The 266,095-nt window shown below is 41.4% G+C and overlaps 4 protein-coding genes and 1 long non-coding RNA gene across 12 annotated transcripts; all 5 read right to left on the bottom strand.

Moving 5' to 3' along the window:
• Positions 1–24,706: 24,706 nt before the first annotated feature.
• Positions 24,707–84,728, bottom strand: PRDM5 (PR/SET domain 5). 2 transcript variants are annotated; one of them, XM_048305260.1, is made up of 16 exons: positions 84,502–84,728; positions 79,738–79,821; positions 72,465–72,587; positions 67,593–67,776; positions 66,686–66,860; positions 65,880–65,972; positions 65,492–65,613; positions 63,322–63,401; positions 59,755–59,839; positions 58,336–58,493; positions 53,416–53,509; positions 52,235–52,395; positions 50,693–50,786; positions 39,233–39,318; positions 29,792–29,896; positions 24,707–25,093 (listed from the first exon to the last, which is right to left on the bottom strand). In XM_048305260.1, exons 1-16 carry the CDS (start codon positions 84,592–84,594, stop codon positions 24,929–24,931), a joined length of 1,902 nt encoding a protein of 633 aa, XP_048161217.1. In that variant the 5' UTR covers positions 84,595–84,728; the 3' UTR covers positions 24,707–24,928. The 2 variants fall into 2 exon arrangements, with proteins under 2 accessions (XP_048161217.1, XP_048161219.1); XM_048305262.1 differs by lacking the exon at positions 58,336–58,493 and adding an exon at positions 54,917–55,008.
• Positions 84,729–103,118: 18,390 nt separating this feature from the next.
• NDNF (neuron derived neurotrophic factor) lies at positions 103,119–125,861 on the bottom strand. 2 transcript variants are annotated; one of them, XM_048304231.1, is made up of 4 exons: positions 125,522–125,861; positions 107,118–107,312; positions 106,039–106,163; positions 103,119–105,178 (listed from the first exon to the last, which is right to left on the bottom strand). In XM_048304231.1, the coding sequence occupies exons 1-4, from the start codon at positions 125,539–125,541 to the stop codon at positions 103,788–103,790; spliced, it is 1,731 nt and encodes a 576-aa protein (XP_048160188.1). In that variant the 5' UTR covers positions 125,542–125,861; the 3' UTR covers positions 103,119–103,787. The 2 variants fall into 2 exon arrangements, with proteins under 2 accessions (XP_048160188.1, XP_048160189.1); XM_048304232.1 differs by lacking the exon at positions 125,522–125,861 and adding an exon at positions 123,898–124,282.
• Positions 125,862–139,690: 13,829 nt separating this feature from the next.
• TNIP3 (TNFAIP3 interacting protein 3) lies at positions 139,691–197,326 on the bottom strand. Of its 4 annotated transcripts, none has more exons than XM_048304236.1 (16): positions 197,233–197,326; positions 196,350–196,533; positions 195,471–195,600; positions 189,273–189,415; positions 173,696–173,781; positions 166,474–166,609; positions 160,500–160,586; positions 158,921–159,010; positions 158,302–158,367; positions 157,269–157,400; positions 154,580–154,708; positions 152,208–152,324; positions 149,808–149,933; positions 148,194–148,355; positions 145,574–145,634; positions 139,691–140,526 (listed from the first exon to the last, which is right to left on the bottom strand). In XM_048304236.1, exons 5-16 carry the CDS (start codon positions 173,758–173,760, stop codon positions 140,495–140,497), a joined length of 1,203 nt encoding a protein of 400 aa, XP_048160193.1. In that variant the 5' UTR covers positions 173,761–173,781; positions 189,273–189,415; positions 195,471–195,600; positions 196,350–196,533; positions 197,233–197,326; the 3' UTR covers positions 139,691–140,494. The 4 variants fall into 4 exon arrangements, with proteins under 4 accessions (XP_048160193.1, XP_048160195.1, XP_048160196.1 ...); XM_048304238.1 differs by having other exon boundaries at positions 166,474–166,606; XM_048304239.1 differs by lacking the exon at positions 149,808–149,933.
• A 135-nt stretch (positions 197,327–197,461) lies between these two features.
• On the bottom strand, positions 197,462–212,165 carry QRFPR (pyroglutamylated RFamide peptide receptor). Of its 3 annotated transcripts, XR_007203712.1 has the most exons (7): positions 211,657–212,165; positions 202,639–202,797; positions 201,990–202,051; positions 200,995–201,230; positions 200,560–200,657; positions 199,171–199,625; positions 197,462–198,950 (listed from the first exon to the last, which is right to left on the bottom strand). XR_007203712.1 is itself a non-coding variant. In XM_048304233.1 (6 exons), the coding sequence occupies exons 1-6, from the start codon at positions 211,994–211,996 to the stop codon at positions 199,222–199,224; spliced, it is 1,299 nt and encodes a 432-aa protein (XP_048160190.1). In that variant the 5' UTR covers positions 211,997–212,165; the 3' UTR covers positions 197,462–199,221. The 3 variants fall into 3 exon arrangements, 2 of the variants coding, with proteins under 2 accessions (XP_048160190.1, XP_048160191.1); XM_048304233.1 differs by having other exon boundaries at positions 197,462–199,625; XM_048304234.1 differs by lacking the exon at positions 197,462–198,950 and having other exon boundaries at positions 199,537–199,625; positions 200,560–200,604.
• A 1,041-nt stretch (positions 212,166–213,206) lies between these two features.
• On the bottom strand, positions 213,207–253,268 carry LOC125325626. The gene is made up of 9 exons (XR_007203445.1): positions 253,198–253,268; positions 234,381–234,482; positions 228,866–229,184; positions 221,207–221,315; positions 220,960–221,113; positions 220,483–220,645; positions 215,837–216,040; positions 213,539–215,308; positions 213,207–213,356 (listed from the first exon to the last, which is right to left on the bottom strand). It is a non-coding gene; the product is annotated as an uncharacterized LOC125325626 (long non-coding RNA).
• Positions 253,269–266,095: the final 12,827 nt, after the last annotated feature.

Here is a 266,095-nt window from a genome sequence, read left to right as displayed (position 1 = left end):
CTTTTGCCAGGGGCAAATAAATTAATAACCTTGCTGTTGTATTGTAGCATCTCTTATGCAAAATGCTTGTCTTTGCTATTTATTTAGACGTGCACAATGAGACATGAAGCCATGGTTTCTGTAAAATCCCCTGGAGGAAGCTTATAGAGCCAACATATCGGGGGCTGGGGGTTGGTTTTGATGCTGTATTCGGTAATAATACCCTTCGTATGCATTTTCCAGCTCTACATATATAAGATTAGAAGCAAAACAGCTCAATTCTCCAGCAGAAATTTTACTACTTGGCTTGGGAGATGGCAAGGCATTCATTAGTTTACTGTCACTACTACATCCCGCCCCCTTGAAAATTTTATTTGAGGGAGACACTAGCAGCAGTATGTGCTGATGATGAGTGCATTCCACTCCTTGAGGTGTACTCTGAGGATTTACTACGCTAAATGTACTTTCAAGTCACAGGTGTATACCCTTTGTTTCTATGCATTGTTATATATGTCCCACAGATTGTATTCCCTCCTGTCACACAGAGCCCATCTGGAAATGCTTCCAGTTGCACACAGTTCCCATTTCTTTGTTGAATATATTCAATAGAATGGCCAAGACAAATGGGAGGAAGCACAGACTTTTAAAAATAAACAAATGAAGCGCAAGACAGTTCTCAGCTTTGCGCCGCTTGTTCAACCGCAGCTACACAACTGAATTAACAACATTTCTGCCAGACATCTGAGAAATCTCTGCCTGTTCATTTACTCCTGTTTACAGAGGAATATTTAACAGGCTATCGGTTCTGTGGAAAGGGCAATGCAATTTCACCTCGTTACTGCTGCACATCCATCGTGGTCAACTCCTTTCCTTGCGTTGCTTCGCAGCCTTTAACAGCTCTGGACTTCGGGGCCAACAGCACAACACAATTATCCCATCTCTCCAGTTACTTCACACTCTCCTGTGAGAATATCCTGAGCCATCTGCTGTCAGCACCAGTAGGCCTGCAGTCCCTGGAAGCATGTAAATTAGCCCAGGGTCAAAGAACACAAAAATCTATTTTCCCAAATGTTGGTCACTATGTGGCCTTGCAGGTCACAGCTCTCACAATCCCATCCCAAACATGCTCCATGCCCACATCTCTTCTCAGGAGCCAGGAGCTGCATGGTTCCAAGATACCAGGCTTTTTACTTGAACTTCTTTTCAGAGTTCTCACCATGGGTCAGCGCAGATAACGAGTGAATGCACTGTCCATTTTTAAAAGGTGTGTGTTTCCCTGCTGAACTCTGCTTTAGTACTTAATTCACTTGGAACACAATTAAGCACACAGAAGAGACAGCCCATGTGAGAATGAAGGAATGATTCCCTGAGACTGTCACCACTGCTAACAGATGCAGCAGAGCTGTCTCCAAAGCAAGTGAGACTTAAATCCCAGCTGGGAGCCCAGGAATTCCCCAAACTCCCTCATCCAGGAGACACATGATAAACTAGCTCCCCACTTGCCAGCTTAGCCACACTATAGGGAAGATAATCCTGACAGCTCTTGCATTAAACAGCTCCAAGCTTCAGGCAGATAGAACTGGCTTAGTAAGTCTAATCAAGGACCTATAGCTGGGACTAGAGGTGGTCAGAGGTGATTTTGGATTTATTTCTTTTTTTTTCCTGAAAAAGGTAATATTCACTGCCACAGGGGCTAATGAAGAAAGACCTTGGTGCCAGAGTGTGCCCTGTTCCCTTTAGTAAGCAGAGCACCAGTTTGGAACTTGGGAACACTGCCCTGTGACAAAGGGTCTTGCATCCTTCTCCAGAAACTCTCTGCTCGGCTTAGGGCAATGTAGATCGTAGATGAAAAATAAATCAAAATGCCACAGGTTCCCTCTGGAACGAGACAGGATTAGAATATTATACTAGAACACCAACAGAGAAGATCAAATTCAATTCTGGCATCCAGAGCCAAACTCTGCAACACTAGCAGAGTTTTTGGCACTCTTTCAGCTTATTTAGACAGTAGCACTGACTCTGCAATTACATTTTTCAGTATGGCAAAGTAGTCATTATCTCTCCCTCTTTTATTCGTATTTGTCACAGCAACTTCCAGTCAAGCACAGAAACTTTATACAAGATAAATGCGACTGAGCAAATCTGAAACTCAGCATCACTTACTCTTCCCTTTCAAGACAGCAGATAAAGACAAAAAATGTTCCTGGAAGATTAACTTAATAAAAACATCTGCAGGCTCAATGCTGAAAAAAAGCAAAACTCCTCCTTTGATCCTTAAACTAGGAACTCTATCAATACAGACTGATAAATGTCCCATTTTTCTAACAAAGTAACATGAAGGAAACAGCTGAGATATACATTGTTATGTATGCAGAGAACCTAGTAAAAAAATTCGGATAATCTAGAAATGTAATATTGTGTTAATGAGGAACTATGACTGATAAATACTGATGATACTGGAAAGCTGTAGGAGGAATATTTCAACACTGGTACCGTCCAAGCCAATTAGAAAACTCATCTGCTTACACTAATCCCAGTAATAGGAAACCATATCAGGGATTTCCAGCTAATAGCTTTCCTAACTAAAACTGAAAAGGTAGGAAAAGCTCAAGGCTGTGAGACTGCACTACAGATTTCCATCAATGTACAGGAAGGTCAAATGGGTTTCATAAGTCGGGTGCTAAAAGCAGTGTTCAAGGAATAACGCGCTTCATGCCTGAGCTCTGATCATCTGAATACTCTTCAGAATCCTCCCACAGGTTTACAGAAAAGCACTGAACAGCCCTTATACCATCTTGTAGCTATTCTCCAACAAATGCTGCTTGGGACTGACAGCATCCTTAAGACTTGAAATACAGTGCCCTGCTAGAAGAGATGGACATAAATCCTGTCCCTTTCAGCAAAAACCATGAGTGCCTCAAGGATGTCTGCTTCCTCTTCTTTTAACTCCTCCGTGGAGACAGGCAGTACTTATGCATATTATGTCCATATTTGGTTTTATGCTACAGATAAAATATTGCTAACATGATCTTCAGGTGAGCAGAACAGCTACAATCAATGGCACAGCTAACATGACATGACTGAGAGGAAACATAAATATGCTTTCAGGGCTTTTCTGTACTTTACCTGTTCTAGTTCTCTTTGGTGAACTTCCCCCACCAACATTCTTCGTTCACGTATTGTATAAACTATACCAACATTTTCAATCATGCATGATGCTGATTGAGCACACTGTGGAATAAATCATAGCCAAAGATGGATGGTTATAATAGGATAATGACACGAGAATACAGAAAACAAGAATTCCTGTAGACAAATAACAAAACAGAGTAATTTTCATCTGGTTTTGAGGGATAAGCATCTATGTTCTCACCATATATTTTATATTTTACCCTTGTTTTCTCTTTTCCCTCCATTCTTGCAACACCAATTGTCAAGCAATGCTTTTGGTCAGCACGCACCAGTAACTACATTTCTCCCTGTGGAATTCCTGCACACACGTTTCCTTAGCAGATACTGACAGGCTGCTTGTGCACCAAGTACTTCATTTCAACTGTTCCACCTGCTGCCTACAAAATTACCAACGACAACATTTTTGAAAAGACCCGATTATTACTGCCCAGTCTCAACTTCCATTACACCCAGGAGAGTCTCTCTGATCTCTTTAATAGGAACAGGCTCTGGCCAACAGAGCACTTTTGAAAATCCCCTCCTCAGCAACAGAAGGGAAGCATAAGCCACCATAATCACATTAAGAAAGATCAGAAACAAATAAGCAGTCTGTTAGCCAGGTCTTTTCCAAATTAATACCCCCACCCAGAAAAAATGATAGAGACCAACCTCTGCCCCATGTGGAGATGATCACAAGAGTGAGGGCAGCACCTCTAAATAAATCCTTATGCACCCTCCACAAAGACTGCATAAGGCAGTGCAGAGAACAAAAAGGAGCCACAACAGCACTTTGTTCCATACTCTTCCAGGAATATATTCTCTTTCGTTTGAAAATATTCAGGTCTTCTTTACCTTCTCATTACTTGCTCTCAGATCTCTAGGCAAGACACAATTATTAATCCACAGATGTACTCCTATTACAAGAATTTAGGGTTATGACAGGAAGACAAACATTCCTGCTATTGCCTGTTTTTCTGCTAATTGTTCCTATTTTCAGGGGTTTTTTCTGGCAAAAAAAGTAGGATTCACACAAACAGTGGAAACCATCCTCCAAACAGCAAAATATTCCATTAGAAATGCAAGGCTTCCTAAGCAGTGATAACATACAACAGAGCATGGGAGTCACTGGTGTAAGCTGCTGCTGCTGCCATGGAATTGCTTGGAAAATGTTTCCTTCCTCTCTGGCAGGCTGCATTTCTGCTGTGAGCTGAACAACCAAGTTTGTATTGGGAATTCTGCCCGCAGGAAAGGCACGTATCACACAAAAGAATAAATAAAACCTCAATTTTCTGTCCAAAAAAACCCCCAAAAAAACTCATCAGGAAACTTTCTCTCAACCTTTGCATGGAGTGCAAGGGCTCATCACTGTGGGCAGGATTCAGTTGTGTAAACAGGGGTGGGCAGTGACATTTCGGCTGCCCTGGGCCATGTCTCCTTGTCCTCATGAGGCTGACAAGTGAGCCAGGACCTTGTCCCCTTCTGGGCAAATGCAGGCCCAAGTGAGTTGTCCTGGGGCATCTTCCAGAGCACAGCAGGGATAAATGCTCAGGAAACCAAATCCCACCCACAGTACGTGACTCGCCAGTATCAGGGTCTGCAGCGTCGGGTCCGTTACAAGCAATTCATCTTCTCTGCTGGATGGTTTTTGTTATGCAAACAATCTGACCAGAGCAGGTACAAAAAGATGAAGGAGGAAATAGACAGAGAACATGGGCTGAAGTGCAGAGTCCTGAAATGCCCAGATAGGGATCCCGAGGCAAGAAATCCTGCCTGCAAGGCTCTCTTTCCCAGGCATCTGCTCCTGCAATTGTCATTCACATTTGCATTTACTTTCTATCTCACCTTGCAGCATGGAGCAGCATCTGAGTACTGCACAGTGGTAACAGGTGGTGATAATCCCACAGATTTCCTTCAAGATATTATGGGAAATGAAGTTTTCACTGCCTGGCCCACACTACTAATGAAAGAATGTGCAAGAGTAAGGAGGACAGCTGGGCGGGAGGATCTGCTTCCGATTAGAGGGGAGGAATATTGTGCACTTTGCATGAAGGCTCCAAGACCAGAAATCATCCTATGCCAATGCTGGCATCTGCCTCTGAATTTTAATCTTACTGACTCCACAGCCACCTAATTCCAGCTGATGTACTTAGGGGCAGCTGATGCTCTGCTCTCCAAACACATGTTCTATGTACAGTAATGCTCAGCCATTCTGGAGGCACTGTGCTCTTCCTGCACTTGAAAAAAAGTGATTCCAGTGAACATGAAGAATTTATCTCTCTGTTCTTTCTAAGCACAGAGAACAACACTAACGTCTTGAGGATATCAAAAGACTGACTTCCTGAGTTAGTTCAGAATTATTTTATAAGAGCTCACCATGGCTGATAGTCAAAATAAATCAAATTGCAAACAATATTATACACAGGTCCTCAGTTAAACTGCCAGTTGCATCTGAGAAAACAGGCATTACACGTCTATATGCCATAAATTCCCAAAGGATTTCCACTGCTGCTTTGCAGCGGAAGCTCCACTAAACTCAGGAACTTAGACAGAGCCATAAATACAGCAGTGAGGTGCAATTAAACACCTCCCGGTGTAAGCCATGGGTTTTACACTCATTTTGCAGCAGTATAAAACAGTTACATCCAGCACAGGCGAGCAATGAATCAGTCATTCCGTGCTGCACTGGCACTCAGACAACCGGACCTATCCGACAGTCCATGGAATCTCATTTCATTTCTAGGAGAGGATAATGTTTTGTCCCCGCTCCAAGAAAATCCCAGAGGGATTTATGTTCCAGAATGGACTCCAAAGCAAACACCCAAAGTGATGACGCACTGAACTACCTTCAAACCTGGAAACCACAGCAGCTGAGACTGCACAGCCCTTTCCCAGTTTAAGGTCTGAGCAGTGGGATTGCTAACTCAGGCCAAGAGCTAGGGTCTGCTGCTCCAAGGATCAGTTCTAGTTTATCTACACAATACTGAGGTGCACCTTATGGCTGTTCCAAGTCAGAGCAAACTTTAAAGAGGTCTTTGCACTCCTTTTCCAGTAACTTTTGTCCTAACTATGAGCGCAGGCTTCCAAAGAAACTCAGGCAGCAAATGTAGCAGGCTGAATGTCATCAAGCAGCTGGCTCAGTGAGTAGGCATTCTGCTTTCTTCAAGAGAAGAGATGACAAACTCAGAGCATGCTCATTTCTAGAAGTGTTAACTAATGTAGAATGACTTTGTGCATTTTAATGTAATTGCAATGGCATCAGAATTCTCGCATGGAACCTCTGATACCATTCAGGAGGAAAGAACCAGAAAAATTCTGAACGGTATTAGAAACGTGATTTCATTAAATGCCTATCACCAGATGCACAAGTGTAATAAATCTGATAAAGGAAGTAAACAAGAACATTAACTACAACCAGTTATTTGCAGCGGTGCCGTTAATGCTAAATCTCCTCAAGTCTGGATCCACTTTCAGAGGCTCAAACTGAGTATGTTCTATTCCAAGAGCCTGATGTTTGCTGCTACAGCCAGAAAGAGACATTACCAGCTCCACATCCTTGTCTGGGCGGAAGGCATTTGAGAGCTTTGATGTGGATACAGAATACACGCTGCTCAATCTCATGTCAGTGTTCCAGTTTACTTTGCTTCTGGCTTTACATGCAACACATGTTCAGTTATTAGAGGTTTTCTGCATATTACATCACTGTAACAAGTGACCTCATGAACTTGCACCGCTAATTCAAAAGGATTAGCGACATTTGCTCGACATTTCTTTGAACTTACTTCTACTAAAGGATGGGCTGTTGAACAGCCGTACATCCTCCTGCAAAAATAATAGAAAATAGGCTTTGGTATCTGTTAAAAACGTGTATCAGCAGGCAACCTCCTGTTACAAGAGGGAATTACTTTTGATAACGCACAGAACTTTGATCAAACCCTTATTCTCTGTTGAAATACATTGACCCCTATTGTCTTATGCAGTTCCAGTGGCAGAGCAGCTTCAGCTTCAATTACTGCAGCATGGCTTTGACAGATCACAGAATCAAGCAGCCATGGTAAATTATTCAGAGTTCTAGATCATAGCTGTTTCCAAAGTATTCTCACTGAACTTCAGGACTTAGGGTATTTAGCAGTTTACAAACAAGATTTTTCTGTCTTTTAAAGAAAAATCTACCTTTAATTAGAGGATAAACAAACCACGCACAGTCTTTTTTTGTTTTAGATTTCTAATGTGTTACTTCCCACTGTAGCAATCATTTAATATTTACTTTTCTTGCGCAGATTTGGAAACAGAAAACTATGAGGAGAATGAAGCGAGGAGCACACAAAGAATAAATGAAACAGAAAGTGCGGCACAAAACCAATGTCTCTTTTTTCCCTGAAAATTGTCCCATCCTGATTGTTAAGACACTGCCGTTGCTGTAATGTCAGGAGCAGAGGTTCATATAGAATTCAGGGGTCCTTCCTTTGCTACTTTGAGCTTCAGAGCCTTGGGTTATAAAGCCAGCTTTCCCATGGATAGACAACCACAAAACACATTATAAAGGAAGTGATGCACCTGCCTCCCTTTCTCTCTCCTCAGTGGCACATTCCATCCAAGCTTAACCAATTTTTTTATTCCAGGCCACTCTTCTGCAAAATAGGACAACCAGAGGGCAATGCTCAGTCCATATAATGTGTATGTTATAAAGGTAAAAAAAACCCCATTTTTTGAATGGTTTTGAATTGAATGTACCTTCACCAAGCACATGATCTGCTCTATACAGTTGTTCTTGGTTTCCAGCTCTTGTTCCTTTCTCCTTCAACTGCAGAGAAGACCACTTGTCTTACTGTGTGTGTGCAGCCCTAAGCTCAGCTGCCAAGGACCTCCAGGCTTTACTGAAACGTAGAAGACAAATAAGATAATGGAACACACACATACACATAGGGTCAATCCCAGCAAATCTCTAGATCAAGTATCTTCCCTGAAACAATCAGCCCTTTAAAAGAACCATGCAGCTTTCACCTATTTGCTGAGTTTTGTAACATTTGTTTTATATATAGAAAGATGGGTGGTAGTGGTGTGAAAATTAACTAAGTGTAATGTCACTCCAAGAATCTGACACAAAATTATACAATATATTGTTATCCTATAAATCTAACCCAGGTTGGAAATTGGCCAGTGCTGCACCATTTGAAATACAGTTTGCATACTGTCACATATTTTAAATCTAAGGGTAACAATATATATCGAAAGCAGATTATTCTCATATGGGGAAAATAAAATAAAGGAAAAATAATTACAAAAACATAGCCAAATCTACAGTTAAACCAAATCCAAATAACAATCTCCAGGCAACCATTACTTATGTGGTGTCCTCAGTCAATTGAAAAGCCACTGCTGCATCTGTGGCTTGGGGGACAGGGATGGGAGGGATGGGAGAGCTCTGTTGATCAAATAAGCCACAATACTTAATGCAAATTTAATACTACATAGTTTATTTGAGCAGATTTTACAGGCTGAGAGTGTCACTTTAGCCCTGTGGTATACAGCAGTTATATCCATTGTCAAGTGCTTTTTCATCATCTACCCTGAGGTCCTGCTGGCACAAAATACCCAAGGGCAAGCCATGTCTGAAAGGAGACAGATCCTCTGCACCTCTCACTCACCCACCGGAGGGTCACCAACTAAAGAACATCTCCACTGAAGCTGATATGGCCATTAATTTTAATGATAACACAAGAAACCGTAACGACTGTGTGCCCTGCAATTCTGTTCAGTTTGTAAGAAATTTAAAGTTTCCATCTCCACACTATTTACTGAAACAAGCCAGCACAGCACCCTCCCTTCCTCTTCAGCTAATAATACCACGTACAATTCAGAGTGTGGCTGATCCATCCATCAATAATTCACATGTAGGGCAGTATCAATCTGCTGGGTGATGCTGAGCAATCTTTTTTGGGTCCGCAATGTCCGTGTCCCTTCTGCTGGGTCACAGAAACATATCTCCTGCTAATAAAAAGTCAACATAAGTCTCCTGAACTCCATGCATACATTAGTTTGCACACATCCATAGCAAGAGCTGACAGTTTCATTTTGCAGTTCAGTTTTCTAAATTCAATTTTTACCTTCAAAAACTTTTTAACAAGATAAGCTTCCTAAAGAGACCTCAGTTTAAAAAGAGCAGAGGAGGACTTTGAAGACTGTTAACAAACATTTTAGACTTGGATCCGATCACTCACAATCCTCAGAGGAATTTAGCACTTGAAAACAGCAGAACTTAGAAATAGCTGCAGACTTTCCTGACTGGCCACATCCTCCTGAAATCTTGCTGAGTTTTGCAACTTTTGCCTTTCTACAGTGACATAAAAACTGAAGAACACCACTGAAGAGAAAGAAGTTTGTCTTGAATGTACTGGCACTGAAACTATAGTTTGATAAAAAATATCAAGTAAGTCCTGTAAATGGTTGTGTTCCCATGAATTGACTGGAATATGAGTTTGCCTATCACAAGATGTGACTTACTGCTTTTATCTTTCCAGATACCAACTGGTAAGCAAATTTCCAAGTAACATGCCTGACTGCACAAGGAAGATGGATTTTGAATCACCCTCAACTCGCAGAGCAGAGCACTCATCCCCTTCTCCACTCAGAAACACAAACGGTGCCACATGACTTATCTGGAGTGCAGTGTTGTTTGGATTTCTAACATCAGATTAACACACTGAGAAATGCAACCACAAATACCAGCCCTGAACAGGAGAGAAAGAATATATTCAGCCTCCCAGATATTCCTTTAGAGGATACAGAAGTTAAATTACTCAAAAAGCTACTCACTGTAGACTTTTCATTGGGATCTAGCTAAAATGTAAACAACCATTGGAAATTTAGTTTGTTTTTCCACTTCCTGTGTTATGCAACATACTCAAGTTACACAAGGCTGTTTTTTCAGCTGGATCACAACATGGTAGCACATTTGCAGACCAGTGCTGATGTTTCATTAATGATCTCCATAACAAGAAGATCACTGTTGTCTTTTATGTAAATGCTGGCTAAGTTACAATCACATTAAAATTTACTACATTCTTTTGGATGGCCCAGTATCAGAGAGCAGGCCATGCTTCCTACCAATAAGGACACTCCAACAATGTGTAGGCTATTTTGGGTGACTGCCTGGTGATTAAAAAAGCCACACACTTAATGAAGTCTGCCAGCAAAAGAGCAAATCTCAGTTGTTCATGTCAAAACAAGAAGAGAACTTGGTTTGTTAGGTGACATCCGAACTATCCCATGTGAAAAATCCCATTTTGTGCAGCTGAAACTCTTCCCAGTCAGGGAGTCTGATCTAACAGCTGACTCAGAACTGAGTTTCAAATTCTAACTTTGCCACAGACTTCAGAGCATGGCCAGGCCAATTCATTATTTCTTTCGTCATTTATCAGTCACAAAATGAAAAGAGTATTTGCCTTCATTTTTCTTAACTTTTTATCTAAATTTTAAGCTCACTGGTTAGGAATCACTAACTAGTTACACTATAAAGTGAAAGAGCATCCCAGGCTGTGAGAGAGAACAAGCAGAAGACCACGGAGCACACATCAAATAAAACTGCAATTCTTAAGAGTAACATTTTCAATTAGACAGTGAAGCTTCATTTCACGAATGTCTCAGCAAATAGGTTTTTCCAAATGATAATCTTTTAGCATACTAATGAACTACTATCATATCAAGAAAAAAAAAAAAATCACATTTTACATGGAGTCACAGTTTCAGGTACAAACTGGCAAGAAAATGTTGACAACACATGTGACACCCAAACACTACTCCAAGCTGAAAACAAGGTTTTCAAAGCAATTTTTTTTTATTACAGTGTTTAGTACAAATAGAAAATAGTTCCAAATAGAAAAACATGCACAAAAACATGCACAATGCCCTCTTCACATGCAAACTCTGACACTCAGAAAAGCACCATTTACTCAAACTGAGGATGCTTTAGGGAAAATCCACCTCAAGACAGAATCAATAAAGTATCTGTAATAGGGAATTAAGATTTTTCTTTTTTTTTTAAGAAAACAACTCAAAAGAAACCACAACCTTACTAACCTTCAATAAATTTTCCACAGAGATTGGCCACACAGTGGGCTCCTCTTCACTGGGTAAAGTGGGCAGCAGGGAAGCAATTCCAGAGGGATATGACACGTTCTCATCCGACACAATGCCTCCTTCTCTCACCAATACTTGTGGGTCTCATTTGGCTTCTTCTTCTGGAAATACTGAAATATTGGATAACTACAAATGTAGTAAGGAACCAAGGATTCCAGTATCTATGTTCCCAGTTTCTGCTTGGACACATAATCACAAGCAGCCAGTCTCAAGTTCTCTTCCAAATGAACCTAACAGCCTATCCTGGCTGCCTCTGTTCATGCAGTTCTGAAAATGTTAGAAAAATGTGACTAAAAAACCCAGTAATTGAGCAGTTCAGTAAAATAGGTATATCTTACTGCAGGTAATAGTAACAGTTACATTGCATCAAAGTTAAAAATACATTACAGATTGTGTCAAACATACCAGAACACGGCTTTTCTAGGGATCTTGAACTCTGCATCATTACTTAGGTTAGAACAAAAAAACCATTCCTGCTTCTACCACTTGCAGTCACATTTTACTAGGTCACATTTTATCCTAGAAATCCACAGCAGTGCACAGCCACTGCAATGAGAGTTTGAGCAGGGATCAAGATCTGGCAGATGCCTCTGGAGAAAGGATGCAAAAACACTGGGAAAAATATTGGTTCAAGTTGTGAAATCAGCAGGGAATACACCACTCATTTTGCACTTTTGTTCTTCTGCAAATAGATGAACGCATCTTTCCAGATTTCTTGGAGAGAGATCTAAACCCAGAGAAAGACGGCCAGGAAAGGAAGGGTTGAGAAGGTGATGTGGAACAGCAACAATAATCTGAAGGGAAAAGGCAAAGAGGGTAAAAAAAGCTAAGAGGGAAAGAAAACAGATTTTGTATCATACCTAATCTACTCCAACAATTAAGAACACAATGGTAAAATCTTCCAGGGAAACACTCCTGACACTTGCCAGGACTTTTGCAACGGCTAGAACTCCATTTTCCTCTATTTCACATGAAAAAACACCTCAACTTAGATCAAAGTGTGAGTTCATTCTGCATCTCATTTGCCATACTCCTAGACTCTGAGATATCCTCCCCTAAGTTTATACACTCCACCCTGCAAAGCCCCACGTTTTAACTGTTTCTGCTAGAGCAGAAGAACATTCTTGCTGTCTGCTGCTGGCACACTCTCACCAGTTATTCCAGCAACACCACTGCAATACCAGAGCAACAAGAGTGCTATGAGGAAACAACTCAGGCTCTAAAGAGGCAATTTGTGTTCAGAAAGCAAATATGGCCCAATGAAAGAAAGAAAAAAAAATCTGTCATTTGTGGCCACAGAGGAAGTGCAGTTCTTGGCCAGATCTAAATTGCCAGAGCCACTGCAAGGGATTCTAGTGAAAGGAAACACATGATCCATTAGCAGCTCTTCTCTTTTCCCCTCCTCACTTCTACACTTAGATATCCATTCTGTCCTGCCACTGAATCACTGCAGAGGTTTGGGCAAATCAGATGTAACCAGCTTGGTTCACAGAGGCCCGAAATTTCTGCAGCTCTTGTTCCACTCAGTGCAAGATCCAAACATTTGGATTATTGGCAAATAGGGCAATTGACTGCCTTGTGCTCCAGTTCCCAGGTCCAGAAAGTGGGAGCAATTTACCCCCTCCTTTTCTCAGATGGGGACACCTGTTCTTCTGCAGCAGTAAAGAGGTGAGAAAGCAAGACAAGGAAACAGTCAGAGGACATATTCAGGAGTAACGGGGATGTGAATACTATCTTAGCCAGCCCGGTAATTACAAGGAAATGGCAGCAGATCTAAATCACAACTGGGTGGGAGGTGGCCCTACCCACAAATATGACAGTCCTAGCAGGTTTTGCTCAGCAGCTCTTTTTGCTGTAACAATATTATTGCATTGAAGTGAAATATTTTGGCCTCACTCCAGTAATAACCAAGGCAGGCAATTGTTGTTCTGGAAGAAAAGTTTGCTCAATGTGATGGAAGCAGCCACTGCCTACTGGAGAGAAAATTCAGCAGAAACCTCTTTTTGTTCTGGTATTCTGGACTGAGCAGGGACTTCCTACCCTGCTGTCAAGAAAAGGAATACTCTGCAAGCAGGACCTTAGCAGCAGACAGTGGTTTGAATATATGTTGCCTTGGTCTGGCATACTGCCTGTTAAAACAGTTACACATTTTCTTACAGCCATAAGACCTTCTGGCTTTACTCTGAGCCAGATAAATTCACCTAAAACAAAGCACGGAGTGCAAACCAGATCTAGTCAGAGTGCACAGATTTTACTGCTGGAATCTACTGGGCATCTTAGAAATCCTGACACTCCAGAGTAGGAGCGTAACATAAATAGTGAAAACGTTTTGATAATTAGACTGTCAAGCAGAAAACCTAACAGAATACTTCTAAGTACTCAAATGCACTTTAGGTGTATGTGCATAAGCCCTTTGGCAGCCAATACACTGAAAAGAAAACATCAATAGTTGCAGAAGCAGAGTGCAGACAAGACTTAGCCAGATAATGCTCCAACTAGACTCTGACTTCCTGGCTTGTCACTGACACTGTCACCCTATAAAGCAACGCCAGGCAGCAATTAAGGAAGGGCAGTTATTCACCACTAACTCAGGAAAGGAAAAGAAATGAATGAGCTTTCCCAGGCTGCAGTAGTTCCAGATTGTCTCTCAAAGGGCTGCATCAATTACTGTCACTTATTTGTCAGCAGTGTGCAGTGATTAATTGGCGAGATCCACATTTTTGCGTGTCTTACGTCAGACACGGCTCTGCTCCCCCATCTGTTCTTACTGGTGTTAAGAGACCAAAACGTTCCACACCATGGACCTTGTCAAGGCTGTATTAATGTCTCACAATGGACCCAAGCTAAAACAACTTAAAACCCTACAGATTACCTAAATGTGCTGAAAATAGAGATGCAAAGAGAAGTGACTGAAAGATTTAGTAGAACTGAAAGCTGAGATGCAAAAAAGAGCAACAGGCTAAGTTTTCTTCAGCAAAATGAGAATGTCATGTTGGCAGAATAAGGGAATTTGTCAGTATTAAAATATGTGGAAAAGTTTTTCTCACTAATTCAGAATAAGTAGCACTTTACCCCCCAAGATATTTACAAAGTAAGTTATTATTTAGCAAGGACATCAAAAACAGCCTTCAGTTTCTTACATCCTTACTTTCCTATTTAGCAAAGCATTTGAATGCCTCTGCCTTATTTTCTAAAAAACACGTGCACTCTATAGACTTTCACAGAAGTCCAACACGCATTTAGATGTTTCCGTGGAGTCTTAGCAAACACATACACACATGTATGTGCTAGGCAGGGAATAAATAATTCCATATACCTACTAGAGCATAGAACAGCAGGACAGTATTGTGTAGCACACAAACTTACGGTTGTAACTATAATAAAGGATTAACTATCAAAATACCATTTAACATTGCTGTGATCATTTTCATGTGTACAGATGAATGTGCTTTTAAAAAGCAGCAATTAAACAAATGTTATTTCCATTCTATCCTTGACAGCCACCAGGATTCTTTTTGTCTGCATCTTGTGCTGGCACCTTTCTCAGAGCTTCATGTTCAGCCTCCAGAATCCACCTGTTTTCAGAATCCATCTCCGCAGAGCCACAAGGTCCATTTCAGAGGATTCTGTGATGAACACAATTACAGTAAAAGGAATTAGGCTTGCCCTTCCACAATCCCTGCCTTACATCCAGAGATGTAAATGGTCAGTACAGCCAAGTAATAGTAGTATCAAACACAAGTATTGAAATTTTATTTCAATATATGTCACAGCATGATTAACAGCATCTTCCTGGGCCCAGGAGTTGTGGTCTATGTGATCTCTGCCAAAGAAATTGCATAAATTTACTTCAGTGCCTTTATCTCTCTCTGTTTCTATCTGTTGTTTCACTCCACCTCCACCAAAGTGACCTCTAAAGCCTCTGCTGCAATACTGCAACATCAAAATGAACACAGAAAAACCAATAAAATTACAGAGATTTGGAACCAAGTCTACATGAGGTAGCAACATGACACGCCAAAGCTCAGTAATTATCCAGAAATGAATTTCCATAGACTTTGAATATTTTTACTACTTTCTCAAAATTAAATGGAAAAAAAAATTCTGGAACATCATGCAAAGTATTCAAATGCAAGCACAGAGGAATACTGTTAATATAGGGGAACATTCATGCCAAAATGCAGCTGACCATGCTTCTGTGCTGGCTCTAACCATGACTCCATTGTTAGAGTCTGATACTGGTTATCACAGTATCAGCACTGTCAGTAGGACAGGCTCTGAGAGCTCCTCATCCCATGTTGTTGTGCAGAACAGAACAAAACCTGCCTCAGAGATCTGTCCTCAATCTGGGATTTACTGGTCCCAGAAGGCAGGTCCCCACTTTTGTAGTGCAGAGCTTGTCTCTGTCTCTCAGGTGCCATCAGCACCTTGGACAGTGAGAGGAAACCAGCAACTATTTCCAATTTCTGCTCAAGAATTCACTTTTCACACTTATTTTTCAATTCCTGACTTTGGCCCCGTAGTGCACATTTCTCCTTCCTTGTCCTTTTACTGTTATCTTTTATAAGATATAATCTAAGAGGCTCTCTAAAATATTTTGTGTTGACACAACACTGTCTGATAGGTCATTCATTTTACGTTAGCTGAGTTTCTCTGTTGCACACCATGAACACCACCCACATCTTCCTCCTATTTCTCTAGCAAAATTCAAAGCTGCATTGCCTTAAAAACATTAACAACATTGTGCATGATTTACTATATTCTACCTTGCAGGCTGACGTACACTAATCCTCCTGGATCCATTCAGCACAGAAGTGTTCCCTGGCCTCTGGCTTTAAAGCAATTTACTACTGTTGCACACACAGCAATATTTTAGATAGAAATTATAGACAGGATTGGCGAAGTGTTTTGTTGTAGAAGGCCCTGATCTGCCTATCTTACGACCTCAGGAAAAGTTCCCAAAGCTTTGAATACATCAGCGGTATTTCGTACGCCTTGTCACGATCTTTCAACTCATGGTTCCCTGAGACAGTCAGGTTTGAAGAGCAATTGTGCGACAGTAGGGGGTGAGAAATGGAAAAAAATGCTTGACAAATATGGTTTAAAAACAGAACAAAAGAACTTCCCAAACCAGAAGGTAGGCAGAACAATTCTTTTAGTCAAATAAAGCATTCAGAAGAAATGCAGAAGAATCCTAGAACACGGACGCTCCTTTCTGTTCTAGACAATGCAAATCAGATTTGTCACCAGATCATCACAAAGACCTGTAGTCTTAAAACCTGGATAATATAAATCTACAGTATTTAATGCATTTAAAATCCACAAGAGGGCAGACACAGAGGTAAACTGAAGACACACATAAGGACAGCAGATCAAAAGAAGCCTCAAAACCTTGCGCGGTGTTGTGAAGTATGTGTGGTTGGGTTTGTCTTCATTCTGTGGTTTAAGAAGAATCTGACCATTTGATAGGGGGAACTGGATTCATAATGCATTTAGACTCCTGACTGCCTTTACTTAAAAACATAACCTTGCCATATGGTGAAAATATGAATCCTATTAACCAGGTTCAGGCAACTCTTCATTTGTCCTAAACTGGCTTTGGTTCCATAGATAATTATAATGACCAAATGATTTGCCTCGTTCAGTCATTATTAAAAACTTAATTCACATTCATAGCAACTCTTCCCTACTGTGTACATGTTTTGATCCGTGTATGTGCATGCATGCTACATATGTAAACTTTTTAACTTAAATATGCTTCTTGTGCCTACTGTACACAGTGAACGCCATAACCACATTCTGGCACATGTATTTACTGTAATAATTTCTTCTTCTTACTTGAGTATAAATCAACTTCCCAAAGCAAAGTTAAGCAAGTACAAGTTGAGAACAAGAAAACATTTTTCATTTTCTCAGAGGATGTACTGCCAAAATCTACAGCAGCTGTGGATTCACCTAAGGTAAGTCTGAAGTGAAACACAGACCCAAGGATTCATCTGTGATCTATTTTGCTTGGTTTCTAGAAAATATTGTTCTTTATGTCTGGGTCTTCTCAAAACATGGCAGGAGGAACACTAGGCAGAAAAAGAGATGGTGAAAGCAGTTTATCCAGCCAGAATCTGCTTTCAGAAAAAGCAAAGGTAAATGCCACTACCACTTTGAGTACGCAGCAAATATGCAGCTCCAGATTCTTTCAGAGTAAGCGCATTCAGAAGTTGTTTTTGTATTTCTGAAAATACCTTTTGAAGCAAAACATTTAAGTGTTTATCCTCTATGACAGAGAGGTGAACTGTGGCTAACATGGACAACATGACAGTAGCCCATATCCCGAGCAGACACTGCCAGACTCTAATTTAGGAAACAGCACAGTTAATCATAGGAAATTCGTAATTACAGGATTGGCTGCTGACTGGGCTTTTATATTCACAAGGGAAGTTACCAGCAACTATGAAATAAGTCTGCTAGGGAACACACACATGTTAGGCTTTCTTAGGTTTAATAAATTTATTCACCTGACTAATAACTTGACACATGATCAGTACTATGCTCAAGAGTAACAATTTACAACCACAACTAAGGGCTCCAAAACTGACTATTAATTTTCTATTTCTGGAAAAATCTTGCCTTGTAACATTTAATACAAATCAGAAAATATAACCTTTTTCACCATCCATACTGAGCAATCACGTGGCTAGTAGCTGTTAGCCCGATTTCTAAGTAGGACGATTCTTTGTAAGACTTGTCAATTTAAAAAAACATAAATTAGACAATTGCAGTTGAAAGGGTAAATAATTCATAGTGCCACTTCGATATACAGCAGGAAGGTACCATTCTGGTACAAAGCAAATACACTAATTTATACCACAGAAAACCAACTTCTTCTTTTTCTTTTCTTCTGATGGGCTATTAATTAAGTTGAAAAAGAAATCATTAAACTTGCATACCAATCAGTAGTTTATCCCTCTGACTGAGAACAGCTAACTTTGAACCCCTTTGCCACCCCTCCAGTGATTAGCTGAGTGATGTCCCATTTTGTGTTGGCTTTCTACAGAGTGATGTTTAGAACTGGGAACACAAACAAAAACAAACAAACGAAGTTCACATCATTGATTTCACAGCTGTTTTCTACTCCAATTCTCATCTGAACTCTAAGGTCACATTCAAACCTTACTGCAGTTGCTAGGCTGATCAAAACTATCAAAGCAAGGAGAAGAATCACTGCTTCCAGCCATCCCTTGCTGCACTGTAGAGGCATGGGCAGAATTTACAGAAGCTTTGGTTTGCAGGGTTTAGTACACCTGGCCTCATTTGCAGCTCCAAGAGAACTGACCTCAGAGTCATTTTCCACATTGAAGAGCTAAGCCCAGCCCTGTCATCCCACACAAGTATTTTGGACATGGCTGAGGAAATAGTTTAGAACAGGATAACCTCACCTGCTTGGCTTACCAACAACTGCCCTCACTGCAGAAGAAACTTTCCACTGCACTCATTTGAGAAAGACTTTTGGGTCAGGTTACTCAAAACTGCAGGATTTTCTCCCAGAAATACAGAGTGAGTTTAGAAAACAAAAATATAGCAAGAGATTTAAGAGATTTTAAGAAGATGTCTTTACATGGCTCGAGGCTGTTCAAATTGTAAGGATGGATGGGAAAGATCAGGCCTTGGCACCCTCTGCCCAGAATAACCCAGTAATACAACATCCTTCTCCTTCTGCAAAAGCCAAACAGTAGAAAATGTCCTCTGCATAAGCTGTCAGTGTCACCTGGCAAGACTGAGCTACAAGCTACTCTGTGCTTAATACCAGAAGGAAAGGCAGCAACTAGCCCTGGTTAGAAACAGCAAACTCCCATGAGCACGGAAAAAGTGTGCATCTTGTAAAGATTAGTGTACTCCCAATTTAATAATTCATCCTTCTCCTGCATTTTCTAGACTGAATATGATTCAGTAGTTATTTTCAACCATGGTTTTATTATTCTAAGTTTTTAATTTTTTTCTAAGTGATAAAGGAAGGAAACAAAGTGAGATCTATAATCACAGATTTTTTCTTCCATGCCCAAAGGGCTTTTATTATTTCATCTCAGCAGATTCAATCCCCACTTTACCTACTACAAAACTGAACAAATTGCATACAGATGTAGAAGCTAATGTAGAGACCAAACCTTCTGAGTTTTATCACAGTATAACTGACCTATGTTAAAAAGTCAGAATACACCAGACAAAAGGACTTGAATGCTTTAAAACATTTAGAACAAGATGTCATTTTGTTAAACACGTTCGGTGCTTCTTGTCCTGAACAGTGGATTTATGACTTACCTTGAATTTGGCAGATCAAGGTTGTTGAAGAATATTTTAAAGTCTGATACATGATACAGAGAATGATCACAGCATTAGTACCAAAGAGTTAACCTGGCTAATGCTGCAGTGGAGGTCTCTACTCCAGCAGCAATGTTACCTGTTGTAGCACCTCCTCACAGTTTTGTTTGAACAGCTGGTAAACTGGAAATGAACTTGTGGATTTAAGGGCTTACAGTTTTTTCCCTGTAGGAGGATAACCAACAAAACCCCTGAAACCACAAACCCCAAACAACTTTTATTATTGGTTCTTTTTTGCTGAATGCCCTTCTCAAAGAAAAAAAAAATGAAAACAAACTCTCTTCAATTATTGTTCAGCCAAGAACATGCTGCTTCACCATGCAACAAATGGAATGAGAAAATCGACAACCAGTTATTCCCAGTTCACTATGTGCTACATCTGCCTGATGCTGCTGCTGTACAAACATGCCCAGAGACACTTCCATTACTTCAGGGGTTTTACAGCTAAAGGTATGAACACATGATCATTGATATTTGAAGTACAGCTGATCATACCTGTTAGCAATGCAAGATGGCTTATGGGAAATTTATACACAACCATAAAAGGTTTTACAGTTTTGTCTCGTTGCTCTTAATTTTTTTTGAACAAAAGAAATACCAAATTTAAACTGGGACATTTTCTGGTTGTATTTGCACAGAACCAAGTTTCTGCTTATCAGGACATCCTGCTAGCGAAAATCTAGACAATGGAATCAAATTCCAAAATTTAGTTAGACTCTACTGATTTCCAGGAGCACGCACTGACTCAGGCTTCAGAGCCCTGTGAAACTGTGACCTCACCTTTCCATTCTAGCCTTTTATATAGCTGACCTATATAACAGTTTATGCATACGCATGCATTCCTTTTTCTGAAAGCCTTGTGGGATCACGCCATTTCAAAAACTTAGGCGGCAACTCTTAATACTCTTCTCTTTCTTAAACTGAATAATAATGCCCAAGTCCAAGTGTCCTTGGCTTAGTTGATAGAAAGACCTCATGGTCTTACACAGTAATGCCAGGAGTCAAACACTAAGTGGCTTTGTTTTTCTTTGTCCATCTTACTATCTAGATTTTTCTGAGGTGGCCAGGCCCAGGACACGCACAGTGATGGAGATCCAGGAATATTTTCCTGCCTACCTCAGCTGGAGACCATGGAGACAAATGGACCATCAAGTCTCTCCTGCACTTGTGACACGGGCGGGTGTTTCCCCCTCGTTCCCCTTGTCACTGGAGGGTGATGACAGCTTGGATATCATGCCCAGCTCTGATCCCACTGCTGCTGTAAAGTGAGAGGCAGCTGATGTTAGCAAACTCCAAGACGTGCTACTTGAGCATAACAAACAGGGTTCAGGGAAAGTGAGCAGCAAACGCTTTACGAACACTGAGCTTTGCCAGTTCACTGTCTGCCCCTGCACACAGCATAGCACAGAGTCAGTAACAGCTTACAAAGAGAAGGGGACAGGGGATAAAATAGACTAAATAGGCAATAACTATTAAATAAAAGACTGGCTATCCCAGGTTGAAATGTTCAATGAGTAATTTTCCAGGTCAAGGAAACTTTACCAGTAACAACTTTTCAGCTGTGACTTAAATTACTTAAATTTCCCCCATCTTCTTATGTGCCACGGAACGTAGAGGAGACAAAAATCAGCTGCCAGAATTCAAGTGTGTGCAAGAACACAGCTTTACAGCTCTAACTGCTACTGTATTCTGAGCTCACACTTGCCTAAAAAACCCAAATAAGCAGATTTCAAATCTCAGTGTGAAAAGAATCCCAATACTTCCCAATGAGTGCGTAACTGAAAACATTTTACTGTACCCTGATCACACACTGACAGCAGCACACTGAGCTCCTCCACTCAAACTGATGCTTCAGAGGGACTGTTATGCTACCTTTTAAACTGAAAAGTTAAAATAAATACATACTCAGATGTCTTGGAAGAATAACAGCATTGGTACTTAATGACAAAAATGCAGAGCATTAAAGGTACAAGCTAAAACAACATAAAATGCCCAGCACACATTAACTTACACTATTCCCTCCTTTATCTGATTTCTTCTTAGGACTTGATAGCTTAAATTAAAGAATGCATGAAATCCTTCACAGTCACACAGACAAATCAGAATTCTAACATTGAAAATGAACGGGTATTTATCATCTTAATGATTTCTACCACCTTTAGGCCACACAGCTGATCAGAACGAAAAGCAAAAGGAACTAGTGAGAGTGCTGCTGTTCCTAACATCAGAAATGGAGCTCTCTCCAAGAGGGGACAACTGTAATGGAAAAATTAGGAGAACAAATGGAATGCTATCTGCAGAAAATTACAGAACATGGGGAAAAATCACAACCTTCTAAAACTGCAGTGACTACACATTGTTTCAGGAACATCTCTAGATTTTCACGTTCTTCTGCAAGGCACAAGTTACCATAGAAAAGCCAGTATTTTAATAAATGATGATTAATGGACAAACATACAAACACAACACTAAAAAATTTACAATTAGCTTTAGAGCAACAGGTTTCAATTTTTGACTTCTCAAAATCAGGTGAAGGGCACATTCTCTATTTTTTCCAGGTAATACCAAGTGGGACACTGTCAATGTTAATTTTTACTCAAAGAAGAAGGGTTTGCTGGTTTGCTTTTTTTTCCTGTTTGTTTTGGTTTGTGCCTTTTTTTTCTTTAAGAAAGCTATGATCAAATAAAAATATGTAGTATACTGGTAAGTCTGCCTTGCATATAAAATCAATTACACAGGTCATTAATCCAGTAATGTGAAACATATTACCTCTGACTGGGAGAAATTCAGGCCCCCACAGAAAGAACAGGGCAGTTCTTGCTGTGGAAACACCTGGAGCTGGCGAGCCAGGAGCTGGCGAGCCAGGCGCTGGCTCTGTAGGAGCTCAGGTCTGAAGCCACTTTAGCCCAAAGAGAAAGTTCCTGGAGGACAAGATGGAAGAGATGCTCACCTGGAGCTGGGCCTCAACCTCCTGCACCTACTTCTTGTGTTTCCCAGGAGGGTCTGAATTCCCACACTGATCCAGCCAATCCCTTGTTCTGTTGACACCACTAACAAGATCAAAGCGTCAGCTGCTTAAGTGCTGCTACTGATTAAATATGGCATGATTAATCTTTATATGCTGTAGTTTACCTCGAAATAATTTTAAAAAAAGGACATTCTGCTCTCTAGTTATTGACTTTCCCAACTAGGTATTCTTCTCAATAGCATGTATTAACCCTAAACATGTTGCAACTTTGCAGTACAGATTTCTGGCAAAAATCCGATGCAAAACGTATAAATATGTTAAATTATCCTCTTTTTCTCCCCTAAAAGATTTTCTTCTTCGTATTTTAACAGACTTGTCCCTCAAAACCTCCTCAGAAAACCTTCACTTTAGGTTTGTGTGTTTGGTTTTTGGTTTTTTGGGGGTTTTTTTCTGGTCTTTTATTTTCCCTCTGCTGTTCTTTGTGCCTGAGTTTGTACTGACCAAATGGAAGAAGGAAAAATATAAAAGGCTGACAAACAAAGACTTGTAATCTTGGTTTTTCTATGACTAAATTCCTGTCAAAAAGGCAAACAACAACAACAAAGTCACCCACCCTAGACATGTCAAAAAGTTCACCAACCTAATTCTCCTTGGAGATAATTAAGAATATATAGCTAAAAAACCATCACAGAACTTAGTACATGATACTGGTCGCTTTTGCTAACTGAACACTTAAAATTATATTTTTTTTAAAATAACTATTTGTAAATTAAAGTTTTCTGGACCTAGAAATAAACTGTTCTGATAAATTGTAACAAATCTCTAAAAATAAGGAGAGGAAGTACTGTCTACTCAACTTGATGATGTTTATTTCTACTACATTTTCTTACACATAGAATATACTTGATTTAAATGAACAAATGATTTGTGGAATGGGACTGGCAAAGTCTCCAAGTTTCACCTACCTCTCAGGAACCAAACAGGGCATGAAGGCTTAGGATGCTTTTACACATAGGAGGTTGTCACAAACAAGAGAATTATTCATAATTACACTTCTCCAAAATCTGCAGGAGCCCTATATAGATGTCCCAGTTCATTGTGCAAAACACTGACAGGTCCAAAATGAATCTGAACAGTTTGGTAATGCCAGAGCCTTAATATTAACTGCTGATAACTCAGGAATTCCACATGCAACCACCCTCTGAAGTTACAGTTTTACTGTCCTTGTAGATAAGAATTTCTTGGTTATCTGGCTGTACAAGAGGGCCTGTGGGAACTCTTTTGAAGAGTCTTCTGCAGCAAACAACTCACTCTGATAACAAGAAGAATTTGACTGTTACTTGGTTTTAAAGCAGTATTTTTCCCAGTGCTCATGAACAGAATTAAGAAAAAAAAGAAAAAGGTAGTTAAGTGGGATGAAGAAATCCAGGATGTCTGATTCAGCAGGAAGAAACACTGTGGGAATCAGCTATTCACCAGGAAATCACATACATGTAAACTCAACAACTCTAGCTGCAGCTCAAGCCACTCTGTTCAGATGTCTTTCCACTTGCCTTGCCAGCCACAGAGATGGGTATGAACACAGCACTTAAAACTAAATTGCTCAAAATTTTCGCTTCAGTCTTGTTTCATGTAACCAGAAGAAATAAATCCTCCCCAGTCTCATACAGGAATACTGAATGCTGATAGATTTCCACAGTTCTCTACCCACACGTTCTGGCATCTCAAGAACCAATTCAACTTAATGAGTTTCATACAGTAATGAGAAAGCTACAAATAAAATGAGACAAAACTGTGTTACAACAGAATGCAGAACTATGATATAAATAAAACAAGCCTGGATACAATCAGCAGTCAATTACAATGACAAATTCTGTGTGGTTTCAACTTAAATAATTTTAATGAAGCCTTGTAGATTAGATACAGAAATACAGTTGCAGACAGCCAAGAGTTCAGTTGCAAGTGTCCAGGATTTCCAGGCACTGCTACTGATATCTAAGTTTCTAAAAATGTAATTAACAAAGACAAGTTTGCTTAAAACTTTTCTTTTAAATGAGGATACAATTTTTCTGAAGTTCTTGTATCTTCCAATTTTTATTTTCAAGCTGTTTTAAACTAGGTGAATGTCTTTGGTTTTTTTTTTTTTCCTACTAGCATATTTTCAACAGAAGTGGGAAAAATAACACATGTAGGCATTACAGTTGTTTCTCCTGACTGTGCTTACTGGCCAGGTGGAAAGTCTGGAGTTTGTACATGTACAAATGCACCACTTTGGATCCACTCTTCTCACAGAGGCCGTATTTAGCTGTCAGTTTCTCCATGGACATTTTCCATGTGCACTTTGAGGTAGTCATTTCTTGTAAACTTCTTGTGGCAAAGCTGGCACTCCGCCATGGGGCGGTTGGGGTTGTGAGTCAGCTTGTGTCGGATCAGCATCTTCTTCAGGCTGAAGGACAGATCGCAAACCTGAGGCAGTGAGGACAAGACAAAGACAAACGAAGTATTGGAATTTTAAGCATGTATAGCACTCCTTATGCTACATCACTGAGGCCACAGCCACACATACCTGCAGTACTTAATAAATGAGCTGGTCTTTGGAAGAGTAACTCCTTCTATCAGAGAGCACCTGAGAGATTTTTACTCTGGCTGGTATCTTTTAATGTTGTACATTAGCAATGGTACCACAGGCACAAGGATGCTGTCCGTCTAAAAAAGACCCAATCTTCAAAACACCAACCCCTTGAGGTGTCCTGGTAATGTTGTGTTGGTTTGTTCAGGTTTTTTTAAAGCTATGTTCTATCTGGGATGCAGCAAAAATTATGACAAAACATCACGAGCATCCATCAGTTCAAATGAACTATTTTCTTCCTGACCTCCAGAATGACACATGCAGCTTCCAAAAGAATGAGTTCCAATTGCTCAGTTATAAGGAGGGAGGAGTGAGAATAAAGAGGTTCTGAAAGAATGCAAGAATGCATGAATACATGCAAGAAAAGTTAATTATAAATATAAAGGAAACCTCATTGTTCCAGCCTTTCTCTGCCTGGCCAAGAAAATGGAAGACATCTGGCAAATGAAGGTGTAATTCCTTTGCTTTATTATCTGGTGTGCTGCTTTCCTTCCTCCACTGTACTCCAAGCAGTCCAGTTCATTCTTCCATTTGAATAAATGGATAGAGGCATGAGGGACTCTGCCATGCTAAAGCCATTGCTTTATAAAAATCCCTGTACTGAAGTTAAAATGAGAAACATGAACGGTTAAGAACAAGCTCAGCAAAGAAAAGTTAGAATTAAAAGTTAAGGCAAGACACCAACTCAACAGAAACTGTGCAGTTTTATTGTCACGTTCACCTAGCACGCAAGGAAATACTGTAACACGAATTTCACAAGGAAATGAAGAAAGTAAGTAAAGGAAGCAGCTGCTGATTTTACAAATGAAATAGGCAAGAGTCATATAATTAAACAAGAATGAACATCCACAGGCTTGCACTCTTAAAATTCCATGTTCGTTCCAGACAGTATCTCTTTCACGCAGAAAAAAACTCAAGGAACCCAGGACAATCCCTCTTTAGAAAAACGAAGCTTTTAATTTGTATTGGCATCAAACTACTGCAAATGCTGAATGATGACTGATTCCTTTCGAAACCACGACAACAAGAGCTGACTATCCAAGGAGATCATCTTGACCTCCAGCATATGTACTTTATGCCAATTAAGGCAAAACCATATAACGACCATAAAATGGCAATGGCCAGAGGCAAGTTTTGTACCCAAAATAATTTCTCCCCACACTGTTTGTGCTGTTGCAATAGAACATTTTTAACTTTATGACATGATGTAATGCTGAGGACCTTCATACAGCAACTGCAGCCCTCCAGCTTTTCCCTCACTGAATAATCACCTCTTTGAGACCCAAGCAACAGCCCCCCTTTTGTTACTGACAGTGAACCCCAATTACAGCACCCATGGGTCAGCTCTTAGCACTGCTTTTGCCAAACACCAGTTTCTGTTTATCCTCCACAGAGCACATAAAGGGAACCCATAACATTTATCTAATCACAGCCACATATCCCAGCGTGCTGGAAGTGTCACACACTTGTAAATACTCCATGTCTCTTGAGAGCCAGGAAGCCAGTCAGGGATATACACACATACAAGATGCGTGTGTGTTCTGTGTATCTTACACACACCTCTTCGCTTTCCCAAAATAAACAGCTTATAACACAGCCTCAAAGTACACTTTTTCGTTTATACTGCTCATTAACTAATAGAATGTGTCCTTCTGTTCCTCCAAGGCTCTAGAATGTGGTGCTACCTTCCTTCTTCAAAAAGAACATGGAACACACAGGATTATTAAAGATATGGCACATCCTGTGCAGTGCTTACGCAGAAAAGTTTTGGGTATTTTTTTTCAAGAGTTTGCTTCGTATATCAATTTTGTAAGCAAGACTGGTATTTTATAGATTTACAACCACTCTTGCTGATGTGCACTTGCACTCTAATCAATCTCTTCAAAATGATCAAAGTTTTGGTCAAGTAGGGAGGACGGAAAAGACTGACATTTGAAAGTAAGTGTAAGGTCAACTAGAGGCAGAGTGGAAGGAAATACTGTACTGGAAAGAAACCAGGACAGGCAGTACTTGACCTTTCTGGCCCTCAAAAATAATCTATTGTCTCTGAGAAACTGAAGTTCAATTGGCCTTCCAGTAAAAAACAGGCCAGTCTGGAGAGGACAGATAGATATCTAATTTACTATGAAAAACTGCATTTCTATTTCCACATTTCAGTTATTTTCACTTTCCTAGATGACATGTACTAGAATTGCCATCTTAAAACAGTAATATTCAATTTCCACTATTATCCGTGGGATGTGAGAGCTTTGAGACATTAAGGTCTGAAAATGCTTTTTCTGACTGATAAGACACAAGAATAGACACAAAAATAAACTGTAGCGCCTTCCTCAAACAGAGTACAAGGATTAGTTTCACATATAACTCAATCCTGCACTGTAATGACTGTTCCATGTGTCTGAGAGAGAAGAGAGTGAGACAGGAAGAGAAGACATGACTTTTATTTCTGATTCTGGAAAAAAAAAAATCTATTTAAAGCAAAAATACAGACTAAAAGAATTGGTATGTGGTATTCCAGAGATAAGAACTTCTGGAAGTTGTTGCCATAAATTATCACTCAAGTCATTATAAGAAAAACAATGTGAACACCTACAGCTATCTTGAGCAGAATAAAAAATTGTAGGTGAAAATATTTGAGTGTAGAAAGGAAATTTCCTATCGGGTAGCCCACAATAAACATCCCCCATAGGGACATTTTTCTGTAATTGTCCACTACTGGTTTTCCTGTAACTTCTGCTAAAACATCTGGAATCATGCAATGTGCAAGAGAGCTCTGGAGGAATGGTCTGCTTCAGGTGACATTTACTGTGTCCCCAGCATGCACAGAACAGGAGCCCAGGTGAAATAAGGAGTAACAATTGAAAACATCAATTTTAACTCTCTCCAAGTGTTCATTAAGCAACAGAGCACAGTGGGCACCTGGCTGACTGAGGAGTGCAGGAATGAACAGTGGAGGTGACTGCTCTTATGTCCAAACCCCAAAAGGTCAGCAGTCTCTGCAGTGTGCAGCCAGCAGAAGGCTCCTTCTGAAGAGTAATTTTGGTGAAGCAAGGCAGAAACTTGAAGTACAAAAAAATATCTCCAGTAACCGAAGGCAACCAAAAATTCTCAAGAGAAGGACTAGGACTAGGCATAGACTATAGCTGTTGCTAGAAATGCTATGGTTTGGGAAAGTACAGCTCTATTTAGTTCATGAGGAAAACTGAAGGAAAAGCTGAAACAGGGAAGTATGTTTTCATACAGCTCCTATTTTTAATTAAAGCAAGGAAAAAGGATAAAATAGAACCACCATACCAAGTCAGTCTGCAAAGCACACTGTGAATCCAAGACCAGTGAATCTTGGATCCACAGTGTGGGAAAAACTGCATTTACCCTGCAAGCTGGCCAAGAGCTGATAAACAGTATAGCGATCTGAAAGCTGAAAAAGTTATTGACAATGATTTGGAGTTAAGAGAAATCCTCAAGGTACTATCCAGAGCCAGGCTGAGATTATCCCAAAAGAATACAGCAAATCTCCTAACTTGTAGACATCAGCAAAATATCTTAGCTGAACTTTTTCGTGAAATTAATATATTTTATTCTCAATGAAATGACATCAGATCATTCATTAAAAACCAGAACAGTTAACAGACCCTTGAAACTTTCCTGCCAAGCTGTTATTCTAATTTTGCATCTAAGTATATGAAGTTCTGAGCGAATTTACAGCTGCTCAGACTGAGCTATCTAGGATATAACTGAGAGCTGGCAGTCCCCTTGTGACTGCCTCATGAAGAGTCAGTATCACAAAACAAAACACCTACACTAATTCTACACCCACTCTGATGCTTTTCTCTAAATCCTTGAGCAGCAATTTCGGCATTTGATAGTTCTGAAAGACATTATTCCCCAACAGTTTCTACACATTCAGCCTTCCCACCTACCTCCCAGAAGCTGAGAGATGGTGTATACAAGGGGGGCAGGCTGCATAAAACGTACCCGACAGTGATCTATGAACTGTCACAGGATACTCTGCATTTCAGTGCTGCGAGCGTGCACAGCATCCCAGATTTCCTCACTGAACAACAAAAAGAGGCTGCGAGCAGATGTTGAAAATATCAGACCAGATTTCACGAGAAACAGGCAATTCTGAATTCATATTCATGTCATTCAACATCAGAAGCATTCAGATTCCATGTAATAAATGAAATCCTTTTTCCTACACAAGCTAATCTCCAACTATTAACCTGTCATACAATTCATACAGGAACCCAACCAGCACGAATTTGTAAATGGTAACATCCAAATTGCATTACTAATGGTGAAAATAACTCTTATGGGATCCAAAACCATAAAATGAAGGGGTGTGCAAGGCTCTTGGCAAGCAAAGAGGGTACATAAAACTCCCTGAATGGCCTTTCATTCCTTGGGCAATTCAAGCCCATGTGAAGTGTAACTATGCCACAACCAATAGGTGCAAGGCCACAATATCCCTGCAATTAAATCCTGCTGCTGCACTGAGGCTGAGAAGACAAGGGGAAAGGAGGAGAGGAACTCACATCACACTGGAAGGGCTTCTCCCCGGTGTGGGTCCTCATGTGCTCGTCCAGGCCTCGCTTCTGACTGAAAGCCTTGTTACACTCCGAGCACTGGTACGGTTTTTCCTGCATAGAATGACAACAGCGAGTGAAAGTGAGTCAACACAGAGCCCAGGTCATTAAAGGAGTGGAATTCCATGCTGGATGGTGCAAGTTTTATATTCTCTCCAAGGGATTAGAGTCAGTGAAAACAACAGAAAACAACTTTCAAATGATTAAGTGAAAGCTGGGAAAGCTGCGGCCTGACAGTTTCCACTTCAGCACCCACTTATGAATTAATTATCTGTCCCAGTCTTTCAAACCCGGCCATTTGGGGAGTCTGCTTTTTGTCACGTGAAAGGTACAGAAACATAAAATTCCAATGTACTTTCCTTTATCCTCCACAAATGCTTAAAGCATACAGACAAGTAAGATTATCCACAAAAACTTCAGGTTTGTTTGGAGGTTTCCAAGCAGGGGAAGAGGTGAGGGGACAAAGAGGAGGTACAAGGAAAGCTAGTGATAGCAGGAGAACTTATTTTGAAAAGTGGTGACAGAAGGTTAATCACATATTCATTGCAGAATCTCAAAAGAAGTGCAGATGGCAACCAAGCCATCTGTATTTTTATTAGAACTTTTTGTTAGCAGCTACTGTAACACGTGATGTTAAAAAGTTGCAATTTCACTGACCTCAAACAAATAATTAGATACGTAAGAAAACCCACTTATGTAAAGACCTTTTCTTTGAAGTTCTTCCTTCATATACAAATTTATATAAGTGTAATTCCTTCTTGATTCCACTAAAGTTACAAAAAAACTGTATAGGAATCAACAATTAATAAATCAATTAAATGTAAGAATTAGCATTATGGCACTGCACATGGCCTCATTAAAATTTTCATGTCCTAGAGGCACCCTTATTTTTGAATCAACTATAGTTCTTTCACTCTCCTACTTTTTTCTGTGGTCTCTAATTCTGTACTGCTTAAGTACTGAAGAAGGGTATTTCAAGAAAAGTAAACACTTTTTACTAAATTAAATTGAGAGCAATGACTATAAATCAGTAGGCAAAAAAAAAAAAAGATCTATGAATTAACAAATAATAGGCAGTAATCAAGTTCTTCTGGGAGATGATGTGGGATCCAAGGGTAAGTGAGATGGAACAACTCAGGCATCAAAGCAACAAAGAGAATAGGCTCTCTGGTTATTGAATTCCTACTCTCAATCTGTGGGAAGCATCAGGTCTCCATATATTGCTGAATCCTGCCAGGGCTCACCAGCATTAACCATACACCTAACACAGTGCACCATCAATTAGTGCCTGGGTATGTCCTAGTTTCTCTCTTTAGGGCAGCTCTTTGCAGGTCCAGACACTTCAGCAGGGGTGAAAACAGGGTTGTTTCATTTCAGAGTCTCCTCCAATCAAGTTTCCTAGAAAAAGCAATGTTATTTCCATGATTCTTCAGTAGACAGGAAAACATAACAAATTACCTAAAAAAGATCTGAACCAATCTGTGAAAAAAAAATTATCATCACCTAGACCAAAAAGTTCATGTCAAAGGGAGCTTTGCTGCCCTGACTAAAGACTTTGTGGAGTAGGGTCTGCATTTTTAAGGCAAATGTATGAATAAGCCATACGAAAAGCAGGTTTCTGCAACAAGCCCTTAATTGGTTTTGCATTGTGGTTAACACAAACCACATTTCTGCGAGTTGTCCAAAAGCAGCCTTTTTGTGTGGAGGTTGTTCCCCAGAAAGTGCAAAGTGAAGTATACGATGTGCACATCTTAAACACCTATGAAAGCATTCACTACTGCAAACTGCACCAGGCGTACTCGCTCCCTTTTGATTATCTTGGTCTTCGGCTATCTGAAGAATTGACTTGATAATGACCAGGTGAATCATTTCAGTGCTAAATGGATTTCAGGATTCCAGTTTGGACAAGGAACCATTTTAAACTCTGGGAAGCTGGAGTAACAAACCTGGGCTGCATTATCTTCCCACAGGTTATGTTTGGCTATTTGTATTATTCTCTGTGGCAAAAAAGGGTGTATCTAACATCCCCTTGGCATTTGTATTGAAATTCACATATGTAGTGCATGAAACACACCCAAAGCTGTCTTTGATCTAATTTTAGATCCCTTCATCTGTATATTCTAGTGACTTCAGCAGACACGGCTCTGATTCACACCAGCCTCCTCTCCCCTGAGTGAAGCTGCCCTCCATTCACATCTGTGTCTGTTTCAGGAAAATCAGTAGTGCTGTACAGAGCAAAACTTGGCCCTCGATTTATCTCCAGAGAAAGAGACTTTTTTTTGCTGTTGGTTTTGAAGAAGACATCATCCTCACAGACCAGTTTCTTCAAAACAAAACATTCTGTGCTTTTCCTTTTCTCTCTCCTCCTTCTCCCCCTCGTGTCAAATTTCCATTGCACAATGCTTGGAGAAAGCAACACTTGTAACATGGAAAATATGATGTTTGCTTGGCATAACCATCACTGCTTTAAATGTGAGCAGAGAAAAAAAAAAGATAAAAAACCATGGCAACAGGTCTGAAAAAGTTAATGCCACCACAAAAGGACAAAAGGGGCCAACACCGAGATGAGAAAAAAGCTGGACAGATGTAAAACATCAAGCAAAGAGAAAAACCTGCTAACTGTCAACAAAACAGGAGCTCACTAGGAAGATCTAGTCTGACTTCAGAGGAGTTAGCAAGTGCTGGTACTATAAATCTGCCCTCTGTTGAAGAAGCATCTGCCAGGCCATGGGCTATGGTGGCAGCCAAGCTGAAGGATTACATGTGTTTTCTTTTATTGATGATCTAAATGACGAAGGGAGCAGGGAGAGCGAGAGGGACAGGATGTGGCTGATACTGCAGTGATTTAATATCATAGTTTTAAGCATGCCAGGTATGAACAGAAATATGCAGATCAGGATTTACAACCTTCCTGCCTCTGAACAAGGAAAGGCCAAGCAGAGCCCAATGGTACTCTGGAAGGTGTAAGCCTGGCACACTAACTCAAATGCTCCCATCTCTGATGGGTTTCACCATTAAAACTGAGAGAAATTCAAGATGTCAACAACTATGTCATATAAAGAAGTGCCTGCAGTGCACACTCCTGTGTCTGAGGACAGCTGAACCACAAATCACACCTTGGATTCTAAGCAAGTTGTGCTTTGCATTAGGAAGACCTCACTCAGAACATGACAAATCTCAAGGCCATTTGATGGCACCTTCAACAGCTCGACAGAAAGTGTGCACAGAGTGTCCTGCAAGCACAGCAGATGGAAATACTTAAATGCAGAATATTTGAACTGCAAGCTGCTGCTGCAGTTGACTGTACGTCCCTTAAGAAATATGAATACATTCTTGTACACTAACTTAGCACTTGTACACGTGGTTGTTTCTGTAAACCTGGTAACATGGGTTACAAAGGTGAAACGTCAATGACTTTGGTAGGAGTGTCTCCAACTTGCTTTCTAAATCTGAATTTAGAATTATTACATGAGCTCCACGGTTACAGCAAGACAAACATAATTTAAACACTATTATTACCAAATAAATCATAGCTCAAGATTAAAATAGGAGTTAAGAACACAACAATCAACTTGATGGATCTGTATTTTCAACCTGCTGAAAACTGAACTTTGAGAGAAGTTCAGAGAAAAAAGGAAAAGTTTGACGTGTCGTATTACTTGTAAACATTTACACTTGTGACATGAACGTGAAAATTGACAGACATGAATAATGGTGATGTAACAGGACACAAAAGAATTTTTTTTAAAAATATTCTTTCTTTTTATTGTTCTAAAATAAAGCTTTCCTTTAGGAGTAGCTTCACATAATGCCTACTCGTGAGATATAGATACAGTAACACTATCTGCTTTCGAACTGCTTTTTATGAGGCAATTTTGGAAATATCAGTATTACTCTTAATAAATATCATTTGCTGCTACACATACTTGCATTATCGCCTGAACAGAGGGTTAACAAAAACACTGTTTTGAAAAAAAAAAAAAATCAGGAAAATGGAAAAATGTGGCCTCAAATGAACAAACATGACCAGCCAGATAACATTAAAATATACCAGTCGTGTTTGCACCTACCAGGAGCTCATTACTCTCAAAGAGAAATCTGGAAATCCTACAGCTTTGCCAACCTGAAAATGCAGGAAATCTGCTTACACTTAAAACCACAGATAGCCCAAGTTAATGGAGTCCGGTTTTGTATCTAAGTGTGAAAAACGTGCAAGAACTAACAAGATGCTCTCTTAGTAACTGGAAAGTTTCTGCAAGTTACAGCAAGTGGCTGACCCAGAGACAGAGGCTTACTTAAATTACTAACATAACATTGACACAGGCAGACAAAAGGTGATGAGAATTTACAACTCTATAGAAGTGGTAGGGATTTGAAACTTATAATATTAAACCTCAATTAAAAATCACTTTACAAGTACATGCTTCCTCTGTTGAAAAGCAAAATCCTTTCAGGCCAAGAAACCTTCCTGTTAAAACAACTGTGAAATAATTTTGGCAGATTTAAACAAAAATGTGACTTTTAATAGAAATGGCTAATGTTTTTGTTAGAACAGATCTCAATTAATTCAGTTTTAGGAGTATTAAAAAAATAATCTTTTTTTGCAATAAAATTTGTAATTAAAACAAAAGCATGCATCTTCCTCTGAAATGCCTGCCAGGGTAAAAAAGAGCATTTCTTAAAAAAGATATAGTATTGCAATTAGCTGGGCTTTACCATATCATTAACTTCCCATTTTCTATGGTACTCCTGCCTATTTGCTACCCATAATCTGAAAAGTTCTTATTTCTTTGTGGTTTTTTTCAGCTGCTGAGGTAATTTCTGCCCCTAAAATTTAATGAAGGAGGGTTTATTTAATCAGCCATGATGAAAATTCAGTGGATGTTCACCTGCTCCTGGAAAAAAAATAGTATTGATATAGAAAAAGTACATTTTCACTCCACGAGGAAGGGATGATCATCAGTCAATATTATGTAAAAAAAGTATGAAAATATAGCTGCAGTGGGATTCAAACCTTCCACATTCTGAATGCAAACACAGATTCCAGAGGCAAGGAAACTACAGCCCTGGCAAAGTCATCATCCTCAGGCAGATGTTTGGGAACTCACTCCTATCTCACCGACAGGGAAATATAGACAAAATCCAATATGGAAAAACCCCTCCAAATTCAATCAACACATCATATTATTTCATTACTCACTGTCATGTGCACAGAAGTCTATATTTAGTACAAAAAAGTAATTTTTTTTTTTTTTTTGACAACAGCATTCTATGGTGCTTCTAGAACACATGACCCTTGCTCAAACTTTAAAGCCCTAATATTTCCTGGGAAACACAGGAGAAGTGAAATTATGTCAATATTGTCCTTGCATTATTTCTCATTTACTATTATTTTAATATTCTTTTGGGTTAAAAAAGAAGGTGCACTATAAAGTTATAAATGAGTGCCTTGGAAACCCTGTTTAACTCAGGACCTCTTTTTGTACTGTCCTAGCAATGAGCTCAAACACTGATGGGAAGGATCCTCTACAAGAGACTGCCTCACTTCTATACTTACCATGATTTATCCCTATTCCCACAAAATTCATAAATAAAAATCGAAATTAACTCAAGGTTGGTTAATTCCCGCACACACTGTGGTTTTAAATGTATTTAAATAATACTGTGTTTTAAAACAGTAGGCATTTATGCATGAAACAAAAATGATACACTGAAATTTCTCTACTTTTTAAATTACCTCAGAAATGTACCATTTGAGCCCAGGCTGGCAGCTCCCACCCACTGGAAATCAGATTTTTAAACAAGCTATAAAAATTAAATATACCTGCTATATGTAAATATGAAAGATTTAAATCAAGTGCTGAAAAGCCTTTTTCAAATAGCTTCGACTCTTTCTGTTTTCCATCACTGAAATCAACTGTAATAAAATCACCATTCTCAGAAGTAATGAAAACATCAATTTAACGTGACAATAACTCTGGGCACCTATCAATGGCCGTATTTTCAAACATTACCAATTCTATTGCTGTAACATAAAATAATTTTTCCACATGTTTAAGTTCAAATGATGGAATGTTAAGTCAGGCACTGAATAAAGCCTTAGGAAGGAGCTGATGTTTCCTGCAGTGTGAGGGTTGGAAGTGTGCATGTATTCCCCCTCAAAGCTGATAGGGTCTGTAAATTCATTTCATCAACAACTTCAATGAGTTCCTCATTTATGTTTTCCTAGGCTGTTATATTTCTCCGTAAGGGGAAAAAAAAAAAAAACCCAAACCCATCAAACCATAAACCAAACACATTTACTTTCATAGAAACAAATCAGTACTCAGGTGACATTTTAAAGTCAGGTGGGTGGTGTTTTCTCCCCCTGCCCTGGCCAGCAGGGGTTTGGCCTTACCTTCTCTGTTTACTCCAGAACTGGAGCTGACACCTGTGGCCACCCAGGCTGTGCTCACTTTAGCAGCTGCCAGACCTTAATCAACTTTCTACAATGATTTTTCCAGCAGCCTTCCCTGATCCCCAGCATCAGGTTTGGCATTTAAGCTCACTGGTAAAATACATGGAGATTTAATCTCTCCTGTCTTGGTGAATGTCACAGTATTACTTTTAAGCTACTTCACAAACTTTCTGGCCAAAAGACCAGATTCTTTTTTTCAAGATATTTATGAGAATAGCCCTTGCATGATTGTGTTTATTTCCACATTGCTAGGCTCAGCTGATACAAAAATACCTTCAGGATTTATACATCTCACTATTCAGTCCTTGAATAATGATTTTGCATGCAAGAATAAATTTCAAACAAAACATATGTGTAGGAAAGGGTAAAAAAAGGAAGAGCCAACAACCCTACACTGTTTTGAAAAGTCAGAAGATGGGATGACCGAAAAGAGAAATTTCAAGAGTGACTTCCGGGCTTTTCTTGTTCTTAGAACTGACAAAAGGACCCAGACCTTTGGCAAACAGTACCTTTTTTATTTCCTAATCTTTCGTTTTGTCTTTGTTTACATAGCCTAGGAGCACAGAACACCTTCTAGTGCATTAGTACTGTGCTCAGGGGTTTCAAACTCTTTCTGCACAGGTTTCTTTCCTCGCTGGAGAAGTCCTTACACTGTGCAGTTAGAACACATCTCCTTCAGAGTCAGGATTCAGATCATGAGCACTCACTTCAAAAAGACTCATCTGAACAGCTCAGCAGCTATTTCCTCTGTTGAAAGGGGTTTTGTTTGGTTCCTGTACCCTGCATTACTGACAAGCATCAACCTACTACTAAGATTAACTAAAACTTCACTTGTGTGCTTGGCAAGAATGTGTTCTTGTAAATAATGGTGTCTTCCCCATTTACCTCTCAATATCACCTGCTCCCTCTTCCCCCCTGTCCAATTCCCTTCACCACTCTGTTCTTGCACTTACATTTGAATCACATCAACTAAAATACATATTTATAACCCTGTACCTGCACTAATATTTACTCACCTGAACAATAAAATACAGCTTATTATCATACAGTACTGCATGGACAATGTTCAGAACAGACCCAGAATAATTCCTCCTTCAGGCTTGAAAATCCATGGAAATTGGTAATACACTTTCTCTTCTACTGTTTTTATTAATAATTCTAGCCCATTTTTTTCCTGCTCCTACTAAGACCTCCTTTGATTTTTTTAGTTATCCAGTTCAACTGTAATATTAAATAAGGTGAACTGTGAGGAAGAGGGAAAGTTGGGACATACAAGATCATAGCAACAGGCTTCAATTTTAAAATTACTGGTAATGTAAATGTTACCAGTGCTGATTCTTGTTGTCTCAAAGTAAAATAACATTTACATGGAGATAAATGAACATGGAATGTCATTCATATATGAATGTGCCTCACTGTCAAGTTTTGGAATAGGAGCAGCATGACCACAAAAAGAACCAAAACCTAATCAAGTCTAAAAACCATGTTTTGGCTGCGTATTTTAATCCTATAGCTGTGGGAATGACCAGCGGTCTGTGAAGCACCTTCACACACAAAAATAAAAAAATCTGAAATGTGACCTTTCAGATATAGATGACCAAGAAATCTCAAGTATATGGAGACACTTACATCGCATTTGGTGTGAACTGAGTTCTTTGTACCTCTAAGGGTGATACTTGACCTACACAGTACAGCACAGCATTTCCTGAGACATTTTAAACCAAATTTTATTATGTTCTTAGTGCAACACAAAGCCTGTCTAATTACAGCATCTACATATATTAAAAAGAAATGCACTCCTTAAAATTTATTTTCTTAACTCCTCCCTTTCCTATTAGCTAAAAAATGCTTTGAAGAAAGACACTTTACACTTGGTGTAAATCACTGTAGACTCTAAAAGCCTACTATTATTATTTTTTACTCTATTTTTCTCCTATGGAGGCTGGGGGTTTGTTGTTTTTACTCAAACTGTATGAAAAACCAGGAAAAAAAAATTAAATTTGGCACTGTTTCAGAGCTTGTTTACCCCTCACAGCTATGCAGAACTTAGATGGGTCATGAAATTTCTCCTAGAGGGGACAGTAACAACAGAAAAGAATTTATAGCACTTCTTAAAGTGATTTAACAGCTGGAGAAAAAGGAGAAACAACTAACAACATGGGACTAGCCTGTTCCCAATGAACTACCAAGAAGCATTGCACAAACTACTGATTACTTGGATAGTTTGGGGTACAAAAGCTAAAACTTCATCTAGGACCTCATAGTTAATATGCTGAAGACCCACATAGAACAGCAGAAATTTAAACAAACAGTTTTTCTTTTTATTTTTGCTTATTCAGAAAGCAATTCTGTGTGCCCATTTGCATATGGAGACTACTAAGTTAAATGCCACCCTTCCTATTTCCCAATAGATGCAGAACTTTCTTGGTTTGGCCTCAAGGCTGCACTGATCTCTGTGAGCTGTAACAGCTCCCAGTTAAATAAAAGTTATATAAAGTAATTTTGCATCTTAAGAATTGTCATCAGTTAGTAAAGCAGAGCCTCTAGAAAAGCTCAGAGTGACTGGATTTTACAGGCACAGTATGAATCAGAACACTGGATATTGAAGCTTCAGTAACAGTGAAGCCTTCACAGAACCGTTTACTCAGTAAACAACATTAATTTATATCTATAAATAACCACAGGTTAAATGAAGAGGTTAGTACAGCTATTATTCCAACATAAAAGAAATCAAATACAGGAAAAACAGACACTAAGGGAGTCCTAATTAGAATTTATAAGTTAATGACTTGAATCTTTGCCTCTTATTTTGGTAAGTATAAAATACCTTGGTTGGCAGAGCCTAATCTCTACACAAACAGCAATTAATTACTTTTCACCACCCATGAGTCACAGACAATCCTCAAGTAACCATAAAATTGTGGGGGACTTACCCTGGTGTGGGTGCGAATGTGCATCTTCAAGCCATCATTCTTGCTGAACGCTTTGTCACAGTAAGGACACTGGTAAGGACGCTCACCTGAGAACAAGAGAAGCATCAGAACCCAGAAATGTGCCCTCAGAGGATGAATGCTTTGCAGCACAGCTCTTTGTCAAACTGAACTACTTTACTCTGGCCTCATCTTCACACTCTGTTCAAAGAACAGATCAAACTTTAGAAAAATTACAAACAATCCTGCCTGAGCAGGATGCAGTGCTGGATCAAAATATTCCTCTTTGCTGACTGGTTTTGCACTACAATATATGAATATACACAGACAGCCTTGGGCGGGGGAAAAAATAAAACCAAAAAGAAAACACCTAATGCCCTTGCTCAAACCACATTCTACAGTGATTTACACATGGTCACTTTTATGGTTAGGCACTAACTGCTCCCAAATTGTTTTTCTATTTCACATCTGGTCATTATTAGAGGCCTCTGGGTGTCAGAATCCCATTATAATATAAATATAAAATCCACTCTTTTATAGTGCTGTATCTGTATTAGAAGGTTAATCAAAAGTTTCTGCAATATTTGTGTCACAATTTATGACTGAAATAGAAACAGAACAATCTTAGCAGCATCCCATATCTGAAAGGTATTTGTTTAATGCTCCATTACCCTGGTGTCATTTGGCATCGATTTTCCCAAACTCACATTAGTGTAATGTGGATAGTGAGCTGTTCAGAGACAAACAGTAAAGAGTTTCTGGGCACCACCATTTGGAAGAAATGCATTTTAATTTTTAACTCTTCAGGCGATGTACTGGAATCTGAGTCTACTGCCTCCTGTTCCTGTATACAACACTTTAAAAGATCAGGTTGTTTCCATTACAAAACACGGGTCAAAAAATTAAGATGGTAATTTTCTGTTAACAAATTGGATTTTGTTCTACACAACCGTAATGTTGAAGGTGTCTTCTCAAGTAAAGGTTGGTCACAAGTTAAGCAAAGCCTACTTTATAAAGTCAATGCACAGCTTTCTGCTCACAAAGGTGTGTATATACATATATCTCTCTGCATGCATAGATTTAACATAGACGAAATTTCAAGCACTTATTAACACTCATACTCAATCTTCTAAAATAGGCAAGTAAGATTAAATACATTTTACAGTTTAAAAAGCCCAAACCAGACTATTTCACCAATATCCCAAAGATACTGACTAGGAGTCACTGCTGGACATGAAATCTCCATATCCACATGTTGTGTAGAGATTCAAGGGCACCTGAGGTGAGATGATTATTTAAGGAAGAAGATGTACACCCTCCCCGATTTTGTAGACAGATTATTTTGTTGTCTTCTGTCTTTTACTCCTGTATAAATAACTCAGTGAATGACAGCTGCACAAGATAGTGCAGCAAGGCACTGTCTGTGAACACTATCTGTGTTTCACTATCTGTGAAACACAAATATTTTTCTCTCTTGTGTTCTGTCATCTCTCAGAAAGCAAAACTGTGTGAATCGGGGTTTGGGGTTCTTTTTTAAGACGATGACAACAATCTCTGTGTTAGAGCTGTGTTTTCACTGAGCAGTTTGATATATGATCCTCCCTCTCCTGACCCTCGATGCTTTTAATTCATGCCTCTGAAATTCAAACACTCCAACAGTTGTCAGTACTCAAATATTTAATTAATTCAGCTGACATTTTTATGTTTGGGGGCTTTTGAATGTAGAATTTAAAGCTTTCAGCAGTTTGTAAGCAGATGAGCGATGACAGGTAGGAGTTGTACCCTACTCCCTCTCTCCCCCACCCCCAAGTCTCTTTAAAGAGAATGACTTTTGCCTTCAAAGGATGGGCTTGAGTTTGTCTGAAACAGATTAACAGTTGCCCTCTGAAATCAACCACGGACACCATGGTGCTTGATGAGTAAGGCCTTAGGAGCTTTCAGCAGATGCCAGCAGAGGGCAACAATATGACTCCACATCAACGTGTCACACCTGAACACGTCAGGCTTCGAGCTGCTCTTACAAACTGTCCATCGTCAAAAATCTTCACTGTTCCGAAAATCAAGTTTACTATGTAACACAGAGTGCCAGCTCTGACTTGACATTCAATCTAGGAGCCATCTTGTTTTTCTGAATTATATACATTTCTCATGCGCTTGTGTCAACAGCTGCCAGTAAAACTATTTAAAAGATGTTCCCAAGTAATTTTACTGTTGCTTTTATTGTTATTTTTCCTTCACCTAATCTTCACAGGCTGTATGCTTAAAATTTATACAAGTGTCCTAGTGCTTACACAAGCAAGTGTCCACCCTGTGCATGCACATCTTTCAAATGTGTATCTTCTTATCTTCTACCTCAAAAGGTTTTAGGATTTTACAAAATTAACAACGGGGCACTTAAAACACATCTGTGCTAGCAACAACCACGTTTCTTAGTATAAATTTCTTATGAATGGCTCTCTGGAAAGGGCCTCTGTTGTCTGTCTCAGAAGTGAATAAACTGCCCTCTGACAATGCATCTTTTGTGCTATTTACTGTCTCAGGAGCCCAGATAACTAACTTAGATTAAATATCTGATCTTGTGGACATCAGATCTGGCAAGATTATTACAACCCTACATATTACCTTCTCTACCTCTGGTAAAAATTAACTTCCTTCCTTGCTTCTGAGCCAGGCTAGGCAAACATTATTCATGCTACCAGGCAGTTTCTCATCAGAATGATTCCAGATTCCTCACGGAGACTATTGGGAAGCAGGTTCCCCAAGAGAAGTCTTACACACTCTGTCCCACTCTAAGTCCTGTATGATAAAAAGGAACAGTTTAACTTTCTCTTATCCTGTGAGAAGCAAATGGAGTAAGATGCCAACAGGGGAAAAGGGAGATTTGAAACAATGAATGCTAAAAATATTCCTCCCACACATGAAGGCTTGCTGAAGTGCAACATTTCATACAGAACTATGGCAAATGTCCACAAAGGAGAGAGGTTTGTGCTTCCCCAAAGTTTAGAATTGTCAGAGACAAACTAGAGCAAGGCCATGTGATAAAAACTCCTGGGAAAGTGACACTATCCATCAGGGCTTTAACATCCATCCACAAAGACCACTAAAACCCAATTATAAACACTGAAGTAATAAACCTCAGGTCAACTTCTACACAAGAAATTGTAGAGATTTCCAGATGATAAACTTCTCTGATCAGAAAATTAATAGATCCCTAACACAAGATTAAAAGTAAAAATTACTAAGACCAGCAAATGAAATATCTTGCAAGTCACGAACCCCTCTTTCTCTTGTTTTCACAAGGAGGAGTTACTAAGAATCGAAGTGAAAGAAAGTGATTTCCCCTACAATAAACTACAATTTCTTCTTGGATTTGCTGCTAGAAGCACATTTTTGAGATGGTGTGAATTTGTGATAACACCATACTAAGTGGGGGTGCACCTTAGGCAAAGTCAATGCCAATTAAAAACTATGGCATTTCCACTCTGCAGTTTTACATAAACATTTTTATATATAGATATATATAAAATATCAAAATATTTTTATGTTTGGGTGTTTTTAAAATCGGCTTTCTAAACAAAACTATTGCTTTCATTAAAATAACAGAACACCCATGCAAGTCAAATGTAGCAAATGTCATGTTCACCCCCGAGTTATAGCTGACTCTCATGTCCCTGCTGTCCCAGAACGAACTGCTCAACACATTAATGGCACTTCTGTACAAATAACCCCAAATAAATAATCCTGGGATGGATTTAGCATAATTCAAAGTCTAGACATTCTACTTCCAGATTTTGTATGAACAAAACCCAAAGCTTTTAACACAATAAAAATATATTTAACCTTAATACAAGGATTATGAAAAACAATTCCATGATTGAAAAACATATGAGATTTTGATCTGAAACCATGTCATGACAGAACTGACATCTTTTTTTTTTGCCTCGATCTCTAGGCTGAGATCACAATACCTAGTGGTATTAATGTAGCATAAGAAGTTAAATACCAGGTCCTTCCATTCCAGTTTGACTCAGGACAGTTTCCTATGAGACAACTGCAATCACAGGTGCTATAAAGCAGGACTTACACTGAATTTAGCACACAGATTTCCCAGACTCAGATACAAAACAATTAAGAAGCAAATCCAAATATACATTAGTTTTTGAAGATTTCAAGATTTCAGTGGCTACAGCTAGACATTTAATAAGGACTTTGATACAGTTAATCAAACTGGTCATATGCATTGCTATTTTCACACTGTATTCTGCATTCCCTGTAGCCAGCCGAGCCGCAAAAAAAGAGCTGTTTCTCAAGTTAGGTGGAAACCTGATATAAGCTCCGATGCTAGCAATTACTTCAAAACAATGACCTCGAATAAGATTAGGCAAACATGTACTTTACAGGTGAGAAATAGGTTCCCATCCAATGAGACAAAACATATAACCAAGAAATAGTCCTAATCTGAACAGACTGCAGCGAAAGTCTGAACAGCCCAGCAAACCAAAGCAGCAATCTCACTGCTCTTTCAAACCATACACAGGCATTAGTTCCATTTCATCTGTGAAATCTGCAGCCCTGTTTACTGTCCCCGTTCTCCTGCAGCTTGCTTAGTCACCTAAACACAATTCTCAGGTATTCATGTTGGCCTTCATGCAGGAATTTCCTGGCTTGCTGTCTTTATTGGAACTCAACTGCTCTGTTAAGGAATGAAGAATTCTAATAATGCAGCAAAATTATCAAGGTGAGAGTTTTTTATATACTTTTTAATACATCTCTGCCCGGTCAGCTGGGATATTCAGCATTAATGGTTTTAGTCAACACTCATAAACATCAGAAAAAGACCTAAGACAGACTGCAGTGAACATCAGATCGTGTGCAGCATATACAGCTTCAAGAAAATTCCTGTCTTCAGTTTTCTTAAAAAAATTAACAAATATAATTTCAGCAATGTGGTCCCTCAGACTGTTCCACAGGCCATTTACCATGCTCTAAATATAGCTCCCTTTCAGATGGTAAACTTATTATCAGGATTAGAAGATTGTTTCCTAAATAAAAGCTAGGTTTTTCTGTATAAATACATATATACGTGCATTATTTCAAAATATCAGCTTTCAAAACCCTTACAGCAAACTACAACCCTTTTTCAAGTCCTAACTCAAGACTGGGGTAAGGGAGAGGGTTAGAAGGGAGCCTCCACCATCGCCCAACTGCGGTGGAATGAGCACAGTTCACCTGGGGAGGAATTTGGAGGCCATCTGGATCACACATTTAACACTCCTTACCAGATGATCCACAGGGCAGCCCAGAATGGGAATTGCAAAAGGGCTTTTTTAGTCAGAGATAATCTGAGGTGATGACAGCATTCAACAGCAAGTAAGGATGGGCAAAAGGTTAACGGATGTAACAAAATTATAATCTGTGACATCTGCTTTAGAACACTGCTCAGAGAGGGCACCTGGCAGCTTCACACATCTATCCTCAGCTGCTCCTGCCCACAGTGTTTCCATTAAATTAAAAACTTTGTGTCCTTAACTGAACATAATTCCGTTAATGCACTATGCAAATGTGTACACACAAACACAAATAAACCTAAAACACAGACCTGAATTTCTCCCACATGAAAAGGACTTCATTAGGAATCAAAATTAAACTAAACAGGAACTCAATGAACCCAGTTTTTCCAACAGAACTTAAAGTAGAAGATGCCAGAACACCAATCACTGAGTAAAGATCAAAAATTCACAGGTCAAGGAAACATTCAGTAAATTTCACCACTTTGGTGTTGCAGGCCCATGAGAAAACAAACACCTCTTCAAAATAATAAACTTCCTCCCATGTAGAGGTGACAATTTTCTACATCCTGAGTAGCATCTTCAAAAGCATTTAGTACCGTGCATCTCTCAGGCATTTCTGTAATTTTGACCAGGGATTCCAGGGAGGGAAAAGAACGGAAGAGCAATCAAGGAGCTTGGCCAACTGCAGCAGCGAGCTGCTTTCTTTATGACATCTGCACTAGTCTTAATCGGGACGAGACAATAAAAAGTGATCTGGCCTGTGCAAAATTTTGGCCTGCCTCCTTTTCAGCCACTAAACACTCAAAATTTAGCACTTGAGAAGGTACAGAAGTCCCCACACAGGAACAGCTCTCTCATGCCAAGAGCTAAGTAAGTTTGTGATCTGAAAGAAAAAATACTTGAGGACATCAGCTGAGACAAGACCCAGAAACACCAAAAGCACAGGTAATTTTATACTCATAGTGGGCCAGATAAAGAAAGGAATAGCTCTGACTGCTCTGAGAACAGTCCTGTTCTTTGAGAAACAGTCCTCAGGTATGGGGCAATTAAGAGATATTTCTTACTTCCTTTTAACCAACATTCAAATCTGGCAGACTCTGAAGACAAGAGATGAAATGATGAAATGCCTCTGTTTTTTCAGATGGTTTGCTTCCTCACTGATGATGAAAAACTCTAAGTTTGTGTATTTGTGAATGCTTTCTACCAAAGCTCCAACACTCATTTTCCAGGCACCAGGAAGAACTAGTATTGGTTTCATATAAATCAACTACGTGCATTTCCCACTCACTAAAAATAGTCACATATTTAATAAGAAAAAAACTCAAATCCTATTCTTTCAAAAAAAGGGAAAACCAGAAGGCTTGAAACATTTTTTTCTACTCCTTGTCTTTTTCTAAGTATTTAGCCAGGTTTTAATTTTTGAGGTATGGAAGTGGTACTTTCATAGCTGAGGTGATTTGTTTTCTGCAAAGTTTAGGGTTTATTCAAAGAATTCAGATTGTTTCTAGTTAAGACCAATAAAATTTTTGTTCTATCTGGTCCATCAAAATTATCATGATATAATTGAGATATTGGCTATTTGCCATTAAGTAAGTCCTAAAGACTAGTAAAAAAACGCTACAAAATAAGAAAGCTATCTGCATCCATGGAGTAAAGCATGGACTACCATTATTACTTATAGACTCTCATCAGTTCTACAGAGATGTCAAGATTTTAGTAATAAATAAAAAACAGACACAACTTTAAAGAATAAACCAGTTGCATTCCTTGCAGCTATCACTGGAATTAAACAATCTGATTTCTCTGAGTGGAAAATGTAACATCTATTACTTCAGTGAACCTAATGGCGAACCGAGTCTTTTCAAGAACATGCATTAATCAATCAATAGCTCATTTGATCTTAAAATTTCTCATTCAAACAATCTACCCCTCAAAAGAACATTTCCTCATTCATGGGTACAGACAACAAGAAGCTGACAGCTGCATGAAACTTCACAGGTATTTTTAAAGATTTAACTGTTGTCTGGAGACGAACAGGACAATGATGTATAAACTGAAAAGTTTAGAAATGCAGAATCCTTACCTCTGAGGCCTTCTGCAAGCTCCTTTTTAAATTGGTTAGATAAAAGAGGGATCATTTATAAGTTATTGAATAGAAAGAACCTATCTGTAGACATCTGCAAGCTGTTCACTGACTAGATACAGATACATTCCTCCACATACTTCATTGGCATATGAGAGGAAGTTCCTTCAAGCTTGCCTTTTATCTTTTCTCCTATGTAAGAAAACATAAATTACTTGTAAGGTAATTTAGAAGAAAATCTGCTGGCATGAGGATCCTGGCTGTACATTATTATGTACATGAACAAACAGTTGCTTGTTTAGACATATTCTACACCACAATAAATTAAAAGTTATACTGTACTTGAACTCATTACTTCCTTCAACTACTTTGAAGTCTTCTCTGTTCAGATATGACTGAACTATGTTAAAAACCAAAGATTTTTATTATTATAACTCCACCACTAATATTTTGCTTACTCAGGAATTTTGTCTTAGAAGTGCAGAAGTTTAACTTAGACTTTTATACAGTTGGGACTTAAATATGATTTTAAATATGCTCAAAATCTTAGTTAAATTGTAGATATGGGACTATAATGGCAAAATTAGGTGCATAACATCAGGCTCTCAGCGCAGGAGGCATTTCAAGAAGGCAACCAGCACCAAAAGTTATATGTTTTTGAAAGCTTATAAAGCAGTTTTTACTTATGGAAGTTGAAAAGGTAGGATTAACTGTGTTGGCACAAAGGATATAGAAGTCTGTTGTTCAAAAGCTTTTTGCTGTTTTAATGTAATCTCTTGGTATTATCTTTTACTTTTACTCATGTATATGGAAGTAAATTTGCAAAGAACCTTCTTAACTTGTGCTTAAAAAACAAAGCTGCTTTTTGCACACAATAAGTCCTGGCTTTCAAATGACACAGAATTGAAAAATTCATCTTTTCAGAGAACACTTAGGACAGATGTAAAGTTATCTTACTGGCTTCTTATCAGGACTTGGACTAACTGTGACGGCAAAAGCAAAATAAGGTTATATTTTAAGCTATATTTGCATGTCATTTTCTGTAAGACATTTATGGTCATTAGTTGTTCCTCATCCATCCCTAAGTAAGAGTAGGGAAAGGACAGCATAGAAGGGACAGAATTCCAGTAAGCCCCTTAATTCTCCTAACTCTAGAAGAAATTTACCTGCAAATATAAACTGCTTCAGAACAACTTTCACTGTTGCACAACTTGATGTGCTACATCCCAAGGATGGAAGGGATTAGAACACAAATAATTGGGAAAGCAACAGTATAAAAAGCAGACAGATAAAATGTGTGTGTGTGTTTATAGGCAGATCACACAGGCACACACAGATCCATACACACACACCCCACAGCAATTAACACATTTAAATAGCTATGCATAAGGCAACTGAGAAGCTGCACAAACTTCAGCCAGAAACTGTTAACACTGGAAGTTGCTTAAAACTTCAGGGAAGCAATTAACCTCCCGGCCCCTGGTTTTCAAGCCCATGGAGCAGACCATAGGATTTCTTGTACAATTTATGAACAAGCCAAGGAATTTATATCACAGTCAAAGGATTCTTTTGCTGAATTAACCCCAGCTCCCTGTGACCCCAAGAAGTCATAAACCAACAGGATACAGGAGAGGGAGAATGTGCTCTAGTGTTTCAGCTGACCTGCAGAGCGCTGTCTCTGTCATGCCAAGGCTGAAAACCCAGATGATGAATTACAGAGCAATACTCCAGGTTCAGAGGCAAACATCACCCCCTTCCCTCTATACATGCACATGCAGACATGTTCACTCACCCCAAACCAGCTCAGTTGCTGCAAAAGGCCAAGTACTGTTTGGGCTCATTTACAGAGTCTTATTTGAAGATAGAAGAGGGAAGAAAATTGCTTATCCAGGAAGCATGCATGTCTGTGAGCAGCAATATTCAAGAGCACATGCTGCATACTAAATAAAAGACAAAACCTGACTGAGCTTCTGGTTTTGTATATGGATTAATAAGCATATCAAAAATATAATTCCAAAGCAGAACCAGAAAGGTAGCCTAGAACCTCACCTTTTGTAAAGAACAACTTCATAAATACAAGGATGACAAAAAGTGATGCACAACTCTCTTTAAAAAAACCTCTACCTCAATTTATTTTGTAAATACAGAACAAAACCTCTTACACAAAGTAGCTCATAAAACAAAGTCTAGCTGACCACACACAGAAAATGGGATAATGCAAATGTCTGGACACGGACCTCAAGCCTCATCATCTATAATCACACTAAGACAAGAAGGGTTTTGCAATATTTACACTTCTTGTGGACTGCTTAGTCGCACCAAAAGCTTAGCCCCAGCTCAAGGCTTATTCAGGAGGATGAATCATCTCCTGAAAACAGACATCGGCTGCTTGTTTCACTTCCAGCTCACAATGAAAAGTGATACTCTGAAGTCTGACCAAAGTAAAAAAGGATGGCACAGTTCTGAAATTATTAATTCAAACCCAAAGAATTTAACAGACACCAAAAACATGAAGTATTAGTCACTGCGACATTAAGAAACCAAACATCCATCTCTGAGTAAAATAAGTTTGTGGCTCCACTATTTGATGAACTGAAAATTTCTTACTGCTCAGAAATTCCCTGAAAAGTGGTCAAGGATTTTCACATTGTAGGAAACTTGACTGCTCAACCTTTTTTTACCCTGTTTGCAGATGATCTGGATTTCCTTCATCAGCTCTGCTTACGTTCCTTGGGAACGATGCAAGTTATTCCTCAGAAAGCTCTGTTTCCTCAGGCTCACTGAACTCTGGATAACAATTTCCTCTTGTGATCAGTGAGCTTGTGTTAAGACCAAGAACAACATGGCTGAAGCCTTCAGGTACAGCACCAAACAAAACCATCTCTCCAGAATTACAACATGAATCCAAATGCAGCATTTTCTCACTCAGCCTTACATAAGGCATTTTGCCATGTAACTTAAAAATATTATTTTTAAACCACAAGTCACAACTTAGCAGCAACTTCCCCCCCATTCTTCATCAGGATAATCAAGAAATGATCAGGAACAATAAAAGAATTACAAAAACTACTATGAAAACCTATTTTGGTTCATTCTCACAGTGAAGGATGCAAACCACCAAAAATGTAATTGACACTGTAATAGCAGCAAGACTGGAAGAGGAAAGGATCAGAGTTTATTTATCACAGGTCACTATAAATGAATTTAGCAAGGCATTTTTCCTGAGTTAGTAACTATAAAATGACTGCTTCTAGCTTCTTGGGTAAAAAAAGAGGCCTTCAAAGTTTCCCTTCTGCAGCATTATTCATTCATAAATTGTTTCCACAATCCATATTCCTGTAATTCCAACCTGTATCATCTCCTGGCAAGGCAGTTTCCCCCCCTCCATTTCATTTACAAAGGTACTAGAAATCTTCAGCGTCCTTCTCCCTCAAGTAAGTACAAAATGTCACAGTCTCCTATAACAGGTTACAAATTTTGCAGGGCTCTAAACTCAAGGGTAGAGGTCCCTGGTGTGTGGTTTTACAAAACTCACCTTAGTCCAACTCTTAAATTTAGGAAAGCCTACTTGAGAGAGCTGAAATGTAACTGGTGGCAGCACATGTGTGAAAAGCATTTTTACTTGGACATCTCCAGAGCATTTTCCCAAGAGCCATCTGCACTATGAGCTTGAAAAACTGAGGTTTTCTGCGCCATGCAAACTGATGGGTAACATCAGCAGCACACAGAAATTACTGTCATCTCCCTGCAAGCCAGACGTGGTTATGCAGAGTGAAGAAAATGTCAAGGAAGGCTATTTGTTAACTCATGCTCTGATGCCACAGGCAAATCTACACAGTTTTATGTTGGAAACAAAGTATCACACAGAAACCTCTTTCAGCGGCCTGATGCCACTTACGTGAATGAAAACATAAACTTGCAAAATGAAACCTGACAACAGCTTTTACACACTGAGCAGGTGAAATGGCTGACAAAGATACTGTGTTAGGCCTACCTGTAAATTTGCCTGGTTTTAGATAGATAAACTGTGGACACAGAGATACCTTGTAACATATTTAGAAAGTCTTATCTGTTCATTATAATAAATACCTGTATGGCTTCGAATATGAACTCTCAGCGTTCCATTGCTTGCGAACTTCTGTCCACAATATGGGCAAATCTTTTCTTTTTCCCCTGTGTGAGTCTACATGGGGTGGGGAAAGACAAGAATGACTGTTCAGCATTAAATAAAAAAGTGAAATATGGAATATTTAATTGTATTGACATTGACTGCTATTACCTCTATTACGTATTTTACCATCACACCAGGCAAAGATTCTAATTAGCTCTATGTTAGAGAATTGATCACAAAAAAAACACTGTAGCTATCACCAGCTTGTCTTTTGAAATCAGGCTTTTAGGGCTAGAAGGTCTCGCTGATAATAAAAAGAATTATTTCAAAATGGGAGGAAAAAAAAAATCACAAACTCTCCCATCCAACCTCTGTGGTCAACAGCAAGATCACCCTGAAATCAATTACACACAAGGTCGCCATCATTTTTCACACCGTACTTTCAACACCCAGTTCTGAACTGAAGATTTATCAGTCTATTGAACTCCTTTTCCTTGTAACTGTGGCTGTTCTTCTAGTGGAGAATTTCTGATTATCTCATTTAAGAATGTTAATTTAAATGAGATAGCAAAGATAACACATTCAGTTATTTGTACAGGTGACTATTTCGGTTTCGAGCTAGCACACGACCCTCTTCAGATACGGACATTACTTCTTATTTTTATGAAAGACACTGAAATGATTCTTCATTACAAATTTCTTCATTACATCATAAAAAACCTATCTCACATAGTACACATTATGCTGTAGCTGAAGGAAGAGTAAATGAGATCTCATTTCAATACTGGATGGACTTGCACTGTTTTCATTCCCTAACATTAAAGATATGAATGTTAAACTTCACCTGATTAGGATACAGTTATTTGGAAACCATTTGTATCTCTACCAGCAATATTGGGATATACCAGACACACAGCTATTAATTCATTCCAAAGACCCAAATACCAAAGGGATTTCTGGGAGCAATACATGACGACTACAAGGCTCACAAACACAGCCAGTCCTAGTCTGACAGTAGCACAAAGCAAAAGCAATTCCAATTTTACACACACCCATGAAGCATGTACTACATGGCAAGCAATACATGCATGACTTTTTAAACGAATTCTCACAATCTGAATTAGGTGGCAACACCTAAACTGACTTTTCTCAGCTGATTTGCTCTTGATTCAATTATTTTCTTTGCATTTCTTCCCTGTAACATCAATCGTGCCTCAGGCCAAACTAGTGAGCAAGCTTCCTCCTAAAGTTTACCCCAATTCCTTTGCAGAGATTGGTGGAAAGGAGTGTGTTAAGAGCAGTACAGCAAGTCCCACCCTGCCACACACCTGATGCTGGAGCACTGGATTTAACATAAGCGCTTGCTATAGATAGTGCTTACCACCAAGAACACCACTACTGCAACGAGCATTTCAGGGTAAGCTTTCTACTGAAAACCAGAAATGCAGAAGCAGCTGGGGATTCTACACTGAATCACAACCTTGAGAGCACACAAGAGACAATCAGTTGATTCTACTCACTTTCTTATGGCTCTTCAGGACTGAGGGCGTCACAAAAGCTTTGTCACACAGGTCACACTTGTATTTCTTATGTCCATCGTGTACTACTTGAATATGAACATTCAGTGTGTCCTTTCTTTTGAAAGTGGCATCACAATGATCACACTTGAAGGTCCTCTCACCTAACAAAGAGAAAAACAGGTCATCCTCTTTGAAAAAAAAGTCAAAGTGTATGTTTTTAGAGAGACCTTCAGCAAAACCTACAATTCTGCATATTGTGAATTATGGATTTTGGATATTCCGCAAACCCTTGTTCGTTAGAATACACATTACTGAACAGGTTTTTAACCTTTTCCCTTATCATTTTGAACATTTAACATTGGGAAAAAATTTACAGCATCCAATGCTTTATAAAATTTGCAGAAGCTTTGAAAGACAATTGTAGAAGAACAAACTAAACATGCCAATCCAATAATTCATCTAACAGAAACACTGTTATGCAGGATTATAAAAAGGATCATGATTTTCTTAGTTATGCCAGTGTGAATATTCCCCAAATCAAAGTACTGCCTTCTGAGGTACGAAGATTTTACATCATCAGTATTTTCTAAAATCTAAACTCCTGATGTTCAGAGGGTTGAATGCTAATCTAGGGGTCTGCAAATACTAGAGATGGAGAAAATTCCACCAAAAAGAAAATCGTAACACAGTCAACTAAAAAAAAAAAGGACAGAATGCCAAGAAAAGTTACTTGTGAGGGAAAATGGATACAGCACTTCTCTGAGCAGCTCTAGTTCTATGCCAGGAGCAGGAAACACGAGCCTGGCCTGGCACAGGAGAGACAATCTCAGTGTCAAGCTCTAAACCGGACTGCCTACAAAAGCTGAGCAAGTCACCGACTTATCTCTGTTTCTTAAAATGGAGGTAACAGTATCACACTTAATGCAGAAATAAATCTCTTGCTATCAGACCTCAAATCATTGCTGGATTTTCTACAGCGTATTTGGATTTGCATTTAAGTGCATCTGAAGGCAAGCTTTGAACCTGGCTCTGAATTTTTTAACTCCCTGCATATAGAGTTGATTCTTAGTACCAATTTAACACAGCAAGTTGTATATTGGAGCAAGGTACCACGTATTTGTTTTTCTCAGCCCAATGTGAGAAACCAGGAAGCCATTTTTCCTCCCTGACTTTGCGCTTACTGTTATGGATTAACAGATGTCTTTGTAGAGAGAAGGGGGTTCGGAACAAGGCTTTGCATTCCTCACACTGGAACGGTCTCTCTTCAGAATGGGTCTGTGGATGAAAGAGAACATGTCAGAGGAAAGGCTCATGGAAATCAATCAGCTGTCATTGCAGTAACTACAGCAAATTTTCTAGACTGGACTCAGAAAGGGACATCAGAATTGGAAACATCAGGGGATGAAGAATTAAAATTATCATTCTGCCATTATCCAGGATCCTGAAAGCCAGCACAGCAGCTACTGAGTAACTGCGCCTTCCCCGTCCTCACAAGTGTCACGAGGTATGCATGTAAACAGAAACAGAAATACAGAACAACCACAGAAAAAAACTACAAGCTCAGCTGTATTGCTTCAGCTGTACTAACACTGGCCTTACATTAATACTTATATGAATAAATGCTTTAAAGTTGAACACACACAACCCTCTTTTAAGGTAAAACCAATCTGATTTTCAAAACAGTACCTAAAATTTGGCAAAGAAAATTCCTCAAATCATGAGATTACTTTTATATATAGCTTCTTTTCTTAAAAAAAAATACCAAAAGACAAAAATCACCAGAAAAAAAACAAAGCCATGGAAGCAACAGTACCGAGATTTTTGTTGGCTGTAGAAAAATTCATTGTAGCTGAAAAACAGCCCCAAAGCTATGAATAAAATAAAAGGCTAAGCTCAGATGAATCTCCCAGACCACAGAGTTGTTGAAGCAAATTTCTTTTTTGGAGTTTGGGAAACATCCAGCTTTATTTTACTTTTGTAAATTCCAAAGCACTTTCCCTGTTTCCTAGTGTTATTAACAGCTGTCCCACTGTAGATAATAAGTTGTACTGATTTATTTACTATCTACCCAATTTCCTACTATTTTTGCAAAGGAAAGCAGGTTTTTAAAGCATCAGCATCCAAATACTTTATTAGCTCACAAGGACCTTATTAGAAGCTGGAGCACCCAGAGGAAAAGGGGATGGATGGTGTTTTATAATATGCAGGAAATTAGGTAAATGAGTTAATTTAGTAGACTAAAGGCAAATATTAGCACAGCAGGTATTTATATAATCTACTTCTGCTATCCAGAATCCACACAACTGTTATTCTACCCCTTCAGCTGTGGGGGAAAAGGGCACTGTGGGGAGACAGCATAATTATTGACAAGTTGGCTGAGGGCCTTGAACCCAGTTTGATTTTAACACCGATGCCCTCTCACATATGCACAGTACCAAAACCTGAGTGTACTGCAATGGTGTAGGGAGGCCTTGGGTTCAAAATAATTCCTTTACCTCAGCCTATGTCACCGCAAGCAAAAAGACTGCTGGAGGACCATCAGAGGTGTGGAATATCTCTCATGTTCAAGCCCAGACTCTACAGGTTCCCAACACAGCTGGCATTAGCTGACACACTGCTCAGCCCCCCTGGCAGTGAGGCCAAGGATTGACAGGACATGAAGAGACTGAACTGCCTTCTCACCTCAACTGGGGGTTCCTCCAGAACAGGGTTGGGACACATTGACGAGACACTGTGGGGAAGCTCGCAGTGCTGCTGTCTGTGCTGTACCTGTTCTGTGGATAAATAGAAGGGTTCAGTCTCCTGAGCTGTCAACCTGGCACCTTTCACGAGCGCAAAATTCATGCTGCTTATTTAAAAAACGCCCTGGTTTGGAACACTCGCCACGTGAGTGACAGTTCTGAAGAGCACAGTGATTTGTACAGAACTCCTCCTTAGCATCTCCTTCATAGCTCTCCTCATCTTTTGATCAGAAGACACAGATTCATCTGCACATCTTAACTTCCTTACGAAGAAAATCGCCTAACCAGGCACACCCACATGCAAGGGTACACAGATCATCCTAACAACTGAGAGTGGGCTCTTATGGAGCATTTCATGGCAGCATTTCCTACCACAGCATCTGTGGAGGCTTAAGCCCAGCCCAAGGCTACTTAGTCCCAACAGATAAACTGATGGAATACAGTCGTTTCAAATCATTATGCTCCCCAGGACCAAACAACCCTGGATTAGCCATAAACCCTTTAAAATCCTGCGTCTGATGACCTATTTCAGCTGTCATGTCCTCATACTTTGTTCTCTGAACTCATCCGCTATACATTGCAACAAAGGACCAGATGGAGCAGAAACATCTCCTGTATGGAAGTAATCTGCATTACATGGCTCAGATCATGCACCCTCATCCAATCTACCTTGCATGAAAAGTGACTGCTCTTATCCGTAGCACAATCCCTTTGCTACATTTGCCTCTTCATTTCAGATACAACTCTCTTGCCTTGTCACAAAAATGGAATCGTATTCTTCACACGACCATTCAGTCACAGTCTGAGCTCTCACTGAGAATATCTGAGCTGGTTCCATATCCCAGAACACTTCCTAGCCTTGACATCTCCAAGCAAGTGGCAAAGCCAGCTTGCACATGCACCTCCACAGAGCATTGCAGCACCTGTTTGCAGGAGCAGCAGATCAGAGAGGTACCCCAGTTCCTGCCTCAGATCTGCAACTCTAAGAACATCAGTGCTCAGTTAAGGTTCACATCCCAATGCTCCATTGAACAGAGCAGATACACTCTTGGCAACTCCGCTGCATGTCCCAGTGAAATCCTGTGAAATGTGAGGAACTGATCTCCTTCTGCACTTTTGAAATGACCCAACAGACACCCACATCTGAATGATGTTTAAAAACACGTTGTGGGAGCCATTTTTATTTTGAGACTTCCAACATGAAATCAGGTTAAAAAAACAGGAATTACAGAAACAACAGCAACAAGTTTCCATCTAAAACACAAACCAAGAACCCAAAGGCACAAAATGTATTTATATTCTCTTAAATGTAAAAAGGATGCAAGCCTTCTATAAAATCCAAAGGTTTTTTAAGCATGTTGCTATCAAACTTAAAGGCATCTGTTGAATGAAGTGTTTTTTTAACTCCTGTACCCATCATTCCTACTGCAGATATCTATGCTCCCTGCTACTATTTCAGTAACCTAATCCTGGAACTCAGAAAAGCACCCTGAAATTATTTAGAGTTCAACTTCTCTTCCTCCAAACGAAAATAAACCTAGGGGGACATCCTACAGGAAACATATAGCTAAAAATCATTAAAAACCCAAGCTGAAGAAATACATAGAAGTACGATACACAATAGACTTTTACATTTGCACTGCTCCTGGAACAACATTCCCGTGAACAAGCACGAGAACCATTGTCCTCTTTCCCGAGGCATAGCCTTCCCAAAATCAAGGTACTCAAAACTATTTTGGCATCCAAAACCATCACATCCTTCAGTGGTGTGGCACAATTGGCTTCTGTGCAGACACATCCAGACTCCCCTCTGCTGTCTGCTACGTCTCCCTCCTGTTGTTTCCTCAATGGAGAGCGGTGTGTCCACAAAAGCAATTCAGGCCATCCATGTCAGTCTCCTGTCTCTCCTGTTCACCTCTTCACTCAGCAAGTGAATTTAGAGACCTACACGTGGATAGGTGAACAGTCACAGCTGTTTGGGTGATCTTTATGCAAAACGTAGGAATAAGTTTCTCTCAATATAGAAGAGAGTGGATTTACAGCCAGCCCTAGGTGCAAACAAGTCCAGGAAACCAGCATTCCAACATGCTTTAAGGAATTCTGTCAAAATTAGATACCCACTAAAGCTGTCTAAATTTTAATATTTTTCCCATTTAGTGGAGGCTCTAATCCTTGCACCACGCTAGTGGTGCTGCTGCTTTAAACACAGAATTGGGTCAACGTGTTTACTCCTTCATACTTAATCCTGAAGTCCATTTTCAACCCAAACTCCCTACCAGTCATCAGTGGCAAGTTAACATCAGGAAACATGCAAGAAGTATTCACTTAACATATAGAGCTATCTTTCTAGATAACATTTTATACATTTTTCTCAGAATATATCCAATCTATCTGCAAGGTCCTGTCCAATTTTCTGTAAGTCTAAAACATAAAATATAATGTAGGGCAGCTAATCTTGTCCTTCAGCAGGCTGCTGCATGCCTTCTCGTTTTAGACAGTCATCACCATTTCATCCTGTGAGAGGCATTATTATTGCTCTTACATGATTTATGGCTGCAAGTGCAAGAGATGGTGCAAAGATCCTGTGCCAAATTCCCAGATGGAATATAACATGAGCCACACTGCGAAAGACTTGGAGGTATGGCTGTATCAGGGCTGGGGTTTTTTTCTTTTTTTTTTTTTTTTCAACAGCCTTGTAATTCTGAAACAGCAGTCCTGGATAGAGCCTTGCCATTAGAAACATAAGCCCAGGTTAGAACTAATGACAGGCATTACAGAAATTAGGCCAACAGATTTGAGGTTCAATCAACACAGGCAGAATATCCCTTTGTGAGCCTGTTTTTCAGGTAATGTTTCTTCTCACATTGTTTTAATGTGTGAACACTGCACCAAGTTCAAATTTAGTGTCGTTTGGAAGCATCTGCTGCTAAGTCCAACAATGACTGCAAGAGTACTACACATAGTTTTATTCAATTACACTTTTAAAAAAGATATTTGGAGACATCTTTAAATCAGTAACATTAACTTGGTAACCTAGTACTTAAAAAAAAAACAAAAAACCACCACCAAAACAAAGCAAAAAATAAAACAGAACAAAAAAGTCAAAATGGGATTTATTTGATGCTTTTAACCAAGCAACTGTGATCTACTTCTGCTTATTTAACTATTTTGTTTACTAGAATTGATTCAGCCTTTCGAGATCTTGGATATAACAAAGAACACTAAAACTACATTCTCCAGTACTTTAATCCCATGTTTATAAGCATGGCAGAGCTTAACAATGAACCACTTAAAAGAAAAAAAAAAATCTGCAAATCTGAGGCTGGCAGACCTGTAAACAACAACAGCAGAGTGCTTTACCTTCTTGTGATTCTTGTAAACATTTCTGTGGGCAAATCCCTTTCCACAAAGCTTGCATTTATAAGGTTTATCTTCACTGTGTATTATTTTGTGTGCAGTCACTTGATCAAGTCGTTTGAAGGACTTATTGCAAACCTCGCAGGTGTAGGGGCGTTTTTCTGCAGAAAATGAGTGGGGGACATTTAATCTCCTGTTTATACAGGGGGAGAAGATGAAAGGCAGAGACAGTCATCTCCTCAAAGAGATTTCTGCAATTAAGTCAACCCAATTAAGATTAAACCAATTAGAAAGACATCTAATGCCCTTTATATTAGACAGTTAAGTCACTTCACAAAAGATGAGCCATGGTGTATCTCAAGAAATTGGCACATTCTTTGCAATACTCATTGCTAAACTCAACTCTGATTAATTAGCTTAAATCAAAAGAGAATGACTTCAAAGAGGAAAACTGTGTTTCCAGATTACAAATGTTAAAGAAGGCATGACAGTTTAAATGTTTTAAAACTTAATTAACAATATACATATTAGCTTCCAAAACCAAAAGCTCCTATGCAAAAAGCCTTTATGCTTCAACTGGTGACTGCAACTTAACTGCACAAATGCTCATCCAAAAAGCCAGGAGCCTCTGAGATACAGATTATGTTGCAAGAAACGAGCTTTTGCTGTGGACTGATACCAAGAAAATAGTTCAATTCTAAGCCTGTGCAGCTGTAAAAACCTGCATTTGTTTAAATGCTAATGCATTTGACAGAACAATGTTTGTGTTTCAAATGTGTTGCTTGATGTTTCTAATCACTGGTGAAGGACACAGAAAACGCTGGATTGCAGTGACCAGAAATCCTGGCAGAGCCAACTTGTGCCACACTTCCAAACCTACAGACGGGACAGTCCCTGCTCACAGTGGCATTGTGCTGGCACAAGGGAACATTTGTGGGTGGTCTGTGGATGGGGTGGACCATGAGCTGCTCTCCTCTAACCAGAAGCTATAAGCCCACTAACACATATACAGATAAACAGGAAAGTACTCAGTGTGTATCACAGATCACTGACAGCACATCCCAGCTCCCAGCCTCTTCTCCTCAGCATAAAACCTCAACCACTGGTTTTTCACCTCCTCTCTAAGCCATGGAGCAATCTTTTACCTCATCTCAGCTTACTGACCTCATCCACCCCAGCTAGCACGACAAAACAGCTTGACAAAGCAGCAATACAAAGAAGACTACACCACTTCACTTGGATTTTTGGAAGGCTTGGAAAGGCTGGCTTGGATAGTTTCCTTGGAACCTGAGATTGGCCTGCCCAGCTCAGGACAATACAGATTTCATCGGGCCTTCCATAAGCAACTAATTCAGGTAAAATTCAATACATATTAAATACATATCCACACACATACAGCTCTGTGTCATTTCTGTACATTACCTGAATGAGTTATCATATGGCGCTTCAGCTGGTTCGCCGAAATGAATTTCTTGTCACATTCTTGACACTCAAAGATCTCATGGACCTGCAAAATGAGTGTTTTATGATAATTAAATGTGTGTCTGAAACAAGACCATACATCTTACATATACAGAAATTCCCTAGTAGAATGTAGCTATTTACTAGCCAGTAGCTATACTAATACTCATTAATATTCTGTGATTTCCCCCTTGCTTGTCTCTTGCTGAAAAAGACTATCTCCCAAAAAATAAAAATTTATAACTGCAAACAAAAAATTATCATTACACCTATACTGCAAGTTTGTATAACCTGTTTCTAACTACCAGCTCCATTTAAAATACCGTTGTTAGGAAAGTATTAAAAAACCAAATGCAGAGTAACTTTTCAGAACATTTTCTTCTTGTCAGTAAGACACATATAAAAATAACAAACAAACCACTTCATAGCTTCTGTCAGAATTTTAAAAAACAAGTACTATCAAACTCTTGCAGGACTGTTTCTCTTAAAGCTACTAGAGGCCAGACAGTAGAGGGGCAGCACTGTCTCAAACTACAAATGCAGGATTTTCAACATCACACCACATAATGGCATCTAGGACTAAATGCTGGAAAAAGAGGAGGCAGTTGAGAGAAACTTCTGGCAAACAAACAATAAAGATTGCCCAGTAGAATAAAACACTCTTCAGTTTTGAACAACGCGGTCAGAAATTAACCCAAAAGAGATGCTAGGCACTGGCAGGTAAAAAAAGAGGGCCGGGGGTTGAGAAGCAGAGAGGATTTTTAAGTGTGATTCTACTCACAACAATTTTGCAGGAAGTCCAGCTCTACAAAGTTTAAAAAGTTCAGAAAGAAGCAAGGGGTTTTTTATACGCATTCTCGAATTCTGACCAAAGTAGGATCTACCTTGGTTTGGTCCCTTGTCTCCAGCAGACAGAATTACAGCTGAATGGAACTGTACAGATTCATGTGAGAAATCTGGTAAGAAATCCAGAGAGGCACCAGCACAAAAGAGTCCTACCAGTAACCCACAAAACCTGCATTCCCAAAGTCAAAAAAGCCTTCCTGTCCTACACTCAAAGGTGTCCTTAATCTTCTTTCTTGAAAGAAGAATGAGCTGCTTTACCATGAAAACACATGCTTACAATAAGAGTCAGGAGCTCAGCCCACAGCTGTACAGACAGAGAGTCTACCTACAAACACTGGAAGCGCAGCACTATCAACTCTGACTGGGAAAAGAAACCAGCAACCCTGGGATTTGTTTGAATGTTTCTTCCCTTTCCACTACAGACCAGTAGAGCATCAGTGGAGAGGCCTGGCAGCCTGTGCTACTCACATGCACCTGCTCACTTTGAAATTTAAGTTCCTGTGAACAATTAAAATCCAAAACATGAGATACTTTTATTAAAAGGAATCATTTAGCAGAATCTGCATCAGTGAAGATGAACACTGTCCTTGCTTGTCTCCTCATTATTATCATTATTAAGTGATTTAACTTTGCATTTTACTCAAACTCCAGAATTCAGTATCAGAATCCAGTTCAGATGGTGTTTTGTTTGTTCTACCGGGAGACATCACAAACTTGTAGAAAGGAAATCTTCCAACAGTCTTTTTCATTCTATTACCCTGTCTTCTGTAGGCTCATGCACAGCATTTCTTGAGATGTGTTGCTGGGAATTTAATTTTTTTATGTTATTACACCACTTAGCAGCCCAAATCATGGACTCCTATAAGATAAAAGGTAGTAACAGTACAGCTGGAGGATAAGACAAAAAACTGGTGGATATACACAGCCCTACGTTTCCTTGAATTTACTGAGATAAAATTTTAAAAAACCCCGAACAACCAAGGCATGTCACCAAAAACTAGCATGGTACAAGCAGCAGTCTGGATGACAACAGCAAGGTTTAATTGTGCATGCCTAAGGAAGGGCTTATCTTTAGTCAGTTAAGGCACAAGCAGTGCACAAGACACACAAAGCTAAAAATGAGTTCAAATTAAAGATGACATGAATGCCCATGTCTTCAGAAAACAAACAAATGTCCATCTCCCTAGAGCCACCCTCTTTACCTCCTTTCTCTGTGCTTGTCAGACTTCTTTCTTTCTGTTGTTTGGGCTTGTTTTCTGTTATACTTCATCATTTTATTCTCTACTTTTGTTTCCTTACATTGAAATGGATAGGGAGAAAATTCATCTTTTTCTCCTGGTTTCACCTATTATTTTCTTAGTGGTTTTGTTGCCTGTACAAATATTTTTGGCAATGCTGATGATCCTGCCACACTTCCTACAGAAAGAAATCAATTCAAGCAAACAAACAGCATGAGTACTACTATGTGCAACCTCCTTCACTATCTGATATAAGTGTGTAAATCTGGAATACCCATTTTCTGGATATTTTAAAAGAAAAGCCAATCAAGAAGAGTAAACAAAGTTTTATGCACAAAATCCTCATGGTGATTCTCAAGGTGAGACACAATCAGTGATATTTGAGAAGCTTGTTAGTGTGTCACAGTGTCTGCACAAAATTACAACTACTGAAACAGAACAAGCATTTAATAAAATGGGCACACTAACCAGGATATTTTGCATTTTCAAGGCCTGATGTGTAAAACCTGTGCCAATGTGTAAAACTTGTAACAACATGTGGGGCAAGGCACACCATGATAACAAAGTACAGCCCTATTAGACAAGAAATGCAGGACATACTAACACAAGCAAGGAGAAAAACAAATTAAAAAGGAGGGGGCCCACCCTTTCCTTTGCAACAACATATTTTAATTGGTATCATTTATATCCTCAACAGATTCAGGTTACAACCAGGGCATTATTAAAGACTTACAGTTAATCTGATAAACAGTACAATGTATCTTTTTGCAAAAAAAGATTCTCCTGGGTTTCAGTGGTTTATCAAATTAATCTTGCAGGGACTTCCTTTGGGTATAATGGATTCAGAATCTCATATTCATGGTCCATCTGTATTTCTACAGGAACACCCTTATTTCCAGTAGATGCTTTTCCAACTGTTAACCCCTCCTGTTCTGGTTATAAAAGATTATGTCCATAAACAAAAAGACATTAAAAATTTGGGGTTGAGGAAGAATTTTTTTCTTACTGCTGCATAACTACAATAGAAATAACTCCCCTAAGTGGTATGTCAAAAAGCAGTAAGGAAATTGTTGCGTTTTGTACAAAAACTGAAAGCTCATGACCTATTTTATGGTCTATATGTATGCTATGATTACATAACACACTTTAGATTTAGCTTAGTGTTTAAGAATGCTGAAGAACAGCAGGCAACTCTGACTTAATGCTGGAGTGCACAAACGTATTTGCATTTGGTGAGAGATGCATGAAAACTTTAGGGAGATACTTGGTTTAAGCAAGTGTGATTACAAAAATAAATACCCACACCGGAACAGGTTGGCTTTGTAACCATGAAAGAGATCACCCAAAGGCTTGCTCTGCAGCAGCTTTCAAGTGACCTAAGCAGCAGAGCCTCACATCTCAGGGAAGTCAGAGCCTGCTGTGAGTCAGCCTTCATCTTACTGACCTTTCGATGCTCCTGGAGATTTGCTGCTGAGGAACATTTCTTATTGCACACTGAACACATCAGCTTCTTCCTAGAATTTCCTGAAACAGAAACAAAATACCACCAACATCTTAAAGAGGAAGTGCTAAGAAAGAACCTAAATATTTCCACTAAGCCTGTGACTTTTCACAGGTCATTTGACTGACATAGGATTTTTACATTTGTATCCCATCTTCAAAGTGCTCCATATCAGCAGTTCTCTGTGGGTGTCCAACAAACCAGTTACTGGTGGAATGTAAATTAAGAAAACCAGAACAATAAAGAAAAAAACCCTTCAAATAGATGTTACCATACACCACCAATCCCACATGAAGACCACAATTCACAACTGAGAACAGCTCGCTTGGCAACTGAACGGTTCATTTCATCTAGAAATCAATACAGGAGGTAGTGCAGAAACAATAAAAACTCAAACTTAAGTTAAAATCACCATTTCCCATTTTTGTCTATTTAGAAAGCATCCTACTACATAAAATAATATATCATTAATGGTCTTTCACTGAAAAAAACCAGGGAAATTGTATGAGCACCAGATCATGAATTCCAATCTTGTCTAAAATGCAAATTACAAAACAAGCTATAGGTCACCTACCAGACATATTTTCCTTCCCTTTTCACATCTGCTTTAAAAAGTCACAGGGCATTTAATTGAGTTTGTCTTTTCCTTACCTTTAGAGATTCATTTTAGTAACCCACTAAGCTATTTTATTTCAAGACAAAGCCACCATAAACATAATTATTTTATTATCATTTAAGATGCCTATGCAAGACGGTTCCTAGCTTAGGTAAAACATGTTCATACTACATTGAACAGCAAAAAGATTGTAAAAGTACAAAGTTATAAAACTTATGACAAGTATTTATAGACACAAACAGATTCATAACACAGGAATACACTTAGTCCTTCAACTTAGAAGGACATTAATGAGTCACTTTCAGAGGTAAGGAAGGTGACAGGGAGTGTCTGGTCATAGCTTTGTTTAACAGGCAACACACAACAATCCTGTCCACCTTCCCTTGCCTCTAGGTAACACAAAGCAGAAAGGAATTCTAGAAGTGTCCCCAAACAGTAGTGTCTTCTAGCAGAAGGTTCTTTTCCTTCCTGCACTGACACCGGTTGTGACTTCTACAACTCCCAAGTGGTAAACTAAAAGCTCTGCTCATTGTGCCAGCAGAGAAAAAATATTCTGCATGGACCCACTCTCCATCATGTCTGGAGTGATCCAGGAGAACTGTGGAATTCATATACTACTACATAACTGACATAAGCTAAGTCTAAACATAACAGTGCCCCTCAATGAAAAAAATTCTTACAGACACCAGAAAAAGGAGATAATCTCTTGTAAGAATGACTACAGAAGGTTTTCTCTACACTGCAAGAGTTTGACAGGAGAAAAGAGACTGAAAATCTTAAAAAACATCTCAGTGCTGTCACCATCAACTGAACACTGATTTCTCTGCACTCTGGAATTCTGCTGTCCCCACACATAATGATCTTCCATTGGCATGCAAAGGGGACACACAGGGAGAGTGCAGAATTCTAGGACTGAGATCTGCATTTTGCACCCGAGAGCAGTATTTTGCCCTTTCATTAGAAGAGAGTGAAGTTTGAGTGAAAACTATGGATTCACAGCGCACAGATACAAACACACCAGGGCCTAAGAGGACCAGTGGATGGTCTGGTCTGGCTTCCTGCACAACAGATGCTATAGGATTTTATGCAACACCCTTACCGAGCCTAATTGTTCTATTAAGCAAAAAAAGATGTCCTATTTTGTCCTGAAAATACCAAAAAATCAAGAACTCACCATTTCCTGTAGCAGTTTGTGCCAGTGGTTGATTCTCCTCACTATGAAACCTTTGCTTCATCTACTCTTTGCCTAGTTTGAAGTTGTCAAGATTCCTATTACATTTTCTGCAGGAGACTAATGATTCATCTGGCTTACAATAATTTCTCCCAGGGAGAGGGGAAATAGTTACTCCTGCAATTAGTTACTTCTTAATTTTCTTTTTGATACAAATGAATCCATTAAAAAAGAAACCAAAGACAATATTTACTCTGATTTGCAAATTTAAGGCTAAAGAACACGTCAGAGGGATTTTTCTGAAGAAACATTAAACTCTTTCTTACCACTGTGAACATTTTCTTTGTGTTTTTTCAGGGCATCCTTGCTCTTGAACCTCTTCCCACAGCTATCTGCCTTGCATATGAACCTGGCATCCCCTCTGCACGCCTCCTTGTGCTGCTCATAACTACATGGGATAACACAGAGAGGAAAAAAGCCCCACATCAGGCAGTGTCTCCAGAACCAGAGCTGTAGCAAGTACTGGGAGCTGAACACATGCTGCACTGCAGAGTTCCAAGGCCACCTCATGCATTACTTACAGCAGAGAGGAATCAAAGCATTTGAGTCCTTGCCCTGTTAGGATTCCCAAACACTACCAAGCTTTTGGAAAGCTAACATGCAAAGGGAGGCCAGCAAGGACATGACAGCAGTCCTGTAACTCGGACACAAAACCTCGATTCCGAGCTGAAGAGAGTATTGCAAACAGAGCACTGGAAACTTCTTGAGGAGTCTCCTGGACTGATATTCTCTGTGCACTGAAGGACACTATGAAACAAAGGAAAAAACCAAGTAAGGACAACACTGTACAACTTACACAGGCTCGAAGTAACTAAAAAAATATATACAGCTTTACAAAAAGTAGGTGAACAATCTGGAACCTGTAATTAAATGTACAATAAAAAGTAATATATCTAATTGTAAGAAAATACATACATAAACAACAAAAGACAAACCAATTATGTACAGAACCATAATTCTAAGATATATGACTTTAGGGACAAAACTGCCTATTTACTCTCAAGGACAATAAAGATATGTTCTTAAATCTCACATCTTTCATGTTTCTATTTCTTTTACCATCATCCAAATATTTAATTAAGCAAACATGAAGCACTGGTTTTCTTTTCTGTTCTACATCTTTAGTTCTGTACCAACATCCACAGTTTGAAAATTACACCTCCTAAACTACTAAATATTCTACAGATGGAGACCAGCAATGCTGCACCAAACTGCTGCTCAGGTCTGGTCTACAGTGTATGACTCTAACACATAAAAAATTGTCACCATTTTTGCAACTCCCATTGACGTCTACAACAAACATGAGAAACTAACACATTAAAAGATTAAAGCAAAGGGTAAGGGTATAAATACAGATGCATAAAAATTAAAGCTTAGATTGTGATTAGGTCAACAGAAATAAATGATTGAATGAAATTGATTTAAATGATCCCTGAAAAAACACTCCTGTTTCTACTCACTGTCTTTGTAGAGCTTGTTTAACGGGGAATTTCTTTCCACAATTTCGGCACTTAAATTCCTTTTCCTCACTGGGTTTTTGGTGCAAAGTCTGCAGATGCTCAGCTAGGATCTCCTGGCTGGGAAAACTGGATTCACAGTTTGGGCATGCATGGTCCTGCTTACAGGTGAGGGAATCTGCATGATTGGAGGCAAAACCAATGTAAAGGAATAGTTCCCAGGTTTTTTGGTTACATTAAGAGAGACTCTCTGCCAGAAACAGATTATGCAAAACGGTGGCATGAAACTCACAAAAAAACAAAGTCTCTGAAGGGATTACAGACAGCCTATCTTAACTGGATTACCATCAGCATTACTGAAAATGGATGCAAAGTATTAAGATGGGTGTGACTTAGACTGTTGGCCCATATAACTCATTCAACTCAATTGGAACCTCAGTGCAATTAGTCATTCATAAATTCATCTTTATGTTTGATAAAGATGCTGAGAATTCCCCAGACAGCTCATCTCACCTTCCTTTTCCTGGACAGCTTACCTTAGGATTGGCTGAACAGCTTTATGAAAGGTTTGTTTCTCTCCCACCTAAGTAAGAAGGAAACTACCCCTCTTAAGAGCAAAAGCTCAGCATTCATAACCCTGTGTGTCAGGTGAAACAAACTCTGCTTTTAGTTCAAAAATTAATGGCTACTAAAGAAATCCAGGCTCACTCATTCACTCAGTAATTGACTGGCTTCTCCTTATTAGGCAAAGAAGCTCAACTCAAACCCAAATAAAGAGATAAAAATAATGCAAGAACTCAGATTAAACCCCAGGAACCTTCCAGTTCCCCAGTCCTATACAGTCAGCGTTCCCTTTCTTCATTACCACTTTTACACTCTCAAGTGACCCTATATTTTACACATTGCTCACCTGCAATTTTTTCACCAGCTGGTTGCACTTCTTTATTGCTGCCACTGTCTTCATCTTCCTGGATAACTGTTACTACTTCCTCCTCCTCCTCCTCTTCTTCCATGTCACTGTCCAAGTACCCAATCAAAAGCTCTGTGTCTGTTTCAATATCTTCCACAGCCAAATAGAAAATATTTTCCCCTTCCTGTTGCCAACAGTAAGTAGAGGCAATGAACAATTATGTCAGAAAAACAAAAACCTAGACACAAGTATGAGACCCTGAACTAATATTATCCCTCAAGCATGGAAAGGTTGGCTCCATACTTCAGGGAGCACAATGCTACAACAGCCTTGCTAAGACTTCTTTCCCAATGTGGCTGCAGGGATAGAGAGCATTTGTATTCTGCTATTTTGGAAATATTCCCCTGCCTCACCTGTGAGGCTTTTCCACTATTCCCTGTAGTTTAGACCAACGTGGAGGTGGCATTAAAGTCCTCTCCTGCCACCCTCTACTTGACAAGAACTTCAGAGTTTGAAAATGAAATACTTGAGGATCGGAAACCCAGCAAAACTTAGATAACCAACACAGCTTTATCTCTCTCCCCAGCTGACTGCAGGAATTCTAACACAGCTTTCAGCACCATGTTTACATAGTGTTATTTTCTCTCTCTCTCTCTCCTTAAGATCCCCAGCCTTCTCAAACAGGCTTTCACCTCTGCTCAGTTATCTTCACTATCAAATTAACAGGCACATCTGGAAAATGCACTTTAAACCCTGTGCTGGTTTAAATCAGCGCAGCCCCACAAAAGGATCCAGCCCACATTCTGCACGACAGGACAAACTACATAATAATAAGCTCTAAAACCTTCTTGATAATGCCTGAACAAGCTTCCAAATACCTACATAAGATAACAACTTTGGGCCTGACAACACTTAATTAAAGTTACCAACGCCAGCACAGTGGGGTGTGCGGAGGAATCTGTACATCTGTCCCCTAAAGTGATATTCAGAGATACCTTTTTTCTTTCTATATATGAACCAAGTGCTTTAGGTACTACTACCCAAAGCACTGAAGGAGACTCATTTTTATGCAATGAAGACTCCCAAGTTCTATCATAAGTCTTAAAGCTTATCTGATTAACACCCAGAAAAGTTAACTGAAGCTTCTTTACCCTGCATCGAGCCATATATTTTGTAACAAGCTTCCTTGAGCAAGGACAAGATAATGATTTTTAATTTTTGTAATACGCTAAGATTAATTTAAACTGTCAACAGGGATGTAGCATTCCTCGAGCTGTAGAAGGTCTGTTATATTTTACTCAAGATACCGTCACACAAGAGTGAAACCTACTTAATTCAGCAGACTTGACAGAGCTGCTGCTTTCAAGGATGCACCACTTCTCTGTCCTTATCTCAACAGTAGCATTGGAAAACAAAAAAAAGTAGGATTTTTTTTTCTCAAGATCTATTCTGCAGTCCAGATATCTGAGCATGCCAACCTAACCTCTGCACAGATCTACAGCTTGCTGGTTTTCATATGTCTCTGTCAAGTCGCAGAGACCTTTAATTCACTACAGTCTGAAGTCAAAACAAATCATGTACGGAAACTCTTGACATGAGGAAAAGTAAAAGGTCTTTCTACACTCAGTCTCCACAGAGACGGGACAAAACCCCTGGGGTAAACCTCCAGTACATCACTGTTTAGGACAATCTTATTCTAAAAGCGAGACAACCTCATGAAGGGAAGCACATATCTATTAATGGCTTACCAAAAATAATAATGAAAAGAATTTTTGGAAACTAAGATTTTGAAAATTTCAAAATTAAAAAAAGAAAAGAAAAAGTCATGTATCCCAGGCAAAAGCAATGCTCAAAGTACTAAGAACTGTCAATGCCTGAGTGCTCTAGATTGCATTTGCATTGGAAAGAAATTAGCTTTGGTGTCAGCCCAATCTAAACTCATTTCTCCTCCAAGGTTAATTTGTTTGGCTTTTCCAGTCAAACAAATGCTAATAGTCAGGTATTCAGAGCACTAATTAATCAAGATACACCCACACTGTAGTAGCTCCTCAAGGCAGCATTTTGAGTGAAGGCAATGGAAGCTCTCCAGAAACCACAAAAGAATTTACACCTCTGCCTCCACCAGCAGCACCTGCATGAATCACATTAATCTACGTACATGCAGACATCGGAAACACAGTAACCACTCTCTTAAATAATTTTAATAACCCTCCTGTTTCTAAGAACACATCTGCAGCCATGCCACCTGCCCATCTGCTCAGACCATGCTGGCTGTTTTCCTAACATTCATCTGCAGCAGACCACAAAGGTCCTTGGGAGAAACTCCAAGTGTTCATCATGGGGGGCATCATAACTTCCCTTCACGTTATTCCTGGTTTATTATTCAATCTTGTTTCCCTCACCTCTGCCTCCACTGTTGTCTTTTACACTATAAGCCACACGGACCTGCTCAGCAAATACAGTTTTCCAGTTCCAATAGCCCTTGCTATCTCCTTTTTGGTCCACTACAGGCACCTCTTCCATGCAAATTCTTGGCTTTTCCATACAGTTACACACCTTCATATCTGCTTTGTAAGAGGGAACATGGAATCACTGACAGTCCATCACACTTTCATCCAAAAGCATAAAAAACTTACGTCATCACCCCTGAAAGCTTAAAACACAGGAGGAGGAAGCAGCACATAGTCTTGTGTTACCTGAGGGAGTGTAGGGCTTTTCCATCCTTCAGAGCTTGAGCAGCTGGCTCCAACCCAGCCTCCCTAGTCCTTAATCACTTTCCCTCTGTGCCCACAAAGTGTTACCTGACTTCTCTCTGTATCCAATTCCCTGGCAGCAAACCAGCTCTTCAGCCTACCTGTTCTGCCAGCTGTCCCTGGATACCTCTCCAAACAAACACACTGCCTTTCCCAGTCTTTGCCTGCAGCTCCAGGATGTCAAGTTTGGCAGAGGTGAAACCAATACAGGCAATGTCTGTGAGGGCAACAATCACAATCCAGGAAATGCATGGAGATGACTTCACACACACACACACCCCAGGAACAGCCCAGGAACTCAGATTATACCTCATCTAAAATACAGCACCTAAACCCCACCAAGGAGATACAGAAGCCTCAGCTCTCTCTCCTTATCTAGTCCTATAATGTTATATTGCAGGGCAAGGCAGAAAACCTTTAAGACACAAATGTGAGACAAAACAGAACCCAAGGCTAAACTACTACAGCAATTCTGACATTTGTCCTGTGTTCTTAGACCATACTGCACTTTTTAGTAATAGCTCCTCATGAAGGCTAGAATATTTTTCCAGCTGAATATTCTGTGTTATGATAGGCTTCAAGGTACTAAAAAACCTTATGAAATAATTCAGTAAATTATTATTTGTTTCTACCACTTTCCCTACGACGAAACCCACTGGTATGAAGTGGATATTCCATTAAAGCTTCTATGCAGAAGTTCAGGTCATTTACTGGAAAGATAATACCAAACATTAATTGTTCACACTGCTCCCTCTTGTCAACCTTACTTTGCATTTGCTAACAATGACTGTGCACTGATGAGGTGCTAATCACACCTCATGTATGAGAGCCTTTCCCATCTGGTACCATAAGGAGGACAATCAATTACATCAGAAATGAACTTTTGTTTTCTTGGCATGAAAAAACTCAAATTTTTTTGTCTGGCCTCAAAATAAACTATAATTCTTTTGTCAGGGACCTGCAAGCTAGTCCTTGGGGAAAAAAAAATCATCTCACGATGAAAAAGCAGACTAGTAATTTTATGCTACTAGTTGATAATTAATTCTCCTTTTCATGATTGCTTGCAAATTGGGATTACATCAGCAAATACCTTAAGTGAGCCTAAAACCACACTTTGTAAAGTATACACTTTGAGAAAAAAATTTCACAGTCATGTAATTCTTACTTATGTGGGAGTGGCCATTAATTTACTGTGAAACTGAGCTGCTGAAAAAAAAAGCAGATAGCGAATTTCTTTCGTAATCTCCAAAAGAACAACAGCTGGAACTAGAAAAGTATCTCGTCTCTGTTGTATTCTGTGAAGTCAAAGAATACTTCCAAAAGTGAGAAATCAAACAGACTAAGACTCCAGCTTGAGAGAAGAGCTGTCAAGTAAGAGTGAATGGGTGTAACAGAACTCTATATAATCAAAGATGGCATAGAAAAATAAAATAACTATTCACTGTTATACCAGAACTAGGGAATCAAGTGAAATTAAGTTTCTAGAAGAAAAACAGAAGCATATTTCAACATAATTAAAGCAGAGCAACTCATTACCACAGCGTGCTGCAAATGGCAACTATAAAAATGAAAAAAAATAAGCTGGATAAATTCAGATCAACAGAAAAGACAAGATAATTATCTTTTTTTTATTAATTTATCCTCAGGCACTACATGATCATCCTATCAGATAATTACATTATTCAAGTCTCTTTTCTACTTAAATATTTTCAGCACCATACTTCCTTTCAAATCATCACAATTTATATTAAATTATATAATATGCATATTATATAATATTAATTTTATTGAACAATAATGTAAATGCATGCTTCTGCTTTACACACACCTAAGCCCATACCCAAGTTTGGCATGAACCACATACAGGTCTCTAAATCATTAGTCCTTCAACCTTTCAAATAGCATCAGATCCTAAGGACCTCTTTGATCTTTCATCCTACCACCCTTATTTATGGTATTATCTTAAGCACAAGAGTTCTCTTCTAAAAAGAAAGACAGAAAAACAGTTCACCACTTTCCTCAGATCTTGCAGTTTTATTGCAAGAAATGAAGGCCAAGGAGGAGATCAAATTAGTAAATCAGTAAGAGGAAGCAAATGATAGGAGTCCACCAAATCTACCTGGATGGCTGCCAGGTTCTTCTGTTCCTGGGATGGAGCCTCATGGACAAAACGCAGCCAGTTAGAATGGCGTGGGTTGCTGGCATCCAGGATATAAAGGACCTCGCCTTTGCTCCCACGAACCTGAAACATTAAAAAAAAAAATCCCCAAGCAAAATTAAAATACCAAGTATATCCAGGTTTTGTCCACGCAGTGAAGAAAACACTTTAAACATCATATACCTCCATTTCCATATCTAGACCTTATTACAGATCCATCTAATTTCTACAGTTGTAACAAAATTCCCAGCTTATGTCGAAAAAATGAAGACAACAGAAACAAAAACTTTAATATTAACTAGGTCATTCTCCTCCCTCAAAACACAAAGACATATTGCTGGAAAAATACATCTGTCACTGCCAAAAAACCCTGTTTGTTTCATTTTAAATAATAGATCACTTGAACCTCCACTGATCCAGTCAATAGAGAGTCGTGCAAAAAGGTCATACAGCCACACTATTATTCCATGTGATTTATTTATATAATGAATGGATTTTATTTTCCATCTGTCAACAAGAAGTATCCAAAGCAGGTATTTCCTAAGAGCTAGGGAATTCGGCTATGTAAGATCAAAATTAGATTGTCTTCATGGCTTTGTATATAAATTGCTCACATTCTTGCTATATTTGTTTCTAATAGAATGCAATATCATATTTCTTCAGCATGACTGCTTCAATTACCTAAGCATTTAGGATATTATTAGAAAGAAAAAAACTGTATTCCATTACAATAATAGCTGGTGACAGCACATTGCTCTCAGATTAAGAAAAAAAATAATTACTGTAGTTCTGCAAACAAGCAAGAATCTTCAAAGTTCGTTAGTGCTCTTCTGAAGGAGAAAGGACACATGAAAAGGTGCCAACATTCAAACTTTAAAAGCTATTACTTTCCAACACATGGATTAACCACAGTGAAAAGTGTCAAACCTACACATTGAAATGCATCTGGAAACAATATTATCTGACACTAAGCACTGCAATCGTTTCCCAGAGAGGCTGTAGATGTCCCATCCCTGGAAGTGTTCAAGGCCAGATGGGATGAGGCCCTGAGCAACCTGATCTAGTGAGTGGCAACCCTGTCCCTGGCAGGGGGGTTGGAACTGGATGGTCTTTAAGGTCCCTTCCAACCCAAACTATTCTGCGATACTGTAACAATCACCCAGTTCTACAGAGGCTTTGTGATTTAGCTACCAAAGCACAAGTTACAGGAGCCCACCATGTAGCTCCTATAAAGGCTTCCATCAGATTTTGAGTTGGAATGAGAAGTAATCCAGGTCCTATTATAAAAACTATACATTACACTATCTAACTTTTCATCAATTTTTCTTTATTTGCTTGATCCTTAAATTATATAAGAATAATTTATATTTGCTGTGATACACAGTCATCTCAGTTATGCTTTCAGAGTCTCTGCCAATCCATAAAGAGATGCCAAACACGAAGCAGAGCTTTAACACATAAGGAAACTATCGATAAAGGAATACGATAAACCCCTTAAAAACATTCTGTATTTTCTACTGCTTTTTTCACCTCGTAAAGAAATAATGCTGCATTGAATACACACATGTGAGCATGAAAAGTAAAGAAAAACTGCAAAAACGCTGTACTTAGCGTGGACTAGACTGGTGACATGAACCAATACTTTTCTGGTTCCATGAATAGGAGGTTCCTAAATGATCAACTGATCATTGAGCACCATGGCAGTGGATCCCAAACCTAGCACTTAAAACAAACAAACTAAACTTAAAACTAAAATGCACACACATATCCACATTATGTAGCTCAAACTGAGGTGCCCAAGAATTATCCTCTTGAGAATCAACACAAAAGGTGTCACTGAATGAATTCAGTCAAATGCCTTCACAGTAAGATGACATTCACTGTTACCCCACGGAGTGAGGTGCTACCTCCACGCCCATCAGGACAATTTGAATGATGCCACATTAACAAGCACCAGATCACCACAGAAGAGTTCAGGAAAAAATGTGTCTCTGATCAATTTATAAGCACCCTGTATGAAACCCTAAACGGGCTTAAGTAACACCTCAGCTGCTGGCAATGCTCACCAGCAACAGGCACTATTCCATCTGCCAGCCTTTTATGCCGCAATGAAATTACCCCCCATTTTCAAAACACATCCAAATTTGTCACTTATGCTACTTTAAAATGCTCACAAGTGTATTGCAAATGCTCTACCATGCACACCTGGCAAGAGAAAAACAAAAAAACCCCAAAACTTCGAAGCAAGTAAGCAGATGGTTACCTTTGCTGAAGACAGTAAACTCACTGCCTGCTTTCTGGAAACCATTTTCTAAACATTTCTAAATCGAGACATCTATGTTCATCAAACAATCATGTAGAGAGAAGTAGTGTTGTCTGCATTGCTTTTTTTTTGATTAGCTGAAAATATGATTTTTATTGTTATAGCATAAAACAGCTAGATGCAATACTGCTGCACCCTGAGTTCAGACCATCATAGAGCTCACTGCAGAGCAGGAATTCACATTTTAACACTGCTGGAGAAAGCATTAAAATAACTCTAGCAAAAGAAACCTGAGGCAGCAACTGCTGATTTGCTTACACAGTAAGAAGTCTGGGACAGAGACAGCATGTGACATTTTCCTTCAGCCAAAACACACAGCAACAGTTTTCCATGCTAATGAAGCTCCTTCTGGTGCATGACATTACCTGACCCTGCCAGGGACAGAAGGGACATTACCTGACCCTGCCAGGGACAGAAGGGTACAGGAAGCTCACTCCTAGACTCCTGCTAACACTCTGTGGAGCTTTCAGAAGCAGGGTTGAACTTCCCTTTCTCTGGAATGATCCCCAAATCTCCCTAAGCAAACTGTGTGAGATCTTCTACAGTAAGTTCAGACTGGACTACAAACACCTCGGCCTAGCAACACATGCTTTCCAACGTCTTAAATACATCCCATAACTGAAGATGGAAGGTTAACACTCTCAGTTACTTTCAGCAGTAGGTTCTTCTCATCACCAAAACCAAAAAGATCATTAATGAGCCTGCTCCAAAAGTCACTAAAGTTAATACAAAATCATACACTTAACATGGATAAAGATGACTAAAACAAGTTTTAACAGAGTTGCTCATAACAACGTTAATAACTTTGGACTTCTCATCCTTTGGACACCTATCTATCCCAGCTGGGACTAATTTAGCAAAATTGAAAATCTGGGACGTAAACTTGAAGCTGAGATAGTGCACCAATTTCTGTCTTGTGTAAAAGCCCAGATCATTTAAGAAATGAGAAAAACAAAAGCATTTCTGAAAATTAAATTAAGATGCACACAAAAAACATTAGAAGCAAACAGTTTTCAATGTAAACTGTATTGGAGCAACAATGACTGGGAAGGTAGTCTTCATACATTAAAAATAAAGACTATATTGTTCAGAACTAGATTTATAATATTATGTTCACCTTGAAGCAAACACAGAATTCATCAAATTAAGATTTATTTCATCATGAATCTATGGACATAATTTGACTTAATGTCTTGTGTGTAAAAGCCTTCCTATGCCAGAAAAGCACATTTTACAGGCAAGATATCAAAGAAAGAAGGAAAAAAAAAAAAAAAAAAAAAAAAAGAAAGCCACCAAAACACACCAAGCTTAATGTGCTTGACTTTTTATACCTCAATCCTAAACACCACAGCCCTGATCTGAAGCTAGTTGCAGCCAATAGCAGATTTTCTGTTGCCTTCACTAGTTTTCAGGCAGGCTTACTTAACTGAAAACAACTGTCACAGCAAAAGTGATGAGAGTCAAGCAGTAGAAACTAAGTTCACTCCGTTTTCTTATATAAATAAACACAAACATTGGCTTCCATTGAAAGACTGATTGCTGATCTCTTTGGTTTTAATGTAACAATGAAGAAAACATGATCCTGGCAGATAGACAGAAACCCAACCTGAAATATGTAACATTCAGCATTACATGGCGTATTATGTTCCATCCAACCCTGACCAACATTTCTTCATGGTATGTCAGAGTATTTGAAGACGGACTAAATCTTTCCAGCCCTCCCTGTTTCAACATTTGCCAAAGTCATCACCAGAAGTATATGCTTGCCACAATCCAATAGGAGTGAAATGAATCCCCCTTTCTTGGTTAGGGATAATGAAGAAAAGGAACTGAACATATATAAAGAAATGAACTGATATCTTCCCCTCACAAAGGAACATCTGAGCCTCCAGAGCAAAAACATCTGTGAACTTTTAATACCTAAAGATTATTTCCTTCTTGCCTTTAAGCACTTGCTCTTCCAGCAAATACACACAGTTCTGAGCTGCTATGCCAAGTTTACTAATACACACAAAGAAGCATTTAATCAAGGTGCTAGTGGGATGATGCTAAGAGTAAGAAGAAAACTCTCAATTCATCATCAGCAACAAGCTGTGTCCTTCACTAGCACAACAGTCAGAGACCTGGGGCATAACACAGAGGGCTTTTTATAACAGAAAGAAAGAAAAAGCACAATGCCATTTGCACATTTTCTTGGCTTTTTATTATCACTCCTAACTAAATGGTTACCACAGGTTTGTTCGGTTTTTTTTCTTCCTATCACACCATTCATAAATAAAACATTTCGGCCTGTAGCTCTTTACAAAGATAACAGCAAGATCAAGGATGCTTCCCACCCGCCCCACTTCCCTGGAATCTGTTGAATGAGCAAGTATAAACCTTTGATTTCTTCAAAACTATGCATGTTACAGGCAAAGTAATGGCATCCTGCTATATTTAATTTAAAGAGAAACTCTAACATCTTCAGAATTTTTCTGAACAAAATCACTGGGCTCAATAAATTTTTTGGGTCCCATGTTTTGCCCGAGACCAAAAGAAAACATAATGCGTGCAATTCTGTCTCAACGTGATGCCTTAAAGATGCCAGCTCACAATGCTGGTCTCAGAGAAAAAGGAATGGCTTGATCAAAACAGACCACATCACAGAGCACTACTCTGCACAACTAGAAATGCATGTGGCCAACTTCCTCACAGAAAAATATTCCATAAAATTGAAGCCTGGATCACAGGCATCACATGCCAAGGAAAGAAATGCTGCACTAATGCCCATTTTTTTTCCTTGTACTTATAAAAAGCCTCTATACTCAAGCCTTCTTTCTGAAGGTGTTCTCTCTGAAAATGTTTTTGTTTTTAACTGCCATCAGACTGTGAAGTCAGGCTTTAGTGTGCCTTCCTCCAATAGCCTTCAAATTAATTATTTTTAATATCTTTGGTACAGCTGACTACACACAAACTTGGCCGGTCTCTGTGCGTGCCTCCCACAGGCTCTGGAATAACCATCTACTTGGACTGTTCAAGTCTTACTTTCTGCATTCCTGGTCTCAATTCTCAACTTAAGACTACTCCCAGCATGATTTAAATTATATTATAAAGCTCACATTCAGATCAACTTCAGTAAACATGAACAACTTGGGTTAAAACATTCAGGAAGTCATAAAATTTGGTATGCAGGAATCTTTTCAAGGCTCTCAAAACTAGGTTACAGTAAGATATTATGAAATTATTTTAAAACAGCTCATAAAAACCTCATTTTCTGATTTGCTGTCAATGGGGTCATATTAGTGTCACCAGTAAATACATGTATTTGCCTTTTCTTTTCTGTCTTGCAGAAACAGATAAATCTCATTCCAGCATCAGCAGTGAGGAATCTGGAAAATCATCCAGCTTTCCAACAAACGTAAAGACCTTCTCATTGCTGTAATCCACCCACTGTCTTTTCTGAAAGCCTTGTTCTAGCACAAGCATTTCACTGATTTGAAATAACCTGCAGAAACATCAGGAAGAGCCAAGTGAGCCAGGGCCCATTAACATGTACTGTACTCAGCAAACATCTGTAATAAAAGCACATTGTATTGCTCTGTTTTCAGCTGGGAACAAAGAGGATGAAACTGGTTGCTCTGAGTACATAACCTAAAGGGAAAGGGGAACAAATTGTCCACACTTCTTCTCTGGGAAAGGGCATTTGAGGCACACCTCTAGATTAAAACAGACAAAAGAAAGGGAAGGGAGAAAACAGGGTTTCACAGGCTGGAGTTAGCACTCACCTAGGAATACTTCACCACTCATGATATTTATACTGAGTTTGGGTTAAATGAGATGGGCTTTTAACATTCTCTCACTCATCCTTCCAGTGTATGGAATCTATTTGCAGCTCTGCTAAGGCCGCATCAATGCTCTGCTCTCTTCATAAGCTGCTCAGTGATGTTAATGCCAGAGATTTTTCAAATGCACTGATAGTACTTTAGGCCAGATGTCAAATATAAGCTTTTTTCGTACAATACCCCACAAAATAAAAGTAACAGTCCTTCTTCCACCTCTAACCAGAGAAAGGTGAAAAGGTAAGAAACGGGTCCCCTCCTCAGTGTCAAAGAGGACTAAATGTGCATTCAATAGAAAACGCTTGGCTGAGGAAAAAAGAAATTCTGCTCAAAGAACTACAGCAGTAAATAAAGATTACAAAGACAGAACAGAGGCACCACAAAGAAGGCATTTTTAACAAGTTGGGAATGTTGTTATTGCCAGTATTTTTCAGTTAGTGCAGTCTCCTCAACTGGTAAATTCAGATTTTACTTCAGGCACACACAGGTACAACAGGAACTAGGATGGGTTGTGTACCTAATTACAAGACCTGGTGTATAAACTACTGTTCCTGCCTAATACATATTAAAAATATAAAGCTGCCCATAGTACCAGGCTTCTCTTTTGTGAAAAATCTCACAACTACTCGTTGCATTATAAGCTGCTAAAATTTAAAACTTCACTTATCTAAGTTGCCAAATCCCAACACAAGTGTCATACCAGGAAATGTTTTACATTACAGCTGAAGGAAGCCATAAGCTGATACGTGTCCATCAGCATAAATCTGTATCTCTGTAACTTACAATCTGCCTCCCAATTCAAATTATTTTAATTTTTTCAATTATTTTCACATGTTTTAATACTTTTTCACAGTGTTATTATATTTGTATTTGGCTTGACTTGGTATTTTTTCACACTTCAGTGATTAGAAACTATCATTTCCTTTTTCTTTAGTTTTAAACAACCCTCCTCCACCCCGACAGTGTAATTTAAAAGTACTAAATCTCACTACAGGAATCTTTAAGCTACGGAAAAAAATAGAAAGGATTTGTTGCAGTAAAACTTAATTCTGAGAACAGCTCTTGCTACGTGTGATGATGTCACTTTACTCACTTCCCACATGAGCCTGCAGTCTGTGTTCTCATCCAGTTCCTGCGGCATTCGTTTCTCCCCCGCAAAGGGACCAAATTTTTCACCCTAAGGAATAATTATCAAAGAGAAAGAATCAGTAGGGGTAAAAAAGAAAAAGGCAAGTGAATCACCCATCTCCAGCAGAGCAATTTTTAGCTTCAAACAGAAAAGGAGAGTTTTCCTTTATTGTCCTACTATATGCCAAGAAGGTGCACATCCTTGAGGGTTCAACTTGAAGCTCATTCCCATTCTTTTCATACTTTGGAGAACCATACCTTCCCTCTGCACGCTTATTTCTCCTTTGGGAAGCCGGATTTTTCTTTATCTTAAATAAGGATGAAATTTACAAGTCAAATTTCTTACATTTCTTACAAAATTCTCAGGAAGCACCTTGCAACAGGCATCCAACTAAAACAAAGAATCTGGCAAGCACCAAGTTTACATTAGATTTATTTGCGAGATTATTTGCAATGCTACTTTTTGAAGTGCCACAAATCAAAACACTGAATAACTGAGGGCTTGATGACACAGAGAGATTTGTTTAAAAATATAAGGGAGTATGCACGTGCTTGTGAATTAATTTGAGCCTTCATAAACAAAATTAAAATGTTATACCACCTGCTAGTCATAACACCCGCTGTGAAAGCATCCATTGATATGTTCTTCCAAAAGTATTTGGCATCAGGGGTTTTTTCCTGCACAGACGTCACAGGAACAGGAGCAGCAGGGCAAAATAATTAAATAGGACTTTCTTCTTCCACAGGCCCAGCTTCCCCCCACGCACGCTGCCTTGTCCTTATTTGCACAGACAGGCCCTAAAACCTGGAATGCAGGATGCCGTGTTCCTTCAGGCAGCATTCAGATCCAAAAGCATGTATACTTGTAAGTATTAAAGACTATAGGTATATATTAAAAAGCAACTTTGGTGTTTCTTTAAAAAACAACAAAATTTTGGTTAATAAAAGTATTGATCTTGTCCACATATCCCTTCCTCCAGGCACATTCCATATTCCCAGCAATAGCCTGCTACGTGCTTCCCTTCTCGCTTAGTTTTTACAGGTTGCCTACAGGTAAAGAGAAAAAAGTGGAATGGAAAACATCCAGGATCATCCCTCTTGGAAACAAGAAATCAAATTAAAAAAAAAAAAAATCCTTGTATTTAAAATTCAACCTGAAGTGGTAATAAACAAAGGAAAAGAAAATTGGCATTGCAGAATGAAGCAACAGAACTGAGAGGTAAATTTTTAAATGTGTGATGCCTTAGGTTTTAACTTTTATATTTTTCAAATCCTGTACTGCCTAGTGTCTAACTCTGAAGTTTTGTGCGGCCTGTTAACTTCTGCTCTCTCTTGCTGGTTAGATGTAACAAACCCCCTCTAAGTTTGCACTTCAAGGACACCTTGTCATCCCAGGCCCCAAAATATGTAAACAAAAAGCCTTTGAGAGGAGGGGAAAACTTGGGGTAATTACATCATTAACTGAAATTATAACTGGAGAATTAACCCTGATATGCAAATGGACCAAACTTACAGAAGTGTGAAGAATCAGTGACACGGGTGTCCATCTTGACTGCCCAAGGTGTACCTTTGAAGGCCCTTCAAATAAATATTTAACTTTATTCTCTTAATCTTCTCTTCTAACCTCTGTTTTTAGGTCGCCACTTCAAGGCATCCTGTACACAAAGAACATTTCACTACAAGGAGCCGCAAAGCAGAAGGTAAAAGGACAGGAACAGCAGAAGTCAGCAACTGGAGCCCAGAGCAGCAAAGGAGCCAAACAGGGGCAGTGACAGCAAACACTGGCACTCTGGGACTTCATGTCCTTCCTTCTCATTGATTTCCATACCACCCTTCATCGTTTTGTTGATAAATAATGGCAGAGTTCCTCCCCTACCAGTTTTTCAAATCCTAGGATTTAATACTGAGGCTGAAACTTCCTCCTTGTCTTACCTCATCAGCAAAGGAGGTGGAAACAGGTAAATACAGCTGTATGTGTACAGCACCTATAGTGTCAATTTCACCCATCCCTGAAGCCCACAGCACGGCTGGGATGAAGCACAGTAACAGCTCAGACCAAGAAACACCACACATCATTCCCATCTCAGCTACTCCAAACCAGGAAATCTCTACTGCAGTATTCAAGACCTTCTGGAAGCTCAGAACCATGGCAAAAGCAACATGTCCACCAACACAGAGTAACTGTAATTACATTAGGTGATGCAGTAGGTGATGCAGATTTCTAAGCACTTTTTACGGCTTCTCAAATTCAGAGGGAAACCAAAACCTGATGTCTTGGAACACAAGGGTCCATGGGGATAAGTGAAATTATTTGTTTAGCCTTTCAGATCATTTTCTTCATGTATACATATATATATATATACACACACACACATTATTCCTGGTTAATAAACATGTTGTTATATGCCAACACACATTAATCAAGAACATACTCAAGACTTCAACGTCCCCTCTGATCAACATGAGGCATACAGCACAGTCTCAAGTCAGAGAAATGATTCAGTATATACAAGCACATTTTTCCAATGCTGAAAAAGCTATATTCAACAGTTGCTTCCAAAAAAGCAGCAATGACTAATCTTCCAGCCACAGCAAAACACTAAGAAATGCAGTGGGCTCTCTGATGATTACACCAAGAGCCTCCTGATGCTGGTGCTCTGTAGCCTGAGGCCAGCTGCTGGAAAACAGAAAAGTACACAGGAATCATAGCTTTGTTAAGGTAACAAAACAGAAAGTTTCCACCTTTTATGATTACAAACAAAAACCTGAAAGCCCCGCATGCCTGAAGGTGCACAAGCAGATGGTAGGCAGCAGCAGTTCAGAATGTACTATTACCAAGACTTTGCTAACAGCAGAATTTTCAGAGGCCTCCACAGCACTTGGAGAGCTGGTACTGCAATTTCTGATTATAAGGTCTCCCAATGTTTTCTTTTACTTTCAGTTCAGACAACTGCAATTGTGTGACAGCAGCAGAGAGAAAACAGTGCAGCATTTCCTACTCAGCAACACAGGTCTTACTTCACAATTAAGTGTCACATTCAACACCTCCTCCCAATCCCAGAACTCCACGGAATTAATTGAACAGCTCTAGGTTATGCTTTATCACAGCCATGAAGTGCAGTTCTTCTGCCTCATTACTAAACAGGAAACATATTAAGAGCACTACAGATGTGAATTTTCTTTCCATGGAAAAGAGTAACATGGAGTCTGGCTGTGTCCAATGTACCACCTGCATTATTTACACACCCACCCTTCACCCAACAGAGAACACAGTACTTAGGCCCCCAACAAATTTTAGGAGTATCTTCTAATAAACCACAGAGCAACTCAAGAGTTGGTTCCTCTGCCTTTTCTTCTGACCAGGGCACACCACAGCCATTTGTGCTACCAGCACAGAGGGTTCCCTGCCAAAGGACAGGTCTGTAACCAACACTGTCATCAGACACTCCCAATACAAACAGACTCTACTACAGCTGCCTCTGCCTTTACCTTCTGCAGTCCACATGAAGTACACACCACACCTGCAACACTTTTTCTAGGTGCCTGCACAGCTCTGATCTCACACACTTTGTCCGTATGAAGTTCAAAAGTGAGGTGGAGTAATTCAGGCAGGAAAATGCTCTACTTGTCCCAGCATGCAACTCCAATGGTTCAACTGACACCAGTGTGAAGCATGAAAGCTCAGACCCCCACCTCTGAACTCGGGATGCTGATTCCCGTAAGTTTCACTCCAGAGCTCACTCCATTTCTGAGTCCAGGGATTAACCACTGCTAACAATGTACAACCTTCCTTGCTGTGTGAACCCACAAAGTTTTCAAATGAAACTTCAGAACCTCCATAGAGAAGTCTTAAAAACCAAACTATATAAAATTGTTCCCCTTCCAGCTCCGCCCTTAACATTCAGGGACACCTTAAAAATGGGACACCTCCACCCCATCGTGTCAAAGTCCTGTTGATGAAACCACTGAAAAATTAGAAAAAAAATTCAGAGCCAAAACGAGGACAAAGATGGAAAGCAAAACACACAAAACACAGAGAAGAGTATACTAATGATAGGTTCATCGTTTTGGTATGCCTTTATGTGTCCTAACAAGCCACCTGGACAGTCTCAGCTGGAATTCCAGACTATCAAGAGACTTTCAATTATGAGGTGTGAAGGGGCATCACCTGGTTGGGGTATGAGACCCGGTTCAGCAGAAAGCCATCGTTCAGAGGCCAGGCTTTATTATGCCAAAACGAGGAATTAAATCATAATCCCGCCGAGCCCGAAGAGCCGTGAGGGGGGTGACAGGAGCCTGCGAACCCCGGGCGGCTCCCCCTCCCCTCAGAGTGCAGACCGTCAGGGAGGCGGTCCCGCCCGGGGGAGCGCTGCCCTCACAGCTGTGCCAGACACATACACCAAGTTTAAAAAAAAAAAAAAAAAAAAAAAAAAAAAGTTTTAAAAAAAGTCACAAAACGGGGAAAATAAAATTCCTCAGAGCTAATCCTCCGCCGGCCCCCGCGCCCCTTCCCGCCTGAGGCGGCAGCGCCCCGGGAGGCTCCTTGAAGCGAGAGGGGGGAGCGGCCGGGCGGTGCCTCCCGTGAGCAGAGGGAGCCCGGGCGGGCACAGCGCGGCTGAGGCGAACTTGGAGCGAGGCAGAGGGGCGGGAGAGCCGCCCAGCTCCCCGGTGATACGTGGCAGCCGCTCCCCGCCGGGCCGGGAGAGGCCGTCCCCCCGCCATCACCCACCTTCTTCACTCTGCGGGCCGTGTAGAGCCCCATCCCGTCCTGCACCCGGGACGACTTCAGGGCGAACCTATCCGGCACGTACATGCCCAGCATTTTTGCACCGAACTCGGGCCCCGCCGCCTGCTACCGGGGAGAAGGAAGAGGCTTACGGGGGACTTCCATCCCACCGGGAGCAGCGAGCGAGAGACCGGGGGAGGGGGCAGGAAGAGGGGCTGGATGCGGGGCTCTCCCGGCTCCTGAGGGGAGGGGCCAGCGCGCGGGACGGGGCGGGGCGGCCGCAGGGGGCGCGCGCGCCCGGCGGGGCAGTGGCGGGAACGGCGCCATGGCGGCGTCGTGAGGGGACGGCGGAGGGCGGCGGTGTCCCGCTCGGATTTATCCCCCTTTTTTGTGTTCCACCAAATGCGTGAAGGCAGCTTCGCTTCGAAACCAAGTAATCCTTCACTTTCGGGGGTTGGTTTTGAGGGAACGCGGATCTAAAGCCAGAAATTGAGCATCCTTATGAACATGCAAACGTGACACTTTTTGTCTAAAGAATAAACATTTTGTATATTCTTACAACATACCCAGCAAAGACGTGGTTTTCTGATTAGAACTATACAAAATGCCGTCGAAAAGAGAGGAGAAGTTCGATTTCAGCAGGTGACTAATATCACACCAGTATTTTTTCACAAAACTACAATATAGATTATAAATGTGCATTATATATATGCACAATATACACTGACCACCTTCTAGAAAGCTGAATAGCTTTCTTGGAGATTTTTGGGATTTTCATTGATGCCATACTCATATTGTTGCTCTCTAAACTGAAGTGGGGGTGCAGCTGGGAAAAGGAGTTGGTTATATCTGATTATGGAATTAAAAATAAGTGTGAAGGCATGTGAGGCAACCAGAAGGAAAAGGAAGAAAAGGGGAAAAAAACTATTTATAGATACATTTTAAAATCATGCTGCTAATAATAATAATTAAACCACTGGAGCGTAACAACCTCTTTTCTCTCTACCTCTTTCTACCTTAACAGATGTATTAATAGTAGAAGTTAAATATTAAAAGCTCCTAGTTTTCCACCCAAGCATTAGAAAAAATTTGTGTTGGTGTCATTTGGAAGGAATAAAAAAAATGTCCTGAATTTTAGTTACCACATGACAGTGGACAGATCATCATGAAAGTGCTTTGGATCAGTTGGATCTCTGCCCACCCCTAGGTGGGCATTTAGGGAGAAATTAAATTTTAAAAAGCCAGATCTAGCTGAACATGCAACTCCCTTTGACTACTTTTTGTTCCTTTCTATATATTTGCACACAATGATGGCTTTTTGTGCTTATCATCTACAGTGCCATAATTTAGCTATCATAAAGCTTTATAAGAAAAAATATTTACAAATGTGATGTATATTCCCACCAACATGCATGTATATACAGAGAAGTTTATACAATACTGCATGATATTCAATATATGAGCAAATGCTCTGGTAAATTTGATGAAACCCTTAATTTGACAAGAAAAAAGGATGAAAGGTTCCAACAACATGGTTGAAAGAATAATTTTGAGAATGAAAACGTGCCAGACACATAGATTTTACACCTTGACTGATAGCCTGGACACTGTCTACTAATTTAGTAATAAAAAGGGAGCATCAAAATCTATAGAAATAAAAATTCTACCATCTCAAAAACAAATAAATTGAACTGACAGAAAATAAGTTGCCTGGGGCAATTGCTTCAGTTTTACAGCTAAGAGCAAAATTTAACTATTCTTTTTATTAAGATCCAGCTCGAAAGGTTTCACATGCATAATTGAACATAATGTTTTTGGAGACCAGAACACTTCTTTGATTGGATGCCAGTCTTTCTTAATATATATCAGATTAAAATGTTGGCATCATTTTGCCTGTCTCTGACCTTTTCCAAAGGTCATGAATATTCTAAAATCATTTTACACTTTATGAAGGCCTCAGTATTTTTCTCTTTAGAAGAGAAAAAAAAAATCACTTGGGGGTCCTTCATTTTGAAACTCAAAAGATTTCTTCTACATGATATTCAAGGTAATAATACAGCACAATTCAGATGCATTTGTGTCTTGGTTTTAAGCTCTTTAAGTACATAATAACTGGGGGGTTTTTTGTAAATTTCAGCCATTATTATTCTAATGTGGAATGCAGTTACCTGTGTCTTACTCTGTTTGAACAACTTAGAAAAAAAATGCTGTAGCACTGGACAAAAGTGTCACCAGTCTTTTCTTTCATAGTGTATTGGTGGTGTGACATTGATCACATATTCACAACTGCCTGTCCACCTGTAGCAAAATACACTTTTCTCAGTTTAATCAGCCATTGACCCTAAAGCTGTAACTCATTTGCAATGCAGCACACAAAAACTGAACATGTTGGCCCTCTCTTTCTGCATGGCTCTATACAGAACCCCAAGGAGAAACACAAGAGCATCCAGCAGCCTTCAGATTTGAAGCCTTACACTGTCAAAATTCATTTGCATAACTTCCTTGGAAAGGGAACAAGGTATTTTCAGATGGAAGCTCTTCCGTAGTCATGAAAGCTGCTGTGCCCCAAATGAAATGCCGTGGCAGGAATCCACCTGTGGTGACAAACAAAATAATTGCAAGAGTTTTTGTCTGGAGTTACAGTACTCGTTGCAACATCATACCAGAGGCACGGTATGTTGCTCCCTCCACTCGAGGAGCAGCTAATTAAGTGTCATACTCAATATGTCACATTCTAACAAACAAAAGGATCTAAGACCAAAACGGTCTTCAAGATGCCAGAAGTAAACATGCCAGCCCCTGAAGTGTCCAGCAGCTTAGAAGGAAAATGTGTTCTCCAAGAAGAAAGGATGGCTTTTCACTGCTAATCCCTTGTTTAGATGGTGTAGTATCATCTCTAAAACTTTTCAGGGACTTCACATTTCTATCCTCCCTCCCCCTGCTCGGCAGGCAGTTGGACAGAAATCAGAGAGGCTAAGAGTTTTTTAATCCTTTCAAGGGTTCCTTGCATCAACCAGTATTAAAATATTAACTTTTCCAGCATCCATAGCAATGCTAGAATTAGATTCTGGCAGCTGATACACCTGAGAAAGGGTGTTATTCATGAAAATGGCTCCTCCCTCCCAGTTTGAACGTCCACTAGTCCACAAAACATTTCTGCACTGCAGTTTAACCAAGTTTGCAGGGATGTTTTGAAAACATCCTTCCTGAATCTATGGATCTCCTCTCCAACCTCATCCAATTCCTCTTAACCTGGTATGATCAGGACTGCTCTTTCAAAGCAAATCTTTGTCTTATCTGGGTTGTAGCCCAGGTGCAGGACATGTACAATATTGTCAGACTGTTTCCTCTTAGTTCATGTATACCTGCACATTTCCAGTGTGCAAATAATGCTTAGCTTTGACCAGGAATGCAAGGGTTTCAGTCAGGTGTTTCCCTGGAATTTGCCAAGCCCCTTTCTCTGACTAGGTACAAAGTCCTTAACTTCATTTGGGACCATTGTTCTTTTTTTCACGGTGACTTCCCAGACCTTCCACACGGCAGTGCCTGGACCAGGATGGAAATGGGGTTTGCACTGACTCGTTTTGCACTGAAAGTGTTCAGAAAGGAAAGGTTCCAGCTTGTCTCATGGCAGAGTCTCAGTGAAAGATGGGAAGAGGAATAGCATACAGACCTCTCAGAGTTGAGGTTTTTTTCCTTTTCTCAGTTGTACAGAGTTCCACTTAGAAAAAAAATCTACCAGAGCTTAGTAACACACCTTTAGAGCCTGCCCTGTGTTGGGGACAATGGCAACCTTGCCACCATAATCACCAGGCACAGGGACTCGTAAGGACCTGGAACAAATTGTGTTGACATGGAGTCAAACCATATGTCAAACTACCAACTAAAAACTCAATCTCTTTTATGTAAAACAATCTACTTTCTGAAACAATTAAATGTGCCTTTTAAAAATGACAAAAAGTCCCATCTACTCAGTGTCTCGGGGTCTTTTCCAGTTGTAACAGTGTTTGTTTTGTCTGTGTTTTTTGGTGCTCTGAGAAGCTTAAGTTGTTCTTTTCCTGATGTGCTTTGATTTGCTGAGCAAAATTCCTTTCAGAGCTATTTTTAAGGATTAGTTGGTTTTTGGTTTTTTTTTTTTATTTTGTTTTGGGTTTTTTGGGTTTTTTTTTTTTTTTTTTTTTGGTGGGGTGGTTTTGTTGTTTTTTTTTTTCTACACTGATTCTTTTGAAGTTTTTTTAATTCAGCGAACACTGCAACTAAAAAAATTATTTCCCTAGCAAAATCTCTCTTCTAATCAATGCACAGTTCATTTTTTGGGTTTTCTGTAGACTAACGTAGACTTCTTGTGTTGTGATGCTCAAGGTCATGCAAAACTTTAAATTATCAGATTGGTTTTAAACTTATGTCTCATTGTTTGCTTACATGCACAGAGTAGTTACTGCCAGAATATCTCTCTCAGAAATACGAAATTCTAGAAGTTGGTGCCAGGATTAGAGAGTTAAAATTTTTCTACTTCCCCTTTGAATATACTAAAATTCAGACATGCATTTGTATTTACATTCCCCAGCTGATGGCATATTAAGTGTTCACTTCTGTTGTTTGAGAGGGTTTTAAACTAGGGTTTAAAAGAAAAAGACAAAATTTAAAATAAGTAGCAGATTAAGCTAGTAATTCAGGTTTCACAGTGATAGACCTAAAAGTGATAAAGGAAAGAAGTCTAAAAAGCAAGTAGAGAAGGGTTAAAAATACTTATTTTAAAACATTTAGTGTAAACCATCTCTATTAATTTCTTCAGAGACAGCAACTGACAGAAACACTTTATGTAGTAGCACATGAACTGGGCCACACCCTAAAAGTGTCTTCCTCAGGAACGTCTCATTTCAGTTTGAGAGCGACTTCCCAAATTGACGTACCCCCCTCCCCCATTTTTCCTGTCAGCCCCTTCAGGATCAACTCAGCCTTTCCTTCATTAATGGAAAGTGACTTCCCAGATCCAGCCTCTCCCTGGTGAGCTACTTCCTTCAGTCCTAACCATTCCCATACATGCCCTGTTGCATAAAGGTTATTCCTTCCCAGGCCCCATTTCCCATTACAGCCTTCTCTGGAGCTGATCCTGTGCTCCTTCTGGGAGCAATAAGCCTTAAACTTGCCTGCTTCCTCTTCTACTTGCTACCTAATCTTGAGAGGGATCTTCATGGAACAAGAGCTTCATCACCAAGCTGATTCCCGCTCTGTGCATTCTAGTTTTATTTGTTGAAAAAACATTGAAATTAGTCTCCCTTTCAGTACCTGCTCTGTGCCAGTCATTAACTCATCATATTTGGCAGTCCAGCCATACAACAAATTCTTTCTAAAACCTTGAAAGAGCTTTAATGCTGTGAAGTATTTTTCCACCATTCCTCAACAGGACATGAAGCTGGGACACCATGTTGGGTTTTCCTGTAGCAGGAAGACAGCTGACTACTATGAACTCACAGTGGTTTGCTGATATTATTCTAGCAGATGGATGACAAGTCTCATGACTGACCTCTGCCTTTCATGTCTGCCAGGTAGTGTTGGATATTCATATTTTCACTTCTCCATGAATCTCCACTACTTCGAGTATCATTAAGCTGCTTCACAGAATGTTTTTAAATCCTTGGAGAATGGCTATGTACACACAGAAGGTATTTCTCAGAACTGCTGGCTATGGAAAATTCATTTTGCCATTCTGAGCACACATTTTCACAATCTGTGCTGTCCTTTGCTCAGAGAATTGTCTCAGGTCATCTTTCACATGATTATTATGTGCTTTGGCCTCCCTCTCTTCTTCCCAGTCTCAGAAAAACAGCATTTGAGTTACCCTCTTTTTAACGGGGTGAGTGTCCACTACCTTCTTACCTTTCATATTCAGCTGTGCCTGACCCACTGGTGGAGGGCTTAAACCCCCCCAATTATCCACACTACAGATGTGTTCACTTCTTCCAACTGGGAGCTGGAGCAACTTAATTCCCCTGGTCAGGAAACCTGGTCCCAGAAGAGAACAGTTTGCTCTAAGGCCTACAGGCAATGGGAACACCAACGGATCTGCATCACCTTGTTGGGGGGGCTAAACCTAATTCCCAGGTTCACCTAAGAGGCAATAGACCAGATTCTATATTCAAGTCTTGCACTGCAGTTGTCATACCAGCTGCTTTCCCTTCTGACCCCTTTCCAGTCTTTTTACTCACATCTTGTCTTCATTTTGGCATTTCAGTATTCCTTTCTGCTGGAAAAACACCCTCAGCTTTCAGCTTCCCCTCATCCCCTTCAAAGAACCTAAAACTTCTTCTGTGAATCCTCTTCAGTGCACCACTTGTACACTTTGAATTCAAAGAGACCATGTTTCAAGGACCAGCACATGCCTCCAGTATTTACAGATCCCAATTATTTATTCCCCCCCACACCTCTTTTATGAAGTGTTAAATTCACAGATATCAATGGTATTTGACTTGAGATACTACACAAAACCCAAGTGGCCAAACCATTAGGGGTGGAGGCAGTAGATTTGAAATGCAAGGGGAATTCCCACAGACACCAGGGATCTGGGAACTGGGATATTACTTGTAATGCTGTTGGATTTTTTTTTTCCCCTGAGTTTTAGTTATTTTTAGAACAGCTGAAATCAACACACCATGTAATTTGACATCCATGTCCTAAGAGGCAATAGCACACACCAAAGTGAGAGCTATTGACTTAAGAATGGACAACAACTACTCTGAACATACCTTAATGCATTTTTTGCTTCTCACTCTCCTCCCTGCCTGCCCTCTACAGAAGTCACTTTCTCAGTTAACAACATTTTCCCCCCAGAGATACTTCCTTCTCAGGACTCTTAACAAATTCCTCTGGAAGAATGGGAAATTCTTACTGCTTTACCACAAGCCTAGAGGACAGACACTTAAACTGCTCTGTGGATGTTAGCTCCACTCCATCCAAACACACGTTCTGTTCTGAGAAAGAGCAGGTAGCTCTGAATATAAAAATTTTAAACGAATCTGGGAGTTTTCTACCTGTAGGCCTCAGCAGAACCAGCTTCACCAATACTTTTGGGCATGAACTGCTTTATAAAGCTTAAGGGCCTGCATAATCAGGGGCACCACATGCATGTTTAAGATGAACTGAGCCTAACAAAAACCAACCAAAAAAAATCAAACCAGCAACATTTGTCAGGAGTTAAGTTCTCATTAAACCGTGCAGGATGAGCATTTGAAAAAGGCTTCTCTGTTGAATTCCTCCATTTAAAAACTCTCATCCTCGTTATGTTCCATCTGACACCAGGGGTACTCAGCAGCTCTGTCCCAAACATCAAGATGTCAGACTAGACTCTAAAAATAATAAGAATCATCAAGTCTATGACTCTGGCTCAAATGATTTTTGGATATTATTGCCAAGGTCTGCAAGGATCAATTGTAAATTTACTTTTGCACATTGGAAAAACAAATGATAAAGGAAAAATGAAGAAAACCAACAGCTATTTCAAAGATTAAGTTGTGTTCTTACAAATACTTCATAGTGAAATTACTCAGTTTTGAATAATTTTTCTTTATTCCCTTATTATTATGTTTTCGAAATTAAGGCAAAAATTAGAAATGTGTCCTTCCTTACAAGTAAGGATAGCATGATTCAGATAAATCCTCTCTTTCAGACAGAGCCTTCAGTTTAAACTTGACAGGTCTACTCAGCTTCACAAAGCAGAGATGTCTGGAGACTGAAGCAATTGGAGAAATCCTCTCTCAGGAGCTACCTTCACTGTTCACTAGGAGCAGAAGGCGATTCAAACTCTTGATACACCTGCACTTTGGGGCAGAAGTTGATTTTGAGAGCAGATTAAAGTCCACAAGAAGTTCTGTAAGTATCTGAAATTAGTAGAGTAGGACCAATGGAAGAATATTTGTGTCTGTATGTACAGATTAATCATTAGATTAATAAGAGCCTAAGTGTACTCTGAAAAGCAGGCTTTTTGAAGCAAAGCAATAGCTATAAAAGACATCCGTGAGATGCCTGCCACTTCCTTTCTGAAGTATTCATCCTTGGTTAACAAAACCCACAACTCCTGGGACTAAAGCTGAAGCTGGTTCTGCTTTTCCATGTGCAAAGCTTGCCTGTCCAAATGCTTCCCCTTAGCTCCAGTGAGTGCTCCTCTCTGGCATTTCAGAGAGCACAATGGCACCCCCCTGGGCCGGGCTGCAGCGAGTTTGGGTTGGAGATTGTTTGTGGGACGCCGTTCTATTTATCACACAATAGGGTTTCTGTTTCTCCCTCGGTTCCATTGTGCTCAATCACATGGGGTTTTTTTAAAGTTATGTTTTAAGTTATAGCCTGTCAGGCGCCCTGAGGCATCTGGACACTGGGTGCACCATAAATTTGAAGTTATTACTGTTCAGGATTGCCGTAAATGAGTTAGTCATCTTTTCTCATAAGGCAACAAGGGAATGGGCTGAAAGTACAGGGCAGCTGCATCTTATTTAAAAGTGTGTCTTTCAAGAGGTACAAGACATTAACATGCCCTTTTGGAAATTATATGAAACTCTGCCCAAACTGTAATAAGTCATCACAGAAAGTCTGGAAGAAGCCCTGTCTGCACTCAAAGAGCAGCCACAGTTAGTCCCTGTACAACACGCCTGTGACCAACCTGCAGCCAGGCACACTTCCCTCTTCTGTTACTGGGGATGAAAAGCATTAACCTGCGCAGAGTCAAAGGATACATCACAGCTGACATGCTTGTGCCTGATCCGTGCTTGAGCGAGGTTATCCTTACAGCACCAAGGGAGCCCTAGGGAGAATTGGCAGGGAAGGAAGCACAGTGAATGCAGAGCACTCAAAGTGCAGTTTCTGGTAGGATCCTGCCTCTCTAACCAGTGGATTTCTGAACCCACCAACCTGGTCCTCCCATAGCCACATCTATACACCCAGAGCCCCCAGGAGAAAACAGAAGCAGAGTCTTCATTTCCCCTGTCACCTTACTTGGAGAGAAACCATCTTTTTGCTCTTTGGAGTTGCTGAATTTCATTATTTGTGCAATACTTCTTGACACTGCATTACTTCAATTTAATTTTCAAACTGCTGTAAGAGTTACAGGGGTATATACAATAGATTATAATTCTGATAAAACACCATCAAATAAGATTGGCAGTAGTTTAGTTTTAATTTGTTTCATCTCTCTACAGACTTGGAGACTGTGGGCATAACCATTACTTATAATGAAATTCTGAGGGTTGGAGAATATTTGTAATAACTAACACTGAATTGTGATAAAAGACATAGGAAAAATATACAACAACCTAAAAGGCTTGAAATAAAACACTAAATAGATGTGGATGAACATTTGTCCATCACAGGTATTTTAACTCTTAGTAGTCTATATTTAGTTTAACACAATTAATCTCTAATGCTCTCCAGTTGGCTTTTGAAAATTTATTAATAGATGCTGGTATGAGAGATTAAAGTCACATAATGACCCCTGATTTAAGAGCCAGATGGTTATTGGATCTGATAGGTCCCGTTAATGAAAGCTGTTAGAAAGAAGTGAGAATTTAAAAGGTTTCAATATACCAAAAAAAAAAAAAAAAATCGGACTATTTTCTTCATAAGAAATCTACTGCTTTGAGAGGTCTAGGAAAGAACAGCTACTGATTTTGCTGTCATCCCACATGGTATTTTGTCCATCCCTTCAGCTTATAGTGTTTGCCTAATAGGACAACTCATCCAAAACCCCCGTCATCATATCAATGGAGACATTTATCCATTTCAAATGCAGTATGACACTGATGAGGGCTGCAGCAGCCAAACATCAGTACAAACTAAAATTCCACACAAGTAGTTTTTAGCATACTCTAGTTTTTAGCATAGACACTAAGCATACCTTTTATGACAAAACATTTACCAAAAATCTTCTTCCCCATCTCCCCTCACTTCCCCTTCCATAGAAACAATGAAAAAGATGAAGAAAACATCAAATGTTAAAAATTCACATTGAAATGGAGAGAAGCATAGTGAGGAGCATGGGTTTCCTGCCAGTTTGAGGTAACCTGCAAGCTTTCACTTGTTCCTTCAGGCATCAAAGAGCGTTTACCCCCAGGCCTTGTCCAAGGGACAGACATTTGGATTGCATTAAGCTTCCAGGGGGTATGTGTGCAAAACTCCAGTATGGAACAGTTATTAAAAAGGCTGCATGTTTGCTATTTCTGTGGTTTGTCAGAAAGGTCATTGTTTAAGATGTTTTCATTTAATGACAATGTGCCTCTATTCTTGTTATTATAGTTTGTTTCTTTCATGTCCGTTCCTCCTCCTCAGTATCATTGTTTGTCCCTGTCCTGTGAAGTGTCTTGCTGTTCTGGTGCCATGGGATTGGGAAGATGTTACAGATTTGTGTAACTTCTCACTACACTGGTGGTTCATTTACAGAGGGGTGTTTCCACCATAGCCACTTCTCTGCACTTATTGGGAAGATTTAATCTGGAGCAGGAAAAAGGGAACTATACTCATTTATGCAGAGCACGGTGGGAGCTGCATTACTTTAGCAGATGAAGGCTTGTTACAGTTCCCAGGAGCTCCTCACCTGATTACCACCTATCAGATCTTTCTGCTTAATCAAAGCCCCTACACTTGCATTCACACAGGTCTGCAACAGCAGAAAATGGGAGCAGAATTATGCATCCCATGCAGAAAATACACCAAACACTAAACCAAACTCTTCATTATAAGCACATCTCCTGAACTGGCAGAAATAAGCAGCGTAGGCCACCAAAAAAAAAAAAAACCAACACAGGACTCAAAAGCACAAATTCCAGCTGAAAAACAAGACAAAGAGACCACCCAGTTATTAACCTTGCACAAACTGGAGGTGTGGGTAACTGCTCATTTTCTCCTTTATACAAGAACTCAAAAAAAATAGGTTTTTATTTTGAGATGGAAAAGAACAGCATTGTATGATGGGAACATCATACATAGAAGCACACAAACAACTTTGAAAAAATAGCAGGAAACATTAACAGATGAGTTAACAGTAGCTAAATATTTATATTGCACATTTCACATTTATCACAACAAACCCTTCTTTTTCCAGAAAAATATCTGGGTTAGGGGCTAGGACAGACAGTATACAATTTAATTGTTTCTCTTCATATATTATCTTCCTTTAAAGGGGACAACACAGCAAAGTGGGCCCCTCTGCAGGGGAAAAGATGTGGTATCTTCATTTGTGAGCTACTGGGTGTGATAAGTGGAGGGAAGCAAACAGCAAGGAGACACAGGCACACAGCTCAGGCTCAGGAGATAGCCGAGAGCAGCAGGACAAGCCAGAAACCAGCCCTAGTGACAATGGGAAAAGTTCCCTAGGGGCCAAAATGAACTTGCAGTCGGCTTCAGCCCAGAAAGCCACAGAGCTGACTGAAAGCAAGACTCGGAGCAGGGACAAAGTGAGCAGCAGGGGATTTGTTTATAAGCCCTTCCCCATGTCTAGCCTGTCTTTTCTCTCTTGTCTCTGTTGCAAGAGGTTTGTCTGATGTAGGCTTTGTTCAAAGAAAACCTGAGGTTTGAGTTGAAAAGCTGTTTGAGGGAAGAGCTCTGGAGAGACCTACCTCAATGCTCTTGTCAAAGATTTATATTCTTTAATGACAGAGGTATTTTGGTGTTTCTTTTAATGATGATGACAAAGACTTAGCTGCTATGTGCAGCACATAAGTAGCAGCTTTGTCAAGCTTTACCTCTTACAGAAGGGTGAGTGGGTGCCAGCATCACAAGCTGTGTGCTAGGGCACAATCTGAGCTCAGGAACAGCCATGATCTTGGAAGCAATTCCTGCACACTTGGAAATAAAGGCAGCACAAGGTTCTGGTAAGAAGGATTTCATAACTTTCCTGTCTTCCTTCACTTCTCCTATGCTCTGTCTGAGCTAGGAGCTGGCTGATCAATAGCTCTGGGCAGAGCCTCCTACAAAGCCTGTCCTGAACGCTAGACTGAGTTCTTATACAATCAGCTGTGATGCCACTTGGGCAAGGCCAGAGGACAGTGATCAGACAGCTCCAAAACACAATGAGAAAAGGGCCTTTGTCAATACCGACAGGGAACCTATGACTACCCAGGATCCAGAAACAGTTGTGTCTTGCTTTAACCTACTGCTCCCACCAAAGCAGCCTTTTCTCCATGTCCTTCAGCCTGCTCCACCCGCTCTGGAGAGGGCATGAGCCCAATTACCCAGCCCTCAGCAGCCACCAATTACAGAGGAAGAAGCGCCCTTGCATTGTCCGTGCCCTGTCAGGCATCATCTGCCTGCCAAGCGTGCTGCAGCAGCCTTTGTCACCGTGCTGTCCCCCCGGCAGCCAGCTGCACAGCTTGAACGAGAGCGGGAGAGAGCATAAGGAAGCCATTAGAGGTTAGGAGCAGTTGCCCAACATGACTCAAAGAGGGATCTGAGGAAACATAATGGAATCACTCATGAGCAACTGTCCGTCCGGTCTACATCTGCAGGCGGTCTGCAGCTGTTCCGCTCTCTCCACACAGAGCAGGCCAGCTCTCCAGAGCAGCATAATCTCTGCATTAGCTTAGAGTACCTGCCCATTAGCTTTAAATGTGTCAAATGTTAAAAAAAAAAACCCAAACAAAACTCGTGGTCTGTGAAAGAATGGCCATGAAGAGACGGTACTTGGGAAAACAAAAGCCAGGAGGAGGAACAATGATTCCCTATTGAACAACAAATGGAGAAAGTAGGCTCCAGCTTTTAATTCCAACACCATGCCAAGCAACTTGAAGTAAATGTATCTGTGTTTATTTCACATTCAGCTTCCCAGTTGTGCAATGGGAAATCAAGGAGAATGAGCACAGTATTAGTGATGGGGCAGGATCTCAGCTGGCACAGGCATGGGTGCATGGGAGGAAAAATATCAAGAGTGCCCACAGCCTGGTGTGAGCCCTGCCTGTGCTCAGCAGCGGTCCTCATCCCTGTGTCCTCAAAGAACTAATTCATTCCCCAGGACACAGGGGGCAAGTCCTGATTCCACTAAGGGTCAAAATAAGAATCATGGTTAACTGCCTGAGACACCCTCCCACCATCATCATCCCTCCCTCACGCTATCTGCCTTTGCGATGTAACATCCTTTTTAACAGCCATAGTATTTTATGTCTATAAACAGCAAATATTCAAGTAACAACCCTTCCACGTGCTCCTTTTCAGTTTTCTTCATTGTAGATAGGATCAGTAAGGAAAATACTCAGAGGAAAAGAAGATCTGTTTTTGAAATGAACGATAAACATTTATCTAACAGTTCATCAAAGGGTACCTCAACTCTACACAGTTTTCAGCAGGTGGAAACCAAATTGTGAATCGGTGGACTTTCCAAAATACACAGTGGCTGCAAGATCAGATGCCAGCTGTACACTCATTATTCACTCGTGCCTATTTTGAGATAGGTAAGTCCCTTTTTTTGTTAAACAGACAGGTTGTGCTGGGAAGTAATAACTAGCTGCATCCACAAAACTTATCAGTGTTACTGGGTCACTTAAACTTGCATTTGTAACAGTTCTCTTCAAAAGAAATAGCTTTAAAAAGGAAGGGAGAGAGGATGTCCCCCGCAGCCTGGTATCAGCAGTGATTGTCTAGGCAGGCTGAGGATTATGATTATTATAACCAGTGATGTGGACTCCAGAGAAGTGATAAAAGCGTTCTTCCAAAGTAGGCTTTGGAACCATCAAACATGTTAAATGAAGTAAGAATTTGCTTCTCTGACAGGATTAATACCACAAGTTTATAAACCAGTCTAAACACTTATTTAGAAGACTAAACCATCCCTGAATTGTGTCAGTTGCTGTTGTAGCCTTTCATGGATTCACTGAAACTCTAAAGGGACTCTGGAATCCATGGAATACCTCAAGACAACCCATGAAAGGCTCTCTTCACTAACACAGAGCTACTGGTTTTAATATGGAAATGATGTGAAAAGCTCAGCTTCTCCTCTACGTATAGGATTAAATTACACAGCCAGAAACAGCTGCTGCAGCTCAACAAGAAAATCCAACATTTGCAAAACAGTGGCTTGAAAAGGCAGGGAGTGGGGAAGTCAATATTTACAACACACTCATTTCTACTTAACAGTTAAGGAAATCAGGAGGCAGAGTGAGGGGGACTAAAATCATTTACTTCACAAAATATCTCCATTTTAGTTCTCTATCCCTCTTTCACCTGAAATAATGTGCAATTCCAAATGTGGAACAGCACAGGTAAAATCAGTATTAATTAGGAATTACATTAAACACCTGAGTACCAGAATCATATCATTTTATAATCCAGACTCTCTGTTCTTTGCCCCCATCCAAAAAATCCATACTTTGAGAATTAGTAGGATAATTCCTTAACTTTCATTCTAGAAGCAAATCAAGCTGAAACACTGTGTCCCATCTGTGGTGTTATTCCCATCCTACAACCCAGTCAGACAGAATCTTCACTACCAGTCTTGCTAGACTTAGAGAAAGGATTTTAACACAATTAAAATGAGAATTTCGGTCTCTTTGCAAGGTATGCATTATAAGATTAATACTTAATAATCCTGTCAGCATTTGTTTAAGCTAAGCCAGTGGAGCAGAAATTTACAGTCACTTTAGCTGCCTGTTGCTACATTTCTCTAAATCAAGTGAAACAATTAAGCATGTGCCTGCTTACCTCTAGCAGATGTTACACACTACATGAATATCCAAACCCAGAATTAAGACACAGCCATAGCGTGTCTCAATACAGCAATAATACCCTCAAAAACCAGCAATTAATTATTTCCTCTCTATCAGCCCTTCAGCAGCTTTGCCATTGTATTTTCCACACACATTTGTGATATGTAGCACTTACTCATTGTTTGCTCAGAGAACAGAAAAAGACTCGGATAATTCTTTTGCTTTCTCTCTGAAGTCGGACACCATAGCTTAAGTTCAACTTCTTATGCACAAGGTTAGCAGGTTCAGGAGACTTAATACAAGGAAACAGGCTTTTTCACACTATTCACACAACAGGAAAGAAAAAGAGGGAAATATTTATTTTAATAGGGCCACATTTACTAATCACTCACAAGCAACTGGCTGAAATACCAGTATCACAATACAAAATCAAGTAACTCTCCCTGGCAGAGCTAAAACATAAAAACAAAGCCTCTGCAGGTCTGAACATTCCTCTTTTACTTAAAAGCAGACTTAAAAAAGCAAAGATAGACTGACCCACCCACCTACCTCTAGCAACACACTGCAATCTGCCCTCCTCCTAGGACAGGGACCGGCAAGGCATCTTCCATAGTTGCTGTACAAAGGCTCGTTAAAGGAAGCAGGGTCACCTGCCCCCAGTGATGGGGCTGCTAATGAAGCCCAGCTGCATCTTCCCAGGCTCTGGATGATGTTTCCCCGTGGAATTGGCTTGCACTTTATGTTGCTGCTCAAATAAGTGAAAGTGGGGTAAAAGCAGATGGAAAAAGCCCCCTTCTTTGGAGTGGTTTTATTTTGCACCCATACTGCCATTTAAAAGGTCCATGTAAGAGGGAAGGCAAGCAGAGAAAGGTGTTTTTGCAAGGTTTTCCCCCGGTTTCTATAGCCTCAGTTGGCTTTGCTGATATGCCACCGCTCCATGGTTTTCTAACACAATCCTTTTTACTTACCTCCCAGGAGACAAATTGCTCTGAGTTTATTGGGCAAAACTCTGCATCTTACTCTGCTGCACCTTCTACACAGGAGTGTTTGAAAGAAAACCAGCAGCAAGAAGTAAGAGACAAAAAAAGAGCATGTAATAGTCAAGAATAAAAAAGTCATTCCTCTAGCCTCCTTCTAACATCACTGGAATGCCAGGAGACCTTTTAAGTAATAGCAAGTATCATCAAATGGAAGAGGACGTCAAGGAAAATGGGAATTTGAATGAATAGATGTAGAACTGAGAACACAAGTCACCAGTTGTGCTGTGCACGTCTGGGACAATCTCAGTCAGACCAGCTTCATGTATTGCCACAAAACTTGAGAGCTAATCTCTGCTGTCACAAAGGTTTCTGAATAGCTTTTCGAGCAAGGAGAATAAGAAGAGTTCAGGGTTCCTGGTACACAGTTCCCCAGCATAGCTTATGAATTAATGAATTATGAATTAAATAATATCCATTTTCACATCCCATTTAATTGAATGTATCCAAACATGGTAACCCTAACTAGTCAAAGGACTTTGAGCAGCCACAACTATTGCTTTTTTTGCCAAGTGCTAAGGTAAACGTTTGCTGTTCAAAATAAGGATTTGCTTTCTCCCTGATATGTTACCAGTCTTAAAATTGCTACTTAAAACCCAAATATGGATCTGTCGTTGCTACAAGTAGAATTCTTGAAATGTTTGTGTGTATCACTGATGGATTTTTTCTGCAGCTTTGCCAGCATCATAACCTTACCTTGTGTTCTGTAACTCATGGACCATTTTGAGCTCTCTGAAGCTTCCACGGTAAGGCAGCTTTGTCAGTGAGTAAAGCAGTAGAATTAGGCAAGCCCCCTTTGACTGATGAAGGTGTTGAAGATTATCTTGCTGTGGTTTGCAATGGCTCAGTGACTCTTTAACAGCTTTGAAACAAACCTCATCTGTAGAGGATTTCTCCTCTGTTCCACAGTCATGCACTAGATGAGGCTTAAGGAGGTGCTGCCATCCCTGTGAGCCACCTCTGCTGCTTTCCTACAGCCCCGTGTGTTCCTCAGCTGCATGTTCCAGCATGGCATTCTGCCCCAAATGGACACATACCATCAGTGTGAATACTGAACTCCATGTAACCTTCCATTTCCCAGCCTAGGTTTCTATTTTAATTAACTCCCCAGCTTTGTGCTTAAAAAAGCCCCTATGTATATTTGTATGTATATTTCTTTATATATTTGATATACTGGCTTTTTTTGACCTTTTACACCAGGTATCCATCTATTACATTCTTCATAAATTCTTTTCATATATGTTTCGATGTTGCCCATGCTGTGACTTCTTATGTGGGCTCTGTGCTTTCATAAACACTCAGTCTGGAGTTTTCTCAGCAGATGAGACCTGTTTTACTTTAACACCTGCTTCAGTCTCCTCTCAGTTAAGGCTGACTTATATTTGCACTGTATAAACCAGTGCCCTTATTTTAACTCTATCCTTCGAAGAATAGCCTCTCTCAGATCATTAAGACCTAATGATTAGTAGATATGGTACTAGTATGGTCTCAGTTTCATCCAGAAGAATAAACAGAGCTAGCTGTTCAGGAAAAGAAGAATTCCAGTGGGAAATAAAGACAACTGTTGCGACATTTTTCTTCAGAGTGTTCAGAAATAGCAGATGCACGCATCTTGGGGAGTTTTTTAATTTTGTGACATGCTGCAAACATAAGGAGTTAGCAGGCAGAAAAGCCAAGTGGGCTGGGTGAATATCCGAGCAGGGAAATCTGGCTAAAGGGAACAAGCAGAGCTGGAATTGTGGTGGAACATGTGTTTTCAAGTAAACATTGTAATAGGCCAGTGGAAGGGGTGCTGATCCCCACACAACTGGCAGCTGTAAAGAGGGAAATGCTTAAAAAATTTGTCTTTAGCTTAAGGATTCAGTAGCTTTCTGGACAGTGAAATACAGGGCAAGTATCTGCCTGGCAACTGGTGATCTAACCTTGGTACCAGTGTCCTGTTCTTAAGGATTCCCAGCTGCAGTCACCTACTGCTCATGTACATCCTGGCATGATAATCCAGCAAATGTTTGTTACTGAAGCCAGTTCCTTTAAGGAATCAGAGAGATCATCTCCAGAGAAATCTGAATTCCCACTATTCCATTTATTAAATAACCACATGAAACACAGCAAGTGTCTTCTGATCAATCTTAATATGGTACCTACCTGTTTCTTGGGAGAATCACAACAAACTCAGCATGTGGAATGGCACGGGAGCTTGTGAAGCCACAAAACCCTGCTGCCACCCACCAGTCTGCAACCTGAAATGTGCTGGGGGCAGCAGAAAGGAAAACCTGAGGAGCTCAGCACTATGGTGCCAAGGAAAACTGGAGCTCACCTTTGCAGGGATGGACAGGTCTGGTTTTCCCTATCAGCAGCCTAAGAGGAATCGGCTTTCAGGCTTCATATGGATTTTGGTCCCTTTCCTTCCTAACTTCACTGCTTGAAATTGGGCTGGCCTAGCTGCTTCTCTGAAGTTTGTTTTCCATTAAGCAGCTGTCTACAGGCTTTTGAGTCAATGGAGGTGACATGGAAAAACAAAGAAGACAATTTAGATAATATGAGATCCAGAAATATAGTATCTTAAAGAAATCTACACCATGGAAATAACTGCAAATTAAATTACTGTACCTGGGGTTTTTGTAGCACTACCATTCTTGTCAATGGAAAAAATACAATCTTTTCAGCTTATTACTACTGTGGTCAAACCCAGCAGCATCTAGAAAGCAAATGCTTCCAATGATAATCTTACAAAAAATAACAAATGACCATACAAAAGATCTGCATGGCCTCTCTAACTCAGACTCCAAACCACAATGAAACAGGAAAACTGAATTCAGTTCAAGTTTCAGCATGTCTCTTCTGTCCCCAAGTCTGTCTGCCTGCTTAGAATGTCAAAAAAAAACCCAACAAGAAACCAACAATATATAATCTAATATTTTTAATTTTATGTACAGGAATATAACGTTATGGCAACTTTGTACATGAAATACATACAGTATTTAAACATGAAAATCAGCTAGGTAAGAATTTACATTAGCAATGAAACTGCTTCATGTGCAGCCCAGTTAATACTTAGTTTAGATCTGTATTTTATTGGGGAGAGATTTTAATAGTTTACAATCATAGAAACATAAACATTTAAAACAAGACTCTATAAAATAATTTACAGAAACCCTACCATCTACACTGAGAGAAAGGGTGTATGTCTGTGAGTTGTGTGTGTGAGTAACAAGGTGGACAAATGATGTATCTCAGCCTTTTTAAGTATAAAATAATTTAGAAGCAGTTCATGCAATATGGAAGCAAAGGCGTGCCAGTTCCTCCAAGGTTTCCTGCTACCTTGGGCATCTACTGAGCATCACATGTGGGTCACTGGACACATGATAACACCGCTGCCAGGTGCCACCAGACAGCACCAGCCTCAGTTCCTCCAAACAATGAGTTATGTAAACATAAATATACAAGTTGATATTGTTTCTACACAGTACAAATACAGGTCACAACTTCTCAGCTGTGCAAGTAGTCAATCCATATGCTGGGAAGCAGGATAATGCTCAGTCCGGAGTTCCACGTGTTCCTCTGTACAGGAGCACTAACAGAACTTCCTTGTTTTCACCAGTTTGCTCTGGTATTTCACCGAGTGCCCGCCGTGCCCTATCACATAAACATCCAGCAGGTAGGACTTGCCAGGCTGCAGGCCTCTGATTGTCTCTGTGGTCACTGCTTTCTGGATGTTCTGGCTGTGGAAGTATTTACAGAGAACCTTTTCTGACTTCTTCCTCGTGTCTGGACCCAAGCACTGGTTCTGCTCTCTTTTCTTCTGCTCATCATTGTAGTTGTCATCCACTTCCCTCTTGTAGATGCAGAATTTGTTCCTCTCCTGTGTGCCCAGCCACGCCACCGTGACCGAGGAACACGTGCGGAGTTTGTCAAAGGCTTTGATCCGCGTATCTTCGGGAAGGGAAGGAAACAACTGCTTGTTAGGCCTCGTTGTAGCCAGGATCTTCAGCATGGAAGCACCTTTCTTGCTTCCCTTCAGCCTAATAAGATATTTAGCTTTTGCTTTCCCCCGGAGCTGGAACTGCTGCACACCCTCCACGCTTTGAGACAAGAGAAGTTTTCCATCTCTCCTAACTTGGATCTGAACAGCATCCAGGCAGGAATGAACGGAAAAGGTGACTTTTTGGTGAGATGAAACAGGGGCAAAACGTAGAAATTTGGCTCCCTTTCTTTTGATGAATACATCTGTAACTTTGCCATCCTTCAGCTCGACTGTTTTCTGCTTCGCCTCCTCCTTGGTCCTGGCAAAAGTGCCGACGTACGCGGTGCTCATGTTGGTGTTGGTGTTCACTGCAAACATGTCGAAGTAGTACTGCGTGTCTGGCTTCAGGTCAGACACGGTGAAGATGTTCTTGTTCCCAATACAAACTCTATGCAGGTCAACTCTCGGCTTCGGGGACGTTTGCCGCCCAAACTTCGATGATTTTAGGAAACCACGTTCTTTGCCAGAGTTGTTGTCTGCAGGGAAGCCAAAATGGGCAAAGTCAAAGGGACTGAAATCCAGGCCTGGTTTTGGAGCCATCATGAAGGCATCATCAGAGCTGAGCTTGGCTTCGACGGCGCAGAGGCTTTTGAAGTTGTGCTCTTTGTTAATGACTATGCAGTACTGGATGGGCTGTCTCAGTAAGGAGGCCGTGGGGCTCGGTTTCCATGCCAGCGTCACTGTAGTACGTCCCAGAGAGGTGACATCAATTCTGGGATCATAGGGTAACTCAGGATAAGGCTGGTCTGACTCTGGAGTCGTGGTTGCATACACTTTAAAATGGGTGTCTTTCTCTGTCGACAGCAGATCCAGCTGGTACAGCCCCGACGGGGAACTAGAGGACACAAAGTACTCCACGTCGTTGCCTTTGTAGGAGAAGAGCTCCGTGCCTTCTTCATTGGTAATCTGCTGTTTCTGTTGCTCAAGGGGCTCTGGGTCACCTGGAGTAAAGCAAAGGAAAACATTTGTACAGACACTCTCCTCAAATGTGAGGAAACAGAACTCTACAGACACATTTTACTACCTAAAATACAAATGTGAGATGGAAAAGGAAGGTTTTATCTTCTCAGTAAGATGTAATTGATCAATACTTCTGTCAAATAAAGAGGAAAATTGGTTTGGCACTCAGGTTCAAACCAAATGCGATAGAAATTCCACCTGACCAGCATTAATGGAGTCTCATGAATGGTAGCTAACACCTTCCACTGGAGTGTCAGGCATCCCACTTGGAGTTGCCATGCAGTTTTCTCCAGGGGAAACTCACTCACCTGCCTGTTCCCAGATGTGGACCCTTGGCTTTGGCCCTCTGAGTCACACTAAAATTTCATTGCTAAACACAGTGGGGACCGAAGGTGTGTCTGCCCCACCATGTGGTGTGTGTGACAGTTCAGCACACGTGTCAGAGGCTCTGGCAACTCTTGTTTCTCCTGAACAGCAGCTACACGGCTCCGTGTCTGGAGATGAGTCCCCTCCAAGGGGTGAGCTCAATCCTGCTGCAGTGCCAGCCCTGTCTCTCCAGTTCTTATCTTGTGTACACAGCTCACAGCAAAGCCCCCATCAAACTGAGTCACTGGGTAAACACAGTTTGCTGTGGCAGCATCCAGTGCCCCCTGTGACTGTAACCTCAGCTTTTACTTTTTTGTAGCCCTTTTCCTTTTCATGTCGCTGCCTGCTGTCAATCTCCTGCACTGGAAGACCCAAACAGCAGGAGATCATAAAGACAGGCCTGCTGTGAGACTCAGTGTTTGAGGAACCATAAATCCAGGGAAGAGGACAGTGGAAGTCGCTGATGGTTTGTTACCTGAACCTTCTCCACTGGCTTCCTCTGGGAGCTCCTGCACACTCAGTTTCCACTCCAGAGGGGCATCACATGGTGTCACCGTCACTGCTAAGGGAGTGTTGTCCTCTTCAACCACAAAGAAATACCTAGAGGGACATTAACAGACCCACATGTCAGGAACTCCTCATGGCAGCCAGCTGGCAGGGATTGACTTGACATGATCAGGGATGGTCTTGGTGTGGCCAGAGAGTCAAAAGTGTTACTAGTAGGCAGAGGAAGTATGGAAAGGCTGGTGAGCAAGAGCTAAGGAGCAGAGTTCACAGCTCAAGGCAGAGCAGAGGGGTTTCTGACCTCCTGCCCTCACCTCCACCCGCTTTACTTTCTACTCCTATAGTACCTAGATACAAATAATCACAAAGGCATAAATGAGGGAAACGGGATCTCTCCTGGAACTTAGGGATATGCTCTTCCAAGCAGGACGCACATTTTACATTATGTCCAGGTAAGCACACAGAGATACACACACACCCCCAGCTGCCCTCCCACATCCCCCCAAGCCCAACACATTACCGACTGTAAAATGTTCCTCACCAATGAAGGCTGGAGGCAGTCTGTGATATGAGGCAACGCAGCTCTTCCCTGAACTCTCTAGAGCCTCAGGTTCTTCCTCAGTCTAACCCTCAGTATTTTCTGACCCATAGGGTGGAGGTTGGGAAGTGGAGAGTTCAGACCAGGCTGCCTTACACTGCTTCTTTAAAGCACAGTATGAGATAATGAAGAGGGACAAGTGTGGTGGGGCAAGCCTGTAGTTTCTAATTTCCTTCCCACTCCCTTTGCCTCCAGATGTGGTTAGTGGCCCCAATTCAGGGAAATTCCATGGTCTGGGAGAGCTATGGGCTCATCCCAGAAATCAAATAAATTGGACAGACCCTCAGCTGGGGAGGCCAGATTGGGATGGAAGCTCACATAGTTACTTCACCAAACAGAACACTGGCATTTGTATTTTTCTGGTTAGGATCCAATTTTTATCTCAAAGCACTCAGCAACCAGATCAACTGTCTTCAAAGTATGGCTTTCTCACTTGGGCCAGACAGAAATACCTTTTGGGGGTGTCCCGGAAGAGGTAGCTGCTGATTTCGGCTCCGTCGGGGATGACTGATGAGTCGTGGAAAAACGCCTTGTCCCGGATCTGCATCTGGAAGAGCTCCTCATCCCTGGTGGGCAACTTCTGGGACCTGGAGCCAAGCGGCAGCAGCGGCAGCAGGAACAGCAGCGGGCAGCGCAGCAGGAGCATCCTGCAGCAACGACAGGGAGTCCCACCTCAGGAGGGGCACCACGAGCAGCTCATCTGTGCTGGAACGTGGGCACACCTACAACAAGCCCACAGGCACTCTGTGTTTTGCAGGCACCTTCACTGCCACACAAACACCAGGAAAACTACTGTAAGGACTGAGCTGGCACCACCACAGTGCTTGGATAAAGGGTGTCACCAAGGTTTTCCCATCCTGAACTGTGACTGAAGCAAGCCCAGGCACTGATTTCAAATTGGAATCTCTCCCTCTCACTACCAAAGAGCAAAAGCCTTCTGCATGCTTTGGTGAGTTACACTTTGATGTTTTGCCACAGCAGAAATGGAGCTCACTGGCCTTGGGAGCTACAGTAAGCACAGAGCAGATGGAGGGTACATCGGCTTCGCTTCCCCTAGGAGATTTTGGTTGGGCTTCCAGCAATCCTCTGGAAAGTAAATATTTCCAGTGAAACTGTTCTTTACAAAAATAGCGAATTAGGAAAACATGTGATACAAACCCACACATATTCAAAGCACATTGGTATTAGCATGCAATTCAGCAGGGCTTAATCCTCAAGCCTGATGGGAATTGCAAAACACAAAAGCAGAGAATCCTTTACAAATTAGGCATAACAATTCATAATCTCAGCCTTTCATTATTATGTCTATAACTAGGTCAGAAATGACTGCCCTAACATATGCAGTGGGACAGGCTGGAAATCTCCTTTCAGTACACTAGATGATCTCATATATAATGGCTCTGGGATGGGGGAGGAAGGGGGGAAACAGCCCATTTTTGGTACAAGTATATCAAGTTTTAATTGCTAAATGGTAACCTTTTTTTAATTAGAAAAAAAGAGGTTTAGGCCATTACCTATGCTGTGTTAGCTCTGGTTTTGGGGAGAAACATGGTAAAAAGCTGAGCTGGCAGGAACAGTTTTATCTTGTCCCTTGGCTGAGTGTGCAGTCACGCACTGCTCCAGGTACTGCACTGTGAAGTAACTACTGCTTTACAGCAAACTCTTTCTTTTACCTTTAAGATCAAATCTGTTGCTTCTGTTGCTGAGATTTTTCTTTTTCCCACCACCCCACTTGACCTTTCTCTAATATTTTATGTAAAAATAGCAAACACAAAGCTCCTTGAGAAGTGGCACACTGTAGTCTAAGCATACTAAAACTGCTCTTCCCAAATCCCTCTCCCTGCTGCCTCCAGCTCCCCCTCTGCCTGTCCTGCTCTCAGTACAGCTAAACACAGCCACCCACATGCTGCACAGCAGGGCTCCTGACACCAGCAAGGCCATGGAGGGCTATCTTCGCTCTCAGATTGCTTCCTCTGCCTCTGACATCGTTTGTATTTAATCATTCCTTCCACCAACATGCAGGTCCCCCCACTCACCCCTCCTCAGCACCTCCTCCCCTTCTCTCTGCTCTTAGCTCATTCCCACCCCCCTTTCTACCATTTTCTCCACATCCTGCTGTCCAGCTCAGTTCCTTCATCTCTCTATTTTCCCACTGAAATTGGTGATGGGAGAAGGAAGAGAAAACACGTAGTAAACTCAGCAGTATCCATAAGCCAGGAGTGATGTGCACTGAACACTCCCTCACAGGATGCAATTTTAGGTCTCCAATGGTGGGCTCTGTTATCTTCTGGGATGGTTTAATGACAGGTTACTGCAGTGCTCTGCCCTACAGAAGGGAAAGGAACCATGGCCTTAGCTAACACATGCAATTGCTACTTACAGGTAAATCCTGATTTAGCTTTCCCAGCCTTTGTCAAAATCTATCCCAACGAGGTCCTGAGTTAGCTTTTGATGACAGTGGACAGATTTCCTCGAATTCAGACTGAAGTGTTGATACTTATCAGCGAAGTTAAAGACATTTGACCTTTTGGAGCAAAGATCATAAGTCAAAATACTTGCTGGCTTGAGTCACCGAAGCCGGCAGAAAGCTCCCCTCACACAAAGCAGGATGAGTTTCGTGTGCTCTACCACGCTGTTTATTGATTTTTCAAGTATTATTGTTGGCCAACAGGGAAGAAATTCCTTCCAACTTAATCACAACAGTTACAGCAGATTATTTGGTTAGGTAAGAAACTCTGACACTTTCTGCAGACAGCGTCCTCCACATGAACCCCCTGAAATTGCAATCCTGTGTATTCCCATAGTCAGTTCCAGTGCAATGTAACCTCTACTAAAATAAACCATTTTGATTATAGGCTAAGCTTCACTTCTTAAATAATTTCACTAGCTAATGCACTTTCAAAACTCCCATAAACAGTGTTTCTACTCCCCTTAACAACTACAGAGCAGTGACAAGGTACAGATTTGTCTCCGATTTCTTTATCTAATTGTAAAAGCATTTTGGCTTAAAAATAACTCTAAAAAGACACATTAAATTTAGTTCTGTGATCCCTGCCCATCCCACACATGAAATAACTTGCAAAGTTGTCAACTGTTACTGAAAAAGGAAACTTTTATAATCTGTTCTTTGACAAATTAATAGAATTTTGAGTGCTTTCATTTTCACGTATCTAACCTCAGAGGCTTAAAATGGGCCCAATTTTCATGCACGACACTTCCAAAAGTGTGACAACAGCAAAGAGGCATCCAAACCTCGCTCACAGTTTTTGGAAGGTGTGCTGTCACTTTCACACCACCCTTTCACACCAGTTAATAATCAGATTTTATCTCTTGCAGTGCACTCATTATAATTTGGCAGTTTCGAGCTAAATCCTCTATAGTTTACTCATACAAAACATCAAGAGCAAAGCAAAAAGCCCATTTATTCATCCCATGTTTGTTTCTGAGCAAGCTCACCAATGACTTTGACAGAGTCCCTCAGAAAATGCACTTGTTAGATGTGAGCCTGTGAATTCGTGCTCTGCCACCCAGTCCTCAGGAACTTCCAACAAACCATTTTCATGTCCTGGATTTGTTTTTAGAAGCCAGGTACCAGCTGAGGCCTAAGCGCTGCGCTGCTAAGCCACACAAATTATGTGAAATATATTGTGTGAATTTTTGTTCCCTAGGCTGTGCCGCCTCCTTAAATGCCTTTTATTCCGTTTTCTACAAGTTCATCTTATTTTCTTTTCTTTTAAACTCGGAGTCAATATTTTATTGATATATTCCTGCTGACTGGAAGGATTTGCCTGCTGTTTATCACTGAATTTAAGAGAGTGCCAAAATAAACAGTCCTAAGTGAAATAATAAGCACCGTTTTCCTTCTCCAGGATTGCAAAAGTGCCCTCTAATGGCCCATCTTTACCTCTCACTTTTTCCCCAAACTCTCTCTCAACTGAGCCTTAAACCCAGAGGGAAAAGTCGTGCTGGCCGACCGACCTTGGGAGTTAGACTGAGCACGGAGCATCCGGGGGGTCCCATCTCCTCCCAGGCAGGGCTGCTCCCAGCGGACAATGCCACCCAGTTATGCCTGGCAGGCACCAGGCCACTGAACCCGGGCAGGCTGAGCGATGCCAGGGCAGGTGGCCAGGGTTTCCTTGGATTTGAACCTGGAATGCGGCAGTGCTGTCTGCAGGTGAGCAGCTCCCAGGCTACACAAACACTCCGGTAGCTACAGCCACACCTCAGAGGGGTTTGCTTAATGAACCCGGCTGTATTTACCTAAGAAGATCAACAAATGAAAAATGCTGTACATTGGAGAGGGAGATACATGATTTTAAACACCTCAGAATTCACCACCTTGCCAGAGGCTTGGGGCTTTTTCCTTCTTTCACAAAGTATAAATAACCATTTTATAAATGGCATTTTAAAAATTTGAGTTATAAGTGCATACATGAAAATAATCGTTAAGTCAGGTTTTATGATGATTACAATTAATTCCTATATTTTTAATAATCACTTTACCCAACCTTTCCAAAATCCCACCTACTAAAGCCCTACACAGCCCTCTGTCCTGCCTTTAAGACCTCCAGGTAACAAACTCCATCTGCAAATCTCCAGGTAAACTGCAATTAGGAGCAGAAATGGGGAGGATAATGGGATTTGCAGCTGCCTTAGGTTCTGAGTCGAGGGACAAATTAGCTGGAGCTGTGGCAGCACCTCATGGGGTTTTCCTGCAGGCTACGGGATCAGCGGGGTGGGCACATCCTCAACCCAAGCCAGGAACAGGTGGCCCTGGGGACAAATGAAATCACTCCATTTTTATTTCCCTGCTCAAGCCTACGGTATTTTCTGACTGACCTTTTTTTCCAGCACTAAAACACGGCCGTGCAGGGTATACTCCGTAAGGGATCAGAGGCTCCCTGCCTACATCCCATCACAGAAATCCCACCCAGTAAGCCAAGAGTCCATTTTGTTTGGCTGTTGGGGATCCAAGCAGTTGTGTCCTCCTGTTTGGACTTCACTGTGCATTTATTTCACACAGACACTCACAGGAAGGCTCAATGTCACTGAACACACCTATGCTCTGGAAAAACGGGAGCAAAGTATTGGATTCACCACATGCCAACACCGGTATTGTTCACAGTCATCTTCCTTGATCTATGGAAATAATTTGCTTTACTCCTCAACTGTCTGCAGGTCACCCAGACCTGTGAAGGATTTACAATAAGAAAACAAAAATGATCTGGGTTTACCTGGAGCAAATGCAGTCTGGAATAACCAAACCCTCACGTTAATTACAGAGAGTGGGAAGTGCACGACTGTAATTTAGTGAGGATAATTTCAAGGCACTGCCTGACACAGCGCTTTTGTGTTGCGTTTCTTCTCTTTTTATTGTATGGATGGTTAACTTTTTTCCCTCCTTACATCCTATTTTTAAACTCTGGTGTGCTGGGGGTGGTTTTTTTTTTCTGTTTACATTACCCATGCTGCATCTCATAGTAAGTCTGCAGATTTATTGACGTGATTTAAGTCCAGCTTTGGAAATAAAAGGGCACTATGTGACTTCTTTGACTTACTATAGGAATGCTGCAAGTAAAGAGGCCGTGAGCTTTCCCATTATACACTCCATTTCCAGAGATCTATGTCACAAATACACGCACCTCAGCACACACAGTTATCACCTGAGTAACAGAGGAGTTTAAAAGCACTTATAAATTTGGATTGTAATGCAATTAGTTATTTTTAATGTGCAAACAAGGAAAAATAACACCTTTGCAATTTAAGCATTTACTGGGAGCTGCTCAGCTTGTTTGTTTAGGGGGAGACCTGAGGGGAAAAGCGAAGGCCTGCTGTTTAATGCTGACTACTCCCTAAAGGATCTGGAAAATGCTTGGTATGCTTTTCATTTGGGCTTTTTTGTGGTTCCTTCTTTTTTAAAAGCATCACTTTTGAAAACTTGTTGTCTGGTCCTGCCTGGTGCCTGGGGAAAAGCATGGGCCAGGAAGGGCCGTGGGACCTCTCCAGGGGCTTGGGACAAGGAATGCAGCCCTGACAGGGATGCAGGGGTGTATCACTGTCTCTGTGGACTAAAAAAGACAAATATTTTTGTGTAGTGCCACAGCCAGCTCGACATGGCAGCTCCCGTTGGCAGGACCAGCTGTAACTGGGAGGGCAGGAGCTCTTAGGGACCTGTAATCCATGGATTAAAGCTCCCTAAGTACGCAGGGACACGATGGACTATAATGGTGCCTTTGAAGCATAGAGGGTCCACTGTGTCAATAATCTGTGGATTAACTGAGCGCCTCTTGCAATTCCAATTCAACCCACGATTGTCCTTTGCTGGGAACGTTGTTTTAGCCAAGCAAATCACTGTAGCGTTACAGGGAAACAAACACAACCATGTAAAAATGGGAAGGTATGAAGAAATAAGGGTACATTTCCACCAAATCTTAACAGACAACAATGGTAGTGAACTACAACCTGGGGAAGAGGTTAACTCCGAAGGGGCATCACTACAAAATGCAGAGCTGTCTCAAATTAGACATGTTGAAAAGCAAACACACTCGGGGAGATACGGTATCAAAAAATCAAATTTTACATGGACTATTTTGTTTCTAAACTGAGACTTACTTATTTTTCCACTTTCAGTGGAAACAGATTCAACCCTGATTACATTAAAATTGTCACCCTGGAGCTGGTGGCAGCTGGGTGCTTCAAAAACCAGCTGAGCCAGGAGATGCCATTTGGGACACTCGAGGAAATGCCTCATAGTTTTTCCTTTTTTCAATCGGAGACCACATACCAGCGTTTCTTTCTTTCACAGCCACCTCCGCCCACGAGACTCAGCACAGAGTGTCAAACCCAAACAAACAGCGAGTCCCCGGCGGCCCCTGTTACAATGCTCAGTTGTTCAGTGCCTCTCCTTGCGAGGGGGTAGCAGCGGCACGGGAAGAAGGGATGTGCTGGAGCACAGGGTGGCAGCCAGCTGTTAGCCCTCCCCCCTGGACAGATGTTACCTCCCCTGGCCACTCCAGCACTGGCTGGCCTGGATCGCTGCTACTGTCCCTGCTCATCCCCCCAAGCCCGTACAAAACCTCCAGGTGGCTGGCTGTCACTCCTGGAGAGGGCAGGTGTCATGGGATAGGTGACTGGTACCAGCTCTTCCAGAGGAAAATATGTCACACTCAGAGAGTCTGACCCAACTCAGAGTAGAGGAATTTTTTCCATAGTCGCAGCAGGGGTTGAGCCCCAGCAGGAGAAACAAGGCAGAGAAATCTCAGTTTGCACATCTCCAGGCCGTTTAAGATAACCAGCCCTGAATGCCATGCAACTCTACCACAAATCTTTCAGTGCAAGTGCTGGAGGTGTTTTATAATGGAAAGTAATTATTATCCCCTTGTTACAAGCAATAAAAGTAGGGTAGAGACTTTCCTTGTTCAAGGAAATCCCAATATAAGCCTTTCCTTTAATCATAAAACAATAGCTACTTTCCTCGGCCAAGTCATTCCGCCTTCAGCACAGCTCTCTGGGTGTAGGTTGCTCTCTCTCCATAATGAATTTCAGCAAGGGGATTAGTGGGGAGGAACACACGAACAATTACAAATTACAACCAACACCAGCGTGTTGGTATTTGCTACAGTTCCCCACTGCTCCTCTGGAATACTTTAGGATGACATTATGAGCGAGTGCCCTCGCCAAAATCCTCAAGGGACGGGGATGAAATGTCAGGGCATGATACAGAGCAGGAACAGAACCGGGATCTGTGCATCCTGCTGTCACATCCCCAAACTGCCAGGGCTGGAAGACTTTTCTTGGAAAAGAGCTAAAATGCAAACCCAAAGTCATTAACTGCATTAACTACGGAAGGGGTTAAAGTTGCTTGAGCCATTCCTAGGGAATACTGCTGGCTGCTCCCGGCCAACAAGGTGTTTGCTAACAGGGAGAACACAAGGGGCTGGCACAGGGCAGGGAGCTGCAGGATAGGCAGTGACAGGCAGGAGCTGCACGTCCCCAGAGTGACTCGCAGAGCAGGAGCAGGGGAAGCCGAGCTCCGGCAGCTCCAGCAACAACCAGAGCACTCATGTTTTGTGGAAAGCCGTGCCACGAGCACACTGGAATTCTTTATGCACTTCTCCCCTTCTACTTTTTGGTCAATGAATAAAAAAGGGAATATTGCTGACTACTTGGAAACCCTGTCAAGTGCACAGGGGCTGATTTCCACAGCTTCCATCAGCCACCCAGTTTCCTTCGGCATCAGGAACACCACCACACACGTACGCAGGCTTACAAACCACAGCCAGCCCATGGACATTGCTGTTCCCGCTCACTTCCCTACCTCTGCGCACACAGTTTTCCCACAACAGTGACTCAGGAATTCTTTGCCATGTTACCCCACTGCCCTTATCACCACTGAGGGTTTCTCACCTGCCACAGCACAGAGAGTAACAGCAGCAGCTTTCCAGAAAGTTGGAAGAGCAGAGCAAGACAGCAGCAGTAACAACCCATGGTGCTTATCCCCAATCCCTGGGGAAGCAACTGCATCCCTGTGCTGCCGCCAGAATGGTGTCCTGCAGTGGTGCTGACTCCAAAGGAATGACGACTTTTTTCTACTGAATTGAGAGTTTGGCCCATTTGAGAATTGGTTAGGTAGGAAAAGCCCTCTAAGGCCATGAAGTGCAGTCACTAACCCAGCACTGCCAGGGCCACCGGTAACCCATGTCCCCAAGTGCCACAACTACACATCTTTTAAATACCTCCAGGGATGGTGACTCCACCATTGCCCTGGGAAGCCTGTTCCAATGCTTGACAACCCTTTCCATGAAGAAGTTTTTTCCAATAGCCAATCTAAACTTCCTCTGGCACAACTTGAGGCCATTTCCACTTCTCCTATTTGGGAGAAGAGACCAATACATATTACTTACAACCACAGTAACATATGTTGTATGGATAGGTGATCCCTCAAAATTTCCAATCCCTGGATTATTATCAGAATCCAAATATATCTGATTGCACTTACTATCCAAAACTGGATTCAGGTTTAGTATTTTCTGCTTTCAGGTTTAAAGGTATGCAAAGGAAACCTTAGGCCCTGCCAGTCCTTAATGAACCCTTAAGGTGCTCTCTCATGATTTGATACTATGATTTGTATCATAGTAATTCACAGATGCTTTGTCTCATTTTCCCTAGCTGGAAAAGGGCTGCTGAAAATATGTAAACATTTGTCAAGTGTTTGAAAATGGAAAGTATCAAATGTAGTGCTGAAGCTGTTGATATTTACATATTTCTACCAGCACGCTCAGCATTAGAGCCACAGCTATAGCAGCAAAGACTCTCCGAGATCCGGCATGGATATTGTCTGATCCCCACCATCCCCAGGAAGCAGCACACATCATTTCTGAGCTCTGGTCTCTCAGGGGCTGCAGTGGTTGAGAGCACAGGATGGCTCATCCGGGATGAACGGCATCCCAGGGAGCACAATCAGCCTCAGCACTGCTCCTGGGTGTCACTCAGAAAATTCCCTCTTTTGCATGCTCACTTTTATACACTTCGTGGATAGGTATGAGGAGCAGGAATGCTCACACTGCCTAAATTTGGTATCTATTTCCCCAGCATCCCGCTTTATAAAAAAAGACACAGATTCCCACAGATAAATTAGTGAAATTAGCTCAACAAATTAGTTAAAGTTGTTAGTGAAGGGCATGAGCTGCTCCAAATTTCTCTACATAGCTACCTGTTAGCCCCCCCATGGTGCCTGACAATTCCCACTGCTTCCAGAGAAAATCCAAAGTTCCCCCAGCTGCTCACCCAGCATCACTCAGTCCCTCCAGCACTAAGGAGCCATGTGACAGAGCAAGGATTTGACTCCAAAGGACAAATGATGGGGAGACAGTGAGGCAGAGCCATGGAGATTGCCTTGGTCAGAGCTGACGCACACACACGCACACACCTGTCTGGAGAGGCTGTAAAACACCACCAGCCCATCACACCAAAGCAAGACAGGGTGTGTTTGGGAGCTGCCAGTCTTCAGTCTTCCTTCTAGCACCTTTTTTGTTTTCTAAGAAGTGGACTTCTACTTCCCAAGCTGGAAAGTCTTTCCCAAGTGCAAAGAGATGGCTGCTCCAAAGGGACATGCCGCCAGAGTTTCAAATCTGCCAGGGTCACCTGCAGAGCTGTGGTAAGGAGTCTGAAAAACCAGATTATTGCAAGGGTTGGTTTCAGCTCCACTTGACTGCTGGGCCAGTGTTTATTTGTCCAGGCTGGCAGGCGAAAGGTTAGCCCTTTATCTGCTGGCTGCCAACAAAAGTGGAGGGAACACATGCGGGCGGGAAGGCCAGGCTGTCATGGGTGAGCAAACATCCAAACAGCCCCAAAACCTCCAGGCCTTCTTATGGCACCCATACATCCTGGGCTGGCAGAAGGGGAAAGAAGGGAGAAGGGAAGAGTTTCTGCATTTAGAGATGACTGAAACGCCCGCCAAGGGCGTTTCTTTTCCCAAAGGGGGAAGACATGGTGAGAGCTGTGGTGTTGCATCCGGTGCTGCCTTCTGGGGGTGTCCCTTTGCCAGTGACTGGAATGGCTACAACAGTCTTGGATGAAAGTTACTGCTAAAGGACAAAGCATCAGTTCAGCATCATTGTTAAACCCAAAAAGCTGTAAATTCCTTAAACAGTATCTGCTCCTTGGTGCTTTGTCCCCTCACAGCATCTCAGCAGAGGCTTGGGCTGGAGCTGTGTGGGGGGCTCTGCCCACGGGGACAATGCCCCCAGGTCCCACTTTGCTCCCACTTTGCTCCCACACACATTTCACCGAGGGCCACAGGCTGGGGTCTGCACAATCCCTGGGTGAACAGACCCACAATGAGCCCACAGAGCCCAGTGGGGATGGTCATGAACTCTCTGAGCAACAGGCTGAGCCAGAGCGTGTCTTGGGCTACTGGAAATACACTTTGCTGAGGAGTATGAATTTTGCATTTTCTAGTTTAAGCCCTAATTACCTGGATTTTCTCATAAACACCTCGCAACTGCTTTTTCTTAGATGAGTGGGAATTAGAATGTGCTCCATAAATTAACATAGCACGTTTCTTTCCCTGAACCTGCCACCCTGCTACCACACAGTTGCAAGAGATGTCTTAGACTCTTGTTTTAAAATACCTGCTTAATTCAAACATTACATTTAGACTTGTTCACATGATGTGAGAGGGTCTTAAAACCTACTTGTTTTCCCTCTTATTATTTTTTTTCCAACTATTGTACTGTAACAAGATTATAAAAGTTTTAATTGACTGATATTAAATCTTCCCTGCAAAATTGTAACTTTGATACCTCCCAGGATTATTAGACTTTTATTCATTATTTCTCATTACTGAAAAATCTGTTTGAGAGAGCCCCTAGGGTCTTCCCCAAGTAAGGATAAGATCCTATTAGTTGTACAAATCATACTCAAGTAAGTAATTCTTACCCAGGAGAGAAAACCCCCAGGGAATTAAACACAGATTTAATAGCCAAAAGAAGGGAAAGAATGGGGACTAGAAACTGTTAATGCTGCTCACTGATGTTTTCCTTTGCATCCAGAGACCAGCTGGCAGCTCCAAGACGCTTGGCTTTCCCACACCATCATCATCCCGATCTGCAAACTGCTTGATTTGCATCAGGTTTCTGGATTTCAGAATGCTGAGGCACGTTTAGACTGTTTGACTATAAACAAATTAGCAGTAAATCTGCTGCACCTAAACAAAGTAGAGAGAGACAGAGAGAAAGAGAGGGAGGGAGCACTTGCTTCTTGACAATATTCTGGCTGCTTTGTACAAACATCTTCCCTGCTTAATCATCCCTGCAAATGTGTGTGAGGAACCCGCGATCCCTCCACGCCTCCCGCCTGCCTCGGCTGGTCTGGCACTGCTCTGTTTTGGTACTGAGCAAGTTAAAGGTGAGAAAGATGAAAAGCATCATTTTTCTCACCCCCTAATAAAGTTTCAACAAAGTTGTGTTTTCTCAAATACAGAAAAAAAAAAAAAGAAACAGACTCAATTAGGCAAACAATGCTTTTCCCCTGTAAATCACAGGGGAAGTCTCGGCCTCGGTGCTGTGTCACCTTGGGAGCGTGCGAGGGTCACAGCGGAGGGGCACTCATATCCGGACCCGTGGAGCAGGGAATGAGGTAGGAGAGATAAATTATTGCCTTTGCGTTTCAGTTTTCCAGGTGCTCACAGCAAGTACCCACTGCTTCCTATCTCAGCTGTCACACAAGCAACAAACATCTCTCTAACCACTGAGTTTAATTACCCTGAAGCCAGAGCAGTCCCAGTTCAGGCCAAACCTGAACAACCCTGAGAAATCTGTGAGAAATGCTGAAAATACCTGCCTGGGTGGAAGGCCAGAGCCCACTGAGAGATGCTCTGTGCAGGATCTGCTGCACCCCTCTGGTAACTCAGGCATGTTTGTGTTTAGAGAAGCGGTCGTGGAGTGGGGCTGGCTTCTCGGGCCGCTTGCGTTGCTGATTACTCCAGTATCTTTTAAAACCCATCCTGTAAAATGCCCCCCACCAGGTTTTTGGTGAATTTGGACTATCAGCTACCTCAGACACGAAGTGACAGGACACACTGCCTGTTTCTGACGTGTCCCACATGACTGATGTGCTCCCTGCAGAGCAATCAAAGCCATCCACGCAGTCATGAGATTTTCAGCTGGTTCCTGTTACAGTTCTGTGTTAACGTCCTTCTCCTGTTCAGTGGGTGTCCTTGCATACAGCAAATGAGAAAATTAATTCTGAAAGAACAAACTCCTTTCTAATATTTACTCTCTTTCTGTCCCCTCTGAATGTATTTCCAGCTTTACATACATTCTCCTGGAGTTATGATTTATTATCCTGACCTATTTCCCGATCTAAGGGCAAATACTTCTCTCCTAATGACATCTTGTTAAAGTTTTCAAACATAACATCTCCTCAGCCTTCAAGCTCCTTCCATCCATCCACGAGCTTATTTGAGTCGTCTTCTCAGGCAGAAACAATCCCTGTTTGATCTAATGGAGATTTTTGCCACAGAAGTACACTTCAGTCACGATGTGAAACGGAACAGTTTCTACGCGCTGCCTTTTCCCCAAAGTGAAGCTTGCTCACTCAGTGCTCCACTCATGAGATAGCAGAACTCAAGCACTATTTAAGTCCCTTCTCACTGGTCTTACCTGGGATATTCTTCTTCCTTGGACGTAATTCTGATTTCTTCTGGTTTATGCCTGCCCATACAATCAGTGACACCAAAATACAGAGCTCACCAGCATTCAGTTCACCAGCTGCTCCACGATTAAGGTAAACGTCGATCTCATGGCCTGTCTATATGCTCTCACATGGAACTTATATTCCAAACACATATTCCTTGATATATAACTAGCTGGGGTTATCCTCTCTGATGCTGGGGCATTCCCCCCAGTATGTGCACCTTTCTCTAAGGGCTTGCAAACTTGTTGTCTTATATTAAAGAAGCGGCCCTTCCCTCCTTCAGTCCAGTCTACTCTTCTCCTCTGCATTTTATAATCAAACAGAAAGAGAAAGCAAAACCTCCCCTGTTACTTTAACTCTCACGAGTGGCTGAGCTGGTAGCCCAGAGCAGTTCTATCATCCTCCAGGTTACCAGCCTCAGCTCCTTTGACTGCTCTGAAGGAGAAACGTGCAGCTTTCATCATGCTGCCCCTAATGCAGAAAACGTGCACGTTCGGCGGGGGCGGATGGAAACCCGCCTGCCCTCCCCGGTGTGGCCATCGCTACAAATTATCAAAGCTGCCTCCCGCGAAAGTGAGCCAGGCACTGAGAAGATAAATACCCACTTAGCACAGCAAAATAAAACCAGCCCCAGAAAGATGCGAGACCCTGAAGGGGGACTGAAAACAGCCCCTTGCAAATAGTGAAGTAATGGGCTTACAGTTTTATTATTCGTATAAAGTTTAGTGACTTCAAAATGAACGCGAAGCCAAGCAAGACTTGTTATCCCACTAAAATCTGTGCTGTAACTGAAGCCAGTGCCCAGATGTTCCGTGGTAAAATCCACCGCCTCGCTGCATAAACGCACCACATACCCTGACGTACAGTCCTGGCTTGCCTTTATCCAAACCTACTTAGATTCTGGATTGTTTTTCTAGCAATCCTTTAAACTGCCATGGGAAGCATAAAAGGTGGTCTCCTACAAAACCACTTGGTACCAGCTTGAAATGTAACCATTTGCTGAAATAAATCAGGATTTCTTTTTAATAAACTGTTTATCGCCAGCCTCTCGGGACATAAATCGTAGAAAAAAAGCAGGGTCTGAGTTTAATAAACATCTCATCTTTTTATATATATTAAGGCAGAAGACCCTGGCACACTTCAGAGTGAAACATCCGGCAAACAGCCTCCATCCAGCCCTGCTGAAGGCATGGGACGGAGCAGAAGGCCACTGCATGGATGGAGCTTTCAGGAAAGGGCTTATCCCTTCATTTTTAGGGGACATCTAAGGTAGGCAAACCTTCTAAGGAGGACAAAGGGGACTTGAAGACGCTGTTTCTGCCCCTGCATGCAGTTCTGGTGTGTGAGCTGGGTCGCTTTGGGGCAGCCTGGGCTCTTGGAGCGTGGCACTGAAGGATGCTCAGGGCTCCAATGAGCGGGTGGTGCTGCCATGGCACCGACCCTGCCCACAGCACTGCCTCCCCAGCCCGGCTGGCAGGAGGAGGAGAGGGGTGCTGGGAAAGCCCCGCAGATGGGCCGGAGCTGCGTGCCGGGAGCGCGAACGTCAGACGAACACCCGGTCTGTGGCGAAGGCATTCGAGCCGAGCGGGGAAGGCAGCACAGGCGTGACGTGATTTTGAACAGCTTGCTTGACAGTTTGCACCAGATTGTATTTATAAACACTGGGGAAACCTCAGAGCTTTTCCTCTGCGTTTCCGAAGCGCTCACCCACAACAACACAGGCGCGCGGGGCGATCCTACACAGCTCTGCCTCGCCTCGGTGACAAACTTCTCACAATTAAACAAAGGGGCCCATAGGAATCTTGGTGGGATCAGCATCCCACACAGTGCTCAAATTCCCTCTCATCCGACCACCAAACCCTGACCTTCCCCAGGGTGGCTGAGGAGCGAGGTGACCTGCTGGCCGATGATGCCAGCAGCACATCACACGTGTGCCACCGCCTGCCAGGTGTGGCTGGCGCCAGGAAGCTGCTGGCAGAGCCCGGCATGTCCCCTCTCAGGAGTGGGACATGCACGTTGTGTCACCTCACTGGCAGGGCTGCAATGACATGCTGTGGTACCCCCCCTCCACAGCAGGAAAATCAATGGGATTTCTGTCCAGGGCCGCATGGAGACAAGGAAGCGTGATGCACCCATAGTCCTCATCACGGAAACGTGACAAAGAATTTTTCACACATTTATAAAGCTATTTCAAAATTAAGAGGGGGTCATTATCCGCTGGCACAGAAAGCCCACAAGGAACAGGTATCGCTTTTCACACAACAGGATGAAACACAGCCACAAGATCCTGGATACATCCATAAGGTACCTGCACGTGATGCACTCCTGCACATCTCACCACATTTTTAATGGTCAAACTAGAACGTAAAAATCTCTCAGTGTTTTAAAAAATCCTCTTCTGCTTCAAATATCAGCAAGTTTTAAATTCTAGACATTGCTCTGAGTACTTCAGAGAGAGTTGTAGTGACAGTAGAAAGCTGACCTGGGCAGCTCTCCTCCTGCAGGTATGTGTTTCGCTATGAGGTAGGAGAGCGCGGCCGGGAGGATGAGGCATTCCTGACAAGAAGCAATCTGAAATGCCATTCCTAAAATAGTTCAGATTCAGCGATTTTCAAAGCAGGCTGAGCAGAAACACAAAGTTTTTCCCCCTGCTTCCTTACAGCACAGCCAAGGGTGCTGATGGTGTCTAACACCCAAGCTCTGTTTTTACAGAAACCAGGCTATGGTCAAGCCAGCAGTGCCTGGCCAGGGTCACCAGCGCCATCAATCACTCGCCGCCAACTGCCCAGGGAGGAATTCACCCTCACATTGCTCTCGCCTCTTCCACTTCTACGGACACAACTCCACTGTCTCGACCAAGCGTGAAATGGGTGCATCAAGGCTGGAAGCCCATCCTCAGTGCTGGATGGGGCTGCCAGAGCAGCCTGACCGCGGGATGCTCCACTGGAGACAGTGCCACACTTGAGTCACCGACCATCTCCTGCTGTCTGCTCGCAGCCAGCGGGGATAGGGAGGTCCGTGCATTTACGGCAGGGACCTTGCCTCCCCTCTGAGCTCGCCTCCTGCAGCGAAGTCGAGCCGCAAGAACAGCGATACTGTTTAATTGTTCTAATTAACTTTGTAACTAGATGCTAACCAGATCCGTCGGTGGGAAGGGAAAATCCAAGGGAAGATACAAGCTTCACGACCCGCTCTCTGAAACCAACCTTGCAGAGGCTGCCTAATCCACTCCGGTGTCCACTGGGGTGATTTCCAGAGCAGCCCCAGGCAGCACGGCACAGACAGGATCACGCTCATCCCTGGCACCAAGCTAACCCGTCCGGGGAACCAGGGCATGCTACCGCTCAAATGTTAAATACATCCACAACAAACACGCTCAGAGAATCACAGCTTTTCAAAAATCTGCGCTAGCCTTTAACTGTGAAGGTTTAAATGCATAAAAGTTCTATCTGCAAGTGATTAAAAAGCTCTTTGTAGCCATTGTCTCTGCGCTGTCGAAATAAAAACAGAACCCAGGCTGCACGTAGCAAACCTCAGCACTTACATCCCACCGTAGAGTTTTCTGTCTTTTTTTGGTAGTCACTTTTTTTTTTTTTTTCCTCCGAGAAGAACGTATGATGCTGGCGAAGCCGGAGCCGCTGCCTGCCTGGCACACACCCGCTCCGCGGCAGCGCCGGACGACGAGCCGGGCTTCCCGGCAGCCGCACGGGCTGTGGGGCACCGGCCGCCGCGGGCTGCAAGAGAGCAAAAAGGGGGAGGAAAAGACAAACCTCAAAGGCGAGGGAGGGATCCGAAAGGGCGCCGAGGTTTCTCCCAGCAGCATCCCGCAAAAGCCGCGGCGGAGCGGTGCCGGGACGCGGGCTCAGCGCCGCAGCCGCGGATGCAGGGACGGCGCTGGGGTGGCCGCGGCCCCAGCCCCGCTCCGGCTGAGGGGTCCCGCAGCCGCCGGGGGCACCGCGCCCCACGCCCGCCCGGGGGCAATCGGAGGGGGCTGCGCAGGCGGCCCCGCTCCCCCCCCGCTGCCGGGTGCCTTACCTTGCGGTGTCCGGTCCCGTCCCGTCCCGTCTTGTCCTGTCCCTCCCGCGGGGAGGAGGCTTGGGTTGTTTTTTAGGGGGGCGGGTGTTGACCTAGCCCCCCGGTCCGGCGGGGACGGGCTGCAGCGGGGACTGTATCACGCACGTCCCTTCGCGCTTTATAGCCCCTTCCCTTCTCCACCCCTCCCCGCGGGGAAGAAGAAAAAAAAAAAGATGAAAAACAATAAAAAGCAGGGAAAAGAAGCCGGGAGCCCCCCGGGGCACCCGCCGCCGCCCGGGGGAGAGGGCACGGCTCCGGCTTCGCCTCCCGGGAGGAGCCGCGGGGCGGCCGAGCGCCGGCAAAAGTTTGGCGGAGGGGGCGCGGAGCGGCGGCACCCGGCGCGTCTCGCTGCTGCCGCCGGGGCGGGCGGGCAGGGGGTGCCCCGCGGGCGCGGCCGCCCCGCCCCGCCACCGCTCCGCCACCGCAGGGGCGGGCCCGGGGGGAGCCCGCGGCACCGCGGGGAGCCCGGCCCGGCCCGCCGCCCCCGCCGCAGCCGCGCAGGGGCAGCGCCGCGCCGCCCGGCTTTGTGCCGCGCTCGGCTGCGCTGCCAGAGCCTACTCAACATCCATCTTGGAGGGTTGGATGCTGCCCCAAAGCCGGGACGGGGGAATGCGGGGGCCCGGGGGACGCGGCGCTCCCACTCCTCTTTTTCACGCAGCCGCTGCTCGAAGCGGTCGGGGCTGCGGGAATGCTGCGGAACATCCCAACAGCGATGGAGGCGGGAGAGACCGTCAAGGATGCGTGAGAAATGGGGTTTATTAAACCCCCCTGCATTTCAGGAAATGGGTTTCGAAGCTGCATATTCAGCCTCTCACCTTCTCTCTCATCACGTTTTGGTCAGAGGCAGCTTTCAGGTTTGGGGACCGAGAGACAATTACCTGAGAACTGCAATGAAAAGACGAAAACTATCTTTTGCCATTTAAACACAAACCCATCTCTTTTTTTTCCCCTTCTGGCACATCAGTCATAAAAACATCAAGTGCTACATAAGCATTAAACAAATTATTACTGATAGCAGCTGGTGGGTAATTCCCAGAAGGTAATCATTCCTGCCCTACTATTGCAACAGATTTGAGGAGCAAAAATTAAATAAACCTTCTTTTTTTTTTTTTTTCCTCCTTGCAAGACAGCTGAGCAAATCTGACAGCAAAGCCTCAGTGGAGGGATGCAAATTGTCATATTCTGTAGGGTGACAAACAGCTCCACTCTGTGAAGACACAACCCCCAAACCAGCTCATGTCTTCAGGGACACGTAGCTGTCCAGACCTCTGCTAATTGCCATTAGTTACTGCCACTTACCTCCCACTCTGTCAACTCACAGAGCAGCAGGGTCCAGCCAGCCACCAGCATTCTGCCCAAGGGTCTGCTCAGAAATATAAGTTCACCAAAATAAACCCAGGATTAAGAAAAAGAGCCCCATGGGAGCCCCTATCCAGTTATCCTTCTGTTTTCATGCCCCTGTTTTTACATATTTAACAACTCTATTCATCGTTTTCAAATAGTTTTCAAGGGTAGGAGTTTAGGGAAGGGAGGAAAGACAAGTTTAGGGTTAATTTATGCATGTTCAAGGAGAACCAAAAAATACCTGCTATTTGCACACAGCATCCCGACTTCTCCCTTCCTAGAGGATCGTTTGCTTCCAACTGCAACACCTCAATTAAAAAATCTCAGCAAACTGCACGTGCTCCTCTTCTGATGCAGAAGACACAGAGATGCAATCATCCAAAAATGGGAGAAGCTGACTAAATAAGAAAGCCGAAATTAGTGAAGAAAACCTGGTACATTCTGACGAGCTTCCCCCGAAGCCTTCGGAGCGTGCGGGAACCAGCTGGGAGGGATGTGCTCAGGTGAAGGCAGCAGCTACCTCCGGGTACCATTCATGGCACAACAGTGTTTTGTAGAGCCTGCAAAAATGGCTGGCTCGGGTTTGAGGTCATTAGAGGTAAAATATTGCTACCCAGCCAAAGAGCTCTGGACACTGTGCGTCTCACACAGGCAAACCGATTATTTTTAACCCAAGGACAGTTTTAGTGCTATTGTTCTAAGGGTGCACCACTGTCTGTGATTCCAGGGGAAGCAATGTGACATCGCTGGGATATTATTTGCAGGGGTGTGTGAACACCAGCTCCTCTGCACAGATAACTCTTTTTTTGGATGCCTGCAGTTCCACCTCTATCGCCACTGTAAATCTGTGTCGTGATTTAAAGCCTAGCACAGAGCGACTCCCAGACAGAGGTACAGTTAAAGCACTTCCACAAGAAGATTCATCTCTCCCAAAATTTATAAGGTACGAAAACATTAAATGCTGATACAGGAAGCGGATTTGGGATTTAGAAGCTGAAAACTACGGGAATGTCTGGAAGGTAGTGAGGCAGCCTCCTAAATGAAAACCAAACCATGAAAGCCAAACACGGTAAATTCTCCTGTGTAGCTGAGTCCTTTGAAATCCATTAAATAGTAGCTAGGATAGTCCCAGCTCCCAGAAAATTGGCATTGAAATACTCCCCCCCTAGAACCAGAGATGATTCACAGTCATTTACAGGAACAGGTCCCAGGCATGGTTACATACAACACCCAGGGCAAGAAGTCCTCGACTGTAAAATGCTGTTCCTTATATCTCTGGGGCAAAACTGAGAAACTAAAGGGGCACAAGAGCAACAAAACTCTAAATGATTTCTCTCTGGGCACTCACCTTCTCCTTCCACCCTCTCAGAGGCTTCCAGGGAACTGAGTAACCGAATTACTCATTCACATGGAGTCTCAACCTCTGTCTACAGCTGTGGATCACTTCCTTGGGCGCTGAAACTGCTTTGATTCCAGTGAGTAAATAAATATCCCAAATTTGGCACATCACTAATTGGTTCCCAAGGAGGGCTATAAACCATCTGGGTAAAAAGTGCACTCCTCCCAGCTTCCCCACATTGGGAGACCCTGTTAGAGCGGATGGAGAGGTGCTACCGGGAAACAAGATGCGTGATACATAGGACGGAGAAAAAGGGCAGGAAATGCTTAATAAGTTATCCAGTAAAAAAAATCCTAAATAATAAATCTTTCCAAAACAAAAATGGAAATGGGCAATTGGATATTCTAGGAGGGGAGAAAGAAGGATAATTCATCATATAAATAATTCATTGCAGTTTTAGCAGCCGGAGCTGCTGTGCATTTGGATGACACTGTGAGTGCTTGCGTGTGTGCTTAATTTTGTGTATATGTAATTTTTTTGCCCAATTATATGGTTCTCATTGTGGTGCAGATCTGAAGATTTGTAATCAGTAGTCCATTGATAAGCATTTGTTACTAGGGAGAGGGTATTGCTGTTTTTTAACATCAGAAAGTGAGGTGCTAAACCAGCCTTGCCAATCGACGCTGCCTGATAACCAGGCTATGATGGGTTTTAGTTATGCAGCATCACACAGAGCTCACTCTCCCAGAAGAGGGATGGGCGGGACAGCAGGGGCCTCCAGAGGCATCTTGGAAGCATCTGGCTTGGGAGCTGCCACTGCCTTCCCCAGAAGAGCCACACATGGGTGCCCAGGTGGAACCTGAGCAGCGACAATGCACAGGACGGGATAAAACCGAATGCTGTGAGCATAGAGATCATTCCCCTACTTCCAGTAGGAATACTCATGTTGCCTACAGGTTTCATCTGAAGAAGAGGGTTTTTTGCTGAGCTTTAGGGAGCAGGTGGGTGCTGTTTGAAGCACTGACCTGTGACAGAGGTGACAGCCTTGTGGGGCCGGGCAGAGCGTGGGCCTGAGCCAACACCTTCCCCCCACATGCTGCTGCTCCATGAGCACAGCCGGGCAGGCAGGCAGGGAGCACCATGCCCAGCACTCTTGGCTGGCTCCCTGCTAGCCCCAGTCCTGGTTTCTTTTCCTAAGAAGAGGCATTTTCCTTCCCCTCTCCTGAGGGAAATCAAAAGCACGTGCAGCGGTGGGCGCGCTGCTCGCGACGGAACCCAGCATTTGTCCTGTGTCCCCTGGAAGTGCTGGCAGGAGCAGGATAAAACGAGGCACCTCAACAGCACAGCACTGTTAATGCAACTCCACAACACCTCCAGGCTTCACGCAGATGCAGTGCAAACTGATGCATAGCCACTGACCACAAGAAATTACACATTTGGGCTGCCCTCGACTTATTACTTGCCTATTTTATCCAATTATGTTTTATTTATTAAGCTACTCTTTAAACTCTTCTGGCGTTGACTGTTTTACACCTTCAGTGCATTTTTTTTATCCTACTGTTTTATGAACTGATTAACAAGACTTACTGCTCCAACAGCACAAAAATACAATACAAATCTAAAATATGGTCCAACTGAGTCCAGCATCCAGCACTGGCATCCTCCATATCACCATTGGAAAACACCTGCTGTGAGACACTACTGCAGCACTTCTTCTACTTTGCCAAATTCAATATAATAAAACCAGTCTGGAGATGAACAATTTCACTCTAAAATCCCAAATATGAATATGAAAAATAATGACAAGCAGAGCTTTCATGCTCCAAGCGTTATTTCTTAATCATTACTTCATTCTACTGAGAAAGAAAAACGATGCTGCTTTGCATAATTTAAATAATCTAATCTACTTTCCAGATAAAATTGTTAGCAAACCATTGATTTAATCTCAAGTGCCCAACAGACCCCGTAAACTCTGATGCAAAATATCTATTCTTTTAATTAAAACAAATGAATTTAATAAAGATGAATGGTATGGTAATTAGACATAATATGAAGTATAGGCTACTTTGATCTAGAACACGCATCCTTTAATTCTTGGTAGAAAGTGTTCCCACAGACACAGCCCAGACCCGAGTTCTTGTTATATTCCTGTCTTCAAAGAGTAATTGTTTCAGACATGTCACTGCAAAGTGTTGATTTAAGTCACTATGTTCCCACCACAATTTACACACTCACACAGTGGAGCAACAAGAATCAGCTGTTCAAAAATGGCACTTGAAACTAAATGCTAAATTTTTTAATGTTTTTTTTTGCATTTAATGCTTCACGTGCCCTTACCTTCAGCTCTGCACACGTGGGCAAATAGGACATTCTGCTCCTCATAAATCCTCAGTGCAAAAGAAGTAATTGCAATTTTTAGGGCCAATTTGAGGACTCTCTAAGTGGTTGCCTGTGAAACACAAAACACTGCAAAACCTAGAAGACTGGAATGGGTTTGAAGAACTGATTTTGGGTTTATGTGATGGCACCTGATCGAGAAGGATTTACCTTTACACAGGACAGACAAGGGGAGCCTGTAATCTCCTAATTCCTTCCAGGCCACTGAGAAATCCACAGCATCAACCTCCTCTACTTCTCCTTCCTCCCTCAAAGTGAGGACCAGCTTTTGATATCCTCAGCTCCCATTTCAAGACGGAGACTTCTTCCCTTCTGGTTAACCAATGGCACCCAGGATTCCCAGGAAACTGGAATATGCAATTTACTGAATAGACAGAAAACATGGAGAAAAAAAGAGCAGAAGAGAAATTATCAGTATTGACCAGTGATACCATTACTGGGAGAACCCGAAACACAGCAGAGCTAAGATTTGATTCTTTGTCATTACTGATAGGGAGCAATGAGGGAACAAACCTTTCTCCTTTGGGGAGCCCCAGGTTCCAACTATGTCCGTTTTCAAGGTCTGCACTACAGGCTGTAACAACACAAAGAGAGGTTAAATTAAGCATGGTGCCACATCTGGCTACTGCAGAACCACAACCAGCACTCAAAGCACACATCCAGCTCTGTTAAAGCACATATGCTCCTTTTTTCCTACCCAACTACATCCAGCAGCACTCAGCAATTAGCAGGGATGTTTTGTGTGCTGGCATTCACATACACACAGCGGAGGAGAGCTCCAGGCAATGACAGAGTGGGATGGCCAGCTACAGAATGGTTCATCTAAAGGCATTACCGAAGGCAAGCTCATCCTATATGATTTAGAATAAAAGCTCATCTGACTGGTTTTTGTCTCACAAAGCGAGAAATCCCATGGCATGAGGCAGGAGGTCCTGCTTCATGCTGGCTGAAATTAAAGGCTGTTCAGTATGAACACATTTTTTGGTTGGTTGGTGGAGCTTGAAATAAATCTGATAGCAAGTGAGTCAAACTCAGCTTTACCTTACTCCCAGGATGTCCCCAGTGCCACCAGGATGAGTGGCAGGGAACAGAGGTGTACTGCAAGAACTTGTCTGTCTCACCAGGAGGTGAAATGAGTGGTATCCATTTGCTTTGTTTTCCATGCAGAACGTGACTTGTTGCCACCTCGGGCTGCGCGAAGCAGGGGCCGAAGCTCACCAGTGCCTGTACCACCCATGTTGAAGATAAGCACCACGTCCTCACAGCCAGAGTGTTTACACTGCTCTCTGATGTATTGCTGGAGAAGTCTGATTACACAAATAACAAATGTACTTCTAAAAACGTGTTTTTAGAAGCTTTTGAAGCACAAGTCTGAGAGGTGACGCGCACACCAAAATTAGTGTGGCAATGACGTGTAGCTGGACCTCTGAATTCATGGACTGCACCTTTCAGAAAACTTTGCAGACTAAGACATGCTTACTTCTGCTTTCTTTGCCACACTCCAAAGTTTTATTAGCTGTCTTTTAGGTAACTAAGTTTAAGGCTGAATACTTTTCCTTTTCACTCCCCAAATGTTTGGTTTTTTTTCCTTTAAAACCATTAAGGAAGTTTTCCACTGCTCTGATTTTACACTGATTTAGTAGCTAAGGGGCATAGTTATAATTATATATGAGAAGCACACTAAGGGACAGATATATTTGAGGGAATGAGTGCTAAAGCCGTTCTGCAAAATAAGACAGTGACAAGAAAATTAAAACATCAGTGAAAGCTCCAAGCACGTCTAGCTGCAAAAACACATTTCCTTTTCCCGCATCTTTAGCGCTGAACGTTTCCTGTTACAAGCAAGTGCTCGGGAAGCTAGGCTTGCTCAGCTCACCCCTGTTACTGAAACAATCCAGGTCTATGTCCTGCTCTCCCAGCTCGTGCAGCAGCCTGCTGGAGCTTGATCCGTCAAACACGAGCTCCATCTGGTGGGCTTTCCCAAAAAGTCGAAGCATCCATCCAGCCCTCTCAGGGCCAAATACACGGGCCCCAACCCAGGAATTCCAGCCATAACTTGCTTCAGGGGATTGATTTTGGTCCTCAGGGTCAAACCCAGAGGTACAAACAGTTCCAAGGAGAACTCACAGGACCAACCATCCAGCATCAGCCCTTTGCCACAGAGCTGGTCTGGCTTTGGAAATTGAAGCCCCTTCAGTCTCCTCAAGAAAGCACCCAACACCCTCTGAGACACCTCTGGGGGTCCTGTTTGGCCAAAGCTCCCTGTACTGAAGGGCAAAACCTCCTATTGGCCAGAACCATGTCTGCAGATGTTTTGGATACCCAGTGGCATCTCAGATGGCCCTGGGTGACTGTTTTTAGATGCAAAGTGAGCCTGGTGTGGCACATGGCAAGCCAGGGACAGGAACCCCAATCCCTCAGTACCCGCTCCAGCTACTGCACAGAGCTTCATCGATGAGAGACAGCACAGCTCAGGAAGGACAAAGTTCCCAGGTTTGCACTCCAGGACGTTATCACAGTTTTAAATCCTCTCTTATAAAACACGGCATCCTGTGAAAGACATTTTGCTGTGCCTAAGTAGGACATCTCTTTCAAAGATCTGTAATTGCTTCCCGTCTCAAGTGAAGAGATGATAAAGCCCAGTGCAGCAGATTACAAGTTAATTGTAATAAACTGCATTGGCCAGGAAAGCAAAATTTAAGAACACTTGAGATCGAAATGATAGAGAACACAATTATGCAAAGCTTCAAGCCCAACATCTTATGTAACTGCAGGAATTTGTCTCTGCCTCAAGAACACGGCGTGTGGGAACGCACGTAACCCGTCTGCCTTCGGAAGCGCTCGCTCCTGGTCGGAGCCTCCCCAAACTGGGCAGGGGAGCAGGATTCATATGGATACAGCCTCAGACGTGCATGTGGAGGCAACAAGCCCCACTACTGTGTCTGTTTTCTCATAGCATTCATATGTTGTGAGGAGCAAAAGGCACAACAGAGGCACTTCTGTTGATTTGCCATTCCCTGGTAGCCGAGCACATCCGAGCTATTCAAAGGAAGTTGTTTGCCACTCTGGAGAAGCGCAAGGGCTGCTTTTTAGAAGGTGGGCAATTAGAAGAAAAAAATGCCAGAAGAAGCTGAGTGTCTGTGTGTGGTCCCCAGGAAAGTCCATGGGACAGCTTGCCTCAAGACACCAAGAAATCTGTACAGAAGAGCTGACTACCAAAGGGCCACGGAGGAATTGATGGGATACATTTATTTAATCTTTCCTGTCATTTTTACAACTCCAGCTGGAGGAACACAGGGAATCAACTGAATCAGAGAGCGTGGAAAGAGCACCCCTGAGCTAAGTGGCTGGAAATGCTTTTGGGGTGTTAACTATTCCAAGTGGAATTGTTTGCTTAAAGATAATTATTTTTCTCAGCACCAGCTTTAAGGTTTTTCATACAGGCCGATGAAATATTTTCCAGCCCCAGTTTCTTCTCCCACTCCTCCACACAGAACTGGCATTTATTGTCTGTAAACACCCCAACCTGCTACATCTACCCCAAGGACAAGTCTGAGAAAATAAGGCCATCCATTACGCAGCAATATCCCCCGTGTTGCTGAGAAAATGGGTGTTTCAGTGTTCCTTTCTAAGATTTGCCAGTGTTGGCTCAGCAAGGAGAAAAGGAAAGGAAATAGTATTTTAAAATCAGGCAAAAACCAAACAGGAAACACCCAGCTTAAAAGCCACTTCTTTTCCCCATCACCATCATAATCTTTGAAAGCAGGGTAAGATGCAGTACATTTGTTTTCAAATGGCATTTCACTCCTGTTGAAGAAAAAAGATGGAGCACTGAAGAGAGATGGCTTTAGCACCAGGTGCTTCCTTAATATGTCCCACTTTTCCAGAGAAAAAGGGCGGTTCCTCTGGGAGCCCATCAGGATGATGATGATGAGCATGTCCACAAAAATCCCATTGCCAAATCAAGGGAAGACCAGCATCAAAGCACTTCAGCCTAGCATCAGTGACAACCTTTCAATGTATTGACTGGATCAGCTGCCAGCCCATCAGCTCATTTATCATGCACTAATTCATAATATTCTCCTGCTTTATTGATAGCTTTGCAGATTTCCTCTGGATTGGCCTGGATCAGGATTACAAATGTTCCACAATTTATGTGCTCGTTCCCTCTAGAGCCAATAAAGCTCCTTCCCAGCGCAAAGTCACGCGTGCAGTTCTTTGAAGAACTTTGTGACCTCCAAAGCAGAGATGAGTCTGTACAGCAGTGCCTATATTTTGACACCCTTATTCAGAAAAACTTCCCACTGATGAAAACAGACAGGTTGGATTCTGTCTCCTGAACACGCCCTGATTTTTACTCATACACACACAAATGTGCACGTGGTATTACTGATGCTTTGTCAGTGTGTAACATACACATCTCACATTTATGTGTTATGGCCTGCCTCCCTCCCTCAGAAAAACCTCACCAGCCTGCACCCTGCAGGAGCAGGGATGGAGATCAAACAGGCAGCGTGGCCTTGGCTCACTGAAGCTGGGGCTCCTGGGGACAGGTCTCACCTGGCTGAGCTCCAGTTTGCATTTTCTGATGTCCAATAAGCCCAGACAACACGCTGAGATTTCCCTGAGCTAAAAGGTTCCCCTACCTTCCACCTGTCCACCTCTAGGAAGCCAACACCCTTGGAACCTGCTGGCTTTGTATCAAATTTGACATTTCATAGATGATACAAAGTCACTGGGAAGGCCTGGCAGACACGTGGCCTGCACAGAGCCAGCACAGCTCCATAAACGCTGCTCCCTAGGAAACCAGGCAAAAAGCATGGACCTGCTCTGCCTGGCTCCCTTCCCCAGAGCTCCTAAAAATACTCTGTTCCTTGTAATGAAGAGTTTGTGCCTTGCAGAAGGAAACCAGCTCTGTGAGGTGAGGAAATGGCCCAGGAAGCCTTTGGGGAAGTCAGTTTTTGTACTGTACTTTCTCACTACAAAAGAGAAGTGTTTAAATTGCCAGGAATGGTTTTTCAGGTTGGTCTAAAATCACGTCATTTTGGACAAATCCTTACTCTCAGCTGTGAGCACAGCTCTGCTGGGGAGGCACTGACCTTGTCCCTCCTGCTGAAACCCCACATGCAGTCAGGTGGAGGAGGCCAAGGAGAGGAAAGGTGTCCATTGCCCATTCCCATTCCAGCGATGCTCCCAGAGATGCACCACGGGCCTTTCCACAGCCTGCAGGCAGGGGAGGAGATGGTGGTTTAGATCCAGAGGCCCCTCATCACCAAAGGAAAAGCAGAAGCAGAGCAACACTGCTCTTTTGTGAGCAGGACAGACTGCTTTGGAACCCAATTAAACTATTCCAGTAAACTGGGAGTAGTCTTATGAAAGAGTAAATAAAACCCAATGGAAACACAACTTCTCCCTCAGCAGTGGATAAACATAAAGCCTGCACTGAGAAAGCAAGCAGGGAGGCAGGGAGTAGGCTCTGCCAGCCCTGAGTGAAACCCATCTAACAGCTACACAGACAAAGCCTGGCAAGACTTTAAAAATTAGACCCTGGTGAAGTTTGAACTCCAGGTTGAAGAGAAATCTTCATTTTCTCTCACTACAACACTGTCCCCTGAGGACACTGACTCTTGTTATGTGGCCAGGTTAAAAGTTTCAGCAATCTTGCTAGACCTCTCTCCTACAGGGGAAGAGCACATGTATGGATATATTTAGCTCTTACACTCAAACCTTCCTAAGCGAACACTTGTTTTCTAGGTGTATAATGGAAACAGAAATATGCAAGTACACACAGGAGCACAGACTGTGCACAAACATCATCACCTGCACGTACAGGCCCTAGACCACCTGGAAGAGCCTGAGTTTTCCACACACGTTTTTCCTACAGAGCGAGGAAAATCCATGCAGTTTAGCAAAGCCAGACTCAGTCTGGGCTCTGCAGAGCCCTGTCTCTGGGGACTTCAGAGGCAGAATGTCTGCAGAATTTCAGGGACTAATATGTTAAAGCTTAAAGTAGCCTGAAGAATTGAATGGGGATTTAGACGCTTGCAACTGAAATGTAATATTTTTGAGAACAGTTGACCGAGATGAATGGCATCTGCTCAGTAGTCTTGAAACATCCTGCCAGTGTCACACCCTCCCAGCACACACAAATTGAGGTGCAATGCCTGCATCATTTTCTTCTCAGAACAAGAAAGGCTGACAGTCCTCATAAGATGAAGCTGTTCCAAACCAAAATGAAACACTGCTCATACACGGTAGTGGTGTTTACATACAGAAACTAAACAAATTTGGGCAGAATAGGCTGAATGAATATGAACAAACAAGGAACTCATAAGGGATATTCCTTCCTTATTAATATCCTCCCCCTCCCTGGTACTACTCAGGTTTTTTGTTTGCATTTCCCACATCTCTTATCTGTGCTTTCAGATACAGAAAGCCACACTGCATGCCATAGCTTGAATGTTTGCATTCATCAAAGTGAAAATGCCTATTAATAACAATTCAATTATTTGGAAAAAGTTTCCTGGCAGTACAGCACCACCTTTCTAAGTTCTCTTCCAATGGGAATTTTACTTTCTCAAAAAAAACCCCAAAACAACCAATAGATGGTTTGTTGTGACTCCAAAGTGAAGGGCTGCAAAGAAATGAGCATGAAAAGCAGAGCCTGTCACAAGCATCTGTGGAACAGCAAGAAGTTATGGCCAGCTTGTGACAGTAGCACTAAAACTCCACATGGGAACACTATTAAATTAACAGCACATTCGGATTAATTGCCTTTTTTTTATTTTTCTGTGGATTTTTTTTTTTCAGTTGCCCAACAGGTATCTCGTAATGCAGTGGGGTTTGATTTGGTGGGGAGGTTTTCTGGTTTTGCAGCTCTTTCTTAGCTGTGTTTCCAAGTCCTGTGTTATTAATTTATCACCCAGTAACAGAAAAGAAGCTCCAGTGCTCGGACCCAACCACACCCAAATCCTCAGGGAAGTCAGATGTCTCTTCAGAAGTCATGGGCAGTGAGATAACAACATCACACACATGCTTTGAATTTTAATTAGCACTATCAAGGATTAGGAACAATCCCTGTGAGCAACCAATTTTGCTGGCATTACTAAGCCAGAGTCAAGCCTGCTTTTAGTTAACTGTAATGCAATATTCATGCCTCAAACCTGATTTTAGCGAGTTCCCTTCCCTTCTGGAGCAAATTCATCACTGGAGGCTCCAAGTCCCCTCTTTGCCATCCACACCCTCACTTAACTCTTGACCACAGGGGAATTTTAACAGGGAATAAACTAATCCCTCTCTTGCTACTGCCAACATAAGAGAGTATTGATATTCCAGTTCATAAGAGCTCAGCTTTTCTCCTGTAAAGCTCTTCTTTCTAAATGAAAGTTGAAAATAAGGGGAGTGTGACTGCCCCTCCAAAGCTGCTTTGGTGTCTGAACAGGTCACTTACACAGAAAGAAACTTCTTTGAAATATCCTGGTGCTGATGACGTGTTTTTCTGGTATCATTGCTAATCCCCTCCATTCCATAACTAGGATTGTTTCTTCTGACATTATTTCTACAGATTCCATGCTGGGGCATGGCTATTAAGGACAGGCTGCAAATTTGGCACTGAGGAGAAAGAGGGAAAAAGAATAGGAACTGCAAAAAGACCAGCTCTTATTTTAACCTTTAGAAAAGTGCAGTTCTTCCTAACTTTTAGCACAGGGAAATAACCTGACTGGTGCTTTGTGCCTAGCCTTAAGTAAGAGTTTTAAGTGACTGCTATATTTAATCAAAGAAGGAGCTGGTTTGGTGAGTAACTTGCAAAGAATCTATCCATGTGCCAGCCCTGCAGGGTAATGCCGTTGTCTTAAATGGATTAACGTGGGATTAACATGACCAACAGCTGACACACAGGATGCCTGAACACAGGAAGGCACAACATGAAAACTTCCTCCAAGAAAATTAAAACATCTCCCTCTCTTCTCCCAGCTAAACCAAGCAACTAAATGAAAGGAACCACCCAGATGGCAAAAAGGCCAACAAAGGAGCTTTACCATTCACCAGAGCTGTCACTTCTCTCTCAATCAGCTCATGTGCTACAAACATTAGCAGCACACATCCTGCTTTCTTCTCCACGAGACTTCCCTTCTCCAAATCTTTTCCCTCGGCCCTGGGAAGAGCCTCAGACCGTCCCTTGGTCTGATATCTTCCATTAGACCAGAGTTGAAATCTACAGTCCCACTTTTATGAGATCCTAACTCCTACACTGCTCAACAGACAATGAGGTCCCCTCCCTGGCTGCCCTGGCTGCCCAGCCCTGCTTTCATCACCACCAGCCCATGGCCAGCGTGGACCTTTGGCTCTCACAAGAGCAGCCCTTGGACAGGAAGCACCTGGGTGCTGCCCTTTTATAGTGCAGGTGGAAGCAGGGCTGTTGCTGCTCTAAGTGAAAACACAGCATTAACCAGCATCCTGGCTCCTGGGGGGAAAGTGTTTTATTAATCAAAAAAGTGTTTTCCACCCCATGGTGTCCTGCAGACCTTTAAACTTGCATCTGCACAAATCGGAGAAATTCTTCTGTCATTCTCACAACAGTTAAAATACAGAAACCATTTTTGGAGTTCAGGGTTAATTTCTTTTTTAAAATAAAGAGAGAAGTTTAACCTGATTAGAATTATCCTCTCAGCTCAGCACAGGGTGCTATGGGCAAGGTAGAATTTCCAGGATACACTCCCTGCCCATTATAGTGGGAAGCTGAGATTGTTTGACCAAAAGGTTTGATCATACACCACCTGCTTTTTCTCATTCTATTCTAGACTACAGAAAGAGAGAGAGGGGATGAAGACCAGAAATGTTGGGCACCCCATAAGCCTGATTACCCAGAAACTGCTGCTGTGACTGAGCAATGACTGGTAGGAGGCTGGGAGGATGATGTGAAGATAATGAAGTGCAAGTCTTTGGGTGTGGAGACCCAGAGCCAAAGGGTACAGAGCATTCTTTCACCCACAGCATTCACCATGCCTTTCCAGTTCTACTGTTTATGCAATTCATTTCATCTGAGAAGAAAACATTTTCACTGATGGTGTGTTCTTGCTATAATTAATGAGACTATGTATAAAAACAAAACATTTTGCTCCACATTAAAAAAAAAACAGAAAGGGATAAAAATTCTCCAAAGACCCCAAGCTTTTAAGGGAGAACTGGGAGTGTTGATATCCAGTTTTGGCACAGCTCTAGGAAGGAAAAAATCCCTGTTAAGAACACTATGGCTGATTTGAACTAAAATAACTCACCCTCTCAGAGTTGTCTGGGTCACTGCAGAAAGCGTTTCCTTTGGGGGTGTTTGAGCCTGACAATGCTAATTCAGACAGATGACAGCACCTGCATTGGGGAACATACATCATTCCAAGAAAATCAAGCGGAAAAGCAACTTACAGGCATTTTATGTGCATTTCAAAAGATACAAACTCTCTATCATACAACACCAGGAATACCCCACACTTGGCGCGATCAGGATTTGTGTGAGCCAAAGTTTACAGTCTTGTGCCCACGCCTGACAAACATTAAAAGCCTGTGACTAAAAAGATAGCCCTGCAAACACCATTTTCTCCCTGTGAATAGCTCGCGTTCAATCGTCCTTTTGGGCCAGCTAATGCTGTCAGATAATGAGTTAAGCACCACAAATGGCCGGCGCAAACCTTCGCGGATGGTTGGGGAAAACAGTGGAAGTGAATGGAGCGGGGTGGCTGCCCCCACCTCGAGCACACAGAGCTCGTCTGTTCGGGGGATTCCCGGCAGCTTTGAGCGCGGGGTGCTCTGCCCGCAGCGCTGGTCACCTGCTGGGAGCTCCCATTGAATGAGGTTACATTCTAATTGGATTTTCCGAAGGCAGTGCATTAGCATTTTCCATGATCTCACCCTTATTAGCCAAATCACCGATCAGGAGGAGCGCGGGTATATTGTGTGCTGGTTACATTATCTGCTGCTGCAGTGTCTGTAAGTCGGCTCCAAATTAATGCAGAGATAAAAACTCCCCTCTCTAGCAGAGACTCGGGAGTCTATTGTGGAGCTAAGGTTGCAGTCAAACTCTAATTTTCAATAGTTCCCCAAAAAGCAACTTCCCTCCGGAGGCTGCCTCGCTCAGGGCTTTGCTCCTGCTCTTCCTGAGTCCATACTGTAAGTTGGGAATGTCAGTTCTTTCACCCCTGTTGGCAGAAGCAGCATCGCTCTACAATGTAAAAGCAGAAATATCCTTTCCCATGGACTGTTCCCCATTGAGTCCAAAATCAAATGCTGGACATGTTTAATCCTGTAAGGTTATTATTTCAATGCACAGTCCTCTGTATATGGAAGGGAATGGAAATATCTGTTCTAAAAGCAGAAACGACACATGCCGGCAGTCCTGTAGCCGATGACTCTTCTTTGCACAGCTCAAAAAACTGTTTGTGAGAGAATTTAAATCCACATTAAATACTCCTGAGGTACCAGGAAAGCAGGCAGGACATCTCATGTCCTGCGAAAATCTGTTTCTTCTTTCAGGTGGGGTCCCAACAGGTTTGGGTACCTGTTTCTCAACAGCAGCCTTCTTAAAAGCCTGAAGGGAAGAGACAACCTTGCAAGTAGATTATCAAGAAATGCTTGCTGGACACTCATCCACCAAAATTTTCTGAAAAAATTTAATTGTCTAAATACAATTTCACTTAAAAAGCCAGGTTTTATTTCTTGGGTTAGAGGTTACATGACAACGTTCACATTCATCACAAGAATAATTTGGAAATATAAAGCCATATTCACTGAGAAGTTAAACCCATTAAATATTTCTACTAAAATTCTTTCAATACAAATAAGTACACACAGAAAAAAACCCCTTGTGATTTTGTTTTACATATAATTCTAGAGCCGAAACAAAAGGAGATCTGACCTGGACTCAAAAAGGGGAAGTGGGCACCTTTTACCTGGCCTTGTATTGGTGGTACCCTGATTACAATTACACAAATGTGTTTAAACAGTGAAGCAGATTTCCCTTTCACCAACCAAGAAAGAGAGGACAGAATTCAAGGTGATATATCGAATCATTCCCTGGAATCAAATAAAAACCCCCATAATTCCCAAACAACAACAACAACAACAAAATCACACCACTGTTGGGCTTGTAAGCTCTTGAATTCAAACCAGATGTGACAGTCTGAATCCCCAGCAAGAGCTGCATCTTTTCTCATCAGGCTTTTAAAGAGATTCTCATAAGGCAGCACAAACAGCATCTTCGGAACAAAGGGCAGTAACGCTTCCCAGCAGAGTTTAACTGGATCCTGAGGATCACCAGCCTGTATGATCTGCTTTTCTATTGTCCTCGCAGGGATTTCACCAGACAAAAATCACATGCACTGCAGAGATAAGGAGCTAGGGGCAAAAAAACCCCAGAAGAAAACAGAATAGTGAAGCTGCAAGACTCCCTTGCAGCCTTTGCTTTACACTTCTCCAGGCCAGAGGCTGTCAGCAATGGGCTCCCTTCTCCGGGGAGGAATCTGCAAAGGCAAATCAATGGGAATTATTTTGACATTGAGAAATACAACTCACTTATGAGTAATTTTCCTCTGTGTTGTAACACTTTCACACACACACACTCCCCAGAGCCAGCATTGTACTTCATTACAAGACTGTAACCAAACCATTGAGCGGCAGTAGGAGTGAAGTAACAAAAGGGAGTGGGGATATCACAGAGTGCTCTAGGAGTCTCTGTCTCAATTTTCCTCTAGTCCTGATGGTTGGTACAGAGCAAACAGTAGGGTCTAATGACTTAAAGCCTCCCTGCAAACCCTTTCCAGACTTCTAAAAAGATCAGCTGACATTCAGCAGTGCTCAGAGGTGTACTCTGGCATTAGGTGCACCCAAGAGAGCAGCTAAATATGACAGAAGGAATAATTAGGCAGTCGTACCCATGGCTAAACAGGTGTCTGTGGTCCAAAAATGCATTTGATAGTAAGTCACTCAAGCTAGGAAAACAAAATAAAATTGAAGAAAGGAAATACGCTATTGCTGGTGCGACACATGCTTCCCAAAGCTTCAAAAGGTTTTGGAAATGCTGGAACACATCTCTAGAAGCACAAGCACAAGTGCACTCAGCATTTCACTTGCAAGAGAAACATTAGGAATGATAAATCCTGATCTGTTGGCTCATAGAAATAAAATGATCAAATCCTGCAGCTGTTTAAATCACATATCCTGCTCCTCTTCCCAGGAGACTTTTCTGCCTGGTACTCTGAAGAACTACAATACATTCTGTGATCTTCGGCTCAAGCTGACTTTTAAAAGCACTTTAACTTCACATGTTCTGGAGTTAGAAATCAGAAGTGTGCTAATGGCCTTTTTGCAGTAGCAGAAATCAAGTCGTATCAGTAAAAATGCTTAAAATAATCACATTTTCCTTCCCAATGGGGAGGGCAAGCTGCTAATTAAATCTGTCTTGGCTACTTGGAAGCACTGATAATTTCTCATGTAATGTATGCACTGAGGACAGGCTAATACCAAAAATGTTAAGGGTCTGGATTTTTTTCCAGGAAGATTAAGATGTCAATTAATTGACTTTTTTTTTTCTCTGTCTGGTTTTTATTGAAGACCTCCACAAATCCATTTTTTTCAGTTTTTCATTTTTTCTCCCCTCTCCCTACAGATGTCATTATTTTCAGTGGCAAATCCCACACTTCTCCCTCCTCTTCTTCCAATTAGCTGTAATTATAACAACATTAGCAGCAAATTAGGTACCTTGGGGGCAAAAATCTGGGAAGCAGCAGAGTGTGGAAAGGAAGAGGAGATGAGATTATAATGGAAGTAAGTGGGCACATCCATGTGCTCATCTGGGCACCCTTAGGGCTTTGCAGGTTGAGCTCTGCTTTCCCTGAGTGTGCCAAGATGAGAAGGTGACCAGCTGCTCTCACAAGCCTCCAGAGCTACCCTGGGAGAGGGAAGCAAAAGGCTCCATTTGGGCTTCTCCCTGTGCCTGGCATCACTGCATCCAACATAAAATCATCTAGCTCAGGCTGGAGAAACCCATTAGTTGTATCTGATGTTCTGAAGGGGCAACTGGGGTCCTTAAATGCATGTCCTGGGAATCTTTCTGCCAAGGAAACAAATGCAGTAGGATTCATTCCAGAAGTGAAAAAGGCAAGACATGCCAGCAGCTGCAGCACGCAAAAGGGTTCTTGCTCCGAGTAGGCTTTTGAGCAATAAACCTTTTTTCCAGAGAATCTGGCATTACAAGTCTGGGTCCAGGGAAAATCTCCAAGATCAAGCTCTTTTTCACAACTGTCTTTTCAATTTTGCACAGTTGGATGAGGAAGGAAGTCAACGCTGCTTGCCAAATAAAGTGACATTAAGTACATTTGCTGGAAATCTTTCTGCCTTGCTCCTTAAAAATTAAAAAAACCCAAATCAACCGCAAAAACCAAACAGAACCATGCAACCAAGAACAGAAAGGTCAGAAACTGATATCAAGAGTGTGACAGAGCACAGAGAGACTTAGGAGCTGAAGTCCCTCCTGAGGCAGCACTGCTGGTTCAACAAGGTTAGGCTGGAAGAATTTAAGCACAATTTAGGACTAGGCTTCCTGCACAGCAAAGCACCTGGGGAGGGACCAGTCCAGAGCTGGGAAAGAAGAGTTAGTCTCTTGGAAATACATTGCCCATGCAGTAAGAAAATATCTCATCATCTTTCTTAATCTCTGTCTTGTATCACCTACATTTCCACTTTGCTTTTCCTTCTTTATTGGGGCTTTCAAGGAAAACATCTTTGCTTTTTTGGAAGACAAGCTGAACTCTGGTATGAGTGACCTGAGGTTTTAAGCAGTTTTTTGAGGGTTGAGTTATTTTTTTTCCTCTCATTTTGCCCACCCTATTCCTCTCATCTTTCCTGTATTCTGGTGAATTTATTCCCAGCTTATTAGAAAGGTTTCAAATCAAAGAGTGTCAGATCCAAACCATCACACAACCACGAGAGTTCAGTGCTGGACACAACACTGCATAAGTGATCCTCTGCCAACTACCAAAACACATTTCTGGGGAAAATAACAGCCTGGAGAACAAACTTTAGAAAATAGCGTTCATCAAATTTCTGTAGCAAAGTGTTGGGTTTTTTTTAATTTAAAAAATACTTCAGAGATAATCCTGCGTCTATAGATGCAGGCAAAAAGTGTTTAAAGCTTAAACAAAATAGAAAGATGAGCTGGGTTTCACAGAGGCAGCAGACCTTGGAAACAGCCTCCTCTGAAATGGGAACAGCTAAGGAAAGTGGTGCCAGTCAGAAAAAAAGTATAGGTATGGTTACAGGAGCAGCAGAAAACATGAGATTACAGCTGGTTACAGAAGGGCCTGCAGAACCCAAGTCAAATGCCAAGGTATTTTGGTGCAAACACCTTCCTCCCTCACAAGAGAGGCAGGAAAGCACAATGTGGGTGCATCTGTACAAAACTGCAGAAAAAAATTAGTAATTCCCCCTTGGAGACATATACCTTTGAAGTCCCAAAGACATTATAGCAAACTAGTCAGAGTTGATGTAGAGACTCTCATACATTTCAGAGATCTGTAAAACAGGCTTTTTTGAATGGAATATTTTAAAAAAATATCAGCTTCCCAATTCATTTCACTTTTGTTCAGCTCTAAAGTTACAGCCTGTGACCTGTGTTTCATAATTATTACTTAAGAAAAAATGCCCAGCGTCAAAAGAAAATTTGTTAAGGGAAACGTAAGGGTTTTCCCTAGAAACATCAATCTACTGAAACAGCATTCCTAAAGGAAACTTTCATGCCCAAAAGTTGCTGCACTGCTGATTTGTTTTCTATAATGAAGACCTAGCTCAGCAGAGATGAGATTTATTGGTCCATTTATCATCTACTGAGAAAATGAAGGATGAGAACTGAGAATCAGGAATGCTGCTGCACACACTGGCTCATTTAGACCCACCACTGTAATTAGCACTTGTACAAAATGGAACAAAGAAATGGGAACACCAAGAACTTGCTCATCACATATTCTTGGAGCTTCTATCTTGGAAACCGTTCTTAAAATACTCACAGGCAGCTTTAATATAGACAACCATATATAATACATATTGCCAAGCAAGTAACTTTTAACTGAGAGTGGAAGCTTGACCTCTGTGTGATCAATGGATAAATGATCAAAATCATCTTTGTTTTAGCAGCCAGGATAAAAAGAGTAAGAGCCCAGGAGGTGTTAAAGCAGACGTCCTACACAGCACTGCGATGGGACTGTTAATAAATCCTCTTTATAGGGACTGAAGCAAAAAGGGTAGGGAAAAGTCTCCAAGTGTCCTAATCCCTGTCCCATTGAGAAGGGGGTGTTTGGATATTCTGGGCAATGAACAGTAATAGAAACACAAAGCACAGTTTTTCAGGAAGTATTTTTCAGGGAGCCAGAAGTCAAGTCACTTAGACAAGCAGGGCAGAAGAAGAATTTTCTTTCTTCAGATCCCCCAAGTGCACTGCCCTGGACCACAGCTACAGTTGGTGGCTGGACTGGTTTCATCCCCTGTTATAAACATCCTCCCTGTATCCTCTGGTGCAGTAAATCTCTTGGAGTTTAAGTGGGAGGAATGGCAAAATTAATCTGTTCTGTTGTGCAGTCACAGCACTACTTTCCCTGTGACCACATCAGAACCCTCCAAAGAGCTGCCATGTAATTATGGGACGCTCATCAGCCATTTTGGTGAGCTACATTCCCACCCTACCCTCTCTTCTGGGCAAACCTGGATGACAGCAAATAATGGAATAGTTCCTCTGGAGCCATCTTCTTCTTCCAGATGTTACAAAACAGCTTCTGGACTCATCAGTCCCTGCCACCCCACATGGTACCCACTGGCACCACGGGATGGCAGATTCCCACCCAGAAGAGATTCCTTGTGGTGTCCATCTTTTGAGTGGTCTGAAATAAGTATTTCAGAACACCCAGGAATGATTTCAAATCCAGATACAAATATTAAATACTCCTCCCAGTTTCCAAAGAATAGTTTGTACCGACCCTTTGGCAAGTATTTGCCAACATACAACAGAGAATACTCTGTTCATTTGCAAGGCTCTATTTTCAGACCTGGCACCCTGAACTACCAGAACAGACCAGGAACAGCAATGGGCATTTTGCCTTTAAGGTGAAACAACATCCCAAAGCCTGCACTTTGTTACCAAGGTCTCCTAAACTTGCCCCATGCTGGCCCCCAGTTTTGGCACATCATTAAATTTGGTCTTTGCCAGAGCAACAGAAGCTCTAAGGAGAATTTTGAGGATATCTTTTCTTTAGGACTATTACTAGGTGTTTAATGAGGCAAATGTGCGATCCTAAAATGTGTAATAGAGACATTTTATGAATTGCAACAAAGCAGTAACGTAGATGGAATTACACCAGAAACCTCACCTGTGCTGCACACACACCAACCTTGACTCTCCAAGGCAAAGCTGTCACATAAGCACTCAACAGATAGACAGGAAAGTTTACTCTACATCTCTCAAAGGCCTCCATTTGAAAACAAAGTACATTTAATACATGCTCTGTACAGCTGTTGTCTTACCATTTGCCTTGTGCTGCACATCTGGCGGAAGCTGGTCAGGAACATACCACTGATAGTCTGCCTGCACAGAACAATAAAACATTATTGCAGCAATATGGACTTCACAGGCACTTCAAACAAAAGAATAGTGACATGATAAAAACATAATTGTGCTGGGAAGCTTCTCATTAGCCATACAAAAGCAGTTTACAAAAAAATCTTATATTTACGGGTATGTTTCCACCAATCCCAGTCTTCCAGCTTGCTTGCTTTCCTATGGCATAGGGTCTAGATGCTGCACCCATTAGAAAAATTGGTGTAAACCTTTCTAGATCCCACAAATCACAAGGAAACATTAAGAAAACCAAACCAGATTTTAAAAGGACTAAGGAATAAAGTGCAGCAGAAGATACCAGCAAGCATCTCCCTCTACCAAAGAACCCCAGTGAAACCTGGCCCACCTGACAGGTGAAGCTGCTCCAGTTTGAATACATCTGTAACAGCTGTAAAATGCTCCAGTGTGACAGGAATTAACCATGGAATAAAGTTCTCTCTCCTCCTCCCCTTCCTCACAGGTTAGCACTCGTGTCTCTATAACATTAGCTGTTATCAAATAACTTCCTGAAAATACCGTGGGATAGGGAAAATTCCCATCTTTCTTGTAAGAGGAAGTATTGGGAAGGTTATGCCTGTGCAGGCATAGTTTTGTCCAGGGAAATCCTGGAAGAAATAGTGCATTATAGTTTATACCACCCACTGTGGTAAATGAGTAGCAAATTACCACTAGAGAAAACAACTTTGGGGCCAGCCATTTCAGCTGAAGCTGTGTTAGGCTGTCTGTCTGGAATAAGTAGTCCATGCAAGCTTGTCAAATTCTAGGTAATTGCTCCTTCAAATTAGTTACACTGGAAAAGTGATTCTTGTTTCACAGAAATTACTCTTGACAAAATCATTGAGTAGTCCCAAGGGGAGTCTTGCAGACTTCAATCTGCAGGGAACAAATTTCATAGACTCCTACAGAAATTTTGCCTAAATTAAGATGGCAGGATGAAGCTGTAGATATAGAAAACAGATTTAACTTTTACATTTTGCTGTCATTCGTGCTTATACAGCAGTAATCACTCATACACTGTCAGGGAAAAAAAAGGAGCTGTTGTATTTTAACTTAAATTGTACCAGTCAAAGGAATAATTAACTAATCCTGTGCTTGTGGGCAAACAAAATAGGCTTTGATACAAAGCTTTAAGCACAGGTAGTTTTTCACCAGTGGCTCAAATCACACTCATTTGCATTGCTTTTTTGAGCTTCTGGTGAATTTTATGTTCTCAGATCAATTCTCCTCTTTTTATGTACCTACACCCCACAAACTTGAATGAATTTCAGGAATAAGATGTGTATTTCACATCAGACTAACCAAAATGTTTCTACTGGAGTGTAAAAAGGAAAGAAAAAGTTCAAGACAGAAAAAAAGAAGGAAAAAGCAAAAGCACAGCCTAAACACGCAGGATTACGTATCAGGACACCCATTAAATTCTAACACCTTTCCTCATTGCTAACAAATTGCTCAGGGAGGTACCCAAAGCTCAGAGCAGCAACTCACACAGGCAAAGAATTGAAAAAAAAGGGTCAGAATGAAACTGGGAGTTACAAAGCAACCAGTCACACTGACCCCGGTGCTCCGGCAGGAATGGCAAAGTTGTAAACCCAGTGATCCCTCACAGAATTAGAAACCCAGATGATGAAAGTTCAGGGAGAAGAGCCAAAATAATCTGGGCCAGTGTCCAAATTGCAGGGAAAAACATTCTGCAATACTTCCAACTTTGATAAATAGGCAGATAAGCACACTCCTGAAGCACAAAATTACTTGTCTAACCACAGCTTTTCCATTGGATTTCTACAGCCTGAAAGCCTTACATGCATTTTGCAAAAATTCAGCTATAATTTCTCAAATAATGAGCATCTTTCCATATGTGACAGCTTTATAGCCAGAAACAGATATTGTGTATTTAAAATGACATTCACCATGTTTAAATGCATTCTCACTAGATTGGAACAAGCCAGCCCACTTAGATAACCCAAAGCACTTCAAAAATATTCTTTGAAGCAGTATTTTCCTTGGAATAAATAACTACCACTCACAGAACCTGCTCCAGTGCAAAGCTATTCTTCTTCATGCTGAGGAAGACAGGACTCTGTTGTGCTCCAGGAAAAAAGGCAAATTTCCCATTGTGTTAGCCACACTCAGATAGAACTTCCACTTCTCCTGATTTGGTTTTTATTATCTCATGTTGAAGGCTCAGAGCAGATCCCTACTTCTGAAGTAGGGTAATTATACAGCTAGAAAGGGCTCTGAATGCGTGTCATGGAAGTAAATTAACCTAAGAAATCACCAAGACTCCAACCAAACAACGTTATGTTTTTAATTAACAAACCAATGTGTAAGAATCATGTTTTTCTTCTTGGTGGTGTTATAGATAAAGAGTATTTGCCAAAGTAAATTTGATCTTGATCTGGACCTGACAACAAACTAGGAAAGCACAGATTCAGTTGCTGCTGAGGATGGTACTGTGATGGCACCTGTGGCCACCACGCTGTGAGAAAATCAGTGTCCTTGTGACACAGAAAACAGTGAGAACCTTACCGAGCGCTGCTGCTGCTGCTCCTGTGCCCTGCGAGGCACCGGATGCACCCGAGGATCTGGATAGTGAAGCACCATCCCACAACCCCCATAACTGACACACGGAGAGAGGAAGAGTGGAGCTGGGTAACTGGGCCTCTCAGGCTGTACTGGGAGCTCTTTCGTCTATCAAGAAAATAAGAACAAGAAGAAATGCATTAGTAGCAGAACACAACCAACAGAACATTCAGGTACACGAGTTACAGTGCTGCTTGTTTAGTCCCCTCAGACTATTTATCATTTAAAAAATTATTTAAGAGAGCTAACTTGTGCCACACCAGACTCTTGATGCATTTTCTGTGAGGAAAATATTGGTTTTAAGATATGATAAGCACATTTCTGTGTGTCTTATATATTAAAAACAATTCTGTATTTTCATTACACACAGTAGCTTTCAAGAGTTTGAAGCAGAACTACAAGGACAGTCACTTGCATGACAAGATAAGTTAAAAATTTTGGTATAGGACCAAAGCTGATGGCCTCAGATTTGGGTCTGCCTTTTCATAGGCCCTCTGTATTCCAGTAGAGACAACAGGAATTTGCCTAAGGACAGAGCAAGGAGGGGTAAAAGATGATTAATATTCTGTGATTCCATGAGTCACAGCTAAATAATTTGACTTAAGAAAACAGAATAATAAATATTTTATATGCTTGCTCTCATCTTTAAAATCCTCCACAGGCTCTGTTTAATCAAGTCTCGAGGCAGGAAGAGACAAACAGGAAGATCTCCAGTGTGAACTGTGGGTGCACTGCAGGGACAGTCAAGCACAACATCGCTGAGACTGGTGGGAGTGGGGGGCACTGGGCAGCACCCGGCCTCTGACACTTTAGCAAGACCCCACCAGCATTGATGCATGGCTCGGTTGAGAATAAGACAATACGGAAGTTTCTGTGTCACAACAATGTTGGGGAGGACAATAAATCACCACAGAACATTTTGGTAATCAGATGTTCTTTTAAAGCATTGCACAATTTTGTCAAGACAGGAAACCTCGAGATTTCATCATTTTTAAATGGGGATTGAGAAAGCTCAGAGTTTTGCATGCTATGATTTTGCTATGGCTTCCTACTGACACTACTTTGAAGAGATAAAAAGGATGTTGCAAGAAAAAATTATTGCAGAGGCTGCTCAGCTAATTTGTATGGAGACCATTTTTTTTCCTCAGTGATATTAACATCACTCTGTAATTCAATTGCAGAGGTCAGGATGAACTACAGAAGCTCTTTATTTCAAAAGTTGGTTTCATCTTACAACTCTTATATCAAGTGCCAGTGAAACAATCAAAGTCTTCTGGATTTGTTTTTTGGTTGTGTCCCCCTCCCCCTCCTCCATTTTCAGATATGTTTGAAAAGTTTCCGCAATAAATACTCCCTTCATCTACTTATTTTGGAAGTCTTCTCTAATAATTTCTCATCTTCTTACTGCATTACTTCAGAATGATTTCATTCCAGGTGGTGACCTCATATAAAATCCAATGTCAATTAAGAGAAGCCAGAAAGCCTTGAGTTGTGTGGAAAGTGAGAAAAAAAAATAAAATACACATGTGCTGGCAATGGGAGCTTTCTTTGGACTCATACCTGAGAGCTGAGTCTACTCAGTTGAGATTGTAATCTCTCATTAGTTTTCTGCAATGCTTCTTTCTCCTCATTAAGCCTCTCCCGGTCAGATCTCTCCTTTCTGAAGTCCTCCTCATATATTTGGACCTGCAATCATTATGAACAGTGTGTGAACTTCAGCAGAGCCACTTTGTGGTTTGGTTGCTTTCTAAACACTGCCCAAGCAGGAGGGTGCATTCCAAAGGGATCCCTCCTCTGTACAATCCTCCAAACAAAAGTTTCCCTGGTCTTTTTTTGTGACCAATACCAAGTGACAAGCAATGGACATTCTCCAATGGCACACATCAATTGAAACAGTCCCCAGTGCCAGCTTTTGTACAACCTTGTCATTTAAAAGGCTGACTGGCAAATAGCAGTTTTAAATATTATAAACAATCTTTTTAAGGGATTAACAGTGGCAGGACAAACATTTCACTAACATTTTTCCAGTTTTCTCTTTAACAATGGGCACTTCTAACTCCCTCCTGTATCTCAAGTGCAAGGAGTTAGTGAAGAACCTCCTCACCCCAGTGTAGAGACAGAGGGGAATGTAATGTACACAATTCCCAATGGAAATACAGATGTTTGACCCCATTCCTAGAAAATAAGCTGCCTTGCAAATGCTGGCGGATGCAGTGGCTTAGCTCTTTTTATGTGGTCAGGAATCACAGAGCTTCATCCCATTAAAAAATATCTGACCACCCCAGGCACAGGCAGCGAGTGCACGGATTCGGAAACAAAACACAAATCCAAAAATTAATTGGTGTTAAGATGACTGCCTTAATTCTTCAGCTAATGGTCAGATGTCCACCTGGTGTGAAGCTGGAGGTTGCTGGCACTTCTACCAACAAATAATAGCAAAGGCATGTTTGGGTGGGAAGCACCACCAGAACTTTCAGAAGCCCTTTCATGTCCTCTTGGTTGCTCACTAAAGCCTGCTGACAGTCTCTTCCCAAAAAACTTGCTTGCTGTGGCTCATGTCCGGCCCATTGGGCAGATCCAGTTTTCTTCATGCTGGAAGCAGTGCTATGACTTCTCAGAAGGACTAGAAAAATGTTAATACCTCAGGGGAAGGAAAAGGTCAACACAGGAAAATTCTTTTCCTGACCCTCCAAAGCAGAGACAAGGCTGTCACTTGCAGAAATCCCTGTATCCCTTGTCCATCTACACACTTCCCTCCTCAGTATTTCCTCATTTCTTCTCTCCCAATTCCCTTTCTGCTGTCCCACCTCCCACTCCCCAGGTGTACAATCTGCTGGAGCTGCAAGGGAACCACTTTGGCACAGTTCTGCTGTATATTCTGTTGCCCTGAGAAAGAGGAGGACACCTCCCAAGCAATGAATGCCTTCATCTCCTGCCGTGACCAGGGATGGGCTGATGACAGCTAAGCTCCTGTGGGACTCTGTCACATCTCTCTTTGCTCCAAAGGTCCTCCCTCCATCCAGTTAGAGCCTTCTGCTCCATTCGTGTAGAAGGAAGTCTGGACTCACTGTACTGATTTATACAACTAGAAAAACACATTCATAAAATGGATACCCCATGAGAATTTTGGAAAAAAAAATGGTTTACTCTATTTTATTGTGTAGAATGAAATAACTCATTACTGTACAATCAAGTGCAGGATTTTGTTCTCCAGCATGTGGCAAGCATTACATTAGAGAGCAAAATCTGGCTCTGCTGTCAAACGTGACAGAAACAAGTATTTTATTCCCATTGAATAAAACTCCCATTCTGATCACATCCATTTGTGTGTCAATAACGTTAACCCTGACACTATCCAGGACAACAGACCTGAAGTGTAAAATTATCTGAAAATTATTATGTTCTTAAACAGATTCTTTCGTATGGAAAGAAAGGCAGTGCAGAAAACACTTGAGTTGCTCAGAACAAAGATTAAAAAATAAATAAATACAAATCTATAGTGCTTGGGATGCAGGTTATGGATGCAACTTAAAAAAACTGCAATGCCAACACTCTAGTGTTCCAAGACTAGGATCCTTGGATAATTCACTACATTGGCAACTTCTAAGGTAAAAGGAGCAGAAGACACAATCAGTAACTCATGAAATTCAGCATTCCCTCTGGATGAAATTCAGCCCCTAGCAGAGAGCTGGCAGGACACTTCCAAGCGTCAGGAGAGCCATTCTGCTGCTTTGAGCCCTCCGCAAGTCCTTGCTCCAGTCCTTTGCCAGGACTCAGATTCACTTTGTGGACACTGCTGTGATGACAGCATCTGGGGAAACATCATTCCAAAGGGCTGTGGCTAAACTGGCTCTTCCTTTCAAAAGTTCTACACAGCAAGTCTACCAGGCACAATTCCTGGGAGAGAAGGAGAAATTATGCTGTGTGAAATCCATCCAGGCTTACTTAAGATGTTCTTACCTGCTGTTTAAGAACTCCAAGTTGGGTTCTCATCTCCTCAATGCTGCTCCTGTCACCCTTCCCTGGAGGAGTCCCAACCACAGGTGGGTGCTGCTTTTTCAATGCATCCAGAAGGGCCTACAACATCAAACAGCAAAATTACTGAGCAGAGATCCACTACATGAAAAAGAAAAAAAAAGCTTTTAAATTATTAGAAAGAGGTTTCCCCTTCACTTGTAGTTGCTTCACTTATATACACTGGATGTAAACTCACTTTACTACAGTAAAGTTTGACTGAAACATTTTCTGCACTAAAAGTAGAGATTCCTTCACGTGGAACAAAAGTAAAGCCTCCTGTTTGAGAGGAAGTTGTGTAGTCTCGATAGCTTGTCACTAGAGGGAGTTACGAATACACACAACATTGGTACCACTCTTAACTCTGTTTTACACTGAAATTCTGACACAGTTCTCTGCAGATGTTGTTATTTGCAACAGTACTACACAGCTCTCCTTTGGACTGGCATAATCTTTAAATCACTCTTCCATCTGTCTATAACCATACATTATAATTATGTATTACTTTCTTTACTCTAGCACAAATGCCGTTCAGTACCTTCCAAATTCTCTCATATAAGATACGAATCCCTAACTTCATCCCTTTCAGAAGTTCAACTTGTGCTGATGGTCCTCAGCTCTCCCCTGCTGCCCACTCCACGAGGGAAGGAGGGAAGATAATTTGGAGCAGGAAGAGGAAAGGGGGAAGAAGCAGCCAAGCAGGAGAACCAGTATCCAAGGTAATCCAAGGATTAGCATTCATTATCCAAGGCCCAACAAAAATCAAGCACTTTCCATGGAAGGCACAGAAGAGAAAAGGAAGGCTTTTTTATCTGATGAGCTCCTGTCCCTGAGAATTGTGCAGAAGTGAAACTGGTATAATAGTGGCAAAGCTTGTGTTCCATGCCAGTACATAAAGAAGGTTGAACTTAAACTGGGAGGGTGAAAATACAGATACCCTGATTACTGATTAACCCTTCTTCTGCCCCTCTGAGACTCCCTTTAACACCTTTTTGAGGAGGTTCTACAACTCAGAATTATGGAGGTGGGGGGGAAGAAAAAAAGAAAAGAAAAATCCAGAAAATTCAATCTTAAAAGGTTAACAGTAAGGTGAAGATTTTTTTTGAACTGCATTTGGAAACAATACTGTGAGACCCTGCTTTATCCTTTCACCCAAAAAGAAGAAAAATTTATTACAAATTCTCTGAAATCAAACAACTTCAGGTGGCTGAACCTGCAATAGAAGGGAACTGAAGTTAAAAGGGCACAGAGGGTCCCTTTCAGTTTTATGTGCATTCATGATATGAGATTTGAAGGATGAAAATACGCATAAAATCAATAAATTACTGTTGGGAAAGTGTATTATATGAAATTTATGCTTCATTTAAAAGAATGGTCTATATATCCATCTGTCTTATTACAGCCACATCATAAAACAGCAAAATAAAATATTTAAGTAAGTTGTTTAACAAACAAGGCCTTGAATTAAAGTTAGACTGGAGCTTTGAGCAAGTCCTGTCAATGCATTTCAAAAAGAGCTAGAGATCATGGGTTCTGTCAGATTTTTTCTTATAGCAACATTATGTTTTTTGGCTCAACTTTTGCACATCATCGCCCTTTAGCTTATTAAAGCACTTATTAAAGTTACACAGCAATGGTTACTGCAGTGCATTTCCTCAGGAAGTGTTTGTGGTTCACCAAGAAATACAAAATTGTTAGAAAACACCCACTGCTTTATGTGATCTTTTGATTAAACATAATTACATTTATTACTTTCCCTCAGTTAAAAAAAAAAAATCCCATTTAGCTATTTAATGGCAATTTCCTCAGTGGGACACATATACACATAATATTATAGGTATGAATATATGTGTGCATGGATATAAACAGCAGGACAGGACCATATCTCGTGAAGAGAAGCCATTGTTCTCAAATACAGAATATATGTACGACAACAGTTTTTAAACTGTGTGACCTTTCTTTTCAACCACAGTGTTTCACCAGGTGCATACAGAAGCATCTTTGTGCCATTTCCCTTTTGCTCTGAGGAGGGAGGATGTAGAAAGGGCTTAGGCATGACATGACACATAGAGAGATTTCATAGGAGCAGCGAAATACTCTCTAGATTTTTCTCTTTACAATGCAACCCTACTACCTGTGAAGAGCAGCATGCACAGGTATGAGCTGAAGTGAGTTCTTGCTTGTTTCCCCAGCTCCCAAATGGTCATCTTGAGTTTGCCACGAGGTTGTTCACCCAGGACTGAAAAGATGCTATCTGGTAGGTCACTGACAACAGAGATCTTAGAATTAAAGGAATCAGCAGCTCACTCCTGTTCTACCTTGTTGAGACGACTTATTTCACTCTCATAGTATTCTTTCTTTCTGGTCATTGAGGCATTCTTCTGCTTCAGGAGCCTGTTCTCTTCCTTCATTTCATGGAGAGCTTCACTAAGGACCTGTGTATCTTTCTGGGATGCAAAAAAACAGAGAGATGCTGCTGAAATGCAGATGGAAACATTTTTCAAGAACAATTTTCAGAATAATCTTCTGTCTGACAGATGTGCTGCATTTTTGTTGCCCCAAACACAGCTGGGAAGGGAGGCAACAGGAAGGCAGATCATTAGTACACCCAGATATGATAAAGTCTGTAGAAATTGTTTTGACCACTCACCATATGACGAGACAGAGACAACATACCAGACTAAACCCTTGCTCTCTGCAGTTGCACGAAGGCATGAGAATGCTGGCAGGCCAAGCAGATCAAAATCACCATGACAGTTACCCCAGACCTGCATTTCTCCTGTGTACTCAGAGAATAAGGCCAGGACTAAATGCTGATGGAGTCCCAGCCATTCCCAGTGCCACACAACATTAAAGACAAAACCAGATCTCAGGGTCAAATAGTCTTAGGGCTTTATCCACTACATAAGATAAGGTCTCAGCTTGCTCCAGAATTACCAAGGAACCAAACAAGGCTTAAAAATCCACTTTTTTGACCCCATCACAGTTGTTGTTGACTTCACCTGGACGATTCCTGGTGCATATGCCCACACTGTCCCTACTTACAAAAGGATTTACAGATGAGCCTTCTTTCCAAGATGCCATTATAAGAATTATTAGGGCAGATTTGCCTAACTGTGAATTTGACTCTCTTATTCTCTTTCAGTATGGCTATTTTCAATTTACAGTGAAGGGAGCTGAGATCCAAATCAGATCCTGAAGCAAATGGCATTTTGTAAACTTCCCTCACAGGGTAAGGCATAAGGCATTCCTTACTATCCCGTTTTTGCCAGACTGGTCTCAGGGCAAAGCTGTTCAGGCAAATGAAACAGAAGGCCTAGTTTAAAAAAAAAAAAAAAAAAAATTCTTCTGCAGCTGCTTTATGTGAATAAAACGTGAGACCCAACAATCACAGGCACAGCACACCATATGAATGGGGGTTTCCTCTGTGTAACAGGCACATCTCTGTGCAGCCAGTCACAGTTTGGGCTCATCAGAAGCTCATCACCATGAAAAACACCCCTGAGTAACTGTTGCTTACACATGAGGAACTTTACTCTGCTGTGTTCAAAGTTAGCTGGAACATTTCGTTTTCTCCAAAAACTAGGCAAGATTAGCAGGGTATCTCTGCAATATGTATAGGAACTCATCCAGGAGCTAGCTCAAGCTGACAAGCATTTACTGGCTGAGTGTGCAACTTCAAAGAAATTGCAGATTTAAGACCAAAGTTCCATGCTGGTTAACCTGTCCCCATAAAAAGTTTTTGGACTATATTGTTATTTAGTTTATTATTCATGTATGCAGTAAAAAACCTGGGAGAGTGTACTACTCATCCTTATTTTTACAAAATGGTAGCTATTTTTCCCAGGTATTATATATTAAAAGGCAGGCAGTAACATGAATAGGAATATGAACTGTCTCACATTGAATCAACACTCAGAGCAAATACAGGCAGTGATTCAGCAAGTACATAATGACAAAGTTTGCCTTAAAACATGTAAATTGTGCTATGAGCTGGAAATCAAGTATGTGCTTAGCTAAGACTAATTGATAAGTAAGATGAATCTTCTGCTTATACAGATACAAGCTAAGGGGATTGCATTTCTTTTCCTGCACCAGCTAACTCACATCCTATCTGAGCCTCGAAGTGATACAACTACCACTTGTTTCAGGTTACCACGTGAATAGAGAAACCCAGCTTCAGCCATCACATGCCATCACCATCCAGAAACTCTCACAAGAGGTCATGAAGAACGTGATACCATGAAGCAGAATGAGAACAGGAAGCACCACTCTGCGGGGCTTGCAAAAGGGAGCACAAAGTTTTGTGTAGGTGCCCATCATTCAGGCTGGTGGTTTTACTGAGGTGGGAATTCAGCCCAGGGATCTAAACTTAGATGCAAAAGCCCACCACAAGAGCCAGTGCCCCAGGAGTCCTGAGAGAGGACCACAACCACTCCGAGGGTGAGGTGAACAGCACCCTGGAGCAGCTGATCAGCCCAGATACTTCCAGCCCTGATAACTGCACTGACTGTGTTGCTAATATCTACAGGGAGCTGAGATACCTACCACATGTATGAGACCCTGTATTGTCAATACCACAACCTGGGGGACTGGAGCTGCATTCATTCCTTTGAGTATTCTTGCCAAGCACTTTGTGTAACAACCTGCAATGGTGCCCCTCTTCCACTGGAAATAACTGCAGCATTTTTGTTTGCAAAGAAATTCACCCTGAACTGAACTGTGAGGAGAGAAATCTCTGCAGTGTAGATATCAACCTGCTCTTTACTCCCCCACATACACTAATGCCATGCTGTCTGCCAGTCCCTATTGAAAAGACTCTCTCTCTATACACGGTTCTGTGATGAGGCAGATCAGCAGCCACTGCCTTGGGTACAATATTGAGGAGGCACAGTCTCACCTCTGGGCTGTGCACAACCCACGCTCTGCCTCACCCAAGGGGAGAAAGATGAAAGGTGAGAGAGTGTTCACCACAGAGCACAAAAGCAGTGACACAGGGCACCCTACCTTTTCCTGCAGCAGCCTCTCTCTGCCCAGCGCTTGCCACCTCTCCTCCTCTGGATGCTGCCGGTGTCTCTCCTGCTCCAGCTCGCTCACTCTCCTCTCCGACATGTCCAGCTTTGCCTTCATCTCTGTCAGCTGAAAAGCAAGTGACAGACCATGCTGGGCTGATTGGGGATTCTGAAAGGCACAGCACCTCCAGGGTGTCAAGCCAGAGGCATAATACAGTTCCAAATTAAATGAGGAAGAGCCATTTGGCTTCCTCTTCTCTTTGGGGGAAAAAGAAAATGAATGATCCAGATCTCAGTAAAGCTTTCTGGAAAATATTAGAGAGAAAATTTTCCTGATAAGCACATTAAGTCATTCTATAAACTTCCTTTTTACAGCAGGAAACAGTAGATGAGATATGTCACTCAATGAAGCAACTTGGGTTTTGGAATACCAGCAAAATTGTAAGCACTCAGCTTCACTAGGCAGCTGACAATAATGTCTGCAGCAATGATGCCACACAGCCATAAGCAAGGAACAAAAGCTACTGCAATTGGATCTGGGGGGGAAAAAAAAGGAAATAAAAATACTTATTTACAATTAATTTTGAAAGTCTCTGCTTAGAGAGGGCAACTTTCACGGAGAATTTACCAGGGAGCTCCCAGGCTTCACAAGAGATGGGACAAGAACCACCAGATATGTGATGATGTGGATCAGGGGCTGGGCACACCAGGCACTGCAAGCTGATTTTCAGTTAACTGTGCTCTCAATTATGGACAATTTTTACTACCGTGTGGAGGGCATGAAGATCTCTGCTGTCATGTCCACACTGGTCCCTCCTATTTAAGGGACACCCTGCTTCTCTGGTTAGTTTGTCCTACTGAAGACTGACACACATCGGCTTCACTTTTATACGGTGAAGCTTTTTTAATTTATGAGCTAAAGACAAAGGAAGGTATTTACCATGGCTATGGCTGGCTGGTATTTGAATACAGACTTAACTGTCAGCAGGTGGCACACATATTCCAATAGAAGCTCTCAGCATTGTTACCTGCTTTTCATAAAGCTGTTTCATACTTCTAAATTGATGATCCCATTGCTTGTTCACCTCCAGAAGCTGTAATTACCAGGAAGGCAGAGTAAATAACCCTTATTTCAACATTCTCAGTAAATCAAAAACAGACTGGCATTCTAATCCTCTGTCAATAAGTGTTCCCAACCTCCTCATCATCTGGCCAGTTCATTTCAGAAGCAGCAAGTTTAAGGTTTGGCAAGCCTTGCAGCCCATCTGCCAGTGCTTTGGTATTTCAGTTAAAGCACATGAACAGTCAGGAAGCAACACTCAGGAAACATGCAAATACACAATAAGCTACAGGTGGATCATTTGCAACACTGCACAAATCCCAAATGGCCAAGGACTTTGCTGCTAGTTTGCTACAAGTTCCATGAACATATTTCTAATTAGAAGGTCTTTGACTTCAAACAAATGAATGGAAGACTCCTACTGACTGGAATACTACTGGGTGCAAACCCTGCTTGTTGTTCCTTGGCCTTTACAATAGTGATCATTAATAAAATTTGCCTTTTGTACTAAACAAACTTCTGCTCTTCCAGATTTATAGGCATGGTACAATCAGTCATCATGTGGTTAAGGGTATATTTAAGATTACCTCTCGTCTCTGTCTTTCCAGTGTGAGGATCTGTTGCTCCAGAGAATTGGATGATAAAGGCTTCTTTTTTCTCAGTAATGTGTGCCTTGACTGGAGAAAAGGAATGTTCAAAAATTAATGCTTCTGGCCTGTTCTCTTCAAGATTCTCATGTAAAGCTCCCATCCACCCTGACAGGTGCACATAAAGAAACTGAAACAAACATTTTCCTACACCAAATTTGTATCTGAGTACCTTCACACCTGCTGACAGCTGATTCTGGAGCATACATCTGCTTTAACTCTGCTCAGGCTGTGTTTTAATTGAAGCATTATGCAAATAGCCACTGAAATAGCCAAAATTGTATCTATTTGTACCATCTGAGACACAGAACACAAAATAGGATTTTAATTATCTTGCAGGTGGTAATACAAACAAGTAGTACAAGCCACAAAAGTTGAGCATGATGTGGAGTGGGCCTAAGTAATTCCCTTCATTTACAAGAACTAGAATAATTAGTAGGATTGTCCCTGGAAAGTGCTTGCAGACCCAAGGTAATAAACTTTAGCACAAAGGGCTCAAAACAAGCAATACAGAAAACAAATTGACCATTTGGAGAAATTTAGAAGATCAGTCTGTAACTGCTCCATTTTTTTTAAGTGTGGAGTTTCACCCATGCAGGACAGCAGGAGCTACACACTCAATTTTTTAATGGCAGTGCCTTATAACATAATTTCCAAGAAGTTTCTATGGATTGTCATGATAACTAACATGTGATCTGTTAGAGAGAGAGAGAGAGAACTGTACTGGGGAAAAAAAGAGACATTCTCATAAAAATAGAACATACTCTGTTCAGATACATACTCAGGGATTTTTGTTTCCCCTCCTAAATTCTCAACCAATACATGAAAAACTAGAATAATAGTGTGAGCACTTCTGAAGTCTGGAATAAATTTTCTTTAGATAGAGAATTTAATGCTGAATACCAATGAAGATCAAAGAACAGTTTTTCTGTGTCTTTTCAAAGGCAAAAATCCCAACCACATATTTGCCCCATGGCCGGTCCTGCTGAACTCTAATGTGGAGCCCTTGACTTTCAAGCCAGAAAACACTTAATACCTCTTCTTGTAGTTCACAGACATGTTTAATTTAGAGTATCTGAAGCAATACCTGGCAGCTTATGGAGTTATTCACATGCTGAATTGCTTCCAGCATCTGGGCCTTAGGCATTTATGGAAGTGCATATTTAAGAATACTAATAAAGTGATAGAACAATTCACAAATCTAACAACTATACATACACTTGGCACCAACTAGCCCAAATGCTCACAGAAGTTGTGGGGTCACTCAAATGAACCACTTTGTACCCTTTGCGTAACTTCTGGAGGGTAAAAAAAAAACCATTAGGAAAGAGCTTCTTTCTAAGAATGCCATCTGCAAAAATATTTCTACCATTTCCTTCCACTCTTACACAGTTTAAATCATTCAGAAAAATCTATTAGAACACAAAGATGAGCCCATAATTGTCAATCTAGAAAGTGACCTGCACCAGCTCCTGTTAATCAGAAAACATTTCAGAGAACAGCCAACACAGTCACTTACGCCCAATGGTTCTGCTGGAGCTTCCATGTCACTCCCACCTGCCCAGGTGCATCCAAGCCGGCCTGGAGCGTTTCCTTCACTGTGGGTCTTTGGAAGAAGAAGAGCAATGAAACAGAGATTTTATCTTGGCTAAAGGAGCAGGAGAATTGTTTTCAGACCCAGAAGATCCAGGAGTGCTGCCTATGGAAGCAGCCACGGTCCAGAAAGAAGTGGTGGAATTCTGATTTTAACCTTTTCCTCCTTCCTGAGTGGGGCTTCCCAGAAAGGATGAAGCACAATGCCTATGACTAATGTGCCAGGCAAGGCAGCTCTCTGCTTTGTGTGCATGGAAATCACAATTGCCTGGCCAGTTCACTCCAGAGAGGAAGTTGCATGTATAAGGGAAGGAAGGGTATTTGCTTTTTCAGTAAGAGGACAGGCTTTTCTATCCCTGCTTCCAGTTATAAAAAAGAACTTAAGTAATTACAACAATTATTGACACTAAGAGTGAACTATCAGAACAGAAAAAGGAGTGAGTCATGCTTCTAAAGGAGCAATAGCAAAGTCTGTTAACAGCTACAGGGAAGAGCACCCCCATACAAAGACCCCGAGATATTTAGGGGAAAACCATAATTGGAAAATTGATTTGTTTCCCTGAAGAAAAGCTGCACAAAGATGAAGAATGGCAGATGTTTTATTTGCACTTCTGGTACTTGCCTCACCCAAGCCCGGGTCCAGCTTCAAGCTACACAAGACTTGAGTACTCAAAGGTACCCAATGCTCCAAACTTGTGCCTTAGTTTCCCATTTGGAGAAAGATGTTTACCTTACCAGGTTAATCTCACAGGAAAGATTAACAAAGAAAAGGCTTCCGCAGACTTCCTATAAAAATTCAAAATTAAACAGAAAAGTCTAAAATGTTCTCTTCTTCAGTCTTGGAATTCTGAATAATGCTAGATTTCAGAAGGAAGCATGAAAGAAAAATCCTGCTCCTTATTGTGGAAAGATCTCTGGGTCTATGGCTTTTGCAGTGGCAGGAGAGGTTGCTTATTCCACTTTCAAGGAATGGAATGAAAGCTAGCCTGTGAAATTTGACATCAAATAATAGAAACCCCTCTTTCAATTTCCAAAAAGGATTTAGACAAAGTAAAGCAATCCAGTGAAATGCTGGAATTTTGCAGCCACATTCCAGGTCTCTGGTTCACAATGTGTGACTAAGCAACTCCTCTTTTGCAAGACACAAACCCCAATTTGGAAGAAAGCTACTATTTTATAATATTTGCATATGAAATATATCCTGCTACCCTGAGATTCTTTTTATTTTTCTCCTGCTTCATGGAGCAGCTGGAACTGTGGTATATCAAGAGAAAAATTATAAAACAAAGGTTCTTTTAATGAAGATGTTTCAGATTCTACATAGGAATCATCCTACCCATCAAGAATCAGAAGAATTTAACCTGTACCTGTATCAAAACTAGTCTTTGAGCAGGTTCAGCATTGAAGACTATAAACTCGTGCAAAGAGTCTAAAGCACCAGCACTGAGCATCAGATCCATAAAAATAAAATCACAAACCTTCCACATTGCACATCTGCTCTTGAGGACGCTGTCTCTCGAGCCCAGACCCTGTCCATCCCCCAGCTCCCACTCTCACCAATCTCATCCCCACTCCAGCAGCACCTCAGCTGTGGGAGAAAGCTCAGGTTGAACAGCTGTATTTTATGGTCTGGCCTGCAAAGGTAAAGCAGCCCCAGTTTCTGGTTTCCCCACAAGAGCACGCTAGGATGTGGTGAGTGAGGTGCAGAGTGGTCCCCGCAGTGGGGTCAGAAGAGCAAACCCAGCGCACAGCCCTACTCAGGAATCACAGCTCCCACTTGAAAGACATTAATGCTCAAATTACTTTGAAGAGAGGATGAGGCTGAGACCTTGCTTGATACTGTAAGCTGGGTCACAACAGCTTCCTGGAGAGGTGAGTAGTTTCCTGGAAAGCTAGCTGGACATTAGGACACCAAGTCCTTTGTTGGTGATTTCTTCATGACTGCATTAATGACAACCGAAAGTGAATGATTTTATATAAAATTTGACAGAATAGAACTAAGACTAAAGTACTTTTCAGTGCCTGTCTCATCCAGCTTAGCATTCACATGGATAACTGGTTGCCACGTAAGAACAGACTGGAGGGAGAGAAGTATGTCTGGAATCTGTATGAACAGAAGAAATGCCAGTGAGTAGGGAACAAAAACTGAAGCTCTTCAGAGGTGGTGGTATTCTTCCAGCAAAAACTGGGAGATGTTAAAGCAAAATCATTGCCTGTCTCTGTCAAAACAGGCAATAGCAGTGAAAACAAAGATAAGGAGATGACAACATTCATTTTCATTGATACTGCAGAGATAAAGACACTACATTTGTTTATATTTACTGCTATATAATCAAGAAAAACTTAACAACAGCACTTCAGAAACCTGAGATATACAGAAATCCTTAACAGAAGGACTCTTGGAGAACTATCAGGCTTCAGAATTCAAAAAACCCCCAAAATATTTTAAAGCATTTATACTTGGTTTGAAGCTATTGAACCAAACACACAGTTTTAAATTGCTTGGAAAATTCCAGTTGACAACCAGACTGTAAATGCAGTCACAAACCTAAAAATCTGCCAGGTACAGAAAAAGCTTTCCAGGAAGCAAATGGCAGGATCTGCTGCCCCTCACACTCCCTAACTCCCAAGTGGCAGCATACAACAGCTTAGAAGCCTTTTCTTGATTTCTATTTTATTTCCATGATATTCTGTAATTTCTATTAGTAGTAGCTTTGAGGGGTTTTTTTTTTAATGCCCTGTTTAAAAATGTGAAATATTTTAGTTTGTATTCTAGGAAGACCTGAGCTTCCTGAGCATAAAAGCCTTTTAGGCATCTTTGGGAAGCTTGCAGTGGGAGAAAAATCAAAGCCTTGGAGCTTTGGCCGGTGCTGAATCCTCTCTCAAGCCTAGGCATCATGAGAAGATAGAAGTTCTCATCTTCAGAGTGCCGGATCTTAATTCTGGGAACAATGGTATTACAAAATGTCACTCGTAATTTCAGATAATGAAAACCATTTCTCACTTCTGAAAATTGTCTGCTCAGTAACTGCAGTGAAACCAAGAACCATTAAAAGGCTTGATGCAAGCAAATGTGAGGCTTTCCTTGATGATAACAAAATGGTGCAAAATGACAAAGCAATCTTTTTCTGTTCTCTTCCTAGCTGATCATGGAACTACTGTCAGATTTGTTGGGGATATTTTTTTAAAATTTATTTTTATTTATTGTTCAGTTGCAGACTTGTAGAAGCTAGATTAACTCTGAGGTTACTTGGGTTAAAATTCGGTGGCTTTTGGGAAGCAGTCACTTTGCTTATGTTTCAGTTGAGGTTTGGTTTTGGCTTTATTGCTGAAGCTGTTGTTATGCCAGCAGTGCTTGCCACAACATCCATTGCGACTCCCTTTCCCATTCTGAGGCATGTGGTGAAGTGGTAAAAAATGAGAGATTTTAGCTGAAGAATAAAATTGGCTCTTGAACTAGAAGAAGAATCTGCCTCTTCCTGCCACAACCTGGCCCCTGTGCCTCACCAGAGAGGTGTGCTAGAAAGGGATTTTCCCTTTGGTAAGTGTGTCAGCCTCAGCCTTTTGTGCTGCTCAGTTACATGCTCCCTCTGACAGAAAAATAGGTGCAGATACAAATTTGTGTCTTAATACGTGGGAACCGGAAAAAATTAGAGCAAGAAGCGGTTTCAGAGTAAATCAAACATAGCACAGGCTCCTGCTTCAGGATTTCCTTTATCTACTAACTATAAGGGCATGGCCTCCCAAGTACCTAAGCATTTGCAAGCTCAGGCCTGATGATGAAAATCCAAGTTTCATGTGAAAATAACTGGATGACAATTTGTAAATCTAAAAAATGCAAATCTATTCCCTTTCCTGGAATGATGAATACAGCATCAGGACAAGCTGCAATTAAAGGAGTCATAGTCTGAAGGATGTGCTGAGAATGAGCTCATTCTGCAGATCTACATTTTCTCTCTCTCAAATATTTGCATTTAAAACCACATTAATATCATAAATTTTTATGGAAAAAAATCCTGGCAAAAAGGGGAATTTGTTTACAGACATGTACAGATTAGTCTTGAAAGCAATTTAAGGGCAAATGGAAATGCCATTCTGCAGAGTGCAATGTGTACTCTTCACTCCAGAAAAAAAGTTACAGAACGAAAATGACCTGCTAGCTGTGACAAATAACTTCCTGGTGAATGATTGACATTACAGGGAAGGGTACACTTTTGTTTCATTATTAACTTTTTCCTAACTCTTAAATATATAATTTGCCCCTCATTTTAAGTCCAAATCAGCCTAATTTGACAAACTGATATTTTCTGCTGGGATGGGGGGTTGGGGCGGGGGGGGGGGGGGGGGGGGGTCGGAGGATTAATAGTATTTCATAATCTTCACAACGTCTACTAGGTGTTAAAAATATGACCTCCTTTCCCAAAACACACAATTCAAGACATGTACTCCTTGCCCCTTACACCAAGGTTGTTGAAGCTCATCAGAACTGTCAAGCTGTCACTCACTTGAAGCTCAGCTCAATAACCAGCCAAGTGAAAAGTTGCTCGACTTAAAAGTATAAAGAAAAAATAGCCAGCATGTGTCTAGTGCAGAAGTATCATAAACTGTCCCTCTTAGCTCTGAAAAACCACACACACCTTTCACAGGCAAGAAGTGCTATAAATGCAAAGAGCATAAAAGCATGACAGATTAAATACTGCCATGGTATCCTGTGCGAAGCACTGCAGCACCCCACAGAAAGGGTCCAGGTAAGCACATCCTTTTTCTTTCTTCTCCACATCCCCCAAATCCTCTCATATGTCTCCTCCTGCTGGAGGGAGGCTAACATGTGCAACCAGGTGTTTCCATGGATCATTTGTGGCTTGTAATTTCAAAGCTTGGTTCTGCACTGACTTCTGCTTCACCATGCTTATTTCTCCCCTGCCTCCGGGAATCCCCATCCCTGCCTGTGGCTTCTCTCTCACCGTTTCTAATCCCACTGGTCTGACCCTGGGGTGTCTCCTTGGGCTTAGGCTCAGCTTCATGCCCCGAGGTCATGAGTCATTCTGGAGATGGCAGTTTACATGTGAAAGGAGCTGTGTGTAATTTTGGATTTTGCAGAAGAGAGTCATCTCCCTTTTACCTCCTCAGAAATTTCCTGCCGCGGGGTGCAGCCTTCAGAGTTTTCCTTTCCCCATCCTGTGCTGGAGTGACACAGGTAAGTGTATCATCCCTTGCAGGTGGATATCACTCATGGTTTAATCACTCCTCTCATCAACACCCCTCCCTCCTCCTGTTCCCAGTTTGTGGAAAACACAGAAATTCCTTCTATTCTCGCTATTTCAGGGGAGAGGAGTGAAACTGAGAGGGAAACCCAGAACAAGTTTCTGTCAGGCTTGTTAACCACTGCTTCACTGCAGGCAAAGACAACCGCCTTAGCAGGTGGCTTACGATTTTCTGTTTGCAATACCACAGAAATGTGGGTTTGAATCATCATCATTTTCCTTCTGCTCTCTTCCTATTCATCTAAAAGCCTGACACTTCCACAGGTCTTTGTGTCACACACCTCTGCTCATTCCCTGTTAAATCAGAACTCCCAAATGCATCAAAAATGACAGTGTTTCGGGGGTTACATAGTTCTGAGGATTTGTTATCCAAAAGGCACATCTGGACACAGGGTTTGACTTAGGATAATCAGTGGATAATTAGCTGACCTTTTAAAGCACTATGTATGAAATGTACCTTCACAGTAACTCTTCCTCATAACAGAAAGTAGCTATATTAGGAAAAAAAAAACTGTAGCAAGTTCATTGCATCATTTCAGAAATCCTAAAGTTTCATGCATAGTCAAGTCCCCCAGAGAACATCCCCTGAATGTTCTTTCCTGGCAGATAAACATTGCAACAGCACACTGCGATTACCTTAAGGGAACACGAAGTTCTCTGAGGGCTCAGCCTCTCTTGGGCAAGAGGTCTGGGGTCCTCACACGACTTGTAAGTGTTGCTCTTCCCTATCAGGTTCCTTATTTCAACATCCAGCTCTTTACTTTCACACCTGCTTAGGAAGAAAAAGCAATGTTAAACTTTACACAGAACTTGAGGCTCTCTTCTGAGTGTGAGAGCGCGGAGCTGGTCCTGCACCAGCCTCCTGCTCCCTTCCTTCCTGGTAACACAAGCAGAGAGTACCAGAGCAGTGACACACAGTCTCTAAGTGGTCTGTGGCAGAAACTCTTATAAAATACTTACACAAGCAGTCTTCATGAATTCTACTGCATTTCATCTACAAAATCCAAATTGACCCTTTTGGGGATTACATGAAGACTACCATGTGCCCTCAATTTCACCCACTCAGGAGAGTTTTAAATTCAACTTCAGCAAAAATGCAATCAGAATAGTTGAATAGGTTTAGATTTGCAAAACTAGGTGCTCAGTTGACAGTGTCTTTTGATGGCACTTTTTGTTTACTCTAACACTTTGTAACAGAAACCTGACATGCATTTTCCATTTTTTCTTCCTTAGAGGTTCCTTTTAAAAACATTTGTATCTTGTAAAAATTGGTCTGTTGTGAACATTTAAAATTATATTTGTTTGGTGGGAAAATTCCTTTCTTTCACTCTGCTAAGGACATACAGGACTTAGGTGCACATAGGGTCTTGCTCCAAATTGATAGAACTAACTAGCAACTAGGGCTGATGCACTTGATACACTCTAATGGTGCAATGTGACTTTCAGATAATTAACTGAGGCAAAATTAACACAACACCCTAAATCTTCTAGATCAACCCAAGTTATCAAGGAAGATTCATCTCTTTTGTAAGCTTAGACTTTTATTGCCTAATCAACTTAAACCAACTCTAAATATAAGTAATGCATGACCAGAAAGCAAACTGCAAGCTTCAAAAGTATCACCAACCTATTATTGCAAGATTAATTATTTATTTAGGCAGAAAATACACAATTCTTTCTTTAAACCACCAGAAAAATTGAAAGCAGTAGGAGTTTATCAATTATACTCCCTGAAGTTTAGACAGGCAACCCTCAGGGATTGTACTGCAGGCTCTGAGGAAACTCTTGAAGCAAAATTGATAAAATTACCCAATAAACAAACCCATCTATCTTAATTATAAGAGTAAATAAGTGTGGTGAATTTCATGCTGATAGAAGGATTCATTTAATGCTCCACATTTAAAACACAGAGACTGTAACAGAAATGTGTTTTCACTAAGCATGGATACAAAATCATTTCCAAGAGGAAATAAAATACCAACAGTAGCAAATAAGGACTAGCAAAATACTAGAGAGCTTTTTTATTTTTTAACTTGCTGCTGGTAGTTGGACAAGCTGTAATTTCATGGCCATGAGGATTAAAAGCAAGACCTTCCCAAGGCACATTTTCATGAACTCCACAGTGGTGCAGGAGGTTGCAGCTGCTCTGAGGGCTGCTGCCAGTTTCCAAAGCCTCAGCTGTGCGTGGGTGGCAGGTGAGCCCCAGCAGCAGCACGGGCACCACGTGGCTGCTCATGGAGAAAACTGCAGAAGGAAAGCAACGAACCTTGTGAGAGAAATCCAGCCCTTCTCTGTCTGGCTAAATGTTGCAAAATCCTGGATAAGCCAGGGCAAGTGGCATCTTTTCTTAAGCAATTCTGTGCTGAGGTTCCCGAACCTCAGGCAGCTGGCAGAGCAAGCACTCTGCACCCACAAGTGCACTTCCCTGGAAAACAGCACCTTCAGCCCATTTGGACTGCAGTTCCTGATGCTGAGACAGCTTTGTGTAACAGAGGTGCACATACCCTGTGCAGAGCCCTCACTGCTTCTGAGGCTGCTCAGAACTAAAAAGCCACAGCACGGAAGCAGCCACTCGCTGCTGCAATTTACCACCCCCAGCTGCCAGCACAACCCACTCCCCCAGCTCAGTCAAAGTAGCCAGTGCTTCTTAAACTCTTTTAAGCCAAATAAAGCAGTTTAGCCTAAGAAAAAAATACTCAGAATAAAGAAGTCTAGGTGCAGCCCTGGGGAGAGTAAAAGATGAGCAGCAATCTGGTAGGAGTGCAGCAGCAAGTGTTTAGGCAGGCTGCACTCAGCTCTGCTGCTGGTTCAGCCACAGCAAGTGGAGATGTGCGACCACAACCTCCTGAAGTCAGAGCATGAACCAAGCTGAGAAATACCCCATAAACATGGGGGGGTTGGCTTTTAATATTTCTTTTCAGCCAGGAAATGTTCATTCTTCTGCTCTGCTCCTCACAGTTTGATGTTGTAGCTGTAAATAATTCACCTCTGGCTGCTCCTACTCTTGTCTCTCTGCATTCTTCTTTCTGGACTTACCTGGGCAAGAGCAGGACCCAGCTGTGCCTGGGTAAAAGAAACAGAACTACAAAAGGCTCAGATCCCTACAAACCAATTTCTGCTTTGTAATATCCACGTGTTTGAAGATTATCATGAAAATCAAAAAACTACTTCATTTTTAGACTGTGAAACTATTACTGCATTTATCTGCATTTTATTATCAGCCACTTTGATAATCAGGAGGATACATTTATGGTGAGGTAGAACATTAATCATATCTGGTGTGTAGATCTGATTTAGAATCTGGACTTTCAGAGCCCAGAGATGCTCTGAGTGCTTGAATACATCAGGGGACTCATGATTAAGAGCTACTCCAGACCAAGACAAGCTGACTAACAGAGCTTCCCCGGGACAGCTCTAGAGGGCACACAGCATTCAGATTCTGCACAAAACAGTTTTCAAAACTGCTGTTGGTTTACTGGAGTTCACAGGTACACCTCTGTACCATTAAAATTTTTCAGAAAATATTAAAAGCATTTTTCTGTGGTCATACAGGACAAAGTATATATCCCTTCTATGTGCTAAAGCTTTCTAAAGTATACAAAGATACAAAAACTGTACATAGCAAGCTGTGATTACTGCAGGAGACAAAAAAAAGATTAGAATGTTAACTTTTTTTTGTAAACTTTGAACTAGTTGCAAAATTTCCTTTTTTTTTTTTAATTAAGACATTTGACATGGAAACAGAAGGTACAGATGCAATGAAGGAAGCTGGTCTCCCAGCAAAAGTTTTAACAGCTTACAGGGAAAGAAAAGAGCCCAACCTTCCCTACAATTTCCATGTCATATCTGAAAAGCCATGTCCCTCAAGAATAAGAAATTAGGTCTGTGCCCTTTGGCGAGCAAGTTGCCATATCCATGCTGAACTTCACTGTGCACCCTACTAAAGGTGTTTTCATTTCTCCCACATTGTTCAACTTGCTGTCTTTAAAATGGTTTTCACTTCTTGCTCCATGGTACATCTTTGCACCATTTCAGTTTCTAGGCTCCACTGGCCTATTATTAATTATTGGTATTATTTATAACAGTATAATGCCCTAAATAATAATGATTTTTTTTTATAAATGGTTGCATACTTTTTACAGCAATTCTATTTTTAAGCTGACAGCCAGAACATGATCAGCCCCATACTTTGGCCTTGAGTAGCATGGATTGAGGGCTGAGAAATAGAAGTTTCTCAAATAAGCAGGTACAAGCTCCATAAGAGTCCCAGTTTTGCATCTCTTGGCTCTCCCTGTTTTTCACTAGAAACTGGCATTATTCCTTACTTGGCAACAATGGACATACCTACAACGTGTCCCAAGGCATTTATTGCACAATATTAATACCAAAGCCATATAATTCTATTTGAAATATTAATTTCAAGGGTGGTGTGCTCTTGTGATTGGTGAAAGCACAAATACACACCATAAACAATTGTGAAAAAAGGCTTTAAACCAGGATTTACAGCCAGACGCCAACACCATGGAGTCATATTTTGATGGGAAATGAATTCCAGAGTCTAATGGTAAAACATGTGCTTCCTCCCCTTGGGTGGGCATTTGGGATGTAGGATTCTTGCTTGGCTAAGACTAGGGAGTAAATTCATGGAAAGAAAGAAATTTCTGCACTTGAATTATGGAGAATGAACTGGTCAGATAAAAATGTGGCAAATTTCGAGACAAATTGTTTCAGCTAATATTTCCCCTATTTAAGATAACAGACTTCATTTCAGAAAAAGGCCTGTAGAACAAGGGGGAGAATCAGACTGAATTACAGAATATTTAACCTAACTTGTACTAGCGATGCCATGACGATTTTTTTGCCTTTTCTTTTATACCTCTGCTATACCTTTTTAGTGCTTTTTGCCTACATTCTTGGACTTGTTTGTTCAGCTAAGAGACGAAACACTTTAGAAGCTTCGTAGCTAGGGATCAGTGTGCCCCAGACCCCAAGGTCCTCTCCAGAACACATTCTGTAAACTAAGATAGAACCACCCAGGGGAAGGTTCCTTGGGGAAGAGGGGCTCGTTCAAGCCTCTCACTGGGGAATTTTTGATAGATATGCTAGTTAGCAAAACCTGTAATGTTATACCAGATCTTTTGTGGGTGTGCATTGCGGGGTGCATTTCAGTGCACTCCACCTGGACATAGTGCACCTAAGGATCCTTAAAATAAATACAGAGGTAAAATCCCTTTTTCCCTTCTAACCATGTTTGACTCTTGATTTTAAAACCAGGAAAAGGCATCACTAGAAATAGACTTAAAATAGGAATAAAATTGGATATAATTCTTTTAAATGACAGTTTATCTATAGAACAAGCCTATTCTCTTATGTTCCGTGTGATTTTACAGAACTTTTGCTCTCTTTTAATTTAGTTTTGTAAAATTCTTAGATTTTTTTCATGCAAATACATTGGGATTTTTATATTAAAATCTTCTCCAGTTAAGACAAAATAACAACAAAGAATTTCCAGTCCAATAAGCAATAGGAAGGATAAAATTTTGCCAAGAAGACAAAAAGACTTTTGTTACAGAAAACAAGTTTTGCAGCCCCATAAGCTCTTAGAAGTTGAACAGACTCTGAGCTGATAGAGAATAGTTAAAATGTGGTGCAGCTCCCTAAGGACCAGTGGTGCAATTCCAGTACTCAACACTCCACTCAAAGTTTAGGCTTGGGAATTTGAACCAGAACTCTTGAAACTGAGCTCCACTAGTTCCATGTTCCACCTCACATGTACCACCATAAAAAAATCGTTTATTGGGCATAAAGCATACTGTGCTGGGACAAACACAGAAAGAACACCTGCCTTTGATGATTATGAGAATATACTTAAAAAGAGAGTTTAGGGGGGAAAAAAAAGGCAACACAATATTTCAAATTATTTCTAGCTTAATATTTTAACCTGAGTTTCACCCCCAAAAATTTATCCATTACTTCAAGAGCATAGCTGGAAAGCCAGCCAAGCAGCAGCTGAGATCTACCTGGAAGAATTGCACTGTCTTCAGAGTGAGATGTCCCACAGGTCAGTGCAGGATTAGGAATAATCTCACCCCGGTGCCAAGAAGAGCACTCCACAAAGTGTATGATAGGGGTTAAAATATGCACTGTGACCATAGCAGGGAAACCACTTTAAACTGCCCCTCAAATCTGATGTAGCCAAAACATCTGCCTCTCACCCCATAAACGTCCCTACACTTCTGTTCCCTTTACGACAAAGGAATGGGGCTTTTAAGGCACATTTAATAGCCAGCAGCTGTTGGGCTGTCAAATGCCACATCTGGAGAAGCTGTGTGCTGTTAATGTGAGCAGAAACAATTATTCTTTAATACTTTTGCTTAATTTTAAGAATTACACAAATGACAACAAAAGAGGGGCATGTTCTTAATGGAAACACATCTGGTTTCTCTGAAAATAAGCCAAAAGGGCCCAGTGATTAAGTGAAGCTGCACCTATAATCCATCCCAGCTCAGTGAAGAGAAGGAAAGCTACTGATATACAGGCACACAGTGTCCCTCGGTGTTTACTCCCCACAGGAAATTTGCAATGTGTAAGAAGACCATGACTGTTGGTTTGCTCTAAATGATGTTACTTATCACACAGTGCTGTTCCCTCTGTGCCTCGGTGTTCCTGTCCTTTGGGACTGGGTTTCCATGCAGCTGCCTCACTCCTGTACCCTGTACAGCTTGTACATCAGGAAAAGAGCATCATTCCCCTTTCACATGGATCTTCTGCCTAATTATACTACCAAGACATTGAATGTCTTCCTGATGGACAGCATTTGGGCTGCATTCAAACCTCAGGAAAAGCCAATTAAATTATTTCCACCAACTTTCTCAGGCTTCAAATGAACCATGAGTGAGCTGCAGACAACTGTCTCCCTGGAAAGGCAGCAAGTGGGGCACTGTCACCCAGACTCAGCTCCCAGGCCTCACGTAGCTGCGTGTGGATCACTAGTGGAAAGGGAATTGATTTTTGCTGTGAAAATCAATCAGCTGGAAAGCTTGGCCAAGCAGAACCACCAAGCAGCACATGAGCAGATGAATTCCCCCACTGAAAGGCACACATGCAGAAAGCTGTGGGGAGGTGGTAGTAAAGTGTTGAAAGAACTGCAAGCTAAGAGTTAAAAGGACAAGAAGGGAGACAAATCTAGATGTTTTCAAGTGCTCACTCTTTTTCTGTGAAGATCAATGTCTAGAAAAGCTTGTGCCCCCTTCAGGGCACTTTCCTGGCCTCAGTTTGTGCCTTTTCAGACTGGTGTCCCTCCCACAGCCCCTTCTGGACCGGCTGCTTGCCCTAACAGATTCAGCTGGAGCCCCACAAGTCTGTTCACATCTTACATGTGCTTGCTCCTCTGGAAAGCTGTGACTCTGATGCAGTGCAATTGCACAGCTGACATTTTTAACTGGTACTTGACACCACTGCTCTCTTTTCCAATCGGGCATCACCACAAACAGCCCATTCTGCCTCCTGCTTCAGCCTGGGCCAGGATGGGGATGCTTCAGCAATGCCTTGCTGAGCTGGGCTCACAGCTGGGCTGAACCTTTGGAGGAAAACAAGCCCACGATTCATTTGAGTCCATGTGTCCTACACAGAGCTGAGGTATTTTCAGTGATCTACTAACAGCACAGGCAGGACAGACAGATGAAAACCATTTGGAAATGCAGCCAGGAAGTGTAACATACAGTAGCTGACAGGGGACAACCAGCTCTTTAAGTCAGGCCAGCTCCTTGCCTGTGGTGGCTGCCAGGCAGCCTCAGCTGAAAGACAGAGGACACTCACTGCACTATATTTAATTCTCTCAATATTATCAAGTCAATACCTTTCCATCTCAACACACGGATGGGGGCAGAGCTCCATGCAGTCCCCTTCATCTCTCTTCTTCATTTGGAGCTCCTCACAGTGAATCTGTTAGGAACAGGGAAGAAAAAAATAAAAGAGCTTTGAAGGGGAAGTAAAAAATCAACAACTGAAGAAAAAGTTAAGCATCCAATTACAATCAGAACAGGTAACAGGGTCTTACATTTCATTTTATTCTTCATAAGCTACAAATGGTTGACAAGCAAGCCAGGAATCTACTTCCTCCTTCCCAGCACCATCCTCTAGTAAGTCCACCACTGTGTCAGGGACAGTTCTGCAAGGACAGCAGCAACAACAATCTCTGGCTGCAGTGACAAAAATCTACCCAAGTAACAAAGCTGCCAGCAGTTGCAGGAACATTGGAAGGGTTGCAAAAGGGACTTTTATTAATCATCCTAAAAGAATCAATTATCTTTCATACTCTAAAATTCAAGCATGTCCTCACATTGTCCAAAAAATTCCTATGATTCATGGAAGTGCCTAGTAAAACTACTGCTCCAAAATTAAGAGAATTTGAGTAATGACTCTGATCTAAGTCACTTGGAGATCAAAGGAGCCATATGTAAGTTATTGAGCACAAGCGTGTTGTTCAAGCATTCTACAAGCTCCTAACAAGCTTCCCTCTGGTCAGGCAAGTTACTCTCCAGCACTGCATTTCCAAAGAGAAGGGAGAGAAATAAAAAAAACCCAAACCAACCTCCCAGAGAAAAGGGCTGTTACAGGGTAACAGTAAGCAGTCCACATTAAGATAATCCCTTAAACCTGGAGGTTTTTTGATTATAACTCCAAACATGAAAAAAGCAAGCACCGCCTCTCCATCTCAAGTGGGAGAAGAGATTGTACAAAGAGTGAGCCAACATCACCTCATCCAGAGGAGCCATTCTGCTCCTTAGCTGCAGGCTGGCGGCAGCCCTGCGCATGTTTCCTCAGACACCTCTAGTTCATCAGAAGCCTTATTCTTCTCTTTAGATCAAACAATACCATTGTGATAGTTGCTAGAACTGAAAATTGACAGGTTTCCTAAGACCTATCTTAAGGACAGCAAGGTGACAACTGAAATGAAGTGGGGAGCCATCCAGAGCTAAACCTGCTATTTATAAGCAAGTAAGTTTTCAATTACAAGTCACTCTATTTATTTGTAACATCAACTTAATGTGAAACCACAGCTGAACATTTTATAGAAACCATGCTGCTTCATCTATGTGCAGGGCAGAAATATAAAATGAAAGGTTGCCAGCAGAAGATCTGAGGCGTTTGGCATCCCTCCCCCTTCTAAGTTTCAATTCCTGCAGGCATTTCACACGTTCTAAATGCATCTGGTAATCACTAATTACAAGGATCCTATTAAGAAAAAAAAAGCCAATTCAGTTCCATGTGCAACTTGATTCCAGCTTGTCTGAGTTTTATGACTGTCTGTTTAATCATAACAAAATCACATTGAAGTATGGAAAGCTGCATTCGATTGATTTCAATGGGAGCTGCAGACACTGGGGACTAATGAGGATTAAGCCTTATTATGGAGTGCCTAAACTTGGCCTGCAGGTGTCTAACTTAAAAATATCAAATTTGAAAAATATTGACCTGGAATGAACACTCTCTACCACCACTGAACCAACAAAAGAATAAAGCAAAATGACTAAAGGAAATCAGAATGAAAAAAAACCCCAAGCTGACCCAGAACACCACGGAATTCAGACTGCTACTCCAGCTCTAATTCGTCCCACTGAGCTTTGACTTTTCACCAGTTTCAGGTGTATTTGCCAAGCTGGGCACAGCATTGCAGCCCACATTAAAGAGATGCAGGTTAAATGTAACTGAAAATACGACACCCATGTCAGTAAGAGTCATGTAAGAAGCAAAAAACATTCTAAAAAACTGGAAAGGAAAAAAGCAGTGAAGAATGAACAAAAATATATTTATTTAGTTATTAGATGTGTTCTCCCCTGGTTCTGCAGAGTGAACCGGATTTAGGAGCCCTGCTGGGGAGCTCCCTGGGGCTGCATCGTGGCTGCTCCGGGTTTTCCATGTCCCTACTCTGCCAAGCCAGGGAAACAGAAAAAGCTGCTCAAGCTGACAAGTCCCACATCCCTGCATGGCCCAGCTGCACACCCAGGCAGCATAAACATGCAGTTCTCCAGAAGCCCTGCTGCTCACACTGCTGGGGTGGGGGACGTTGTGCAGGTCTCCTGACTCTTAGTCATATGCAGATTTTGCAGCTAAAATCTAAATCTCCACTTGTGAACCTGAACGAAAGAGATGCGACCCAGTTGTTGTGCCCCCTGCAAGTGTTTGTTATTAGAACAACCAGAAGCTTTTACAACCATAATATGCAATGTAACGCTGTAGGTTTTTATTAGATCTGGCAGACTGAAGCCAAGATGGATAAAATTCAGCTATTTCAAAGAATTAAGGCTCTGTAAAAGAGGGGGTTGTAATGGTCATGTAAAAGATTGCTCAGAACTACATAAATTTTCTGCTTTCTGTCAAGGCTTTTAAAAACAGGAACACCCTGAAGTAAAACAGAATCAGTTCTGCTCACAGATTTATGGGGTTTTGCAATAATTGAAAGTGTTTGTTAAAAAGTGTGCAGAATTTCCTTGGTGCTCACCCACCAAATTTATCAGGTTTCCAAGCTCTAAGTATTTCCTAGATACACCCAGAATAGGTGAAAAAGGCACTTTTTTTGGCTGGAGTATTAATTTGCATTAAAAACATATTTCCCACACAGAAAAAACACATTTGAAGAGAAAAAAAATACATTGTTCAAGAAAGACAATGAGACGCACTAATTCTAATGAAATCTTAACTGTAAAATTGATTACAACCAGAGAGGCACTCATTACACTAGTGTTTCAAAATGCTTTCCAAAATGCTTTTCACAAACATCCTTCTTGTACATGTTAAATCCTGCACTGCTCTTGCCCCATTCTCTTTTTGTTTCTTCAAGTCTAGCTCTAGCTTAAAAGCATCTGATGTTCCCAAACCTTTGGTCATTGCCCCCAAACCTGTTCAGTAATTCACTTGTATTTCATTTGTACCAAAGCAATATTTTGTGGGAATGCAATGTAAAATGAATGCCAGAGATGAGCCAGACTGAAATATGCAGAAAAAGGGAAAGGAGATTTTTGGTTTCATATTGATCCAGCAGACAGAACAGAAAACAAACAATATGCCAAATAAATCAAAGTACATGCTAGCAAATCACACATAAGGAATAAACCCATTCATAAGTTACCTTTCCAGGAATTCACAACAGAAAAATGTGTAAGATGCAGGGCCTGTGACAGCCAGGCTGAGTAAATCTACCTCATTTAAGTATTACCCATGTTGCAAAAGAGCTCCAAAACAAAGTGGAACAAACACCATCGTCAATGCTGTTGATAAACAAGCCAGCAGGTTACACTATTTGTGCGTGGCTGTCGTGTAGGAGGAGTGGGACGGAGAAATGCATTATTACAGTAAATGTGATCAAAATGGAAGAACAACCGGAGAAAGAAAAGAGCATTTGATGAAAGAGAGCCTAAGTGACACTCACTGAAACCAATATAAAACAGGAATAAAGCCTTCAAGACTTTTTTGGCCTGAAGAAATCAAACATAGAACATTTCGGGCGTCTCCCCCTACCTACGTATTCTCAGGTTTGGTTCTCAGAGTAGCACTTGAACCAGGCATTGCACTGCATGTCTGTCTGCCCTTTGCTGAAAATGCAGCTTCAGACACAAAAATGCTGCCTAGAAAAAGCCACAAACACAGCAAGATCTGCCAGTTATCTCCTCTCCCTGTTACTTCCTGATAAAATGCTGAAACTTCAATTTAAGACAGTTTTTAACCAAAATTTTAAATCTGAAGCTTGATTTTACCCAAAAATAAAAAGTAGATAGTTTCCTCAGTTCTGCCTTGCCTACTTTAGTTTGGACAAAATGAAACTGGTACCTGCCCTGTGTGATGCAGGAAGATTTAATGCTGAATACTTTAAACTGGTCTCAATATTAAGTACAATTCTCCTTGATTAAGGTAACAGCAGATTTTGGGCAGCAATCCCCTCCAAAGAACTTAACTCCCAGATGCCCTCCCATGGAGCTGTGATATCCACAACTTGATAAACAGTCTGGTCTATGAGTGCTGGTCCCCACACTGGGTGTGTCAAAATGCTCCTCTTGACACACACAAATTAGTGTCAGCGGTGAGTGCAAAACACTGCTTTAAACTACAAGGCTTTATTCAAAATCAATACAACACATTTTTCTTGAATTGAAACTTAGACAAAAGCAATTTACAGACATGTTTGTCCCTTCGCCAATCAGCAAATTTCTAAACATCTTTGAAGATCTCGAGAACATCTGAAAGTGAGGAAATGATTCCCCAATGAGTATAAATCCCTTCTTCAGGTAGAAATCAGTGGTACAAACGTCACCAAAAAGCCACCACAGTCGTGCTCAGGCTTGCACACATTTTACATTTGGGCTTACCATGTCAGCCACTCCACACAGGCACCTGCATGAGTAAGTTTAAAGCACAGAAACTCTTTTGAAAGGCCACAAAACACAAGCTCAGTGCCAAAAATATCACGACCACACTTCCAACATGCAAAAAAGTCACATAAGAAGTGACCAGAAGAAGTTGCAAATATCATCTCACCAAGCCATCAAAGTCACATACAGCCTAAGTCAAAACACCCTCAGTACCTCTCTTGTTAAAAATGAGACCCCTCATTTCAAACACAATTAGAAGAAATCTGTTCTTCATGGGCAAATGTTCAGTTCAGCTAAAGACAATTAGTGTACACAGGTCTGGGTGCAAAGTTTGTAATACTTTGAGCCCACTTATTGTACACAATCTCTGTGGAAGCAAATTGTTAATAGAATACAAATTAATTTATTTAGAAGTATAAAATACGTTGATAAAATAAAGCTCTCAACAATTAATATCTTTTCAATGTTATTTTCTCATTATCTCTGTCCAGCTTTAACTAGCTCAACAAATTATTTGGAGGTGGGCAAGATGGGAAGGAAGTACTCAGTTATTTGTTAAATGTCAATTGTAAATTATCCAGTAAAAAAAAAGGTTCTTTATTATTATTCACTGCCAAAGCATGGATAGGAAGCTTTCCAAAAGATAAAATACAGAAGTGAAAAGGAAAAATGCTGCAGGATAAAAGCAAGATTAATAACTATGATATTCATTGATAGTGCCCAAAATGGGTTGCTTTTGCTGAACCATTTTTAATGGAGATGTCACTGCAGTGAAACTGTGATGTTGTGACAGGAAAGGACAAAACTTTCTTGTACAATCCAAACCAAGAGATAAAAGTTAAGATATATCAAATCCATGACTCTGGAACTAAGTCTCTGCAGTATAAGGAAGTGGAATATAAGAAAGTAACAGAAAGGAGGTTGCTCCAAGTACAGGGGCCACGTGGCCGTGAAAGAAGGCACATGCAGACCTAGCTGCAAAAAGCTGTGCGCCTAAAGAAGGGAAATTTAACAGCAAGAAGACAAGAAGGCTTGATTTAGAAGAGGAATGCAGCTCTGTTCTATGCAAGATTCGTTCCCTCCGAACATGCTTCAAAATCCCACAACAACAACAACAACAACAACAAAAAAAAAAAAAAAAAAAAAAAAAAAAAAAAAAAAAAAAAAGGAGAAAGAAGAGCCCATAGAAAGGTAGGAACTATCCAACCAGCCAGTTGCAAAAAAATCACTGACATTGCTTGGCTGGCAGGAACACCAATCCCAAACAACTCAGAAGCATATGCTGCTTTCCACACATTCCAGCACTCCCACACTTCTGGAAAAATGGTACCACTGCTGCCAGAAATTCAGACTGCGCCAGCAGCATATCACAGTGTCCTGAGGCTCTAGAAGCAAGCCAAGGGAAAATGAAAACTTTTGCTTCATTTTAGGAGGGAGGTAGAGCAGTCTAGAGCTCCTACAGCTGCCCCAACACAAACAGGAATATGCCCTCTGGCAGCAAACAACATCGGCCCTGGAAAAAGGAGGTTGTAATACCGCAGCTTCAAGTATTCCTTACTCAAGGGTAGAATGAATCAAAACTTCTTCTGAGGTGCAGCTTTAATGCCAATTTACAGCCAGAAGGCAAGCAAAAGATCCCCTACCCCATTCTCAAGTGCTGTGTGGACTACAGAAAATAATTTGTAGCAGATGTCCTAATGACAGAACTATCTAAGGGAATCCTGTGCCTGCTCCAGGCAGTCAGTTGCCCAGGGAACAACCCAAACTCCACAAAACAGATGAGACTTCCAAAGTTCTCAGCAGAAAGCTTATCCAAACAGAGGGATTTTGGTCAAATCCAGTACAGGTGCACTGAATCTTTGCATCACTAGATTTACCCCAAAATAACTGTTTAATTTAGTTAGTGCTCTATATGGCAATAATCCTTTACTATTGCTGTACTCTTCACTGTCCAACTTTATGCCAGGAAAGCAAATAAAAGAACATTCCTACAGTTGTTCTATACAGACAGTATGAAAAAATTAAAAAGCCATTTAGGAAAAAAAGAAAAAACCTTTAAAATACCAGGTTTTGGATTTGAGGTCTTTTTGGTAGATGAGAAGGGAAAACAGGTACATGACTTCACTCTGAGGCTAGGAAGAGACCCACTAGTACAAATTTCCAATGAATGCAGATGTTACTCACCATATTTAGGGAAGGTGCCCGTCTCTGTACTGCCAGGTTAGGACATCCCAGCCTCAAATAAAGGCTCTCTGAATCAAATGAGAACTAAGTGGTTTGGAGGCAAAAGTGTATCTGTGTATATATATCTCAAGGTTTAACCTACACTCCAGGCTTAGGGAAACCCCTTTCTTAAAGTCATGCTACCACTGAGAGCACATTCATCTCTCTCAAACAAACACAGCCCACACAGAACTACTTGAAAGCACTGCTTATAAGAGACCACAGAGGATTCCCTCTCATTCTTCAGATTAGCATGGAACAGTGACACAACGCTTTGCCCACGCACCAGCAAGAGCTGCTCTGTGGGAAAAGTGGTGGTCTAGCATGGTGGAAAAGCTGCATCAACTCAAATTGAACAGAACACAAATATCAATCTAGAAGCAGAATAATTTACTGTAAGGGGCAAATAGGTCAGGGAGCCATTTCTAGGAATGCATTTTAATTAGAAGTTATTCTAAGGTTTCCCTTACAGAATCAGTGCTCAGTTTGACCAGTTACAGTCCCCTCATCAGCAGTGACATTCAGCTCTGCACCAACCAGAGAAACCACCCTATTATATCTGTTTTCATTCTGAGGAACAGAGTACATAGAGGTGAAGGCTGCAGAAATGTCTCCCCTTCACCAGACAAGAAGTGATGCAGCATTTTCAAGAATCTACTATTCATTTCAGGCTATAGCCCACTGCACACAGGGGTTGATTGATCAAGTTTCACAGATGATAAAAATTAACATTATCATGCTGTCACCTAAAAGTGAAAGATTCACGATAGGTAAGCTCAGAAAAACACTCATCTCTAAGTCTGATGGTTGTATCAGTTTCGGTTTTGATGACAACAAAACCTGTGCAGCTCTGCACCAAGGACTAAAAACCCTGCTGAGATTTTTAGGAGATTGCTGTTGTAACACTCATGATCTAACTGCCCTGAGAGCATTCCCATGCTCCTAGCAGAAATATGTCAGCTGCTCAGGAGAGCAGGATGGATCATTTTTTGTCAAAGCATTTACACTCAGCTTCTCACATGCACACAGACAGCAGTCATTTGCAAATTCATGTTCAATTCACTGCAGGTTTGTTCAAACAAAACTATTCTGGAGACATTTGCAATTACAACAGAGGAAACAATAGGTCAGAATCAGGATGTGGGAAACCAAGGTCCAATTCTTTCCCCTGCCTTTCCCTGAAGGGAGTTTAACTGTGTTTGTACCTCCTGCATAAATGTTTTAACTGCTGGAGATGCAGGGTGATTTCTCCAGTCTTTTGCAATAACAGTATTCCACTACAGATGAAGAATTTGCTGTCACTTTCTCAGACAAAATGTTAATGACTTCAGCTTGATGGTTTGCACATTTACCAACAAGAGTTCAGATTTACTGGCTGCCTGCTTAAAATAAATTAAAAAAAAAAAAAAAAAGCAACAGCACCCCAACATCTTCCACTTCTCAGAACAGCGTCCTGTACAGTCAGCTCCACATCAGTCACTTTTTCTTACCCTGATCTCTTGCTTCATTCTATATAAGCATTTAGAAAAAGCTGAACAGGCTCAACAGGGGACATTTGAAAGCAACCCACCAGCAAGGGCCCAGTAGCAAAGTGCTGGAGCAGTGTCTTGGGAGGTGAGTGACACATACTCAAACCCAAGCAGCAAAAGAAATCGAAGCCAAGAGCATCCTCTGAGGGGAAATGCTTTTCCCACTGGATGACTGAATAAGAAGGGAACAGCATTAAATATTACTCAGCAATGCATTCATGCAGAATACAGCAAATTTAGCCTTCTATGGTTTTGGCTTTCACTGCACTCAAACAGCTTTCAGCTTTGGACTGACCAACCTGCTTAATTGCAATGGGACTGGAAAGAGTTCAAGGCGTGGTTGGCATTTGGTCATCATGTGTCAGCTCAACAATGATGGGGCTTACTTAAAACTCTGCATGTGTGCTGCTCCTGGGTTTATTATCCATCACCTGTTCCACAGAACCACTGTGGTTTCTACCAGGGAGGCCAGGAATAGCCACCTTTCTCCTCATGTAGGACAAGGCAAAGCCAGGACTGTTAAGACTTTAAGATCAGGTGCCTTCCATGAGTTACGAGAAGTGACCAAAGACAACTGATTTTGGTAAGCATTCCCTGAATAAAAGGCAAAACACAAATATTTTAACTGGAGACCTTCTGAGCCTGGACATTTCCTGTTCTGCTGGGCTACTCCAAGCACCAGCCATGCCCAAGGCAGGAACAGGCAGGGATGTGATGCTCTACCCGTGCAGAAGAGGTTAACAGGGCACAGCATCCTTCCTGCTTCCAGAGAAGAGGAGGTGAAAACCTGGGCCCTTCCTTTCCCTTCAGGGAGAGGGCTTCACAGCCCTCCTGACTCAAACAATTAGAGGGTTTTCTTTTTTAACTCCTGTAAACACTGGTGATATGAAAGTATTGACATTTTCAGCACAGCACAGCAGGCACATCAAAGTGTTTTGTAGAAGCAGAGAAAAGCAGACAATGGAAAAATTGAAGGGGGAACCCTCTCTTTTAACCTCCAGTGGAAAATTTTTGGGGGTACAGCAGAAATCACCTTTTTACCTGACTTTCCCACTGCCCCCATTCAGAAGAATAAAACCCCTTTGGCTACACCACACATAACTGAATAATAAAAATTTCATTGCTTCTTAGGCATAACCAAACCACTTATCTAGAAAAAGACCAGGTTGGATAGTTGCCATTCAAATTATTTTATTGTCCACTGAAGAACTGCTTGTTTAGGGGCTTTCCATGGGGGAAAAAGAAGGAAATGAGTTAGAGAAAATTTAATATAATGCAAAGACAACAGTTTAAAGTACAGATCCTTGGTGACTTGTAAAGGGCTTAATTGCCATGTAAGTATTATTCAGGAGAGAAAAGACCACTACAAAGAAGAGGACTGGGGGAGAAAAAGGCAATTTCAAGAGTACTCAAAACACTTTGGGACTCCAGTATTCTGGAGAGGCAGCTTAAGACAGATTTGCTGTCCAGAAATGTTCTGAGATTTGGCTTGAAGTTGACACTTTGATATCACACTTGGGGCATTAGGAGTTCGTTCTGCTGAAACAAGGCAGCCTGCTGTTCTCCACACAAGTCTTACTCCCTGGCTGTCTGCAGCTGTCCTCCTCTCTCTCTGGTGCACGAACAAGAACTGCTCCCACGCACTCAGGGTTTTCTCAAGCTAAAATACTCTCTTCTGCTTCACTCACAAGTAGGTTGGCTGCTCTTTTTTAGTTCTATATGCTTAAACAGGTTCACATGCCCCAGATCAAGAAGCAGCAGTGAGACAGCCAGTCCCAGTTGTCAGGTTTTTGAGGTGAACTAAACACTTAAAGGTGAGGTTACCTCTTATCCACACTTCATACACTATTAAAATACATTTTTGTGCTCACAGAAGTGACTTTCTGAGGGAGGTAGATGCTGCTGCCCAGCTCTACCCTAAATTTTAGTGAACTGCTTTGATTTTTCTTTGGACTAAAACAGCTTTTGCTTGAGATGTATTAAAAGTCAAGGCACTTCCCACCCATTTTGTTCCTGCTTGCTGTGTGGCTTTACTGCTTAGCCGTGAACGGAAGACCACCCACAACAAATTCTCCCTTCCTTATGGAAAAACTGGAAATGCCACAGCTCCTTTATGAGGTCTTAGATGGTGATTCTATGAATTCTTTACTTTTACTCAAATATATTATGCTATTTCACTGGATTTTCCTGAAGATGTTCATGAATTTGATAGAATATCAAGTATGAAAACAGGCTTTACATCAGGCCAGCAGCAGGCTCCAGCAGAACATCCCTTCCATCACATTTGTCAATCCCACAAACTTTAAGCATGCAGCTTAGTGTCAGGGAGGTTTGACTACAAATCTTTTTTTCTTGGGAATAAGGCCACCTTGTTCTCCAGCTGGTTGCCCACCCACTGGTCTCTACCACTACATTTTTTACTGAAATACTTCACTGTTTATATTCTAGTCCAAGATGGAATTAAACCTAATTTTAAGCAGTGTGTAAATTCACCAAGAAAGCATTTTCTCATTCTGCACCAACTTCAGAGAGGTTTCTTTCCTATCCATACACACTTTCACCTGCCTGCCAATTAACAAGAGAGAAAAGTCAACCCTGAAGCTATACTAAATTTACTACTGTCTAGGTCAACAAAATCTTAAAGCAACATTTAGTGGTTTGACAGAAAAGTGACCTTTTCCTCATAGAGACATGGTATTTTTGCAGGAAGCAAAGCATTTTCACCCAGATTCAGGGACTGCCAAAACCTGCAAGTTGCAGACACTTTCCTGCCTTTTGCTATTTCTTGGCTGGGCTGCAAAAATAAAATCAGACACAGAGCTCAGAGGACTTAGAATTTTCTCAACAAGCTGATCTACCACAAAACTAAGTTTCCCTGGTCTCTGATTTTCATCTCAGCAGCAAGGAGTGCAGTGAGCTGTGTTCACCCAGAAGAGTGGACACCTCCACAGAAAGGGCTAAGGATAGAATAAGGTGATACACAACAGCTGCATGAGTCTGGGTTAAAAGTGAAAGGAAAAAGGAAGCAAAGTAAGAAAAGGAAGAAAAAGTAATTCTTATGTACCCAGTGAGAGGTGGTGGTTGCCATGAGTACAGGTGGCTGGATAGAGCAAGATGCCTCCACCTGGGTTTGCAGCTGACCAAGGACAAAGAGAAGCAAAGGTATTTCACAGGAGGTATCCTGGTTGTTGGTGGACAGGAGGAAAGGCACTTTGGAGGAGAGGAAGATGGTGAGAGGTGACACATCTACATTTCAGATGAGAACTGTACTCTTTCCCAGCTTCTCTGGAGGATCTGATGACCTTTCCACAACCACCAGCATTCAGCACAACACTGAAGCAGAAGTTGTTTGCCCCACTTTCCCCATGCAGCACATGAATCTAATTTTCCCTTTTTGCGAAATCATGAGTAGTATCTGCTTACAACTCCGCAGTATTGTTGTCCAAGTGTGTGGTAAAGCTAATAACCACACTAGAGAGAGCTCTCTGGCTGTCAGGAGCCAGATCCAAATATTCCTAAGGCAGCTCTCCATCACATAAGCATGCAGACACACACACACGCAAATCTATAAATGCAAACACTCCTACATATCCCACAAGCAAACTGCCTTAGAGCTGTTTCCTGTTACCAAAAGAAAGGACTATAAAAATGAAGGAACCCCTGATCTTAGGCTGCTCTTTCCACCTCACATGACCTTAATTTTATGGAAACTGTACCCTTGTGTTATTTAGATTTTACTCATAAAACATAGACAGAGGCAGTATATAGGCATTGGGGAACAATCAAGAAAAATGTAAAACTTCTTTGAACAGTAAAGAAAAAAGTTGCTAAAATGATTAATTTTTATAAATTATGTAAGGAAAAGCCATTTGCTGTAGTGGAAATAAGGTATTTTTTTATTTTCTGTTTTCTTTTAAAAAGAAAAAGAAGGAAAAAAACAAAGTTCTTGGAGCACTAAAATGCTGTAGCAAACAAAGTTCTACTTCCCTTATGTACTTTCGCAGCAATTACAACCTAGAAAAAAACATTAAACACTGAGGATTATTTTATAAGGTAGGGATATTTATCCACCTACTAATCATGACCTTACTCTAAGCTTCTGCAGTTCTTTGTGCATCCTACTTTGAAGGAAGCCTTAAACCACAGCAGAGTGCCAGCGAGTCTGATAAATTACTATTTGTAAGTCTTCTAAATGTTTGCAAGCACTCAAGTTTAGTTCAACCCAAACTCCTAAAAAGTATATTCAGCCTTTGCAAAGGGAATATGGACAATGAAAAGCAATTGAATACATATGAGAGGATTATTTGGATGAGACTTTACCTCAGGAGAAAAATAGTAATGGTCACAGAAATAAAATTGTATTCAATATTAGCAGTTCACAGCTAATCAAAGTGCCATGGTAATTGTCTAGGTAGAGATCTCATTACATAAATGCTGTGGTATTTTCAAAGTTTCTACAGGATGCACGGACTCTTTTTCCCTTTTCAGAAGTAACAAAGGCAGTCATGTCCAAATTTTCCAAACCAGCCAGACTCCATGCTGTGTACCTAAACACCGTATGGAACTATCAAGAGAGCACTCAGCCAGTCAGCTCCCAGCAGCCATATTTAATCCAGGCTTAAATCCAAGACAGAGCACAGATATGGATGAACCTGGGTGCCAGCATTTGCAGGGCAGCCCAGCTCCTTTGGTCCTGTTACCAGAGAGGATTGCAGCTAAGCAAACCAGGCACTTTAGGGCATTGCTATGGGATTTTGAGTCTTCAGTATCAAATACCTTTGAAGAGATGCAAACGCAAAAGCATTTTGGGAGTTGAGGGATGGAGCTGTGTCCTCCCTTTCAGCACAGGCACTCCTTGTCAGGAAGTTAGGAACTGACTGTCTCCCGGTCTGGTTCAGAGCAAGGCCCGTTCCAAGCATTCTTCCTAAGGAAATCCCCCCACCTTCAGCAGAGTGGTTTTTTAACTGCTCTCTTTCTTGCAGCATTAGTCAAAGGCTATGGGAAATTGTACATCTTTGTGGCTTTTATTAACTTATTTCCTTTCCAGCAATATGATGTAAAACCAGTAGTGAGACTGAGTGGTGCTATCAGCAGCCTCATGGTCCTTTTCAATGCGCAATAACCACCATATCTCAATAGATAACCACAGCCTTAGAGACCTTAATATTGAACACATTGATACAAAATGCCTTTAAATGGTTCCTTTTGTGCTTTGAGGAGTTGTTTTACTGTAGCCTGTAGAAGTTCTCAGGTGAACTCTGAAAATAAGGAAGGAAATCCAGAGCTGAAAGAAGGTGCAAGTAAGTGTTCAGAGGATAGACCTGGATTGCCTGCAGACCTCTGTAGACATGAGAAGACAGGACCATGGCCTACTTCAAATGGCAACCTCCATCTCCTGTATGCACACACAGCGATTTGGGAATGGGTCAAAACTCCAGCATGACAGAGTTGCAGCAGTTACTTCAGATGAAAGAAAGTGATAGACGATGGTTTCAGAATATTGCAGCTTAAAGCACCAGGGCTAAACCAACAGTAATATAGATATGAGGACAGTCAGATTTATAATGAAAGAAGAAAATTGTAAGCCGTGTTCCACGCCAAAAAGAACCATTCTTAAAGCAATTCAATTCTGAATCCGTAATGAACACACACAGACACGCACAAAAAAGCTCAAACCAAACGACACTCTTGCTGAACTGATCTTAGTATCTAGTGCTAGAAACACACAAACTACTACGGTTTGGGGTGGTTTTTTTGGTTCTTTATGCAGAGTTGCAGAGATACAGAATTGCTTTTTAGCTAGAGACTGGTTTTGATCTCCTAGACTTCTAAGGTGCTTACTTGTTACCGGAATTGCCATGAGTCCCCCAGTAAACAAACTAGCAGCAACACTGCTTGCTTACCCTACAACTCCCCCAGACCTTCCTCTGCTTTCAACTGCAACCTACGCAATGGAACAGGATTCTATTTTAGCAATAATACAATTTCATAGTTGGAATCCCCTTCAGTTTGAGGCAAACAGCAGCAGTGACTCATCACAAGGCATTTTAAAAAAAGGGGATTTCCTACTGAAGTAAAGCACCAATGAGCATCACAGAAGGCAAAAATCAGCGAAGATCACAGGAAAGAGGGACACCAAGGATTCCTCAGGGAGGTGATACAACTACAGAAAAAAAAGTAATGGCTTTTATTTCAGCTGGAGGCTCATGATCCAAACTGGATTTGTTATTCTGAAACTGAAACCAGACACACACCAGAGCGTGAGGCTTCACTCTGAAACCCAGCTGAGCCAACACACAGCTGCTTTCAGCAGCCAGCAGCGATTTTGGAGTTTTTGATTAATTCTGGATTCTGGCAGGGGCAGAACTATCATACACATCATCTACAATATGGTACCTAGAACGCAGAACTAGGCTTGGTTTAACTGCTGAACAAGGCAGTAGAGGGAAATGTTACCAGGCAGCAGCCATTCCCCAATACCTGGGCTCCTTCCATGAGTCAGAGCCAAGCGTCTGCTGCTTTCAGTAAGTATGAAGGTCACCTTTCAAGTTACTGTTTCTAGTAAAAATAAACTCCCCTGCACAGTAAAGGCAGGAGAGTGGTTGCAAACTACGTGGGTTGTTTCATACGTAGGCTGTTCATAGGAAGGGGCCACCTCCTGCCTTGAATACAGATGCCAGCAATTAGGATTTTTAGTAACTAGGTGTTTGCCCAGTGGGTGAGGCTCTCAGAGCCTCTGGCTGGCACACCAGGAAATCGGCAGTGGCATCACGTTTTTAGGGAAAGATCAGCAGGCAGAACCTGAACCCGGGGTTGTTCTGCCACTGAACCACAGTGCTACTTCACCAAGTCACAACTTCTGTCTGCTTCAGTCCAGGAGAGAATGAAAACTGCACAGCTTCATGGCCCTCCTGCACTCAGCCTCCCAACAAGAGGCATCGCTGCTGACTGAGCTGCTTTAGGTATCATCTCTGCACTGAGTTTGGCTACAGAAGTTCTACTTCTTCACTACAGAGAGATGGGAACAGGAACCAACACCAGCAGGTCAATCTGTCTTCTTCCTCTGCCCTCTACCTGTGCTCTAACATGAAAACAAAACACCACAGAACTGAGCAACAATTCAAGTATCTCACTTTCAAATGCCAGGCATGAAAAGCAAGAAGTAAGCAGGCACTGTCAATATATATGAATTAAAAGGAAAGCAATGTAAGCTTCATTTCTCCACAGGAGCTGCAGAAGAAGACCGGGCCAACACTCTCCCCAGTTTGTTTGTACATTATTAATAACTATATAAATTAGAGGAGATCAAACTCACCCCTTTGCAAAACTGTCATTCTTTCACAGCAGAGTTTTGGGGAAGGTGTTTGAATAGAACAGGTCCTCTGGACAGACTTAGAGATTCAGGTGTTAGAGACCTCTTTTTACTTTTCTCAGGCTCAGCTGGCCCAGTGCTTGCATCTAGGGTAAAGACACAGAAACAAAGAACAAAGTCAGTGGAATCAAGAGCATCAAAGGACTGCTCACACAGCTCCACAGAAGCCTGCAATGGCTAAGGGAGGGGCAGAAAGCCAGAGGCACAAGGCATTCAAGGGAAGGAAAGGCTGAGTGTTTAGACAAAGGAAAAAAATGATCAGTACAGCTGGGCTGTGCTGGAAGACAACCCACAGCATTTTCCTGGAAGTCTCCAATTCCTCCTTCTCAGTCAGTAAAGGATCAAGCTAAATTTCCATTCATTATATTTAAGCACAGGCAGAAGAAATATTCTTCTAAGCAAGTAAGAAACAGTAAATCTTTGTCAAATCTCTTTTCAGTCCTCTTTCCGAAATTCTCTTCATGTAGCAATTTATCTTGCTACATCTCCGTCACGATAATCTCCACACCCATAGGCCCAGCAGTAAAACTGATTCAAATTTTTCTAAAAAAACCTGGTCTGTCTCAAAAAAACCTGCTCTGGTCCCCCAGGGGTAGCTGGGATTCATCTTCTGACAAGAATGGCAAGGCTGAAATGCCAGATGAGTGAAGCTTGCAACCAGAATAGAACTTTAAGGACATAAAAGAGATCCATTTTTTATGCAGTCTACAGGGGCTTTCGGTTACCCCCAGACTTGGCCATTTCCACAAAATGAGAGCAAGCAACAAGAAACAAATCTTCCAATACATCTAGTCAAAACAGCTATCCAGTATCACTAAATAGGAAAAAAGGTCCCTCCAATTAGGTAAAAATCGCCAGAAGGTTCTATAAACGAATTATTGGGATAGCGAAGTACTGATTAAAGTTCTCTAAATACTCGTTTTTGAACAGATTTTTTTCAATTGTTTGGGATACTTTTCCGAGCCAGTTTTTCCTCAGCACATCAAACCTTTAGCAGGCAGGAGCTAGGTACTGAGTCCACCTAAATTACGCCAGCTGCAACTGATCCACAACATTCCCACTTCTGATTGTTTCACTCTGAAGTGAATCCGAATATGTTTATTTCTAAAAGTTAAATTTTATTTCTAGATAGCATTATCTGTATATACACAAAGGGTGAAGTGTTTAAGACCTCAGTGGACTAAGGAAGGACAATTTCAACATGAGAAAGTTTATCTCTACAGTTTATTTTTAATTACAGGTGAGTGCAGAGGTTTAAGTGTATCCCACGTGGAGTATTTGGGCAGCTTTTTGCACAACAAGCCTTGCAGTTTATTCCTTCCCCCAAAAAGTTGTAGGCGATTCTGTGAAACATCCCACAAGGTGTCACTAGAGATGCATCAGCCAAAATACTCGAACGCCCTTCCCTTTCCATGTTCCCCCTTCCTAGGAAACATGTTAGACAGCTTTGGAACAGGATGAGAAGGAGTTAATGCCCGAGCAGGAGAGTCCTGGTGCAGCGGGAGCCTTTCAGCTGTGCTCTGTAAGCAGCAAGGCAATGACTTGAACAGTAAATGAACTGTGTACACACAGATCAATGGGAAATGCAGACAACTTCAGCCATCAACTTTTAATGAACTACCTCAAAAAACTGACCATAATACAGAGAAACAAACAAGATCAATCATCAGCTCTGCCTCAGTTCCACGTTAATGCCAGAAATGATGTCCTGTCTCATTTTATTTTGATCATCATGCCCATTTTTCACTCCTAACCCTGAAAGCTACACAAATGTCTTGCAAAAACCTGCTATTAGATATAATGGTGTGCTTGTTCCTCATTTAGAGTTATCACTTAAAGCCCTTTCTATTGAACACTGCGTGAACACAGCATGAATTCAAAACTACTGTGTTCGATTAAGAATATATTCCACATATCCTCCCTTCTACCACCCCCTGTATTTCCCTGAAAAAAAAAAACCAAACCAGATCTCACTTGAGAGAAAGGTTGCTTAACATTTGAAAACCATCTTTGATACAGCTCTCATGCAGAAATTACACTCCAGTGTCTAATTTTTCAAAATCTCTAAATCAGTAGGATTTATTGCCTTAGAAGATGACATAATTACTCACAGGTGAACAGAGGCACATCACTGACACAGCACCCACCTGCTCCAAGATGACCCAAGTACACCAGGTGTGAGGACTTACTTTGCCTATCGCCTGGCAGACACACAGCTGCAGCACAGCTTCCAGGAACAAAGTTCCAGGAGCATTTGGGATCTCCAAAATAGATGAGAAAAATCAGGAAGGAATAACATGGCTACTCTGTAAATTTACTTTGAGAGGAAAATACCACATGCTAAGAAAACAAACATTAATATGTTCCTTCAAAAGAAAAGAAAAAAAGCCAGTGTTTGCCTTGTTTTTTTACATGATTATCAAATATTTCCATTCAGAACAGCTGATTACTGTAAATTCAGAAAGTTCCTTTGCGTGTTCAGGTTACTTTGCAAACAAACCAACCACTTCTGTGGCTACATCCTTCTGTGCTCCTCCCCCCTCATCAGTAAAGTGGGTTTCTTCGACTTCAGACTTTATGAACACACATCAATCAATACCTTATTGAAAAACCATTATCATTTCATGGGCAAATTATAACAAAGACTTTCCACTTTTCCTCATGGTTTGTGTCACCTTGGATATCCAGGATTCTTATCCTCCATTTATACTCTTAACAAGTTCACGTAATAATTTCTTCATTTGCCCTAGTATTTGTGGAGCTTTAACTTAAATCACTATGGCAAGGCTTGTATTTTACAGCTGATCTTTACAGGCTGCTAAATTTGTTTCCCTGCACAAGGGTATTTTTTGCTTTTTTTAAACTTTACCAGCAAAGTTCTTCCACTCCCTTTGAGAATTTAGAGGCTTTTTTGTGTGTGCATAAAATGTTTAAATGAGTATCTGTGAAGACTGTAAAAAAAACATCACTTTTTGAAACCCTTTATATTTTTAAGTTCACCATTTAGGAACTGAGATTTCTTCTGATTGCTAATAAATAACACTTTATTCTCTCCCCTTTCCATTTCCCCTTTGGCTTCCCTCCACTATATCATCAGATTTGGGAAGGGGGATGCCTACAGCTACAGGATTTTTAGTACACTCTGGGGAGTCTGGAAAAGTCTGAAGTCTCTCAAAGAGCCTTGATCTCTATTACTTTTTTGCAGATCCATTCACTAATTTGTATTTCAAATGCTCAGCTTCAAAACCAAGAGAGACCTAAGAGTGGTAATTGTGTGTTCCAAAGCCAAAGGGATGACTTGTAGATGAAAATTCAAACATCTAAGATATGACTTTAAAAAAAACCAAACAAAACATTAAAAACAATTTTGACTGGGTTGTTTATACCATTGGTCCTCAGTCACTCATGAGCTCCAACTGTTTTTCAAAGCACTATTTCATAAAGGAAAAAAAACCAATAATCCAACACCTCTTTCCACGTTTCCCTCTAATCCTACAGAAAGAAGAACTCTATCAAACCCTTACCAAATCCTACCATCAAATCCATGCTTCCAAACGCCCATAGGACAATTCCCCTAGGAGGGACTGGAAGAGCTCAGCTTTTCATGTGCAGCAACGATGCCATCTACAGCCCGAGCGGGGCCACAACAACCCCACCGAGCTGCTGGAGCCAAAGAGATTGCTTTCAGATAGATGTGGTTTTGCTACGTATCTGCTCATCCGAAATTCAAGTCTGCCTGAGGCCGAAACTTTAATATGATATTTCATATTGATATTTAGGAGGATATATTTTATACTTTACCCATGGAGACACTAAACATTTTCTAGCTGTTTATTCTCAGGTTGCATGATCTTTAAGATTCTTCAGCTATGGACTGAACTCACTAATAGCTAAATTGGGTATTCAGTAGATGTATCTACTAAACCATGTGTTAGAGGCAAGAAGTAGAAGAACACTACATTTCTGTTGTCACACACACAAAAGACACTACACAGAGTGTATTTTACAGACTCCCAGAAGAAAGTTACTGGACCTTTTTATAATCCATAGTTTAGCTGTCATCTGTACAATAAAGACTGACATCTACATATTTGATGCAAGAAAAATCAACTGTCCCAGTGCAGCTGGCACGTTACTGAGAAGCCTCACTTCCTAGGAATTAGAAATTTGTAAAGTCAAAGAAAAAAATATTAAAATGGAAATATGTCAATAAGCAGCCTGAGAAATAAAATGTCAAGATATAAAGTCAATTCAGAAACAATATATACACATGCAAGCCTAATGTAACCAGTAGAGTGGGCAAGGTCTTTCCAAGGGTGCCTGAAATAAGGACTGGAAATGCAGGTCATAATCTGATAATCAGACTTGATAGAATACAAATTCTGAACCACAGGGCTGCTTCACTTTGTTCTCAAAATTCAGTGCCTGGTTATTCTAATCTGTATCAGAGAGATAAGGTCACAAGGAACTCAAGGAGTTACTTCAGGAAAAGCAATAGGGGAAAAAAAAAGGACAGAGAGTAAGTGAAAAAAACTAAGTGAAACTGATGAGAAAAAGAAAAGGAGCAAGGCAAAAGTCACAAGTAAAAGCTCAACTTCCTACTAAACACACAGACAGGAGCCCTGATACAAACTGAGAACTGTAATTCCACCTCTTCCCACACACTCCAGTTAGCAGCTTTCTCACCCTGCTCAGCAGAATCTGGGCACTAGGGAAAGACACCTTACAAGGTAATTAAGAAGAAAATTTTTTAAAAACCCAAACATGTTGACCTCTTTCTTTTACAAGTAGAAATAGTATTTCAGAAAAAAATTTTTTCCTAAAATAACTGAAATCTTTTCCTCCTCCAGTGTGATGGCTCTGTAAGTTGATGCACTTCTGCTTTATTAAGTCAGTCAAGAATTCATTTGTCAACATGGAAAATACAGTTCAACCCTGACTCATTTTTGCTTGAGCAAACTGTTGAAGCAGAAAATGAAACTAAAATATTGCACCTGTGATACCACAGGAAAACTATGTCTGATCCTGCAACAACTGTATGTCCATAGATTTAAATATTTATCAAGGTGGCATAAATGCAAATAGCAAGGATGCCTATTTCAGATGGGGAAGTGAAATGGATTTACAGGTCAGATACAAGAGCACTGAAAAAAGCCTGAAAGCTTTCTCATGTATTTCCAGGACATAACAAGAGATTTATGGAGACCTTGCCTTAAATTTTACATCATTTAATTACGGCTTTGCTCAGGGGCATGGGGAAACATGGTGTAAGACCATACAATTTAATAAAACATGGAAAAGATTAGAGACAAAGGAAAAAAGGACCATGTCCAAGGGAATAGGAAATTCACCTGATGAGAGGGAGTTCTGAGAAACCCTGGTGCAATTAATTTGGAAAAACTGAGTGATGGCACTGGAAAGAGCAAATAAAAACTAGAAGGCTATAAAGAGATTTCAAGCAGAAACTTTAAAAAAAAAAAAAAAAAACAACAACAACCCAAAAACGTTTTCCTCTAGGAGAGAAGTGCTAAAGCAGAAAAGTTTTTCAATGTAAGCACATTATGTAAGCACATTTTAGGACAGATCCCTTTCAAAAACTGACTATATTACACAATATGTTTGGGGCAAAGGTTTTATGATCATTTCTCCAAAGAACAGGAAATAAGCAGAAATTTCTGCTTTGTGAAAAAAATGGAAAATGGAAGGAAATAAGAGCTTTTCATAGAAAGCTTTGTATTACTTCACAGGAGGCTGATAAACAAAAAACATTTTTCAGGCAGCAAGACATCTTTTCAAGTCTTGGTTGGGATTTTAAGCACCCTACAGGGCACAGATGCAATTTCTATTAGTTTGTTTGTATCTCTATTAAATTTCTTCTTTTATGAATGCATAAGGTACATGCAAATACCCTTAAACCTTCTCAAGAACAACCCTGGCTAGTAAGACAGCACTTTTGTAGCAAAACCAACCTTGTGTGAGCCTCACTTTGAAGACTGAGAGTCTGTATTTTTTGGAATGAAAGGAACCAGGTTTTACTGCTTCTGACTGACCATGTTTTGTTGTACTGATGTGGACGAAGAGCTGGGGGGAGATTAAACTCTCATAATAAAGCAGCACGTGACCCTTCATCTCAAATCTCACCAGAGCTTTTAAAATAACTTCATAATCCATCAGCTTCACTAGAGCTTCAATAGGGGAAGCTAATGATGGCTTGAATGTCCAGCAGTATTCCTGGAAGCCAGTTTTGAGGTGTCAAAGCAGGACTTTGAATCTAGACAGAAATAAAGAGATTGCTATGTCAATGTTTCTAAAGGAATACACATAATCTAACCTGTTGTCTTTAATGTACATTAAATTCGTATTTACTTGTTTCCTCCTCAGCCTGGCAAAGCTCTTGCTCCGTTCCACTGCTCCCACCTGGAGAGGCACCAGAACAGCAGCTGTTGCTCTTCCCAGCCTTTTGCCCCGCGCACTGAGATGCTGTTCTGCTCACAAAACTGCTCTCTGAATACAGTTCCTAAACCTTCCCAGCTTTTCTAACACTCACATCAACTCTAATCTATATAAAAACATACCTCACCACAATTATCCTCCTCTCCCATCTCTCCAAGTTAACAGCTCTACCAAACCCTTTCCTCTACTTATGCCTTTTTTTTTTTGTCCTGGGCAGTAATAATCTAGTTCTCCTCTTCAATCCTCTTTGTGTATTTCTCTGATGTCTCAGGTGTCCCTTTCACTCTGCTGGATCACTGGTTTCAACAGCTTCTGCCATACTCAGACTGTCAGCAGCACATACAACCACTGCACATTAGCTAATCCTGTAATCAGCACACAGACAGGGCTAACACACATCACCAGGCTGAGAATTTATGTACATATTTCCTTGATGCAGGCACACCACACATCTCTGCTGCTTTGGCAATCACTGGCAACTGGTTATTCCTTGGAACAGGCTGATATTGGATATTTTTTAATTGCTACTGTTATAGCTACTGAGAAGGTTCACTCCCGTCTACTCACTGTTTTCCTTGTTAATACCCTCTGGTATCAGTTGGACAAGCTCACAAATCTGACACTTTTTCCTCATCCACTCAATTTCCAGAGTCTCTGTTCAGTTGAATGTGTCCTTTCAGGCTCCTGTCTTCATCAGCCTGTCAGTTCCTGGCATCATCTCACTGCAACTTAAAGGCTTAGCCCCTTACAGCTGAGAATAAAAGAAGTTTCTCTTTAATTTTATCAAAGAAATTAGAAGTAATTCACAACTAAGATAATAAACTCGAAGAAACATTTTTCCTCAAAGAAGACAACAGCTTTGATAAACATTCTCAGTTTAGGGAAATGAGCGTGGTTATTTTTTCTGTTCTCTGATAAATTCATTAGCCAGGAGTATTTTTGTGATCAGATGAACCATGCAATTCTGTTACTGGGAAACGGAAGTAAGCACAGGCAGCCTGGGGGACAGCAGGGCTGTCCTTCCCACAGCAGTGCCAGCTTCCCCTGGTTTGAGGCAGTCAGCTGCAGCCACACACAGGGTACAAGCCACTGCCAGGAACAGGCTACTAGCCTGGACTCAAAACGACCCCACTTCAACAGAACAACTGGTTTTGTTGGCTAAATCAAAGCTGAAGCTCTGACCGGTTTAAAAAAACTTGGGCAAAATCCTGATTGTGCTTAAGTCAATAATGGATCTTTTATTCCCTGCAGTGAGGACAAGATTACCTGGCTTCATGAAAACTACTCTGCCAAAAATGTGCAAATAATATAATTACCATTAAAAACAGTATGAGAACTGTCTTTTGTATTTTGGTTTATATTTAATCTAACCATAGCCATACCTCTCTATGCTGACACTTTTGTCACTTCTCTTCTACCAAGAGATTGGACTTTTTTTCCCCTTTCTCACCTTACTCTGGGAAGTCCTTTAAATCGCAGCTCTCAGGATTACAGTAGCAGCTGGCACCTGTAACAGGACTGGAATTTAATCGCTAAAGAGGCACAGATAAGCTCACATGAATCTTTAAACGAAGAGAGAGTCAAAGTGAAGTTTACAGCAAATACCCCCTAGTGCAAAACGGCACCAACAAAGCCAAAAAGAAAGTTTAATGAAAACAAAATTAATACTACAACAGTTATTCATTGACACAACATTTTATGAGACAACAGACAAAGCAGGTAAGACAAAACAAAAACATAAGATACTTGGAAGTTTTGGTTAAATGCTTGTTAAAATCTGTCACTGAAATTAGCAGTGCAAATAAATAAATAGCTTAAAATAAATTAGTTTTCAGTCACAGATTCTATCCAAACACACCATCAGGCAGTTAAACTTTACATCTGCTAAGGAAAACTATGATAATAATTAAGCTCTTAATGCCTGGCCCTCAGGACAAGTCAGGAATGTTTTGTCATTGCACAGGAGTGTATCATATAGAATATAAAAAATATATACGTAAATAAAGTGTGTCACAATCCAATGCCAATCTGTAGACATTAGAGAAGGATCAGATTACTCCCAATTTATACAAGTATATTTTATCCTAAATTTTAATTTACAGTGAAGCATAAAGTAGCGAAGTAGAAGAATCTTGAATTGACTGCCAAGGCAGCACCAAGGTCCCATAGGTGAGGCAAGGGGTGACAAAAGAGAGCACTGACATTTTACAGGCTGTAAACCTAACCTCAGCTGAAGTGGGGAATTCTGTATTTCAAAGCCTGATTTATGGGATCAGGTCCCAGTGTATCAGTCTGGATCACATTTCTCCCCCAGTCCCACACTTAACAAGCATACCTTTCCAATTTTGCAGTTTGGCCCACTGAGAGCAAAAACATTTAGAATTTATACAGGTATCAACCCCAAAATTTACTGTGAAGCCCAAAATAACAAAACACTGGCCCAGTTCTCAGACAGCAATTAATCCCCTTTGAAGATGATGGACAGACAGAAAAATATGAGCATGTCTTCAGAGAAGTGTCCAGCCAAAAGATCATGATACTCCATTGAAAGTCTTCTGTGAAGTTCCAACAGGCTCTGGATCAGGCCCTTATAACCCTCCAGAAAATGGCAACACCACCCTTTCAACCTGTAAACCTCATGTCCAAGCATGACTAGAAGTTCAACTCAGTGTTTACAGACCACACCTCCAGCATCTGCACTTTGGTGTACAGCACTTTTTCAACTTCTTTGTTTTTCAGCAGAACAACGCAGTTTGCAGGGCGTACAATGGCATTTAAATTTGTACCCAAGAATTAACCCGTAAAAACAGCACAGTAATTATGCATGCATTGTTAATTAGTAATATGCCTCCTGTTAACAAAAGCCAAACGTGCACGCAATGTTTAAATCTTAAATCTCTTCAGTCATATTCTGGATAACTCTTTCATACTCCCTTTCTTTTTTGTAAAGTAGAATTGCATCTCAGTCTCCATCTTTCCTGAACTCAGATCTGAAGCCTCTCTGTCCTCAAAGCTGCAGAGAGCAGATCTTACAATGTTGGCCCATGTCAGATTTCCAAGTTGTTCAAAAAAGGCGCACATTCTTTCCATAGTTCCTGTCTTCTGGCATTCAGCTGAGTACAGTCCAGACACAGAACAAATGGAGCAAGCAGCAGTTGTTTGGCTTACCTAAAGCAGAGGGCAAACAAGCCCTAAATTAGCTTAAGAAGAAATTTTTTTTTTCTCCTGGAAATCATCCAGTAATGTTGTTTTCCAAAGTTTAACTCCTCATCATTATAAAATAAATACTACATTTTCTCAACCACTATCTCAACACTCTTATAGCCCACAGAACATTTTGCCCCCTCATTTCAGCATGCAAAGTAGCAAACTCTTTTAAATGGCTTACTGAAATTATCCTAAAGAGAATGATTTCTCCATTCCCAAACCCCTTGTGACACTACTGTCCATTTCCTACTGCAGAGTGCACAGTAAGCTCAGAGCTGAACAAGACCAGGTGCCTTTTCAAATTCCTTTTGGAAGCTGGCTGATCACAGAACTTGACCTCAATGTTGCCATCACTGAATGCCTCCCTCCTGCCTTCGTCTGAATCCATGGGATCTCTCTGAGAAGCACTTGGCTTTTGCCTCCTCATGGTAATCCCCGAGTTCCCAAGCTGCCTGCTCGGGGATGTGTTGTCTTTCACAATGCAGAAGCAGAGGGCAGACAGAAAATTCTTCTTGAAGTTCTCATTCATGAAAGCATACACTATAGGGTTGCAAATAGAATTGAAGAATCCTACGACCTGGACAATTGCAAAGATCATTTTGATTGTCACATCATCATACTCCTTCTCAAAATTACCTGGAGAGGAGATGAGAAATATGCTGTAAGCACAGAATGCCATGAATGCTTACCACTTAGCCTAGTTATATCCAGTTTGGCATTAGAAAGCTTTTGTTTAAAATCAACAAAAACACATGCTGGAAGTTCTTAGCATTAGCAGTAGAGTTTCATCAACAAGATAAAATCAGGATCTATCACATAATCATGCTCTGTATGTAGGTAATAACAGAATCAAATGAAAGAGAATTTGTGAGTCAAAAAAGCTGACTGGCTGAACTACTGATTTATCTGCTACAATCTTATTTGTGATAGGAGACAAAGAAACAGCTCCTGCCTTTAGCGAGTAAAACAACTACGGAAAATTTCCTCTTGTTCCTACACATAGGCTGCTCCAGTATCGATGGAGGAGGTGGAAGATGAACAGTGGAAGACTTCAGAGAAAAAGGCAAATAGCAAAAAAGCCAACACAACAAGCATTAAGGGCATTTCCGAGCCAGTTTTCAGTAAAGAGCACTAAAAAACTCCAGCTGGATTCACTGGGTATCATCACTGTGATGTCCAGTATTTATATTTCCAATATACCTACCACAATAAAAGGGATAAATGTTTCATAGTAAGTTTAACTCAAAACAGTTAAGTTAAACGAAATATAATTAAAAACTTCAAGAGGTTTTATGCTCAGAAATTACTTTTACCTTCCAGCCAGGCACTTTTGACCTTTCAGTAAATGAGGGTAGTGTAACAGACACGGTAAGAAAAGGAGACACTCACTCCCCTAATAGTCCTGTTTTTCCTGAAGTCTTTCTTATAAGCAGAACATTAACCTTTGCTAGCAGAAGGTATTCTAGAGCTGAATGCTGGCAGCAGCACTAGCTTATCACAACCTGTAGTTCCATTATCAAAAAACACCCAAAAACCAGACTTTATTCTATGAGATATGGCAGGTACTCACTGTATTCCATCATCATGTGAATCACATGGAAAGGGGCCCAACAGACTGCAAAGAGAAACACCACTGTCACCATCATAACAATTGCTCGCTTCTTCTTCCTGAAATTGCACCAAGACATTCCACACTGAATCACTGGGAACTGACTGGCAGTTTCATGTCTCTCTTCAAGTTAGATCTGTGACTGTGTTCTGATGGCTGCAGATGCAAATAAAACTCTCAAGGAATGCTCAGAAGTACACAATTCCCTTGGAAACAAAAGAATGCATCATCATATACATCTAGCACTTTATTTCTCTTTTTTGGGACAGCAGTGCACTTTGCATCATGACATGAGCATGTCTTGCAAGGCATTTTAAACTCTATTCAAGAGGAATAAAAAAGTCAGGAAAAAAGCTTTCTAGAAGTCAAAGTTCCAAGTGTATTTTGCTTACAAACCTTGATATTTTAGACATTTCGCTCCCATGAATGGTTTGAAGAACTGAAGTGTCTCCCACCCGTTTCTTAATCCAGAGTTCATAGCCAATTTTAGTGTACAAAAAAAGCATCAGCATCAGTGGAAGAAGGAAGAGTATAACAAGGATAAAAGTTGTATAGATCTTCTGATAAATTGGACTGGCCCATTCTTCCAAGCAACAAACATACACCTTTTCATACAGAAAGTCATATTTAACCTGTAACAAATGCAAAGAAGATGAGTCACTAAGGTGTTTATCCCAAGTGTAAAACCCAAGCACATTCAGATATTCCTTGCTCTTAATGGAACAACCAAAATCAACAGATTTTCAAAGTGACAAAATTCTTTCAAGCACTTTTCCACATCAAGTGTTGGGTTCAATCCAAATTGACAAAGAGGCCAGAAGATGCTCTAATTTGCACTTCAAAGGAGACCTTGGCTACACATTTTGCAAGTAAATATGGATATATAGAAACCTCATGATAGCTGCTTAAAAAAACCAGGAAAATTATTAACATTCAGACTCACAAGCAGCAGAGTCTGCCAAGCTGCCTGCTTAACCTCCAAACGTTGTGTGGTAACTCATCAACTACAATGAGCAGCTAATTAATTTTAAACTAAGCACAGTTGTTCCAGATCTTGGGGAGCACTATGTCATCCTGAAACAGCAATCTAAGTCCTCTATTGCTGTGTGCCAGTGCACATATAAACCAAAAGAAAGCCACAGTGGAAGTCACAGTTGTAATTTCTGCTCTTTGACATAATTAGGGAGAGTAGGCATGACTAGTTCCTGTTGGTACTCCTCCTTCCACTGCATGCAAATTCTAATCCTTAGCCTTTCTCAGGCTGGCACACAGAACCAATCTCCCTTATCCCCCACTAATTTCACAGGAGTTGATTCAATTTCACCTAAAGGTGCAGAAAGATCCAGCAAGGACTGAGTTTAAGATGCAAATTCCCATTTCACCTAACCTACCTCAAGCCGTTGCACGTACCACATGGGTGACCCAACAATAAGAGCCAGCAACCAGACTATGCCTGTAAACAAACACATTTTTTAATACTTTGTCCAACAAGCAGGATTTGGTATGAACAGTTTAACAGCTCTGAAAAGTCAGGCAAGGTGGAAAATTGTAATAAAGAACAAAGTTTTCTATGAGGCATACATCAGTCAATACATCAATAACAGCATGCTATTCTGACATCAGCTTTCTGTCTCCCAAACTACCTCCATTTACGGACATTCAACAGGAAAAGCCACTTAATCTGCATAAGGAGCATTAAGTAAGTATCTCTGTGTAACAACGGAAGGACCATTTCACTGTGACATTGCTTAAGCAGGGCTTGTACATTTTGAACCCTTCTTAAAATTAAAAAAAAGAAGAAATGGCTGCTAATGGTTTATCTTTAAGTACATTTTTGACTTCAGACGCTAAGTCCCTTGTTAGAGTTTTGGGTAATAAATATACTCTACTGATAGGCACTCTCCTTGAGCTATTTTATAAAGGTCAATTAACTCTGCTTCTGAATCACTGGTCATATCAGTGCCCTCTGTTCTGCCATGCCATCAACACTGAAGATTATTTCTCTACATACAGAATTACCGGAGATGCTTAAAATCTTACCAAGCATCGTGAAAGCTCTTTTATTGGTGTACTGCCACTTCATTTTTAGTGGATGCACAATTCCCTGGTGTCTTTCCACAGCAATGCAGGTCATTGTAAGAATCTCTGTTACGATAGCAGTGGACTGAACAAACGGCACCATCTTGCAAGCGAAGGCACCTGCAATAATCAGAAAGTAAGGCATGCAACAGCTATTAATACCAGACTCCATTACTAAAAATAACAGACTAAGATTCTTAGATTTATTGTAACATTTAAACTGCTAAGTCACCTATTTAAGCCATTTGTCAAATGCAGCTTTCCAGAGCCATTCTTTGTTGTCTACACCTGCAGAACCAAGATTTCTAAGGACACATTCACTTGCTCTGTTATCAGTCTGACACTTACTCCTATTTCACTTTTGGCCAAGTCTTCCATCATCTGTTTTCAAACATGCCAAGTTACAGAGACTTTTTTTTTTTTTTCCATTTTGACAGATTACTCTCCGGTTTCATGCAGGTCTGAGTGTTACCTGTTTAAGTTTACCTTTTCCACTGTTGCAAATCCACTCCTTAAGCTCATTTAAATATCACTCTATTTGTACATTTTGGCCTTTAATGCATCATCCTGTCAAGCAAGATATATAGAGAAGTCCTCAAAGAGGCATAAGAGGAAAAATTCAACCTCTTCATCATCCTTCTGTTCTCCAAGTCTCCTTTCTGCTGATTAACAAATTATGTTAGAGCCACTGTCCAAACCACATGCAACTTCCTCCTGCATTTTCTAAGTTGTACAGATTTCTATTGTATTTATGCAACATTGGGATTTATTGCTGCCATAGCTTCCCAAGAATTCCATATTCAATTTTTAAGATATTAGTCATTCTCCATTGCTCATTCTCAAGTCCTAACCATCTTAGAAAGTGGTATAAATTATTCTGTAAAAAATTTTATCTTAATGCTCTTGCCAATTGACTTCTCGTTTACTCGTTTTCCGACCCTGAGATAATTTTCTCTGTCCATATTTCCACAGTTCCCTCACACTCCTACAGTTCAGTCTCAGCTATTCATTTCAGCAACAGTCAGGGTTATTTTCCTTACTTGAACGTTATTTATACCTTACTCAGCTATAATCCATAAACTCAAAACAGCCTAAGAAGTATCTGATCCAATTTTCAGTCAAGCTTTAAGATGCTACAGACACCTTATGCAGAACAGCACAGAAAACAGACAGGAAACAAACAGAAAATTGAAAACTTAATCCTACCCTCCAAGAAGGGAACAAGGAACAGGGAGACTACTGCTTGCTAGGCCAGGCTAAAAGCCACTCTAGCTTACAAGAAGGAACTGGTTTGCTACTGGTCTTACCAATTCTAGTTGCCCAAAAATCCCTTTTTCTGTGGCTCCAGAAACGGAAGGAGAGGACAAAGCAGCGAAGGGTGGAAATCAAGCACCTTTCAAGCACATACTCAACACCAGCAACACAATGGAAGTGCACACAGATCTGGCTTAAACCAGAATAAAAATATACCATGCAGGCCAGTTTCAAGTTACTTGAATGAAATCTTAGCATGGGCAGTAGGAACTGCATGGATGAGGATGCATTGGGCTGCATGTTTGTTTTTCACCTGGTATGTATTTCTCCAGAGCATCAGGAAGAGCAAGAAAAGACACCCTCACATCTTGTATCAACTGCAATTTATACAATAAAATTCCCCCTGCTTCTTCTTCCTTCTTTCTAAGTAAGCCCCTTAAACCCCTTAAAAAAAAGTAAACCCCTTAAAAAAGTATACACAGTCAATATCTTACTAACTCAGCATCTCATCAGTTTCTCACTACACCCATTAGAGAATGTGCTGCACATACAGGTACCAGACCCATTCTGTCAAATTTAAAGTCCTTCACCCAATGGGCTTAAACTTCTGTTGTGAGATAAAACAAAAAGCAACCTCAAATCCTACCTACTCTGCACATGGCAAATGGTGAATGCAACCAAAGACGTGGTTTCAAGTGTTCGCTTCACTAAGTTAGAAGAGACTCCTGCTACAAATGGCAAACAGAAAAGCAAAACTTGTTAATGAAATGTTTAAGTTCCTGTTTGACTAAGGAAATCAGTTCAAGTCTGAGTGCTGAAGCTGGGGCAAAACCAAAAACCAGTAGACAAACACAAAACTAAGTGAAAAAAAACAATCCAAACTTTCACCATAGACTGTTTCTTACAGTTTGAAAAAGGCCAGACTTAAATAAAGTCCACTTGAACTATACTGCCTTACAGAGATTTCCCCATAATGCACTACTCCTCCACTGAAGTCCCAGCATTCCAGGGTATTCTTAGGAAGCAGAGAAGTATCACTATTCCTCAAGTAACAAAATAAGACAGACTTTCACTGAAGTTCCGTCGGTCTGGTGGAATTTCTAGCTGGTGCACAGCTGTTCAAAGAACAAAGAGAAGACCTGAGCTCAGCTCAGGAAATCCCAAATTCCCAGATGCCCATTGTTTTTTTACAGATGTCTTCTCATTTTCTTCCCAGTAACCATACTGTCAAAGAGCACAGACTACCACTCACTATGCCTTTAGCTGAACTCCCAGGAGAAAAGGCTGCAAAAAACCCCTATTTCACCTCTTGGAAGACAAACACACAAAAAGGGATCACTTAAGCTATATAAAAGTAGCTGCTAAAAAGGTAATAAAACCAAAAGTCTACATAATGCCTGCAGGTTGAGCTTACCGAGCTGGACAAGGAGTGACTAGCACTTCCAGAAATGGAAAGCAAAAGGATGGTTTGCATTACACAGAGTTGGCTGGAATGGAAACACCTGCTCTGAGACACGTGGCATGGCACACACTTTGGGGACTTGGAGGCCATAGCAAAACAGCCACAAGGTATTTTTATAACCAAGAAACAACATCACATTTTCAAATGAATAGTAGGTAAAAGCTACTCAAAAAGCCTCTAGGTATCAAAAGTAAGAACAAAACAATACTTCAGCCTCCCTGAAGCTTCTGATGTCATCATGCACAGGGTCTCTGGGTATAACTTTTATTAACAGTACCATACCCCCTTCACGACTCTTGTGCTTGCTCTGAATTATCATTCACTATACAAATGCTTCCCATTTTCTGAAATCCTGAGACGCTCAAGTGCTTGAAATTCAAACGTCGACCAAGGTTAAGAGACTGTTGAGCAAGGAAGTCGACTCTCTTCACTGAAGTATTTAAAACAGATTGCTTGGGGAAAAAAGGGAAAGAAATACACTGCTTAGAATGTCAGGGCCAAGTGAAGATCCATCAACTTCAATGGAAATCTGACATCAACACACCTGAGATCCAGCTCCACCATCCTTACTGTGTTTGAATGGGATTCAAACCTGAGATACCAGGAGTCATTGTACTTGGCAGAATAGTGAATGTTTTTTCACATAAAGCCTCTTTTAAGTTTTCAAAACTATTTTTTTATTTATAAATATATAACAGCCATTCCCAACTGCTTAGATAATTACTAGAGACTTTCTCCAGGTCTTTCAATACTTTAAATTATATAACCTATGTTTTCAAATTACAAACATTTACAGATCTTTACAAATGGAACATGAAATTTACCGTTAAATAAGGTAATTATTTCAGAATGGTGGCAGTTGGGTTGCGGCAGTGCAAAGAAAAAGGAAAAAGACAACCTGAAACTATGATTTCAGAACAGTAAGAAATTCAGAATGATCACACTGGTTATTCCAGGGATAGCCTGAAACAGAACTTCTGTATGGAGATCATACTGGTCACAAAATACAACCTTGCTTGTGAGACTTGAGGTGAGGTAGGTTTTACTAGTTCTAAGTCTTTCCAAAACACAGATGACGCGTTTTTCCTCCTTCCCTTTAAACTAATTGAATGTTGTAATCACTGAACATGGGGAGTGTGGGAAAAGGGGCCTCAAATCCTGTCCCTCCAGCCTCAAGGAGAAAGCCTTACCAAGTAGGGCTTCACATTCAGGACTTCCCCCTGAAATGGACCATCTCAAAAGAACAACTACAGATTTTCACAGCCAGGAAAAAACCCACAACACTTCCAAATTTCCATACTGACTATTAGGGAAACAGGTACTGAGGTCTAGTCTCCCATCCAATACTGCATGCACATTTCACTTAATATTTAATCCATCTGTGTAAAACAAGTTTCACCTGCAGCAAGGAGAAATTGCTACAACCCCATTCCCAAGTGTCTGTTAGCTGAAAGTTCCTTATAGAAAAACTGAGAAAAAAGTGCTGAATTTTACTGTAAGGAAGACGTGGTAAGTTTTGAGAAAAAAAAAATTAATTATTCTACTACATCATAGTACATACAGTGAAATTAAAATAAGACTGAGACAGGCAAAAGCCAGCTGTGTCATACATTAAAACCATTTCAAGCTAATTTTCACATATTTGTGTTCAGACTTAACATAGAGTAACAGAAGATTTTTAAAGGAAGATACTGTCTTAAATCTTTGCTCTAATCCAGCTGGTAAAAATGTGGCTATTTGGAACATGGTTTGGAGATTATATGGTTTAGTAGCTAGTATTATTCAAGTCTTATTTCTACTCACTAACACAACTGGTATATATTTTAGTTATTTGCATCAGGTGCTATGCCCTTGCCTTGATACACTCACCTAAAATAAATCAACACTGGATTAAGAATACAGTGAAGTTCTGTATCTCCCAAGCAATCTGAAAATAAACGCGGATTTGCTTTTTATCTTTATGATAAAAGCTCTTTAATTACTTCACTATTTATTTCTCTTTGAGCAATATATTCTTCAAAACATAATTTCAGATCCTACCTAAAGAGGACTTTTTTTGTGACAGACAAACAAATACAAACAACAAAAGTCCAGTTCAGTGAGATTCAGTCAAGATTACTGAAATCTCGCTCTGTAAGTTTTCCCAGTGCTGGGTTAAAGGCTAAAGTGCTGGGTGGGATCACCTCAAAATCACTGGAACTGTGTTAATTTCTGCACTGGAGCCAGTACAGAGAAGTGTTGACTTTTCTGAATCATTTAAATAATGATAACACTTCAACTAATATGTTAAGTATGTATCAAAGCATTTAAATTTCCACAATGTCAGGCTTTCAGAAAACACTTCCAACAGATTGTCAGTCAAGGCAGCACTGCAGCATCTAATACTGACCACTTCCAATTGGGAAAGAAAAACATTTGCAGTGGAACACTGGGAATGAAAATAACTAACTGCTTCTCTTTTTCAAGAGGCTAAAGGTATTCCTTATGCACTGCTTGATAAAAACTGCATAGATTATTCAAACAGTGAACAGTTTTCCCAATGATAACACATTGAGAGACTGCAAATATAAATGGCATTCCCTCGAACAATGCTTTATGCCTTCATTATTGGACATTGTGCCTGGAACTGTGATTTAGTCATTTCAAATATCAGTTTTCTTTTTATTAGGGTAGCATAAGTAAAAGCCTGAAACCATTCTCTGGTAAAAGTCAAATTGCTCCTTCCTCTGGTAAAATGCTGTTGATCAAGCCCTTGCATTAGAATTTCTATTGCAGCTTGTAATTAGCTCTCTCCACCTCACTCGAAGCAAGCAAGTTGATTTTTCTCACATTTTGTAACTTGGGGCAGAACACGTCAGTCATCATCACACAGATTATATCCCTAAGGGTGTTGCATTGTTTTACATCAGTTCTTGGGTATATATGCAAGATTTAGTTTTCATCCCTCAGCAAGGAAGCTTTATGCGTTCTCACACAGGGAAGTTCTCAGTGAGGTAACATACAGCTTGACACACGACATTTGGTAAGTAACAGGAAGCACCTTAAAGACTCAGCTGGGTAGAAGGTGCCACTTCGTTTTTCACCCAGCCTTTAGAGAAAACTGTCACATCATCAAGCACCAGATGTGACAGCAACATACAGAAGACCCACCCCTCTCCTGAGTGGCAGCTGGAGACCAGACAAGATACAGGAGGAAACCTCAAATGCTGATGTGTGTTCAGGAGTGCCTCAGATGACTCACTACTCTCAAAGTGACAAGGAAAGTCACCCTCTCACACCTGCCTTGAGAATACACATTCCAGCTGATAAGATGCAAAATGCACAAGACTGTAGCACAGTGCTGGCTGTACTTTAAGCTCAAGTTGTGCCCTTATCTTTTGCCAGAGCTGTTACATTACACAACATTAAATTAATTCTCCAGTCACCCTGGACAGTTCTGTAAAGACAACACTATCACTCAGCTAACTAAGCAGTGTCAGGAAACAAAGCAACTGTTGTAATATTTGACCGAGAGACAAAAGCCCAAATTTATCTTTAATAGTGCCGTCATCAGTATGACAAGACCAGTACTGCTGCCTCCCACCTATGACCATAAGAGAGCAAGTCTTCAACTGCTCCAGCTTGTACCAAGACACACTATTGCTGTATGCACCAATTTACTCCCACTTGAGTTCCCATTTTATCCTTCTTACCAATAAATATGATCACAGTGACCATTTATGACAAAGCCACAATCTTCATTTTCTTCCGCATTACAGAGAGATGAGCATGCTGGATTTTCATTAAAAGCTCCCCTAGAAATTACAGCCATTTCAGCTGCATAGTTTAAATTTGGAAATTAAATCATATACTGTCACTATTACACTCACACAGCTACACAGATTCTTAAAGAGATCAGAGAATCAAAAGCAGGACCAATTCACCTATTTTTAGTCAATATGGTGCTGATTCCAGCTGCTACCCATATAGAGCTAAAGGGTCTGTGTTAATGCTGCTTAATCACCAGGCAAAGTGAGGCACACTGAGATTTTTAACTGCAGGTGAAGTTAGACTGTATTAGTGAAAATACTATGGAAAAAGTCACAGCTTCAGCTACTCTGAAACTGTGGCTGTTCTTTTGCTTGTATTACAGTGTTTGCAGTTCTCTCCTCCCCTCTCCCACTCTGCTGTGGGCTTCTGAAGGGGAAGAGAAAGAAACACAAACACACATATACAAGCATGGAAATAAAGAACCAGATCTAAATTAAAGACAAGTACAAAAGATACACATCTCAGTTCACACCACCTAGTACAGATGCTTGTTTTCATTATGTAAATAAATCAAGAGATAAAGTGACTGAAGTCTCAGAAGCCTCAATAAATTTCTAGCATCAAGTGCCCCAGGATGCACCACTTTGTCCACCAAGGATTTATCACAAGTCAAATCACCTTTTTTGTAACAGAGCTGGATCTTGCACTACTCAGTAATGTTGCATTACAGTGGATGAGAACAAGATTTTTTCAGACTCCAAAATGAAAGGCAAAAGGCAAATTAAACCTGTTAAGCTAGCAAGGAGAAGACTCCTCCAGGACTGGCAGGCTCTGATTTGCAGTACAACTGTAATCACCACTCATGCTTCTCGGCGTAAGCATCAGGAACCAGATACCCTTCGGATACCAGCAGTTCACGTATTTGTTTTCCTCAATTTTACTTCACACCCTCCACCCCTGAGAGCAAAGGGTTAACACACATCAATGATATTACTTATTATGTTCTTTAGCTTTAACTAACACAGTTAGTTAAAGCTAAAGATGTCACCAGATCAAAAGACCGATGGATTCACTGGTACTGAAAGTGCTCTACCACAGCAAAGAGGGCAGGCAAAAAAAATACAGTAATCCCCACAGAACAGTGTACTTTAGCTACCCAAATTCTGAATATCTGAAGAGGTTTTTTTGTAATTATGCTATACCATTTACACTCACTACTTCTAGATTTTTGTCAGGCAACCTCAGTACCAGAGTGTAAATAAAACATACATATTTGCCCCATACTGTTCTACATGCCCGTGCCTTATCTCCTTATTCACCCCACATGGAGGCTTCAGCTGATTCTGATCAGATGTTTGGTCAAGCTGACAGGTCAGAGCCTCCCTTAGGAAAGGGAAGAATCACAAAGGCTATCTTCCGCAAAACAGCTCATAAGAAAATAGCACAGTTGTCCTTAGTATCAGTAGTCCCAGGAGTTTTGGATTCATCACTTCTTACTAAAGTTTCCATAATAAAGCCCATTTCTCACATGTGCTCCAAGTCTCCTCTGACCTGTCAATTCCCATCCAGCATTCTAGTCTGTGGGAAGTACTGGAATTAAATCTCCACGTTCTGACAACAACCTTCACTGTTTCCCAACAACAGAAACACAGGAAGCCTTGGAAATTGGAACATAAATGTGTCACTTTATCAACATCTTTACTGTTCATTCTGAAATATTCTGAAAAATATTTCAAGTTGTGGTTGTACAAGATGTTGTCTGCTACTTGCTGCAAAACCATTCCTTTTATTTTTCCACTTATAATTGTCAAACACTGTTTTAAGAACAAAAAAAAAAAAAATAGGAAGATAAATACCATATGCAGTCTTACTGCACCTATCTCTGCTTGTTCCTTACTACTTTGGAACTGAGATACATAGAAAAGGAAAAAAGAAAATCCTTCTTTCTAGGCATTAGGGAAGCTTTGCCAAAAGGTCCTTCACATCAACAGGAATACAACACAGTTCGCAATAAAAAAAATGAAAAAATTAAAAGGATGCATTATTTCAGCATAAATTGTACACGTTCTCTCAGTCACCTGTTCCCCCAAGGACATTCTTTTTCCTCACAAAAGGTTAAGGAGGTCTGTTTCCGAGCTGACAGCTGTCAGAGGAACTTAAGCTGTATAGAGACTGATATCTCACTTGCCAGACAGTTTTCATTACTTAGCGAGAAAAGAAAAAAAAGAGAAAGCAGTACAGCAAGGCTTCCTCGCCAGCTCCACACAACGAACCGCGTCCCACACGCACATCGCAACTTTTAAGGAATACAAGCAGGAAAGCGCACTGGGTTATTTTAACATAACCTGAAGGAGGGATGGAGAGGGGATCCCTCGCAGGGGGCGGGAAGGGAAAGGGTCCCTCAGAGACGGGGGAACGGAGGTCTCGGCGGCGGCGCTGCCCCTCATCGTCCCCCCCGCTGCCCCCTCCCTGCAGCCCAGCCCAGCCCAGCCCAGCCCGGCCCCGGCACTCACCGCCGAGCCAGTTGGAAGAGATGTTCTGCAGCATGGTGAAGGGGACGCAGAAGAAGGCGATAAGGAGGTCGCTGAGCGCCAGGGAGCAGATGAAGATGTTGGTGACAGTCCTCATGGCTTTGCTGCGGGTCACCACGTAGAGCACCAGGCAGTTGCCGAAGAGCGCCAGGGCGAAGATGAGAACGCAGATGAGGACGAAGGCTACCTTGGTGCGCCCCGGCAGCTCCGGGATGTACACCAGCGGCTGCAGCCCGTAGAGAGCGATGAACTGCTCCCGCGTCACGTTGTTGTCCCGCAGGAGCTGCGCGAACTGCTCCGGGGTGATGTTCAGGGACCGCATGGCGCCCGCTCAGGGACCGACACCCCCACCTCAGTCTCCTCAGCAGCTCCGCTGCCCGCGCCCCGCCATGGCTGGACCACTGTTCCTCCGGCGCTCGGCCGGGCCGGGCCGAACCCCGCGGTACGGCGGAGGAGAGAGCGCGCACAGCCGGGAGCGACCCGCGGGCAGCGGCGGCTCCGCCCCGACACAAACTTGGAGTGAGCGGCGGCGCCGCCCGCGGGCACGGCAGGCGGCGGGGGGGCAGGGCGGCAGCCAATCAGCGCCGGGCGCGCGCCCGCCCCGGCCCCGCCGTGTGGAGCGAGACGGGCGCGAGGCGGCTTTGCCGCCGAAAGAGCGCGCGGGGAGCTTCCTAATCGCTGCCCCTCACGGCGCTGGGACCCCTCAAAACGCTGGGAGACTCCCTCACAAGTGCCTCTCACGGCGCTGGGACCCCCTCAAAACGCTGGGACTCCCTCGCAGCTGCCCCTCACGGCGCTGGGACTCCCTCAAAACGCTGGGAGACTCCCTCACAAGTGCCCCTCACGGCGCTGGGACTCCCTCAAAACGCTGGGAGACTCCCTCACAAGTGCCCCTCATAGCGCTGGGACCCCCTCAAAACGCTGGGAGACTCCCTCACAAGTGCCCCTCACGGCGCTGGGACTCCCTCAAAACGCTGGGAGACTCCCTCACAAGTGCCCCTCACGGCGCTGGGACTCCCTCAAAACGCTGGGAGACTCCCTCACAAGTGCCCCTCATAGCGCTGGGACCCCCTCAAAACGCTGGGAGACTCCCTCACAAGTGCCCCTCATAGCGCTGGGACCCCCTCAAAACTCTGGGACTCCCTCGCAGCTGCCCCTCACGGCGCTGGGACTCCCTCAAAACGCTGGGAGACTCCCTCACAAGTGCCCCTCATAGCGCTGGGACCCCCTCAAAACGCTGGGAGACTCCCTCACAAGTGCCCCTCACGGCGCTGGGACCCCCTCACAGCGCCGCTCCTCTCTCACAAACCCTCACCGCGCTGGGACCCCCTGGTAGGAGTGGGACTCCCTCACAGCGCTGGGACCCCCTCAAAGCGCCGGGACTCCCTCACAATTGCCCCTCACAGCGCTGGGACCCCCTCAAAGTGCTGGGACTCCCTCACAGCTGGCCCTCACAGGGCTGGCACCCCCTCACAGACCCTCACACACCTGCCCCTCACCTTGTTGCCCCAGCCCCCCCAACATCTCACAGCACTGGGACCCCCTCATAGCTGCCCCTCACAGCACTGGGACGCTCTCACAGCATTGCATCCCACTCACCCGTGTCTTCCCAGCTCAGGCTCAAAATGCCCAAGGTGGGTGCTGAAACTCCTAGGCCAACCTCTCCTCACGTTTGGATCAGGCTGAGCAAAAAGAGATGATGCTGTGGGTACATGGCCTCCTGCCTGAGGTCCAGGCCCAGCTCAAACGAGACAGCGCAGGATTTTATCTGCCCTTCCACCCCACTTTGTGTCAACGCCACTACAGGCCCTTCCCAAAGCTCAAATAGAAAAGTAATTTTCCAAACTTTGGCCGTTGAACTCACTTGATAGGACAGGAAGCTCCTGAAGACCCCTTTCCCAGCAGTACAGCTGCTCTTGCCAGAGGAGACGTGACAGAATCCCATCCCACACAACCTGGCTGGCGAGGCTACTGAGGTAAGGCCATGGAGACTACTAAGGTGCACTCAGCTAAGTGGCTGCAAAAAAATGCCTCTGCAGTTTAAATGTGAGTAATAATGACAGATAAGGTCTGACAGAGGGACCAAGTTGAAAATATGCATTGATTTCTCTTCCAGCCTGATTTAAATTTCCCAGTACAGCTTTCTCACTAGAACAGGTAATATCCCCTTTGTACTGTACAATGAGACATTGAATAGCAACTTGCTTTAATCAGTCACATAAGAAATTACCAAAAAGTATCCAGAGAAGGCAATAAGAATACGAAAACCTGTTCGGCAACACTTCCCACCCTCACGGAGGTAGATGTTTCATAGGGAAACCACATCAACAGGGACAATTCTGCAAAATTAGATTTTGTATAGAACATGCTCCATGCCCCGGTTATATAACTTTACCTGTACAAGGGAAGTATAGAAAAGAATGAAGGAAAGGCTGTCTATTTATAGAGTTTCTAGCTTGCCGAGGAAAAGTGGAGAAGGAAGAGTTCACCACCAATCCATTCTCAGCAAAATAAATATGCTCAACAAGACCAAAGACATTTTGTGTCATCTTTGAAAAAAATAAATTCCATTAAGTGGAAATCAATGGAGAGAAGTTCAAATGCCTGCACTACCCTGTGCTGGTTCAGTCCTCCAAGTGCTGACGACCCTCTCTTAAGGTGTAGGTCCATGGCAAAGACTGTCTTTATTATCCCGTGGTGGAAGGAGATGTCACTTTTCTTTGGTGCAGTATTGCCATGTGTTTTCCACTTGAGACCAATGTCATCAGGCTCCCTCTCTGACAGGCTTTCTAAGCCTTGCTCTGGAAGGCAACTGCTCGTTAGACTGACTTAGATGCTGACAGCCCCTTTCACATGCTCTTAGGCTTGCCTTGTTGGCTAGAAAAGCTTGGTCTTTTAGGCCCATAATGATCCTGCTGAGCTTACACTCCATATCACAGAGACTGACTTCTTCTGAGGTCAATTTTCCCAGTACCTTTCCTTGTACTATCCATTAACTACACCAGGTACAGCCTGAAGCCACCTTTATGTACTCTGTTCACACATCCTTTCCTGTACCTCTTTTCCTTTTCCCTCTTACCCCTCCACATTGTGCTGGTAACAGAAACCTCATTTAGGAGCTCTTCTGCTAACAAACAAGCCAGATGCATTTCAGCAGATTTCATTCCTATCCTAGATAAAGGGCCAAACCTGGAGGCCAGTCTGTCATCGTGGACTGCAGTTGTTGTGCTGTTCATTGTAAAAAGCATTCAAGTGTATCGGGAACAAATAAATGGGAATAAGCTCTCACCTAAATACTGCAGATATAGTCTGGGTTTATGGTTAGCATGGACATTTGTTTTTTCATATATCCTCATTTTATTACTATGATTGCTCATTACAGTTTATAAAACAGCATTAAAAATGAACAACATCTGAATGGTTATTCCATCAAATATAAACAAATCTTGAAGCTGTAGGCTATGGAAGGGTGCCATTGCATCTACTGCAGATTTAGACGGGTTTTTTGCATGCAAAGGCACAATGTAGGTAATTTTACAGATAACTTTTCTTGTTAATACTTACCTACATGGAGAAGATAAATGTAGGATTTACAGCAACTTTCGTTTTCTTTGAGCATTATCCATCCTCTTACCTGAAACAAGAGCAGGGACATCATACAGGTTGTAGGGCAAATCACTAGTAACTGGATTTCCCAGCTCCTTGACTCGAATGAAATTGTATTTGGAGTTAAAAGGGTTGAGTTACAAAAGGTGACCTCATCTCAAACCTGCTGAAATTACTGAAATGACTTCTCTGCTTCCCTGGGCTACAAATAATTGGCAGGTAGTGAAAAGTTTACTTTTCAGGGCAGCATCTTGTGTTCTGCCTTATCCTGCAATGCCCAGCTGCTCCAGCTGCTCCTGCTTCCTGCAGCCACAAAGCAAAGCCGTGCGGGACTGCCGTGGCTCTCCCCACTGTCATTCAGCTCATTGGTGAAATCACCAGCCATGTAAACATATTTTGTCTAAAACTGGAAAGTGCAAGTGTGCTTAACCAAAAAGGTATGAAACTCCTTCGTCAAACAAAAAGGGCCTTTTTTCTTTAATTGATGTTACTAATTCAAAGATTTGAGCAACTTCCCTGCTGCCTTGCTCACCAAAATATATACATACACACATACCTTGCTTTGTCCTGCATGACTGTTTTCAGATTTTAACGATGATTTTTTTCCTAATTCTTATCAGCAACCTCCAAATCCACTTCTGGTTTCATTGAAGTCTATGGAGTTCTGATATTTGCATCAATGGGACATGGGTCATGCCTTTACATAATCTTTGCAATAACAAATTAATCTCTGCTCTAAATTTTGAGAAGCTGTAGTGTGCTGTGTAAAAAGAAAAAAAAAAAGGACTATTAGTAGCCCGTACATAATAATAATAAATTACAAGGCACTGTTCCGTTCCCTTGACAATTATTTATTAAACTGATGCATTTATGACTATAAAGCAGGGTTTGAAAAAGCCCAAAATATTCTAGTAAATAATTGATTATATGGAAACAATACATTTCTCATTATTCTTAATTGAAAAAAAAATTAAGCCTCCTACTAATAAAGTGACTAGAAATATTTTACTTCTGTATCTAGAATCCCAGTGGAAAAAACTTGCAACTTGAACACAGATCAAGTCTTGGGTAACTCTCCTTTGCTTTCAAAAGGATTGTGTATTCTTTGGTCACAAGCTGACAGAGTGCACTCTGTCAAAACCAGTCATTGCTTCATGCTACCATATGCTAATTTCTTTTTTGCCTACGTGATTTATCTGCATGACACTTCCTCCTCATTCAAAAGAGACAGTGAATTTTCTGCAGACTGAGAAATCCTGATAGTCAGTTTGTAACCTTGTCTCTCACAAAGAGGAAAGAAGCTGTACTTGCACTCTGTTTCCCTTCTAATAGCACGCAAAAAGATCCACGTCTGGCAGCCGTGAAAAAAGGGGTGACAACAAAGAATGTGCATTCATAGTTTTGCATAAGTTTTGACAACTGAGCATGAAGTTTGTAAAAACTGTGAGCAGCACATATTTGGAACACTGACAAAGCACATGCTTACTGTGTAATCCTAAACCAGAAATTTTAAAATAATTTTTTTTCCCTTTCAAATCTCTATTCATACTGTCTAGTTCAGGCAAAAGAAATAGATGGCAAAACTACTAACAAAAGACTTCCTTTCCTCTTCCATTCCCTTAACACGTCAAAATACTTTGGAAGAGACGATTCAGATCCATGTTACCTACTTTTAAACAGCCACTGCAACTAATGACTAGTAAACCTTACTAGCCTTGGATCCTTTGGTACATATGCTGGGGATGAACTCCCCACTAATCCAGATCAGTACCACAACTTTTAGGATGATTCTTTAAAGCGATGGAACAGCTTACCATCATCACTAAGTAATTTTAGGTTAAGTCAGAAATAAAGTGGCTTTTAACATTGTCAAAGCAGCCTCTAAAACTTAAATTTAGATAGAGCATTTGCTGTTGTTGAGAACATGTGTTTGGAGGGAGCACTGAGGCTAAAACTTCAGCTTTAGATTTACATGCTTTTGTACACTTAGACAAACAAACCATAAATTATCTTGCAAAAGCGAAAACTCGACACTGGACTAGAATCTTGCTTGGTATCTAAGGATACAGCTCAAAGTTGTCTTATCAGTGTATAGTTAATTTTGGCTATTGTCTCATTTTTATGCATGCTTTACGTTCCATCACTTGTGAAGAAATAATATCTATGACGAGAAGCATCAATCCCTAAAACAGAGTAGCACACAGTTGCAAAGTATGTTGGAGTAGCTGAACAGAAAATTAATTATGTCAACTTAGCACATCAGCTTAACTGCAAATGTTTTGTCTCCCACTGTGTGGCTCTGCTGATAAACACTGCTGGCTGGTAATCTTTATTCTTGTGAAGCCTTGTGTCTCTACACTTTTAGATTTAGTGATCCCCACTGAGCTTTATAACCCATCTATCAGTGATATTGCACAGTGTGTGCATGGTGGGGTGGGGGACAAACCTTACAGCCCCATAGAGCTTGCTGGTCATATTTGATACAGCAATTGAATGAGAAAACTGCATGCATGGACTGGTCTTTGTTTAAGCTTGGGAAGCCCAGCCTCACCAGGCTGCAGGTACTCCAACAATTCCCTGTGGGACCCTGCCACTGCCACCCGTGAAGAATGAACAGAGACTAACTTGATGTCTTAGAGAAAAAGTAGCCACCCACCCCAGCGCAGGCTCTGGCTCACCCAAACCAAGACTTTGTTGCTCAGGCTGTTCTGACATTATTTGATTTACAGTTTCTATCCTCTGCACTGGATCTCAGCCCCTCAAATTGTACAGCTGACACGAAAATTGGTTCATTGAGCAAGAGCCTTTTAAAATCACCTCGAGAAATTGTTCCCTTCCCTCAAAAGAACCACATTTCTCATAGTTCCTGGTGCATGTGACACTTACCTCCACTTACTTTTACCCCACCTTCTGACAACCTTCCCTTGGGCTCCTTCCTGGGTTTTCTTCCTACTGCAAATGAATACTTTTTTTAACTAAGTCTGTGCTAGACTAGGACTTATTCTTTTAGATACTTTGACTCCTCCTGCCATTTGTCATCCAATAATGTTTAGTGAACTTGTAGAATCAAAAATAAGTTGCAGCAAGCACAGCGCTCAAAGGAAATAATTTCATGTACTTTTTCTATTTTCCTTTCTTTTCTCCCCTATTCCCTTTCCTCATGCAAATGAAGTAAGAAAAGAACATGGTCAACTATGGCAGCTGGTGTGGGGTCAGTAGCTCTGACTGAGGAAGCTGTGACCGGTCAGGAGAGATGGTCCCGAAAGAGATCATCTTCCCGAAGCCCGGTGTCTTCCCTCAGCTGCTGACAGGAGGGCCCGTGCAGAAGCTGTCAGCTCTTTAGTGATTGTCAGCTCGTGATTTCAGCTCAGCTCTGCAGGGCAGCCTCCAGGCCACACCAGAGAGAGAGACGAGAGGCTCGTGTGGCTGCCCTGCGCGCGGTAGCTTTACATGGATACAGGGGGTAAGGAGTTTATCTTCCCCTTCAATCACCACTAGGTTATACCTTGCTTTTAAATAACAGGTTAAAAGTGAATCTAGCTACAAAAGAATTAAAAATATTCAATTATTGAATAACCAAATGTCATAATCAACTAGAAAAAGACATGTTGAATTTTCATTGTCCATTACAGAATTTCAGTCTAAGGCTGAAACAAGAAAAACCTCTCCTAGGTAGATGCAACCACCAAGGACCAGAATTTTGGAAAATGTTATGCACTGGGGCAGTATTAAACAACAGGAAGCTTTTATAGGTACCTAAACTGTCCATAAGAGAAGAGTTATTTGTAGAGGTAGCAACTTCTTCAGATTACTCCAAGGATAAAAAAAGTCAAGTAAGTAAGAAAAAGCATTAAGGATTTAATTGTGTAAAAAATCCTGGGAATCTTAACTGAAGTGCAATGGAACAATCTGATCTTTAAACAGTGTCAGTATCAATAAGCATTTTTTGGCACCATTTATTTTTCACATTACAGAAATGTATTCAGGGCCACTGTGGTCTTTGTTTTGTACGAATGTGAGTGGTTTACAAAGTGAACACCAGGAAATATATCAGAGGAGTTTTTTCCTGAACGTAACAGAGACAAGAAAAATAGAACTGTGAATCAAATCTTTGCCATTTAATATTTCATAGTTATTGTTATATTGTACACTGCTCACCATGGACTTCTAGATCATTTTATATGGAAAAAAGGTTCAGGAAATATTCAGCCTATTAAGAAATCAGTGGCAGAGAACTCTGCATTTTTTCAAGGAGTGTCTTGACTGTGGCTCCAAGGATAGTTCCAGTCCTTTACAGGGTAAACAAATTATTTAGTTGAAATAGGCAAAGACATTTGGCTAAAAAATCCAGTAAATCAGAAAGTCTTATGCCTGAACACAAGTTAGAGGTTTCCCAAATCCTCAAAAGTTAAACCACTTGTTCATTAAGCACCTCATCCATGTTTCCCTAGTAGTGCAAGGAGTTTTCCAAAACAGCTGATTTGTTCAGACAAATATGCCTTACACAAGCTTTTGTGTTTGAGGGGGCCACAGGTAGCAGGGCCACAGATGAGGCAAGTGCACAACTCCTCTTCAGTAAATTCCTAGAAGAGTTTTCCTAAGGTGTGAGCTTTCCTGTTTCCCCCATATCCAGAACAAACCACTGGCCACAGTCGCAGATGTAACATAGGTGAACAAAGACTGGTTTTAACAAGGAACTCTTCCTTATGTTAGAAAGGACAGAATAAGGACAACAGTTAATGGCAAGTGCTTGTGATGCCTCTGGAATGCAACCTGGCATGGCCCACAGACTCTGTCATCAATTGACATTCAAATGCTTGACAATGGAGAGCAGTAAATGCTGTTAAGGGGAAAGCTGAGGTACAGAGAGAGATTATTTCCTAAAGGTTATTCCATAAACAAAACCAGGCTTGGCATGTGGGCATTAGACCAGTGGTTTTTCCACTAGACTACAACTCCCCCATCATGAGAAATTCATAGCATAGGTTTGCTCTTCTTCCCATCAGCTCTTGCCTAAGAGAAAGTGTGTGCTACTAGACACAACGTGCACCTTGGCATGGGGAAGAGAGTTCTTGTCTAAAGAATTCCTCCTTTTCCTAACACCATGGCCCATATCCCATCCTGGCAAGCTGGAAAACTCATCTGTGTGGAATCATTTTAGTTTAAGAATCAGGAAAAGTCAACATTTTTACAAAGCCTTACCAATGCATCAACCTATGCAATACCAATATGTTGAATGTGAGATGCAATTCTGATTACTCTCAGTTTAAAGACAATCAAGCCAAGCTGGAAAAGGTGTGGAGAAGGATGATTAACAGGACCAAGATTTCCCATGTCCAAAACTCTTCAGCTTGAAAATGCACGACTAAAGGGGAGAGAGAATAGGAGACTAAGAGAATAACACTGAGTGACAGAAGCTGGTGAATGAGCATGGCTGTTTCTTAAAACAAACCAACCAACCAACCCCAAAACCAAATTAATTTCCCTGGTTATGTTTTCTGTTTTCAAGCTGACTACAGCGTAAAATATTAAACCCACAATTCTGAGAAGCCAAATAGTGTTTTGTTTTCTAGGTTATGATTCAGTCCATTATGTTGAAATATTAAATGTGATGAAGGAAAAAAATAATAACTTGACCCAGACAAAAAAAATAGAGATGGTAATTAGTAAACATCATACCTTGTCATTCCCAGCTCCAGCAAGCTGCCAAATCTCGATGACTCGGGTTTTTGTTCGTTGCTGACTTCAGGTTCTAGGCTAACAACACTTGACAAGCTTTGGAAATTTCTCTTCCTTGGTTGTTATCCACAGAAAAGTAAAAATCATCCCAAACCTACAAGAGTCATTGAATGTGAAAGAGAAAAGCTTTTAAGACACAACTAAGTCCAACTGTGAAGTGTCCCTTCTGTGTCACTGCCCAGCCTACCTGACATCAGCTGCTGCTTCAGTCTGAGCCCCCGGCATAAGAAATGGAGCAAGAGCTGTGTGATGGGAGACAGCTGTGCTGAGGCCACTGCTGTGAAATGACTTCTGATCTGCTAGGGAAAAACAGACCAGGAAGACACAGTAACCAGACAAACTGAGGCTTGAGGAAGACTGAAGGAAAAGCAGGATGCCTGCAGGAATCTTTTCCCTAGTGCAGGCTCCAGCTGACTTCCTGTCTGGAAGCCCAATCCTCTGCCTGAAGGCCCATTTATGAGTTACGTTCACAAATGGCAGGAACCTGCTTCATCTTGTGCTGGTGGGACATGGAGGGATGAAAAAACATGGGATAAAGGAGAGAGGGAGCAGGAAGTGGTTACCGGACATGGAAATGGTGTTTTCAGTTACCACTGATTTTAAATGACACAGCTGAACTTCACCTGTGTTCAGGAAAAAAGTATTATTTTCCAATTTCTCTGTCTTGCACATCCTCAAGTTATGACAGTCAAGCTATTTCAGTGCAAAACTGAAAAAGATTTTTTAATTTTAATTTTTAATTTTTTAATTAAGCACCAACATTGTAAAGAATGAAAACCACCCGATGAGGAAGTCACTGACTGAAGAATTGGTAATGGGGTTTTTTGATAGCTGTCCAAGTGAACTGTTATGAATTGATCCTGTAGATTTGGATTCCCTACAAATCAGCTCACCACAAATGTTATCATTCAGTGCAGCTCAGCTGCTCTTTGCAAACCAATTAAGTATGAATGCTACAAGAAAGGAAATTTGGGTATGAAAACATGATTGCTTCCTGTTGCTTTAAATCACATTGCTTTATATCAGTCCTCATTATTTATTCTTATCTTTTTGCCTTTGACAGAAAGTATCATTGAGGACCTTTTCTTATAATTTCCATGTAAAAACAAAGAGTGCATTTTCCAGAAGATGCTATTATGGATTTTTTTTTTAAATTTAGAGGCAAAATAAGTACCACGGCAATCAGACACTTGGCATTTAATATGTGATAAAATTTGAGACCTTCAGAGAACCATCAGCCAGATTTCAAGATTTCATTTGAGAAGGGCAGATCCATCTTTTCTTAGCTTTATAAAACTCTGCTAACTCCAGAGATTACCCTGTCCCCTCACGTGAGCTTCTACAGAAGAGCACTGCAGAAAACTTAGAACACATTTTTTCTTGCCATCTCTCAAGATGTCACAGAGCCCTAGACTGGAACTCTTTTCCATTTTAATATGGTTCACTGAAAATATTGTTATAGACACAAGCTAAAAGCCTGAAACACTACAGGCAACCAGATGCCTAAGAAATGTTTCAGGAGAAAGGGTTTCACCTGCTCCTGAGCCACATCAGTTTTTCCCAGCTTAAAGTAGCTGCTCATCTTCTTAAGTATTCTTGGTGTGCTTGGAAAGAGCTGCCAGCTTCTCTCTCACACACTGTTTTGTTGACTATTTATTGGAAAAAATAGCTCTGGAGGGAACCTCACATGTGTCATTTGTCAGTTCTGTTCGGTTCTTATTTAAAGGCATGACTCATTGAGCTGAGGTATACAGCATAAATAAACAGCATGTCAGACAGCAAGTGCTAGGTTGGCCTGGTATCCCTTTTTGTCTTCTGTTCCTGTCACTTAAATCCCAAAAATTTTGCTTTCTTCTGACCACCATGCAGCTCTCAACCCTCTGGGAATGAGAAGAGAAAGCCCTAATCTTTTCCAGTACCACAGTCCTTTGGGAATCTGGTATAAATAAGTAGCTATTATTATTATTTCACTGCCCTGTCTCAGACCTCTCACAGGTAGCCCATGGTAGCCAGGCTGAGCCTTCCCTGTCACAGGGGCTGCCCCAGGTGAGGGCTGGCACAGTGGCACCACCAGAAAGGATACCTGAAATGTGAATGAGCTCCTAAGAAACACTGCCAAGTAATTAAAACTGTAATACTGTGATGACAGACAAGACAAATACCCCTGAACAAAGAGATTCCTTAATGTTGTCACAGGCTGAGCGTAGTAGCGTCAAAAATTTGCTCTAGTTAGCTGGCATGTGGGAATTACTTTATACTTTTTTATTTTAGGTAGATCCATTCCAGACATGCCTTTTCCAGGTATTGGATTTACTATGCTTAAAACATTTTCAATGAATGCTTCTTTTGGCTGAGCCTGAATTCAAAGTTGCAGTAAGAGCCATTGGGTTCTTCTCTCTGTTGTGAAACAAGATAATACACCTTTGAAAATAGGCCCATGTTGTACAGCTGGGTAAAGGAAATTCCTTCCCACCATGCATGTGCTAGCCCTTATTAAACTACTTAGATTGGCACATCAGGACCACAGTAAATATCTCTCAGTTTTGAAGTCTATCATGGGGTAAACACAAGCACCATCATTTACTAATGAAACTGAGTTCTGGGGCAATAAAGTTTTCATTATAGCAAACAAATGGATACTTATTAACTTTGACTCAAGTTTATGCATTACTCTGATTAAAAAAAAAATTTTAAATAATTGGTAGGAGGACCAAATCAGCTTTTTTGTGTGTGTGTGTGTTAACCTTGTACACAATGCCTGCCCTTGGAAAATAATTCTCCAGTTTCCTTTCAGCAAACCCATGTAACTGTGTGCCAAAATGGGATTTCATTTGGTCAACCTCGATTACTTAACTGGGTCTTTTCACTGATTTCTACATGCCAAAAATTGCAGCTCAAAGAATATGGTTTGTTTCAAGGAGCTGTGGTAGCAGCCTTTCCCTAAATTAGCAAAGTTATTTCAGTTATCACGTTTGTTATCCCAGAATAATGATTAGGGTCTGGTACCATTGCCCATGGTACACAATCTGTACTTATGGCTGGCATATTTTCAGTAAATAGTTTGACAGCTACAGCTATCTAACAATAAATATTCTTCCCAAGACTGAAAACTTCAGTACATGCTTTCTTTCTCTTACAGTTCATGACTAATTTCTAATACAAGACTGATTGCATTCTCTCTTCAGGTTTTTACATACGGCTCTAGTTGACACAGTGATAGTCCTAATTGATTTTAACAATATTTTCTAACCAGAGCTGGAAATGTCATCCAATTAATTTTATAGGTTTATGGTGAATTTTTTAAATGAAAAAAAATTAGCACTTGGAATCCAGTTTTGAATGGAATTTGCAGTGAAACTACAAGATACAACTCAAGTGGGTGTGTTCCAGGTACCCTACTTTCAAGTGCCATGTAACTATTGCAGCACTGGCTTCTTTCAAGACCTTTTCCAGTAAAAACATCAGGAACAAATGCATGCACAAGTTTCCAATGCTTCTCAAAACTCTAAGTTACCATCCTTTAATTGGGGGATTTGGAGAGACAAGAAGCATTGAGAGGCGCTCCGGCTTAAAAATAACCCACAGCATTTCCATTTCATGTCTCAGAAAGATTTGGCAACAATTGTTGACATGCAATTCAAAGTAACTTTGTTTTCAACTTTCAGGATGCAATTGAGGAAGCAATTGCTTTGGTGGCAAACCTGGCCTAACAAGCTCTTGATTTTGCCTCCTGCGCCCTGCTGCGCAGATGTCTTGTGGATTCATAGATTTCAACCCTACCACTGAGACAGCAGCCAAAGCACAGAGATTTAAATGAGGATTTAAAATTCTTCAGGAATATGTGGCTGATGCCATTACCTTATGAAATTATGAAATAATTTTTTTAAAGGTTGGGACCAAGATCTTAAACTGGCTTTGGAAGCTGGCAAGGACATGCTGCAGGACTGTGAAGGTAGCAGCAGTATATTTTTGGAAAATAAGTTTTGAAAGAGTCAGGTAAGTTTCTTTGGTTCATGTGGACAACAGATACCATCTTCCTATACACATCCAGTGATACAACTGGAGGTGACCAGTATATGCATGACCACTGCTAGGTCCAAACAATGAGGACTTTTACAAAACCGAAGGATCAGGCTTTTTGAACACCTGTGGTTAGCAATAAATTCAACAGGAATGCCAGGAGTCTTCCAATTACAATCAGCAATGCTTCAGTCACACCGGGAAATGAGAAAAACAGCCAAGAATTTGAATTTGCCAACTGCTTCTAACCTCAACATTTGTATACGTGCAGATGCTATTTCTGCCAGGAAACTGGGAAAACTTGGTTTTGGTCATGAAACCTTTTTACTTCCATGATAACTTTCCTCCCAAACTTCAAATTATTATTTTTTACTAAGAAAAGGCAGCTCAGAATAAATTATAGAGAAGGTATCTACAGAGCATTCATTTCAAGAGATAATCATTCTCACTTTGCCACCAGCAGAAACTTAATGAAAACAGCAGGTGTTTGGCAATGTCTTACAGACTTCACATAAGCCTGGCCCAGGAGATGTCACCAATCCTGAGAATCACAGTAAGAGTAAAATCCTTGAGGCAATATTCCTTCCTTCTCTAACTTTTCAAACTTTTGAAAACAGCTAACAACAACAACAAAAAGTCAGTAAGAGTGATTTCTGCAGGCATTCCTAGGTTTGTTTTCAGCTGAAATTATTTCCCTAGGAAACAGCACTTATTTGTATGATTCCAATGGCAGCTAGCTGCTGGAACCACTTCTAATTACTATCCTGTTCTTCACTGGAAGGTGTCTTTTCCACAGTGCCCTCATGTTTTTACAGGTGGACCTTATCTAAACTTCTTCTCCTTAAAACTGGTTATGTTTGGCAACAGAAAAGAGATAAGGGGAAATGACTGACCACGTTTAAATCTTTAATCTCTCAGCCCAGTGAAAGGCAGTCCCTGTTTTTGAGCTGCTTAAATAACTTTGCTGCATTCCCTCTGAGAACAGTGTCCTCCCATGCTGGAACCTGAGTGGAACATGAAGAGTCTGCATATAAAAATTGATATAAACACACATTGTCAGGCAGAGAGAAAAGCACGTGGAAAATAAGGTACCCTCAGTGCTTTGGAGACAGTGAGACGAATTAGCACCACCAAGAGAGTTGAAGTCTGAGAACAGAGCAGGGAGAGAGAACAGTACCATGCTTACCATTACCATCCATTTTGGAAGCATTAACTCCACATATTTTCACTTGTCAACACAATCAGTCACAGAGGAGCAAGAATAACCCTTACAGCATTATGTTTGCAAAACTGTAATCAAAGCTTCCAGTTTTCTTCTAGTTTACTGAGTCAAATAAGTTTTGAACTATTAGGCTGGACTTAAGTCGTTTTTTCTTCATACTTCTCCCTCAGGGAAACACCTCTCTTACAATGTGCTAATACTTGCATTGACAAACGGGGTTTTTCCTAGACCTGAAATGTCCCAGGACTTTTTTACAAAGTCAGGCTCACTTCTCAGAAGAAGGGCTTCTCTTGAAGTGATTCCCTCTCTGATTCATTTCCTCATTTAAGTCTACGCAGTGGCAGGTTATAAAGCCCTCCTAAAGCTGTTGGTGAGATCACAGTGATCTAACTCACCCAGTGGCTGCGATGGTACAGAAAGGTTGCTGAGCTCAGACACCTGCCCTCTGGCACACCAGTGGGTGAGAACTGTTCCCAAATGGAAATGTGACCACCCATACTTGTGACAACATTTATTTCTGATCCTGTCCATGAAGAGGGCACTGCTCATATTCTAATGCTCTAGGTCAGTGAACACAGGGTGAAGGACAGCAGAGTAAGTACTGTTTGCTGTCACAGAGCTGTGACAAACTGGGGAACTGCTGACTCCTGCAGTGATGCTCACTTCCATAAGCTCACTGCTTTCAGGAAAGGCTCCTTTTCCCTGAAAGAGGCTTTTATTTGAACACTGGGCTCCATTAATTTTGAACTAGGTACCATCCTCCCCACTGCTGAGTTGAAGAATCACTGCTTTTATTTCTGCCTGAGATTTGTAGCTGCTGACAGACTCTTCATGAGATATTTCTTGAAATTTCAGTCATAAGAAGGCATAATCATTTCTGATTTGTTAAAAGCATATATTGCCATGACAACCTAGCATCTCTTTTTCTTTAAAAAAAAGCCAAAACCAAACCAGTAATAAGGTTATCCTGCTTTACATTTATAGCCACCTCTGCGTATTTGAAGTCAATCATCTATAAAGCATTAGGGAATACTTAAATTGCTGGAAATTTTTTTTTTAAATTTTCTTGTTACTGAGCACTTCTACAAAAGTCTGTATCAAAACAACCCTCTGGTGGCAGCAGCAGTTTTGATGGTAACTTTGTGCTGTCACCCACAACTCAAACCAACCTATAAAAAGGAGTGACCCCTCTCCAAGAGGCACACTAGGAGATTATGTTGGCATTCAACAGCTTCTTCATGTGCAAGGGCAGGTGTCATTTTCTTTCAGGAAGGATTTAGAGAAGTTGAGTGGCAATAAACTATGAAAACATTCTGCACTCTCAGTTCTTAGATAGAAATGCATCAACATTTGCTTCGCCCTATTTGGTACAACTAAACGCTTCCTTGGCTTAGGGACTTCATAGAAGCACCAGGATCCAGACAGTAATGCTGCCTGGGGAGGACACTCCCTTTCCAGCTCAGAGAGCCTGCAATACCCACACCTCACCTTCTCTTGGACATGTTTTTTAATAAGCACCACAGGGGCTTTTATAGACATGACTTAGAGGCGATCTTATCTAATTAGTAAGGCAGGGGTTCACCAATACGTTTACTTCCAGCTACAAGTTTCCAAAAAACACAGGAGGACTTCAACACGTTTCAACACATGCTGCAGATCATAACAACACCCCTGCTTTGTCTCGACAGCAATCACAGAAAAAAAAATACTGGAGACAGTCCAAGGTTTCCAGCTGGTCAGATACTGCTTTGCAATTAGTTTCAAGGTCTTGAACAGCATTTTTATCCCCAGAAAGGACGCATAAGATCAAGTCCAATCCCTAACCCAGGCTACCACTAAACCATGTCCCTACATGGCACATCCACACGTCTTTTAAATACCTCCAGGGATGGTGACTCCATCACTTCCCTGAACAGCCTGTGCCAGGGCTTGACAACCCTTTGGGTGAAGAAATTTCTTCTAATATCCAACCTGAACCTCCCCACATGCAACTTGAGGCCATTTCCTCTTGTCCTGTGTCACTTGTTACCTGGGAGAAGGGACCAACCCCCACCTGGCTACAAGCTCCTTTCAGGCAGTTGTGGACAACGATTAGGTCCCCCCAAGCCTCCTCTTCTCCAGGTTAAACACCCCCAGTTTCTTCAGCTGCTCTTCAGACCCTTCACTAGCTCCATTGCTCTCCTTTGGATGCAGAGAAAAGGACCAAAAGTAAAGGAAATGGGAAAGAAAGAGTTACTCTGAGTCATTCATCTCTGTCGAAAAAAATCAAAGTTTCCATTAAATTAAAGGGGGGGGGGGGGGGGGCGGGAAATCACTTGTTCCTTAAATTGAAAGATTAGTTAAGAATTTTATTTCATTTAAAAGTTCTTTACGAGGGAATGTTAGCTCTGCTCTTGGAGGCCATTATTCTTACAGCTTAGAATTACATCTTGCTGATGGGCGTTCAATACAACCCACCTACTCCCTTGGTTCTTCTTAAAATTCAACTGCAGTTATTCATGTTCCCATAAAGGAGAGGTACAGAATTATCAAGATATACAAAAGAATTACCAGCCACTAAAAATAATTAGATCCACCATCAAATGCAGCTTCAGAAAAGCTTACCGATTCTTAATTGCTCTCCTCCACAAGTGGCCGCCTGCATTGTACAGCTCGCACTCATTAGCCAATGGCATTTCTGTCACCTCATGGGGCGCCATCGTGTGAGCAGCACAGCGCCGGCTCCTCAAAACTGCGGCAGCTCCAGCCGAGGTGTGGATTGAGCCCTTCACCGGGATTATCCAAGGCAATTGGCTTTGAGTGCTCAGCCACCACATCGTGGGAGGGACGGCTCCCAGGCAGTGCAGCAGCAGCACCACCCTCTGCAGAGACCACAGGGGGCTGGAGGCTCCATAGGTGGGCTCCAGGCTATGGAGAAGTGTCCCTGGAGAAAGGTAAGGGCATAAACTGCCTTTGGAAAAAGACGGTGTTCTTTTCATTTTTTTTCCTGTTCCACTTTTCTAGTCGTATCCTCTCACAAAATCCAAGGGAAAAAAATCAACTCCCCTCTAGTTTCCCTCGGACTCACCTACACAAAGCCCAGAGAATTTAATCTGAAGTGCTGCGGCTATCAGGAGGCTCCTGTTTCCCAGACAGGGACAAGACAATTACTCCTGAGGTGGCAATAGTAGCGGAGAAGTGATTGAGTGACATAAGCCCTGACAGTTCCAGCAGGAGAGCAACTTCCCAGGCTTCAGAGAAAGGTGGAAATCTGACGGATCCCTGTGGGGAAAATTCACTTCCAGCTCATCTCAAAGATGATGCTCAAAGCATATACATGGAGGCAAAAATGTCAGGGAAACACCAGAAAAAGAACCCTTTGTACCACCTCAAAGGTCTGTCCCCCTGGAGTCTTGTGCCTCACCTCCAGCTAAGTTCAGCCCCAGTGTGTCAGAGGAAGGCAGGAAAATGGATTCTGTACCACTCACGGCTGAGGAATGAAGTGTTCCTGGCCATGACAGGAGAGCCACCACAAGAATTTGTCTTAATACAGACCCACAGTGACTAAATGGAAAGCAAGGGAAGCAACTCCAATTACCTCATGTAATCACAATTTGAAAATGCTGAACATAAGAGCTTAATTCAAATAATGAATTCCAGTTTTAGCTTGCATCTGCGTTTTTTAGCAGTTTGTTGTTTCCAATTTTCTCAGAAACCATTGGAATTTGCAAGTAAAACAGGAGCATAGACACTATTGAAACCAGTGCTACTGTTCTCAAAACAAGAGGGCAGCTTTACATATACACATGTTAAAATAGCAGCCATGGAGCTCAACACATACTTATTGCATGGTCAGGTGATATGTTGTTTAAAAAGTGCAGGTTATGTTCCAATTCCCATTGAAATCATACTACCATAGCATTTAATATTTACTAATTAAACCAACACTACTTTATGACTGTTCTGCAGAGTTCCTCAGGAGCATCACAAGCACGCACAAGTCCCTCAAGGTAGCATTTTCTATTTTCCTTGTCACACTCAGAACCTGCCTTTTCCTGGGCAGGCACAGGTGTGCCCTGTACAGGGGGCTACTTACACGATTCCCTGGCAACGTCTTCTTTAAATTTCCTTCCTTGCTCTTGCTTCTAAATGAGCACAGGCTTTGTGCACACTCACTCCCAGACTTCAGCAGCTACAAGGTCACCCAGATTATCTTCTTTTCCTTTACTGGGGGGCTGAGGTAATTCAGTTACCTCGGGTTCACCTTCAGCCATGAACACATGCAGTGTGTAACACACACCCTCTGCTCCCTCAATTTACATCCATAGTACAAGGTCTCTACTTCTAAGAAGACATCTCAGAGATGTCTTGCATTCTAAAAAATGGTTTATAGATTTTTAAGCTTTCCATACTTTAAAACAGGCCTCCATCCATACTCCATGTAAACAACCCATGCATATCATGCTTGCATATAAACTAGGAATTCTACTGAATTCTCAGGGAAACTAACAGAAAAGCAATTGTTCAAATTTACATTACATTTAACTTGAAAGTGCTTACTTCTGGTTTTTGCTAGGATGAATTTCCTCATATCATTACTTTTAAGAATGCAAATGATGTTTCTTTACTGCTGATCATCTTTATTTTTCTTTATAGCAATAAAACATTAAATATTCACACACCTACGATTTCTGAAACTTCTCTGCCTTTGGAATCTACATAAAAAACCTCAACCTCTACTCTTTTTAAAAGAACATCCTGTTTGTAAAACATAACCGGTTCCCAGGCCTCGAAAGCAGCATCCCTTTCCACAGGCCGATGGATGAGAACCATAACAACACACGATGCCCATGAGTTGCTTGGCTTCAGCAAAGACAACACCATGCACATCACACCAGCCTCTGGCCAGAGTCAACCAAACAGGCTCAACTCCTGTTCCTGGGCAACTTTGGAAATTAAAGGCTTGGGTGAAATTCTTCTCTTTTCATCTGCTGGGCTAAATCAGTGTTTTCACTGGCTCTGGCTGGCCGAATTTATTTATTGGTACATTTGTCTTTGCACTGCCGGGCAGCAATTGCAAATCTAATTATTGCTAAAGTGGCTCTTGGGGCTTATGCACAGGTGTTTTGCTTAATATTAAATCTAAATAAAAAACTCACTAGCAGGGACCTGTTCATAACAATTTGTGACATGAATGCTCTCAAGGAGAAAAGGCACAGCTTTCAGCCCCCTCTCCCCTCCAGTCCCTTGTTATTTAATTCTACAGGCAGTAGCACTGTGCAAATCAGCAATCATCATCACACCATTTCCAGGTAACAGTTTTCAGAGTTGCCAAGCAAGAGTGCTCAAGTGGGGCTTTCCCTCTCTAGCACTGCTGACAACAAAAACCCAACTGATTTGTGAAGCTTTATCTCAATGGGACAGCTTTGCTCATTTTCCTCAAGCCGTGTTCTCAGTAACATCTATATAGTCCCACAGATGCAATTGTCAAGAATAATAAATAATTCCATTCAAAAAGCCTGAGAAGGAATTGAACAAAAGCCAAAATGCTTAAAAAGCAATTTAAAATGTGTTTGCTACTCTATGAGGCACACCTTTTTTTCTAAAAATACATAAATACGCAAATACAACAGAAATTGCCCTTTTAGAAATAGTGTAGTGTTTCTAAGTAACACCACCAGCATAAAAGTCTTGTAGTCTTGAAACAAACAAATAAAAAGAAGTGCTGGAGTCTTCAGAGCTTGACTCCAAAATTGTGATGCAAAGAGCACAGCTGTGACCAATAAAAATATACTCTAGACAGTGTTAACACTCACTGTTCTTCATCCCATGCTTCCAGATTTATATTAAATCTCTGTGTAAGTTAGAGGGGTCTTAAACGAGTTATTAGCTCATTTATTAGCAGCTGTGCTTCTCTAGCTTTCATAGTAATTTATATTACCTGATTAGAAAGTTATGCTCAGAGAGTTTTTAAATTTTCAAGCTTTTGCTATTTCAGGGAAATACGAATGCAGAAGACAGGAGAAGAATAAAAATATGTAACAGTTTCTTCTGCTGACTTTAATGAGGTTTTTGCTTAAATTTTAGCTTCTTCAGAGTCCTGGCTGTCTTTACATATTTTTAATCAGTGATACTCCCCTTCTAGCCCCATTCCTGATTGCTTTGCCAGAGGAACAGGAATAACCCTCCAAAGAGCCTCCTGTTGCTGCCTTCTACAAGGTAATGAAAATAAATGCCCATAACAGGTTTTGCCACTTTTTCAGCCTAACAAGGAAGAAAAGCAAATTTCAAACAATTTGGCCAGTGATCAGCCATCTTCCACAGGTTTTTGTCTGATTCAATTACATTCATTCAACCAAAATCTAAGGTTTACAGGCCTTTTTCCATCATGAAACAGTTCTTTAGTCTTTCCCTTAAATAAAATAAACTTGACCAATAATTCGCAAAGGTGGCAATTTCATTTTTTAACCAGTGAACAGGCAGGAGAGACATCTACTTCAGTCTGCAGATGAATTTATTATCAAGAAAAGAAGGTGTCTATTCCTTCTTTCATGGAATGAGCTTCTCCTGAAATAAGTACCAACCCAAATCCTTTAGATATTTTTGTTCTAGAACAATATTTAAAATCAAAAATCAGGGAGAGGCGGGGGAGGAACTTTAACTGTACCATGTCATGACTTAGTTTGGATTCTCAATACACTCAGAATGTACAAAAAAAATTGAAATATCCGTTTTAGAAAGAGAAAAATGGAGAAACAAGATACTGAAAATGTACTGTAAATACCACTGGCACTTAAGCTGTCTATTTTTAGGGATGGCTGCAATTGATTTAGCTGGGTTTTTTTAATAATGAATCAACAAAACAATGAGTAAGGAATAAGAGTACAGATTAGAATAGCAGTTATAAGAGACAGTATGTTTTCCATGATGATAAAAGCTACAGAAATGCCTTATTTTAGCTCTTGTTGATTAATTATCAAGTAGGACATTATAATACTGTTAGAAAATTGCTACGTTTATCATAATTCTTTCAGTAGTGTCAGTCACATTTGTACTGTTATTGAACCATAGGTATTTCTGTTTCATTACTGCGGCTAGAAAAATGTATGTGGGCTAAAACTATAGTTAACTAGAGAGAAAACTGTGTTTCAGCATAGAAAATCATCTTACTAGTAATACTTTCTTCCTCAGATTTGTGTGCATAATACTGAGTTTCAACATCAAATGGAAAATACTTGGAGAAAATACAGTGATTAGCCTGAAAGCATAACTGGCAGTACAAACCCACTGAGAAGATCACAATTTTTTCCCAGAAAAATGTGCAAAGTCAACAAATTTGTGATTCTAGCCGGGGCAGGAGGTAATGGTCATTTGGGTTTTTTGAATGTTTAAAGAAGGTATAATCAAACTTGTTCTAAATCTTCTGGGGGAAACTGGAAATCAGTTCAATGTCCCATCTCAAAAAAAAAATGCACCCAGAAAAATGACTGCTGACAAGTCCAGGTGCTTATCTGAAATTACTCAATTGCCTCAGTTTGTAATGTTTGAGTAGAGGCTTCTTGACAGGTTCACATTCATGATTTCAGAGCCTTTCACTTCTGATCTAAGAGTATCTGGAAGAATAGTCTTTCACGATACTTCACTCTATCCACTTTGTCCAGCTCTGATAACAGCAGATTGGTAGACAGAGAAAGCAATTTTCTGCACATTATAAAACTTCAGAAGAAATTTAAACAAAATTTCACTCTAAAAATGAGTAGAAAATTCAAGTTGTGACTGGAGTGAGAGACTCATTTATAAAGTCAGCTAGCTTGGTTCTCAAGCTAGAGTCTCACACTCTTCCTGAACCATTTCCTTTGTAAAAGCCTCACCTTTTTAAGAAACAGATGTTAAATTAGCTTCTCTGAGTGCCAAAAAGGGGGATGTTAGTCAGTCTCTGTGAGGAACCATGAAAGAAAACCTGAAAGCATTCTACAGAGCACTGGGGGAGAAGAACATCTCATGTACTGCTTAGAGCCATGGCATTGCCAGGAGAATGAATGAACTTCACACAAGTCTAAGGAAACACAACTAGACAAGGTAAGTCAAAGGCATGAGAGTGAACATGGAAGGTGTCCTCACATGAGGAGATTCAACTCACCTTCTGACGTGATTTCATCAGGTCTTTAAAGATTAAGGTTTTACTTCAGGGCAACTGAGGGTGGTTTTGGCATCAAGAACTTTGAGCAACTTTACCACTGACCTGCAGAAGAAAGACAAAGTGAATCTTTTAATCATCAGCTTATCCCTGTCCCTGGATAGCTGACCTGCTCACCTACTCCAAACCATTTATATTTAATTATGGAGGACTCCTGGTCCAAACCAATTTAGGATTAAAAAACAAGCCAATGTGATGTAGTGTACTCCACATAAGCAATGCAGAAATATTCCTTACCTTTGGGCCAACTGCAGAGTGAAAGGCAGCCTGAATTTCCCATATTCCTCCCACTAAGCTCTGAAGCCCATATTCCTGTGGCTCTGCTTTTAAAATCCTGTTTCTTTGTACTTTTATGAATTTAGAATGCAGGTAGCTATCAAAATATGAAAAATATTTTCTTCTTTACCACATAAAGTAGATCAAAAGAGCAAAACATTAGCAACTCATTCAAGTATTTCAGTGAACAGCTCATCCAACAATGATTTTTATGCATTTTATAGCCTCCTATAAATTCTCAATATAAAATCTGATTGACAGTTCTTACAGAGACTTTAAAGAGGTCAGAGTTTTTACTGAAAAATTAGAAATATTGTTCAGCTCATATAAAAAGGTAACAAAAGAAAATCTCTAATAGCAAAAGCCTGAAGAACCAGACACTTTATCAATTAAATGGAAAGCACAGCCTAACAGATTCATTTATTCCAGGAAATAGTCATGTTGAGTTTATCTTACTGCCAGAAAGAACCTTTCAAAAGGTACTCACGTAACAAAAGAGTAAATGCAGCTTGCCAAATAATTAGGTAGGTACAGAGGAAATAGCCAGCATTTTTGGAAGTCATAAAAATTGAAAACCAGCAGTAGCCATTACACTTGATTTAAGGGAGCTTCAGCTCTCTGGGAACACACAGCCTTCATGCCTGAAGCAGACTTGCAAGCACACACCAGCACAGAGCAGCAGGATGCGAACTCCACCACAGCCTGGTTAGATTTTACTTCTCAAATAAGTTTTTAATAACTCACTGACTTCATTTCATTTTGATTTATGAGATGAATGAGAAAGGCCATTTGAGATGCATGGTTGCTGACATCACAAGCAACTCAGCAATTGTAGATTCTTCATTTGTAAGGAGATCAAACTGCCAAATGCAAGGAAGTGGAGAAAGCAGTAGATTGGGGGGGGGGGGGGGGGGGGGGGGGGGCGGAAATAAGGTGTATGTGTGACTACAGGAAGATCATTTGCTATCAACAGCTGATAAATTCTGCCACGTACATGCAGCATCACCCAGTCTCCTCATGCTCCTCTTCACCACCATTGCCTAACACATGGAAGTTGCACAGACGGTTAAAAAGATCCCCAGAGCTCATGGCCAAACCGTGAGCTTGGGAAGGATTCCTCCTCTGTGCCCTGGGGCATGACTAGCCGTACATAGTATTCTTGACATGTTTTTCTGCACCCTATTCTTAATGGTTTCAGAGCCTGACAGATTTCAGTCTTTCCAATCCTTGCTAACATGTCTGAGTATTTACCTGTTAAAAGTCCAAGAAAGCACCCTCTAATTTCCTTCAATTTAAGCCTGTTCATTGTTGCTTTACCAAGAGTAGCCAGGCAGAACAAGCCATTCCCTTCCACACTGCAACAGTCTGTAATTATGTGCAAAGGATGGATCCTCTAAATCCTCTCTTCTTCAAGCTGAAGAAGATCAATTTGATTAATCTTTGTCACAGGTCATGTTTTCACACTTTCAACAACTCTTTTCCTCTCTCTACACAGTCCTCAACTGGTGCACAGCTTGCTTGGATTTTGGTACCCAAATGCTCTAGGATTTGGTACCTGATCCTCTAGGACAAGCCCTAATAAAGCAGAACAACTCACTCATCTCCCATCCAGGCTAAGAATCTCAACCACATGCCCCAATAGCATTTTTCTTTTTACAGTGTTCCTGGAAACTATAATCTATTTCTGTACAAACTCTCCACAGCCAGCTCTTCCCATGCTAAGCACTGTGCTTGGAATTCGTAATGTTAATGAATTTTTATTCTTTTCAAACTCCACCTTCTGTTTGAAAAGATCATTTCAAACAAATCCTGAGCTTTTTATTCTCCCATATACTTGTGGCACCTAGTGTGCTCGGAGGATTTGAACAATATCATTTCCAGTTCCTTGTCCTAATCATTAATAAAAGTCGGACGTGTGATACCAAGAAACATATGGATTCAAATCCACTCCCCCATGCATAATCAGATAGCGAATTTGGAATGTAAATGAAAGCTTTGTTTTGTACATTATTACTCAACAGCACTGAGATTTTAGCTCCTCTAAAACGAAACCAACATTGAATTATGAGCATTTCTCTCTCTAACGTTTTATAATTTCAACTTTTGTGCTCTTTTCTATTCCATTTACTGAGCTGCTGCCTTATTGTATAACTCCCTACCTCAAAACGTGCATCACTGATACAATGCAGTTATAATAATAATTGTTGAAATATACAGATAGTTTGAGAAACTAGCTTCTCACTGACAATGAAGGCCGTTGTTTAAGAGTAAGAAAAGCAACTCACAAAGATGCTTCTCAGAGAAAATTTAGTTTTTATTTCACCTAAGAACAGTTAGTCAAGAATCTTTATATTCCTCTAATCCTCTCTCAAGGTTATCTCACAGATGTTCAGAAATTAATTGAAACTAACAGTGACAAAGTAGAGAAAGCTTTGGCTTCTCGAAGTGATTTTTAAGTGGCAGTTAACTCTCATAATCTCTGTGCACAGCCAGAAGCAGGTACAGGCATGGCCCAGAATAATTTAAGCACTCGCAGTACTCACAGAGACTGAGTTGCATCCAGCCTTGAGAATCCCGCAAAATAAATGAAAGAAGAGCAGGCTTCTCTCAGGCGCCTGAGGCAGAGGAGAGCGTTTCCTGGATGTTACAGCCTAGCTGCTCTCCTGCCAGTGGCACTGGACAAAAGGGCTGATACGGCTGTGTGAGCCCCACAGCACGTGGGAAGCCCACCCACAGAAGGTGGGGTCTCAGAGCACCACTTCTAGGTGCATTTAGGGCATTGATATCACCAAGGCAATGATAAAGGTCCTTCAGAAAACTCAAAATCAGATCAGATACATCCACAGTTTTATCTATCACCCCTCTGCTTCCGTGGTGAGGAGCAGCAGCTGTCTAAAGCACCATTTGGCAGCACTGTCCAGCAGTGGACAGGCAGCACAATTTCCCATCTGATTGGGAACAAGAAGTCAGCTGTAACACACAAATCAACCAACCAGACAGAAGCCTGCTGCCAGCCCTTTGTGGCCAAACAGGGAATCGCAAATCAGGCCAACGAGCTGCTGCTGCAGAAACACCTCAGGCAGCCCTAAGGCCAAGTGAAGTACGAGCCCAGCTGTCAGCTGTGCAAGAAGGGAGCCCACTCCACAAGTTCCTCAGGAGGAAAACCAAAGCAAGACTGTATGGTTAAGCCATTTTATTGGGAGAGGAAAAGGTGGGGTGCATGGGAAAATCGCAGTGGGAAAAATCACATTTCTACCACAGATGCCAAATGTGTACCGTAACAACCTGTAAGGTTAAACAGAGAAAACATCTGAAAGCTAAGTGCCAAAGCTCTGATCTCACTGCAAGATGTCTGAGGAACTGTGAAGCCCAAATAAAGGTGAGTCAGACTTAGAGTCTCAATTCTGCTAGATGCTCTGAGAATTGTACCCTAATGCAGGCTATACACTGTGTTAAACAAAGCTCTCAACACACTCCATCAAAGTGAACTTTGCAAAAGCTACCAAGGGGGCTGTCAGCCCATGATGAGGTTTGTAACAGCTTAAAACACAATAAGGGAGCTAACATTAAACATAGCACCAATTTCTTTTTTCTCAAAATGAAGAGATATGGTCATTTAAAGTAAGAGAGAGAGACAGACACAGATGTATGCAAATGTATGCAGACAGAAAAATAATTGGAGGTCAGAGACTTATTTGCCTAGATCCCACTCGAACTTGCAAAGTAGTGTAGTGCCAGACATGTGAGACACAAGGACAAGGAGAAAGGTCTCTGAAAGTGCCCAAAACAGCTGGAGGGACTGTGAAGCACAAAGTTGTGCTGACCAGAGTATGGTGTAATCAGGAAGGAGACTACCTGACTAAAAATTTATGTATTACCTGTATACCCAGAAAAACCCAGTAATGATGAAGGGAAGGAAATTATAACCTCCAGCTCACTATGTACTGCTGGGTTTCCTTCCTTTCTTCTCATAGACTGCAGACTAACAACTTCTTCAGTTCAAAAGACTTTTTGTCCCTAGATTTGAAGTGCACACAGATTAAGAAAAGCAACTAAATTCAACCATCATACCCTGGATATTTTTTTCCTCTAAATATGATTTGGCTGCTGGTCTGTACAATTGAGTCAGTGTCAGTAAATGTTATAGAGGCTGACTCACAGGGATCAGTCAGTCCCAAGCAGTTTCTGTTTGAAGAGAACATTTGGTAAAATCTCACCTTTTATTTGTGACCTTTTCCCAAACAAAATATAATCTTACAAATAATGCTGTTATTCAAATGCCTTTCCTTTATATCAAGACAAGAATCTCCAACTATTTAGAAGCTGTTTCAAATAGACATTTTCAAACCATTAAAATACACAAATAGGTTGCCTCTGATCTGTTGTTTTGGCTACTGAACACCTGTCCTTCATTTAACAAGGCTACACAACAAAGTATATTTGTTTCTCTGCCCTCCAAAATCAACTTTCACAGCCACTGCAACAGGAAAACTTCCTTGGGATGTGGCCAAAACAAGCAAAAAAAAAGCAAATTGTTTGTAAAACCAGTTCTGTAATCCTGGCTTACTTTCATTTGAGCTGTGCAGTCACTGACAGACTGCTAATAACAACTAAAAGGTCTAAATCAGGGCCCATTTTTTCATAACTGTCAGCACATTTGCCTGCTGTTACTTCTCTCCTAATAAGTTTTTCTGCCCCATGTTTATCCCCCTAAACCATATGTCATGATCAGAAACAAGACTGTACAACTCCAGGGTAAGCAAATGTAAAAGACTTTGAGTCAATACAGAAGCCAAAGTTTTTGATGGCTGACAAGTCAGGAACCCCCAGAAGTCCAAGCTCAGCTTTACAACTGCTTTTTATATTTTCCAGGCTGTACTACATCTAAGTGGATTTCCCTTGCTCCTTTGGGCACACTGAGCACAGAACACTGATCACTTACAGTTTCATTCAACCATCTCTCATTTGCATAACTTGCATTTTTATTAATCATACAGATTTTGGTTTTTCTCCATCTGGAGAGACAGCAGATTTGGCAAGTCACCAGCAAACTGGCAGTGGCTTTCCTGGGGCCGTGACCAGAGCTGTAGAGGCCCCCTTAATGAAGGAAACAGTGACAAAACCCAAGCACGTGCTGGTCAGCTGGAAGCAGTAGCCAGACTGACCCTGTTCTCAGCCATGTGCCACCATTAAACACCTTCCCCATACCCAAGGTTCCTTTGTACTGTTCTGAGTCCCTGACACTTTGAAAGAAACTGTCATGGGTTAGCAAGCATAGTCCCGGAAACGATGTTCTTGCAAAGGGGTGCTTACAGCTTCCTCTGTGACCTGACAGAACCCATCAGCTAACCAGTTTGAATATGGACAATTCTTTAGCAAAGCTCAGTGCAAATCTTTGCTCCTCACAGTCAAACACCCTACTCTTTTTTGGACCAGTTGACCCACTTATCATTAGAATGAAGTTTTGAAGTGACATGCCACATCTCACACCAAAAATGCAGTTTGATTCCCAAGCAACTTGATCCAACCACCTTCACTTTAGATGCTCTGGTTTAATTACAAGAGACACTTTTCCAAGAGACAGTAAAAGTGAAGCTAAAGAATGAAAATACTTGATTTTTTTCCTTCCTTATGAACTTTCACACATAATTACAAAAAAACAAAGTGCAGAATTTGGCTGATGCTGTATCTTAGGAAACAGATCCCAGGCCAACGTCACAGTTCTACTAACTATAACAGGTTCATAAAGAGTTCTTGGAAAGCAACAGCAATATTGCAGTCTGTCTTAGGGTAGAAAGGTCTCTGAGCTGGCTTCAGCCTGGTAACCAGAAGCAGATTCACTGCAGCAATAATACAGCCAAACAGATTAACCTGCATTGAGCTCTGTGCTGGCAGAACCACACTGCCTGCTCATGTGAAGGGGCTCCAGCACCTGCTGAGGTGCCAGCAAGCTGCTACAGTAGCTACCCAAATTTTTGTCTGGTTTTCTGGCTCATTATGAAAGGAAGACCATCTATTTTAATTATAATTTCAAAATTCTTATGCACACACTTGAACTTGGGATAGGGGCAGTTTTAATTTGTTTCAGGGTTGATTCATCTAACACTGATCATAACAGAAGACAGTTGATGCTTGAAGAAGAATAACCTAGGTATCCATCATCTGAAATGTTTCCTCTGAAGCATCTTATTTTGCATTATTCTTCCTCCTTTCCCTTCTTCTCCCTCCATGTAATGACAGTCCTCAGTGTAATCACTCAACAGTGTTATCAGCTCACGATGCTTTACCTTTTAAGTGGTAAAATGGAGCTTCACTCCTTTCACACTCAGCACACTTTTTCTGGAGTTACTTCTTTCTCCCACAACCAGAAAACTGTTTGGAATGAGAAAGGCTGATTACAGTATTTCTGAAGGAAAAAAAACCTGGTTATTATGTTTGTCTGAAGATCTGTTTCCCTCAATATTCCAGTCTGACTTTTCAGACCACAGATGTTTGAAACCTTCACAAACCCCACTGACGTTGCTCATTGCTAATTGAATTTCATGATTTCTAATGTGCACTGTTTTTTTCAGCCATTTATTCTGCCAACCTAGATTCCATATTGGGTGATAACTCCAAGCCATAAAAGTCTTACCTGTCTCCACTTGGCATACCTTCTGTCATTCCTATCGTCACTTCCTCCATAATCCTGCTTCTCCTAGTTATGCTACCTGCCCACAGTCCTTCTGGTTATCTGACTTGTTATCTATAAAGACAAATGCCAATTTTCGTGTCAAACTAAGCCGGGAGCCCACATTTACCCTGGGGCTTTACTTGCTGCTCCTACCCTTCTCCACCCCATTCACCAAAGCTGCTAACACTGTCAGTAGCCATATAAAAAACTATTTTTCTTTAGCTAAAGTATAAAAGGAAGAAATCTCTTGGGATCCAATTTGTCTCTTGCTGGTGCAGACTGTGGACCTCTGGAGGAATCTGAACTGCACCAGGTATTTACTACCTCAGCATCCTCTACAAAATTGTTGCCTTAACTGCACATCTCTTCAGGACAGATGCAAAGCTTATCAGCTTTAGTTCTGCTGTTGCCCTGAGCCATATCAGCTCCAGCAAGAGATGTGCAGGGCAGGCAAAGTGTGATATCCAGCAGTGCCCTGAGTTTCAGCATGCTCAGTTGTCAGGGTAAGTAAAGCTGTTTCACACCAGCACTGAGATGCTGCACGTGAAAATGGGACGTACAGGAAACAGTCTGTGCCTGCTGTCGGTCTGGGCGGAGCAGGTACAATCTCCAGGGTAGAAATAAAGGAATCAGTGGGAAATAGCTGCATTTTATGGGCCGGCCCACATGGCACAACAGGAAACATTAAGACTGTACCAACTAAACTAAGCCCAGGAAAGGGAGATACACGTATTTGTATCATGACAAATCTTACCCTGTAACTTGATTCAGCCATCATTGATTTATCTTGTTCTGACCATAGCAAACCAAGACCTAATTTATTATCAAATTAATCTGAAAGAAAACTTTACAGCCTTGTAGCATGTAGTACTTTCCTGTACTTGAAAGCCTCAGCACTCTTTTCAGTCATTGATTTTATTTCCCCAGATATTTTTCTTGTTAGACATGCATATTTTATTGCACACTCTCTGAAATTCCAGGAACAAAATTCTCCATGGACTTAGTAGACTTTTCCCTTCATGTGCTCACAATAGCATTTCACTGTATTAATAAAAATAGGCTCCCAAAATGGTGTCTCTGCTTAAAAGCACATTAGTCTCCCAAATTCCATGTCATAAGGAGTAGCACGCGCAGAACCTCACAGGTTAAGGGTAATGGCCATGCAGCTTTGTATTATATTTCTCAGTAAAGGAAGCAAATTCTGTGATTTTGGGATGTTATGCAAGTTTTAATTGTAAAATGTTGTGAATGACAAGTTCTTGTAATTGAAAACACTATAGCAGAACAGTGGTAGACTGGCTATCTACTAAATTTAAAGTGAATTTTTGCATGCAATTAAATGAAAAATTGTTTTTCAGTGATTTATCAATATTTATCCACTCAATTTTTGTGTTTCTCTGAGCAGGTTTTTTTCCTACTTTAATATGCAACATGTGATTAAATTTTACAGATATAAGTCATTTTCCATCCATCCAATAACTGAAGAAAACTAATCCAATGTAAAGCATAGAAAGTGAACTAGAAAACATTTTTCATCTTACCTGTATTTTACATACTGCAACTCAAGTTAATTAAAATTCATTATAGAGTAAGAATGAAGCAGATAAACTGGCCTTGATCTTTGTGCAAGACATGTAGAAGCCTTTCAACGACAGCAATTCTTATTACATTTTCTAGCAAAAAGGAAAGCAAGAAAGGTTTTAAAGAGTAACTAAGAGCAACTAAGTGTTCCCTTGGTGCTTGGGTTTTATCAATGGGAACAATCTACAGCTGCTGTTCCACAGCCCCCACTGTCAAATGCAGTCTGCTGGTAGAGCTGGGGCCCCTATGTGTAAAAGCTAACACTGAATCAAGCAGCTTTATTTAAAAAATTTAATGAAATTTATTCTGTTGAGAAATATTCTGAAAACAATCTTTTTGAAAACTTACAAGTTGCCAGAAGCAGGGCTCTTGAGAGTCTGAAGTCCAAACAAAATACAAATTAAAAGTAATTTCTGAAAGATGGTTCCTTATCTATATTTCAAAATCTGACCCAGAATAGAGCTTTACGCAGCAGACAATCCTACTGCTGACTGCTTCTAGACTCCTCTGTTCTCAGGGACATACAATCTATATTACTGCTTGTAGAAATCATTCTAAGAGCATCGGAAAATGCATCAATTATTCATAACAAACTTTCATGAATAAGCCAGAAAACCATTTTTTAAAAGTTTATGACATTAATGTATGTTCTGTAGCTGACCTGATGTGATAAAAATAATGAAAAATAAATCAGTCACGACGCAGAGATTACCCAGCTCAGGTTTAAAGTGCTTTAAATTCTTCAATGCCATTTGAGAATAGCATCAAATAGATTACAGAGCAATGTATAAACTAGAATTAATTTCACTGAAATTTATCCAAAATTGGCATAAGGATGATCAGATTCTCTAAGTTTGTAAGAAAAAGTGCAACTACTGATGCTGTATGTAACTGTGTGGGGCAACATCAAAATGAACCCTACAAACAGAATGACTGGCTGCTCACAGAAATGCAGCCACCAAAAGCAGTTTTCAAGGAGTAAATGGCACACTCCATTCCATTATTCCAGGTTGTTTCAGCCCTCATTACAGTCATGGAAAATCGGCCCATAACCACTAAGGGAGCAAAGAACTACGTGAGGATTTTGAGAATTCATTCCTCGAGTTTAAGTTTTTTAAAAAAAATTTAATAAACCAAGAAAAACCAACCCCAAACCCCCCTAACATAATCCACCACAAAATGTATGCCTTATTTCTGAATATTGTTGTCAGAACAATTATTTTAGTCTTTTACTAGCATGTGATTGGCAGCTGATACAGCTTTGTCCTTTTTAACAACCATTTCAGACATTTTTTTCTCAGAGAAAACAGAAGTGCAGATAATCACCACTTACCACATTTTCATCTATTTTTCCTTCATATGCTGAACAATCATATGTTTGAAATGTTAGGGAATTACAGAAATTCATTACTAGCCAAAAAGTGCTAGTACTGTATTTAAACTATCTTAATTCTTTATATCACAGAGAGATTCTAATCAATTGCTATAAAAGGAGCTGAATTTGTCTCTGTGACTGGGTTCAATTCAGGTTTATCTTTTGTACTTCTTGTGACTCATCCTGATGTTGCCATACAGAAAAACCACACGGGAATGTGAAATTAACACAGCCCGAGGAGCGAGAGTTTGCGCAGTCACAGCCCCTCTGAGAGAATTAGGAGATCGACCCCAGGTTAATTTCAGTAATGCTTTTCCAGTAAGTCAGGTAGGAAGTCTGGGTAAAATGCATGAAGTTCCTGAAAACTTTCCTTATGAACTTCACCTAAACGATCTACTTAGAGAAACGTCCTAGTTACCATTTTTCTAGTTATGCATTCATCCTATTAAGGGGGCTTGGGGGCAATTTTCTTGGTTCTCTTTGCCAAGAGAGCCACATTCGGGGTTTGGTGGAGGTTTTTTTTACTGTTGGGATTACTTTTAGAGACAGCTTCAATACTTGCTTATTCACAAATAATTTCTTACTGTAATCTGGGCCTACTTTGGGCTCTGAGAAGAGCTGTGTACTGTTGAGAAACCAGAGACACTTGTCTTTAAAACTCAAACCTTTTTTTTTGAGGCCTAGCAGGGCTAAGTGATTTTTTTTTTTTTTAATTTGTAAGCGTAGAAGAAAACACTGCTGTAGAAATAAGATAAGCTTATCTTGAATCTCAGAAACCCAAGAAACTGAAGTTTGTGACGAGAGGGAAGAAGTATTTCTTTGACATGATTTAGCTGATGAGTGAGCTCCAGTTGCCCCTTGAGTATTATGATGCAACCAGACTGGCCTTTCCTGCAACACCATCCTTTCTGCAAAGAATGTGGCTGAGAAGCCAGATAATATTTCTGAAAACAGGAATTCCAGGGAATCAGCTCTATCTGGCGAGCAAGAGATAAAACCATGCATTCAATTTCATCTTAAGAAAAACTGTTATCTGCTTCAATGGCTAAAATTGTAATTTGAAAGCTTACTGATAATACAGATATCTTTCACATTTACTGGGGACAGCATTTTCTGTTCCCCCCTTAATGCATAAAGGAAATACTATCTCCCATCTCAGCAACAAGCCATGCACCTATTTTCCATGACATACATATTTTTCTTCAGCATCTTATAAATCTCTGGCAAGATTAGCAAATGCTGGAAGACAGTGCATTCCAAAACTCTTAGAAATGAAAGGCAATTTGATTTTCAGTGTTCTTTTAGAGCTGGCACTCTGCAGTCTTGGTCATCCATACTGAAAAAAATGAATCCAAGCTAAAATGGTGATCAGGGGTGGAAAGCAGAGCAGCCACCTCACCAAAAGGAGAGTTAAAGACTGCCCTTGTGCAGTCAGCCTGGTAAATTAGGGAGTGGGAGGCAGGACACGACTACTTCCCACAAATACGTAAAACCCTGTGAGGAGTAAGTGCTCCTCAAGATGAAAGGCAGTTCCCAAGAAATGGGAATCCAGTGGCTGATTTTAAACTGAAAATTAGGAGGATCAGTAGAGCAATAATGTCCTGGGACAGTCAGGAGAAAAGGATAGGGAGACAGTAAGCCACTTCTAAGATGGAATAAATACATTTACAAAGAGGATTGTAGGATGTGGTGGGTATGACAGTAAGGACCAGGACTTGGTCATCCAGGACATCCTTTTTAATCCCATTATCTTGAATATAGACATAAACCAAGGAAAAAATGTTTTTCCCTCCTGTTTAGATCAGATACAAATTTAAAAATACACAATAGGTGCTACTATAGTGCAAACTCCAGGTGTGGGAGAGCTGCATTTCTGTAGCAGGCTACAAAGCAATGAGTGATTTGGCAAAAAAAGACAAAACCATCTTAATAATAACATTTCACTTTCAATATTTCAATGAGTGAAGAAATACCTCACAGAAATACCAATTAGCTGCATCAGAACAACAAGCAACTTATTCCTATTGATATCTATGTGACACTCAGTCTCAATTCATGTTTCATGAGTTCCTCTGCCTCTTCTGCTGTGCTGTGTTTTAGCAATAATTAGCTTTTTAAGTGTCAGGCAGGAAACTACAAAGCCATACTATCATAATGAGAGACAATTTTAGCTCCCTTGACTGGAATTGCAGATGCCAGCCCTGACAGCAGCCAGTTCCACTGCTCCCACAGTGAAAGTCTGGGAGCAGGATAGCAAATTCCCAGTGTTACAGCACAAGAAAATCTCATTGGTGGCATTCAAATGTGTGGAATTTCTATCAGCTATGCACAGGAGAAGACAATGGACATATTTATTAGCCTTCCTGGACAAAAAGCAACTCTTAATGCTATATTTTCTAGTTTAATTCTCTTTGCTTGAAGATATATATTTCCATATGTAATGAATTTTTCAACAGAAAGTTGAAGTGAGACGAGGCCAACTTTACTTGAAGAGTACTGGAAGCTACTTTCAGTTTTAAAGTGCAGACAAAACCTGCAGTTTTTATGCACTTACACTCCTCTGAGGGAGTGCCAGCCCCTGTTTAGATCCAACCCTTTCGCCAGCCACAAGCTGAGCCGGAGCATATCCATGGCAACTACTTAAGCACACTTGTTGTCTCACACAGGGACAGTAACACTATACTCCCGTCATAAGGCTAGTTTACTTCTAGTCTCCTCTTTCAACAGGGTCCTGGAATATCGGAACTCCTACAGAATTCAAGGCTTTTTTGAGCTTTGACAAGATCAATTGCTGGATATTGACTTCAAACTCTGCACAACACAACACTGTGATCTCATAAAAGTGTCTGTGGTTTACTATTAAAAACAAAACAAAACTATACAAACCTCATGAAAAGTAGCAGAAATGTGTCCTGTATCTGCCGGTGTTTTATAGTAACAGACAGTTTGGCTGGAAATCAATTCCTTGAAATGTGCTGCATCTGAGCTATTACTTCTGCATCTCTTACATAACTTGAAATTGAGATTTTGTTTTATCTTCTTGCAAATGTTCAAACGTGTCAGGAGAACAAGATTTGATTGCACTGAAATTTGTAGTTCATCTCACTTTATGTCTTCACGCTGTCATTTTGCCTTGCTCTTCCCTCTCTCTCTCTCTGAAGCAGCACTGGCTTTTCGTGATGCTGGAAACCTTGTTTGCATTCACTCCTTATATAATGTTTCTATCATTCAACATTAAATTTTAGACAGCAAGAACCAGGTGACCAGACCTGACTAGAGCTAATTTAACAGATGCATCACTTCATCCTGAGAGATCAGATGAAATTACATATATAAAGCATGTTTCAGCATCCACTCCTTAGTTCTTTGGAAAGATGAATCTCTTATTCCTTACAAACTTAGAAGTGAAATGACAAAGCCTGTTAATTTTCACAGTTGCCATTAGCTAATAAATACAAGGCTTGCCAGTAAACAGTAGCTGGGAGATGCTCACAGTTACCACAGGTTACTAAATTAGTAACAGCACCCTAGAACAATTTCTAATCGGAATTACACATGAACTTTCTTACTGGAAGCTAGACAAAAACTTTCTGAATGCTCACAGCAGAGCAGGCAAAGTTTGTGTTGAGTCCTTAGGAATCAATTTTAGCCCAAACAATTACAAACAACATACAAACAATTGCACTTGTCTCTCCGAAGCCTGCAAATTCATTTCTCTCTTTTCATATATTCCTGCCACTTGATCCCAAAGCTTAGAAAGAGCAGTAGGTTGGCATTAATCTGCACATTGAAAATCTTTATGCACCCATGTCAGAGGCACTGGATTAAGCCAGAAGAGCCAATTCCCTCCTCTGCAGCCCTCACAGGACTCACTTAGATGGACATGGAGAATGCCATTACTGAGATCACAAGCCCATGCCTTACATTGGAAGGAGGCTTGTGGCTCACGTCTGATGGGGCTGCACTGGGCCACCTCAAGGAAGCAAGGCATTGTACTGAACTGGGCAGGAAGGAACAGCTCAGAAGTTCTGGTGTTGCTCTCTCCTCCATCTACACACCCTCAAAGCCCTGTGAATGCAAGCCCACAGAAAATAATGACCAGCTCCTCTTTGTTGTGACATGAGGGATGACTCGCCCACAAGTTACCCTGCTGCACGGAGCAACGAGGTTTTTCTGTTATTTCACTGCTTCTGCTGGAAATACCAGCCTACGCTAACAAAAATGATTTTTAAGGAGAGGTATCATTTTTATTTGAACCACCAGGAGACAAATAATGATATGGAATAAAATCTTGGGAACCAAATAGCCCCTGTTTCACAGCCTCTGACAACACTCTCACATTTATCTCCAGGTTTAGCCATAACCCTGCAGCCCACTTGTACTGTGGTAATTTTGCTTTCCAGAATCCGGCCTCCTCAGAGCCAGCAAGCCTTTAAACACACAGCTGTGATCCTGTTAGCTCCCAAATCCTGTAGCACCAAACTGTACCCCTGTGCCTTGTCTGCTGCCTGACTCCTGTCTGGTCAGGCACCAGCCACTGACCCCTCTTCCCTACCAGCAGCAGCCTCCCTCCTCACACTCCAGTGCTTCCAAATCTCCAGCCTTCACCCCTCAAACACTAACTCCCACTTTTGGCAACACTGGGACTGGGGCTGCTGAACCCCCAGACAAACAAAACATGAGCTCTGTGCCAGCCAAGTGCACATCTTCTGAAAAGTGGCATCTGCCACATAAGTGAATTGCTCAGTGCCCTTACAGCTCAGAGTTAATTACACAAAATGTAAATTGAGACTAAACCAGCCGCCCACAGGGCATAACTGGGAAATAAAGATATTAAAATCGGGTTCCTGAACATGTTAATGACAGAACTATGCCAGAGAAGAGAAAGAGAGAGCTGGGGACTGAAAAAGTGTAATTAGCAAATGAAAAACTGCCATGCCAATTCATGAGTGGGACCAGCAGCATTTCCAAGCAGCTGGTCCTGAGGTGCAGTTATGAAGAGCAGGCAGAGGTACCAGGAACACAGACTAACAGATCACACATACAGAAGGGACAGATTCTAGAAATCTTACAGATTACCAGAGAAACTAGTTCTGAAAATGGTCATATTGACCTCAGTCATTAACTATCCAGTTAAATACTAATAAGGAACTTGTAATTGATTATTTATTAATCATTAATTATTAGATAATTATTAATTAATAATCAATATTGGAGCTCTGGTTATAAAAGCCATTGCAGTCCACCCCGTTAAATTCTGCTGTAATACTTCCATGGCACTGAAGACAAAGGTTAAACATGCTATAAAGAAAAAGAACCACATACCTGAAAGCATTTAGGTGGTAAACATAAGATGGATTTTTATATTCCTTGCATGTCACCTATTTATGCAAAAATTATACAGCCCACTACACATGTATTGGGCATCATTCTGCTGCCTCTTTTTGAAAATATAAACAATTGCACAATGCGAAATGATGGAGAATTAGTAGGTCAGATTCTCCAGCCCTTCTGTTTGGCTACAGCTTTTCCAAATAAAATGTTCTACTTGGAATAAGATATTCTATTCAGAATAGAACAATGAGGGGGAAAAAAACCCTCTATAAATAAAATAATCAAGATTTGAAAGAGCAAGAAATAAAGACTTGTGCATACAGAGAAAAAGTGACAATGGAAGAGGAGGCCCTGTTCTGCCAGGAGGGAACTTTGCCATCCCTCAGCATTATTCACCCAATAATGGCTTTCACTGCTGCTCCTTGCCAGAGCACCTGCTAACCTGTATTTGGCTATGAGCAAATGGCAGCCTTGGGAAGGGTATTTTACCATGCCCTTCATGTAGAGGTTTCCAAATTAATTTCAATTAAAATGTAATCGAGAAGATCCATATTATCCCCTTTAAAAAGATACACTAGCAACACTAAGCTTTACAATTGGTAACTACAGTATTCCAAGAGTCTTAATTGAAAGGCTAAATAAATACTTGAGCTGTTCAAAAAGATGGATCTCCTGCCATATGGGAAATTCTAATAGTGATATTTTTTTTTTGTTCTGAATGAAAATGTCAACAACAGCCAAACAAACAAACAAAAACCCCATCTCAAAAGAAACGCCTCAACCTTTTTTCAGAAGTACTGAACTATTATTTCAATTCAGAACTGTAAGTGGCTTTCATTTTACTAGTGAGGAAAATTGCTGTATAGAAATGGGTACAAAGGCAATGAAAATTATTTAAGATTACATAGAAGAGGAACAAAACAGAAAAGGGCTATTTTAACATAATTTAGATGGAACCAGATTATATTAAACTACTTTGAAGAGTGACAGATTCCACAAAATATTTTACAACAGAAAGAGTTAGCATAGAATCTGTTCCACTGATTTATTTTTCCATCATGTTTCACTACAAGTGCAGGACAAAACCAACGGAAGATGAGACAGAAGTATGGCAATTAAATTCAGAGGAAAGAGTACAAGCATCAAAGTCACAATCACAGAGTTAAAATGTCTTGTTCCTGCATTCACCTTCAACAGAAACTTTTCCTTGAGGTTTATCTACCTTACCTGGCAGCACCAGCACAGTGGAAGGAATAGCATGTTATCAACATGAACAGAGAGTTGGCTTTTGTCTAATGAGTTTGTTAATAGAACTATGAAGTTAATGGGTTCATTTATATGTTAATGAGGGCTTTGATTAGGCTGGAAGGTTATCGAGTTTATTATAATGTAAGTTGATGTTGAATGATGGTCGTTGTTATTTAGGGATGGGACTTACGTATTAAGGGTTGATCACGGAAGTTTCTGGATTTTGCTAACAGGGAGGGGTACGGGTGTCAATCACAGTTAGCATAAGGGGAGACAGCGGGAAAACCCCATTGGACCATTACGAGCCAAGCGAAAGAACCCTGGATACAGACGAGCCAACCAGAATAGCCTAAGAGGGTGGAGTCAAGGGAGGAGCTATACTCAGCTCCGGGGTATAAAACGTATCTCCCCAATTTTGTGGCGTGCCTCTGGCCGTGCCTGACCTGTGGGTAGGTACTCAGCGCTGCTCCTTTGCCTTGTAGTTTGGCAGATCGCCATTTTTGGTCTCTAATTGTCCATAGTTACTTTGATTAATAAATTTTCCTGTTTAAAATTTAATTGGCAAGTTGTTTACATCAGCACACATTTTGTCCTAGTTCTCTACTTCTCTGTACTGTGTGTAATTATCTGTAAGTGTATGACTACAAACCATAAAGAACTGAAATATTTTACAGCCACACTGCACAAGTGTAAATCAGTACATGAAGTACAGAGGGATGACTAACTGGGCACTGAGTGATTGGCAAGGTACAAAACACAAGACCTGTGTTTTTTGGTAATTTCAGCTCTGAGCTGCCCAGCATTTGGCTTCATGGTTCCCCAGTTCTCAGCAGGGCACTTGGGGTGTGCCCTCACCATCCCTGCTTCTGCCACCTGGAAAGCTTAACTCTTGTTCCTCTAAGAGATGTGGCACATCCAAGTCTTCAATGATTGAAAAAAGCTAAGAAAATTCATAAACTGCGGAGTCTGGAGCAGATCCTGCTGTGTATCAATCGCGTCACAGCAGATGGTGAGCAATTCCCACCCTGGAACTTGAGCAGTCCTAGTGTGAGCAACAGAAGCTTTAAGTGAACGTGTATGTGATACTTTATTTAACTGAGCTCATTGCTAATGAAGGAACATTTAGGAAATGAGCTAATTTATATGTTTATTAGGGCACTGAGCAGAGCAAAAAGCCTTGGGATTAATCCAGCAACCCACAAGTTTATGTGAAAGAAGAAAACAAAACCTTAACAGCTGTTTTGGAAACAGGGTAAATCTAACCCCATGCCTCCCCTCCATGAATGGTCACTAGCTGCCTTTCTTTAGTCAGACAGTATATGTAGGCTTGCTTTCCTCCCCTGCCTCTTGTTTGAAAGCTCAGGAAAGGGAGCCACCTCTCACTTGCAGGGAAAGCAGATCTGTCCCTGTCTTGCTGTAAAACCAGGCTGCTCTGAAGTACCTTGTTTTCCCCACAAACCCCAAATATCCTCTGCCACTTACGCTGTCATCCTAACTCAGCAGGCAGCAGTGAACACAACCTGATACGTCTTTGAGGGATTTTAGCTACTGTGAAAGAAAACATCCAATTTGTTATTTTTCACATAAATGATGCATTACTTACGTAAATATTTCAACTACCCACACTCCTAAAACTCCCCCTGCTTCTTCCAGAGCTCACCATTCTAACTCCAAATACTGGTGTTTACGTTTTCCTTACTTTAAATTCTCTCCCTATTCTCAGCAAGTACCATGTCTTGCTTCCCCTACAAGCACTCTCAGGCAGAATCGTTAATGCCCCATGACAACATCCCAAGCCAGACGAAGCCCTGTGACATTTGGGTTTTGTACACAGCCTAATACACAACACCACTTTGGCTTTTTGGAAGGATGAAACCATTTTCAAACTCATTGTGACTAATAAAATCCTGTGGAGCAGACTGAATCATTTGGGATATGCTCATCAGGAAGCCCCTCTCCTCCCCATGCTGTATTTGGCACATCAGCAGATGAGGGCTAAACCTGCAGAGATGAATGGGTGTCACGGAGATGTTTTGCATTCCATATTCAGGCTTTCTGTACACAGGAGATTCCCCTAAAGTCTGAACTGAATGCAGCAGGTGTCCCACTTCCCTTTCCCATCCCAGGTTTGGCTTTAGCAGCTGTCCATAACATTTAAGGCTGGGTCTGTTGCCAATCTCACTGTAAGACTGACTGAGGGAAATGCAGTTCATCTCGCTTTCAGAAAACTCTATCACCTGCCTGAAGGGGACACAAAAAGTGCTGGGACTTACCCAAACTCACCCTCAGCAAGAGATTCTCTCTAATGGCAAAGCTGTGTGGCAGAGCTCCAGGTCAGTCTCCAGCCTGGAAGGAAATATATGCAGAAAGCACCTCATCACCTCATTTGCAAACAAGGCTCCCGGGGCATCCTTTGGGGGCTGGGAAAACCCTTCACACAAACAACCCTGGTTAATCCATTATCAGAATATCACAGCAATACTAAAGAAGGGGTTTCTATGGTTTCCAGAGGAACATTTTAATTATCTTGGGCTTGTACCTTTTAATTCATTTTAGGCAATTACTGTAAGATTGCAGCCCACTTCAGATTAGGTCCATGTGCCAAATCACAGCAAGTGCTGTTTATAGCAACCTCAAGCCAGTGAGAGCCAGCAGTCCATGACCACCTGCGTTCCTCCTCTGCTCTTCCTCTCCCAGTATTTACAGCCAGCAGTGGCAAAGAGGACAGTTGCTCTGGGAAATGTACACTGAAACCAAATGCAAGTCAAAGCCAAGGGAGCTGTTCTATGTGAGCCTGATAAGCAGAAATCACTGCCTGGTGTGGGCTCCGTGCCACAGGATGATGCCCAAGGCACAATTTTGCTCCAGTCAGATCTACCCCTTCCTTCTGTGGCTCATACAAATCACAAACCAAGCTTAACTACTACAAACTAATGAGCCCTTTCCTTTGCTGCAACCAAATCCTCCTAATCTGCTCTGGTGAGACTCACCTGCAGTGCTGCATCTAGCTCTAGGGTCCCCAGCACAGGAAGGGCTTTGACCTGTTGGAGCCAGTCAGCAAGATGATTAGAGGGGTAGAACAGCTCTCCTATCGGGATAGGGAAAGAGAACTGGGATTGTTCTTGGAGATGAGAAGGCTTTGGGGTGACCTAATGGTGGCCTTCCAGTACCTGAAGGGAGCCTACCAGAAGATGGAGAGGGACTTCTTACAAGGGCCTGTAGTGACAGGACAAGGGGGAATGGCTTCAGACTGGCAGAGTAGGTTTAGATTAGATATTAGGAAGAACTTGTTCCCTGTGAGGTTGGTGAGGGCCTGGCACAGGTTGCCTAGAGATGCCCCATCCCTGGCAGTGTTGAAGGCAAGGTTGGATGGATCTCTGAGCAACCTGGTCTAGTGGAAGGTGTCCCTGCTCATGGCAGGGCTTGGAACAAGATGATCTTTAAAGTCCCTTCCAGGCCATTCTGTGATTCTATGATTTAAATGTATCAAAGGTGATACAAAAGAAAAACCAGAAGAAACAAGGGAGAGGGATGGGCTTTGGGGGCAGGAACACCAAATGTATGCCTAGAACAGCTCTTTGAAAATGAAACCCAAATTTTCCTTTTAAGTTTTCAAGCTAGTACACCCAGTATTAAATTAAACACAGGACTTGAATTAAGAACACACCTTGAGATTCATCCAGCAAATAATTCAAGTCCAAGTGTTCCCCCTCAAGGATAGAATATCCCAGGCTAAGTGAAATTATATAAACAGTTTTCTACAAAACAAAACAAGTATAACGTAATCAACAAACTGCTGTAAGATACAAAGGGAGGTAGGTTCACAGATTGCTGGGATCTTCCCAAGAGGGGCTAGAAAGGAAAAGGACAAGTATATAACATTCTAATGACTGCTCAAATCACATTACTGCAGCACTGGGGAAGCATTCCAGCTTCCAGAACTGAAACAGTGGGGCTGTTTACATTCCTGCACCAGGTACAGGCTTTGTGCTTACAGTTCCAACAAAGGAAAATATAACTTCTGTGAAATAATGTTTGAGAGGAAAGTACTGGAAATGCAAGTAGAAGGAAAGTTCTAGAACAGATGAACGGAAAAAGGTTAATTTTTGGTGCATTCTTAGTATGCCATCAATGAGCTTCCCATAAATATGGCCCATAAAGGAAGATATCCTGAATGCTATAATGAGGTCACTGCCCTAAAACTACCATTAGAGAGTTGTAAATGTCATATCACTAAATAATCCTTCAATATGCTGATAATAAAATACTTGTTTTGAAGGGCTGTCACTTCACTCCAGAGCAACATTGCTGAGGTTCAAGTCAGCTTTTGAAATTACACATAACTCAACACTTGATCAATTTAATGGGTAGAACAGCCACTCATCATCACTACCAGCAGAGCTTGCAAGTGGGAATCTTTCCCAACAGACCCATTCACTGTGTGTTAAAAACAGGCTTTCAGCATCAGGGCTTTCATGAACCAGTCCAATGAGCACAATCTCAATTTTGAAATGAAATCCAGTAACAGATATCCAAGTTTCAAATTTTAATGATGGTCCTGGTTAGAGCTGCATAAAGAATCTTCCCCCACTATGATGCCCAGCACTCCCTGTAGGATGGCCTTGGCACCTCCTGGGGCTGTTCCTCAGGCACTCTGGCAGCCTCAGAGCAATCACTGCGTGTGGCCTTTCTGCTCCAGACTTCTCTAAAAATGAAGTCATGGAGCAATGAAGGAATAAGACTGAACCAATAAAGCATTCCTCATTTAGGCTATTAGAAAGCTGCTTCACTATCCTAAGCAGGGAAAAGTCCTCATCACAGAGCTACAGCATCCCTTTCTCTTAACAAAGATTGGTTTTCTTTATTACACCTTTACCAGCTTTTCATCCCTACATGTTCTAAAACAGTCCCCACAGGGAGGGTTCAGTGCTTCCCAGGAATCCATTTACAAAGCCATTAAGTTTTCACCATGAGAAAATTTCATCCTAAATGTTGTACCTGGCTTGATTTCATCCCATTATTTTGGCTGTAGCCAAATAAATCTATTCTTCATCTATTTGCTACTTAATGTTTGTAACACATCAGTTCTTTCATTATCTTCCACTTTGTGTTAAGACTCCATCTGTTTGCCAAACATCTTTGTCTCAATGATATCTACAATCCAGTCTTCTAAATTGCAAAGATGTCTTAGTAGAATAAGGGTTTGCTCCCTGCTTGCTAACCAGGCTCCCAGACCAGCCAGAATGGCTCCTGTTGCTGTTACACCACACTGTAGCTGCCATCTACTCACCTATCCTTAAGTTTCTCTTTGCATTACTTTATTTTCCAAGTTTCTGCCTCAGATCTATCCTCTCCTCACTTGGATTACTTTTTTTATTTTTATGTGGTAAACTGCACTTTTCCTAGTTATCTGTGAAGTTTTCTGACCACACAGCGAGATCTCTGGCCCTGAGCTATCACTCCTACCTAGAAGTCATCTTCTTACACATAAATTAGCTTTGCAAACTGGCAGTCCCCCCATAGCCAGAAGCATATACACACTTTCTTATCAGTAAGCAGTAAATTAAATGGCCAAAAGTTTCATATTTTTAATATTAGAAGTAAAACTTTCTATATTTCAACGAGTCAACCAAATAGACATGATTCTTCCTCATCATTAAAAAAGTCCTTCTGGCTAAGACAAGGTCTTTCATTTCAAAGTTGCTCATGTTTCTTTAACACATTAAATGAGAGAGCCCCAACATATAAGGAAATGCTGACTATTGTACATCCCTCTGCAACTTCAGCACATATGAATGGCTACTAGAAGATTCCTTACCTGCTCCCCAAATTGTTCCTCAAAACCAAGAGCACACTGTGACCCTGTGGCATGGCAGCAAGCCACTCACTGATCTACAAGTACTTCATTAATTCCCTTCACTAAACAAAATCCCTCCACCTGAATTCAGAAAACCTTGGAGGTCCTGAGGATCCTGTATTTATCCACTCTGAAAAACCAGCAATCCCTTTTTGGAAGAGCAGAACAGCTAAGGAGAACAAACTTAATTCTCCCTCCAACCCGTACAACAGCTGGGAGCCTGAAGTATTTGCTAAAGATGATGAAATTACTTTGGACATACAAAAACAAGAGAAAAAGCACCAACCTCCTGCACCATGATAACAGTAGGGAAAATAAGGCCCTTCATACACTTCCACTTTTCTTCTATGTGTTACACAACTTATTGTTCTTGGGACACACAGGTTGCTATGCATGGATCCATCAGGCATTTAATTGCAATCAATTTGTTTGGTGTAAGTCACAGAACGACATTTCTTTTAAACACCATCACTAAGCAGCAAAATAAGTCATGCTTTGCCCAGGTTCTGGCTAAAGCTGTGGAAGGAACTCCACTCCAGAAGGAAGGGATTACTCAGATTGGTTTTTGCAGCATTTCTGCAAGCACCAGAGGAAGAAGTTTTCAAGAGCAGAACAATACAGGCTGGGAAAGAGACTGAAATCCAGCCAGCAGCACAAGTGGAACCTGGGAAACAGAAAGGCACATGCAGAATCAAGTGTCTGAAGGGCTTCGGTGGGGATTGCCAGGAAGCCATTCTCAGAACAAATGCAGAACCACCACTGTGGTTCTATAAACAGAAGATAGCATTACAATTCCTCCTCTGCTCTGTTTTGTCCACCGTTGAACTCTTTCAAGTAGAAAAAACATGCCAGTGATTCTCTCGACTTTTAAATCTATAAATCTCCCAGTTTGCTCTCACAGAAAAGATCTTGTAAGCCTATCTCGAAGGCTCAAGTCTCACCCCACATGCAGAAATGCAGCCCTAGAGCATACCTTGGTGTGCCATACCCAGCACAAGAGCCAGCTCAAAGAGTTACCCCAGTATGGCAGAACACAGCCAGGGAGAAAAGCTGTTTGTTCTGCAGCAACCTGGAACTCAAGGGCGGCACTTCCACTTCAGCAGCAGCGACCTCTCTCAGCTCTCGCCACAGAGCCTTTCCACCCACATGCTCACTGTGCTGCACTTCACTCTCCAAAGGCTGGAGAAAATACTTGCTGCATTTTCCTGTTGCTCTCCACACAGACGGCAGCCCGGAGCTCAAGAGCATGAATGAAAATCAAAACCCCACTTCAGAAAGTTACACAAGATAACATCGTGCAGCCCAGCTCTCATGTTTTATCGGTGCAGAGCTTTTCTGAAGCTCCCACATTACATCTCAAATGCTGCTGTGTTACACCAACCAGGGTGCCAAGGGTCACCTAATCCCCAGCCACCAGCAGCCCTGATCCCGGAGCAGGCTGCCTGAGGAATGGCAAAGGAGCAGATTAAAGGATTTGTACATCATGACAAACTAATAAACACCACTTTGGCCAAAGTGATTCCAGTGCTGACAGCTGTTAAGGATGGCATGGCAACAGGTTTCCAAGGCCAGAATAATGACAAGATATTTTAAACCTGCACAAAAGAGAGTGATGAACATCATAAACCTGAAAAGGGATCTGCATCCATATTCTGATTGCCTCTGTGCATGAAAATCTGTGATGTGCTTGTCTCCTGCTTTGTAGGCATGCTTTAATAGGATGTGACTGGATATGGCTTTAGTGACACATTTGCATTCAGAAATCTCTGCTCTAAGATAGACAGGAACTGAGTTTGGGGGTTGTTTTTTGTTTGTTTAGGATTCGAAGGTTTTGGGGTTTTCAATTAAGGCAGTATAAAATGGCAACACTGCTTTACACCAAAGCAATTTTGCTCCTTTATGCATCACAGCAGATAGTTAAAGCCACAGGGCAAGAAGAAAAAAAAAAAAAAAAAAAAAAAAAAAAAAAAAAAAAAAATCTTTGTTTACTATGCAAAATGTCTGCAGCTTAAGTGACACCCAGGGGATGAGTGATTCACACAATCATGAAGATTTTGAATGTTATTGTGACAGATGTTTTGGAAATAATAGTTTGAAAAATCCTAGAAAGATGTTTAGGCAATAAAGTTAATGCCTCATTTTTTCCACCTTGTAGCTGTTTCTTGAAGGCATAAGGAGTTATATCCATGAGACTGACGTTTGGCCTCTAATTCCATGCTTCACTGCCAGTGCCTGTAAAGAGTAATAAACTCACAAAATATTCCAGGTTTTCCATTAGGTTGATATCTCATGAGCCTGAGTTCATCTTATTTTGCTAAGTTTGATGCTTGGAGTGTTTTCAAACAAGAAATCTCCTAAGCAACCTTGTGACTTTTTCCTCATTAGACCATGAATCTCCACGAGACCTCAGCCAGGATATGATCACCCAAAATATGTATAATTACATTTTTTCTTTACTCCTGGTCTGAAGGACTTTATACGAGGCTTTCTCTAAGGCACACAGTAGCTGAGAACTGCTGGTTCTAGACCTCTGCAGCACAAAACAATTTCTGGTACAAATAATTCCTTCATTTTGACTGCTTTTGTTCAAACTTTTACTTGTTCCTAATATCTTCAAATACCCCATTTCTCTACCACAATTGATTTCCTCAGGTCCCCCAATCCCTGCAAGATTAAACAGAGCCCATGCAGGCTAACACTGTGATATCATTACATCCAGTGTCCCCAAGGGCAGACTTGGAGCAAAAGGCGTTTTGCCAGACCCCAGATATTTCCATGTAGGAAAGCTCAGTCTCCTGAAGCCCACATCACAGAGCACAGCATGCTGGCAGCTTTTATCCCTTCATAAACCAGCAGTCCCCACCTATGGATGTCTGCCTGCTTTCCTCTGCTCTTCTTTAGAGACAGATTTACTCTGAATACCACTGGAGGTAACTGAGCTGTGTACGTCATTTACTGAATTACAGAAGGAGCTCGGGAGTGTTCTGATGCAAACTCCAAGGGGCAATTTTAAAGTGTAGAGCCAACTCTCCTTCTCTTCTGCAGTGCTGACAAACCCATTGCCTTGTAATGTTTGATCACAGCTTTCTCAAGGCTCAGGAAATACATTTCCTTTATAATGTGGCCACTAAATAATTTATTGCAGTCTTATTTTGAGCTATATGCAAACAGACACCTGGCAGAGATTCAAGAGTCTCTCCGTATTAAAAAGCAAGACTAGGATACAGAAAGCATCTGAATTAGCAAGAGGCTGTTGACTCCACACTGGTCTCACACCAGCTGGGATGACATTTCCAGTAAGCCAGCAAGCCTAACAGAATGTGCTCCCCAAAAAATTGCTTCACTTAAATAACCATTTTCCAGATCAGCTTTCTTTAAAATCAGGCACTAGACCCTAAATGCCAGGGAAAACAAAACCCCATGCATTTAGGGTTTTGCTGACTAAGAACTAGAGAAACATATCCAGTCAAAGCACAGGACTTCAGTCAATGTCATCTTTGTGCAGAGCTGAAACAGTTTCTACACAAAGCCTGTGGCAAGGGAGAGGAGCAGGAAGGAAAATCTGCACTTTTCACAGCAGATGCAGGCAAACAGATAATTGGGCAGGCTGGTCAATCTCTGTGAAATACTGGGATTGTGTGACATCCTTTCAGATCAATGGCATTAACTCCTGCAGATTCCCCAGGACACTTCTGTTCTCATCCTTTTAAGCCTGTTTTATGCCAACCAGCAAATTCCAAAATTAATTCCCTACAGTGTCTTCCTGAAACACCAAAAGAGCTGCCTTTACATACAGTCCAAAAGAAACTGATTTCTTTGCCTGGAATTTAATTTTGGGTTATCCATTACAGCCTGGGTAGGAACTGCCAGCAGCATGGCAACAAAAAGAGAACTGAGCATGGCATGACATGGAGTTAGGGGGGCACCTACAGAAAGGAAAACCAGTGAGTAACTCCTTGGCAGATATCCTAGGAATTTGCTTGATACAGTCAGGTTTAAAAGGACAGCTCAAGAATATACTGGAATTGGGGGAAAAAACAAAAAAGTCCCGATGGTCAAAAGGTATTTTGCAATTTATTTTTAGGGTACAGGGTCTGTAATTTAGAGCCATATGTTGGTTACTTCTCTTTACACCCTCCAAATTAGCAGCCTGCACTGAGATCACTGAGAGCTTGCATCATTTGTGTTCAGTTTCATTACAGGCATCTGCACAAATCTATGACAAGTTATTTAACAGAATTCAAGGGGGGGAAATAAAATAAAATCAAATGTTCACCATTATTTGCAGTTTGCTTTGGATACACACCAAGCAGGAAGTCATCTCTCTCGATTAATAATGCTCACTGACACTTGGCTTCTAACTACTCAGTCAATACGAGGCAACAGAAACAACTTATTGACATTTTTGAATTTAACATCTCTGTTCACACAAAAGAAAAAGACGCAGCCAGATCCTTTTGAAGATCTCAGACACTGATGTGGAGGGGCAAAAGCAGCTTTTTCCCTTCTTACAGTGAGAGCTTTTCAGAATGCACATGAAATTGTGACCAGCATACTTCTCCCCACTTTACCTTACTCTGCTATCACCACAGTATTACTCAGTCCTTTATATGGCATCCACAACACAGCCAAGACATCTTGAGACAGACAAGAAGCCCAGGAGTAATTTATTCCATAAAAAGTTGCAAACCCATATACAAAATCCTCACATCAGCAGCGAGGACATAAGAGAAGTGGGATCGATTCCCTTTTCTGTAATGCTTTGTTTTCCCTGTTCCAAGATCCAGAATTACCTAATCTGACTATTTTAAACTTTTGCTAGAATCCATTCCCTTTCAGATAGCTTGGAGTCAAAAAAGCCTTAAAGATAACACAAAGGTATCATTTAAAGTGACTTTCAATGTAAATCATATAAAGTCTCTGTGTCATAGCCCAACCCAAAGGGCCAAAGATGAGGGCAAGGGAAACAAAGTGTGCAAGTACGAGCACAGGATGGTACCTCATGGACTTTATCCCAGTTTTACAGCTCCACTTCCCCCTTGTGCTGCATGGATTTCTTTTTCCTTAATCAAACTTATCTGCTTACGCATTTTATAAGCAAAACACTTGGATTGTTTCTCTTGTCACCAGAAACAAGCCCATTTTTTCATTACATTTGCTCCCAGACAAATAAAATATCTTTTCATTTGTAAAAGCATAATAAAGAATCCAAAGTTAAGAGTTTGCTCTCCTGCTCCTCAGCTGTCTCTGCATGCCTGTAATGCAGTCATTGATTTGGGAGTAAAAGATTCATACTAATTGGCACAAGCTGCAGCAAGGAAAACTCTGACCAGCAATAAGAAAACAAATATTTACAGCAACAGCATCTAAGCACTGAGACAGACTGCTCAGCAAAGCTGGAGGATATTCCTGGAGATACTCAAAACTCAGCTGGACAAGCCCCTGAACAACCAGACCTAACTTTAAAGCTAGTCTTGGGTTAGACTGTATGACCTCCAAAGCTCCCTTTCAATGTAAATTTAATGCCAGATCAAAGACTAGGTATTTATTATCAGCTTGTGTGCCTACAAATCTTTGTAGATTTATACCCCAAATCAATTTGTTATTGCCAGCCTGGTGGAAATGAGGCATAAGCCATGCAATTCCATGCTCTTTGTTCGACCATTGTTCCTTGCCACCTTCTCCCAAACCTGCAATAACTTTGGAAACAACTGAGCCAACATCACATAGATTTGATAGAGGGCTCAGAGCTAATCATATTTCTAAGTGTTTCAAAATAAATATAAACATTGACACACACTGAGCAGTCACACAGCTGGAGGCAACCAGAGCACACAATCCGTAGATGACACTGTCATTAAATGTTCTACAGCATTCCTCTTTCCCTGCCTAAGGCCTTCATCCTAAATGAAATACAGCTATAAAGGGACTGGCAGAGCAGGTCAGCTGCATCACTGAGACAAGATGTAAGACAGAGAATAAAGACATCCCTGAGTGTGTTAAAGGGGTCCAAGGAAAAATACTGGGCGGGAGAAGGTGCATTTAATCCACCTATATATGCTGATTTGCCTCCTCACGTGACAACTTCCCTTACGACTTGCTGTGTCTTGGTAAATGCCTAAAATTTTATAAAATAGAAGGAAAAAAACCAAACCAAAACAAAACCACCACCCGAACCCAAAACCACTTTTTATAGAGTCCTTCTCAGTAGAATAAGAAAAGCCAACAGCACTGCAATACATACAGGATCTGTCAGCAGGACAGGTCCCTCCTTATCACTAGGAGGGTTACAGCAGCACTAACTGTACACGAGGCTGGTGCACAGCTTCTGCTGATTTTCTGCGTGGCCCACACTGGAGACAGAACTGCTATTTTAAACAAGACACCCAAGAGGAAATCTTCAAGGTTTCCTGCTCCTTCACGAGAAACTTCTTCATTGATAAAGGGGCCACAATCCAAATCACTGAACAGTAATTGGAAAGCAGATCAGAAGCACAGTAGAGAAGCAAGAAGCACCGACAAGAGACACTTACTGTGCCTTTCCTTGAAAAGCTCCACAATCTCAAGTGTTTGTGTCCAACAGACAATATTTCACACAATACACTGGAAAAATGCAAATGCCTAAGAGCTGTTAGCCCCAGTGTACCTGCAGGAAGCATTTTTCACTGGTTCATACAGTTTTCCACAGTAATCAAAAAAATCTATAAATCAGATAGCGAGACTGTTGAAAAGAGAGGTGCTTTGGGGCTTACACGTTACAAACACAAATCCATCCAAACAAGAAGCTGAATGAAGGTTTTCCTTCTGCTACACACAATTTTTAAGCACTTCAAGGTCATCTAATTGTGATATCTTCTTTCAAATGGGGATTTGTCTGGTTTTCAACAAAACAGTAACTGAAGTCCCCACTTGAAAGAGAGGGTTCCGATTTAGGTGTGGGACTTCAGTGGTAAGATGTAACTCAAGCAATTTTAGATGCCTTTTCTCATAGCTTTTCTGTTTAATTATTCCATTATCAGCCTTTTGGACTCTTAAGTCGTAGTCTTGTGAGCAAGCCGGTACTGAATAACTCTCCTAAAGGTCAAAGTAATTTTGCATTTATGCCATTACCACAAGCAAGTTGTTACTGTGCAAAAATCATTGCTTCAAGCCTGCTCTTACAGAGATCCTGAGCTCACTCTCCAGTAAGTGTTAACAATGAATTAATCTGCATTACTTTACCATATAGCCAGGTCAAAAAAACATCTAAGAATTGTCTGTTCAGATATATGCAAGCCAACAAACCCATTTACTTTAGTCTGAGTGCCTAATTCACCGGTGAGATTGCAGCTGAGACCAACTTGAGCCAGCAACAAATACCTCTCAGTGTTCTGTTTTTATTTCTGTGAGACTTGTTTTTGTCTCATCTAAATTGTGGAAAGAGAAAAACAGCACCTCCCAATACACAGCACCCCACTGCCCCAAAAAAAACCCCCACCACTTTTTTCAGGAATATAAATTAACACAGACCCAAAAAATGTCAACAAGAAAAATTGTCTTTCCTCAAACCTTAATAGACACAAGAAATTAAATAGCCCAAGGGTGCCATGTTATGTCTTTTCTTAACATTATGAAAAAACTTCAGTCCTTGATTTTCAAGGGCTTTAGGGCTTTGTTAATATACACTGTTTTAATTCATGTAAGTTTAATCACAAAAAGTAATTTAATCTTACTCCATCTACCAGCATATTAGCATTTCATTTTCTGAGCATTTGTTTCAGCTGGTTTTATATAACCATCTAGAAAAAACAATATCTCCTAACATTTTTCTGACACTGTTCATTCAAAACAACATCACATTTCCTTAGTCCCCACTGAAGTCTCCCCTCTCATTTTTCTCTGTACTTATTTATTTAGCCAGACCTCACAGAGCAGGCTAAATATCTGTCACCCTTTAAATAATGTCTTTTTCCAAAGTTCCAGAAGGTTGTAAGCTAAAGAATGTAAGTCTCTTGTGGTACCACCAGACAACCTCATGTATTTCACTGGATCTTGTAGAGATTACTAGAGTGAAAAACACATCACATACATCAAAGACAAACAAAAAAAAGACAATTCTGATTTATTACTCAACCACATTTTTCAGACTTTATGTAATTGCATGCATGAAGTTTTTTCTACCCTCCGCCCAGAAAACATTTTACCTCTCCTCTCAAAATAAAGCAGCTGTTCACTGGTAGAATTGGAAATACATTTTGAGAGCCAGACAGCCATAAAATAACGTGGGACTGTCACGGCGAGTTCCTTTCTTCCTGCCTTGCTTTCGCAGCTCTGCTTTGGGAAGGCAGAGCTCTTCCCCAGCACTTCCCTCCCCCGGCTCCTCACTGCCCTGCCAAGGGGACACCTTCCTTGCTTATGGGACTGTCAGCCCCATGCAACAGTGAAGGTGTTCCAGGTTCCCTCCTTCTTCACCACCTTCCCATCTCTCATTCCCTTCCCTTCTTCCTCTCTGCAGGTCCTGGAACTAGTCATATGTTTGAACAAGAGCATTTTGTTACAGCCTAAAATCTCTTCAAACTGTAATTTGTGACTGCATATTAGAAGCCATAGAAAAGATACTGAATTCAACCATCAGCCAGGAAAGGCCTTATTGATTACCTGCATTTACCTTTCAAAGAAATACCACCTTTGTATTTCATGTCATTCTTTAAGTGTAAATTCCGTATGATGCGGGTCTCTCTGGCTAAATTTCTGCCATCAATTACTGTGAGAAAGCCACTGCTCCAGACAGCCACAGATTCTCACAGATTTTAAAAGTCATCATCATATTTGAGATCATTTTGTCTGGCTGTTGAGTGCACTGATGCCAAAAACTACATGAGGCAGAAAGAGCTGTCCCTGAACTCGCAGTAAGAAAAGTAAAATACAATTCTGGGCAGAGAGAAAGATCCCAGGTATCCCTACAGCCCAGAAAACTGCCACAGAGCAGAGATGGCTCCAAAGTGGGAAGGACAGGGCTGGTAGACTCAGTGCAGCACTGAGGATGGAGCCAAGAGGTAGGAGCCCCTTGATGGGCCTGCCCAGAGGAAGTGGAAGGAAAAGCAGCAGGTAGTTTGAATTCTGTAAAAAATTGATGTACCTAATGACAGAGTAAATCTAAGACCCTTGGCAAAAAGGCTTCACTGAAGTGGCCTATTCAAACATATTAAAAGGCACACATCTACCCTACCTGATCCCAAGGTCTCAGTAACCTTCATGTCATTAAAAGGCTGCCTAATGTTGCCAGATATGATCTATCACAATCTACACCTGAACACGTATCTGTGTAACACAGT

Source organism: Corvus hawaiiensis, chromosome 5 (assembly GCF_020740725.1).
Source record: "Corvus hawaiiensis isolate bCorHaw1 chromosome 5, bCorHaw1.pri.cur, whole genome shotgun sequence".
Lineage (NCBI taxonomy): Eukaryota > Metazoa > Chordata > Aves > Passeriformes > Corvidae > Corvus > Corvus hawaiiensis.
This window is presented reverse-complemented; position numbering and strand designations above follow the sequence as displayed.

Bases quoted from the DNA above. Each gene is read 5' to 3' on its own strand.
- QRFPR (XM_048304233.1), bottom strand. From the start codon at position 211,996: ATGCGGTCCCTGAACATCACCCCGGAGCAGTTCGCGCAGCTCCTGCGG. The intron at 202,052-202,638 runs GTAAGATTTTAA...GTTTGTTTACAG, and splicing joins AAGAGCTTTCACGATGCTTG to GCATAGTCTGGTTGCTGGCT. The intron at 199,626-200,559 runs GTGAGTACCTGC...TCTCCTCTCCAG, and splicing joins TCACATGATGATGGAATACA to GTAATTTTGAGAAGGAGTAT.
- TNIP3 (XM_048304236.1), bottom strand. From the start codon at position 173,760: ATGAAGAAGAGAGATGAAGGGGACTGCATGGAGCTCTGCCCCCATCCG. The intron at 159,011-160,499 runs GTAAGTGACTGT...CCTTTTCTCCAG, and splicing joins CTCCAGCAGAACCATTGGGC to TCAAGGCACACATTACTGAG. The intron at 152,325-154,579 runs GTAGAACAGGAG...TTGATGTTGTAG, and splicing joins AAATAAGTCGTCTCAACAAG to GCCCTTCTGGATGCATTGAA.
- PRDM5 (XM_048305260.1), bottom strand. From the start codon at position 84,594: ATGCTGGGCATGTACGTGCCGGATAGGTTCGCCCTGAAGTCGTCCCGG. The intron at 72,588-79,737 runs GTGAGTAAAGTG...TTAATGTTTCAG, and splicing joins ACTGCAGGCTCATGTGGGAA to GTTCGTGGGAGCAAAGGCGA. The intron at 67,777-72,464 runs GTAGATTTGGTG...TGTTGGCAACAG, and splicing joins AGAACCTGGCAGCCATCCAG to GAAGGGGAAAATATTTTCTA.
- NDNF (XM_048304231.1), bottom strand. From the start codon at position 125,541: ATGCTGTGTGCAAATAGCAG. The intron at 106,164-107,117 runs GTATTTCTGTCT...ATGTCCCTCTAG, and splicing joins TTCCGGGACACCCCCAAAAG to GTATTTCTTTGTGGTTGAAG. The intron at 105,179-106,038 runs GTAACAAACCAT...GCTTTACTCCAG, and splicing joins AGCCAGTGGAGAAGGTTCAG to GTGACCCAGAGCCCCTTGAG.